This window comes from Asterias amurensis, chromosome 15, assembly GCF_032118995.1.
Source record: "Asterias amurensis chromosome 15, ASM3211899v1".
NCBI lineage: Eukaryota > Metazoa > Echinodermata > Asteroidea > Forcipulatida > Asteriidae > Asterias > Asterias amurensis.
The window spans coordinates 993,157-1,244,765 of record NC_092662.1 but is presented as its reverse complement, the minus strand read 5'-3'; the positions used below and the strand labels follow the sequence as shown (position 1 = coordinate 1,244,765).

At 40.3% G+C, this 251,609-nt stretch overlaps 7 protein-coding genes across 7 annotated transcripts; 4 read left to right on the top strand and 3 right to left on the bottom strand.

The window, feature by feature from the left end:
- The first annotated feature begins 88,334 nt into the window (after positions 1–88,334).
- LOC139947888 (uncharacterized) lies at positions 88,335–139,405 on the top strand. Its single transcript, XM_071945725.1, has 59 exons — positions 88,335–88,487; positions 97,756–97,961; positions 98,773–98,880; positions 99,781–99,939; positions 100,460–100,601; positions 100,850–101,035; positions 102,212–102,426; positions 102,849–103,023; positions 103,409–103,531; positions 103,896–104,039; positions 104,409–104,582; positions 105,305–105,475; positions 105,655–105,768; positions 106,162–106,284; positions 106,805–106,977; positions 107,225–107,389; positions 107,962–108,114; positions 108,525–109,014; positions 109,404–109,583; positions 110,121–110,240; positions 110,694–110,914; positions 111,484–111,568; positions 112,242–112,430; positions 113,158–113,274; positions 113,847–114,113; positions 114,290–114,439; positions 114,817–114,998; positions 115,453–115,633; positions 116,105–116,230; positions 116,871–117,002; positions 117,486–117,608; positions 117,986–118,231; positions 118,681–118,806; positions 119,101–119,223; positions 119,668–119,793; positions 120,230–120,355; positions 120,966–121,085; positions 121,902–122,024; positions 122,561–122,689; positions 124,004–124,129; positions 124,654–124,773; positions 125,498–125,623; positions 126,173–126,292; positions 126,966–127,103; positions 127,709–127,948; positions 128,491–128,631; positions 129,050–129,175; positions 130,001–130,123; positions 130,613–130,728; positions 131,792–132,029; positions 132,481–132,612; positions 133,399–133,524; positions 133,956–134,089; positions 134,841–135,093; positions 135,728–135,818; positions 136,039–136,190; positions 136,457–136,815; positions 137,142–137,264; positions 137,846–139,405. Exons 1-59 carry the CDS (start codon positions 88,373–88,375, stop codon positions 137,954–137,956), a joined length of 9,423 nt encoding a protein of 3,140 aa, XP_071801826.1. The 5' UTR covers positions 88,335–88,372; the 3' UTR covers positions 137,957–139,405.
- On the bottom strand, positions 138,777–142,577 carry LOC139947889 (coiled-coil-helix-coiled-coil-helix domain-containing protein 5-like). Its single transcript, XM_071945726.1, has 5 exons — positions 142,471–142,577; positions 141,849–141,925; positions 141,470–141,610; positions 140,988–141,157; positions 138,777–140,345 (listed from the first exon to the last, which is right to left on the bottom strand). Coding segments are annotated over exons 2-5 (342 nt in total). The 5' UTR covers positions 141,851–141,925; positions 142,471–142,577; the 3' UTR covers positions 138,777–140,316.
- Positions 142,578–142,828: 251 nt separating this feature from the next.
- LOC139948260 (endoplasmic reticulum transmembrane helix translocase-like) lies at positions 142,829–161,947 on the top strand. Its single transcript, XM_071946357.1, has 27 exons — positions 142,829–143,083; positions 144,198–144,287; positions 144,694–144,887; positions 145,706–145,825; positions 146,214–146,322; positions 146,908–147,084; positions 147,419–147,548; positions 147,728–147,783; positions 148,074–148,200; positions 148,718–148,855; positions 149,220–149,340; positions 149,777–149,931; positions 150,447–150,622; positions 151,138–151,248; positions 151,579–151,704; positions 152,270–152,441; positions 153,023–153,132; positions 153,737–153,829; positions 154,279–154,375; positions 154,915–154,985; positions 155,464–155,616; positions 156,159–156,276; positions 156,679–156,875; positions 157,288–157,430; positions 158,000–158,111; positions 158,604–158,747; positions 159,378–161,947. Exons 1-27 carry the CDS (start codon positions 142,829–142,831, stop codon positions 159,483–159,485), a joined length of 3,603 nt encoding a protein of 1,200 aa, XP_071802458.1. The 3' UTR covers positions 159,486–161,947.
- Positions 161,948–163,067: 1,120 nt separating this feature from the next.
- On the top strand, positions 163,068–180,277 carry LOC139948045 (uncharacterized). Its single transcript, XM_071946045.1, has 14 exons — positions 163,068–163,694; positions 164,615–164,666; positions 166,841–167,063; positions 169,028–169,223; positions 170,845–170,975; positions 171,502–171,569; positions 172,027–172,204; positions 172,640–175,228; positions 176,196–176,246; positions 177,357–177,482; positions 177,932–178,014; positions 178,658–178,785; positions 179,402–179,528; positions 180,143–180,277. Exons 1-14 carry the CDS (start codon positions 163,200–163,202, stop codon positions 180,250–180,252), a joined length of 4,557 nt encoding a protein of 1,518 aa, XP_071802146.1. The 5' UTR covers positions 163,068–163,199; the 3' UTR covers positions 180,253–180,277.
- A 68-nt stretch (positions 180,278–180,345) lies between these two features.
- Positions 180,346–191,479, bottom strand: LOC139948046 (ciliary microtubule inner protein 2B-like). Its single transcript, XM_071946046.1, has 7 exons — positions 191,224–191,479; positions 190,457–190,713; positions 188,923–189,095; positions 188,148–188,292; positions 186,563–186,681; positions 181,975–182,074; positions 180,346–181,319 (listed from the first exon to the last, which is right to left on the bottom strand). The coding sequence occupies exons 1-7, from the start codon at positions 191,436–191,438 to the stop codon at positions 181,225–181,227; spliced, it is 1,104 nt and encodes a 367-aa protein (XP_071802147.1). The 5' UTR covers positions 191,439–191,479; the 3' UTR covers positions 180,346–181,224.
- Positions 191,480–191,799: 320 nt separating this feature from the next.
- LOC139948186 (spectrin alpha chain, non-erythrocytic 1-like) lies at positions 191,800–250,079 on the bottom strand. Its single transcript, XM_071946249.1, is given in 56 exon segments — positions 191,800–193,679; positions 194,213–194,360; positions 194,676–194,822; positions 195,285–195,338; positions 195,618–195,719; positions 196,399–196,493; positions 197,301–197,355; positions 201,030–201,206; positions 201,751–201,866; positions 202,324–202,513; positions 202,828–202,964; positions 203,295–203,531; positions 204,032–204,130; positions 205,012–205,144; positions 205,574–205,695; positions 209,701–209,742; positions 210,569–210,689; positions 211,095–211,193; positions 211,551–211,660; positions 211,917–212,021; positions 212,326–212,510; positions 212,652–212,899; positions 213,464–213,714; positions 213,943–213,991; positions 214,248–214,396; positions 214,778–214,900; positions 214,902–214,943; positions 215,498–215,614; positions 215,970–216,114; positions 225,723–225,814; positions 226,492–226,596; positions 227,042–227,125; positions 227,660–227,774; positions 229,929–230,077; positions 230,854–230,988; positions 233,219–233,260; positions 233,997–234,089; positions 234,610–234,827; positions 235,447–235,696; positions 235,979–236,164; positions 236,836–236,948; positions 237,779–237,983; positions 238,296–238,451; positions 238,988–239,065; positions 239,215–239,325; positions 239,993–240,130; positions 240,316–240,417; positions 241,129–241,302; positions 241,833–241,949; positions 242,171–242,315; positions 242,788–243,068; positions 243,526–243,666; positions 244,796–244,921; positions 247,094–247,120; positions 247,884–248,162; positions 249,913–250,079. Coding segments are annotated over 55 exon segments (7,347 nt in total). The 5' UTR covers positions 248,124–248,162; positions 249,913–250,079; the 3' UTR covers positions 191,800–193,553.
- LOC139948313 (uncharacterized) lies at positions 222,349–225,090 on the top strand. Its single transcript, XM_071946427.1, has 2 exons — positions 222,349–224,550; positions 225,053–225,090. The coding sequence occupies exon 1, from the start codon at positions 222,379–222,381 to the stop codon at positions 223,909–223,911; it is 1,533 nt and encodes a 510-aa protein (XP_071802528.1). The 5' UTR covers positions 222,349–222,378; the 3' UTR covers positions 223,912–224,550; positions 225,053–225,090.
- Positions 250,080–251,609: the final 1,530 nt, after the last annotated feature.

The following is a 251,609-nucleotide window of genomic DNA, read 5'->3' as shown; positions in this document are numbered from 1 at the left end:
TTTAAATTAAATGCTCACTTCTGGTAACTTATGCATTCGATTAAACCGGACATTATCAAAGGAACTACAATTATTTAAAAAACTGACTTTTTTTACTCCAGTGCTTACTGTTTCCAAAGAAACTAATCGTCATTGTGGTACTTTTTGTTTACATACTACTTTGTTTTGTGTCAAACTCATGCAACCTTTAACTTCAGCTTGACATAAAGAGCTGCCAAAAAAGGCTAGCCAAAGTGCTTTTGTTAATTTGGAAAGTATTTCTGATCACCATTTACCATTTGAAAATTGCTTTATTTTGCATTTTCTACACATTTTAACTGTTATACATCTTGTTCTGATTGATAGCCAAGATAACTGTTTCAGGAACACATACATGTCATCCATAAGGCTACTTTTGTTTGTCTGCACAGAATGTTTTGTGCACAAGAAACATTTTGTTGACTTTAATCAATCTTGAAAAACAAAAATCCAGTGTGCATAGGATTAAATCGTCAACAGAGTGTATGCAACACAGAGTTGTGTGTAATTAAATGTACCATACACATGATTAATTTTCATGGTTACAAAATGGCTTTTGAATAATACTAATACTAATAATAATAATAGTAAGAAGAAGAAGAAGATGGAGAACACTTACAATGCACTGGTATTCATCACAGTTGTTATGTGCAGTAACTATCTTTGGTCAAGTTAGTTTGAATTTCACCTTAGGATTAGGTTTAGCCAGTTTAGGGATAGGGGATAGGGAAATTCAAACCATCTTGTTACCAGAACTGACACAAATGCATTAAAAAAAATTAATTTTTGTTCACCTAAGTGTTTTGAAATTATTTTCACTTTACTTGCACATTTAATTATGTTATATTGCTACTCGTGATCTGAAAATGGGCTTGAGAAAACAGGGTAATTTCTGAAACTTAAAAGAATATACTTACAATAGCGTTTTGACTTAAACAGCATTAATGGGCATGTTTGGTAAGTGCTCAAAATTGCGTTCAGCATAACATTTTATTTTGTAATGAGCAGCAGTGAGCTGTTGAGAGTTTTAAATATGAGAAACTTCTCCCTCGAGAGTATTGTAGTTTTATAAGAAATCGGTAATTTTTCACCTTAATATTTGAATCTGAGAAAAACCTCGGTCCTAAAGCCTTATCAAGCAACTGAAAGCACCCACATTTTTGCAACTTCGATTATCAATAGAACATACATTTTCACAGATTTGTTGTTATATGCTTAAGGATACATTTAGTGAAAAAAATTGTCTTTGACACTTAACCAAACGTGTCCACTGCCAATTAAAGTCTCGTGTGCACGTTTTATTAACCTTACTTAAAACATCGCTGACAAAAAAACACGTTCCAATTATGTCCACAACATAAATACACTTGCTTGAAATCTTAAGTTGGTTCAATTTGAGGAACACACGTTTATCAAGATAAATTTTTCCGGCATTATTCATTCGCCATAATTATAAAATTCACTCTTTTAATTATAACTTTAACTACCATCGCTGTCATTTAAAAAACTCTTACTAACAACATTGTTATCAGTTTGCACATTTTGTTGAGTGAATTGCACTTGGTTGATGTGCTGTTATTAATTTTTCCGTTTTGTCGTGCTCACAAGCAAAGTTGTTTTTCAACAATCACTGGCAACATGAACATCCACTGCACGTTCCACAAAGTACAGTGTCATTCCATCTCATCAGCCGACTCACCTTAACTTAACACATGCTAACTACTAACCTGATCTGTGGCCGAACATGAGTTTCCATTGAAACATGGTTTGCTTCAAAACTTAGTTTAATTGAACTCCCAATGTAATACAGGGTGAGTGATACAGAGCATTTCTGATTTTTATCATATCAAACAAAGGACACTCCTGATTATGAGGAACAAATAATGAATTAAATTTATTATTCTTATGGGGAGTTATGTCTATCATAATTAAGGTACTCATTTTGCAAGCTGTCCACAAAAACTATGACAAAACAAAATTATGTAAAGTTAGCATTTTTGTTGTGTAGATTAAGTCAATCATTAACATGCCATGGACAGTTACAAACATGAGTGATTTCAGTAAAACAGGCTTTACTTCTCTGAGAAATTATCCTTTTTATTCAGATAGGAATGCCAGAATGCTTGCATGTGCTTCCCTGTAGTTTTGAGGGTCAGTTGTTGTTAGTCATAAACCTTGCTCAACTTCTTTATGACTCACTCTGTATAGTACATTTCGATTTCACTCTAGAAACTAAAACCACACACATTTTGCACAGTTGCACCCAAAAGTTTAGGTGTCGGTAGGGGTCAAAGCTTTCACATGGCTGCTATCACAAACGGTATCATTGATCATGATTTCTCAAGCCCTTGTGGCTAACCAAACCCGAGGCACTAAACAGCATTACACAAAATTAAAGTGTTAAAATTGAATTGTAATGTTACAAAACACTGAAAGTAATTCAGTATGGTCTTGTACATTATTATATAAATAAGGTTATTATTATTGTTGTTTTCATTGTTACATGTAAATGCACCTATAGTTATTTTTAAGGAGTGTTTGCGGCCATTTGTGATGTTGACCTGTTTACCCTTCAGTGTAAAAATGATACACGATTTAAGTATAACAACAAAACCAAGCCTACAACTTCCGGATTTACAGGCGGGGCACTGGAACATTTAGGCGCTTCACATTTTGTCAATGTATGATTTTGGGGTACCATACCAGAAACATTCACTATGAAGCTGTTCTATAACTAGAGATCCAAAAGGTGCACAGCTAAGAATTGGAAGTTGAAGGAAAACGAACTGGCTACATACTAACTGATTCTGAGTTAAATACGGTTAGCCTACAATTATTAGAGCAGCACGAAACAAAAATAGCACTAACATTGTTTTCATAAACCTTCATTGATTGAAAAAATACTAAAAGGTTGGCTACTAAACTGAATTCCCTATTACACACTGCAAGATGTCACGAAACTTTACAGCCACTTCTCAGGTAAGAAGATTGAAATAATATATGTAAGTTTTAAACATTCAAAGTGATCATTAATCTATGATCACATTATTATGATATAAACTGTCATGAGCTTTAGGCCGGGCATACTTAGATTTCTAGCTGTAAAACATCTACTCTAGAACTGCACGGGTCCTGGGTTCGAATCCATTTCGAGTGTTTTACTTTTTGCATAACTCCAGAAAGTAGTAACAGTATAAAGAGTAGTTTACACACGTCGGAATATGGTTACAACCAAATTAATACCAGTTCTTTGTATTAATGCCAGAGAAGGCATGAGTATTCAAAATGTTTTGAAAATGTCTTGTTTGTTCTAAAAAGTTAACGATTATCTGACTAGTTGGTCAGTTGTGAAATATCATTGAAATATCATTATGCATGGATCATGTATCATACCATATATTCATTTTTCATTAAAAAACTTTTCTTTGCATTTATTTTTACTCTTTAACACATGATCATGGGAAACTTTAAACACGGCTCCTGATCAAACAGAAACAACTCTATGGATGTTGAGGGCACTAGAAACCGTGACCAGCAAATTTAGTATCAAGACTGAATTTGTTTAAAATTAATATGGAAACCGACCCCTGCTCGGGTGCAGCAGAACCAATAGGGGTCGTTGTTTACAGGGGATTGTTTCATAGATATGATCAATGCATGATGTAGCAGCTGTGCACTGTCGACATAGCTAGAGCTTTTTGTTGTACGAGTGAAAAATTGTTTTATCAATGTCAGAGAAGGACAAGAAGCATAGAGCTGTATAACTTTTTTCTATTTTTTTAAGCCAAGTTTGATATGCATTAAATAAAAATGTATTGTAAGTTTTCAAAAAAATTGGACATCCGTCACTAAAGGCCCAACATTGAAGTATGGTGCCTTTTCAAAAATTGCATGCTTCATTACACCCATTCATGTTATCCAAAGTATTACCATTAATCATGTCATTGGTTGTAACGCATTCCAAAGAAACTCATTTTAGTCAACTCTTCATCATCTTCAACATGACTGACACCTCTATGGACAATGAGGGGCACTTTCTGAAAACGTGGTTATCAACAGAGAGAGGAAATGGAATTCACAACAAACTGCGGACTTTTCAGCAATAGTAAACATATTGTAACATTGTTGTACAAAGTCATTTTCGTAAGTAAAAGTAAACAATTTAGACATTTTTGTGAACATCATAGCATTCAAGGTAAACAATTTATCGACAAAGTTATTGTCAAATGAAATCAAAGAAGTTTTGAAAGCATTCATGCAGTATTTAGTTACAATTTGTTTAATCGATGGGAAATTGTAATACAGTACACTGAGTGAAGATGTCATGATGACATCAAACCCTACGTACCTGCACTACTATGGACTCAAAAGAAAATTATTATTCTTTTATGGATGTGATCTTTATCAACGGATGTAATCATTTCAGTCGAAAATATGAATATACTTTCAGCAAAAGATACTCTGTTGTCAAATTCTTGCTGCTCGTTCAAAACAGCTTAAAATAAGAACGCAAAAATCTCAGTTCATTGTGTACGGGTGTACAGATTTCACGGAGATGCGAAAGCACAACAAATTAATAAGCAATTCGTTGAACAATGTTCCTGACCAGAGAAAAGGTTTGGAAATACATTTCACACAGTGTCTTAAAGGTTGCTGTTTGGTTTCCATAGCAACAACACCTCTTAAGAGCAGGCTTTGAAATTTTACCTTCTTTGAACTTTCCATCCTTACGAACAATTAACAGTAAAACTGGTGAAATGACCGCTCTATATTTATTAACATTATAATGAGACCTAAAGCCCAGTAATTGTGGATTTATTAAGCATACTGCAGAATTTTTTTTAAAGTAAGGACTAAAGCAAATTAGCACAAATTTGAGTGATAAGCTAGTAACGGCCTAGCGCTTAGCTTAATATCATAAAACACTAGTATTAAATGAAAAAATCATTACACGAAGAAAGAAAAATTATTTGTCAACCTTGATGACGTGGATAGTTGTGGAACATGACTAATTTGAAATTAAAAGCATTGATACAACTGCAAACATTCAGATAAATATCATAATATACATTTTCAGTTGAAACCACAACACTTGAGGCTACAACTGCCGAAGGTACAACTGCTGATATAACAGCTGAGGCTACCAGTACGGAAGAGGTAACTACAGCTGAGGACACTACAACGGCTGAAGCTACTACAACTGCTGATGTACCTCCAACAGCTGAGTCTACATCAACTGCCGATGTAACTACAACAGCTGAGTCTACAACAACTGCCGATGTAACTACAACAGCAGAGGCTACAACAACTGCCGATGTAACTACCACAGCTGAGGCTCCCACAACTGCTGATGTAACTACAACAGCTGAGGCTACCAAAACTGCTGATGTAACTACAACAGCTGAAGCTGGCACAACTGCTGATGTAACCACAACAGTTGAAGCTACTTCATCTGCTGATATAACTACAACAGCTGAGGCTACCACAACTGCTGATGTAACTACAACAGCTGAAGCTACCACAACCGCTGATGTAACCACAACAGTTGAAGCTACTTCAACTGCTAATATAACAGCTGAAGCTATCACAACTGCTGATGTAACTACAACAGCTGACTCTACAACAACTGCTGATGTAATTACAACAGCTGAGTCTACAACAACTGTTGCAGAAACTACCACAACTGATGGTACAACAACTGCTGATGTAACTACAACAGCTGAGATAACCACAACAGTTGAAGCTACTTCAATTACTGATGTAACTACAGCAGCTGAGGCTACCACAACTGCTGATGTAACTAAAACAACTGCCGATGTAACCACAACAGCTGAAGCTACCACAACTGCTGTTGTAACTACAACAGCTGAAGCTACCACAACTGCAGAAATAACCACAACAGCTGAAGCAACCACAACTGCTGATGTTACTACAACAGCTGACTCTACAACAACTGCCGATGTAATTACAACAGCTGAGTCTACAACAACTGTTGCAGAAACTACCAAAGCTGAAGGTACAACAACTGCTGATATAACCACAACAGCTGAAGCTACCACAATTGCTGATGTTACTACAATAATTGAGGCTACCACAACTGCTGTTGTAACTACAACAGCTGAAGCTACCACAACTGCTGGTGTAACCACAACAGTTGAAGCTACTTCAGTTGAAGCTACTTCAACTGCTGATATAACTACAACATCTGAGGCTACCACAACTGCTGATGTAACTACAACAGCTGAAGCTACCACAACTGCTGATGTGACCACAACAGTTGAAGCTGCTTCAACTGCTGATATAACAACAACAGCTGAGGCTACCACAACTGCTGATGTTACTAAAACAGCTGAGTCTACAACAACTGCCGATGTTACTACAACAGCTGAGGCTACCACAACTGCTGCAGAAACTACCACAGCTGAAGCTACAACAACTGCTGATGTAACCACAACAGCTGAAGCTACCACAACTGCTGGTGTAACAACAACAGCTGAGGCTACCACAACTGCTGATGTTACTAAAACAGCTGAGTCTACAACAACTGCCGGCGTAACTACAACAGCTGAGGCTACCACAACTGCTGCAGAAACTACCATCACAGCTGAAGGTACAACAACTGCTGATGTAACCACAACAGTTGAAGCTACCACAACTGCTGATATTACTACAGTAATTGAGGCTACCACAACTGCTGATATAACTACAACATCTGAAGCTACCACAACTGCTGATGTAACTACAACAGCAGAAGCAACCACAACTGCTGATGATGTAACTACAACAGCTGAAGCTACCACCACTGCTGATGTAACTACAACAGCTGAAGCTATAACAACTGCTGATGTTACCACAACAGCTGAGTCTACAACAACTGCCGATGTAACTACAACAGCAGAGGCTACAACAACTGCTGATGTAACTACAACAGCTGAGGCTACCACAACTGCTGATGTAACCACAACAGCTGAGTCTACAACAACTGCCGATGTAACTACAACAGCAGAGTCTACAACAACAGCCGATGTAACTACCACAGCTGAGGCTACCACAACTACTGATGTAACTACAACAGCTGAAGGTACCACAACTGCTGATGTAACTACAACAGCTAAAGCTACCACCACTGCTGATGTAACTACAACAGCTGAGGCTACCACTGCTGCTGATGTAACTACAACAGCTGAAGCTACAACAACTGCTGATGTAACTACAACAGCTGAGGCTACCACAACTGCTGATGTAACTACAACAGCTGAAGCTGGCACAATTGCTGATGTAACCACAACAGCTGAAGCAACCGCAACTAATGATGTAACTACAACAGCTGAAGGTACCACAACTGCTGATGTAACTACAACAGCTAAAGCTACCACCACTGCTGATGTAACTACAACAGCTGAGGCTACCACAACTGCTGATGTAACTACAACAGCTGAAGCTACCACCACTGCTGATGTAACTACAACAGCTGAGGCTACCACAACTGCTGATGTAACTACAACAGCTGAAGCTACAACAACTGCTGATGTAACTACAACAGCTGAGGCTACCACAACTGCTGATGTAACTACAACAGCTGAAGCTATAACAACTGCTGATGTAACTACAACAGCTGAAGCAACCGCAACTGCTGATTTTACTACAACAGCTGAGTCTACAACAACTGCCGATGTAACTACAACAGCAGAGGCTACAACAACTGCCGATGTAACTACCACAGCTGAGGCTCCCACAACTGCTGCAGAAACTACCACAGCTGAAGCTACAACAACTGCTGATGTAACCACAACAGCTGAAGCTACCACAACTGCTGGTGTAACTACAACAGCTGAAGTTACCACAACTGCTGATGTAACCACAACAGTTGAAGCTACTTCAACTGCTGATATAACTACAACAGCTGAGGCTACCACAACTGCTGATGTAACTACAACAGCTGAGTCTACAACAACTGCCGATGTAACTACAACAGCAGAGGCTACCACCGCTGCTGATGTAACTACAACCGCTGAGGCTACCACAACTGCTGATGTAACCACAACAGCTGAAGCAACCACAACTGCTGATGTTACTACAACAGCTGACTCTACAACAACTGCCGATGTAATTTCAACAGCTGAGTCTACAACAACTGTTGCAGAAACTACCACAGCTGAAGATACAACAACTGCCGATGTTACCACAACAGCTGAAGCTACCATAACTGCTGATACTACTACAATAATTGAGGCTACCACAACTGCTGATGTTACTACAACAGCTGAAGCTACCACAACTGCTGATGTAACAACAACAGTTGAGGCTACTTCAACTGCTGATATAACTACAACAGCTGAGGCTACCACAACTGCTGATGTAACTACAACAGCTGAGTCTACAACAACTGCCGGCGTAACTACAACAGCTGAGTCTACAACAACTGCCGGCGTAACTACAACAGCTGAGGCTACCACAACTGCTGCAGAAACTACCATCACAGCTGAAGGTACAACAACTGCTGATGTAACCACAACAGTTGAAGCTACCACAACTGCTGATATTACTACAGTAATTGAGGCTACCACAACTGCTGATATAACTACAACATCTGAAGCTACCACAACTGCTGATGTAACTACAACAGCAGAAGCTACCAAAACTGCTGATGTGACCACAACAGTTGAAGCAACTGCAACTGCTGATGTAACTACAGCAGCTGAGGATACCACAACTGCTGATGTAACTACAACAGCTGAGTCTACAACAACTGTCGATGTAACTACAACAGCTGAAGCTACCACAACTGCTGATATTACTACGATAATTGAGGCTACCACAACTGCTGATATAACTACAACATCTGAAGCTACCACAACTGTTGATGTAATTACAACAGCAGAGGCTACAACAACTGCCGATGTAACTACCACAGCTGAGGCTACCACAACTACTGATGTAACTAGAACAGCTAAAGGTACCACAACTGCTGATGTAACTACAACAGCTGAAGCTACCACAACTGCAGAAATAACCACAACAGCTGAAGCAACCACAACTGCTGATGTTACTACAACAGCTGACTCTACAACAACTGCCGATGTAATTACAACAGCTGAGTCTACAACAACTGTTGCAGAAACTACCACAGCTGAAGGTACAACAACTGCTGATATAACCACAACAGCTGAAGCTACCACAATTACTGATGTTACTACAATAATTGAGGCTACCACAACTGCTGTTGTAACTACAACAGCTGAAGCTACCACAACTGCTGGTGTAACCACAACAGTTGAAGCTACTTCAGTTGAAGCTACTTCAACTGCTGATATAACTACAACATCTGAGGCTACCACAACTGCTGATGTAACTACAACAGCTGAAGCTACCACAACTGCTGATGTGACCACAACAGTTGAAGCTGCTTCAACTGCTGATATAACAACAACAGCTGAGGCTACCACAACTGCTGATGTAACTAAAACAGCTGAGTCTACAACAACTGCCGATGTTACTACAACAGCTGAGGCTACCACAACTGCTGCAGAAACTACCACAGCTGAAGCTACAACAACTGCTGATGTAACCACAACAGCTGAAGCTACCACAACTGCTGGTGTAACTACAACAGCTGAAGTTACCACAACTGTTGATGTAACCACAACAGTTGAAGCTACTTCAACTGCTGATATAACTACAACAGCTGAGGCTACCACAACTGCTGGTGTAACCACAACAGTTGAAGCTACTTCAGTTGAAGCTACTTCAACTGCTGATATAACTACAACATCTGAGGCTACCACAACTGCTGATGTAACTACAACAGCTGAAGCTACCACAACTGCTGATGTGACCACAACAGTTGAAGCTGCTTCAACTGCTGATATAACAACAACAGCTGAGGCTACCACAACTGCTGATGTAACTAAAACAGCTGAGTCTACAACAACTGCCGATGTTACTACAACAGCTGAGGCTACCACAACTGCTGCAGAAACTACCACAGCTGAAGCTACAACAACTGCTGATGTAACCACAACAGCTGAAGCTACCACAACTGCTGGTGTAACTACAACAGCTGAAGTTACCACAACTGCTGATGTAACCACAACAGTTGAAGCTACTTCAACTGCTGATATAACTACAACAGCTGAGCCTACCACAACTGCTGATGTAACTACAACAGCTGAGTCTACAACAACTGCCGATGTACCTACAACAGCAGAGGCTACCACCGCTGCTGATGTAACTACAACCGCTGAGGCTACCACAACTGCTGATGTAACCACAACAGCTGAAGCAACCACAACTGCTGATGTTACTACAACAGCTGCCTCTACAACAACTGCCGATGTAATTTCAACAGCTGAGTCTACAACAACTGTTGCAGAAACTACCACAGCTGAAGATACAACAACTGCCGATGTTACCACAACAGCTGAAGCTACCATAACTGCTGATACTACTACAATAATTGAGGCTACCACAACTGCTGATGTTACTACAACAGCTGAAGCTACCACAACTGCTGATGTAACCACAACAGTTGAGGCTACTTCAACTGCTGATATAACTACAACAGCTGAGGCTACCACAACTGCTGATGTAACTACAACAGCTGAGTCTACAACAACTGCCGGCGTAACTACAACATCTGAGTCTACAACAACTGCCGGCGTAACTACAACAGCTGAGGCTACCACAACTGCTGCAGAAACTACCATCACAGCTGAAGGTACAACAACTGCTGATGTAACCACAACAGTTGAAGCTACCACAACTGCTGATATTACTACAGTAATTGAGGCTACCACAACTGCTGATATAACTACAACATCTGAAGCTACCACAACTGCTGATGTAACTACAACAGCAGAAGCTACCACAACTTCTGATGTGACCACAACAGTTGAAGCAACTGCAACTGCTGATGTAACTACAGCAGCTGAGGATACCACAACTGCTGATGTAACTAGAACAGCTAAAGGTACCACAACTGCTGATGTAACTACAACAGCTGAAGCTACCACCACTGCTGATGTAACTACAACAGCTGAGTCTCAAACAACTGCCGATGTAACTACAACAGCAGAGGCTACAACAACTGCCGATGTAACTACCACAGCTGAGGCTACCACAACTACTGATGTAACTACAACAGCTGAAGCTACCACAACTGCTGATGTAACTACAACATCTGAAGCTACCAAAACTGTTGATGTAATTACAACAGCAGAGGCTACAACAACTGCCGATGTAACTACCACAGCTGAGGCTACCAAAACTACTGATGTAACTAGAACAGCTAAAGGTACCACAGCTGAGTCTCAAACAACTGCAGATGTAACTACAACAGCAGAGGCTACAACAACTGCCGATGTAACTACCACAGCTGAGGCTACCACAACTACTGATGTAACTACAACAGCTGAAGGTACCACAACTGCTGATGTAACTACAACAGCTCAAGCTACCACAACTGCTGATGTAACCACAACAGCTGAAGCAACCACAACTGCTGATGTTACTACAACAGCTGACTCTACAACAACTGCCGATGTAACTACAACCAATGAGGCTACCACAACTGCTGATGTAACTACAACAGCTGAAGCTGGCACAACTGCTGATGTAACCACAACAGTTGAAGCTACTTCATCTGCTGATATAACTACAACAGCTGAGGCTACCACAACTGCCGATGTAACAACAACAGCTAAAGGTACCACAACTGCTGATGTAACTACAACAGCTGATGCTGGCACAACTGCTGATGTAACCACAACAGCTGAAGCAACCACAACTGCTGATGTTACTACAACAGCTGACTCTACAACAACTGAAGATGTAAATACAACAGCTGAGTCTACAACAACTGTTGCAGAAACTACCACAGCTGAAGATACAACAACTGCCGATGTAACCACAACAGCTGAAGCTACCCAAACTGCTGTTATTACTACAATAGTTGAGGCTACCACAACTGCTGATGTAACTACAACAGCTGAAGCTGGCACAACTGCTGATGTAACCACAACAGCTGAAGCAACCGCAACTGCTGATTTTACTACAACAGCTGAGTCTACAACAACTGCCGATGTAACTACCACAGCTGAGGCTACCACAACTGCTGATGTAACTACAACAGCTGAAGGTACCACAACTGATGATGTAACTACAACAGCTGAAGCTACCACCACTGCTGATGTAACTACAACAGCTGAAGCTATAACAACTGCTGATGTTACCACAACAGCTGAGTCTACAACAACTGCCGATGTAACTACAACAGCAGAGGCTACAACAACTGCTGATGTAACTACAACAGCTGAGGCTACCACAACTGCTGATGTAACCACAACAGCTGAGTCTACAACAACTGCCGATGTAACTACAACAGCAGAGTCTACAACAACAGCCGATGTAACTACCACAGCTGAGGCTACCACAACTACTGATGTAACTACAACAGCTGAAGGTACCACAACTGCTGATGTAACTACAACAGCTAAAGCTACCACCACTGCTGATGTAACTACAACAGCTGAGGCTACCACTGCTGCTGATGTAACTACAACAGCTGAAGCTACAACAACTGCTGATGTAACTACAACAGCTGAGGCTACCACAACTGCTGATGTAACTACAACAGCTGAAGCTGGCACAATTGCTGATGTAACCACAACAGCTGAAGCAACCGCAACTAATGATGTAACTACAACAGCTGAAGGTACCACAACTGCTGATGTAACTACAACAGCTAAAGCTACCACCACTGCTGATGTAACTACAACAGCTGAGGCTACCACAACTGCTGATGTAACTACAACAGCTGAAGCTACAACAACTGCTGATGTAACTACAACAGCTGAGGCTACCACAACTGCTGATGTAACTACAACAGCTGAAGCTATAACAACTGCTGATGTAACTAAAACAGCTGAGGCTACCACCACTGCTGATGTAACTACAACAGCTGAAGCTGGCACCACTGCTGATGTAACCACAACAGCTGAAGCAACCGCAACTGCTGATTTTACTACAACAGCTGAGTCTACAACAACTGCCGATGTAACTACAACAGCAGAGGCTACAACAACTGCCGATGTAACTACCACAGCTGAGGCTCCCACAACTGCTGATGTAACTACAACAGCTGAAGCTACCACCACTGCTGATGTAACTACAACAGCTGAGGCTACCACAACTGCTGATGTAACCACAACAGCTGAGTCTACAACAACTGCCGATGTAACTACAACAGCTGAGGCTACCACAACTGCTGATGTAGCTACAACAGCTGAAGCTACAACAACTGTTGATGTAACTACAACAGCTAAACCTACAACAACTGCTGATGTAACTACAACAGCTTTGGCTACCAAAACTGCCGATGTAACTACAACAGCTGAGGCTACCGCAACTGCTGATGTAACTACAACAGCTGAAGCTGGCACAACTGCTGATGTAACCACAACAGCTGAAGCAACCGCAACTGCTGATTTTACTACAACAGCTGACTCTACAACAACTGCCGATGTAACTACAACAGCTAAAGCTACCACCACTGCTGATGTAACTACAACAGCTGAGGCTACCACAACTGCCGATGTAACTACCACAGCTGAGGCTACCACAACTGCTGATGTAACTACAACAGCTGAAGCTACAACAACTGCTGATGTAACTACAACAGCTGAAGCTACCACCACTGCTGATGTAACTAAAACAGCTGAGTCTACAACAACTGCCGATGTAACTACAACAGCAGAGGCTACAACAACTGCCGATGTAACTACCACAGCTGAGGCTCCCACAACTGCTGATGTAACTACAACAGCTGAAGGTACCACAACTGCTGATGTAACTACAACAGCTAAAGCTACCACCACTGCTGATGTAACTACAACAGCTGAGGCTACCACAACTGCTGATATAACTACAACAGCTGAAGCTACAACAACTGCTGATGTAACTACAACAGCTGAGGCTACCACAATTGCTGATGTAACTACAACAGCTGAAGCTGGCACAACTGCTGATGTAACCACAACAGCTGAAGCAACCGCAACTGCTGATTTTACTACAACAGCTGAGTCTACAACAACTGCCGATGTAACTACAACAGCAGAGGCTACAACAACTGCCGATGTAACTACCACAGCTGAGGCTCCCACAACTACTGATGTAACTACAACAGCTGAAGCTACCACCACTGCTGATGTAACTACAACAGCTGAAGCTATAACAACTGCTGATGTAACCACAACAGCTGAGTCTACAACAACTGCCGATGTAACTACAACAGCAGAGGCTACAACAACTGCTGATGTAACTACAACAGCTGAGGCTACCACAACTGCTGATGTAACCACAACAGCTGAGTCTACAACAACTGCCGATGTAACTACAACAGCAGAGGCTACAACAACTGCCGATGTAACTACCACAGCTGAGGCTACCACAACTACTGATGTAACTACAACAGCTGAAGGTACCACAACTGCTGATGTAACTACAACAGCTAAAGCCACCACCACTGCTGATGTAACTACAACAGCTGAGGCTACCACTACTGCTGATGTAACTACAACAGCTGAAGCTACAACAACTGCTGATGTAACTACAACAGCTGAGGCTACCACAACTGCTGATGTAACTACAACAGCTGAAGCTACCACCACTGCTGATGTAACTACAACAGCTGAAGCTATAACAACTGCTGATGTAACCACAACAGCTGAGTCTACAACAACTGCCGATGTAACTACAACAGCAGAGGCTACAAAAACTGCTGATGTAACTACAACAGCTGAGGCTACCACAACTGCTGCAGAAACTACCACAGCTGAAGCTACAACAACTGCTGATGTAACCACAACAGCTGAAGCTACCACAACTGCTGGTGTAACTACAACAGCTGAAGTTACCACAACTGCTGATGTAACCACAACAGTTGAAGCTACTTCAACTGCTGATATAACTACAACAGCTGAGCCTACCACAACTGCTGATGTAACTACAACAGCTGAGTCTACAACAACTGCCGATGTACCTACAACAGCAGAGGCTACCACCGCTGCTGATGTAACTACAACCGCTGAGGCTACCACAACTGCTGATGTAACCACAACAGCTGAAGCAACCACAACTGCTGATGTTACTACAACAGCTGCCTCTACAACAACTGCCGATGTAATTTCAACAGCTGAGTCTACAACAACTGTTGCAGAAACTACCACAGCTGAAGATACAACAACTGCCGATGTTACCACAACAGCTGAAGCTACCATAACTGCTGATACTACTACAATAATTGAGGCTACCACAACTGCTGATGTTACTACAACAGCTGAAGCTACCACAACTGCTGATGTAACCACAACAGTTGAGGCTACTTCAACTGCTGATATAACTACAACAGCTGAGGCTACCACAACTGCTGATGTAACTACAACAGCTGAGTCTACAACAACTGCCGGCGTAACTACAACATCTGAGTCTACAACAACTGCCGGCGTAACTACAACAGCTGAGGCTACCACAACTGCTGCAGAAACTACCATCACAGCTGAAGGTACAACAACTGCTGATGTAACCACAACAGTTGAAGCTACCACAACTGCTGATATTACTACAGTAATTGAGGCTACCACAACTGCTGATATAACTACAACATCTGAAGCTACCACAACTGCTGATGTAACTACAACAGCAGAAGCTACCACAACTTCTGATGTGACCACAACAGTTGAAGCAACTGCAACTGCTGATGTAACTACAGCAGCTGAGGATACCACAACTGCTGATGTAACTAGAACAGCTAAAGGTACCACAACTGCTGATGTAACTACAACAGCTGAAGCTACCACCACTGCTGATGTAACTACAACAGCTGAGTCTCAAACAACTGCCGATGTAACTACAACAGCAGAGGCTACAACAACTGCCGATGTAACTACCACAGCTGAGGCTACCACAACTACTGATGTAACTACAACAGCTGAAGCTACCACAACTGCTGATGTAACTACAACATCTGAAGCTACCAAAACTGTTGATGTAATTACAACAGCAGAGGCTACAACAACTGCCGATGTAACTACCACAGCTGAGGCTACCAAAACTACTGATGTAACTAGAACAGCTAAAGGTACCACAACTGCTGATGTAACTACAACAGCTGAAGCTACCACCACTGCTGATGTAACTACAACAGCTGAGTCTCAAACAACTGCAGATGTAACTACAACAGCAGAGGCTACAACAACTGCCGATGTAACTACCACAGCTGAGGCTACCACAACTACTGATGTAACTACAACAGCTGAAGGTACCACAACTGCTGATGTAACTACAACAGCTCAAGCTACCACAACTGCTGATGTAACCACAACAGCTGAAGCAACCACAACTGCTGATGTTACTACAACAGCTGACTCTACAACAACTGCCGATGTAACTACAACCAATGAGGCTACCACAACTGCTGATGTAACTACAACAGCTGAAGCTGGCACAACTGCTGATGTAACCACAACAGTTGAAGCTACTTCATCTGCTGATATAACTACAACAGCTGAGGCTACCACAACTGCCGATGTAACAACAACAGCTAAAGGTACCACAACTGCTGATGTAACTACAACAGCTGATGCTGGCACAACTGCTGATGTAACCACAACAGCTGAAGCAACCACAACTGCTGATGTTACTACAACAGCTGACTCTACAACAACTGAAGATGTAAATACAACAGCTGAGTCTACAACAACTGTTGCAGAAACTACCACAGCTGAAGATACAACAACTGCCGATGTAACCACAACAGCTGAAGCTACCCAAACTGCTGTTATTACTACAATAGTTGAGGATACCACAACTGCTGATGTAACTACAACAGCTGAAGCTGGCACAACTGCTGATGTAACCACAACAGCTGAAGCAACCGCAACTGCTGATTTTACTACAACAGCTGAGTCTACAACAACTGCCGATGTAACTACCACAGCTGAGGCTACCACAACTGCTGATGTAACTACAACAGCTGAAGGTACCACAACTGATGATGTAACTACAACAGCTGAAGCTACCACCACTGCTGATGTAACTACAACAGCTGAAGCTATAACAACTGCTGATGTTACCACAACAGCTGAGTCTACAACAACTGCCGATGTAACTACAACAGCAGAGGCTACAACAACTGCTGATGTAACTACAACAGCTGAGGCTACCACAACTGCTGATGTAACCACAACAGCTGAGTCTACAACAACTGCCGATGTAACTACAACAGCAGAGTCTACAACAACAGCCGATGTAACTACCACAGCTGAGGCTACCACAACTACTGATGTAACTACAACAGCTGAAGGTACCACAACTGCTGATGTAACTACAACAGCTAAAGCTACCACCACTGCTGATGTAACTACAACAGCTGAGGCTACCACTGCTGCTGATGTAACTACAACAGCTGAAGCTACAACAACTGCTGATGTAACTACAACAGCTGAGGCTACCACAACTGCTGATGTAACTACAACAGCTGAAGCTGGCACAATTGCTGATGTAACCACAACAGCTGAAGCAACCGCAACTAATGATGTAACTACAACAGCTGAAGGTACCACAACTGCTGATGTAACTACAACAGCTAAAGCTACCACCACTGCTGATGTAACTACAACAGCTGAGGCTACCACAACTGCTGATGTAACTACAACAGCTGAAGCTACAACAACTGCTGATGTAACTACAACAGCTGAGGCTACCACAACTGCTGATGTAACTACAACAGCTGAAGCTATAACAACTGCTGATGTAACTACAACAGCTGAGGCTACCACCACTGCTGATGTAACTACAACAGCTGAAGCTGGCACCACTGCTGATGTAACCACAACAGCTGAAGCAACCGCAACTGCTGATTTTACTACAACAGCTGAGTCTACAACAACTGCCGATGTAACTACAACAGCAGAGGCTACAACAACTGCCGATGTAACTACCACAGCTGAGGCTCCCACAACTGCTGATGTAACTACAACAGCTGAAGCTACCACCACTGCTGATGTAACTACAACAGCTGAGGCTACCACAACTGCTGATGTAACCACAACAGCTGAGTCTACAACAACTGCCGATGTAACTACAACAGCTGAGGCTACCACAACTGCTGATGTAGCTACAACAGCTGAAGCTACAACAACTGTTGATGTAACTACAACAGCTAAACCTACAACAACTGCTGATGTAACTACAACAGCTTTGGCTACCAAAACTGCCGATGTAACTACAACAGCTGAGGCTACCGCAACTGCTGATGTAACTACAACAGCTGAAGCTGGCACAACTGCTGATGTAACCACAACAACTGCAGCAACCGCAACTGCTGATTTTACTACAACAGCTGAGTCTACAACAACTGCCGATGTAACTACAACAGCAGAGGCTACAACAACTGCCGATGTAACTACCACAGCTGAGGCTCCCACAACTACTGATGTAACTACAACAGCTGAAGCTACCACCACTGCTGATGTAACTACAACAGCTGAAGCTATAACAACTGCTGATGTAACCACAACAGCTGAGTCTACAACAACTGCCGATGTAACTACAACAGCAGAGGCTACAACAACTGCTGATGTAACTACAACAGCTGAGGCTACCACAACTGCTGATGTAACCACAACAGCTGAGTCTACAACAACTGCCGATGTAACTACAACAGCAGAGGCTACAACAACTGCCGATGTAACTACCACAGCTGAGGCTACCACAACTACTGATGTAACTACAACAGCTGAAGGTACCACAACTGCTGATGTAACTACAACAGCTAAAGCCACCACCACTGCTGATGTAACTACAACAGCTGAGGCTACCACTACTGCTGATGTAACTACAACAGCTGAAGCTACAACAACTGCTGATGTAACTACAACAGCTGAGGCTACCACAACTGCTGATGTAACTACAACAGCTGAAGCTACCACCACTGCTGATGTAACTACAACAGCTGAAGCTATAACAACTGCTGATGTAACCACAACAGCTGAGTCTACAACAACTGCCGATGTAACTACAACAGCAGAGGCTACAAAAACTGCTGATGTAACTACAACAGCTGAGGCTACCACAACTGCTGATGTAACCACAACAGCTGAGTCTACAACAACTGCCGATGTAACTACAACAGCAGAGGCTACAACAACTGCCGATGTAACTACCACAGCTGAGGCTACCACAACTACTGATGTAACTACAACAGCTGAAGGTACCACAACTGCTGATGTAACTACAACAGCTAAAGCTACCACCACTGCTGATGTAACTACAACAGCTGAGGCTACCACTACTGCTGATGTAACTACAACAGCTGAAGCTACAACAACTGCTGATGTAACTACAACAGCTGAGGCTACCACAACTGCTGATGTAACTACAACAGCTGAAGCTGGCACAACTGCTGATGTAACCACAACAGCTGAAGCAACCGCAACTAATGATGTAACTACAACAGCTGAAGGTACCACAACTGCTGATGTAACTACAACAGCTAAAGCTACCACCACTGCTGATGTAACTACAACAGCTGAGGCTACCACAACTGCTGATGTAACTACAACAGCTGAAGCTACAACAACTGCTGATGTAACTATAACAGCTGAGGCTACCACAACTGCTGATGTAACTACAACAGCTGAAGCTGGCACAACTGCTGATGTAACCACAACAGTTGAAGCTACTTCATCTGCTGATATTACTTCAACAGCTGAGGCTACAACAACTGCCGATGCAACTACAACAGCAGAGGCTACAACAACTGCCGATGTAACTACCACAGCTGAGGCTACCACAACTACTGATGTAACTACAACAGCTGAGGCTACCACAACTGCTGATGTAACTACAACAGCTGAGTCTACAACAACTGCCGATGTAACTACAACAGCAGAGGCTACAACAACTGCCGATGTAACTACCACAGCTGAGGCTCCCACAACTGCTGATGTAACTACAACAGCTGAAGGTACCACAACTGCTGATGTAACTACAACAGCTAAAGCTACCACAACTGCTGATGTAACTACAACAGCTGAAGCTACAACAACTGCTGATGTAACTACAACAGCTGAGGCTACCACAACTGCTGATGTAACTACAACAGCTGAAGCTGGCACAACTGCTGATGTAACCACAACAGCTGAAGCAACCGCAACTGCTGACTTTACTACAACAGCTGACTCTACAACAACTGCCGATGTAACTACAACAGCTAAAGCTACCACCACTGCTGATGTAACTACAACAGCTGAGGCTACCACAACTGCCGATGTAACTACCACAGCTGAGGCTACCACAACTGCTGATGTAACTACAACAGCTGAAGCTACAACAACTGCTGATGTAACTACAACAGCTGAGGCTACCACAACTGCTGATGTAACTACAACAGCTGAAGCTGGCACAACTGCTGATGTAACCACAACAGTTGAAGCTACTTCATCTGCTGATATTACTTCAACAGCTGAGGCTACAACAACTGCCGATGCAACTACAACAGCAGAGGCTACAACAACTGCCGATGTAACTACCACAGCTGAGGCTACCACAACTACTGATGTAACTACAACAGCTGAGGCTACCACAACTGCTGATGTAACTACAACAGCTGACTCTACAACAACTGCCGATGTAACTACAACAGCTAAAGCTACCACCACTGCTGATGTAACTACAACAGCTGAGGCTACCACAACTGCCGATGTAACTACCAGTGCTGAGGCTACCGCAACTGCTGATGTAACTACAACAGCTGAAGCTACAACAACTGCTGATGTAACTACAACAGCTGAGGCTACCACAACTGCTGATGTAACTACAACAGCTGAAGCTGGCACAACTGCTGATGTAACCACAACAGTTGAAGCTACTTCATCTGCTGATATTACTTCAACAGCTGAGGCTACAACAACTGCCGATGCAACTACAACAGCAGAGGCTACAACAACTGCCGATGTAACTACCACAGCTGAGGCTACCACAACTACTGATGTAACTACAACAGCTGAGGCTACCACAACTGCTGATGTAACTACAACAGCTGAGTCTACAACAACTGCCGATGTAACTACAACAGCAGAGGCTACAACAACTGCCGATGTAACTACCACAGCTGAGGCTCCCACAACTGCTGATGTAACTACAACAGCTGAAGGTACCACAACTGCTGATGTAACTACACCAGCTGAGGCTACCACAACTGCTGATGTAACTACAACAGCTGAAGCTACAACAACTGCTGATGTAACTACAACAGCTGAGGCTACCACAACTGCTGATGTAACTACAACAGCTGAAGCTGGCACAACTGCTGATGTAACCACTACAGCTGAAGCAACCGCAACTGCTGACTTTACTACAACAGCTGACTCTACAACAACTGCCGATGTAACTACAACACCTAAAGCTACCACCACTGCTGATGTAACTACAACAGCTGAGGCTACCACAACTGCCGATGTAACTACCACAGCTGAGGCTACCACAACTGCTGATGTAACTACAACAGCTGAAGCTACAACAACTGCTGATGTAACTACAACAGCTGAGGCTACCACAACTGCTGATGTAACTACAACAGCTGAAGCTGGCACAACTGCTGATGTAACCACAACAGCTGAAGCAACCGCAACTAATGATGTAACTACAACAGCTGAAGGTACCACAACTGCTGATGTAACTACAAGAGCTAAAGCTACCACCACTGCTGATGTAACTACAACAGCTGAGGCTACCACAACTGCTGATGTAACTACAACAGCTGAAGCTACAACAACTGCTGATGTAACTACAACAGCTGAGGCTACCACAACTGCTGATGTAACTACAACAGCTGAAGCTGGCACAACTGCTGAAGTAACCACAACAGTTGAAGCTACTTCATCTGCTGATATTACTTCAACAGCTGAGGCTACAACAACTGCCGATGCAACTACAACAGCAGAGGCTACAACAACTGCCGATGTAACTACCACAGCTGAGGCTACCACAACTACTGATGTAACTACAACAGCTGAGGCTACCACAACTGCTGATGTAACTACAACAGCTGAGTCTACAACAACTGCCGATGTAACTACAACAGCAGAGGCTACAACAACTGCCGATGTAACTACCACAGCTGAGGCTCCCACAACTGCTGATGTAACTACAACAGCTGAAGGTACCACAACAGCTGATGTAACTACAACAGCTAAAGCTACCACCACTGCTGATGTAACTACACCAGCTGAGGCTACCACAACTGCTGATGTAACTACAACAGCTGAAGCTACAACAACTGCTGATGTAACTACAACAGCTGAGGCTACCACAACTGCTGATGTAACTACAACAGCTGAAGCTGGCACAACTGCTGATGTAACCACAACAGCTGAAGCAACCGCAACTGCTGATTTTACTACAACAGCTGACTCTACAACAACTGCCGATGTAACTACAACAGCTAAAGCTACCACCACTGCTGATGTAACTACAACAGCTGAGGCTACCACAACTGCCAATGTAACTACCACAGCTGAGGCTACCACAACTGCTGATGTAACTACAACAGCTGAAGCTACAACAACTGCTGATGTAACTACAACAGCTAAACCTACAACAACTGCTGATGTAACTACAACAGCTGAGGCTACCAAAACTGCTGATGTAACTACAATAGCTGAAGCTGGCACAACTGCTGATGTAACCACAACAGTTGAAGCTACTTCATCTGCTGATATTACTTCAACAGCTGAGGCTACAACAACTGCCGATGTAACTACAACAGCAGAGGCTACAACAACTGCCGATGTAACTACCACAGCTGAGGCTACCACAACTACTGATGTAACTACAACAGCTGAGGCTACCACAACTGCTGATGTAACTACAACAGCTGAGTCTACAACAACTGCCGATGTAACTACAACAGCAGAGGCTACAACAACTGCCGATGTAACTACCACAGCTGAGGCTCCCACAACTGCTGATGTAACTACAACAGCTAAAGCTACCACCACTGCTGATGTAACTACAACAGCTGAGGCTACCACAACTGCTGATGTAACTACAACAGCTGAAGCTATAACAACTGCTGATGTAACTACAACAGCTGAGGCCACCACAACTGCTGATGTAACTACAACAGCTGAAGCTGGCACCACTGCTGATGTAACCACAACAGCTGAAGCAACCGCAACTGCTGATGTAACTACAACAGCTCAGGCTACCACAACTGCTGATGTAACCACAACAGCTGAGTCTACAACAACTGCCGATGTAACTACAACAGCTGAGGCTACCACAACTGCTGATGTAACTACAACAGCTGAAGCTATTACAACTGTTGATGTAACTACAACAGCTAAACCTACAACAACTGCTGATGTAACTACAACAGCTGAGGCTACCAAAACTGCTGATGTAACTACAACAGCTGAAGCTGGCACAACTGCTGATGTAACTACAACAGCTGAAGGTACCACAACTGCTGATGTAACTACAACAGCTAAAGCTACCACCACTGCTGATGTAACTACAACAGCTGAGGCTACCACAACTGCTGATGTAACTACAACAGCTGAAGCTACAACAACTGCTGATGTAACTACAACAGCTGAGGCTACCACAACTGCTGATGTAACTACAACAGCTGAAGCTGGCACAACTGCTGATGTAACCACAACAGTTGAAGCTACTTCATCTGCTGATATTACTTCAACAGCTGAGGCTACCACAACTGCCGATGCAACTACAACAGCAGAGGCTACAACAACTGCCGATGTTACTACCACAGCTGAGGCTACCACAACTACTGATGTAACTACAACAGCTGAGGCTACCACAACTGCTGATGTAACTACAACAGCTGAGTCTACAACAACTGCCGATGTAACTACAACAGCAGAGGCTACAACAACTGCCGATGCAACTACAACAGCAGAGGCTACAACAACTGCCGATGTAACTACAACAGCTGAGGCTACCACAACTACTGGTGTAACTACAACAGCTGAGGCTCCCACAACTGCTGATGTAACTACAACAGCTGAAGGTACCACAACTGCTGATGTAACTACAACAGCTAAAGCTACCACCACTGCTGATGTAACTACACCAGCTGAGGCTACCACAACTGCTGATGTAACTACAACAGCTGAAGCTACAACAACTGCTGATGTAACTACAACAGCTGAGGCTACCACAACTGCTGATGTAACTACAACAGCTGAAGCTGGCACAACTGCTGATGTAACTACAACAGCTGAAGCAACCGCAACTGCTGATTTTACTACAACAGCTGACTCTACAACAACTGCCGATGTAACTACAACAGCTAAAGCTACCACCACTGCTGATGTAACTACAACAGCTGAGGCTACCACAACTGCCGATGTAACTACCACAGCTGAGGCTACCACAACTGCTGATGTAACTACAACAGCTGAAGCTACAACAACTGCTGATGTAACTACAACAGCTAAACCTACAACAACTGCTGATGTAACTACAACAGCTGAGGCTACCGAAACTGCTGATGTAACTACAATAGCTGAAGCTGGCACAACTGCTGATGTAACCACAACAGTTGAAGCTACTTTATCTGCTGATATTACTTCAACAGCTGAGGCTACAACAACTGCCGATGTAACTACAACAGCAGAGGCTACAACAACTGCCGATGTAACTACCACAGCTGAGGCTACCACAACTACTGATGTAACTACAACAGCTGAGGCTACCACAACTGCTGATGTAACTACAACAGCTGAGTCTACAACAACTGCCGATGTAACTACAACAGCAGAGGCTACAACAACTGCCGATGTAACTACCACAGCTGAGGCTCCCACAACTGCTGATGTAACTACAACAGCTAAAGCTACCACCACTGCTGATGTAACTACAACAGCTGAGGCTACCACAACTGCTGATGTAACTACAACAGCTGAAGCTATAACAACTGCTGATGTAACTACAACAGCTGAGGCTACCACAACTGCTGATGTAACTACAACAGCTGAAGCTGGCAGCACTGCTGATGTAACCACAACAGCTGAAGCAACCGCTACTGCTGATTTTACTACAACAGCTGAGTCTACAACAACTGCCGATGTAACTACAACAGCAGAGGCTACAACAACTGCCGATGTAACTACCACAGCTGAGGCTCCCACAACTGCTGATGTAACTACAACAGCTGAAGGTACCACAACTGATGATGTAACTACAACAGCTGAAGCTACCACCACTGCTGTTGTAACTACAACAGCTGAGGCTACCACAACTGCTGATGTAACTACAACAGCTGAAGCTACAACAACTGTTGATTTAACTACAACAGCTAAACCTACAACAACTGCTGATGTAACTACAACAGCTGAGGCTACCAAAACTGCTGATGTAACTACAACAGCTGAAGCTGGCACAACTGCTGATGTAACCACAACAGTTGAAGCTACTTCATCTGCTGATATTACTTCAACAGATGAGGCTACAACAACTGCCGATGTAACTAAAACAGCAGAGGCTACAACAACTGCCGATGTAACTACCACAGCTGAGGCTACCACAACTACTGATGTAACTACAACAGCTGAAGGTACCACAACTGCTGATGTAACTACAACAGCTAAAGCCACCACCACTGCTGATGTAACTACAACAGCTGAGGCTACCACTACTGCTGATGTAACTACAACAGCTGAAGCTACAACAACTGCTGATGTAACTACAACAGCTGAGGCTACCACAACTGCTGATGTAACTACAACAGCTGAAGCTACCACCACTGCTGATGTAACTACAACAGCTGAAGCTATAACAACTGCTGATGTAACCACAACAGCTGAGTCTACAACAACTGCCGATGTAACTACAACAGCAGAGGCTACAAAAACTGCTGATGTAACTACAACAGCTGAGGCTACCACAACTGCTGATGTAACCACAACAGCTGAGTCTACAACAACTGCCGATGTAACTACAACAGCAGAGGCTACAACAACTGCCGATGTAACTACCACAGCTGAGGCTACCACAACTACTGATGTAACTACAACAGCTGAAGGTACCACAACTGCTGATGTAACTACAACAGCTAAAGCTACCACCACTGCTGATGTAACTACAACAGCTGAGGCTACCACTACTGCTGATGTAACTACAACAGCTGAAGCTACAACAACTGCTGATGTAACTACAACAGCTGAGGCTACCACAACTGCTGATGTAACTACAACAGCTGAAGCTGGCACAACTGCTGATGTAACCACAACAGCTGAAGCAACCGCAACTAATGATGTAACTACAACAGCTGAAGGTACCACAACTGCTGATGTAACTACAACATCTAAAGCTACCACCACTGCTGATGTAACTACAACAGCTGAGGCTACCACAACTGCTGATGTAACTACAACAGCTGAAGCTACCACCACTGCTGATGTAACTACAACAGCTGAGGCTACCACTACTGCTGATGTAACTACAACAGCTGAAGCTACAACAACTGCTGATGTAACTACAACAGCTGAGGCTACCACAACTACTGATGTAACTACAACAGCTGAGGCTACCACAACTGCTGATGTAACTACAACAGCTGAGTCTACAACAAATGCCGATGTAACTACAACAGCTGAGGCTACCACAACTGCTGATGTTACTACAACAGCTAAAGCTACCACAACTGCTGATGTAACTACAACAGCTGAAGCTACAACAACTGTTGATTTAACTACAACAGCTAAACCTACAACAACTGCTGATGTAACTACAACAGCTGAGGCTACCAAAACTGCTGATGTAACTACAACAGCTGAAGCTGGCACAACTGCTGATGTAACCACAACAGTTGAAGCTACTTCATCTGCTGATATTACTTCAACAGATGAGGCTACAACAACTGCCGATGTAACTAAAACAGCAGAGGCTACAACAACTGCCGATGTAACTACCACAGCTGAGGCTCCCACAACTACTGATGTAACTACAACAGCTGAAGGTACCACAACTGCTGATGTAACTACAACAGCTAAAGCTACCACCACTGCTGATGTAACTACAACAGCTGAGGCTACCACAACTGCTGATGTAACTACAACAGCTGAAGCTACAACAACTGCTGATGTAACTACAACAGCTGAGGCTACCACAACTGCCGATGTAACTACCACAGCTGAGGCTACCACAACTGCTGATGTAACTACAACAGCTGAAGCTACAACAACTGCTGATGTAACTACAACAGCTGAGGCTACCACAACTGCTGATGTAACTACAACAGCTGAAGCTGGCACAACTGCTGATGTAACCACAACAGTTGAAGCTACTTCATCTGCTGATATTACTTCAACAGCTGAGGCTACAACAACTGCCGATGCAACTACAACAGCAGAGGCTACAACAACTGCCGATGTAACTACCACAGCTGAGGCTACCACAACTACTGATGTAACTACAACAGCTGAGGCTACCACAACTGCTGATGTAACTACAACAGCTGAGTCTACAACAACTGCCGATGTAACTACAACAGCAGAGGCTACAACAACTGCCGATGTAACTACCACAGCTGAGGCTCCCACAACTGCTGATGTAACTACAACAGCTGAAGGTACCACAACAGCTGATGTAACTACAACAGCTAAAGCTACCACCACTGCTGATGTAACTACACCAGCTGAGGCTACCACAACTGCTGATGTAACTACAACAGCTGAAGCTACAACAACTGCTGATGTAACTACAACAGCTGAGGCTACCACAACTGCTGATGTAACTACAACAGCTGAAGCTGGCACAACTGCTGATGTAACCACAACAGCTGAAGCAACCGCAACTGCTGATTTTACTACAACAGCTGACTCTACAACAACTGCCGATGTAACTACAACAGCTAAAGCTACCACCACTGCTGATGTAACTACAACAGCTGAGGCTACCACAACTGCCAATGTAACTACCACAGCTGAGGCTACCACAACTGCTGATGTAACTACAACAGCTGAAGCTACAACAACTGCTGATGTAACTACAACAGCTAAACCTACAACAACTGCTGATGTAACTACAACAGCTGAGGCTACCAAAACTGCTGATGTAACTACAATAGCTGAAGCTGGCACAACTGCTGATGTAACCACAACAGTTGAAGCTACTTCATCTGCTGATATTACTTCAACAGCTGAGGCTACAACAACTGCCGATGTAACTACAACAGCAGAGGCTACAACAACTGCCGATGTAACTACCACAGCTGAGGCTACCACAACTACTGATGTAACTACAACAGCTGAGGCTACCACAACTGCTGATGTAACTACAACAGCTGAGTCTACAACAACTGCCGATGTAACTACAACAGCAGAGGCTACAACAACTGCCGATGTAACTACCACAGCTGAGGCTCCCACAACTGCTGATGTAACTACAACAGCTAAAGCTACCACCACTGCTGATGTAACTACAACAGCTGAGGCTACCACAACTGCTGATGTAACTACAACAGCTGAAGCTATAACAACTGCTGATGTAACTACAACAGCTGAGGCTACCACAACTGCTGATGTAACTACAACAGCTGAAGCTGGCACCACTGCTGATGTAACCACAACAGCTGAAGCAACTGCAACTGCTGATGTAACTACAACAGCTCAGGCTACCACAACTGCTGATGTAACCACAACAGCTGAGTCTACAACAACTGCCGATGTAACTACAACAGCTGAGGCTACCACAACTGCTGATGTAACTACAACAGCTGAAGCTATTACAACTGTTGATGTAACTACAACAGCTAAACCTACAACAACTGCTGATGTAACTACAACAGCTGAGGCTACCAAAACTGCTGATGTAACTACAACAGCTGAAGCTGGCACAACTGCTGATGTAACTACAACAGCTGAAGGTACCACAACTGCTGATGTAACTACAACAGCTAAAGCTACCACCACTGCTGATGTAACTACAACAGCTGAGGTTACCACAACTGCTGATGTAACTACAACAGCTGAAGCTACAACAACTGCTGATGTAACTACAACAGCTGAGGCTACCACAACTGCTGATGTAACTACAACAGCTGAAGCTGGCACAACTGCTGATGTAACCACAACAGTTGAAGCTACTTCATCTGCTGATATTACTTCAACAGCTGAGGCTACAACAACTGCCGATGCAACTACAACAGCAGAGGCTACAACAACTGCCGATGTTACTACCACAGCTGAGGCTACCACAACTACTGATGTAACTACAACAGCTGAGGCTACCACAACTGCTGATGTAACTACAACAGCTGAGTCTACAACAACTGCCGATGTAACTACAACAGCAGAGGCTACAACAACTGCCGATGCAACTACAACAGCAGAGGCTACAACAACTGCCGATGTAACTACCACAGCTGAGGCTACCACAACTACTGGTGTAACTACAACAGCTGAGGCTCCCACAACTGCTGATGTAACTACAACAGCTGAAGGTACCACAACTGCTGATGTAACTACAACAGCTAAAGCTACCACCACTGCTGATGTAACTACACCAGCTGAGGCTACCACAACTGCTGATGTAACTACAACAGCTGAAGCTACAACAACTGCTGATGTAACTACAACAGCTGAGGCTACCACAACTGTTGATGTAACTACAACAGCTGAAGCTGGCACAACTGCTGATGTAACTACAACAGCTGAAGCAACCGCAACTGCTGATTTTACTACAACAGCTGACTCTACAACAACTGCCGATGTAACTACAACAGCTAAAGCTACCACCACTGCTGATGTAACTACAACAGCTGAGGCTACCACAACTGCCGATGTAACTACCACAGCTGAGGCTACCACAACTGCTGATGTAACTACAACAGCTGAAGCTACAACAACTGCTGATGTAACTACAACAGCTAAACCTACAACAACTGCTGATGTAACTACAACAGCTGAGGCTACCGAAACTGCTGATGTAACTACAATAGCTGAAGCTGGCACAACTGCTGATGTAACCACAACAGTTGAAGCTACTTCATCTGCTGATATTACTTCAACAGCTGAGGCTACAACAACTGCCGATGTAACTACAACAGCAGAGGCTACAACAACTGCCGATGTAACTACCACAGCTGAGGCTACCACAACTACTGATGTAACTACAACAGCTGAGGCTACCACAACTGCTGATGTAACTACAACAGCTGAGTCTACAACAACTGCCGATGTAACTACAACAGCAGAGGCTACAACAACTGCCGATGTAACTACCACAGCTGAGGCTCCCACAACTGCTGATGTAACTACAACAGCTAAAGCTACCACCACTGCTGATGTAACTACAACAGCTGAGGCTACCACAACTGCTGATGTAACTACAACAGCTGAAGCTATAACAACTGCTGATGTAACTACAACAGCTAAGGCTACCACAACTGCTGATGTAACTACAACAGCTGAAGCTGGCACCACTGCTGATGTAACCACAACAGCTGAAGCAACCGCTACTGCTGATTTTACTACAACAGCTGAGTCTACAACAACTGCCGATGTAACTACAACAGCAGAGGCTACAACAACTGCCGATGTAACTACCACAGCTGAGGCTCCCACAACTGCTGATGTAACTACAACAGCTGAAGGTACCACAACTGATGATGTAACTACAACAGCTGAAGCTACCACCACTGCTGTTGTAACTACAACAGCTGAGGCTACCACAACTGCTGATGTAACTACAACAGCTGAAGCTACAACAACTGTTGATTTAACTACAACAGCTAAACCTACAACAACTGCTGATGTAACTACAACAGCTGAGGCTACCAAAACTGCTGATGTAACTACAACAGCTGAAGCTGGCACAACTGCTGATGTAACCACAACAGTTGAAGCTACTTCATCTGCTGATATTACTTCAACAGATGAGGCTACAACAACTGCCGATGTAACTAAAACAGCAGAGGCTACAACAACTGCCGATGTAACTACCACAGCTGAGGCTCCCACAACTGCTGATGTAACTACAACAGCTGAAGGTACCACAACTGATGATGTAACTACAACAGCTGAAGCTACCACCACTGCTGTTGTAACTACAACAGCTGAGGCTACCACAACTGCTGATGTAACTACAACAGCTGAAGCTACAACAACTGTTGATTTAACTACAACAGCTAAACCTACAACAACTGCTGATGTAACTACAACAGCTGAGGCTACCAAAACTGCTGATGTAACTACAACAGCTGAAGCTGGCACAACTGCTGATGTAACCACAACAGTTGAAGCTACTTCATCTGCTGATATTACTTCAACAGATGAGGCTACAACAACTGCCGATGTAACTAAAACAGCAGAGGCTACAACAACTGCCGATGTAACTACCACAGCTGAGGCTCCCACAACTACTGATGTAACTACAACAGCTGAAGGTACCACAACTGCTGATGTAACTACAACAGCTAAAGCTACCACAACTGCTGATGTAACTACAAAAGCTGAAGCTACAACAACTGCTGATGTAACTACAACAGCTGAGGCTACCACAACTGCTGATGTAACTACAACAGCTGAAGCTGGCACAACTGCTGATGTAACCACAACAGTTGAAGCTACTTCATCTGCTGATATTACTTCAACAGCTGAGGCTACAACAACTGCCGATGCAACTACAACAGCAGAGGCTACAACAACTGCCGATGTAACTACCACAGCTGAGGCTACCACAACTGCTGATGTAACTACAACAGCTGAGGCTACCACAACTGCTGATGTAACTACAACAGCTGAGTCTACAACAACTGCCGATGTAACTACAACAGCAGAGGCTACAACAACTGCCGATGCAACTACAACAGCAGAGGCTACAACAACTGCGGATATAACTACCACAGCTGAGGCTACCACAACTACTGATGTAACTACAACAGCTGAGGCTCCCACAACTGCTGATGTAACTACAACAGCTGAAGGTACCACAACTGCTGATGTAACTACAACAGCTCAAGCTACCACCACTGCTGATGTAACTACACCAGCTGAGGCTACCACAACTGCTGATGTAACTACAACAGCTGAAGCTACAACAACTGCTGATGTAACTACAACAGCTGAGGCTACCACAACTGCTGATGTAACTACAACAGCTGAAGCTACAACAACTGCTGATGTAACTACAACAGCTGAGGCTACCACAACTGCTGATGTAACTACAACAGCTGAAGCTGGCACAACTGCTGATGTAACCACAACAGTTGAAGCTACTTCATCTGCTGATATTACTTCAACAGCTGAGGCTACAACAACTGCCGATGCAACTACAACAGCAGAGGCTACAACAACTGCCGATGTAACTACCACAGCTGAGGCTACCACAACTACTGATGTAACTACAACAGCTGAGGCTACCACAATTGCTGATGTAACTACAACAGCTGACTCTACAACAACTGCCGATGTAACTACAACAGCTAAAGCTACCACCACTGCTGATGTAACTACAACAGCTGAGGCTACCACAACTGCCGATGTAACTACCACAGCTGAGGCTACCACAACTGCTGATGTAACTACAACAGCTGAAGCTACAACAACTGCTGATGTAACTATAACAGCTGAGGCTACCACAACTGCTGATGTAACTACAACAGCTGAAGCTGGCACAACTGCTGATGTAACCACAACAGTTGAAGCTACTTCATCTGCTGATATTACTTCAACAGCTGAGGCTACAACAACTGCCGATGCAACTACAACAGCAGAGGCTACAACAACTGCCGATGTAACTACCACAGCTGAGGCTACCACAACTACTGATGTAACTACAACAGCTGAGGCTACCACAACTGCTGATGTAACTACAACAGCTGAGTCTACAACAACTGCCGATGTAACTACAACAGCAGAGGCTACAACAACTGCCGATGTAACTACCACAGCTGAGGCTCCCACAACTGCTGATGTAACTACAACAGCTGAAGGTACCACAACTGCTGATGTAACTACACCAGCTGAGGCTACCACAACTGCTGATGTAACTACAACAGCTGAAGCTACAACAACTGCTGATGTAACTACAACAGCTGAGGCTACCACAACTGCTGATGTAACTACAACAGCTGAAGCTGGCACAACTGCTGATGTAACCACAACAGCTGAAGCAACCGCAACTGCTGACTTTACTACAACAGCTGACTCTACAACAACTGCCGATGTAACTACAACAGCTAAAGCTACCACCACTGCTGATGTAACTACAACAGCTGAGGCTACCACAACTGCCGATGTAACTACCACAGCTGAGGCTACCACAACTGCTGATGTAACTACAACAGCTGAAGCTACAACAACTGCTGATGTAACTACAACAGCTGAGGCTACCACAACTGCTGATGTAACCACAACAGCTGAAGCAACCGCAACTAATGATGTAACTACAACAGCTGAAAGTACCACAACTGCTGATGTAACTACAAGAGCTAAAGCTACCACCACTGCTGATGTAACTACAACAGCTGAGGCTACCACAACTGCTGATGTAACTACAACAGCTGAAGCTACAACAACTGCTGATGTAACTACAACAGCTGAGGCTACCACAACTGCTGATGTAACTACAACAGCTGAAGCTGGCACAACTGCTGAAGTAACCACAACAGTTGAAGCTACTTCATCTGCTGATATTACTTCAACAGCTGAGGCTACAACAACTGCCGATGCAACTACAACAGCAGAGGCTACAACAACTGCCGATGTAACTACCACAGCTGAGGCTACCACAACTACTGATGTAACTACAACAGCTGAGGCTACCACAACTGCTGATGTAACTACAACAGCTGAGTCTACAACAACTGCCGATGTAACTACAACAGCAGAGGCTACAACAACTGCCGATGTAACTACCACAGCTGAGGCTCCCACAACTGCTGATGTAACTACAACAGCTGAAGGTACCACAACAGCTGATGTAACTACAACAGCTAAAGCTACCACCACTGCTGATGTAACTACACCAGCTGAGGCTACCACAACTGCTGATGTAACTACAACAGCTGAAGCTACAACAACTGCTGATGTAACTACAACAGCTGAGGCTACCACAACTGCTGATGTAACTACAACAGCTGAAGCTGGCACAACTGCTGATGTAACCACAACAGCTGAAGCAACCGCAACTGCTGATTTTACTACAACAGCTGACTCTACAACAACTGCCGATGTAACTACAACAGCTAAAGCTACCACCACTGCTGATGTAACTACAACAGCTGAGGCTACCACAACTGCCAATGTAACTACCACAGCTGAGGCTACCACAACTGCTGATGTAACTACAACAGCTGAAGCTACAACAACTGCTGATGTAACTACAACAGCTAAACCTACAACAACTGCTGATGTAACTACAACAGCTGAGGCTACCAAAACTGCTGATGTAACTACAATAGCTGAAGCTGGCACAACTGCTGATGTAACCACAACAGTTGAAGCTACTTCATCTGCTGATATTACTTCAACAGCTGAGGCTACAACAACTGCCGATGTAACTACAACAGCAGAGGCTACAACAACTGCCGATGTAACTACCACAGCTGAGGCTACCACAACTACTGATGTAACTACAACAGCTGAGGCTACCACAACTGCTGATGTAACTACAACAGCTGAGTCTACAACAACTGCCGATGTAACTACAACAGCAGAGGCTACAACAACTGCCGATGTAACTACCACAGCTGAGGCTCCCACAACTGCTGATGTAACTACAACAGCTGAAGCTATAACAACTGCTGATGTAACTACAACAGCTGAGGCTACCACAACTGCTGATGTAACTACAACAGCTGAAGCTGGCACCACTGCTGATGTAACCACAACAGCTGAAGCAACCGCAACTGCTGATGTAACTACAACAGCTCAGGCTACCACAACTGCTGATGTAACCACAACAGCTGAGTCTACAACAACTGCCGATGTAACTACAACAGCTGAGGCTACCACAACTGCTGATGTAACTACAACAGCTGAAGCTATTACAACTGTTGATGTAACTACAACAGCTAAACCTACAACAACTGCTGATGTAACTACAACAGCTGAGGCTACCAAAACTGCTGATGTAACTACAACAGCTGAAGCTGGCACAACTGCTGATGTAACTACAACAGCTGAAGGTACCACAACTGCTGATGTAACTACAACAGCTAAAGCTACCACCACTGCTGATGTAACTACAACAGCTGAGGCTACCACAACTGCTGATGTAACTACAACAGCTGAAGCTACAACAACTGCTGATGTAACTACAACAGCTGAGGCTACCACAACTGCTGATGTAACTACAACAGCTGAAGCTGGCACAACTGCTGATGTAACCACAACAGTTGAAGCTACTTCATCTGCTGATATTACTTCAACAGCTGAGGCTACAACAACTGCCGATGCAACTACAACAGCAGAGGCTACAACAACTGCCGATGTTACTACCACAGCTGAGGCTACCACAACTGCTGATGTAACTACAACAGCTGAGGCTACCACAACTGCTGATGTAACTACAACAGCTGAGTCTTCAACAACTGCCGATGTAACTACAACAGCAGAGGCTACAACAACTGCCGATGCAACTACAACAGCAGAGGCTACAACAACTGCCGATGTAACTACCACAGCTGAGGCTACCACAACTACTGGTGTAACTACAACAGCTGAGGCTCCCACAACTGCTGATGTAACTACAACAGCTGAAGGTACCACAACTGCTGATGTAACTACAACAGCTAAAGCTACCACCACTGCTGATGTAACTACACCAGCTGAGGCTACCACAACTGCTGATGTAACTACAACAGCTGAAGCTACAACAACTGCTGATGTAACTACAACAGCTGAGGCTACCACAACTGCTGATGTAACTACAACAGCTGAAGCTGGCACAACTGCTGATGTAACTACAACAGCTGAAGCAACCGCAACTGCTGATTTTACTACAACAGCTGACTCTACAACAACTGCCGATGTAACTACAACAGCTAAAGCTACCACCACTGCTGATGTAACTACAACAGCTGAGGCTACCACAACTGCCGATGTAACTACCACAGCTGAGGCTACCACAACTGCTGATGTTACTACAACAGCTGAAGCTACAACAACTGCTGATGTAACTACAACAGCTAAACCTACAACAACTGCTGATGTAACTACAACAGCTGAGGCTACCGAAACTGCTGATGTAACTACAATAGCTGAAGCTGGCACAACTGCTGATGTAACCACAACAGTTGAAGCTACTTCATCTGCTGATATTACTTCAACAGCTGAGGCTACAACAACTGCCGATGTAACTACAACAGCAGAGGCTACAACAACTGCCGATGTAACTACCACAGCTGAGGCTACCACAACTACTGATGTAACTACAACAGCTGAGGCTACCACAACTGCTGATGTAACTACAACAGCTGAGTCTACAACAACTGCCGATGTAACTACAACAGCAGAGGCTACAACAACTGCCGATGTAACTACCACAGCTGAGGCTCCCACAACTGCTGATGTAACTACAACAGCTAAAGCTACCACCACTGCTGATGTAACTACAACAGCTGAGGCTACCACAACTGCTGATGTAACTACAACAGCTGAAGCTATAACAACTGCTGATGTAATTACAACAGCTGAGGCTACCACAACTGCTAATGTAACTACAACAGCTGAAGCTGGCACCACTGCTGATGTAACCACAACAGCTGAAGCAACCGCTACTGCTGATTTTACTACAACAGCTGAGTCTACAACAACTGCCGATGTAACTACAACAGCAGAGGCTACAACAACTGCCGATGTAACTACCACAGCTGAGGCTCCCACAACTGCTGATGTAACTACAACAGCTGAAGGTACCACAACTGATGATGTAACTACAACAGCTGAAGCTACCACCACTGCTGTTGTAACTACAACAGCTGAGGCTACCACAACTGCTGATGTAACCACAACAGCTGAGTCTACAACAAATGCCGATGTAACTACAACAGCTGAGGCTACCACAACTGCTGATGTAACTACAACAGCTGAAGCTACAACAACTGTTGATTTAACTACAACAGCTAAACCTACAACAACTGCTGATGTAACTACAACAGCTGAGGCTACCAAAACTGCTGATGTAACTACAACAGCTGAAGCTGGCACAACTGCTGATGTAACCACAACAGTTGAAGCTACTTCATCTGCTGATATTACTTCAACAGATGAGGCTACAACAACTGCCGATGTAACTAAAACAGCAGAGGCTACAACAACTGCCGATGTAACTACCACAGCTGAGGCTCCCACAACTACTGATGTAACTACAACAGCTGAAGGTACCACAACTGCTGATGTAACTACAACAGCTAAAGCTACCACCACTGCTGATGTAACTACAACAGCTGAGGCTACCACAACTGCTGATGTAACTACAACAGCTGAAGCTACAACAACTGCTGATGTAACTACAACAGCTGAGGCTACCACAACTGCTGATGTAACTACAACAGCTGAAGCTGGCACAACTGCTGATGTAACCACAACAGTTGAAGCTACTTCATCTGCTGATATTACTTCAACAGCTGAGGCTACAACAACTGCCGATGCAACTACAACAGCAGAGGCTACAACAACTGCCGATGTAACTACCACAGCTGAGGCTACCACAACTGCTGATGTAACTACAACAGCTGAGGCTACCACAACTGCTGATGTAACTACAACAGCTGAGTCTACAACAACTGCCGATGTAACTACAACAGCAGAGGCTACAACAACTGCCGATGCAACTACAACAGCAGAGGCTACAACAACTGCCGATGTAACTACCACAGCTGAGGCTACCACAACTACTGATGTAACTACAACAGCTGAGGCTCCCACAACTGCTGATGTAACTACAACAGCTGAAGGTACCACAACTGCTGATGTAACTACAACAGCTCAAGCTACCACCACTGCTGATGTAACTACACCAGCTGAGGCTACCACAACTGCTGATGTAACTACAACAGCTGAAGCTACAACAACTGCTGATGTAACTACAACAGCTGAGGCTACCACAACTGCTGATGTAACTACAACAGCTGAAGCTGGCACAACTGCTGATGTAACTACAACAGCTGAAGCTGGCACAACTGCTGATGTAACCACAACAGCTGAAGCAACCGCAACTGCTGATTTTACTACAACAGCTGACTCTACAACAACTGCCGATGTAACTACAACAGCTAAAGCTACCACCACTGCTGATGTAACTACAACAGCTGAGGCTACCACAACTGCCGATGTAACTACCACAGCTGAGGCTACCACAACTGCTGATGTAACTACAACAGCTGAAGCTACAACAACTGCTGATGTAACTACAACAGCTAAACCTACAACAACTGCTGATGTAACTACAACAGCTGAGGCTACCAAAACTGCTGATGTAACTACAATAGCTGAAGCTGGCACAACTGCTGATGTAACCACAACAGTTGAAGCTACTTCATTTGCTGATATTACTTCAACAGCTGAGGCTACAACAACTGCCTATGTAACTACAACAGCAGAGGCTACAACAACTGCCGATACAATTACCACAGCTGAGGCTACCACAACTACTGATGTAACCACAACAGCTGAGGCTACCACAACTGCTGATGTAACTACAACAGCTGAGTCTACAACAACTGCCGATGTAACTACAACAGCAGAGGCTACAACAACTGCCGATGTAACTACCACAGCTGAGGCTCCCACAACTGCTGATGTAACTACAACAGCTGAGGCTACCAAAACTGCTGATGTAACTACAACAGCTGAAGCTGGCACAACTGCTGATGTAACCACAACAGTTGAAGCTACTTCATCTGCTGATATAACTACAACAGCTGAGGCTACCACAACTGCTGATGTAACTACAACAGCTGAAGCTACCACAACCGCTGATGTAACCACAACAGTTGAAGCTACTTCAACTGCTAATATAACTACAACAGCTGAGGCTACCACAACTGCTGATGTAACTACAACAGCTGAATCTACAACAACCGCCGATGTTACTACATCAGCTGAGGCTACCACAACTGCTGCAGAAACTACCACAGCTGAAGTTACAACTGCTGATGTAACCACAACAGCTGAAGCTACCACAACTGCTGGTGTAACTAAAACAGCTGAGGCTACCACAACTGCTGATGTAACTACAACAGCTGAGTCTACAACTGCCGATGTAACTACAGCAGCAGAGGCTACAACAACTGCCGAAGTAACTACCACAGCTGAGTCTACAACAACTGTCGATGTAACTACAACAGCTGAAGATACCACAACTGCTGATGTAATTACAACAGCTGAGGCTACCACAACTGCTGATGTAACTACAACAGCTGAGGCTACCACAACTGCTGATGTAACTACAACAGCTGAAGCTACAACAACTGCTGATGTAACTACAACAGCTGAGGCTACCACAACTGCTGATGTAACTACAACAGCTGAAGCTGGCACAACTGCTGATGTAACCACAACAGCTGAAGCAACCACAACTGTTGATGTTACTACAACGGCTGACTCTACAACAACTGCCGATGTAATTACAACAGCTGAAGCTACAACAACTGCTGATGTAACTACAACAGCTAAAGCTACCACCACTGCTGATGTAACTACAACAGCTGAAGCTGGCACAACTGCCGATGTAACCACAACAGATGAAGTAACCACAACTGATGATGTTACTACAACAGCTGAGTCTACAACAACTGCCGATGTAGCTACAACAGCTGAAGCTATCACAACTGCTGATGTAACTACAACAGCTAAAGCTACCACCACTGCTGATGTAACTACAACAGCTGAGGCTACCACAACTGCCGATGTAACTACCACAGCTGAGGCTACCACAACTGCTGATGTAACTACAACAGCTGAAGCTACAACAACTGCTGATGTAACTACAACAGCTAAAGCTACCACCACTGCTGATGTAACTACAACAGCTGAGGCTACCACAACTGCTGATGTAACTACAACAGCTGAGTCTTCAACAACTGCCGATGTAACTACAACAGCAGAGGCTACAACAACTGCCGATGCAACTACAACAGCAGAGGCTACAACAACTGCCGATGTAACTACCACAGCTGAGGCTACCACAACTACTGGTGTAACTACAACAGCTGAGGCTCCCACAACTGCTGATGTAACTACAACAGCTGAAGGTACCACAACTGCTGATGTAACTACAACAGCTAAAGCTACCACCACTGCTGATGTAACTACACCAGCTGAGGCTACCACAACTGCTGATGTAACTACAACAGCTGAAGCTACAACAACTGCTGATGTAACTACAACAGCTGAGGCTACCACAACTGCTGATGTAACTACAACAGCTGAAGCTGGCACAACTGCTGATGTAACTACAACAGCTGAAGCAACCGCAACTGCTGATTTTACTACAACAGCTGACTCTACAACAACTGCCGATGTAACTACAACAGCTAAAGCTACCACCACTGCTGATGTAACTACAACAGCTGAGGCTACCACAACTGCCGATGTAACTACCACAGCTGAGGCTACCACAACTGCTGATGTTACTACAACAGCTGAAGCTACAACAACTGCTGATGTAACTACAACAGCTAAACCTACAACAACTGCTGATGTAAATACAACAGCTGAGGCTACCGAAACTGCTGATGTAACTACAATAGCTGAAGCTGGCACAACTGCTGATGTAACCACAACAGTTGAAGCTACTTCATCTGCTGATATTACTTCAACAGCTGAGGCTACAACAACTGCCGATGTAACTACAACAGCAGAGGCTACAACAACTGCCGATGTAACTACCACAGCTGAGGCTACCACAACTACTGATGTAACTACAACAGCTGAGGCTACCACAACTGCTGATGTAACTACAACAGCTGAGTCTACAACAACTGCCGATGTAACTACAACAGCAGAGGCTACAACAACTGCCGATGTAACTACCACAGCTGAGGCTCCCACAACTGCTGATGTAACTACAACAGCTAAAGCTACCACCACTGCTGATGTAACTACAACAGCTGAGGCTACCACAACTGCTGATGTAACTACAACAGCTGAAGCTATAACAACTGCTGATGTAATTACAACAGCTGAGGCTACCACAACTGCTAATGTAACTACAACAGCTGAAGCTGGCACCACTGCTGATGTAACCACAACAGCTGAAGCAACCGCTACTGCTGATTTTACTACAACAGCTGAGTCTACAACAACTGCCGATGTAACTACAACAGCAGAGGCTACAACAACTGCCGATGTAACTACCACAGCTGAGGCTCCCACAACTGCTGATGTAACTACAACAGCTGAAGGTACCACAACTGATGATGTAACTACAACAGCTGAAGCTACCACCACTGCTGTTGTAACTACAACAGCTGAGGCTACCACAACTGCTGATGTAACCACAACAGCTGAGTCTACAACAAATGCCGATGTAACTACAACAGCTGAGGCTACCACAACTGCTGATGTAACTACAACAGCTGAAGCTACAACAACTGTTGATTTAACTACAACAGCTAAACCTACAACAACTGCTGATGTAACTACAACAGCTGAGGCTACCAAAACTGCTGATGTAACTACAACAGCTGAAGCTGGCACAACTGCTGATGTAACCACAACAGTTGAAGCTACTTCATCTGCTGATATTACTTCAACAGATGAGGCTACAGCAACTGCCGATGTAACTAAAACAGCAGAGGCTACAACAACTGCCGATGTAACTACCACAGCTGAGGCTCCCACAACTACTGATGTAACTACAACAGCTGAAGGTACCACAACTGCTGATGTAACTACAACAGCTAAAGCTACCACCACTGCTGATGTAACTACAACAGCTGAGGCTACCACAACTGCTGATGTAACTACAACAGCTGAAGCTACAACAACTGCTGATGTAACTACAACAGCTGAGGCTACCACAACTGCTGATGTAACTACAACAGCTGAAGCTGGCACAACTGCTGATGTAACCACAACAGTTGAAGCTACTTCATCTGCTGATATTACTTCAACAGCTGAGGCTACAACAACTGCCGATGCAACTACAACAGCAGAGGCTACAACAACTGCCGATGTAACTACCACAGCTGAGGCTACCACAACTGCTGATGTAACTACAACAGCTGAGGCTACCACAACTGCTGATGTAACTACAACAGCTGAGTCTACAACAACTGCCGATGTAACTACAACAGCAGAGGCTACAACAACTGCCGATGCAACTACAACAGCAGAGGCTACAACAACTGCCGATGTAACTACCACAGCTGAGGCTACCACAACTACTGATGTAACTACAACAGCTGAGGCTCCCACAACTGCTGATGTAACTACAACAGCTGAAGGTACCACAACTGCTGATGTAACTACAACAGCTCAAGCTACCACCACTGCTGATGTAACTACACCAGCTGAGGCTACCACAACTGCTGATGTAACTACAACAGCTGAAGCTACAACAACTGCTGATGTAACTACAACAGCTGAGGCTACCACAACTGCTGATGTAACTACAACAGCTGAAGCTGGCACAACTGCTGATGTAACTACAACAGCTGAAGCTGGCACAACTGCTGATGTAACCACAACAGCTGAAGCAACCGCAACTGCTGATTTTACTACAACAGCTGACTCTACAACAACTGCCGATGTAACTACAACAGCTAAAGCTACCACCACTGCTGATGTAACTACAACAGCTGAGGCTACCACAACTGCCGATGTAACTACCACAGCTGAGGCTACCACAACTGCTGATGTAACTACAACAGCTGAAGCTACAACAACTGCTGATGTAACTACAACAGCTAAACCTACAACAACTGCTGATGTAACTACAACAGCTGAGGCTACCAAAACTGCTGATGTAACTACAATAGCTGAAGCTGGCACAACTGCTGATGTAACCACAATAGTTGAAGCTACTTCATTTGCTGATATTACTTCAACAGCTGAGGCTACAACAACTGCCGATGTAACTACAACAGCAGAGGCTACAACAACTGCCGATACAATTACCACAGCTGAGGCTACCACAACTACTGATGTAACTACAACAGCTGAGGCTACCACAACTGCTGATGTAACTACAACAGCTGAGTCTACAACAACTGCCGATGTAACTACAACAGCAGAGGCTACAACAACTGCCGATGTAACTACCACAGCTGAGGCTCCCACAACTGCTGATGTAACTACAACAGCTGAGGCTACCAAAACTGCTGATGTAACTGCAACAGCTGAAGCTGGCACAACTGCTGATGTAACCACAACAGTTGAAGCTACTTCATCTGCTGATATAACTACAACAGCTGAGGCTACCACAACTGCTGATGTAACTACAACAGCTGAAGCTACCACAACCGCTGATGTAACCACAACAGTTGAAGCTACTTCAACTGCTAATATAACTACAACAGCTGAGGCTACCACAACTGCTGATGTAATTACAACAGCTGAATCTACAACAACCGCCGATGTTACTACATCAGCTGAGGCTACCACAACTGCTGCAGAAACTACCACAGCTGAAGTTACAACTGCTGATGTAACCACAACAGCTGAAGCTACCACAACTGCTGGTGTAACTAAAACAGCTGAGGCTACCACAACTGCTGATGTAACTACAACAGCTGAGTCTACAACTGCCGATGTAACTACAGCAGCAGAGGCTACAACAACTGCCGAAGTAACTACCACAGCTGAGTCTACAACAACTGTCGATGTAACTACAACAGCTGAAGATACCACAACTGCTGATGTAATTACAACAGCTGAGGCTACCACAACTGCTGATGTAACTACAACAGCTGAGGCTACCACAACTGCTGATGTAACTACAACAGCTGAAGCTACAACAACTGCTGATGTAACTACAACAGCTGAGGCTACCACAACTGCTGATGTAACTACAACAGCTGAAGCTGGCACAACTGCTGATGTAACCACAACAGCTGAAGCAACCACAACTGTTGATGTTACTACAACGGCTGACTCTACAACAACTGCCGATGTAATTACAACAGCTGAAGCTACAACAACTGCTGATGTAACTACAACAGCTAAAGCTACCACCACTGCTGATGTAACTACAACAGCTGAAGCTGGCACAACTGCCGATGTAACCACAACAGATGAAGTAACCACAACTGATGATGTTACTACAACAGCTGAGTCTACAACAACTGCCGATGTAGCTACAACAGCTGAAGCTATCACAACTGCTGATGTAACTACAACAGCTAAAGCTACCACCACTGCTGATGTAACTACAACAGCTGAGGCTACCACAACTGCCGATGTAACTACCACAGCTGAGGCTACCACAACTGCTGATGTAACTACAACAGCTGAAGCTACAACAACTGCTGATGTAACTACAACAGCTAAAGCTACCACCACTGCTGATGTAACTACAACAGCTGAGGCTACCAAAACTGCTGATGTAACTACAACAGCTCAAGCTGGCACAACTGCTGATGTAACCACAACAGTTGAAGCTACTTCATCTGCTGATATAACTACAACAGCTGAGGCTACCAAAACTGCTGATGTAACTACAACAACTGAAGCTACCACAACCGCTGATGTAACCACAACAGTTGAAGCTACTTCAACTGCTAATATAACTACAACAGCTGAGGCTACCACAACTGCTGATGTAACTACAACAGCTGAGTCTACAACAACTGCAGATGTAACTACAACAGCAGAGGCTACAACAACTGCCGATGTAACTACCACAGCTGAGGCTACCACAACTGCTGATGTAACTACAACAGCTGAAGGTAACACAACTGATGATGTAACTACAACAGCTGCAGCTACCACAACTGCTGATGTAACTACAACAGCTGAGGCTACCACAACTGCTGATGTAACCACAACAGCTGAGTCTACAACAACTGCTGATGTAACTACAACAGCAGAGGCTACCACGACTGCCGATGTAACTACCACAGCTGAGGCTACCACAACTACTGATGTAACTACAACAGCTGAAGGTACCACAACTGCTGATGTAACTACAACAGCTGAGGCTTCCACAACTGCTGATGTAACTACAACAGCTGAAGCTACAACAACTGCTGATGTAACTACAACAGCTAAAGCTACAACAACTGCCGATGTAACTACAACAGCTGAAGCTACCACAACTGCTGATGTAACTACAACAGCTGAAGCTACAACAACTGTTGATGTAACTACAACAGCTAAACCTACAACAACTGCTGATGTAACTACAACAGCTGAGGCTACCAAAACTGCTGATGTAACTACAACAGCTGAAGCTGGCACAACCGCTGATGTAACCACAACAGTTGAAGCTACTTCATCTGCTGATATTACTTCAACAGATGAGGCTACAACAACTGCCGATGTAACTACAACAGCAGAGGCTACAACAACTGCCGATGTAACTACCACAGCTGAGGCTCCCACAACTGCTGATGTAACTACAACAGCTGAAGGTACCACAACTGCTGATGTAACTACAACAGCTAAAGCTACCACCACTGCTGATGTAACTACAACAGCTGAGGCTACCACAACTGCTGATGTAACTACAACAGCTGAAGCTACAACAACTGCTGATGTAACTACAACAGCTGAAGCTGGCACAACTGCTGATGTAACCACAACAGCTGAAGCAACCGCAACTGCTGATTTTACTACAACAGCTGTGTCTACAACAACTGCCGATGTAACTACAACAGCAGAGGCTATAACAACTGCCGATGTAACTACCACAGCTGAGGCTCCCACTACTGCTGATGTAACTACAACAGCTGAAGGTACCACAACTGCTGATTTAACTACAACAGCTGAAGCTACCACCACTGCTGATGTAACTACAACAGCTGAGGCTACCACAACTGCTGATGTAACTACAACAGCTGAAGCTGGCACAACTGCTGATGAAACCACAACAGCTGAAGCAACCACAACTGCTCATGTTACTACAACGGCTGACTCTACAACAACTGCCGATGTAATTACAACAGCTGAAGCTACAACAACTGCAGATGTAACTACAACAGCTAAAGCTACCACCACTGCTGATGTAACTACAACAGCTAAAGCTACAACAACTGCTGATGTAACCACAACAGTTGAAGCTACTTCATCTGCTGATATTACTTCAACAGCTGAGGCTACAACAACTGCCGATGTAACTACAACAGCAGAGGCTACAACAACTGATGATGTAATTACCACAGCTGAGGCTACCACAACTACTGATGTAACTACAACAGCTGAGGCTACCACAACTGTTGATGTAGCTACAACAGCTGAAACTATCACAACTGCTGATGTAACTACAACAGCTAAAGCTACCACCACTGCTGATGTAACTACAACAGCTGAGGCTACCACAACTGCTGATGTAACTACAACAGCTGAAGCTACAACAACTGCTGATGTAACTACAACAGCTGAGGCTACCACAACTGCTGATGTAACTACAACAGCTGAAGCTACAACAACTGCTGATGTAACTACAACAGCTGATGCTACAACAACTGCTGATGTAACTACAACAGCTGAAGCTGGCACAACTGCTGATGAAACCACTACAGCTGAAGCAACCACAACTGCTGATGTTACTACAACGGCTGACTCTACAACAACTGCCGATGTAACTACAACAGCTGAAGCTACAACAACTGCTGATGTACCTAAAACAGCTGAGGCTACCACAACTGCTGATGTAACTACAACAGCTGAAGCTGGCACAACTGCTGATGTAACCACAACAGCTGAAGCAACCACAACTGCTGATGTTACTACAACGGCTGACTCTACAACAACTGCCGATGTAATTACAACAGCTGAAGCTACAACAACTGCTGATGTAACTGCAACAGCTAAAGCTACAACAACTGCTGATGTAATCACAACAGTTGAAGCTACTTCATCTGCTGATATTACTTCAACAGCTGAGGCTACAACAACTGCCTATGTAACTACAACAGCAGAGGCTACAACAACTGCCGATATAATTACCACAGCTGAGGCTACCACAACTACTGATGTAACTACAACAGCTGAGGCTACCACAACTGCTGATGTAACTACAACAGCTGAGTCTACAACAACTGCCGATGTAACTACAACAGCAGAGGCTACAACAACTGCCGATGTAACTACCACAGCTGAGGCTCCCACAACTGCTGATGTAACTACAACAGCTGAGGCTACCAAAACTGCTGATGTAACTACAACAGCTGAGGCTACCACAACTGCTGATGTAACCACAACAGCTGAGTCTACAACAACTGCTGATGTAACTACAACAGCAGAGGCTACTTCGACTGCCGATGTAACTACCACAGCTGAGGCTACCACAACTACTGATGTAACTACAACAGCTGAAGGTACCACAACTGCTGATGTAACTACAACAGCTGAGGCTTCCACAACTGCTGATGTAACTACAACAGCTGAAGCTACAACAACTGCTGATGTAACTACAACAGCTAAAGCTACAACAACTGCTGATGTAACTACAACAGCTAAAGCTACCACCACTGCTTATGTAACTACAACAGCTGAAGCTACAACAACTGCTGATGTAACTACAACAGCTAAAGCTACAACAACTGCTGATGTAACTACAACAGCTAAAGCTACCACCACTGCTGATGTAACTACAACAGCTGACTCTACAACAACTGCCGATGTAATTACAACAGCTGAAGCTACAACAACTGCTGATGTAACTACAACAGCTGAGGCTACCACAACTGCCGATGTAACTACCACAGCTGAAGCTACAACAACTGCTGATGTAACTACAACAGCTAAAGCTACAACAACTGCTGATGTAACCACAACAGTTGAAGCTACTTCATCTGCTGATATTACTTCAACAGCTGAGGCTACAACAACTGCCGATGTAACTACAACAGCAGAGGCTACAACTGCTGATGTAATTACCACAGCTGAGGCTACCACAACTGCTGATGTAACTACAACAGCTGAGTTTACAACTGCCGATGTAACTACAACAGCAGAGGCTACAACAACTGCCGATGTAACTACCACAGCTGAGGCTGGCACAACTGCTGATGTAACTACAACAGTTGAAGCTACTTCATCTGCTGATATAACTACAACAGCTGAGGCTACAACAACTGCCGATATAATTACCACAGCTGAGGCTACCACAACTACTGATGTAACTACAACAGCTGAGGCTACCACAACTGCTGATGTAACTACAACAGCTGAGTCTACAACAACTGCCGATGTAACTACAACAGCAGAGGCTACAACAACTGCCGATGTAACTACCACAGCTGAGGCTCCCACAACTGCTGATGTAACTACAACAGCTGAGGCTACCAAAACTGCTGATGTAACTACAACAGCTGAGGCTACCACAACTGCTGATGTAACCACAACAGCTGAGTCTACAACAACTGCTGATGTAACTACAACAGCAGAGGCTACCACGACTGCCGATGTAACTACCACAGCTGAGGCTACCACAACTACTGATGTAACTACAACAGCTGAAGGTACCACAACTGCTGATGTAACTACAACAGCTGAGGCTTCCACAACTGCTGATGTAACTACAACAGCTGAAGCTACAACAACTGCTGATGTAACTACAACAGCTAAAGCTACAACAACTGCTGATGTAACTACAACAGCTAAAGCTACCACCACTGCTTATGTAACTACAACAGCTGAAGCTACAACAACTGCTGATGTAACTACAACAGCTAAAGCTACAACAACTGCTGATGTAACTACAACAGCTAAAGCTACCACCACTGCTGATGTAACTACAACAGCTGACTCTACAACAACTGCCGATGTAATTACAACAGCTGAAAATACAACAACTGCTGATGTAACTACAACAGCTGAGGCTACCACAACTGCCGATGTAACTACCACAGCTGAAGCTACAACAACTGCTGATGTAACTACAACAGCTAAAGCTACAACAACTGCTGATGTAACCACAACAGTTGAAGCTACTTCATCTGCTGATATTACTTCAACAGCTGAGGCTACAACAACTGCCGATGTAACTACAACAGCAGAGGCTACAACTGCTGATGTAATTACCACAGCTGAGGCTACCACAACTACTGATGTAACTACAACAGCTGAGGCTACCACAACTGCTGATGTAACTACAACAGCTGAGTTTACAACTGCCGATGTAACTACAACAGCAGAGGCTACAACAACTGCCGATGTAACTACCACAGCTGAGGCTGGCACAACTGCTGATGTAACTACAACAATTGAAGCTACTTCATCTGCTGATATAACTACAACAGCTGAGGCTACCACAACTGCTGATGTAACTACAACAGCTGAAGCTACCACAACCGCTGATGTAACCACAACAGTTGAAGCTACTTCAACTGCTAATATAACTACAACAGCTGAGGCTACCACAACTGCTGATGTAACTACAACAGCTGAATCTACAACAACCGCCGATGTTACTACATCAGCTGAGGCTACCACAACTGCTGCAGAAACTACCACAGCTGAAGTTACAACTGCTGATGTAACCACAACAGCTGAAGCTACCAAAACTGCTGGTGTAACTAAAACAGCTGAGGCTACCACAACTGCTGATGTAACTACAACAGCTGAGTCTACAACTGCCGATGTAACTACAGCAGCTGAAGATACCACAACTGCTGATGTAATTACAACAGCTGAGGCTACCACAACTGCTGAAGTAACCACAACAGCTGAAGCAACCAAAACTGCTGATGTTACTACAACGGCTGACTCTACAACAACTGCCGATTTAATTACAACAGCTGAAGCTACAACAACTGCTGATGTAACTACAACAGCTAAAGCTACAACAACTGCTGATGTAACCACAACAGTTGAAGCTACTTCATCTGCTGATATTACTTCAACAGCTGAGGCTACAACAACTGCCGATGTAACTACAACAGCAGAGGCTACAACAACTGCCGATATAATTACCACAGCTGAGGCTACCACAACTACTGATGTAACTACAACAGCTGAGGCTACCACAACTGCTGATGTAACTACAACAGCTGAGTCTACAACAACTGCCGATGTAACTACAACAGCAGACGCTACAACAACTGCCGATGTAACTACCACAGCTGAGGCTCCCACAACTGCTGATGTAACTACAACAGCTGAGGCTACCAAAACTGCTGATGTAACTACAACAGCTGAAGCTGGCACAACTGCTGATGTAACCACAACAGTTGAAGCTACTTCATCTGCTGATATAACTACAACAGCTGAGGCTACCACAACTGCTGATGTAACTACAACAGCTGAGGCTACCACAACTGCTGCAGAAACTACCACACCTGAAGTTACAACTGCTGATGTAACCACAACAGCTGAAGCTACCACAACTGCTGGTGTAACTAAAACAGCTGAGGCTACCACAACTGCTGATGTAACTACAACAGCTGAGTCTACAACTGCCGATGTAACTACAGCAGCAGAGGCTACAACAACTGCCGATGTAACTACCACAGCTGAGTCTACAACAACTGTCGATGTAACTACAACAGCTGAAGATACCACAACTGCTGATGTAATTACAACAGCTGAAGCTACAACAACTGTTGATGTAACTACAACAGCTAAACCTACAACAACTGCTGATGTAACTACAACAGCTGAGGCTACCCAAACTGCTGATGTAACTACAACAGCTGAAGCTGGCACAACTGCTGATGTAACCACAACAGTTGAAGCTACTTCATCCGCTGATATTACTTCAACAGATGAGGCTACAACAACTGCCGATGTAACTAAAACAGCAGAGGCTACAACAACTGCCGATGTAACTACCACAGCTGAGGCTCCCACAACTACTGATGTAACTACAACAGCTGAAGGTACCACAACTGCTGATGTAACTACAACAGCTAAAGCTACCACCACTGCTGATGTAACTACAACAGCTGAGGCTACCACAACTGCTGATGTAACTACAACAGCTGAAGCTACAACAACTGCTGATGTAACTACAACAGCTAAGGCTACCACAACTGCTGATGTAACTACAACAGCTGAAGCTGGCACAACTGCTGATGTAACCACAACAGTTGAAGCTACTTCATCTGCTGATATTACTTCAACAGCTGAGGCTACAACAACTGCCGATGCAACTACAACAGCAGAGGCTACAACAACTGCCGATGTAACTACCACAGCTGAGGCTACCACAACTGCTGATGTAACTACAACAGCTGAGGCTACCACAACTGCTGATGTAACTACAACAGCTGAGTCTACAACAACTGCCGATGTAACTACAACAGCAGAGGCTACAACAACTGCCGATGCAACTACAACAGCAGAGGCTACAACAACTGCCGATGTAACTACCACAGCTGAGGCTACCACAACTACTGATGTAACTACAACAGCTGAGGCTCCCACAACTGCTGATGTAACTACAACAGCTGAAGGTACCACAACTGCTGATGTAACTACAACAGCTAAAGCTACCACCACTGCTGATGTAACTACACCAGCTGAGGCTACCACAACTGCTGATGTAACTACAACAGCTGAGGCTACCACAACTGCTGATGTAACTACAACAGCTGAAGCTGGCACAACTGCTGATGTAACCACAACAGCTGAAGCAACCGCAACTGCTGATTTTACTACAACAGCTGACTCTACAACAACTGCCGATGTAACTACAACAGCTAAAGCTACCACCACTGCTGATGTAACTACAACAGCTGAGGCTACCACAACTGCCGATGTAACTACCACAGCTGAGGCTACCACAACTGCTGATGTAACTACAACAGCTGAAGCTACAACAACTGCTGATGTAACTACAACAGCTAAACCTACAACAACTGCTGATGTAACTACAACAGCTGAGGCTACCAAAACTGCTGATGTAACTACAATAGCTGAAGCTGGCACAACTGCTGATGTAACCACAACAGTTGAAGCTACTTCATTTGCTGATATTACTTCAACAGCTGAGGCTACAACAACTGCCGATGTAACTACAACAGCAGAGGCTACAACAACTGCCGATGTAACTACCACAGCTGAGGCTACCACAACTACTGATGTAACTACAACAGCTGAGGCTACCACAACTGCTGATGTAACTACAACAGCTGAGTCTACAACAACTGCCGATGTAACTACAACAGCAGAGGCTACAACAACTGCCGATGTAACTACCACAGCTGAGGCTCCCACAACTGCTGATGTAACTACAACAGCTAAAGCTACCACCACTGCTGATGTAACTACAACAGCTGAGGCTACCACAACTGCTGATGTAACTACAACAGCTGAATCTATAACAACTGCTGATGTAACTACAACAGCTGAGGCTACAACAACTGCTGATGTAACTACAACAGCTGAAGCTGGCACCACTGCTGATGTAACCACAACAGCTGAAGCAACCGCAACTGCTGATTTTACTACAACAGCTGAGTCTACAACAACTGCCGATGTAACTACAACAGCAGAGGCTACAACAACTGCCGATGTAACTACCACAGCTGAGGCTCCCACAACTGCTGATGTAACTACAACAGCTGAAGGTACCACAACTGATGATGTAACTACAACAGCTGAAGCTACCACCACTGCTGATGTAACTACAACAGCTGAGGCTACCACAACTGCTGATGTAACCACAACAGCTGAGTCTACAACAACTGCCGATGTAACTACAACAGCTGAAGCTACCACAACTGCTGATGTAACTACAACAGCTGAAGCTACAACAACTGTTGATGTAACTACAACAGCTAAACCTACAACAACTGCTGATGTAACTACAACAGCTGAGGCTACCAAAACTGCTGATGTAACTACAACAGCTGAAGCTGGCACAACTGCTGATGTAACCACAACAGTTGAAGCTACTTCATCTGCTGATGTAACTACAACAGCTGAAGCTGGCACCACTGCTGATGTAACCACAACAGCTGAAGCAACCGCAACTGCTGATTTTACTACAACAGCTGAGTCTACAACAACTGCCGATGTAACTACAACAGCTGAAGCTACCACCACTGCTGATGTAACTACAACAGCTGAGGCTACCACAACTGCTGATGTAACCACAACAGCTGAGTCTACAACAACTGCCGATGTAACTACAACAGCTGAAGCTACCACAACTGCTGATGTAACTACAACAGCTGAAGCTACAACAACTGTTGATGTAACTACAACAGCTAAACCTACAACAACTGCTGATGTAACTACAACAGCTGAGGCTACCAAAACTGCTGATGTAACTACAACAGCTGAAGCTGGCACAACTGCTGATGTAACCACAACAGTTGAAGCTACTTCATCTGCTGATATTACTTCAACAGATGAGGCTACAACAACTGCCGATGTAACTACAACAGCAGAGGCTACAACAACTGCCGATGTAACTACCACAGCTGAGGCTCCCACAACTGCTGATGTAACTACAACAGCTGAAGGTACCACAACTGCTGATGTAACTACAACAGCTAAAGGTACCACAACTGCTGATTTAACTACAACAGCTGAAGCTACCACCACTGCTGATGTAACTACAACAGCTGAGGCTACCACAACTGCTGATGTAACTACAACAGCTGAAGCTGGCACAACTGCTGATGAAACCACAACAGCTGAAGCAACCACAACTGCTCATGTTACTACAACGGCTGACTCTACAACAACTGCCGATGTAATTACAACAGCTGAAGCTACAACAACTGCTGATGTAACTACAACAGCTAAAGCTACCACCACTGCTGATGTAACTACAACAGCTAAAGCTACAACAACTGCTGATGTAACCACAACAGTTGAAGCTACTTCATCTGCTGATATTACTTCAACAGCTGAGGCTTCAACAACTGCCGATGTAACTACAACAGCAGAGGCTACAACAACTGCTGATGTAATTACCACAGCTGAGGCTACCACAACTACTGATGTAACTACAACAGCTGAGGCTACCACAACTGCTGATGTAGCTACAACAGCTGAAACTATCACAACTGCTGATGTAACTACAACAGCTAAAGCTACCACCACTGCTGATGTAACTACAACAGCTGAGGCTACCACAACTGCTGATGTAACTACAACAGCTGAAGCTACAACAACTGCTGATGTAACTACAACAGCTGAGGCTACAACAACTGCCGATGCAACTACAACAGCAGAGGCTACAACAACTGCCGATGTAACTACCACAGCTGAGGCTACCACAACTACTGATGTAACTACAACAGCTGAGGCTCCCACAACTGCTGATGTAACTACAACAGCTGAAGGTACCACAACTGCTGATGTAACTACAACAGCTAAAGCTACCACCACTGCTGATGTAACTACACCAGCTGAGGCTACCACAACTGCTGATGTAACTACAACAGCTGAGGCTACCACAACTGCTGATGTAACTACAACAGCTGAAGCTGGCACAACTGCTGATGTAACCACAACAGCTGAAGCAACCGCAACTGCTGATTTTACTACAACAGCTGACTCTACAACAACTGCCGATGTAACTACAACAGCTAAAGCTACCACCACTGCTGATGTAACTACAACAGCTGAGGCTACCACAACTGCCGATGTAACTACCACAGCTGAGGCTACCACAACTGCTGATGTAACTACAACAGCTGAAGCTACAACAACTGCTGATGTAACTACAACAGCTAAACCTACAACAACTGCTGATGTAACTACAACAGCTGAGGCTACCAAAACTGCTGATGTAACTACAATAGCTGAAGCTGGCACAACTGCTGATTTAACCACAACAGTTGAAGCTACTTCATTTGCTGATATTACTTCAACAGCTGAGGCTACAACAACTGCCGATGTAACTACAACAGCAGAGGCTACAACAACTGCCGATGTAACTACCACAGCTGAGGCTACCACAACTACTGATGTAACTACAACAGCTGAGGCTACCACAACTGCTGATGTAACTACAACAGCTGAGTCTACAACAACTGCCGATGTAACTACAACAGCAGAGGCTACAACAACTGCCGATGTAACTACCTCAGCTGAGGCTCCCACAACTGCTGATGTAACTACAACAGCTAAAGCTACCACCACTGCTGATGTAACTACAACAGCTGAGGCTACCACAACTGCTGATGTAACTACAACAGCTGAATCTATAACAACTGCTGATGTAACTACAACAGCTGAGGCTACAACAACTGCTGATGTAACTACAACAGCTGAAGCTGGCACCACTGCTGATGTAACCACAACAGCTGAAGCAACCGCAACTGCTGATTTTACTACAACAGCTGAGTCTACAACAACTGCCGATGTAACTACAACAGCAGAGGCTACAACAACTGCCGATGTAACTACCACAGCTGAGGCTCCCACAACTGCTGATGTAACTACAACAGCTGAAGGTACCACAACTGATGATGTAACTACAACAGCTGAAGCTACCACCACTGCTGATGTAACTACAACAGCTGAGGCTACCACAACTGCTGATGTAACCACAACAGCTGAGTCTACAACAACTGCCGATGTAACTACAACAGCTGAAGCTACCACAACTGCTGATGTAACTACAACAGCTGAAGCTACAACAACTGTTGATGTAACTACAACAGCTAAACCTACAACAACTGCTGATGTAACTACAACAGCTGAGGCTACCAAAACTGCTGATGTAACTACAACAGCTGAAGCTGGCACAACTGCTGATGTAACCACAACAGTTGAAGCTACTTCATCTGCTGATGTAACTACAACAGCTGAAGCTGGCACCACTGTTGATGTAACCACAACAGCTGAAGCAACCGCAACTGCTGATTTTACTACAACAGCTGAGTCTACAACAACTGCCGATGTAACTACAACAGCTGAAGCTACCACCACTGCTGATGTAACTACAACAGCTGAGGCTACCACAACTGCTGATGTAACCACAACAGCTGAGTCTACAACAACTGCCGATGTAACTACAACAGCTGAAGCTACCACAACTGCTGATGTAACTACAACAGCTGAAGCTACAACAACTGTTGATGTAACTACAACAGCTAAACCTACAACAACTGCTGATGTAACTACAACAGCTGAGGCTACCAAAACTGCTGATGTAACTACAACAGCTGAAGCTGGCACAACTGCTGATGTAACCACAACAGTTGAAGCTACTTCATCTGCTGATATTACTTCAACAGATGAGGCTACAACAACTGCCGATGTAACTACAACAGCAGAGGCTACAACAACTGCCGATGTAACTACCACAGCTGAGGCTCCCACAACTGCTGATGTAACTACAACAGCTGAAGGTACCACAACTGCTGATGTAACTACAACAGCTAAAGGTACCACAACTGCTGATTTAACTACAACAGCTGAAGCTACCACCACTGCTGATGTAACTACAACAGCTGAGGCTACCACAACTGCTGATGTAACTACAACAGCTGAAGCTGGCACAACTGCTGATGAAACCACAACAGCTGAAGCAACCACAACTGCTCATGTTACTACAACGGCTGACTCTACAACAACTGCCGATGTAATTACAACAGCTGAAGCTACAACAACTGCTGATGTAACTACAACAGCAGAGGCTACAACAACTGCTGATGTAATTACCACAGCTGAGGCTACCACAACTACTGATGTAACTACAACAGCTGAGGCTACCACAACTGCTGATGTAGCTACAACAGCTGAAACTATCACAACTGCTGATGTAACTACAACAGCTAAAGCTACCACCACTGCTGATGTAACTACAACAGCTGAGGCTACCACAACTGCTGATGTAACTACAACAACTGAAGCTACAACAACTGCTGATGTAACTACAACAGCTGATGCTACAACAACTGCTGATGTAACTACAACAGCTGAAGCTGGCACAACTGCTGATGAAACCACTACAGCTGAAGCAACCACAACTGCTGATGTTACTACAACGGCTGACTCTACAACAACTGCCGATGTAACTACAACAGCTGAAGCTACAACAACTGCTGATGTACCTAAAACAGCTGAGGCTACCACAACTGCTGATGTAACTACAACAGCTGAAGCTGGCACAACTGCTGATGTAACCACAAAAGCTGAAGCAACCACAACTGCTGATGTTACTACAACGGCTGACTCTACAACAACTGCCGATGTAATTACAACAGCTGAAGCTACAACAACTGCTGATGTAACTACAACAGCTGAGGCTACCACAACTGCCGATGTAACTACCACAGCTGAGGCTACCACAACTGCTGATGTAACTACAACAGCTGAAGCTACAACAACTGCTGATGTAACTACAACAGCTAAAGCTACAACAACTGCTAATGTAACCACAACAGTTGAAGCTACTTCATCTGCTGATATTACTTCAACAGCTGAGGCTACAACAACTGCCGATGTAACTACAACAGCAGAGGCTACAACTGCTGATGTAATTACCACAGCTGAGGCTACCACAACTACTGATGTAACTACAACAGCTGAGGCTACCACAACTGCTGATGTAACTACAACAGCTGAGTTTACAACTGCCGATGTAACTACAACAGCAGAGGCTACAACAACTGCCGATGTAACTACCACAGCTGAGGCTGGCACAACTGCTGATGTAACTACAACAGTTGAAGCTACTTCATCTGCTGATATAACTACAACAGCTGAGGCTACCACAACTGCTGATGTAACTACAACAGCTAAAGCTACCACAACCGCTGATGTAACCACAACAGTTGAAGCTACTTCAACTGCTAATATAACTACAACAGCTGAGGCTACCACAACTGCTGATGTAACTACAACAGCTGAATCTACAACAACCGCCGATGTTACTACATCAGCTGAGGCTACCACAACTGCTGCAGAAACTACCACAGCTGAAGTTACAACTGCTGATGTAACCACAACAGCTGAAGCTACCAAAACTGCTGGTGTAACTAAAACAGCTGAGGCTACCACAACTGCTGATGTAACTACAACAGCTGAGTCTACAACTGCCGATGTAACTACAGCAGCTGAAGATACCACAACTGCTGATGTAATTACAACAGCTGAGGCTACCACAACTGCTGAAGTAACCACAACAGCTGAAGCAACCAAAACTGCTGATGTTACTACAACGGCTGACTCTACAACAACTGCCGATTTAATTACAACAGCTGAAGCTACAACAACTGCTGATGTAACTACAACAGCTAAAGCTACAACAACTGCTGATGTAACCACAACAGTTGAAGCTACTTCATCTGCTGATATTACTTCAACAGCTGAGGCTACAACAACTGCCGATGTAACTACAACAGCAGAGGCTACAACAACTGCCGATATAATTACCACAGCTGAGGCTACCACAACTACTGATGTAACTACAACAGCTGAGGCTACCACAACTGCTGATGTAACTACAACAGCTGAGTCTACAACAACTGCCGATGTAACTACAACAGCAGACGCTACAACAACTGCCGATGTAACTACCACAGCTGAGGCTCCCACAACTGCTGATGTAACTACAACAGCTGAGGCTACCAAAACTGCTGATGTAACTACAACAGCTGAAGCTGGCACAACTGCTGATGTAACCACAACAGTTGAAGCTACTTCATCTGCTGATATAACTACAACAGCTGAGGCTACCACAACTGCTGATGTAACTACAACAGCTGAAGCTACCACAACCGCTGATGTAACCACAACAGTTGAAGCTACTTCAACTGCTAATATAACTACAACAGCTGAGGCTACAACAACCGCCGATGTTACTACATCAGCTGAGGCTACCACAACTGCTGCAGAAACTACCACAGCTGAAGTTACAACTGCTGATGTAACCACAACAGCTGAAGCTACCACAACTGCTGGTGTAACTAAAACAGCTGAGGCTACCACAACTGCTGATGTAACTACAACAGCTGAGTCTACAACTGCCGATGTAACTACAGCAGCAGAGGCTACAACAACTGCCGATGTAACTACCACAGCTGAGTCTACAACAACTGTCGATGTAACTACAACAGCTGAAGATACCACAACTGCTGGTGTAACTAAAACAGCTGAGGCTACCACAACTGCTGATGTAACTACAACAGCTGAGTCTACAACTGCCGATGTAACTACAGCAGCAGAGGCTACAACAACTGCCGATGTAACTACCACAGCTGAGTCTACAACAACTGTCGATGTAACTACAACAGCTGAAGATACCACAACTTCTGATGTAATTACAACAGCTGAAGCTACAACAACTGTTGATGTAACTACAACAGCTAAACCTACAACAACTGCTGATGTAACTACAACAGCTGAGGCTACCCAAACTGCTGATGTAACTACAACAGCTGAAGCTGGCACAACTGCTGATGTAACCACAACAGTTGAAGCTACTTCATCCGCTGATATTACTTCAACAGATGAGGCTACAACAACTGCCGATGTAACTACCACAGCTGAGGCTCCCACAACTACTGATGTAACTACAACAGCTGAAGGTACCACAACTGCTGATGTAACTACAACAGCTAAAGCTACCACCACTGCTGATGTAACTACAACAGCTGAGGCTACCACAACTGCTGATGTAACTACAACAGCTGAAGCTACAACAACTGCTGATGTAACTACAACAGCTGAGGCTACCACAACTGCTGATGTAACTACAACAGCTGAAGCTGGCACAACTGCTGATGTAACCACAACAGTTGAAGCTACTTCATCTGCTGATATTACTTCAACAGCTGAGGCTACAACAACTGCCGATGCAACTACAACAGCAGAGGCTACAACAACTGCCGATGTAACTACCACAGCTGAGGCTACCACAACTGCTGATGTAACTACAACAGCTGAGGCTACCACAACTGCTGATGTAACTACAACAGCTGAGTCTACAACAACTGCCGATGTAACTACAACAGCAGAGGCTACAACAACTGCCGATGCAACTACAACAGCAGAGGCTACAACAACTGCCGATGTAACTACCACAGCTGAGGCTACCACAACTACTGATGTAACTACAACAGCTGAGGCTCCCACAACTGCTGATGTAACTACAACAGCTGAAGGTACCACAACTGCTGATGTAACTACAACAGCTAAAGCTACCACCACTGCTGATGTAACTACACCAGCTGAGGCTACCACAACTGCTGATGTAACTACAACAGCTGAAGCTGGCACAACTGCTGATGTAACCACAACAGCTGAAGCAACCGCAACTGCTGATTTTACTACAACAGCTGACTCTACAACAACTGCCGATGTAACTACAACAGCTAAAGCTACCACCACTGCTGATGTAACTACAACAGCTGAGGCTACCACAACTGCCGATGTAACTACCACAGCTGAGGCTACCACAACTGCTGATGTAACTACAACAGCTGAAGCTACAACAACTGCTGATGTAACTACAACAGCTAAACCTACAACAACTGCTGATGTAACTACAACAGCTGAGGCTACCAAAACTGCTGATGTAACTACAATAGCTGAAGCTGGCACAACTGCTGATGTAACCACAACAGTTGAAGCTACTTCATTTGCTGATATTACTTCAACAGCTGAGGCTACAACAACTGCCGATGTAACTACAACAGCAGAGGCTACAACAACTGCCGATGTAACTACCACAGCTGAGGCTACCACAACTACTGATGTAACTACAACAGCTGAGGCTACCACAACTGCTGATGTAACTACAACAGCTGAGTCTACAACAACTGCCGATGTAACTACAACAGCAGAGGCTACAACAACTGCCGATGTAACTACCACAGCTGAGGCTCCCACAACTGCTGATGTAACTACAACAGCTAAAGCTACCACCACTGCTGATGTAACTACAACAGCTGAGGCTACCACAACTGCTGATGTAACTACAACAGCTGAATCTATAACAACTGCTGATGTAACTACAACAGCTGAGGCTACCACAACTGCTGATGTAACTACAACAGCTGAAGCTGGCACCACTGCTGATGTAACCACAACAGCTGAAGCTACCACCACTGCTGATGTAACTACAACAGCTGAGGCTACCACAACTGCTGATGTAACTACAACAGCTGAATCTATAACAACTGCTGATGTAACTACAACAGCTGAGGCTCCCACAACTGCTGATGTAACTACAACAGCTGAGGCTACCAAAACTGCTGATGTAACTACAACAGCTGAAGCTGGCACAACTGCTGATGTAACCACAACAGTTGAAGCTACTTCATCTGCTGATATAACTACAACAGCTGAGGCTACCACAACTGCTGATGTAACTACAACAGCTGAAGCTACCACAACCGCTGATGTAACCACAACAGTTGAAGCTACTTCAACTGCTAATATAACTACAACAGCTGAGGCTACAACAACCGCCGATGTTACTACATCAGCTGAGGCTACCACAACTGCTGCAGAAACTACCACAGCTGAAGTTACAACTGCTGATGTAACCACAACAGCTGAAGCTACCACAACTGCTGGTGTAACTAAAACAGCTGAGGCTACCACAACTGCTGATGTAACTACAACAGCTGAGTCTACAACTGCCGATGTAACTACAGCAGCAGAGGCTACAACAACTGCCGATGTAACTACCACAGCTGAGTCTACAACAACTGTCGATGTAACTACAACAGCTGAAGATACCACAACTGCTGGTGTAACTAAAACAGCTGAGGCTACCACAACTGCTGATGTAACTACAACAGCTGAGTCTACAACTGCCGATGTAACTACAGCAGCAGAGGCTACAACAACTGCCGATGTAACTACCACAGCTGAGTCTACAACAACTGTCGATGTAACTACAACAGCTGAAGATACCACAACTTCTGATGTAATTACAACAGCTGAAGCTACAACAACTGTTGATGTAACTACAACAGCTAAACCTACAACAACTGCTGATGTAACTACAACAGCTGAGGCTACCCAAACTGCTGATGTAACTACAACAGCTGAAGCTGGCACAACTGCTGATGTAACCACAACAGTTGAAGCTACTTCATCCGCTGATATTACTTCAACAGATGAGGCTACAACAACTGCCGATGTAACTACCACAGCTGAGGCTCCCACAACTACTGATGTAACTACAACAGCTGAAGGTACCACAACTGCTGATGTAACTACAACAGCTAAAGCTACCACCACTGCTGATGTAACTACAACAGCTGAGGCTACCACAACTGCTGATGTAACTACAACAGCTGAAGCTACAACAACTGCTGATGTAACTACAACAGCTGAGGCTACCACAACTGCTGATGTAACTACAACAGCTGAAGCTGGCACAACTGCTGATGTAACCACAACAGTTGAAGCTACTTCATCTGCTGATATTACTTCAACAGCTGAGGCTACAACAACTGCCGATGCAACTACAACAGCAGAGGCTACAACAACTGCCGATGTAACTACCACAGCTGAGGCTACCACAACTGCTGATGTAACTACAACAGCTGAGGCTACCACAACTGCTGATGTAACTACAACAGCTGAGTCTACAACAACTGCCGATGTAACTACAACAGCAGAGGCTACAACAACTGCCGATGCAACTACAACAGCAGAGGCTACAACAACTGCCGATGTAACTACCACAGCTGAGGCTACCACAACTACTGATGTAACTACAACAGCTGAGGCTCCCACAACTGCTGATGTAACTACAACAGCTGAAGGTACCACAACTGCTGATGTAACTACAACAGCTAAAGCTACCACCACTGCTGATGTAACTACACCAGCTGAGGCTACCACAACTGCTGATGTAACTACAACAGCTGAAGCTGGCACAACTGCTGATGTAACCACAACAGCTGAAGCAACCGCAACTGCTGATTTTACTACAACAGCTGACTCTACAACAACTGCCGATGTAACTACAACAGCTAAAGCTACCACCACTGCTGATGTAACTACAACAGCTGAGGCTACCACAACTGCCGATGTAACTACCACAGCTGAGGCTACCACAACTGCTGATGTAACTACAACAGCTGAAGCTACAACAACTGCTGATGTAACTACAACAGCTAAACCTACAACAACTGCTGATGTAACTACAACAGCTGAGGCTACCAAAACTGCTGATGTAACTACAATAGCTGAAGCTGGCACAACTGCTGATGTAACCACAACAGTTGAAGCTACTTCATTTGCTGATATTACTTCAACAGCTGAGGCTACAACAACTGCCGATGTAACTACAACAGCAGAGGCTACAACAACTGCCGATGTAACTACCACAGCTGAGGCTACCACAACTACTGATGTAACTACAACAGCTGAGGCTACCACAACTGCTGATGTAACTACAACAGCTGAGTCTACAACAACTGCCGATGTAACTACAACAGCAGAGGCTACAACAACTGCCGATGTAACTACCACAGCTGAGGCTCCCACAACTGCTGATGTAACTACAACAGCTAAAGCTACCACCACTGCTGATGTAACTACAACAGCTGAGGCTACCACAACTGCTGATGTAACTACAACAGCTGAATCTATAACAACTGCTGATGTAACTACAACAGCTGAGGCTACCACAACTGCTGATGTAACTACAACAGCTGAAGCTGGCACCACTGCTGATGTAACCACAACAGCTGAAGCAACCGCAACTGCTGATTTTACTACAACAGCTGAGTCTACAACAACTGCCGATGTAACTACAACAGCAGAGGCTACAACAACTGCCGATGTAACTACCACAGCTGAGGCTCCCACAACTGCTGATGTAACTACAACAGCTGAAGGTACCACAACTGATGATGTAACTACAACAGCTGAAGCTACCACCACTGCTGATGTAACTACAACAGCTGAGGCTACCACAACTGCTGATGTAACCACAACAGCTGAGTCTACAACAACTGCCGATGTAACTACAACAGCTGAAGCTACCACAACTGCTGATGTAACTACAACAGCTGAAGCTACAACAACTGTTGATGTAACTACAACAGCTAAACCTACAACAACTGCTGATGTAACTACAACAGCTGAGGCTACCAAAACTGCTGATGTAACTACAACAGCTGAAGCTGGCACAACTGCTGATGTAACCACAACAGTTGAAGCTACTTCATCTGCTGATGTAACTACAACAGCTGAAGCTGGCACCACTGCTGATGTAACCACAACAGCTGAAGCAACCGCAACTGCTGATTTTACTACAACAGCTGAGTCTACAACAACTGCCGATGTAACTACAACAGCTGAAGCTACCACCACTGCTGATGTAACTACAACAGCTGAGGCTACCACAACTGCTGATGTAACCACAACAGCTGAGTCTACAACAACTGCCGATGTAACTACAACAGCTGAAGCTACCACAACTGCTGATGTAACTACAACAGCTGAAGCTACAACAACTGTTGATGTAACTACAACAGCTAAACCTACAACAACTGCTGATGTAACTACAACAGCTGAGGCTACCAAAACTGCTGATGTAACTACAACAGCTGAAGCTGGCACAACTGCTGATGTAACCACAACAGTTGAAGCTACTTCATCTGCTGATATTACTTCAACAGATGAGGCTACAACAACTGCCGATGTAACTACAACAGCAGAGGCTACAACAACTGCCGATGTAACTACCACAGCTGAGGCTCCCACAACTGCTGATGTAACTACAACAGCTGAAGGTACCACAACTGCTGATGTAACTACAACAGCTAAAGGTACCACAACTGCTGATTTAACTACAACAGCTGAAGCTACCACCACTGCTGATGTAACTACAACAGCTGAGGCTACCACAACTGCTGATGTAACTACAACAGCTGAAGCTGGCACAACTGCTGATGAAACCACAACAGCTGAAGCAACCACAACTGCTCATGTTACTACAACGGCTGACTCTACAACAACTGCCGATGTAATTACAACAGCTGAAGCTACAACAACTGCTGATGTAACTACAACAGCTCAAGCTACCACAACTGCTGATGTAACTACAACAGCTGAAGATACAACAACTGCTGATGTAACTACAACAGCTGAGGCTACCACAACTGCTGATGTAACTACAACAGCTGAAGCTGGCACAACTGCTGATGTAACCACAACAGCTGAAGCAACCGCAACTGCTGATTTTACTACAACAGCTGACTCTACAACAACTGCCGATGTAACTACAACAGCTAAAGCTACCACCACTGCTGATGTAACTACAACAGCTGAGGCTACCACAACTGCCGATGTAACTACCACAGCTGAGGCTACCACAACTGCTGATGTAACTACAACAGCTGAAGCTACAACAACTGCCGATGTAACTACAACAGCTAAACCTACAACAACTGCTGATGTAACTACAACAGCTGAGGCTACCAAAACTGCTGATGTAACTACAATAGCTGAAGCTGGCACAACTGCTGATGTAACCACAACAGTTGAAGCTACTTCATTTGCTGATATTACTTCAACAGCTGAGGCTACAACAACTGCCGATGTAACTACAACAGCAGAGGCTACAACAACTGCCGATGTAACTACCACAGCTGAGGCTACCACAACTACTGATGTAACTACAACAGCTGAGGCTACCACAACTGCTGATGTAACTACAACAGCTGAGTCTACAACAACTGCCGATGTAACTACAACAGCAGAGGCTACAACAACTGCCGATGTAACTACCACAGCTGAGGCTCCCACAACTGCTGATGTAACTACAACAGCTAAAGCTACCACCACTGCTGATGTAACTACAACAGCTGAGGCTACCACAACTGCTGATGTAACTACAACAGCTGAATCTATAACAACTGCTGATGTAACTACAACAGCTGAGGCTACCACAACTGCTGATGTAACTACAACAGCTGAAGCTGGCACCACTGCTGATGTAACCACAACAGCTGAAGCAACCGCAACTGCTGATTTTACTACAACAGCTGAGTCTACAACAACTGCCGATGTAACTACAACAGCAGAGGCTACAACAACTGCCGATGTAACTACCACAGCTGAGGCTCCCACAACTGCTGATGTAACTACAACAGCTGAAGGTACCACAACTGATGATGTAACTACAACAGCTGAAGCTACCACCACTGCTGATGTAACTACAACAGCTGAGGCTACCACAACTGCTGATGTAACCACAACAGCTGAGTCTACAACAACTGCCGATGTAACTACAACAGCTGAAGCTACCACAACTGCTGATGTAACTACAACAGCTGAAGCTACAACAACTGTTGATGTAACTACAACAGCTAAACCTACAACAACTGCTGATGTAACTACAACAGCTGAGGCTACCAAAACTGCTGATGTAACTACAACAGCTGAAGCTGGCACAACTGCTGATGTAACCACAACAGTTGAAGCTACTTCATCTGCTGATGTAACTACAACAGCTGAAGCTGGCACCACTGCTGATGTAACCACAACAGCTGAAGCAACCGCAACTGCTGATTTTACTACAACAGCTGAGTCTACAACAACTGCCGATGTAACTACAACAGCTGAAGCTACCACCACTGCTGATGTAACTACAACAGCTGAGGCTACCACAACTGCTGATGTAACCACAACAGCTGAGTCTACAACAACTGCCGATGTAACTACAACAGCTGAAGCTACCACAACTGCTGATGTAACTACAACAGCTGAAGCTACAACAACTGTTGATGTAACTACAACAGCTAAACCTACAACAACTGCTGATGTAACTACAACAGCTGAGGCTACCAAAACTGCTGATGTAACTACAACAGCTGAAGCTGGCACAACTGCTGATGTAACCACAACAGTTGAAGCTACTTCATCTGCTGATATTACTTCAACAGATGAGGCTACAACAACTGCCGATGTAACTACAACAGCAGAGGCTACAACAACTGCCGATGTAACTACCACAGCTGAGGCTCCCACAACTGCTGATGTAACTACAACAGCTGAAGGTACCACAACTGCTGATGTAACTACAACAGCTAAAGGTACCACAACTGCTGATTTAACTACAACAGCTGAAGCTACCACCACTGCTGATGTAACTACAACAGCTGAGGCTACCACAACTGCTGATGTAACTACAACAGCTGAAGCTGGCACAACTGCTGATGAAACCACAACAGCTGAAGCAACCACAACTGCTCATGTTACTACAACGGCTGACTCTACAACAACTGCCGATGTAATTACAACAGCTGAAGCTACAACAACTGCTGATGTAACTACAACAGCTCAAGCTACCACCACTGCTGATGTAACTACAACAGCTAAAGCTACAACAACTGCTGATGTAACCACAACAGTTGAAGCTACTTCATCTGCTGATATTACTTCAACAGCTGAGGCTACAACAACTGCCGATGTAACTACAACAGCAGAGGCTACAACAACTGCTGATGTAATTACCACAGCTGAGGCTACCACAACTACTGATGTAACTACAACAGCTGAGGCTACCACAACTGCTGATGTAGCTACAACAGCTGAAACTATCACAACTGCTGATGTAACTACAACAGCTAAAGCTACCACCACTGCTGATGTAACTACAACAGCTGAGGCTACCACAACTGCTGATGTAACTACAACAGCTGAAGCTACAACAACTGCTGATGTAACTACAACAGCTGAGGCTACCACAACTGCTGATGTAACTACAACAGCTGAAGCTACAACAACTGCTGATGTAACTACAACAGCTGAGGCTACAACAACTGCTGATGTAACTACAACAGCTGAAGCTGGCACAACTGCTGATGAAACCACTACAGCTGAAGCAACCACAACTGCTGATGTTACTACAACGGCTGACTCTACAACAACTGCCGATGTAACTACAACAGCTGAAGCTACAACAACTGCTGATGTACCTAAAACAGCTGAGGCTACCACAACTGCTGATGTAACTACAACAGCTGAAGCTGGCACAACTGCTGATGTAACCACAACAGCTGAAGCAACCACAACTGCTGATGTTACTACAACGGCTGACTCTACAACAACTGCCGATGTAATTACAACAGCTGAAGCTACAACAACTGCTGATGTAACTGCAACAGCTAAAGCTACAACAACTGCTGATGTAACCACAACAGTTGAAGCTACTTCATCTGCTGATATTACTTCAACAGCTGAGGCTACAACAACTGCCTATGTAACTACAACAGCAGAGGCTACAACAACTGCCGATATAATTACCACAGCTGAGGCTACCACAACTACTGATGTAACTACAACAGCTGAGGCTACCACAACTGCTGATGTAACTACAACAGCTGAGTCTACAACAACTGCCGATGTAACTACAACAGCAGAGGCTACAACAACTGCCGATGTAACTACCACAGCTGAGGCTCCCACAACTGCTGATGTAACTACAACAGCTGAGGCTACCAAAACTGCTGATGTAACTACAACAGCTGAAGCTGGCACAACTGCTGATGTAACCACAACAGTTGAAGCTACTTCATCTGCTGATATAACTACAACAGCTGAGGCTACCACAACTGCTGATGTAACTACAACAGCTGAAGCTACCACAACCGCTGATGTAACCACAACAGTTGAAGCTACTTCAACTGCTAATATAACTACAACAGCTGAGGCTACCACAACTGCTGATGTAACTACAACAGCTGAATCTACAACAACCGCCGATGTTACTACATCAGTTGAGGCTACCACAACTGCTGCAGAAACTACCACAGTTGAAGTTACAACTGCTGATGTAACCACAACAGCTGAAGCTACCAAAACTGCTGGTGTAACTAAAACAGCTGAGGCTACCACAACTGCTGATGTAACTACAACAGCTGAGTCTACAACTGCCGATGTAACTACAGCAGCAGAGGCTACAACAACTGCCGATGTAACTACCACAGCTGAGTCTACAACAACTGTCGATGTAACTACAACAGCTGAAGATACCACAACTGCTGATGTAATTACAACAGCTGAGGCTACCACAACTGCTGAAGTAACCACAACAGCTGAAAAAACCACAACTGCTGATGTTACTACAACGGCTGACTCTACAACAACTGCCGATTTAATTACAACAGCTGAAGCTACAACAACTGCTGATGTAACTACAACAGCTAAAGCTACAACAACTGCTGATGTAACCACAACAGTTGAAGCTACTTCATCTGCTGATATTACTTCAACAGCTGAGGCTACCAAAACTGCTGATGTAACTACAACAGCTGAAGCTGGCACAACTGCTGATGTAACCACAACAGTTGAAGCTACTTCATCTGCTGATATAACTACAACAGCTGAGGCTACCACAACTGCTGATGTAACTACAACAACTGAAGCTACCACAACCGCTGATGTAACCACAACAGTTGAAGCTACTTCAACTGCTAATATAACTACAACAGCTGAGGCTACCACAACTGCTGATTTAACTACAACAGCTGAAGCTACCACCACTGCTGATGTAACTACAACAGCTGAGGCTACCACAACTGCTGATGTAACTACAACAGCTGAAGCTGGCACAACTGCTGATGAAACCACAACAGCTGAAGCAACCACAACTGCTCATGTTACTACAACGGCTGACTCTACAACAACTGCCGATGTAATTACAACAGCTGAAGCTACAACAACTGCTGATGTAACTACAACAGCTAAAGCTACCACCACTGCTGATGTAACTACAACAGCTAAAGCTACAACAACTGCTGATGTAACCACAACAGTTGAAGCTACTTCATCTGCTGATATTACTTCAACAGCTGAGGCTACAACAACTGCCGATGTAACTACAACAGCAGAGGCTACAACAACTGCTGATGTAAATACCACAGCTGAGGCTACCACAACTACTGATGTAACTACAACAGCTGAGGCTACCACAACTGCTGATGTAGCTACAACAGCTGAAACTATCACAACTGCTGATGTAACTACAACAGCTAAAGCTACCACCACTGCTGATGTAACTACAACAGCTGAGGCTACCACAACTGCTGATGTAACTACAACAGCTGAAGCTACAACAACTGCTGATGTAACTACAACAGCTGAGGCTACCACAACTGCTGATGTAACTACAACAGCTGAAGCTACAACAACTGCTGATGTAACTACAACAGCTGAGGCTACAACAACTGCTGATGTAACTACAACAGCTGAAGCTGGCACAACTGCTGATGAAACCACTACAGCTGAAGCAACCACAACTGCTGATGTTACTACAACGGCTGACTCTACAACAACTGCCGATGTAACTACAACAGCTGAAGCTACAACAACTGCTGATGTACCTAAAACAGCTGAGGCTACCACAACTGCTGATGTAACTGCAACAGCTAAAGCTACAACAACTGCTGATGTAACCACAACAGTTGAAGCTACTTCATCTGCTGATATTACTTCAACAGCTGAGGCTACAACAACTGCCTATGCAACTACAACAGCAGAGACTACAACAACTGCCGATATAATTACCACAGCTGAGGCTACCACAACTACTGATGTAACTACAACAGCTGAGGCTACCACAACTGCTGATGTAACTACAACAGCTGAGTCTACAACAACTGCCGATGTAACTACAACAGCAGAGGCTACAACAACTGCCGATGTAACTACCACAGCTGAGGCTCCCACAACTGCTGATGTAACTACAACAGCTGAGGCTACCAAAACTGCTGATGTAACTACAACAGCTGAAGCTGGCACAACTGCTGATGTAACCACAACAGTTGAAGCTACTTCATCTGCTGATATAACTACAACAGCTGAGGCTACCACAACTGCTGATGTAACTACAACAGCTGAAGCTACCACAACCGCTGATGTAACCACAACAGTTGAAGCTACTTCAACTGCTAATATAACTACAACAGCTGAGGCTACCACAACTGCTGATGTAACTACAACAGCTGAATCTACAACAACCGCCGATGTTACTACATCAGTTGAGGCTACCACAACTGCTGCAGAAACTACCACAGTTGAAGTTACAACTGCTGATGTAACCACAACAGCTGAAGCTACCAAAACTGCTGGTGTAACTAAAACAGCTGAGGCTACCACAACTGCCGATGTAACTACAGCAGCAGAGGCTACAACAACTGCCGATGTAACTACCACAGCTGAGTCTACAACAACTGTCGATGTAACTACAACAGCTGAAGATACCACAACTGCTGATGTAATTACAACAGCTGAGGCTACCACAACTGCTGAAGTAACCACAACAGCTGAAGCAACCACAACTGCTGATGTTACTACAACGGCTGACTCTACAACAACTGCCGATTTAATTACAACAGCTGAAGCTACAACAACTGCTGATGTAACTACAACAGCTAAAGCTACAACAACTGCTGATGTAACCACAACAGTTGAAGCTACTTCATCTGCTGATATTACTTCAACAGCTGAGGCTACCAAAACTGCTGATGTAACTACAACAGCTGAAGCTGGCACAACTGCTGATGTAACCACAACAGTTGAAGCTACTTCATCTGCTGATATAACTACAACAGCTGAGGCTACCACAACTGCTGATGTAACTACAACAACTGAAGCTACCACAACCGCTGATGTAACCACAACAGTTGAAGCTACTTCAACTGCTAATATAAGTACAACAGCTGAGGCTACCACAACTGCTGATGTAACTACAACAGCTGAGTCTACAACAACTGCAGATGTAACTACAACAGCAGAGGCTACAACAACTGCCGATGTAACTACCACAGCTGAGGCTACCACAACTGCTGATGTAACTACAACAGCTGAAGGTACCACAACTGATGATGTAACTACAACAGCTGCAGCTACCACAACTGCTGATGTAACTACAACAGCTGAGGCTACCACAACTGCTGATGTAACCACAACAGCTGAGTCTACAACAACTGCTGATGTAACTACAACAGCAGAGGCTACCACGACTGCCGATGTAACTACCACAGCTGAGGCTACCACAACTACTGATGTAACTACAACAGCTGAAGGTACCACAACTGCTGATGTAACTACAACAGCTGAGGCTTCCACAACTGCTGATGTAACTACAACAGCTGAAGCTACAACAACTGCTGATGTAACTACAACAGCTAAAGCTACAACAACTGCTGATGTAACTACAACAGCTAAAGCTACCACCACTGCTGATGTAACTACAACAGCTGAAGCTACAACAACTGCTGATGTAACTACAACAGCTCAAGCTACAACAACTGCTGATGTAACTACAACAGCTAACGCTACCACCACTGCTGATGTAACTACAACAGCTGACTCTACAACAACTGCCGATGTAATTACAACAGCTGAAGCTACAACAACTGCTGATGTAACTACAACAGCTGAGGCTACCACAACTGCCGATGTAACTACCACAGCTGAGGCTACCACAACTGCTGATGTAACTACAACAGCTGAAGCTACAACAACTGCTGATGTAACTACAACAGCTAAAGCTACAACAACTGCTGATGTAACCACAACAGTTGAAGCTACTTCATCTGCTGATATTACTTCAACAGCTGAGGCTACAACAACTGCCGATGTAACTACAACAGCAGAGACTACAACTGCTGATGTAATTACCACAGCTGAGGCTACCACAACTACTGATGTAACTACAACAGCTGAGGCTACCACAACTGCTGATGTAACTACAACAGCTGAGTTTACAACTGCCGATGTAACTACAACAGCAGAGGCTACAACAACTGCCGACGTAACTACCACAGCTGAGGCTCCCACAACTGCTGATGTAACTACAACAGCTGAGGCTACCAAAACTGCTGATGTAACTACAACAGCTGAAGATGGCACAACTGCTGATTTAACCACAACAGTTGAAGCTACTTCATCTGCTGATATAACTACAACAGCTGAGGCTACCACAACTGCTGATGTAACTACAACAGCTGAAGCTACCACAACCGCTGATGTAACCACAACAGTTGAAGCTACTTCAACTGCTAATATAACTACAAGAGCTGAGGCTACAACAACCGCCGATGTTACTACATCAGCTGAGGCTACCACAACTGCTGATGTAACTGCAACAGCTGAGTCTACAACTGCCGATGTAACTACAGCAGCAGAGGCTACAACAACTGCCGATGTAACTACCACAGCTGAGTCTACCACAACTGTCGATGTAACTACAACAGCTGAAGATACCACAACTGCTGATGTAATTACAACAGCTGAGGCTACCACAACTGCTGAAGTAACCACAACAGCTGAAGCAACCACAACTGCTGATGTTACTACAACGGCTGACTCTACAACAACTGCCGATTTAATTACAACAGCTGAAGCTACAACAACTGCTGATGTAACTACAACAGCTAAAGCTACAACAACTGCTGATGTAACCACAACAGTTGAAGCTACTTCATCTGCTGATATTACTTCAACAGCTGAGGCTACAACAACTGCCGATGTAACTACAACAGCAGAGGCTACAACAACTGCCGATATAATTACCACAGCTGAGGCTACCACAACTACTGATGTAACTACAACAGCTGAGGCTACCACAACTGCTGATGTAACTACAACAGCTGAGTCTACAACAACTGCCGATGTAACTACAACAGCAGACGCTACAACAACTGCCGACGTAACTACCACAGCTGAGGCTCCCACAACTGCTGATGTAACTACAACAGCTGAGGCTACCAAAACTGCTGATGTAACTACAACAGCTGAAGCTGGCACAACTGCTGATGTAACCACAACAGTTGAAGCTACTTCATCTGCTGATATAACTACAACAGCTGAGGCTACCACAACTGCTGATGTAACTACAACAGCTGAAGCTACCACAACCGCTGATGTAACCACAACAGTTGAAGCTACTTCAACTGCTAATATAACTACAAGAGCTGAGGCTACAACAACCGCCGATGTTACTACATCAGCTGAGGCTACCACAACTGCTGCAGAAACTACCACAGCTGAAGTTACAACTGCTGATGTAACCACAACAGCTGAAGCTACCACAACTGCTGGTGTAACTAAAACAGCTGAGGCTACCACAACTGCTGATGTAACTACAACAGCTGAGTCTACAACTGCCGATGTAACTACAGTAGCAGAGGCTACAACAACTGCCGATGTAACTACCACAGCTGAGTCTACAACAACTGTCGATGTAACTACAACAGCTGAAGATACCACAACTGCTGGTGTAACTAAAACAGCTGAGGCTACCACAACTGCTGATGTAACTACAACAGCTGAGTCTACAACTGCCGATGTAACTACAGCAGCAGAGGCTACAACAACTGCCGATGTAACTACCACAGCTGAGTCTACAACAACTGTCGATGTAACTACAACAGCTGAAGATACCACAACTGCTGATGTAATAACAACAGCTGAGGCTACCACAACTGCTGATGTAATTACAACAGCTGAGGCTACCACAACTGCTGATGTAACTACAACAGCTGAAGCTACAACAACTGCTGATGTAACTACAACAGCTGAGGCTACCACAACTGCTGATGTAACTACAACAGCTGAAGCTGGCACAACTGCTGATGTAACCACAACAGCTGAAGCAACCACAACTGTTGATGTTACTACAACGGCTAACTCTACAACAACTGCCGATGTAATTACAACAGCTGAAGCTACAACAACTGCTGATGTAACTACAACAGCTAAAGCTACCACCACTGCTGATGTAACTACAACAGCTGAAGCTGGCACAACTGCCGATGTAACCACAACAGATGAAGCAACCACAACTGATGATGTTACTACAACAGCTGAAGCTACAACAACTGCTGATGTAACTACAACAGCTCAAGCTACAACAACTGCTGATGTAACCACAACAGTTGAAGCTGCTTCATCTGCTGATCTTACTTCAACAGCTGAGGCTACAACAACTGCCGATGTAACTACAACAGCAGAGGCTACAACAACTGCTGATGTAATGACCACAGCTGAGGCTACCACAACTACTGATGTAACTACAACAGCTGAGGCTACCACAACTGCTGATGTAGCTACAACAGCTGAAGCTATCACAACTGCTGATGTAACTACAACAGCTAAAGCTACCACCACTGCTGATGTAACTACAACAGCTGAGGCTACCACCACTGCTGATGTAACTACAACAGCTGAAGCTGGCACAACTGCCGATGTAACCACAACAGATGAAGCAACCACAACTGATGATGTTACTACAACAGCTGAAGCTACTTCAACTGCTAATATAACTACAACAGCTGAGGCTACCAAAACTGCTGATGCAACTACAACAGCTGAGTCTACAACAACTGCCGATGTAACTACAACAGCAGAGGCTACCACAACTGCCGATGTAACTACCACAGCTGAGGCTACCACAACTGCTGATGTAACTACAACAGCTGAAGGTACCACAACTGATGATGTAACTACAACAGCTGCAGCTACCACAACTGCTGATGTAACTACAACAGCTGAGGCTACCACAACTGATGATGTAACCACAACAGCTGAGTCTACAACAACTGCCGATGTAACTACAACAGCAGAGGCTACCACGACTGCCGATGTAACTACCACAGCTGAGGCTACCACAACTACTGATGTAACTACAACAGCTGAAGGTACCACAACTGCTGATGTAACTACAACAGCTAAAGCTACCACCACTGCGGATGTAACTACAACAGCTGAGGCTTCCACAACTGCTGATGTAACTACATCAGCTGAAGCTACAACAACTGCTGATGTAACTACAACAGCTAAAGCTACAACAACTGCTGATGTAACTACAACAGCTAAAGCTACCACCACTGCTGATGTAACTACAACAGCTGAGGCTACCACAACTGCCGATGTAACTACCACAGCTGAGGCTACCACAACTGCTGATGTAACTACAACAGCTGAAGCTACAACAACTGCTGATGTAACTACAACAGCTAAAGCTACCACCACTGCTGATGTAAATACAACAGCTGAGGCTACCAAAACTGCTGATGTAACTACAACAGCTGAAGCTGGCACAACTGCTGATGTAACCACAACAGTTGAAGCTACTTCATCTGCTGATATAACTACAACAGCTGAGGCTACCACAACTGCTGATGTAACTACCACAGCTGAGGCTACCACAACTGCTGATGTAACTACAACAGCTGAAGCTACAACAACTGCTGATGTAACTACAACAGCTAAAGCTACCACCACTGCTGATGTAAATACAACAGCTGAGGCTACCAAAACTGCTGATGTAACTACAACAGCTGAAGCTGGCACAACTGCTGATGTAACCACAACAGTTGAAGCTACTTCATCTGCTGATATAACTACAACAGCTGAGGCTACCACAACTGCTGATGTAACTACAACAGCTGAAGCTGGCACAACTGCTGATGTAACTACAACAGCTGAAGCTACAACAACTGCTGATGTAACTACAACAGCTCAAGCTACAACAACTGCTGATGTAACTACAACAGCAGAGGCTACCACGACTGCCGATGTAACTACCACAGCTGAGGCTACCACAACTACTGATGTAACTACAACAGCTGAACGTACCACAACTGCTGATGTAACTACAACAGCTGAGGCTTCCACAACTGCTGATGTAACTACAACAGCTGAAGCTACATCAACTGCTGATGTAACTACAACAGCTAAAGCTACAACAACTGCTGATGTAACTACAACAGCTAAAGCTACCACCACTTCTTATGTAACTACAACAGCTGAAGCTACAACAACTGCTGATGTAACTACAACAGCTAAAGCTACAACAACTGCTGATGTAACTACAACAGCTAAAGCTACCACCACTGCTGATGTAACTACAACAGCTGACTCTACAACAACTGCCGATGTAATTACAACAGCTGAAGCTACAACAACTGCTGATGTAACTACAACAGCTGAGGCTACCACAACTGCCGATGTAACTACCACAGCTGAGGCTACCACAAGTGCTGATGTAACTACAACAGCTGAAGCTACAACAACTGCTGATGTAACTACAACAGCTAAAGCTACAACAACTGCTGATGTAACCACAACAGTTGAAGCTACTTCATCTGCTGATATTACTTCAACAGCTGAGGCTACAACAACTGCCGATGTAACTACAACAGCAGAGGCTACAACTGCTGATGTTATTACCACAGCTGAGGCTACCACAACTACTGATGTAACTACAACAGCTGAGGCTACCACAACTGCTGATGTAACTACAACAGCTGAGTTTACAACTGCCGATGTAACTACAACAGCAGAGGCTACAACAACTGCCGATGTAACTACCACAGCTGAGGCTGGCACAACTGCTGATGTAACTACAACAGTTGAAGCTACTTCATCTGCTGATATAACTACAACAGCTGAGGCTACCACAACTGCTGATGTAACTACAACAGCTGAAGCTACCACAACCGCTGATGTAACCACAACAGTTGAAGCTACTTCAACTGCTAATATAACTACAACAGCTGAGGCTACCACAACTGCTGATGTAACTACAACAGCTGAATCTACAACAACCGCCGATGTTACTACATCAGCTGAGGCTACCACAACTGCTGCAGAAACTACCACAGCTGAAGTTACAACTGCTGATGTAACCACAACAGCTGAAGCTACCAAAACTGCTGGTGTAACTAAAACAGCTGAGGCTACCACAACTGCTGATGTAACTACAACAGCTGAGTCTACAACTGCCGATGTAACTACAGCAGCTGAAGATACCACAACTGCTGATGTAATTACAACAGCTGAGGCTACCACAACTGCTGAAGTAACCACAACAGCTGAAGCAACCACAACTGCTGATGTTACTACAACGGCTGACTCTACAACAACTGCCGATTTAATTACAACAGCTGAAGCTACAACAACTGCTGATGTAACTACAACAGCTAAAGCTACAACAACTGCTGATGTAACCACAACAGTTGAAGCTACTTCATCTGCTGATATTACTTCAACAGCTGAGGCTACAACAACTGCCGATGTAACTACAACAGCAGAGGCTACAACAACTGCCGATATAATTACCACAGCTGAGGCTACCACAACTACTGATGTAACTACAACAGCTGAGGCTACCACAACTGCTGATGTAACTACAACAGCTGAGTCTACAACAACTGCCGATGTAACTACCACAGCTGAGGCTCCCACAACTGCTGATGTAACTACAACAGCTGAGGCTACCAAAACTGCTGATGTAACTACAACAGCTGAAGCTGGCACAACTGCTGATGTAACCACAACAGTTGAAGCTACTTCATCTGCTGATATAACTACAACAGCTGAGGCTACCACAACTGCTGATGTAACTACAACAGCTGAAGCTACCACAACCGCTGATGTAACCACAACAGTTGAAGCTACTTCAACTGCTAATATAACTACAACAGCTGAGGCTACAACAACCGCCGATGTTACTACATCAGCTGAGGCTACCACAACTGCTGCAGAAACTACCACAGCTGAAGTTACAACTGCTGATGTAACCACAACAGCTGAAGCTACCACAACTGCTGGTGTAACTAAAACAGCTGAGGCTACCACAACTGCTGATGTAACTACAACAGCTGAGTCTACAACTGCCGATGTAACTACAGCAGCAGAGGCTACAACAACTGCCGATGTAACTACCACAGCTGAGTCTACAACAACTGTCGATGTAACTACAACAGCTGAAGATACCACAACTGCTGGTGTAACTAAAACAGCTGAGGCTACCACAACTGCTGATGTAACTACAACAGCTGAGTCTACAACTGCCGATGTAACTACAGCAGCAGAGGCTACAACAACTGCCGATGTAACTACCACAGCTGAGTCTACAACAACTGTCGATGTAACTACAACAGCTGAAGATACCACAACTGCCGATGTAATTACAACAGCTGAAGCTACAACAACTGTTGATGTAACTACAACAGCTAAACCTACAACAACTGCTGATGTAACTACAACAGCTGAGGCTACCAAAACTGCTGATGTAACTACAACAGCTGAAGCTGGCACAACTGCTGATGTAACCACAACAGTTGAAGCTACTTCATCTGCTGATATTACTTCAACAGATGAGGCTACAACAACTGCCGATGTAACTAAAACAGCAGAGGCTACAACAACTGCCGATGTAACTACCACAGCTGAGGCTCCCACAACTACTGATGTAACTACAACAGCTGAAGGTACCACAACTGCTGATGTAACTACAACAGCTAAAGCTACCACCACTGCTGATGTAACTACAACAGCTGAGGCTACCACAACTGCTGATGTAACTACAACAGCTGAAGCTACAACAACTGCTGATGTAACTACAACAGCTGAGGCTACCACAACTGCTGATGTAACTACAACAGCTGAAGCTGGCACAACTGCTGATGTAACCACAACAGTTGAAGCTACTTCATCTGCTGATATTACTTCAACAGCTGAGGCTACAACAACTGCCGATGCAACTACAACAGCAGAGGCTACAACAACTGCCGATGTAACTACCACAGCTGAGGCTACCACAACTGCTGATGTAACTACAACAGCTGAGGCTACCACAACTGCTGATGTAACTACAACAGCTCAGTCTACAACAACTGCCGATGTAACTACAACAGCAGAGGCTACAACAACTGCCGATGCAACTACAACAGCAGAGGCTACAACAACTGCCGATGTAACTACCACAGCTGAGGCTACCACAACTACTGATGTAACTACAACAGCTGAGGCTCCCACAACTGCTGATGTAACTACAACAGCTGAAGGTACCACAACTGCTGATGTAACTACAACAGCTAAAGCTACCACCACTGCTGATGTAACTACACCAGCTGAGGCTACCACAACTGCTGATGTAACTACAACAGCTGAAGATACAACAACTGCTGATGTAACTACAACAGCTGAGGCTACCACAACTGCTGATGTAACTACAACAGCTGAAGGTACCACAACTGCTGATGTAACTACAATAGCTAAAGCTACCACCACTGCGGATGTAACTACAACAGCTGAGGCTTCCACAACTGCTGATGTAACTACAACAGCTGAAGCTACAACAACTGCTGATGTAACTACAACAGCTAAAGCTACAACAACTGCTGATGTAACTACAACAGCTAAAGCTACCACCACTGCTGATGTAACTACAACAGCTGAGGCTACCACAACTGCCGATGTAACTACCACAGCTGAGGCTACCACAACTGCTGATGTAACTACAACAGCTGAAGCTACAACTGCTGATGTAACTACAACAGCTAAAGCTACCACCACTGCTGATGTAAATACAACAGCTGAGGCTACCAAAACTGCTGATGTAACTACAACAGCTGAAGCTGGCACAACTGCTGATGTAACCACAACAGTTGAAGCTACTTCATCTGCTGATATAACTACAACAGCTGAGGCTACCACAACTGCTGATGTAACTACAACAGCTGAAGCTGGCACAACTGCTGATGTAACCACAACAGTTGAAGCTACTTCAACTGCTAATATAACTACAACAGCTGAGGCTACCACAACTGCTGATGTAACTACAACAGCTGAGTCTACAACAACTGCCGATATAACTACAACAGCAGAGGCTACAACAACTGCCGATGTAACTACCACAGCTGAGGCTACCACAACTGCTGATGTAACTACAACAGCTGAGGCTACCACAACTGCTGATGTAACCACAACAGCTGAGTCTACAACAACTGCCGATGTAACTACAACAGCAGAGGCTACCACAACTGCCGATGCAACTACCACAGCTGAGGCTACCACAACTACTGATGTAACTACAACAGCTGAAGGTACCACAACTGCTGATGTAACTACCACAGCTGAGGCTACCACAACTGCTGATGTAACTACAACAGCTGAAGCTACAACAACTGCTGATGTAACTACAACAGCTAAAGCTACAACAACTGCTGATGTAACCACAACAGTTGAAGCTACATCATCTGCTGATATTACTTCAACAGCTGAGGCTACAACAACTGCCGATGTAACTACAACAGCAGAGGCTACAACAACTGCTGATGTAATTACCAAAGCTGAGGCTACCACAACTACTGATGTAACTACAACAGCTGAGGCTACCACAACTGCTGATGTAACTACAACAGCTGAGTCTACAACAACTGACGATGTAACTACAACAGCAGAAGCTACAACAACTGCCGATGTAACTACCACAGCTGAGGCTCCCACCACTACTGATGTAACTACAACAGCTGAGGCTACCACAACTGCTGATGTAACTACAACAGCTGAGTCTACAACAACTGCCGATGTAACTACAACAGCAGAGGCTACAACAACTGCCGATGTAACTACCACAGCTGAGGCTCCCACAACTGCTGATGTAACTACAACAGCTGAGGCTACCAAAACTGCTGATGTAACTACAACAGCTGAAGCTACCACCACCGCTGATGTAACCACAACAGTTGAAGCTACTTCAACTGCTAATATAACTACAACAGCTGAGGCTACCACAACTGCTGATGTAACTACAACAGCTGAATCTACAACAACCGCCGATGTTACTACATCAGCTGAGGCTACCACAACTGCTGCAGAATCTACCACAGCTGAAGTTACAACTGCTGATGTAACCACAACAGCTGAAGCTACCAAAACTGCTGGTGTAACTAAAACAGCTGAGGCTACCACAACTGCTGATGTAACTACAACAGCTAAGTCTACAACTGCCGATGTAACTACAGCAGCAGAGGCTACAACAACTGCCGATGTAACTACCACAGCTGAGTCTACAACAACTGTCGATGTAACTACAACAGCTGAAGCTACAACAACTGCTGATGTAACTACAACAGCTGAGGCTACCACAACTGCTGATGTAACTACAACAGCTGAAGCTGGCACAACTGCTGATGTAACTACAACAGCTAAAGCTACCACCACTGCTGATGTAAATACAACAGCTGACTCTACAACAACTGCCGATGTAATTACAACAGCTGAAGCTACAACAACTGCTGATGTAACTACAACAGCTAACGCTACCACCACTGCTGATGTAACTACAACAGCTGAGGCTACCACAACTGCCGATGTAACTACCACAGCTGAGGCTACCACAACTGCTGATGTAACTACAACAGCTGAAGCTACAACAACTGCTGATGTAACTACAACAGCTAAAGCTACAACAACTGCTGATGTAACCACAACAGTTGAAGCTACTTCATCTGCTGATATTACTTCAACAGCTGAGGCTACAACAACTGCCGATGTAACTACAACAGCAGAGGCTACAACAACTGCCGATGTAATTACCACAGCTGAGGCTACCACAACTACTGATGTAACTACAACAGCTGAGGCTACCACAACTGCTGATGTAACTACAACAACTGAGGATACCACAACTGCCGATGTAACTACCACAGCTGAGGCTACAACAACTGCTGATGTAACTACAACAGCTGAAGCTACAACAACTGCTGATGTAACTACAACAGCTAAAGCTACCACCACTGCTGATGTAACTACAACACCTGAGGCTACCAAAACTGCTGATGTAACTACAACAGCTGAGGCTGGCACAACTGCTGATGTAACCACAACAGTTGAAGCTACTTCATCTGCTGATATAACTACAACAGCTGAGGCTACCACAACTGCTGATGTAACTTCAACAGCTGAAGCTACCACAACCGCTGATGTACCCACAACAGTTGAAGCTACTTCAACTGCTGATATAACTACAACTGCTGATGTAACTACAACAGCTGAGTCTACAACAACTGCCGTTGTAACTACAACAGCAGAGGCTACAACAACTGCCGATGTAACTACCACAGCTGAGGCTACCACAACTGCTGATGTATCTACAACAGCTGAAGGTACCACAACTGATGATGTAACTACAACAGCTGAAGCTACCACCACTGCTGATGTAACCACAACAGCTGAGGCTACCACAACTGCCGATGTAACTACAACAGCAGAGGCTACAACAACTGCCGATATAACTACCACAGCTGAGGCTACCACAACTACTGATGTAACTACAACAGCTGAAGGTACCACAACTGCTGATGTAACTACAACAGCTAAAGCTGGCACAACTGCCGATGTAACCACAACAGATGAAGCAACCACAACTGATGATGTTACTACAACAGCTGAGTCTACAACAACTGTTGCAGAAACTACCACAGCTGAAGGTACAACAACTGCTGATGTAACCACAACAGCTGAAGCTACCACAACTGCTGATATTACTACAATAATTGAGGCTACCACAACTGCTGATGTAACTACAACAGCTGAAGCAACCACAACTGCCGATGTAATTACAACAGCTGAGTCTACAACAACTGTTGCAGAAACTACCACAGCTGAAGGTACAACAACTGCTGATGTAACCACAACAGCTGAAGCTACCACAACTGCTGATATTACTACAATAATTGAGGCTACCACAACTGCTGATGTAACTACAACAGCTGAAGCTACCACAACTGCTGATGTAACCACAACAGTTGAAGCTACTTCAACTGCTGATATAACTACAACATCTGAAGCTACCACAACTGCTGATGTAACTACAACAGCTGAAGCTACCACAACTGCTGATGTAACTACAACAGCTAATGCTACCACCACTGCTGATGTAACTACAACAGCTGAGGCTACCACAACTGCTGATGTAACTACAACAGCTGAAGGTACCACAACTGCTGATGTAACCACAACAGCTGAAGCAACCACAACTGCTGATGTTACTACAACAGCTGACTCTACAACAACTGCCGATGTAATTACAACAGCAGAGGCTACAACAACTGTCAATGTAACTACAACAGCTAAAGCTACCACCACTGCTGATGTAACTACAACAGCTGAGGCTACCACAACTGCTGATGTAACTACACTAGCTGAAGCTACAACAACTGCTGATGTAACTACAACAGCTGAGGCTACCGCAACTGCTGATGTAACTACAACAGCTGAATCTGGCACAACTGCTGATGTAACTACAACAGCTAAAGCTACCACCACTGCTGATGTAACTACAACAGCTGACTCTACAACGACTGCCGATGTAATTACAACAGCTAAAGCTACAACAACTGCTGATGTAACTACCACAGCTGAGGCTACCAAAAGTGCTTTTGTAACTACAACAGCTGAAGCTCCCACAACTGCTGATGTTACCACAACAGCTGAAGCAACAACAACTGCTGATGTAAGTACAACAGCTGAGGCTACCACAACTGCTGATGTAACTACAACAGCTGAAGCTGGCACAACTGTTGATGTAACCACAACAGCTGAAGCATCCACAACTGCTGATGTTACTACAACAGCTGACTCTACAACATCTGCCGATGTAATTACAACAGCTGAGTCTAAAACAACTGTTGCAAAAACTACCACAGCTGAAGGTACAACAACTGCTGATGTAACCACAACAGCTGAAGCTACCACAACTGCTGATATTACTACAATAATTGAGGCTACCACAACTGCTGATGTAACTACAATAGCTGAAGCTACCACAACTGCTGATGTTACCACAACAGTTACAGCTACTTCAACTGCTGATGTAACTACAACAGCTGAGGCTACCACAACTGCTGATGTAACTACAACAGCTGAGACTACAACAACTGCCGAGGTAACTACAACAGCTGAGGCTACCACAACTGCTGCAGATACTACCACAGCTGAAGGTACAACAACTGCTGATATAACCACAACAGCTGAAGCTACCACAATTGATGATGTAACTACAACAGTTGACTCTACAACAACTGCTGATGTAGTAACAACAGCTGAGTCTGCAACAACTGTTGCAGAAACTACCACAGCTGAAGGTACAACAACTGCTGATGTAACCACAACATCTGAAGCTACCACAACTGCTGCAAAAACTACCACAGCTGAAGGTACAACAACTGCTGATATAACTACAACAGCTGAAGCTACCACAACTGCTGATGTAACTACAACAGCTGACTCTACAACAACTGCTGATGTAACTACTACAGCTGAGTCTGCAACAACTGCTGCAGAGACTACCAGAGCTGAAGGTACAACAACTGCTGCAGAGACTACCAGAGCTGAAGGTACAACAACTGCTGATGTAACCACAACAGCTGGAGCTACCACAACTGCAGAAGTAACTATAACAGCTAAAGCTACCACTACTGCTGATGTAATCACAACCGTTGAAGCTACCACAACTGCTGAAGTAATTACATCAGCTGAAGCTACCACAACTGATGATGTAACCACTACAGTTGAGTCTACAACAATGGCTGATGTAACTACAGCGGCTGAAGATACTACCACAGCAGCTGATTTAACTACCACAGCTGAGGCTACCACAACTGCTGATGTAACCACAACAGCTGAACCTACCACAACTGCTGATGTAACCACAACAGCTGAAGCTACCATAACTGCTGATGTAACCACATCAGCTGAAGCAACCACAACTGCTGATGTAACTACAACAGCTGAGTCTACAATAGCTGCTGATGTAACTACAACAGCTGAAGGTACAACAACTGCCGATGTAACTACACTGGCTGAAGCTTCCACAACTGCTGATGTAACCACAACAGTTAAAGCGACCACAACTGCTGATGTAGCTACCACAGCTGAAGGTAGGACAACTGCTGATGCAACCACAACAGCTGAAGCTACAACAACTGCCGACGTAACAGCAGCGGCTGAAGCCACAACAACTGCTGATGTAACCACAACAGCTGAAGCTACCACCACTGCTGATGTAACTACAACAGCTGAGGCTACAACAAATGCTAAAGAAACTACCACAGCTGAGTCAACACCAACTGCTGATGTAACTACAACAGCTAAGTCTACAACAACTGCTGATGTAACTACAACAGCTAAAGCTACCACAACTGCTGATGTAACTACCACAGTTGAGGCTACAACAACTGCTGATGAAACCGCAACAGCTGAAGCTACCACAACTGTTGATGTAACCACAACAGCTGAGTCTACAACAACTGCTAAAGAAATTACCACAGGTGAAGGTACAACAACTGCTGATGTTACCACAACAGTTGAAGCTACCACAACTGTTGATGTAACCACAACAGCTGAGGCAACCACAACTGCTGCAGAAACTACCACAGCTGAAGGTACAACAACTGCTGATGTTACTACCACAGCTGAAGCTACCACAACTGCTGATGTAACCACAACAGCTGACGCTACCACTACTGCTGATGTTAGCACAACAGCTGAAGCTGCCACAACTGCTGATATAACCACAACAGTTGAAGCTACTACAACTGCCGATGTTACTACAACAGCTGAGTCTGCAACTGCTGATGTAACTACAAAAGTTGAAACAACAACAGCTGTTGAGACAACTGCTGCTGTGGTAACCACTGGAGTGGAGACAACACCCGATGAAGTAACAACTTTGGAAAGTACCACTACAGCTGCACTAACCACTACTGCAAAAACAACAACAGCTGTTGGGACAACTGCTGCTGTGGTAACCACTGGAGTGGAGACAACACCCGGTGAAGTAACAACTTTGGAGGGTACCACAACTACTGATGTAACCACAACAGCTGAATCAACCACAGCTGCTGATGTAACTACAACAGCTGAAGCAACCACAACAGATGATAAAACTACCACAGCTGAGGCTACCACAACTACTGATGTTACTACAGCAGCTGAGGCTGCCACAACTGCTGATGTTACCAAAACAGCCGAAGCAACATTAACTGCCGCAGAACTTACCACAGCTGAAGGTACAACAACTGCTGATGTAACTAGAACAGCTGAGCCTACCACAACAGCTGATGTAACCACACCAGCTAAAGCAGCCACTACTGCTGGTGTAACTACAACAGCTGAGTCTGCAACTGCTGATGTAACTACAAAAGTTGAAACAACAACAGCTGTTGAGACAACTGCTGCTGTGGTAACCACTGGAGTGGAGACAACACCCGATGAAGTAACAACTTTGGAAAGTACCACTACAGCTGCACTAACCACTACTGCAAAAACAACAACAGCTGTTGGGACAACTGCTGCTGTGGTAACCACTGGAGTGGAGACAACACCCGGTGAAGTAACAACTTTGGAGGATACCACTACAGCTAGACTAACCACTGCTGCTCAAACATCACCTGTTGAATCAACTGCTGCTGTGGTCACCACTGATGTGAAGACAACATCCTCTGAAGTAACAACTGTGGACATTACCACTACAGCTGGACCAACAACTGCAGCTGACCAAACATCAGCTATTGAAACAATTACTGCTGGTGTGACCACTGCAGTTCAAGCAACATCTGATGTTGAAACTGGGATGGAGACAACTCCGGCTAAACCAGCGGAAGCTACAACCACTATTGATGCTACCTCAGCTTTAGTTGTAACTACAGCCGCTGATAAAATTACACTCTTACAGACCACCACTTCTGGGGTTTCAACTGCTAGAGCTGAAAACAGCACATACGTTGGTGTCACTACATTCGAGGGAGTAACTACAGCTACTGTAACAAGCATTTCGACGACAATGGGTACCGGTGAAGATACAGTTTCTGCTCAGACATCATCATTTGTCGCAACCGGCATCACCAATGTTATGACATCTGACTCCACAACATCTGATCAAGCAAAAGGTGAGTAAGGGATTCAAAGGGTAGCGATGAGTTCTGAATCGGCCGTTTAAAACTGGCAGGGTCATGGCCGCGCAATAAAGGCCCGAGCCGATGGCGGGAGCCTTTATTGCACAGCCCTAGCCATGACCCTGCAAAGTTTTAAACGACCAATTAAGAAAGAGTCACTACTCTTTCATTCCTATTCATTGGTAAAAAGGCAAAGTAAAGTAGGAAACTCAGTAAAAACTTATCTGCTTTGGATACCTTGAGTTAGCTCTGTACATGTGGTGCACTTTTATATAACAGTTTTCGGATATTTATTTGTGCGTGTAGTAATGCATCCTTTAAAATAGCCATAGAGCCATCTTTGATTTGACCAGCACCTTCTCTGAGCCTTAATTTGTAATTTTTGAATATCTTATTAATCTATTTATTGACTTCTTTTCAACGAAATTAACTATTATACGATTCGTTTCTATTGTTTCTCTAGAACTTATCACAACTCCGTCAGACGCTACTAGTACTACAGCACTTGAAGTAACTGTAGCTAAGACCATAATGCCTGAGCACACTACGACCCATTCACAGGAGACAACTGTCATGAGCACAACAGCAGAAGAAACTACAATATCAGGAGTAACAACCCCGATGACATACACATCTGCTACGATACTCACACCTGTGGTGATAACCACTCCATCTCCTGACCTTAGAGGTAAGAATAACACTTAAAATAATCGACATATGATAAAGATTTCAAAGAAACTGTCCACATTTCAACGCTGTTATGAACCATGTACAAATTATATTACAAGCAGTGAAAATGAAGCCGCCAATTAATTTGCGGCTTAAAGTCGGAGGCATTGGAATCAGCTTCTACATAACCATCAGAGTAGTACCATGTTTACCATTGTGTTGCTTATTTCAATATCAATCCACCCCAATAGTTGACAGACCTATCATCAATTCCATATCAATTCCATATTTCTTATGTATTTAAAGTTCTAACATCTGAGCCAAAATAATCACCTTTTATTACCATAATACAACCACCTCCCCCCCCCCCCCTTTTTTCCCCCTGGTCTGTTTAATGCTGTACAGTCAGTATCATTATTTGGAAAGTCTGAGGAACGAAAAACGGCCTGGTAGCCTTTATTTGCCCCTACTCCCTCTCCAAACCCAAACAACACTCAACCCTTTGTTGATTTTTTTTCTGTGAAAATGGACGGAGACTGGCCTGAAAAAAAGATTGGCCCTTTGATTTGCCGTGCAGTAAACAGATCAAAGATAGTAAGCCCGCCCCCCAAAAAAAAAAAAAAAAAAAACAACTTTCCAAAGAACACATTTAGTACAGAATATTGGTTATGACACACTTTTGTGTAAATAATAAGAAGCATCTATTACTTCATTGCTGACTAAGCACAAACTAAAGAAAAAACTATTTCAAAACTCAGTAGTGTATGCACGCATGCATGCATCTGATTTTGAAACGACACATGTTGTTTGCAGTTTAAAATTCCCGCCGTGCCAGCAATATTTCAATTCATCATCATTTGGCCATTCATTTCTTAGGCAATGGGAGGCATTCATAACATGGTGACTCATTAAGAAAAAAATGACTGTTACGACCATTAACTTTTTTGACCTGTCTCATTCCCTTGCCATACACGTATTAATCCATGTCACAAGAGGGCTCTGTATTTTACGCTAATATAATTTTAGTTATTTATTCGTTATACCAAACGAGCTAAAACGTAAATTGTGGCATTGCCCTTTGTCATATACCATATAAGGAAGTATTAGCGATTTTGTTTTCAGTAAATTCTTGCATGGGTATTGAAAGCGTGGCCTAACGCATTTCACACTTTACATTTTGCCCAGATTGTGTGGGGTCATTTTGTCCTTAGTGCGCAATAACAGTCGCATAACAACCATAAATTTACTAGATGTGTTCTTCGAAAATTTCTTACTCAATAAACTTTATGATGAGTTATTTAATGGGACCTATTCTTGTGTTTTGGCGTGGTTTTTTAATATTAAAAGATTGATGAAGATTTGTTTCTTGGCTTTTCATTCAAGGATGCAATCCTAATTTATTAGCCAATACAGCTTCAGTGCTAATCCTTTATCATGATGAAAGCTTTTTTATTCGTCCACAGATTAGTACCATCATTTCGTCATCGTCGCACTAACTGCATTTTTACAACTCATCATTTCGTGCTTAACGCCATTTCATCAAATCTCAAGCAAAATATAAGCATGAAGTAACAACTAAAATGTGTAAAACCATCATTTCGTCATTGACATCATTTCATCTCAAATCTCAAACATACTTTACACCATTAAGTCACGAATTTATTCGATCTATAAATAAGTGTTTGATAGGTTCATGGTGTGTCAGGTGTCCTCACACAATAATGGAATGATTCAACTGTTTTTCACGGTGAAAAAAGCCCCACAAACATTCAAGAAAGTTTGATAGTTTTAGAACTGCTTCATATTTCTAAGGAATCGTCAACTGGTCCGTCAACCTATACGTAAAATACATATAACAAATAACTGAAGTAAGTACCTGTGTGTAACTGACATTTCAGTTAATGTAAATAATTTTCGGTTTACTTTTACATCATGTTTAATCTGCCGTTGTAATCTTTCAAGTAAATGCAGAAGGGCCAATTTTAATGTCTGTATTTTTATGGGTTTGTACAGAATATGTCGTTGTTTTCTTTTGGGCAAATCTTGTAATATTCGCCCTGTTGTTCGTACTGTGCAACTGACAATACACTAAAGATATTGAATGTACTGTTTTAAAAACAATGCCTCATTCTTTTTACATTTAATTTTGAATCACATTAGGCTCGCTCTACCAAAACAAACTGGTCTTTCTAGAAAATTTTAAGGATGAAGGCCTACACAGGCTCTAACTTAATTTGCTTAAGGACTCCACATAAATCGGTAGTAGTGCAGATTTTTGGTCCCCTACATGCAGTTTTAACAAAGAAAACAAGCCTCAGTGAAAACAAAATATCGATTTTGTATCAACCGTGCATCATCTCCGACTGGGCAGGTCCTTGAAACACAATACAGTAGCAGCAACTTGAGGTGTTTGCTCATTACAAATTCACATGATATGCTAGTTAGTGGCTTGAGAAAGATCAACAAAACAAGGGGGTCCTTTTCATCTACGGTGTTCACTTTATCGATTTTTGTTCTGGCGTTTGGAAAGTTTCAAGTGACACTTTTGTTAGCTCACAACTTCTGTTTATGTACAGCTTCTTGGAGGACACTCTTGTAATTTTTGCCAGACCATGGTCAGACCAATTATTTAGTTTCTTGGTGAGAACAATAAAATTAGTTTCTGGTTGGATTTGTCAACACTATGATTCATGCCCTGAAGTTTTGGCTGGTTTAGTTGAAAGAGAAGGTATACGTTTGCTATTCACTCTCAAAATTTGTGGAAATAACATCTTTGGGTTTTAAGCAGCTCTCGTTAGTCGTCTTTAAAGCATTTTCGAGAAACGCTTCACTTAGAATTTATATGGTAATATAGTAAAAAATTGTAAGTTTTTTGCCACAAATTTAAATAAAAGAAAACGAAGCGTACTCTCTAAAACAGATTTTGTTTTCTTATGGAGGTTAATCTCCCTGCTGGTTATCATCTCTGGTATTTCAGCGATATCTGAAAAATGCAACCATGAAATAAAAGTTTTATGGTATTCATCTAGGATTAAAACAATCGAACTGTGCCAAAACACAAAGGTACACTTTAACTTCAAATGTTTTTTAATTAAGGTCTTATTTGTTTGTTTTGAGTTAAAAAGGCCCAGTACCAACATATTGAATCTAGTGAAGCAACTAGCAACACAATATATATGTTCTCTTTGTGTTGTTCTTGAACAAACAGAGTTTTTGATAGCGGTCCATTGAATCGATGATTTATTCCTTTTTATGATTCATTATCATGTCTACATGTTCAGACAGCCCGAACCGGTTTAACTTTTACGAGCAGCAGGGGGTGATCGTAAAAATAAAACCCCTTTGCGTTCAGACAGCACTGAGTTAAACCAGATCCGGTTTATCTTTGGTTTTAAGAGGTCAAAGAAAACGCGACCCCGTTACTCTAACATCCTGTTTATTGTCCTGTTCATTGGTCACCGTGTGTTTACGTAATGATTACGGAGGTCAATGGGTCGCCTGTTGTGAGTTAAACCGGATGTGGTCTTTTTTATTCTGTCCACACACAGTGTTAAAAGATAAACCCGAAGCGGTCTAAACATAAACCCTCCCTGGACGGTTTATCTTTTGTGGGTTGAACTCAATTCGGACTAACTTTAGATCCGTGCAGACACACTGAGTTGAACTCGATCGAGTTGAACCATGAGTTAAACCAACTTTAGTACCGTGTCTGAATGCATAAACACAACTCCCAGATAAGTTATCCAAATACTAGTTACAACGTGGTATCGGGCATGACGGTGTAGTGGAAGTGGATGTGCTGCAACTGCGACTAATAAGAACTCCCCATTGGGGACGATTTTCTTGCAGTCCACGTACATATTTTCAGACGAAATTATCTATACGCATGTCAAGTTTGTAACAATTAGGCTTCCAAATTCGATATTCCTTACTTTACTGTTTGCATAGTTTTTCCCTCTCATACCTAAATAAATGCAGGGGAGCATTACTTGTTGAAACTTAAACCAACTAAGTTTGTTTGAACAACATGCACACGGCTAAGCAGCAGAAATTTGTTTCCAGTTTAAACAAGTTTGCACAAGCTCTATACCTCTCTGTTTTCAAGGGCAGCGTTTAAATCGGCAACTAGTTTCCCCACTTTTAAGAAAAGCCGTTTGACGTGGATAGACGTATTCCGCATTAGCAAATCCAAATACAATTCCCGGCGGTATGCCTGTTGTCGTCTGAAATATTTAGCATACGCTTGTCAAATTTATAACCAGAAGAACTTTCAATTGAAGGGCTTTCAATTTGTTAATTTACTTTAAAAAAAATGCATCGTGTAGACATTGTGAGCAATGCAATGCCGACATGTGGTTAATAACCGTTCTCCAAAACACACGAACAAATACCAGTGGTAATAAAGTTGTATATATAGACTGTCGTAAATTTCGATTAGAAGAGGATGGCATTTTTAAAAGTCGCCGAAACTGTGAAATAGTACTGTTATGTCCAGGCAGGAAGAATTGCGTAATTAAATGGGCATAGACAACCTGAGAAACTTTTTATGCGTGACACATTTTTGCAGATTGAATTTGGTTTAATCCCTTTCAGGGGGAATAGTTTCTCAAAATGTTAAGCAACAACTAGGTGCTTCTTATAGAGTATTACTTTCTCGAGTAGAATCACAAAACATATCTCCTCCCTTTAAGAGGAAAAACCTCGTAACAAATTTGGGCACGCCTCTAAAGTGTAAACATTATTTTGTAAAACGCAAACAGAAACGTTGTTTGAACGCTTGACAAGACTTCATAAGTTTTTGTTTCCCGTAGTGCCTAAGGACATGAACAACCTATGATTTAGGTTTAGGTTAAGACTTAAGTCCCTCTTGAAATGTGTCGAGAGCATTTCACCCAGAGAGTAAACAATGCGATTCTATCAGATTGATCTCCAATCTTTATTTACGTGTAACCCTCCAGGAGCTCAAACAATTTCGTCAGTGACTTAAACCCCATGCTTAGGCTTAAGCCAGCGTAGTTCGTTTCACAATACGTTTTCGAGGCTTTGGGCTGGGAAAATCTGTTGTCCCAAGGTGTTGAACCAACAAAACGTATGTTTTCTACAAACACGAATTCCGCAGAAGGTTGCTAGCGCTTAGACAGGATTTTGGAGAAGCATTAAATAGCTACTTATAGTATACAAAACTACAAATAAGATTGGGAAAAAATACCGCCGTTATACCAACACTACACATACATTCCAGTTGAGTAAGACATTCTCATGTAATGGAGTCAGTTTTTAGGAATAGAGTGATAATTGAGCCCTTGGAATGAAAGGCTGTAAACGCTTCGTCTCACTGTGAATTCTCAGTGACGTATCGGCATGTTATGTCTATCTAAATTTTGCAGCTGGAGTGCATCAAAAAGTTACTTGTCATAGTCAAATTTATCAACTCATTGAAACTCGTAATAATTATTCGGTAATTTTCTGAAACTACAAATGAGATTGAGCACAAACGCCGCCGTTAAATGAAACTATACAATCCAGTGGAGTCTCTTTCTCTCATGTCCTTCTCATAAAGAGAAAACATTTTTAGGAATAGAGTGAGAAATAAACTGATGCGTTTTGCTTGGTTCGGCGAGAATTCTTACACCTTAATTCGTACCGGCATGGTTTGTAATGTCTGAACTGAAAAAGCTGGAGAGGGTAAAAGAAATTTAAAATAACATTTCACAGACCAACTCATTGACACTCGTGATCTTCATGGAACATGGAGGGGTTTTTAAAATTGTGTATCAGTCACTATCAAAACACTCAAATAGTTTTCCACAGCAACACTGGTGTAAACGAACCTGTAATTTAAACTCCATAATAACTTTGTTTTAGCGTGTTGATAATATAATAGTTTCGTTTCTTAAAACACATTGCACTTATTATTTTAGGTTTTTTTGCTCTTTTAAGTTAAACTTTTACAAGCCAATTTTATTCGACAGTATTCTAAAAATTCTCTAGAACGGTGTGGTGAAAGGGCGCCAACATCTTTACGATAACAAAATCAATATCGATCGATAGATGATGCCACAGGCACAATACCCACGCCGTGAAGACCCCCTCCGTCTTAACTAACATGCAATTGAAATTACTTTATACTGAATTGCACCTTGACACGGTGACAATGCGCTAATGGCGTAAATTGTCCGCTAGTTTTGTGGAATTTACTGGAAAATTCCCTCTTGGGGTTGCTTTTCGAGGGTGGTATTTGTGAGCTATGCAAACAATTTATTCAAATGATTTCACTTACTAAAGCTTTACGTAATTAGTGGGTGTGTGTGCGAAGATTAGCCCAAATTCAATCTCATCGTGGGATATTGGTCCTAATTAAATTTTTAATTCCCAAAACACAGTCCCATTTGCTGACCTCTGTTATATTAACTTGCGTTTGGTTTGAATGTGCAATAATAAGAGGATAATGCGTTGACAGTATCCCCTCAATTACCTCCGTAATAAAACTGCCTTCCAAGGTGCAATTTCAGGGAGAGGACAAAGTGTATAAAGTTTGCCATCAACATAAGTTAATACGCAAGTTATATAACAGGGTGTGGGTCATATGCTCCCATGTCCCAGAAAACGGCTTCGCCAGCAATAACCGGTTTGGGTCTATTGTTCTGCAACGAGGCGTGAAGATTTAGTTGTATGAACTTTGGGCGTGTCTATTTGATCATTGTGTTCTGTGGCATTGCACAATGGTAGACTTTTTATTGACCGCGGGGCCATAGTGTGCCTTGAGTGGGGAGATCGCAGTGTAGTCATCACCCCCCTTGAGTGAATCACGTAGAGACGGATCTGCACAATTGCTTGACCAGTTTTTACGCCTCTGATTATAACTTTGCTCTCTATGTATGGACACCATGTTTCACAATTTGGGTCGGTAAAGGACAACCAACAGACGAAGATTCTCGATTGCACCATCTACAAAAATATGAAGTGGAAAACAGTAATGAGAACCACAGTGGTCATCAGTCTTCAAGGGACGGACGGTCGGATGGACAGCCTCTTCGGACGGGAGACTGCGCCATTTCAGTGGGCCTCAACAGTTCGCGCTGCTGACCCCCTACACCACGGATGCTTGCATCAGAGAATCTTCAAGAGAGAAACTTCGCGTCAAATTGTAACTACTCAAGCAATGGTTGGGTGATTTTCGGTTGTTAACTGATGATGGCATTGGTTGACAAAATGAACACCAACAGAATATTGGTTGACAAAATGAACACCAACAGAATATTTTTCTTCGCGGAAACCTGTCTACAAAGAAGTGATGTTATACAAACTATCGATCGCGCGGCTACCTGATTCGTTGTTATATTTCTTGGATGGAGCATTTGAGCTGGTATAAGAAAAAAAGAAATGGAGCCAGCCTTGACGGGACATATTGTATCGCAACGAGGCTTCTACATCACCGACAGCATTGGATTCGAAGGAACTGGGCGGCATGAGAAAATGTGCTATACGAGAACAAACATTATTTTTCCCCTCAGCCGGATGAACAACTTATGCAACTTTTGTATTGACGTCTGACAAAAAACCCGATTGCGATTAATTTCGAACCCGACGTCCGTACTACCCTCTCAGCTATGCGACTCCTCCCTAATGACAAACTCTCAGTTCACACTGTGCAAACAAACTTAGCTTGTCACAATACTTTACTGTGGGTTCGCTATGTTTGCTAAATGACTGATTGGACAATACCTCCTGGATATTTTCGTCTCGTTTGCAACACTGAACCTTTTTGAAGACCTAATGTGTCATTATAGACACTTGTTTTCTTAGCTCGAACTGTTTGCTAGGACCAAGTAGGCTAACAGAACTAGGTTGTATATCATTTCAAAATAAATAGTATAGGCCATTAACAGCGACTGCTATTGTACATTTTAAAGGACTTTACCAATAACAACTTAAGTAGCTACTTTTTTTACCATTTTTGTTAGACTTGATTTAGGGTACATTTCGTCAGGTTATTGAGGTTTATGTAGGTAACTGAGGTTGTATTTAGGATCGACAAATTATGGTTTTAGAAAAAGTGGTTGAAAGACGTTTTCGATATCAGGCAACAGTTTTATTTTTCGGTAGGTTTCCGTAGGTTCCACTCTTTATTTTATTTTTTATTTTGTTTATATCAACTTACCAAATTTTTATTTAGGGTTTCAGGAAGGTTTTGTATTTTTAGAACAATGACAACAGCTTTTATATTTTAACCGATTTATTTGGTTATTTTTTATTTATTTGTTTGTCTTAGGAATTGGCTATTTCGATTGCTAACAACTTTAGCAGTGAGATTTAGGGATTAGGACTTCATGCGTTGAGCTAAATTTATTTTAAAGTATAATATCACACGGGATTGCTGTGTTTATCCTTTTATAAATAGCTCTTGGAAGTTTATTTTTTACTTTTAGTATCGGATAATATGCTTTTCACATTGAGGCAATCTGTTTTTCACTCTCTTTTTTGTTTTGTTCAGGAAAGCTTAGGGGAACACATAATTATCGATTCTTACTTTGAGTTTCAACAGTTAAGATTGGATCAGAAAGTAGGGCCTGTAGGTCTTCGTTTTGTATTTTAAGTTTTTTTTATTTTTTTTGTCAGAACATGAGCATTTTCAAAACTGTTTCTTAACTTTCTAAGCAGGTAACTTTCAAAGGTTTTAGCTTTTTCTAGTTATGTTACTAGTTGCTCATAGGCAACGGCTTAGGTCTAGAAGCAACTTGCGGAAGGCAAGCTCACTCCATCCAAGAGGTCAGTTTGTAGGGTCTAGAGACTTAAGGCATATTTTAACGAGTAGGACCCGATGTTGAGCGTGTTGTCTGGAACCCTTCCAAGTATGAGAAAAAAGGGTCTTTAATCGTCATCTTCTCCAAGACAGGGCAGATTTCGGGGAGAGGGACACAATCACTAACTAACACCAGTCCCTAAACCAAAAGTCTCCGCTTTCAACAGAGTTAGACGTGGTATTAAAGATTCTTTTTTCTTATGGCTTTTGGTGAAGGCATCATTGAACTCGACTGAAACATAGAGTAGGATTAAGGTAACCTTTTAAGTCGAGGTTACAGAACAAGGTTTAAATAAGTAGGTTTTGTGGTATGGACTGAGCTTGTTTCACGCTAAGGTGCAGGGCTTGTGATGTCAGTCCCGTTTGTTTTGGGTTTCATGTTTCTGTCTGATCATCCAGGGCTGATTTCAGCTCATTATGGTTTATCAAGACGACGCTTGTAATCTCTATTTTTGCCTTCTTCCCGCTCCCCTTCAATTTACAGAGGTCGAGGCTATCGCCGTTGGTGATCCTCATTACACGACTTTCGATGGGCGCCACTTCACCGCTCAGGGTTACTGCGAGTACTTGCTGTCTTCAGATTGCATGGCAGCTAACTCGCAGTTCGAAGTGGTGCTCATCAACGGTCAAAGTTCCAGTACTTATCAGACGGCAAGAACAGAAGCAGTCAGAGTTACTTTGGGCAGTACGGTGAGTGAAACATTTTATGAAGAGGCAGTGACCATTTTTTGTTTCCGTTTACTAATTATTGGCCAATGATGAAACCGATAACATCCAAACGGTTTATTGCCTAGGCTACATCTTTAAAAAAAAATTATGAACAAGAAATGTAGGCCCTGTAAAAATAAAGTTGTGTGGCCCGTCCAATTTCCAGTACTTATCAGACGGCAAGAACAGAAGCAGTCGGAGTTTTTTTTAGTTTGTTCATAATTTTGTTTAAGTGTAAATACATCTAGACGGGCTTCAAAGGTGCTTCTAACGGTTGGAAACCTCGCACTATGCCTTGCCATGCGAAAATACATGCGAATCATTTGTCCATTATGCTTGCCCTACCGCGTGGCCTACCGCGTGGGCAGTGGTGGGGCTTACGTGTTGGCATCATTATTGAACACAATCTTCAATAATCAACTAAGGCCGGCCACATTATATCACCATCACTTATGTGAATTAGTGTGGGGTGAGTAATCTGAAATGAAAGCTTACAACTTACTTGAAAATTGGGAAATAGTGGTTTTTTTTTTTTTTTTTATCTAACTATAATTTCTTTTCAAATCGGCAACAAATCGATTAGACTGGGCCCCTCCGAGCCTCGAATTGTGACGTCAGATGTTTAGGCTGCAAATCGATTGACAGTAGTTTTGAACTAAACAAGACAGTGCCGCTTGGTGGTGCTAGATACAATTAATGGGATCGCAAGCGCGCGTATTGAATAATGAATGGTGAAAATACTGAGCCGAAGTTATTGACTTAAAAAGGTATCTTTACCTTGCCACATTTGTAGGTAATCCTTCTCCAGAGGGATCGCCAGCAGGTCATCAACAACATCAGAGTGGAAACTCCAGCCTTCTTGGCCAACGATGTCAGTGTACGGAGAAGCGGTGGACAGACGGTAAGTTTACTCACTTTCGACGACTTTCCCAAAAAATAACAAACGTTTTTGGTGGCGATAACTTTTGTATTATGATGCGGTTATTGCTAAGATGGTATCGACTTCTTCTCAAGTCTTTGAAAGCCTACGCTCAATTTTATAACTTTATTCGATACCTTCATTATTCCATACTCGCAGGATTCGATACTCACATCTGAATGTGAATTGTTAAAATAATAGCGAATCATCTTAAAATTAGTACGTCGTACTCTCCTAGAAACATCACACCAATCTTTGTAAAATATAGACGACAATGAACACATCAGTTTTATATTTTGGTTGGAAGAAAACCTTTAATTTAAATTTTAAATATGAAGTCTATGCACAGGTGATGCAATCATCAGTTGTGGTAGCAACTGAAAACCCAAATAATAAATGTACACTACTGAGTTGACTACTCCTAGATTCCTAGAAGTAGAACTATTTCGGTTTCGTTCCGCTATGGTCTCCCGTTATGGGAGATGCTCCGCTATCTCGAGACGATATAGCGGAACGAAACCGAAATAGTTCTAGGATAGGAATACATAACTACTGACCATGGAGCAATCTAGTTTATTGCTCCATGTACTGACTAAGTACTACTCGGTACTGTAATATTATAATATAATTGCACAGTACCTGTTGTCCTTTTTTTTCTTTTCTTGTTTAACTCTAAAGGGAAAGGGGCTATCATATCGATAGTCTACTACTTGTTTCAAGTTGTAACATTCATTGATTGTTAACCATCATTGCAGGTTGAATGGTACATTTGTAATTGAGAGATAAAATGCTTGTTATAATTGTGACAATGCAAGCTCAATGTTTTTAAAAATGCTTTCATTATAAAATCATTGTCTTCATTTACTATCACCATGGTCACAGTCTGTGCTGACGAACATCGGAGTGCGCGTGAAGTGGGATGGATCGTCCGGAGTGAAGGTACTTCTCAACGGGACTCTCTTCAACTCGATGGTCTGTGGACTCGGCGGCGATAGCGACGGAGATACAAATAACGACTTTACTTCCAGCGCAGGATCACTTGTAAGCTAACAAATTTTTCCCACAAACATAAACATTATTTTCTTCACATCCCTCCTTTGCCAACTTGTAAAACTATTAAGCCATTTTGAGGTGTGGTGTACATAGCAGAACATGTTTTCAATATTAAACTGATACCCAATATAAACGGTCCACACCTCAAAAAAGGAAGCCATATTTGCTTTAAGTAAAATCAGATGTTTGTAAAAATGATCCACAAAAATAAATATTTTTAAAATATTGTTGGTTTTCTTTTTAAACAAAGCAACCATGGGATGGAATTTTGTTAATTGAAAATAATTTTCAATTAAAAAATAATTTTGTACAAATGTTGACTGTAATTGTCACAATCGTACATATGACTGAATATTTTGCTAACATTTGGTGGCTTATGATGACCCGCATAATTTGTTTATCAACATTCAAAGTGTCTACTATTTAGTTTTAAGAACATTTATTATTAGAAGGGTACCATGTTTTTTTGTTAAACAAAATCCTGATAAATTTCGTGTTTGTTTTTCAGTCTTCAATGTTGGCATTTGCCGACAGCTACATCGTCAATCCAACAGAGTGTCTTGATACAACTATAAATGTGGCAAGCCCATGCAATTCTTCAACTAGTGTGGAGGCAGCAAGTGTCTGCAATGACATTATTAGATCTGATGGTAACTTAATGTATTTAACCTACTTTTTAACGAGGTGGATGTTTTAAACTTTGTGGACAATTTTATTTTAGTAAAAAAATTATGTCCCTCAAAGCATCGTTGACATGTTTAATTTTTGCAACTTCATGAAAAGAAATGATTTCAAAGAGACCTTCAATTTAAAAAGCAGAAAATTTATAATTTCAACTAAGATTTTAAGTGGAAAATAATCTTTAACTTGTTATTAATCAACAAATATTTTTTTGCAGGTCCATTTGCTGCTTGTGCTGCAGCAATGCCAACTTATGCCAGCAACTTTTACAGTGATTGCCAATATGATGTTTGCGTCTTGTATCCTGATACATCAGGGGCTTGTGATATCTATGCTGCATTTGTGGATACTTGTAACGCAAGGGGTTATCCACCATCTGACTGGCGGTCAGCCAGCCTGTGTCGTAAGTTTTTTGTTCAGTTTCTCTCAAAAAGATTATCATAACAAAAGCAGAGACTTCTTTGGGGTTTTATTCCCTTGTGAAACCTAATGTGATTAGCCTTCAAAGTTTGTTGATCCTATACAACTTAGCTACACTACTTTTCCAAAGACCAATACTGTGCCTGTTCAAAATCACTCCCTCATGTATCACTTATATTTAAATGAGGTGTTCCCACTATGTAGAGAGACACAATACGTAATCTGCAGAAGGAAGACACACCTTGTGTCATGGCCTTGTTTCTTGCATTCACAAAGACTGGTTTGTGAAGGTGTTTTTGTTGAGGCAGAATAATTGGCTTTTATAAGATTCACTCCTGGGACAGGTCTGCATGTTGGTTCCCATACCAATCACTATAAGCTTATTAAGCTGTTGACGGATTAATCAGTAGGGTCTATTATGATGTGCATTATTGATCCTTTAATGGCACACCTAAAAGTCGGCCTTGGGGTGAAAGCATACAATTATTTCTCCATGCTTGAGGGCACTGTTGGTAGTTACTCCACTTGAATGACATACACTTATTTGGAAGAACGCACTGAGTTGCTTTAAGTTAGAGATGCAGCTCTTTGAAGTGACATAAAGTGGTTTTTAGAAAAAGAGATAATTTCTGATCCGAATATTTACATGTATCTGAGAAAGCCTTTTCATGCTTGAAGCCTTTCTCAGGTATCTGATGTCCCACAATTCTATGCAACAATAGTGTGTTTCGATTACTAATTGTAATCACAGGTTATTTTAATGAATATCTTGGGATAAACATGTTAAGTGAGGATTTTGTCCTTTATAATTTAAAGTATACCCTGCCTTTTGAGTCCACAAATTCCTGCTTTGGAAAACACTTTCTTCAAAAAAACTTTCTTCATTTTTATTTCATTTCAACCAAAGGGGTAAAAGGTAGCAAATAATTAATGAAAAAATACTTCATGGCCATGCGTTTCGACCCTAGCAAATTCTTTCTCATACAATAAAAAAGATGTGAAATACAGTAACGAATTAATTGATAATTGTCCAACTCATTTAAAGAAGCTCATAATAGCATGCAACAAATAATGTTTAAGAATTATAATTTATAAAAATCTTAAATCTTCTGAAACTGATTTTTTGTAGTTGAAATAATACTTTATTTTTTCACTTCAGCCTTAACATGCCCACCGAACTCGACATATGGAACATGCATCAGCGACTGCGAAGTGACATGTTCAGATGTCAGGCGTGGCGGGCAACTAGAGAGCGCTTGCAATGGCCTACCCTGTGTTGAAGGTTGCATCTGTGATGTTGGCTTCTACCAGGATGGCAATGTTTGTGTACCGGAGGCTGAATGTGGATGCAACTACAATGGAATCTATTACATGGTAAGAATAATATTTTGGCTTGACATTCCTTTCAGATGAGTCATTTTTGAGAGGCTGTAATCGCTGCACAAGTTGAGAATTAAATTGTTTCAAATAAATGGTATATAAAAATTTGTTTCCTGTTGACTTAAAGTAGCTTATTATGTATCAATACCTCCGAGGTATGAGGAAGTAAGATTATTTTAACTTAAGATGTTAAGCCGTTTCTTTTGCTTGCAAGTTTGACGGCTGGGGAGTGGGGGAACAAATTTTGTAATTTGTTAACTTCCTCACATCAAAAACAAAAAGAATATAATTAACTGGAGGGAATGGAAATCATGACAGGTGGAACTTTGGTAAATTAATGTATTGGTTTTCAAATTTCAGTCTCAACATCACTCCAGAGTTTAACTTTGTTCTTTGTCTCTCTTTCCTGTCACCAGTATAACGAAACATTCGTCACTGAAGGATGCATCGATATATGCACATGTGGTTTGGAAGGAAATGTAACCTGTGACCTACAGAACTGCAGTGCTAACTCAATCTGCGCAATCACTAATTACGCTTACGGATGTGCCTGTGCTGAAAGTTATGAGGGAGATGGTATTACATGTGATCGTAAGTACAGCTTGATGGAAAAATGGTTCTGTCTGGAGAAAGTGCCACATGGGTTTTGTCCTTAATCAAAGTGACCTTTACAAGAAAATAATGACTTTTGACCCAATTTTTCCTAAAAAGGGCCGAATTTAACGGCTCTACTAACCATAAGCATAGTAAAAAACGAAGGCACTGGGGAAAAACAGCTGCTCCTAAGTGATTAGCCATTGAACAGGAAAGTGTTTAGATTTAGAAATTTAGAAAACTTCCTGTGACTCTGCAGGAGGAAGACACTTTCAAAGTTTGACATAAACTTATTGGTAGCAAAAACATAAAATAAATGGGATGGAGTTCATTTAGATTTTACCCTAATTAACTGTTTATTTTTGCTTTTTGTTTCTTGAAGGTGTTTGTCCATCAAACCTGTTCAGGTGTCCAGAAGGAACTTGCATCCCAAGTGACTGGGTCTGTGACGGTTTCCCTGGTGATTGCTTGAACTTTTATGATGAAGACGAGACACTTTGCTGCGGTAAGCAAAAAACATATTTTACAAATAGAAACTAAGTAGGATTTGAAACTTTGCATGGTGAAAGTACGATATAGTAAGGTTTGCTGTACCACCATGTAACGATTATCTCTAAATGAGTTGGGGGGGAGGGGTTTAGGATGAACAGACCGTTTGGTTTCAACCTGAGTAGGCCTATGCTCTGATTGTCTCCTGGAGAAACTAGAATTTCATAAAAGTAGATAAATAAATCGTTAAGCATGGTTTGGTCAATCTAAATTGAAATTGAAATTCCCATGACTGCTGTAGAACACAAGCTAAACTTGTTTTTGTCCTGTGAAAGAAATTTCCAGAGTGATTAAACTTAATAAAAAGTCTTGTTTTGCAGATGTAATGAATGTGACTGACCATTGTCCAAAGCCTGACCACTTCCGCTGTATTGATGGAATATACATCCCAAATTCCTATCTGTGTGACGCTATTGATTACGATTGTTCTGATAACCAAGATGAATCAGAAGAAATCTGCTTTGGTAAGTAATTTTGACAATCATCTTATGCGATAAAGATTCACTCTTCTAACCACCCCCTTCACCCACCCCTCACCATCTACCAAGAACACTCCTCCCTCATTGTGTTTAATAGAAACATTTTCTTTTGTACAGCAAAACATGCAAGTTAGTTTTGTTAACAAAATCTAATGGCAAACAATCTCAACGTGTCAAACAATCTCGGTCCCTTTTGTTTTGCCTCTGGGTGTCAAATCTGCCTAGAAAGCTTTTAATGTATCACAAAATGTCCCTAAAATATTTCAAAATTTTCAGAATAGTTAGTAAGGCACCGCCTACACGTATATCCTACACACTTCCATGTACAACTATATTTAATTGTTCGGTTTACAGGAACGTGTCCAAATCCAGGAGACATTGTGAATGGTAGAACTGGACCCCAGAAGTCTCTTTACCGTGATGGGGAGAGTATATTCTTCCAGTGTTTCGCTGGATACACAAGAATTGGTCCCTCGTACATCACCTGCAATCTGAGTGTATGGTCAGATCAGTTACCTGTCTGCCTGGGTAAGTCAACAGATTATTATCGATCACAGACTTTGGCTGAGAATTTCAAACAAGGAATGTACTTTTTTCTAATTTCAGTTTACAAAAGTAACACAAGATCTACCCTTCATGATGATACCACAATCATAGTTATCGCTGCTTTTATATTTCTCAAATGGAAAGACATGAAATTTTCCTTCCTTCAAGTTCATGTCCAAATTAGCAACTTGTTTTACAGGTAGATTTCTTTTGAATGAAGTATAAGGCATCCTGAGCACAGTCGTGGCCATAGCTATACAGGCATGCAACTCTTCAGCGTTTCCGCAGAATTCCGCGTTTTGTTTTTCTTTTCGGATTTTTTTTTTTAGCATAACATATGCCTGGTAACAACCATTACAATCATGTAAAAATAAGCCTAGTACATGCTAACAATGCACCTAAGAGCATAATAAACCTCAATATTTTCTAGGTTACCATTGTGGGTATCATGTCTCGTGGCGTTTCGGCTGCCTCACTCCGCACTTGCGTTGTGCCTTTGCAAATGTTCCTCTCTTTTTTTCAGCGGGCAGTTGCATGCCTGGCTATAGCTTTGAGTTTGAATACGGGGTTGGTTTCAATACACTGATTATCCTACCAGTCAAATTTATTACTTGAAAATTCCCATTCTTGTATGTTTTCCTTTGTCTGTTTGTACCATTATAACATTAACAGCATAGTAAAAATGATTTTCCTTTTCTTAACAGAAAACTGTATCATTCCAATTCCACCTGCCAATGGTTTCATTGATGCTATGGCGTTCAACCACAGCGATGTAATTGGATTCTCATGCGAAGTTGGATATGATCTAATGCCAGCAGGCACCCTACTGGCATGTGATAGTGGAGTCGTCAATGGAACAGTCCCCGATTGTATAGGTAACATCAGTTCTAATTAACACTACACCAACTTTTGTCAAAAGCTATTTTTTAGTCCTTGGATAATTGCAAATAGTAAGGAAATGATCGGCTGCATATTGCGCCACATTACTTGTCAGTACTTGTGTCATAGTTTGTAAACATTTTTAAGAGTTAAACTTCTGTTTTATTTTACCTAGATATCAACGAATGTGCATCTACACCATGTATGAATGGTGGTACCTGTTTGAACCAAGTGAATCAATACACATGTATTTGCACTGTTTCCTGGACTGGAGATAACTGTGATATGGGTGAGTTCCTGCTTACTTTTCAAAGCTTCTTGGTACTTCAGGGATATTATCCCCAGGCATGCCAGGGCCCAAATTGTATAGAGCTGCTTAAGTAGCTAGGTACAAGGCAACTATGCTAAACAGATTAAGTTAGCATTCGAAACAGCATGTCATGTGCACTACTTATTACTGATATTTTACTAATTTGTTAAGCAATATTTTCTGCTTAAGCAGCTCTTTATAATCAAATGCAGTTATTTTGTTTAGTTGGTTTTTGACACTGTCTTCTCAATGCCTAATAAAAGTAAATATGAGTTATACAAGGAAACTTTCTGATGCATTAGAATGCTTGAATGTATTTAACTTATCTGTGGTCTTTTAATTATTTCTTGATGTTTATTATTATTTTCTCAGATATTGACGAGTGTACTCTTGGTCTAGATACTTGTTCTGCCAGTGCAGCATGCAGCAATACCATTGGTAGTTATACCTGCGCATGTTTAGATGGATACAGGGGTGATGGATTCGACTGTAAAGGTAAATTTCTCATTTTTGTCAACCCTGCTTTCATCCTTTAAAGCATGGCCTAATTTCATGGCTCTGCTTACCGCCAAATTCTGTGCTAACAATCGCCATTCTCCGCTCAGTGTGCAAGCAAAAAACTTCTGCGCTAGCTAGCTGTGTAAGCAAATAATGCCTAGTAACATGGAGTACACACACACACAAGCAAAAATGGCCTGCTAACCTGTGAAATACACTTTACAAAAGCATGGAATTCCATGCTTCCAATAGTGCAGATTATTTGCTTACGAGTAACCATAGCAATGAAATCGGGCCAAGGTTTTGAGAAAATTTGGGATGATGTGATTCCCACCTTCATGCATGAGTTTGTTGAAAATGTTTGCATCTACTCTGCTAAGCTCTAAATCATACTTCAAAGTGAAATTTTCACTTGAAATTCATACAGTTTGGAACCTTTTTAAAGTTTTTATATTTTTGTCCAATCTCATCACCTTATTTAAATATGTTAAATAAAGCAATTTTTTTTATTTTCCAGAAATAATTCTCCTACCATTTGGTCCGGACGCCTCAGACGAGCTTCTAAGAGACACATTTGACCAGTCTGCAGTGGATTCAAATCGTAGAATCGTTGATCAAGAAATGCTCTCCAGGACCATTCGACCAGAAACAGGCTTTCCATTTGGAGGCACCTTCTACCCTGCTCTTTATGTAAGTTGTTCCAGTTGTTCCAATTTACATATTTCATGGGAAGGGTCTATAGTCTGAAAAGTCTACTAAATCTTACACCATATGTTCATGATTGTCAGCCCTTGTTCTCAATAATAGTGTCCTCCTTTTTTCAAAAAGGACAATTTCATGTCTGCTCTTGTTAACAGCACTCCGGCCATAGAACCCAGTATTAAATATGTACCCAAGTTACTAAGTTTCTAACCAACATTTTTCTTGAACCTTACAGTTCATGGACAATGGCCTGATCATTTTCATGAATGAGAATGACCTGAAGTTGGGCTACCCCAATCCATTTAGCGATGGCTTCTCAGATATAAATACGGTCCCTATGGTCGCACCATTCTGGGCAGATACTGATTTGACCACCAGCCAAGGAGAGGTGTACTATAAGGTATGTTAATGATTTACACACATTTTGTAATGTCCTTAACAAAGTCGTTATCGATTTGTAATGTTTTTACAGTTTTTACAACTGTGGCAGACGTGAAAGGAGTTGTATTTAATTTTGCCTGTTGACCACAAAATGCTCTGAAACATAATGAAGACAATTAGAGCATACTAGTCTAAACATTGAATTGTCAATCATCACTTTTTTTTCAGAACCAGCACTACTTAAAGTCGATTTCTACATGGTGCTAACACAAACCTCAACTGATTTTAACCCCAGCCATTCAAAGTTTCAAATCCAACTTCAAACAAAATGACCTGAAAGAATTCAATGATACCATTTCCTATACGGCTTCTTACACTTTTGATATCTTTGCCAGAGTCCCCATGTAGAAGACTAGTTTTCCTTGCAAATTGATTGCAAAGTTGCAAGGGAGCCTAACAAAATGCTGTACCGTTGCCATCTTAATAGCCAATTATTATTTGAAGTATTATTATTTTTAGCAATGGTACATGTACATGCTTGTGTTTTTGGAGTTGGTCTCATAAATTTAATTTTTTTTCATTTGCCTGTAGATTTACCAACCCTCTACTTCAGCGACGGATGACGCTATTTTGGCAGAAGCTAGCGGGAGAGTTCGGGATCAGTACTCTGAGTTTTCAAACTTCAACGCTTCATGGATGATTGTCATAACGTGGGAGAACATGCCCTCGTTCATCCAACAGAATGTAAGTTTAGGGGCCACTGAATATATCTTTGTTTCTTTAAAAGACATTTCGTTGTATCAGCTGCAAATTTTAACCAGATTGACAAAAGCACAGGCAGCTTCCCTGTATCAGCTGCAAATTTTAACCAGACTGACAAAAGCACAGGCAGCTTCCCTGTCAAAAAAAATGACCGTAAATGTTTTGCTTAATACTTCTAAATCAGTATTAATAATTACTGATAAATAAAATTTAATATCAAAACAAAGGTACCACAAACAGCTTCAATGATTAACTAAAAAGGGCAAGTTTTTGCCAAATCAGCAAAAAAAAAACTGTTGTGATACTTCACAACACAAAACACAAAACGTGGGAAAGATTGAAAGGTTTTATTATAATGGAAGTTCTTAATACTAATCTTTTGTTATTTTCAGGAAACAAACACATTCCAAGCAGTTCTCCTCACCGATGGCATCTTCAGTTTCTGTATATTCAACTACCGAGAAGGTGAAATGCTATGGGACTACGATTCTCTGGCTAGCCAAGATGTCATTATCGGTTATAACGATGGTGCTGGCTTGTACGTCAACTCACAGTTCCTGAACCCTCCGTTTGCAACAGGGGCCAGCTCCTTCCGCCCTGACCTGTTTAACGGAAACACAAATCTGAAGGGCAGATGGATTTATCGACTTGAGAATAACACCATAGACACTATCAATCCCAAACGCTTCTGTCTGGATTGGTACAATACTCAGCCGGACCCAAGTGACTGGGATCGTTTTCTTGGTGCTTGCCCATGCTCTTTCAGTCAAGGAGGTAATGATAGATCCTACTCAAGGAGAGCGCCCTCTAGAGGACGCGTATCAAGTGCAGCCTCCCGCCGATTTTCTCAGGAACTTCTTGCTGAAATAGAGGGCTTTGAAGGTAAATATTCAGTTTGTAATGTTTTAATTTTAAAGACGACCTAAACATTTATGAAACAATAGTTTTTCTTTTATCCCTGCTGGGTGCAACAGAGTGTGTTTGAACTCTTTTGAGAGAAAAAACTCATTCCAAGAAATCCACATTCCCATTTTAAATTTCAGTTTGTATCTGTTTTGGCCACTCATAAGATTAAGTTTGTAGTATTTTTTAATTTTGAAGACAGTTTCACATTAATACAACAGTAGTTTTTATTTTAACCCTGCAGCAGACAGTTTGAAACCTCAAGCACAAAAAACATTCATGAATTCCACATTCTCATTTTAATTTTAAATTTGTATCTGTTTTGCCAACTCATAAGAGCAATTTTTTCCATTCTCTTTTATGAACAGGACCTTTCTGTCTACAGACATCCGTACCTCCATTTGATACTGGGGGAATGCGTTGCTGTTATCGTGAAGATCAATCCTTGATCGTTGGCTACGAGACTGACTACTTAATCAGTGTGGAAGAGAGATATCAGTATAACTACCAAGGAGACTCGTATGAAGTCTTACTTTCAAAGTGGCTGCGTAAGGATCTTAAATTTGTCACAAAATTTTCATTTAAGGGCAGGGTGTACTTTTGTCAATTACTCCAAAGGTTAATGACCAAAACAACTTTCTCTGTGAGATTATAAACAAATAAAACAACCCCCCTTTGTTGTTTTGGAGAAAAAAGTAATCTGTTCACCCCACAATTTGGATCCGAGAAAGGCTTCAGGCATGATGCCTTGTTCAACTGTGATCAGCAAATTATCGCAGGCTTGTTATTGTAAGCACACTAAGTGAGGATACTAGACTTTACCAGTTACCAAGTATACACTGCCTTTGAACTAGCAATTTGTTGGACCCTCAATTTCTGTTTGAATAAAGATTTGAGCCGTTTGGAGAGAGAATCTTTTCAAAGTGAAACAAATTGTTAGGTTACAAAAAGGGACTAGATTGTTTGAGGTAAAAAATGGCACACATGAAATATATTTTACAAGCCCCAAGAAGCTACTTAACAAGATTATTGTCTGTTAAAACACACTTCAAAGATTAATGTGATAATTTTTTGTATATTCACAGTGGAAGATTTCTCACCCAGACATTACTGTTGCAAGGAATCAAACGATGAAGCCTTCTGCAATATGTACTTTGAGAAGCGACCAGCTGGAAGCTGCAGTGGCTATCTACCTCCACGAACAGGTAATTGTCACATTTTTATTTTGGGGTCTTGAGAACAGGGGACAATTGTGTTGGCTCTGCTGATCGTAAGTAAATAGTCAGTGCTTATGGAAGCAGTTAATTCTGCGCTAACGTCAAGCGTTTTCACAAGTTCGCAGGGAAATGTTAAGCTTGTGCACATGCGTACCCCATGTTACTAGGGCATTCTTCGTTTACATGGCTAGCGCATATATTCAGCAATTATTCCATACCTGAGGCCTAAAAAGTTTAAGGATAAATAAAAAAAATCAAATCTCTGGGGTTTTCTTCAGGTGTTGTTTCCAAATGTATTCTTGTTTTAAATTCTGACAACGTGAAATCCTTGTTATCTCACTTTTTTTCGCTAATTGATGTTGAAACATAATAGATGTTAAATTTGCATCGGGGATAAGAAATTTTAATTGATGTTTAAATATTTGTAAAAAAAAATTCCAGGCTGGATGGTTGGTGACCCTCACATAGAGACTTTGGACGAGATTCTGTACACCTTCAACGGTCTCGGAGAGTACATTCAGGTGAAATTCCCAGACGTTTCTGGCGGGAATTTGTTTGAACTACAGGGTCGTACAGCCCGTGCTATGGATACTGTCACGCAACAACTTACTGATGCTACTGTCTTCGTGGCATTTGTGGCAAAAGCGAAGGATGCACAAACGGTAATTATGTTTACATTTGTTGTTCATAATCGGTTCCCCTTGATCAGGGTATACTTTTGTTTTATCGCAGACCAGTATCCTCACTTGGTGTATCCCAACATATACACAAGATAAAAAGCCAGTGAACATTTGGGAGCAATTAAAAAATGCACCCTTTGTTTTACAGACTTGTGTGTTTTCAGACGACTGAGAGAGGCTTCATTCCTGAAGCCTTTCTCAGACTCAAATTTTGGCGTAGATCAATCATGTCTTCCTCTACACTATTTTACTTCAAGGGGGGTTATTTCTAACAATGTTTTATAATAACAACTGCCCTCTTGTGCGGTTTTGTCTGAACAGTGTTGCACCAGTTGATTGGGGCCACATTGGTTACATCTTGATTTAGCGACAATTGCTCTGTTAAAAAAAATAAGTATATAAACGTACTTGGGGAGTCAACTATTAATGCAACAGTCACAGATTTTTCAAAATTATTAAAACTTTGTACACAAAATACATATTTTTCTGTTAAAAAGAATTCTATTCCTTATGCTGTGACTTATGCTTTTGTTAATGTATCTGCTCCACAGGTCCAGATGACAATGAACGCTGATGGCACAGATGTTGACATTGTTGTGGATAACGTCGCCTTTGATAAGAATCTATTTGTTGATGGTAAGGATTATGAACTCTCCCTTCTAGATTTGTGGGCCATGTCACATACAACAGTTAACAGGCATCCTGTTCCAGGCATTCTCAAAGAAGAGAATCCACTCACTTGTGAATTTTCTTATAAAGTTCTTAGGGATCGTAGGAAATTTTTGTGCTACCAACTTGTGTGCTACCAACGTGGTCAAGTAACAAGCGCTGTAGTTAGTTGCCTCTAAGTTACTTGCCAATGTTACTTTATTTGTGTATTAGGGCCCTTTCTTGAATGATATAGAGTCCCTTCAAACTCTGTATATAAATTCTCTCACAATAATAACAGCAATATAAATATTGACTTAATCTGAAGTACACAGAAATTGTCCTTTGGTGTGATTGTTTGGCCACAAATATCACCTTAAAACTCAATTTCTTGACGTATTAGTCCTGTGTATGTACTCTTATTGGTAGTAAACGCAAAAGAACCCAGAACCCTGAAAGAGTAGCAAGCACCCTTGTTTACAGGTTTCCTCTGGCTGGGGAGCTGCCGTGATTAAGTTCACTTACTACCAGATATATATAATATTGATAATAAATTTATTAGCAAGCACCCTTGTTTACAGGTTTCCTCTGGCTGGGGAGCTGCCGTGATTAATATTGATTAATATTGATAATAAAGACAAAAATTATTGTTATTTCACAGGCGTGTATCTCTTCAGCAACAACCTGCTACAAATTTCTGTTGAGACTGTCGGAAACAGCACACAGCAGAGGTATGTAGCCTACTGGACCATAGGAATGTCAATTGCTGTTAGAAGTATTGATGGAGTGTTGGACATGGTGTTCTCTGCACCCGATGAATACAAGGATGGCTCTAGCCGTGGGTTGCTTGGTAAGAATACTTTTATCTCCTGGGTTAAATTTCATAGAGATGTGTTAAGCACAAAACTAGCTTAGCACAACAAAATTGTGCTTACCAGAATAAAGTTACCAGCCAAACTTTTCTGTCACAAGTACAATTTCTGGTTGGTATCCTGCTTATTGGTGCATAGCAGAATGTTTTTAAGCAATATTTTCTGCTTAAGCAGCTCCATGAAATTGGGCCCTGTAGACGATTGGAGCACACTGTTTGAAATGGGAAGTTGTTGCACTACTGGTGCTTTTCTGAATCTCTACAACTCATTTGGAATATTAAATAGTGCTGACCCACACTTAAGAGTCTGGATTATTGGAGAAACAAATTTTTAAACCTCAAGAGAAAAATTATACCCATAATAATTTTGAGTCAAGGTTGTAGATGATACTCAATTCAGGCATGGTATCCTTCCCTACTTAAATCTGATTTCAAATTTTTGTTGCCCTAGAAAAAAATAGTAAAGTTTTTGTGTTATTGAAAAGTCTATTAACACACCACGTACATGTACGAGTATGTCAGCCCTGTTCTCAATAAAACAAATTCCTACTTTTATTTTACTGTCATTTACTTGACTTCTATGAGAATGACCGTTTGTAGTTTTACATTAAAAATTGTTCCTGTGAATTTGTAACATCACTCTTTCCATTATTTACAGCAATCATTCTATCATGCAATCAATTAAATCCTTTTTGTATGTGTACAGGTGTTTGGAACGATGATCCAAGTGATGATTTCCGAATGCAGAATGAAGTGTTACTAACACCAACAGGTGCTGATGGCACCTACACCGATCCTGACTACTTTATGTTTGGAGAGACATGTAAGTTACCTTTTCAATCTACTTAAGCAAAAGAAGTCTCAGCCGATTTTGTACCCCCCCCCCCCTCCCCCCCCCCCCCCCCCCACTCGGAAGTTAAAAGTAGGACAGTTCTTTCCAGAACTGAGAAGTCTCTCCATTCCAAAAAATCTACTCTGGGGTAGTAGAATATAAAGTAAGCCAAGTTCTTATGAGAACATAAACTACCCAGCAAGTTGATACAGTCATGGTGTTACCTCAAGCCTAATATTTATAAGTTACTTTTTAATGAGACTGTTGTTTTTAACAAGAACACTTGTTTCAAACAAACTTGGATTGTCTACTTTTTACTTGTAGGCAGTCCATGCACTATCTATAAAATATAAAATAAAATAAATTAAGAGGTAGGGCTCAAACACGGAACCATTTTGATTGTCTATGTTTTGCTTGGTGGCAGCCCATGAACCATCTCTACATTGTGAGTTATTTTTGGTTTTCAAGCGAACAAGGGAAAGGGCTCAAACCCTGAACAATTCCAGAAACAGATATAGAAAAACTGATTTTAAACCTGTACACTCTTTTGTTTTGTTGACCAGGGCGAACAACAACAAGTGACTCATTGTTCTTCTACATCGCTGGCACATCCTGGAGTTTTTATAATGATCTTACCTTCACGCCGTTGTTCCTCGATCAACTCATTGCCTCGACAGCGAATGACGATCCCGCATTCCTTCAAGAATCCAGAGATATGTGTGGCACAGACAATCAGTGTTTGTTTGATGCACTGGCCACCAAGAGCTTGACCCGTGGTGTAGATACAAAAGTCCAGAGTGAAGAAAATGTAGCTGAAGCCAGAAGCTTAGGTATGTTTTCGGTTTTGTTTACAAACTTGTTTGCAAATCTGCAGCGCTAGAAAAGATGGTCCTAAAGTCCTTTATATTTCTTTTGGGGCTGTATCACTTCTTCTAGAATTTTGGAAAAATGATTATTTTAAACAAAACATTTACCAATAATCAATTTTGTTCTGCTTGACCCACAGCTAACTTCCCACCCAACATCACTGGTTCCAACTTGATTGAAGCAAGGGTCGGAGTACCGTTCACCTTGGAGACGACCTCATTTGACCCTGAAGGTCAAGCGATCACCTTCTCACTGACCCAGATGGTTCCCAATGCAAATATCAGTCAAGGTAAGGAACTTTTTCTCCTGAAGATGATCGGGGCAAACTGATTGGAATCATGAGTTGTGGCACCATGTGTTCTTTTCAGAACCTGTACAGCGCATTCGTAATGTGTTTGTATATTGGAAATATATGTCTAGACTATTTAGGAAATTGTTTTTACACCGCAAGAATTTTTTTTTATTCATTTCATATTTTTAGACAAAGTTGTAGATAATCAGGCATGATATTCATACTTTTTTGGTCATCGTTGGATTACTGCAATTTACCACATACACATGCACGAGTAGGGTCAAGGCCCAAGAAAACTTCTATTTTCAAAAGAAACTGATTAGCATTTTAAGTTTGAAACAGTTGCACTAATTATACCATCTCATTCATTTCAGCCGGAGTCTTTGACTGGAATCCAAGTGACTTGAACAAAGTGAGGGTTGGGATCCGTGCATTTGACGGAGAGACAAACTCGGTGTTGGAACCGACTGTCAAAATATGTGATTGTCAAAATGGAGGAACCTGTGTGTACGACCAATACACTGACACGTCCAACATTGTGGTGGATAAATTTGCTGTAAGTTTAAAACTACAAGTAACTTCAACTTCTTAACAATTACTCACTTGAGTATATTTAATTTAAATGAGATACTCAATTTTGTCCATGCTTCTTTGAAAAATAATAGCTAGTAGAAAAATAACAGCTAGTATTTATGGAGTAAATCAAATGAAAAACAAGTAGCTCGAAGCAGGATAAATGTAATTCAAATGGGTGTGATTTAAAAAGCAAATAATCTTAAACAGAGACAAAGACAAAGTTTTCACCACAAATCTTATGACATTTTAGAAGAATGGATACTTATTAACAATGGTTATTGTTCGTTTATCATCAGTGTTGACTCTAGATAACCTATACCTCTTCCTTATATGGGTTGTGGTCTGCCTGTGTGTTCAAACATTGTTATCCTGCTTGTTTCCAAGATTCAAATACCATGCTTGTATTAAAACAACCTTGCCTTTTCCTTTTAAAGGTCGTGGTCTGCGCGTGTGATGCTGCATGGACAGGTGATTTCTGTGAGGTGGATCGCAACGGATGTGAGGATGGCCCCTGTTTCCCTGGTATTACATGTGTCGATAACATCGCTCCATTAGACGGCAACACCTGTGGACCTTGTCCTACTGGCCTCGAGGGGAATGGATTCAAGTGCTACGGTAAGCAACCCACTCCCAAGAACCCAACGTCATAAAGCTGTTAAGCAGAAAATACAGCTTGACAAATTTCTTTACTATTAATTTCTTTGCTATTAAGCAAAAATTGAGTCTGGCACCAGCCACAACAATGCAAACTTAATGAGTTATTATTATCATATCTATTTTTGTGGAGATGGAGAAGTATACATGATGTTGTCTTTGTCTGTGGTAATGATTTCATAACTTGACAACAACTTTACACTTTGTTCAACCTGTGAGGTCAGAGATCTCTGACCTCACAGGTTGAACAAAAGTGTAAAATTGTTGTTAATGAATTTAATCATTGGACAGGCTGTATACTCCACAGAGAGCTAAGGTGGTTTTAAGGAGTGAATTAAATGGCCCAGTGACCAGCAGGAATAATGTTGGAAGCACTTTGAGATGCCTGTCGCACTATATAATTACCAATTATTATTATTTTTTGAATTGCAGATTTTGATGAGTGTGCTGACCCCAGCGGTTCACCATGTGAGCAAATATGTAACAACATGCTTGGAGGTTTTACCTGTTCCTGTATGGCGGGATATGAACTTCACCCAGATCAACGCACCTGTTTGGGTAGGTTTAATTAATACATACATACATACTTACATACATACATACATATAAAGGCGTTTATAGGTTGTCACTACACCAAGAATGCAGCGCATTAGATAGGCTATGCAAGCTTTTTCATACACTTCTTGAATTTGCATAACAAGTCAGATTCTCTGATTGGTGTACTTAGTGCATTAGTTAACGCTCTTAGTTTGAGAACATCATCTGAAAGGATTGTCATCCCAGGAATAATATTTTGGGGTAAATTAGACAACAGGTTAATGCATTTTTAGCATGAGTTACTTTTTTACAATTATTTTGATCAAGTTAAGCAGTAAGCTTTTTATTTTTGGTGAAAAGGTTAGGTTTTAGTCTTGGGGGGGAAAAACACTTGGCTGCCTGGAATATCATCATTGAGAGGACAAGGCCATTTAGATATTGCACATTGCACTTCATTTGGAAAATCTCATAGTCTATGGGAAACATTTGAAAGGGGAACCAAGGCAAAGACTAGGGCAACAGAAGCTTTGCCCTTATTGTAATTCAAGCCTTGCACTTATTTCAGAAGTTTAGACTTTTGTTCATGTTTATCCAAACCAAAATTTAAAGCTAGCTTGAATATGTACAGTTAAATACTTAAATTTCTCTTCCTTTATTCTAGATATTGACGAATGCGACTTGCAAACAGACAACTGCCATGCATTTGCAACCTGCAGCAACACCCCTGGTAGCTTTACATGTACCTGCGTGACAGGTTACTCAGATGTCAGTGGTGATGGAACAGTCTGTGAAGGTACGTTTGTATTTGCCGTTTGTATAAAGTGGTCAGTAACATTCGTGTGCAAAACAGGCTTTTTCAAGGGTGAGAATGATTGATGATTTACAGCTTAGAAAGATCTTGAATCTTCAATTGTTATACTCTCCTAAAAGCATCGCCGCTGTGTCCTGGAGAGGGTAGGTTGCAAAGTATACAGATTTGGCATAGAGTAAGAAGTTGTCTAATCTCACTTGAAATAACATGGTGAATATTCATGTTGGCTATCGAGCTGCCAGCAACAAGATTGAGGGTGCTCTACGGTTGTTCTAGGTGTAATAATTCAAGGCCATTGGCCAGTCCAGAAAGATTGTATGAATATTCATCACGTCTTCCAAAGTGAAATCGTCTTGGATTTGGCTGTTTCATACCAAGTAAGCAGAGGCAGTGATCTAGTGAGAGCCATTCGTGTGATATTCACTTTTTCTTTTCAATGACTTTACTTCCTCTTCTGTTTTTCAGACATCAATGAGTGTTTCAATGAGGTGACTGTTTGTGAACTCAACTCAAACTGTGAGAACACCATCGGCAGTTACTCTTGTATCTGTAATATTGGATTCGAAAAGATCAATGGAATCTGCTCAGGTAAGATTTGATGTCCAGTCATGATTACATGTATGACACTTGGGGTCAATTTCACAAAGATAGTCCTAACTTCGAGTCATAGGAGACAACAAAAACTTAAGGCTAATCCTAAAGTTTGGACGAGTAACTCGTTCTAACTTGAGATAAGACTTAACTCTTTTTTAAATCCACCCCCTGTTTTGTATTAAATGTTCCACCAGAGGTCAGTCCAGAAATAAGTGGTTAAACTCATTTCAAACAAATATTTTTCATATTGGTGTTTAAGATTGTATTCCTTTTTAATTTTAAAACCCCATTAACTTGTTTATTGTAATGAATGTTAGTAAAAGAAGTATCTGTTTTAGTGATGTAACTCAATCATTCCTTCCTGTCAACAGACATCAATGAGTGTCAGCTTGGAATGGCCAACTGTAGCCCACAAGGCGACTGCACCAACACAGAGGGTTCCTTCATCTGCAAATGTAGAAGCGGTTTTGATGGAGACGGTCTGACGTGTGAGAACATCGATGAGTGTATCCTTGCTGTTAAACCGTGCCATCCCAGAGCAGCCTGTGAGGACACCTTTGGGAGTTATATTTGCTCGTGTGACATCGGCCAGATTGGAGATGGAATTGCCTGCAGTGGTATGACAAATCAATTTTTTTTATTGAAGTTTTTTTTTACTTTGAATTGGCTTTGCTTTAGACTCCATTTGGCAATTGGAAAGTTACACCATAAATGTGAAGGGACTACAACCAAAGTCAAGGTTTTGAAAAAGGCCCATTAAAAGGTTTTGAAAAGGGACTTTGTAATCCTCTCCTGTGTAAATGGAGACTTGCTGTATTTCTTTTCTTCTTAGTTTAGTTTAATAGTTAAAAAGGGACAAAGCTGGTATGGTTTATTCAGAGTATCATGCACAGTTGTTTGTGTATGGTACATGTAAGAATTATGGTGGTTTCAACTTCTTACAGGCACAGAAAACAACTTAACAGTTTCGGTTCACAACAAGTCAATACTTTGCTTACCATTTTTCATATCATTGACATGACTTAAACATGTTCTTAACATATTTCATGGTTATCATTGATTTCAGATGTTGATGAGTGTGTAGCAAACACTGATGAATGTTCACCTGGTAAAGCCATATGTTCCAACACTCTTGGTTCCTATGAATGCCGCTGCTACGAGGGCTACTCTGGAAATGGCTTCCAGTGTTTTGGTAAGTAAAACACCTGTTAAACTGTTGTGGTACCCGCTGCTATTAATAGGATTCGCACTGCCTCTAGCCACCCGGCTAGCTCGGTTGTCTGGTGGTTAGACATCTGCTCTAGCATTGTAAAAGTCGTGGGTTTGATTCCCACCCGAGTGATTTGCATTTGGATTTGTTTTCTGGAAAGTACAGCGTATACTTTTTCTGTATGATGTTCCCTTTTATTTATGCAAAATTCTGTTAATGTTCAATTTGTTAAATCTATTTTCTTGATCGCAATCGTTTCAATTTTTTGGTTTCTAGATATCAACGAATGTGAACTCAACTCTACCATTTGTTCCATCAATGCCAATTGTGTTAACTCAGTGGGATCCTATTCATGCGCTTGCAAGGAGGGCTATTTCGGAGATGGCTCACAGTGTTTCGGTAAGAAACTGCTTAAATTTATCAATTAGTTTTGTCTTCATAATCCTACAAATTACTTTTTGGTTGATAGTTGTATTCATGTTGTCAAAATTATGTGAACAAATAAATGTTATGCCAATAATGGCCTGGACATTCTGATCCTAGCAGAATCTTTCTCAAAGGCTGAAAGCATGAAAAGAAAGAAGGGTGAAACAAATCTAAATCAAATGAGAGTTTTAATTGTCAAATATGTTATTAGTTTGATATGCATGTACTTACCATTTTCTGGTTGCTTTGCCATATTACAGTACTTTTTTTAAGGATTGAGTAAAATTTAAGAATGTGTTGACATTTTTATCTTAAACCAACGATCTGAAAATAAATTTCACTCTTTCTTAGTGAAAATTTTAAATCTGACTTTATGCTTCAATAACTTTATTGTCTGTTCACTTTTTGTATCACCAGATATTGATGAATGTGCAGAAGGAACAGACACATGTAATGATACCACTGGAATTTGTATCAACAACGCTGGGTCTTACAGCTGCATGTGTTCAGTGGGTTATACAGGCGATGGTCGCACCTGCAACGGTAAGACTTTTTTCAAATCTTCCGATGGACGGCAGATATTTCAGATCCATGGCTCAGTATTTGGGATAATTACATTGAATGCACTTCACTCTAATAAACTCTGAATTGAGAGAAAAATTATTGTTGATTTAGAATATTAATTGTTTTTATTTTTTTATTTAGCAGTAGAATAATTTTTGCTGTTTCAGCATGGTGTGCACTCTTTTCATTTTTTATTTTATTTTATATTTTTTTTTAACTGACTTTAACCAATTTGTAAAATGACACATTTTGTTCTGAACATTTACAACATTTGATTAAAACCCTATATTCCATTTCATATGTGTAAATTAGAAGGATCTTTTGTATTGGGATTCTACGGAAGATCTGAAATTTTAACATGTACTGAAACTTTCTTTACCTTTATATTTTTGTTTGAACATTTGTTTTTTTGTAGATGTGGACGAATGCGCTCTGACCACAGATGACTGTCAGCAGATGTGTACGAATAGCTATGGAAGTTTTGTGTGCTCTTGCAGGCAAGGCTTCACCATTGACATGACTGAAACAAACATCTGTTTAGGTAAGGAGGTGACATCTTAAGATTCATCCAAACAACTTTCAAATGATCATCGGATTTCTGTGGATGTTATTGATAGAGAGTTGTCTTCAGTAGGTGTTGGCAAAATAAAACATTCAGTTTCTAAGAAAACTTTTAATTACTGATTTTGATTCAATTTCTCAAAAATGTATGTGATTTCCACTTAACAAATTTTGTACTATTCAAGTAGGAATTTCTATAGTTGGAAATTTGCATCCGGGGTACAGAATATGAATCTTGGTTTTACCCATGCACGTCAATGTGGAATTTCAGTTGCAACCTTTTAGCACTGGGCCGACGAACATAATATCAAGGTTTTTGATATACTAGACCATTTAACTGATGTAATGAATGAAAACTAAATCATTTCGTAGATTATTAAGTAGGATTTGAAACTTTGCATGGTGGAAATACAATATAGAAAGGTTTGTGGTAACACCATGTAATGAATATCTCTAATGAGTTGGGGTGGTTCTGAAAAGAACTGTTGGTTTCAACTCAACGTTTCGATCAGTATGCTCTGGTCGTCTTCTGGAGCAAGCTGGATTATGTGGGATAGTTTTTTAAATTTTTAATTCATTTATTTCTACAGACATGGATGAGTGTGCACTTGGTATTGATAACTGCACCCAAGTATGTAACAACACCGAGGGGAGCTTTGAATGTTTATGCTATGATGGCTTCAAGTTCGACAACCAGGGCATGTGTGTTCGTAAGTATTCATTTCAAATATGACTTCATTTTGTCCAATATCTACACCTTCTAAGGATGTGGGGACAAAGAATGATAATGTTATAAAGAGTGGCATTACATACAGACAAATAGAGCCATTGTTGTTCATGTAATTCACAAGAATGGGAGACTTTGGTTTGCTAGGTGGCAGCAGACTTACCAGCTAAATTTCCATTGTTTACATATAGTTCTGAGCGTGCGCACATGACCAAGAACAATGGATTTTACCTGGTAAGTCTGCTGCCACCAAGCGTCCCAATAGTCTCCCATTGTATTTTATTTACATGGCTCACCCTGAGCATTTGTGTACATTTTCTAATGAAAACTTCTGTTGGCTGGTAATACAACTTCTCAACTTGCCCTGTGGGCTACAGAAAGCTGTAAAACCTTGTCATGTTTAATGTTCATACTTCATCACATGTCGTAAGCGAAAAAAATGTGTATATTTATTCAATGTGTATGAAAGTAACAATTCATTTGACCGTCATTCTGGTTATGATCACTACCATTAATTCATCAGACAGACACTTTTACAAAAATAAATGTATTTAAAAATAACTGTTTTTAAAAATAACTGTTTTTAAAACTACCTGCGGGCAAGTGAAATGCATAATATACTAGCCCAGTGGGCTACTTTACAAAAAGCTAAAGCACAAAACTGCATCACTGTAAATTTAAGATATTTGAAAGCAGGTTTATACATTTTGGAGTTTTTTTGATATTCCTGTTTGAATGTTCTTATACAACTGAATTACATAGACTTGAATTAATTTGACAAATTTTGTTTTCATTATAGCTGATTCGGTGTGTATCAACAAGGTGTGCACCAATGGAGACTGTTATATCATGAATGGCAATGAACTTTGTTCATGTTATAACGGCTACAAACTTGACGCCAACAACGACTCACTTTGTATAAGTAAGTACTAGTTACATACATTTTCCTATTAACCTATTTTAGTACTCATTAAACAAAACAATTAAATAATGTTATTCCTAGTCAGTGTATTTTGGTGATCGGAGTTGATTTGATCAATTTACATGATTAACTTGAGAACTAAAGTAGTAGTACCAGCCGATTTTCTACTTTCTGCACAGGTAGTAGTTAAAAAGCAGGACAGTTCCTTTCAGAACTGAGAAGTCTTCGGAAAATCCCAAAAATCTACTACTTGACGGTTGTATAATATACATAGAGCAAGACAGTTCTCTAAAAAAAAAAACTCTGCCTGACAGGTAGATACACACATGATGTTACCCCAAACCAAATATATGTTGATACCTCACCACCCACTGCTTCAAGAGCTGTCAGGACAGTCAAATAACTGACCCCAAGTAATAACATTAATACTAAAGCAAGAAATATGAGACCTTTCTTGCCCACCTCTGTCAAGATCTTGGTTGAATTTAAGACATAAATAAGACTTAATTATTATCTGACTTCCGTTTTGTTTCCAGATATTGATGAGTGCACAGATGCACTTTACCCACACGCTTGTTCAGATATTTGTATCGATGCAGATCCAGGCTACACATGTGATTGCAATCCGGGGTTCATACTGACTACTACTGGTAGAATCTGTAACGGTAAGCTTTGGGTTCTTTTTTAAACAACAAGTTCATATCAAGTTTGTTTTTTAGTTCAATTCATATATCAAAACATTTTATTACATAAGTGATGTGTGAAGCTTTGCATGGTTTGGAAAATTAAGAATTACCTATAACTAGTAAACTGGGAGTACAGCCCTGTGTAAATCTATTATGGGAAGAGTGTTGGCTCATATGAAGTCTGTTTTTCAATTCAATTCTATCAAATTATTTTGTTACATAAGTGATGTTTGAAGCTTGGCATGGTGTGAAAAATAAGATAATTAGTAAACTTGAAGGAGTGTTGGGTCTAAAAAGAGCCTTTGCGGGCAAGAGGTTTCACACAGTATACTCTGCTCGTCTTGGATGATTCTCAAGGAGGATATGGCTGCCTGTAAAGAGGAACCATAGAGTAAGGGTGTAAAACATTATAGGACTCTGAAAGTAGCCAGTATTGTGGGTCTGTAACCTTCTTAAGGTTTGGTTTCCTTCTTAGCTATTCACAGTTGTCTGCTATGCAATAGCATCTCTAATCTTCCCCTGGTGCTTTATGGGGACTTTAAGAATTCATGCAGCCACTTGCAAAGGGATTACAGGACCTTAGTAATAACAAGGGGGAATACAAAGGCAGGCTTGTGCCTTGAAAGCAGCTTAGCTGGGTGTGGTAGCCTACTTCAATCTTGAAAAGGATGAGAGATGAACTCTGGTATGCCAGATGATTGTCCTGTCAGATGGATTAGAGAAGAAGGATTAAAGGGGATCAAAGATTATCATAAGTAGGATTGGAAACTTCTTTGTGACGGATTTGCATTTATTGAGAGTTTGTTTTCCTTCCTCAATGGTTAGATCATAACTTTTATTTGGCAATGTTGGTGAAGCAGGGAGGGTCTATTGGGCTTCTTAAAGGTTAAACGATTCTAAAGAAGGTGAACCAAATACAAAACTTAACATATGATCCTGTGCTGGTTTCAGTTTGGGTAGTAAATAAGTTGAGATAATAATTATGCTGTTTGAATTGAACATTGTGAGTTGAACTTAACAGTGACAATAATAAAAACAAGGGAAACTGATTGGGTATCTTTAAAATAACTTTGGGTTGAACAAAGGAAAATTAACAATAGTGGGACTTTAACCAACGACCTCCAACTAATTGGTAGAACGTCAGCACGGGTAATCCAGGGGCCATTGGTCCCACTCTAGTAAAATTTTCGTGGTTCAACCCCAAACATTGGTTCAATCTGAACTCAATCAGTTGTAGTGAATCTTACAAAATAATTTAAATATCAATTTTTTTGTTTTTTGATTTACCCACAGATATCAACGAGTGTGCAGAAGGCACTAGTAGTTGTGATGCTGTATCTGAGAACTGCTTCAACACTGCTGGAGGGTTTGTGTGCACCTGCAAGACTGGCTTTCTTTCCAATGGAACAATGTGCTCAGGTAAAGGGAATTGAAAAGAGAAAAACAACAAGTTGGATTTCAAGCTGTCCTCTTTTGCTCTGTACACATAAAGGTTTAATAGTTTAAAATTTGTGATATTACACTCTAAAAAAAATTGATATAAATGGCAGGCTTGTGAAACATAATTATTTTTAACTAAATATTACAACATTACTGAATGGAAGAGCACTCCGCCATAACTCTAAAAAAAAAGAAACGCAGTACCCCGATATCAGACAATGTGTCACATCACTTATGCATGCGCAGGTACATGCCAAGCTTTATATTTATAATGTACAACTGTGATGATTGCATGAGCGTTTTTTGTGGAAAGTTTGTTTGACAAACTGGTACTTTGTTAAAAAGTGAGGTCATTAGTAGAATGCTATTGAAGCAGCTAGTGATGAACACTGTTAATGTATTACAAACACTTCAACGTGGATATGCACTTTAGTAAAAAGTGTGGCTGATGGTTTTCTGAACTTTTAATAATTTCCATAATAAATTGTCTTTGTCCTGTACAGATATTAACGAGTGTGAGGGAACCAACTTGTGCAGTGCCAATGCTTTGTGTACAAACACACCAGGTAGCTACTCTTGCGCGTGTAATGCTGGCTACGCTGGAAATGGTGAAAACTGTGTTGGTAAGTTTTACTAAAATAGTTCAGGACTTGTCAAAACAAAATTATGTTTTGCAAATAGAACCCGTGTATACCCTTCCTATTAGACAATGTGACAGTTTTTGTTGGTGTGTAAAAGCAGTTTTTTTTTACAGTACACCCCGCCTCTGGAACTCTCTGCCTCAACATCTCAAGGACACACATGACATCTCAAGATTCCAACATTCTCTCAAAACCCATCTCTTCAGATTAGCCTAAAAAGATATCTAGTGAATTTTTCTTGTTCTTGACCAGCGCCTTTGAATGTCACACAGATAAAGTGCGCTTTACAAATGCTGTGTTATTATTATTATTATTTTGTTGACTTTACAAATGATGATTCTTGAGTATCAACTAATAAACTTTGTGTAGCATTGTGCTCTGCTATATGCAAGGGAAATCTCTCACTGGAATGCATCATATTTTGCATAAATTGTAAAGGAATGGCGTCCCAGGTCACATAATTCAAAGGCGATCTGGAATGTGACAATTAAATTCAAATCTATACAACACACGGTGGGTAGGCAGTTTGTACAACGTCATGCAGAAACTTAATGTTTTGGGTTCATCAATGGAAATGTGGATGTATGTACATTATAAAACTGTTGACCAACTGGTGTCTTCGATCTAGGTTACATTGCTAGTATCTATTATTGTTTTTACTTGATAACTTCTTGTATAATTTATACAAATTTTAACTTTCTCTTAGAAATCAACGAGTGTGATCAGGCATCTCTGAACGACTGTAGTGAGAATGCATTATGTACCAACCTGCCAGGGTCCTACCAGTGTGATTGTTTGACAGGATTTGATGGCAATGGAACCTTCTGTATAGGTAAGGACCTTACTGCCTTGTAATAATAATAACGTACATTTTTATCGGCCATGTCTGCCTAAAGTCTGGTTCATACTTGCTGCGAATGCGAAGTGAATTTGACGTGAATTTGACGTCATAACTCTCCTTTGGCAGCGATATTCGCAAGTGGGTTGAGCAGAGTTTAACTGCCGTGAACTATTTGTTGCGAATTTGTGGCGTCAACATTTGCTACAAGTATGAACCGGGCTATACTCGGCCAAAATATTACACCTTGAAAGAGATTACATGGTGAGGTAGCACATGTTGTTTCCGGATTGAAGTATTGAAAGAAATTGCTCAAAAGGGGCTGAATGAAATATTTTTGTGAGACTCCAGACACACGACCACACAATCAGTACACTTTCATAGCAAGATAGTTACTTTGGGTTGTTTGCCTATTGCTAAAAGCAAAAACCCTTTGTAGTAACAAGGTCTGAAGTATTTCAATATCTCTTCAACCACTTATTACTAATATTTATGAAACAAATATATAATGTATTCATTCAATAAAACTTCTTATCTTTGTAGATATTGATGAATGTGACGTGGGGCATAATTGTTCAAGCCTAGCGACTTGTATCAACACAGCTGGTTCATATCGATGTCCCTGCTTTGATGGCTACGAAGGAGATGGTACAGTCTGTATAGGTGAGTAACAACTTCATTGTAATAATGTAACTATTGGTTCTTACACAGGGATTTATTACATCCCTAGGGAAGTATTGTTTTTCAATGGGATAATAAGCAGAGCTATGTTTTATGAGAACCATTTATGTAGTACCTTCTATTGGATAATAAGGTGTTGTGGCACGTTCAGCAGCCATAGCCAGAAGCCCTGGGCCAATCCTCATCCCAAATGCTACTATACATAGTGTTCATTTACCTGCATTCCATAACACATTGGACCTATGGCTTCCAATGGACTTGGTACTATTGGCAAAGTATCTTGCTCAGGAACACAAGTGCCATTGTTTGTACTCAAACCCGCACTCTTGATGATCAGAAATACCAGTGCTTGAGTCCAGTGCTCTTAATCTCTCACCCAAGACTCGCCACAATCATCTGCAAGTCACAATTTATTTGTAGTTATTATTAGCCATTATTATAAAAGATGAGTTACCAACTCAAAGTTGACCAATTCATCAAGCATGTGTAATCACTTCTTGACAAGTTCTTTGAGGGGTGATGTAAGGAGACCACATAAGCGTAATACTGAAATCAGACCGTCAATAATCAGCGTTAAAAAAGGGGATGTTTCAACCACTTTGATAGTAATTCCTTCTTTCTTTTAATTGGAGCATAATTTTGTGAAATCTTACAGACGTGAACGAGTGCTTCTTATCATCAACTGATCCAAGAGCAGCCAACTGTCATTCTGATGCCACATGCACAAATGAGGCTGGAAGCTTCCAGTGTGTTTGTAACAGCGGCTACTCTGGAACTGGAACTGTTTGTGAAGGTAAAATTACAAAGTGTTTTTGTCAATATTTTTATTTTTGTTCAATTGTCCTGATATGAGCTTTCAAAAGAATTCTTGAGATGGATAGTCTTGAAGGTGAAAGCAAAAGAAAGCATTATCTCTTAACCGGAAACGGTATGAACAAATTTCTAAAACTTGCTGAGGTCAACTTTAATTTTTTCAACCAAATTTATTTCAAGTTTACCATTGGTCATGTTTTTTTGGGGGGTGTTTTTTGGGGGGGAGGTGGTTTAAACCTAGTTTCTTTTGGTGACCCCTCTGCTGCCGCTTTCCAGTTAGTTTCATAAACTTGGATGTGATCACTGTCTACATGGCAGTTACAGGTTTAACTGCTTCAAAATGGTACCCCGAGCAACGATATTTACAAACTATGGAGACTGCCAACATTAGGGCTAGTTAGCTCAGTTGGAGAAGCGCTGGGAAAGTAATATCCGGAGGGCACAAAATCAAGTCCTCCTCAAGTAAATTTGTCTTTGTTTTCAGGTCAACTTCTCGCGGTTTATAACTTGATAATTGAAACTTTTACAAAATTTCTAAGTAAATAAAATTAACACATTTACGCATGATTTTGTTTCTTTGTGCAGACGTTAATGAATGTAACATAGCAAACAGCTGTGCAGTAAACAGTACTTGCACCAACATCGTCGGAGACTACATTTGCAACTGCTTTGAGGGTTATTCTGGTGACCCTCGATTGGAGTGCTTTGATATCAACGAATGTCTAGACTTTCCTTGTGACACTGATGCCGAGTGTATGAATTCAGTGGGTAGCTTTGCCTGTGTGTGTAATAGTGGATACGCTGGCAATGGAACTTTCTGCACAGGTAACTTAAGACAACTTGTGTTGCACTGGTCAAAGCTGGGATTTTTTGTTTTATGTAAATGGAAATTTGGGAATAAAACATGAACTTACTTCAGTTTCCTGCTGCAAAGCAAAATATAATCTTTGATTAACTTTCTCGAAGCAGTGTTTTTTCTTGTACATTTGTTTTATTTGATATTTTAAAGGGAAATTTTGGAGGAAACATTACCTTACTTCAATTCCCTGCTGCTTATGTAAAAATTTATCTTTGAATTATTTTCTTGAAGCAGAACTGCTTCCTGGTGCCTTCGTTGACAATTGAACCTGCAACCTGCTATTATAAAAGAGCAGATATTTTAAACCTTTGACATTTTTTTTCTTCTTCAAAATTTCAAATATTGTTTGCAAGAAAATTGAAGGTTTTTCAATCTCTGATACTATTTCAATTAGTTCATCCTGATTTACTTGATGGACTGACAGAAATTTTGTTCCAATCACATGCGATCTTTCAGATTCCATTTCTGCATTTTATTTTATGCCAATTGTGTCAATTATCATTTGCAGATGTGAATGAGTGTTCAGCAGACAGCACCAATGACTGTCATCCCTTAGCAACATGTCTTAACGTGGATGGAAGCTTTACCTGTAGATGCAGAGATGGCTATGTGACATCAAATGGATTTTCACCCGGAAGACAGTGTGAAGGTAAGACATAAGACATAAGAAAACTTTATTGATCTTCAAAAGAAGAAATTGCATTGCTCACACAAGTTTTTAAAAACACACCAAATGTGAAAATGTAACAACAGGCAGATACAAAAATAGCACAAGATACACGCACAAGGTAGAGTTCCTTTTACAATTTTATGCTTGGTCACTTTTAAAATTAATGGCATTAAAAACTTTTGGGTATTAGCATAGATCAGCTTTCAATAGAATAAAGCATGTTCAGAAACATTTCACTTGGAAGTTATGTGGTGACGTAAAATGATATATCTAGAAAAAAAACGAGCACGTTTTGAAACAAACTTTTCCTGAGTTATTTAGTGTACAACTAAATTTACTAATAGTGTCTTTGTAGAGGAGAAAAATATATGGTAATTGTTTTTCTTATTTTTTGTAGATGTTAATGAGTGTGATTTTGAGACGGACACTTGTGATGCTGTCAAAGAGATATGTACAAACAACTTTGGAAGTTACACTTGCATGTGTGGAAATGGCTATCAAGGAATTGTCGGTGCTTGCACTGGTGAGTATCTTATAAGGATTTGGTCTCATTATTCAAAATCGTAGTCCAATATCTTGCAGGAAATACTGTATGTTACAGCGCCAGGAGCGTCACTGAGTGACGGACATGTGCGCTTTATAAGAAGCCACATTAAGTATTATAATCTAGAAAGTAATGCACAGAAACCAAGCAAACAAATTATACACTAAAGATACCTTGGGTGTATTCTAAATAGACCTTATGCATTGATGCCATCATGCTGCCATCTTGGAGGTAAAAAAATGATGGAACAATTGGAAGCGTACACATGGCCAATGAGCAATTCAATTCAAATTCAATTTATTTGTTCATATGAAAACTTGCTTTCCGTTGTACAGCATTGTAAAAAAGGACATTATAACTACACCAAGTACATCACATATAGACATTGAATCTACTTGCATGACATGTTTATTTATTTATTTATTTATTTATTTATTTATTTATTTATTTATTTATTTATTTATTTATTTGTTTATTTATTTCGAGGCAAACAGTACATACAAAGAATAGGCAATAAAAAATAAGACTACACAGAGAACAAGCCTGCGGATAACCAAAAAGCGAAAATAATCACTATCTAAAGGCGATCCAGACAATAAAAATATTAAAGGCACAAAAGGACACAAGGACAAAAACGACATAAAAATTGCACATCAAATACCAAATCAAATATAAATATATATAAAAACTGTGTCGAAATCTACTCACTATGTTTTTGTTTTATGCGGAGTAGGGGGAGTCAAACATCTTCAAAAAAATGTTTGGTGGTTTTTCTAACAATTTATACAATATTTTTCTTTCTAGATATTGATGAATGTGACACCAATCCTTGTGAGTCTGTAGTGAATGCTCGCTGTCAGAATGTTGCTGGATCATACAACTGTGTCTGCAGAACTGACTTCTACGACTTCTTGGGAGTTTGTACAGGTAAGTGTGAACACCCAAAACTTTAATTGTGGATAAACTTTTCATGACACAAAACACCAACGTCCACATATTTACATTAAACTGACATGGTTTAAAGATAATGTAATAGAAAGCTTCCCTTTAAAATACTACTTGCTGAGGTGTGTAGATTTTGAGAAGTTATTTACAATGGATTTACACGACTCTCCTAAAAACAGTGCTGTGTGATTTGCACTTTTTTTATCTCAAAGACTTGATTACTAATGAAGCTGAAACTTCTTCATGTACATTACATTACATACATCTTAGATTACAGTGAGTACGGATTCATGTCATGACCAAATACTTGATCTAGAAATGGTATCCCAACCCTCTAAAGGTTGAATTCGCGATCTCAATTTAATCCACATCTATTTAGTCCAATTGAAGTACTTAATTCCCATTCTGTTTTTCTCAGTACAGTATATAGCAGATTATGATATTTCATTCTTTTGTTTTTTATTTTTGCAGCTGGTGTTTCCAAGACTGTTTACGCCTTGTTTACCGACATTATTGGTTTTGAGGTCAATGACATCCAATTCCAAATAAATGACACATCCATCTATGAAGTCCCTCTGGCCATCGATGTAAGTATTTTGCTGCATTAATGTGTTTTTTATTGCAAGAGTGCTTAAGAAAATTCGCTGAAAATAGGTCAATATTGGCATAATTTGCAGGCATGATATTTTTCCTACATAAGTCTGATTTCGGATTTTGTTGCCCTTGGGGAAAATCAGACAAATAGCCTAAAAAGTCCATTAATGGCGTCACCCTGGTGTGTTTAGTTCAGCCCTTGTTCTCGATACAAAATGCCTGCTTAAGCCAAAAATTTGCTTAAGCGCGAAAATAGCTAGCTTGTTTTACACATGTTACTGGCCAAAATTTCATGCCATATACATTGCTTGTGACAGGTACTTAGCTGTTGTTCACTTAGCATAACAATTGATCGGAGTCTTGGCCGGTAAACTGATTTTACTAAGCAAGGAGTTTTTTGCTTAAACAAAATTTTGTGCTTAAGCAGCTCTATGAAATTGGGCCCTGGTCTTATCACAGTAATTTGTTTATGCATTTATATCGTCTTTACAGTGAGATAAAGAGCTACCAACCCTCCCTATATCTTTTGGTTTTTTGTACATGTGACTCCGTTTCTGATTTGCCTACTATTGGACTTATGGGGTTTTGGTTTTGGATATAGACGATGTGACCCATGTTTACATTTAAACCGCCCTCTGTTGAAAAAACACTGTATACGTCATGTTTCGCCGGGCAAAAAGACACGTAGTCATGGTAAGATTGCATACACTTTCTAGCTGGCTGCCAAAACACAAAGGTTTTGCCCGGTGGTATGCGCACGAATCATGTTATGGTTTTCGTGTGATGTCAGAGGTCACATCGTCTATATATTCTCAACGCTCTCATTAGAGCCAAGTGAGAAGAGAGAAGACAATGAAGTTTTAGATGTGGGAGGAAAACGTGAGAGAACTGTTTCAGGGAAAACCCATGAAGGGACTGAAAACCCAATTCACATAGTGTCCACGGTTGGATTGGAACCGGGGGTCCCAGAGGTAGAAGGCTAGGAAAGATACCACTACACTAACCTGATTGACCGACTTCATTTTAATCAATTCACTTGTCATTTCATTACAACAGTTGGATGCAGCCTTCAATGCAAGCATGCTTCGAGACTACCAAGCAGTGTTTGTGAACTCCATCTCAATGGCTGGTAACGTGGCCAGGGTGTTAATGACACTGACTTTCCTTCCCAACTCATCGGTTACCGACCAAGAAATCACGGATGCTTTTGTTAGCCAGTTAACAGGAAGATTCAACAATGTGATCTTGCCTGATAACAAGGTGTACAACCAGACCTTTGCTGTTGGAGATCCTAGTAAGTCTATTCTAAAAGTATCCCTCCTGTCATACCATTGTTGAAGTATTGGGGGTGTCATGGTCGAGCGGATAAGACGACGAACTCAAGCTCTGGTGTTTCTGTTCAGCAGAGTGTGGATTTGAATCCTGATCGTGACACTTGTGTCCTTGAGCAAGAAGACACTTTAACCATAAGCTTCTCTCCACCCAGGGGTAAATGGGTATCTGTGAAGGCAGAGTTGGTTTTTGTGATTGATTAGCTTAGTGCGCTACAAATTTGCCGCAACAGGGTGTATACTCCCCAGGGAGCTTAGATGGTTTAAGGAATGATTTAAGGCCCAGTGACCAGGGGTAATAATGTTGAAGCGCCATACAGCAGGTACTTGTCCATATTCCAATAACTTTACTATTTCTTTAAACCACAAAATAACTGACCCATTTGTCATCTTTTACAAACTTTGTTTCTACAGTTATCGATCCATGTCTTGAAGGCACATATACATGTGGCCTGAATGCTGACTGTGTGTTTTCTGGTATTAGCAACAACCACACCTGTATGTGCTCTGCTGGATGGACTGGAGATGCATACGACGCCTGTACAGGTTAGCTTCAAATTATGATTATTTTTAAATTACACTTTGAAGATTGTTATTAATGGTTTATTTATTTCATCAATACTGTAACATAGATGTTTAATTTGCATTGGGGATAAAGACAATTCATTTTGGTTTTGCCCATACACACTGATGTGTGTTAGCACTGTATACTCAGTACTTTCCCGAGTTCTGTGAAACAAAAATTACAGGCATATTACTTAGGTGGGATTCAAACCCACAACCTTTTCCAGCGATTCTAAAGCAGTGTCATACCAACTAATACTAATGGTTTCTTATTTACAATATGGTAGTTAAAGCGATAAAAAGCGGTAAACATTCAAATGCACATACGAAACAAAAACCCCAAGTAAAAAAGGGGAAATGACCCAGAATTACATCAACAACAAAAAACCTGCCAGAACAATCCCTGCACAGATCAGGAAAACATTGCCAGACATGTGTATTCATCAACTTATTAGCATTGGGTACTCAATAATTTTTTTAAAGGATTTCAAACTTTGCATGGTAGAAGTATAATTAGGTAAAGTATGTGGTAACACCAAGTGAAAATCTCTTTTGAGTAGAGTTGGTTATAAAAAATAATCGATGCAACTGTTCGATCAGTATGCTTTGAAACGTTGAGTTGAAACCAACGTTTCTCTTCAGTACCACCCCCAACTTATTTAGAAATTATCATAACATGGTGTTACCTCAAACCTTACTATATCAGTATGCTCTGATTGCTTTCAGGAGAATTTCGTTAATGATCATTTTTATTTGTCTATTTTCCAGATATTGACGAATGCCTATCCCTGCCTTGTACTGGCAGAGGGGAGATGTGTGTCAACTCTCTTGGTAGTTACCAATGTGTTTGCCGTAACGTAGACGGATTCCATGAATTCAATGGAGCTTGCGTCAGTAAGTGGCCAATTCCTTGTTCTATATTTCTTTTTAGTGTAATATATTTTGACAAGTGTTTGCAAAAGGGGTAGAGATTGTTGGCTGACATTTTCTGAAAATCTCCTTTTGTCAACTTTTCTTTTTTATTAAGTTGGGGTTGAACAAAGAAAATTTACTAAAGTCGAACTCGAACCCTCAAGAATAATTTTTAGGTGCTCTACCAAATGTTTGCAAAAAGAGTAGAGATTGGTGACTGATATTGGTTGAAAATCTCCTTGTTGAAAACTTTCATTCTAACCACTGAACAAATTACTATTGCTCAATTTCCAGTAAAATTCTCCGTTACTGGTACTCATGTTTTTGTTACTAGTAGATCTAACTTTATATTTTTCATTTATGTGTCCTGTACCTTTTTTTACTTTACCGCTACGCTTCTCCTTTTTCTACAGTGTTAATAACATACCGAGGAGAGTTCACCATTTTCGAGGTTAACAGGCTCAGTCAAGCTGCTCAGTTCATTCCCGCACTGGAGGATTCCACGACCCCTGAATTCCTCGATTTGAGTCTCAAAGTTTGTGGTGTGGTAAGTTAATATTTGGTAGCAATTTAGCCGACACCTAAACACGTTTAATGGAAGTAATTTCTTGAAGCATTATGTACATGTAGTTTGATCGAATCTGAGTCTTTATCCCTGTATACGTCCTTTTTTAAAGGGCAAGGGCACTAAGGCATTTTGTCCTTCGAGAAAAAAAGGCACGCTATGAGGAAATTGTAAATTTCAACTGGAGTGTTATAAGGGCACTAAGGCAATGACCAGGGGGCATGGAGGCAACCGCATTCGTTGCCGCCATGAGGTATCAGGCCCTGCACTGTGCTACCGCAAACCTCACCTGATTACAGTGTTGTAGCCACGGTGGGCGGTGCTGGGCGGGCCTGCCCAGGACTCACAATTTTTCCCCAGCACTCCGAGAAAAATACATGATGCTGCCCAGCACAGATTTCAAATATTGTCCACTTTGCATTGATCTTAGATACAGCTAATGATGAAGAGAATAAATGTCACAGAGAAAGAACACAATCAAATGGCCATTCAACTTATTGCATGGCCCCATAACACAAACAGTTTGGGAACCAACCTGGCCCCACTTCAGCAATTATGGCCCCATAATTAAACATGAATAATTTTGTTGATCTCCTTGCCCTCGGTAGACTTCCAACCAAATTTGCTTTATTGCCCACCACTCAAATTGGTCTAGCTACAACCCTGCCTGATTATACTCCAACCATGCATAGTCTCAACTCCTACTTAAACATTGTTCTGCCTCATCCCACAGATTCGTTACACCATGTTACTAGAACGCTCTCTGCAAGATTTCTACTACGAGTGTGAGGTAATGAACTTCACTATGGCCGACCCATCAGGCACTCACACATCATTCTTAGTCATCTTCAGAGACAATGTGACCACAAGTAGTGCTGAGATTGAGCAGCTTGTTCGAGCCCAACTGGATACTGATTCAGTTATTGTATCAGGGACCAAAACACTTGGGAATCTTACTCTCGACCCATCCTCAATTAATATTGGAGGTAAGATATTGTGTAATCACTTTCAACATTTATTTTAAGTTTCACTTATGTGGAAGACCTTATTTAGTGCCCTTGGATAAATCAGAAAACTTTAATTATTAAAGCCTGAAAAGTTTAGTAGAGCCTACACAATGTGTACACGCAGGTCAGCCACTGTACTCTATCGAATGTTCCTCCTTTTTCAAAAGACCAAATATCATGCCTGGGTTGGTGAAGCCACCAAATGGGCACACTGTTTCCAACATTGCATGATTTTTTTCCAATCATTGTCCGAGCAAGAACTTCAGAAGGACTTGGCTTATCAACTCCAAACTTGGTGTGTGGATTGGTTTTGAGATCCCCCTGAAGCCTAACATTTTCGGAATTTCTCTTGTTTCTATTTCAAATTTGTCTAATTGCTTTGTTTGAATAATGAATAACTATTACTTAAATAAAAATGTCCTTTCTAATAAAGAATTTCTTTTTAAAAAGAACATATAGGTTTTGTTATAATTCAGCCCTCAACTAAATGTTTCTTTTACTTTTGGTAAAAGAAACAAACTAAACATCTCCTGTTAAAAATCTGCTCCTGTTAGAAAAGTCTTAGTTTTCAAAAAGTGATTATTTTTGATATATTTATTTATTGATTCTACAGATATCAATCCGCTGTGCACTGACGACTACTGTCTATATGATGGCATATGTGAGAATATAGGAAGCTATCCTGACTTAACACGAAACTGCACGTAAGTATTACTAATAATAATAACAATAATAATAATAATAATAAAGAATTGCAAAGGTCTAAGGTTCGAATCCCACCTGAGTAATATGCCTGTGGATTTTTTTCCACAGAACTCAGGAACAGTGTATACAGTGCTAACACACATCAGTATAAGGGTAGTAACCGCAACTAACATTCAAGAGGATAACATTTTTTTTTTTTTTTTTTTCTCCATTCTACAGGTGTCCAATGGGATACAGCGGATCTAGATGTGAGATTGTTCCAACAACACCTGCTCCATCCACAGCAACCATTGCTACTGAACCACCAACAGAGCCTGTCACAATATCATTAGAACCAACAACAGAACAACAGACAACAATTTCACCTGATGGTAAGTTTGAAATGCATATTTAGGGGGGGTCACAAAACGTTACAAAGCGTGTTGAAATGCTTGCATAAAATATTCCTTTACTTTAGTTCAACCATTTTTTTTTTTTTTTTGACAAAATGTTATGGGTTTAGTATTTCTCAGAATTTTGTGTAAGTATAATTTTACAAGAAAGATTTGATATACACGTGATACATTCACAGTCTAAACCAACCTCTACACTAGATGTCTGTTTAACAGCACGTTTATTGAATGATTGTTTTTTTTAGGAGGTTTAACAGCTCTTCAGCTTCTTGGCATTGGACTTGGAGTGGCGGCTTTTGTCCTTCTAGTGATCCTACTGTGCCTGTGCATGTTGGTCATACTCCGTCGCCGACAGGCTGAAGCCCGTCGTCGCGACTACTTCAGACCAGCAACAGACCGTGCGAAGATCTTCTACAATCCTCCGCTTGGGGCAACGCGTATTTCCGAATATCGCAGATCCTACCAACCTGAGGATTACCTGGGGATTGACAACGAGTCTGTTAGTGATAACAGCAGCTTCATAGCTACTCTGGGCTACCGCAGCGAAGAGGAAAGCCGAATGAGACATCTTGCCAATGTGATCACACAGTCTCCGTATCTTAATGTAAGTTTTTCAACACGGGGGTCGTTGGTTTTCAATTTTCTTGGTTCAACCCAAAATCATTTAAAATTTACCAATTCAGTTTCCCTTGTGGTTTATTATTTGGTATTTTTCAACTCGATACCCATCATAATTGAGCCCCATTTATTGTACATACAAATAGTGAAACTGTGCGCATCCTTTGTTCTTGATTGTTAATCTCAGTTCACAGCAGCCGTAAGCAGCCATGTAACCTATACATGTAGCCTATACCAAGCACTCAAAACATTTGTCAGTTACCCTTTATATCTTACCTAAGCTTAACCATTTGTCCTTTTTCCTCTTGATAGGAGCGTATGAGAGCCAGAATATCAAGCATGGTTCCACAAGAAGCGCCATCATTACCAGATTCAGAGTTTATTCGTCCTTATGTTGCCACTGGTAGAGAAGCAGCTGAAGTTCACAGAAATCCAGTAAGATTTTAATTCAAATTCATGGTTATTTTCGTTTCGCTTCCAAAGGTCATTTGATAGCGTTGCTGTTTAACTTCCTTCGCAATTGCCAAGTACATGTATTGGCATCTGGGCGTAAATTTATGACTCTGCTTACCGCTGAATTCCACGCTCGCGATCAACATTTTATGCTTACAGGACAAGCACTTAATTTGTGTACTAGCTGTGTGGGCAAAGAATGCAGAGTATGCACAAGCACAGTTCCTTACCAACTTGTGAAATACACTTGTTGTAAGGGCAGAATTCCCTGCACCAAAACACTTTGCTTATGGTTAGCAGAGTCGTTAAATCAGGCCTAGGTGGTTTTGAGTTTTTAGCAAACATAACTACATGTACATTTTTGGGAAGAATTGTTTCAGTATGTCTTAAACATTCCAAATTTAAATCAAATCGATTAGATATTTTTTGTTTTTTTGTTTTTTCTGGGGTTTTTTTTTATAAACGTCTTCTTTTTTACAATTCAAATCAAATCAAACAAATTTTAAGTGATGTTATGTTACTGTATTTTTGTATTTTAAACCTGAATTTATTTGTTTTCACAGGATGGAGAGACCTACAGGCCATCGTCAATCACTTTGCCTGACAGACAATCTTCATTTACGATACCTCGAGCTCAGTTCTACTGGGATGACAACACCGAGAGCTACACATAAATGTGACTTAAGCCACCTCAACTTGAACTGTTAACCAGCAATTTGCAACACAACCTCATCTGATTCATCATCTTAAAGAATACTTGCTGTAGCAAGATTTGAAGAAAAATATTCAGACATTGTTTTTCCATATTCCTGTAATTTCAAGTTGTATGGTGGCTAACTAATTGTGGATACAGTACTTCTATATGCCATTAAGTTATAAAAGAGGACTAATCAAGAATAGAACCTTGAAATACAAGTCACCTTGACATACAAACATGGCATATGAAAGTATTTCCCTACTGTTGAAATAAATGCAATCAATTTGCCAAACTCCAACGAGGGTCTTGATAGAGACTTCACTCTCCAACTAATGATAGGGGCAATAGTCAGTGTCACCAAGTTGACTATGTGGATGGTCACCGTGGTGACACATGATTTATTGTGATTTTACAAAGACCAATACCTATCAAATAACTGCCAACTATGAAAATAGTAGGAGTTTTTGAGAAGTATTAGTTAGTTGATATAAAATTGAAGTCTCAAACGTGATGCTGAAATGAGTTACTGACAAATGATAAAAAGATCCTTAAGATGTCAACTGTTATATTTTTTAACGATGAATGTATTTTTGTACCTTTAATATGTTTTTTTTTATTATGAACTTAAAAGTTAAGGCTGAAAGTTTCTTTGTTAAAATGCTGTCTATTTTGAGTTGGACAAAAAAAAAAAATTTGTGAGAGATGCGTTGTTGCTCTTATCACATTAAAAGTGAAAACAAGTAAAACTTCAAATAAAAATTAAAGTGGTATAAAACCCGGGAACTAAGTATAATTAATTTAGAGTCCATACTTGTAGTGTATTTTGGGTGTTTATTGTAAAATAGGGAAAAACAACTCTAAATAATGATCCTGTAACTGTACGTGTTTCCCATTATGATAAATAAAGTTTATTTAAAATCCGTGTTCCCCTTTGTAATTCAGAACCAGTGGAAAAAATGCCATAAACTTCCAGTTATTTATAAACCACTCGCACTCTGATCAAAGTGATATATTATTTCACTCCCATAACATTAATGCATATCCGCCTTTATATGTAGAAATTGTACGAGTAGATGACCCCAAGTTATCAGTAGATCTCTGAATATTAGGAACATTAACTGAAGAATAGTGTTCATTTATAAAGACTGTTTGCAATGCAAACAAGTTAATTTAAGTGAAGTCATTGGCACGCTGATTAATGACCATTTGCTAAATATACATTTAAGACCAACTATTTAAATGTCTTTTACAAACAGTAATATCACACACTATTTTGTTGAACCTGTTTTATATGTTGCAGTCTGTCCAATAGTAATTACTGCAAGATGAATGTAATTTTAAAGGTGTCAAGTCTTGTATGTAAATGTAGATAAAAATATTTTCCTATCGTTTTTGTAATTTTTATATTAAATTTTTCAGAAAATAATTGTGGTATTTGTGTTCACTTTTTATCATGGTCTCCGTAAATCTGTACAAAATCAACATTTTCGGGGATTTGATAAGGAATAATCAACCCCGCCCCCGTCTGTCTTTTGTACCATTTCAGGACGAAGCTTTGGTCACTTCCTTCTTGTGCAGTTCTTAGGGTGCGCTCGATTAGCTTCCCTGGGTCTACCCCGCGGTGCTCACTCGGGTGAGCCCCTGACAAGAGCTAATCGAACGATCACACTCGCCCTCTCCCTCTCGTTGCGCACCTGGGGCCAGCCCCCAAGTGACCCACTCCACAAGCAGGGCACTAGGGGCTGACCTGGGTGAGCCCCTGGAATAACGTCAAAGCTATTCAAGTGTACTGTGGGCAGATGAGGGTCGACCCAGGGAAGCTAATTGAACCACCCCTTTATACTCGATTCAGATATCATGCAGCACTAGGGGCCGACCCGGGTGAGCCCCTGGAATAACATCAAAGCTATTCAATCTTACTGGGGGCAGACGAGGGTCGACCCAGGGAAGCTAATTGAACCACCCCTTTATACTCTGTTCAGATATCATGCGGCACTAGGGGCTGACCCGGATGAGCCCCTGGAATAACGTCAAAGCTATTTGAACGCACCCCTTTATAACGTTCAGAAATCGTGAACGCACCCCTTTATAACAGTTCAGAAATCGTGCGGCACTAGGGGCTGACCCAGGGGCAGACCAGGGTCGACCCAGGGAAGCTAATCGAACACCCCTTTATACTCAGTTCAGAAATCGTGCAACGTTATTAAAGAACACAAATATTTGCATAGAATGTTTTCACCTACATAATTTTAATATAAATGTAATGGACAGTGGTATAAACAGAAAAATAGCTGCACATCGGACCCGTAGGCATGAATATCTTTAAAATTGCAGGTATCATGAAGAAGCACTCTCAGTATTTGATTCTGAAACGAGATTGAAAAGAAAAGTAACAAATTAAGAGCTGAATGAAGACATCTTGGTTTTCGATGCAAACTAAATGAAGATAAAATACTCTGACCCCGTTTGGTCAAATGAGAATCGGTATTCAGTATTACTACTGCAATTAAGGGAACATGACATTTTTTGGCAAACTTGTCAATCTAATATTGTATCTTTTTAAAGGGTCATCGAGTGGTTAATAATTCAAACATTTATGACCATAAAAAATAACTTGGTGAGAAGCACTGCAGCTGCTGATTATATAAACTATTTTGAGAAAGGATTCCCTTTTAAGTAACATGGTTGAGATACGATTGAATCTGAGAAGCGATTCATGCATGAGATTTCTGAGGGTTTGTGTCTATTTGTGAATTCTGCAACCAGAGATGCGATTAATGGTGCGAGCTTTTATCTTAAGGATTTGATGCTGTTGTGAAAATACTGTAACAGGTTTTTTTTCTCAGCAAGAAGACACTTCATTCAGCTGAAAGTTTCCCCATGTGATTTTATTGTCTATTTCTTTATAACTTTGCCTATACACCAGCATTACATTGATCAACACAAATTTAAGACCCAACCTTTAAAATTGCTATTTCAAACAATCTTTATGGGTACTTTTCACACACCTTTTTCAACGACTGCGTTTTGTATCCTATGAGCTGAAACATCAGCACATTTTAAGAAACTTTGAAGTTTCTCCACACACTGAGTTACATCTGTCTGGTTCTTCTTCAAGCAAAATTCATACTCGTGGAATTCAGAAGCACAGTCCCTGTTTATTTGACGGACAACTGGGCTACAAATAAAGACAAAAACAAACAATTGTTCAAAAACCTGGTTAAATATATTTAGCAAAGTCTCTTTCACCATATTTCTCTCTGGTTTTCCCTCCCATTGGACTTGGTGAGTAGTGTTGGTAAGAGGGACTAGATATGCAGGTACGTATGCTTCGTTTTCTAAAGGGCAAGGGCACCAAGGCATTTTTTTCGTTGGTGAAGGGCACCCTCGTTGGAAATAGTAAATCTGTACTGGAGCATTTCTAGGGCACTAAAAGGCAATGACCAGATGGAGGCAAATGCCTTTGTTGCCTCCGTGTCCTTTAACTTACTGGTGATCTGAGCAGTTTGATGCTTTTACTTTAAGTTCATCACACGCTGTCTGCCAGTCATCAGGATGATCTTTAACACAGTTTCCATAAGTATCCAACTCCTTCCCACAATACTTCATGACTAAGGTAAGAACAGCATCCCTTAAAAATGAAAAAGAGGACTTTTAGTTAAGATGTGAATAATGTTGGAACTAGAGCTACTACCGGTAACCCCTCCATCACCTTAACAAACTCCAAGGGCTACATTACAGTGGTGTTTAGCAAGCATGCAAGACCATCATATACAAACTTTTTTTAAATGAAAAGGGGACTGAAAAAAGGTATAATAAAATGGCCACAGTCCCAATGAGAAAGTGTGTTGACCCTGCTGGCTACCTACATTTTTGGCTGCTTTCATTCAATTTGCATCAACTTTGGTTGTTCCTCGATCATTGATGCTGCCGAATACCTCGCTAGCTGTGGGTGAGTAAAGTAAACATTAAATTTAAAACTTGCATATTGCTTTTTTTTTGGGGGGGGGGACACAAGGTGGCCTTCAGAACAGTGCGTTCATCCAACATTTTTCAATCCTCCACGGTCCGACCAATATCCCAGGCCACCTCCCCCCCCCCCTTTCTTTACAGCAAAACAAGTTCAGAAGACTGAGTAGAACTTTTAGAAGATCTAATAACAACTTCCCATAATATCATCAAAGTTTTATAGTTTGATGTTCCCCGCCATCTATCCTAACAATATCAAACATGTCATCCACTCTTGCCCCACCCCATCCCTTCAACTTGCTACCCCCCCCCCCCCCCTCCCCGATGATCAACTGATTGTGTGAAAGATGGGCATCCACAGGCCACGCCCACACCCAACCGCCACCACTTTCACACGCCATCATACACACACACATGACATCTAAATGATCTATCTACGATTATTTAGTTTAATATCTCTACTACCTCCATACCTCGCCAACAAAAAATAAGAATGTGTCAATAGATACTTCAAATTATTACCACTTTGTTGACATGACCATCTGATTTGCTAAAGTGTTATGTTTATGAACAATACGGGATTAAATAAAAAGTGATGATCATGACCGGCCGGTCTGGTTGCAGTTGAATAACCTAGCTGTAAATAATTTGTCCAAAGTTTGTAACAATAACACTTTTGAAGTAACAATGTTAACAAACAACTGTTTTGTACCATTTGTTATTTAAATAAAAAAAATTAATGGACAAAGGTTTTTTATTTTACATTTTATTTTGATGTTTTTGTAATTTTATGAATGATAATAAAAAATATTTTAAATTGAAAACGGATCGTTTACAAGTTAAGAATAAATTGTTCACAGCTACAGGGTCACTTTTAAAGATGGCGACTTCCATGAGCGACGAAATCAAGAGCGTCTCTCTTCACAATCTTCGCCCTTTGATGCTCCACGGCTACGTTTTTCCTTTTATTTTTCTGTACGGGATTTGGTTGTATTTTTGGGTCGGTGTCTATGGGGTAGATGATTACTTTGAGGCCGGATTGATTGCTTTGGCGATTGTGGGATGTCTTCAAATTCTCGTCTGCCTTTTCTGCCATTGGTCTGTGCACGTCCGCTGTTCGCTCACATGTAACAAGGTTGGTAGAGCTAGGCTACAGTTTGCCATCAGTGCTTTCACAGTGCAGTTTTAGACTGCAGTGTTGGGGATCGGTTGTTGGGCATGATGATTGTGAATGTGACACATGGAATTGGACTTATTAGACGTTGATGGGAGTGTAGTGTGCAGCAGGACATTTCTTGATTTAGCATTATGTTTTGGATAGATTTCCATATGGACCACTTTTTTTTATAATTTTTTAAACTCATTTTTACGAAAAGTGATATCTTATGCCTTTTGTTATGGAGGTAAATTAGAACTAGATACTGTATTATTTCATATCAAATAAAAAACTGGTGGCGCCATATGGAAACTTTTCCTATATTTTATTTACATCTAAACAAATGGCATTGTTGTTAAAAAAAGTTCAGGCACTATTCTAGCTTGCCCACCTTGTTTGTTGAGCTGTAAATGGCTCGGAAAAGTTTCCATATGGCGCCACCACTTTTTCATTCGATATGAAATAATATAGTATCTAATTTACCTCAATGAGATATCCCTTTTTGTAAAAATGAGTGAAAAAGTGGTGGCGCCATACGAAAAGTTATCCAATGGCTCTCTTTTAACATCAGTCTCGTCACATTCGCGACTGTGACGAGACCGATGTTAAAAGAGAGCCATTTACAGCTTAACAAGGTGGGCTATAGTATAGGCCTACTCAAGCATGAGCAGATTTGCAGAAGAATTCAATCCACGCCAGTGTTTACCGTCACCAGTCAAATATCAAATTGCCTAAATTATGATCCATACAATGACAGTTACATCTGTTTCAGAAAGGTTGACATCATATGTATAGTGACGAGAAAGCAACAGGCAATTTGAACTAGGCCCACTTAGTACTTGGTATGTGGTGAAATTGTGAACTGAAAACAATGTATAAAATTGTGTTTAATTTCTTCAAGTAGGCCTAGGTTATGCCTTTAAATTTGTGCAAAAGTTGTCAAACGGCCTGATATTTAGACCCTGGCACTAGAAGAAGCGCTGATGTATTTAAGCCATTCACAATTTTTAAAAGATTTTAGTTGGTAAGTATTGCAACAGTTTATTTTATTCTTTTCTTTTAATTTGCCCTTTTAAACTTATCTTACTCTCAGGAAAAAGATCCATTCAAGGCCAATTGGATAAAAGTTGTACCAACTGAAAATAACGGCTATCCTGATATCATCCAACTTCATCATGATAAGGTAAATGTTCTTACTTGTTTTTAATGTTGTACCTTTGTTTATTTGTTAGTACTGAAACCTTCACACCAAGATTTATTTTTCTCTCAAATAATATCACTCAACCGAGACACTACTCTCCCTATGATGGCTAAAGGTTTTGTCTATATATAATAATATTGTAGGTAGCTCACTTGATCATTGTTTCAGACTGTGTTTCCAATTACACTTTTACATGTTTATTTATTTGTGAGAGTTATGAAAGGTATTTAAGGATCAGTGAACTGACAAAAAACAAAGATGAACAGTTACTCGGGAAATCATTGAAGCTTGACAAACACTTCTGAGATCATGCCATTTAGTTCTAATCTTCATCAGTTGGCCTTGCCCTTAAATCTTGTTAACAATCATTATTTTACTTCAATCGCAGACAAAAGAGACCGATAAGACAGAGATTTGGTTCAGCTTTCAGAAGACGAAGTACATCTATGATGCAGAGGAGAAAAAGCAGTTTCAGTCCGTGCAGTTTCCTGTTGACTTGCCCCTCAAAGAGTACCAGAGTTGGAAAGGTTACATGGAGGAGACAGATGTGGCTGACGTGAAGAACAAATATGGAGACAATGAGTAGGTGTTTTACTTTGGTTGGCTGTGGGTTTTGTAACCTGTATCCTATAGACCAATTGCATGAGACGTCACACTCCCAAAAAGGAGGCAGATCATTGGACAATAGCTGTTCTCTGTGCCAGGACCTCAGAGTACCTGTAGCGTTTTGCATTATGCAGGGGGGAGCTATTGATTTCTTACACAATACAGAACGTACCTCCGAATAATGCGCGTAGTTTTGGGTGTCAGCTCTCTTTTGTGCATGTTTGTTAAAGATTTTGACACCCAAAATGACACCCAGGAAAGGCACATGTGAGTACGCTACGCGTAATGCTAGGGGTTTATAGGTGTCGTTACAGGACAGTCAAGCACACCTTTTATTTGATGCAAGTCGCCAGTTACACAAGGCCTGAAGCACCCTTCAAGGTGTGGGCTATTCACTGGACTCATGTTTCTGATCAGTAGAGTGTGAGTTCGAGTCCAAGTGATGGTTGAAAATGCAAATTAGTTAGTGGTCTGACATTTTGACCCTAGCAGAGTCTTTCTTGATGGCTAACTGCAATACCGCATACCCGTAAACAGGGACACTGCTGTAATAAAACCAGTTAGGTGTACAGAAATGAAAGCACACAAAAACATACACAAATGTGTATTAAGCACTGTATACTCAGTACTTTCCCCAGTTCTGCGAACAAAAATCCACAGACAAATCACTTGGGTTGGACTCGGAACACACATTTGCATTGCTAGATTAACTGAAGCCATTGCCTTCCAAACCTCATCTTCAAATATTTTAAAGTGTTTTAATAAAGCGTCTTATCCTATCTATTTTTTTGCAGTCTTAACATGGAGCCCCCAATGTTTAAGGATCTGTTCAAGGAGAGAGCTACAGCTCCATTCTTTGTCTTCCAAGTCTTCTGTGTTGGGCTCTGGTGTCTTGATGAATACTGGTATTACAGGTAAAGCCACTTCAACTGAAAAAGGATAAATTGCTGGAGTGTGTGTCTTTTAAGGCTACATACGAAAGGTGGACCCGAGAATAAAAAAGGTCCACAAAATGTAGAGACTTGAAACACACACTATGAGGACTTACACATGACCATAAACTGGTTTTGATAGTGTTGACGAACATGAAAGTGTACAGAACAAAGGAATGTCCTACACAATGACTGCAACACAGAGCTGTTTGTGAGTGTAAAGGTTTTGGGGTGGTTTTTTTGTGTTTTTTTGTGTTTTTTTTTTTGGGGGGGGGGTTTCTGTTGGGGTTTTTTGTGTTGTTTTTTTTTGGGGGGGAGGTGTGAAATGCAGCCATATTTAGTTTGTTTCGTTTTGGTTGTTGTATTGCAGTATCTTCACGTTGTTCATGCTGATTACATTTGAAGCCACTTTGGTGCAGCAGCAACTAAGGAACCTCGCTGAGATCAGGAAGATGGGAAATAAGCCATTTCATATTCAGGTAAATTCTTGTTATTATCCAATCACTTAACTGCAAAGTCTACGCCCAATTTCATAGAGCTGCTCAAGCTTAAAAAAGTAGCTAAGCACCGCAACATTTGGCTAACCAGAATAAGGTGACTAGCCAAACTACCATTTCACATGTGTGTGACTGGTATCCTACACATTTCTGCTTAAGCAGCTCGATGAAATTGGGCCCTGGTATATTTTAGCACAGAACTCAAGGCGCTGCGAAGGTGCACTCACCATATGATATCTGACTGGATTGTTATCCTTTCATTCGATGATAAGTTTGTTGATGATATTGAATAGAAGGGTTATAAAGTAATTGACTGTACTTATTGATTAAAGGAGTTTATGGCTCAGAAAGCGTTTTTCTAAATTTATTTTTGTTTGCATTGATGTCATGCAACATGTGTTTTTCACTTTATTCTTGTGACCCAGATGGTCGATCGATCTCAAAGTTCTACAAAATTGTCAGTTTATGTATGTGGGGGAGTGTTTACACTGCCAGCAACTTTTTTGCTAGCAAAACCAATTGTGTAATGATCCTTTAATAGTTAAAGTTTGGGTTTTTTCTCAACAGGTGTATCGAAATCGAAAGTGGCGTCCAATCATGAGTAACGAGCTTGTTCCAGGTGACATCTGTTCCATTGGTCGATCTCAAAACGATAACCCGGTACCTTGTGATATGCTTCTGTTAAGAGGGCAATGTATTGTTGATGAGTCCATGCTTACCGGGGAGTCCGTCCCTCAGATGAAGGTAATGCATGTTCATTAAGCAAACCGCCATTTTGTTTTGTAAGAAGTCTATGAGTAGCACTATATGGCCATGTCCATTGACTAGTTTAGTAGTGGCTGTGGCCGGATTGACGCAAGGTTTTATTCACTCTATCGCACTGATCTCCTTTGGCAATATTTGTCTGCACTGGAGCATAGCCTCTTTAGCCAACAGTCACAAACAAATATTTAACTGCTCTAGTCAGGATCAGTTTACCATGGAGACTTGTGTAATTCAAACATTAGCCTGTGGCATGTGTACTGTACATGTGAAGTTAACTTTAGAAAACCATTATATTTTTTTCTTCTTTTTTAAGGAATCCATTGAGACAACTGATGGGAGTGACATTCTTGATATGCAAACAGACAGCAAATTGCATGTCATTTTTGGTGGGACCAAGGTTGTACAGCACTCGCCCCCAAGCAAGACAGCCAGTGGACTGAAAGGCAAGTGTGGTATTTTAAACAAGTAGCATTTTTAACTGTTGAATTATTTCTTTGCTTTGCTATCAATTCTCTCCAGGTTTTGAATTTTTTGTGCGTCAGTTATTCTAAGATTTTTCCTTGGATTTGAAAAGTAGAGTTTAATTTTATATTGATCCTCCAAAATGTTTGTTTATCCACAGCGCATGACAATGGATGCATTGCTTATGTTCTCCGCACTGGGTTTAACACATCTCAAGTAAGTACTTATCTACAATGAATTTGTGGTCCACTTAATTGTTGTCTTGTGGAAAAAATAAGCATGACATTCTTCTTGCTTTAGTCTAATTTTCGATTTTATTTTTGTTAGTGCTCTAAATATGAACAAATTGTGATAAAATAGCCTGAAATGTGCAATAAAACCAACCTCATGTGTACATGTCCAGCTCTTGTACTCAATAAAATACTCCCACTTTTTTAAAGACCAAATTCTATGCCGGGAAAGGGAAAGTTAATCTTGTTTTCATCCATCTCCTATTGACTTTTCAGGGTCGTCTTTTAAGAACCATCTTGTATGGAGTCAAGAGAGTAACGGCTAACACCTTAGAGACCTTTCTCTTCATTCTGTTCCTGCTGATATTTGCGATTGCTGCAGCTTCCTATGTGTGGATCGAAGGTAAGAAGGAAACGATAAAGGCTGGAAATTAGTTTACAGGGGTTTGTGGCAGCATCTTGTATGTATATGTGGTTGGTTCTGTAAAAAAATGTGGTGGTTCTAGTTCATCGGACCCAAGCTCTGGTGTTTTCACCAGTAGAGTGGGTGCAATTCCTTGTCATAATAATTTCGCCCTTGAGCAAGGCACTTAACCATAAATGCTTCATAAAAGTTGGGAAGGTAGTGCCTTCTGCTGTACCAGCCAGGCTCTTAGTGGATGATACCCATGCATACGCCCTTGCCAATTATGAAGTGGGTAACCCTGTTGCAGCCCCAGGAGTATGGCATGTGCCCCTGGTGACAGTTGATTTGGTTCGACATCCCAAATCAGTAATAAGTGTAGTCCTTACCTTGAACTGGCCTTCCGGCCTTGTGATGTAAGGGGATACACCATTCTACAAATGTTTTTAAATGTTTGTCTTCAAAATGTACACACATCATAATGCCTTTTGTGATCTTGTGCTATTTGTTTTCTTAGGCACAAAGGACCCAGACAGGAATAAGTACAAGTTATTCTTGGAGTGTACCCTCATCCTAACATCTGTTGTTCCTCCAGAGCTTCCAATTGAGCTCTCTCTGGCCGTCAACTCATCCCTTCTAGCACTCAGTAAACTTGGTAAGACACTCATACATAATCAATATTTATCTTTTATCATAATATATATTTCCACTCGGTGGAAGTGTTTTGTTAGTATGAAATAAGCTTTCTGTATAAAGGTTAATTTCATCTTTTGGTTTTTGTCAACATAATGCTGATGTACTTGCAAAATTATTAGCAGTGATACAATAAAAGCCATGTTTGAAAGTTTCAGTTGAATATGGCGACTACTTGTTGAGACAACAGGAAAAACCTGTTATAGTATTTTCATCAAGAATGTTGAATCCATCCAAGTTCAGTGAAGACACAGCAAACAGCTACTGCATCTCTGGCCGCAGCATTCACAATTAATAATGGAAACTGTTGTTTCTTCTTCCAAAAGGTGTGTATTGTACAGAGCCATTTCGAATTCCTTTTGCCGGCAAAGTGGATATGTGCTGTTTTGATAAAACTGGAACTCTAACCAGTGACAATCTGGTGGTGCAAGGGATTGCCGGACTCAAGTAAGTTGATAAAATGGCGTTTGTTGTTTTGATTTGATTTGAATTTGAATTTGAAAAAAAAAAAATGGAAATTATAAAAAAAAAATTTTTAAGTCACCTGACGGTGAGTAGAGCAGGCTAGTCGTTAAGACCAATTAAGAACTCATTCGGCGCCGTTAGTGGTATATCTCGCCTTCTACTCCTACGGACTCGGGTTCAAACCATGCTGGGGGCATTATTTAGATTGCGTTTTCAGTCCCTACCTGACTGCATGGGTTTTTGCCTGGAATAATTCTCTGGGTTTTGCTGCCACATCTAAAACTGAAACTTCCTTCCTTGTCTCCTCTCCATTTGGGTTCTTGGCTAGTACAGTGACTAAGTTTGCTTTTTCTGAGAGTCCTTGGCTTCACAACTCGAATAAATGAAACGAAATGAAATGAAATGGTTTATTTTCCAGGGGTGGCTCTAAACTATGCCTGATAGCCGACTGTCCTCTTGAGACACATCAGGTATTAGCCACCTGCCATTCTCTTGTACAACTTGACGAAACTCTGGTTGGTGACCCGTTAGAGAAGGCAACTCTCACTGCTGTTGACTGGACACTGACAAAAGGTAAAAGGACTATCACCATCTTGGTCATGTTCCCTGTATCCATAACAATAATGAATTAATTGTCTAAAATGGCATCAGACTATTTCTCCTTCCAGCCTCGGTCTTGGTGAATATCGAAATGGCTGCTCCATGATAGAAATCTGTTTGACTGTATACAGTTAACATTTTCCATGGATTTCTCTGCCTTGTTTTTGTTTTTTAATCTGCCGTTAAAGAAGTCAGTTACAAAAAACATCAACAACACTGTTGATGAGCTTGTAAATTTGAGCCTTCAAATTCCAAAGATTTTTTTTAAGTACAGGCATGACATGCTTCATACTTACGTCCGTTTTTCTAATTTTGTTTTGTCCTCGGATAAATCAGGAAAAAAATTGTCATTAATGAGTTATGCAAAGTCTATTACAGCCCTTGTACTTGATAAAATATTCCTACTTTTTTCCAAGGACCAAATATCATGCCTTTTTCCTAGAAGATCCCTACACTCTCTGTTCTGTTTTGATTGCATGTCCTTCCAGGAGATGTAGTTATTCCAAGGCGTATTCGAAGCCAACCTCTGAAGATAGTTCAACGATACCATTTTGCTAGTGCATTGAAGAGGATGGCTGTCTTAGTGTCCATGCAGGAGGCAGGTTCTACTGAGTGTAGCTTCTTGGCTATGGTAAAGGGAGCACCAGAAACCCTCAGATCAATGGTAAGCCCCGAATCCTAAAACTTCAATCCTTCACAGATTCATCATAATGACTTGCTGTAAGTGATTTCTGACCAGCAGATTATTGTGTCATGTCTTGGCTGAGTGGTCTAGGTTACCAGACCTAAGCTCTGGTGTTGTAAGCAACAGAGTATGGTTTTGAATCACTTTTTTACTCTTGTGCCCATTAGCAAGGCACTTGACCATAATTGCTTCGTAAAAAGTTGGAAAGGTAGTGGATTCTGCTTTAATGGATGATACTCATGCCTACATTCTCATGTAATGTCAAGGGGTAACCCCTCCTGGAGTAGGTGGCAATGTGTCTCTGGTGGCAGTTGACAGGGTCGATAGCCCGAATCAGTTTAACTGTAGCCCTCACTGGCTTTTGATGTTAGGTTCTTCAGGAAATGAAAAATTCTCTTGCAGAATTGTGTTACACACGTGAGCCTCTAGTTGTTGAGTTTTATTGACCAAGTTGGCACTGCACTTACGTTACTTAATTTCTTGTTTTCTTTTAGTTTTCTACGGTACCTGAAGACTACGATGAAGTGCACTCTCAGATGTCCAGGCTAGGAGCTAGGGTCTTAGCCCTTGGCTACAGGAAACTTGGACGTCTCTCTCCACAGCAGGTCAGGGGTTTGCAAATTGTCCATCTTGAATAAGTTTCAGACACGGTGTTCTTTTTGTTTTTGTGTTGTGTATTCTGTTTTCAGTTTGTTTATTAAAAGTGTGTATATTGCTGGTTTAGGTCAATTTACAATAACTTGGCCATGTCCCTCAAGTAAACATTTCCAGGGAAACTGGATTTTGTCTCTGCTGACATAATATTTTTCTGTAAAGTCAAATTTATAATCTCATCTTTTTCCAGACCCAAATTTTTAACATTACTTAGTTACTAGTGATTGTAGAGATAACTTTGTTTGAATATGATAGACATTGTGATTGGTTTTTGTGCACAGATACGTGACATGCATCGTGATGAGGTGGAGTGTAACCTCTCATTCGCTGGATTTGTCATCATCTCCTGCCCTCTCAAGTCTGACTCCAAGGCTGTTATTAAGGAGATACAACAAGCATCTCACCATGTAAGTCACTAGTTTAAAAAGCTAAGGCCATATGTGAGTAGAGTTGGGTGTTTTTGGTTCTCTCCTATGCACGAAGGGTCTTGCTGCTGACCTCCAAGCTTTCCTCTTTTAAGAAAAACCAAACACTTTTGATCTATGGCTGTGCTCCGTGAGCATATAGGAGTTGATATGGCTTGCTGCCAAAGGTGCCCTTGAAAGCCTGAGGCTGGAACACGTTGTAGATGTGTCCTTAACAATTCATTTTCTCGGCTGGGAGTAAGGATCATGAGCCTCCCAATTTATTAATATTATTCTTATACAAATCTTCCATCAGGGCAATTAAGTTGAAACCAGGTCCTGGGAAATTTTTGATGCATTTTCAATGGAATTGTTTTCAATCTGTGTTTGCTCAGTGGAATTATTTTCAATCTGTCTTCCCTACCAAAAGTGTAAATCAGCTGCAGATGGTCTAATCTTCACCAGAGTATTCCTTGTGACTTATTCTCCATCTGCACTTTGTGTTATTCTTAACTGATAGTGATGCAGAAGTTGAATGACCTCACCCTTTTAAAACTCTTTTTACTAGATTGTGATGATCACTGGTGACAACCCTCTGACAGCCTGTCATGTTGCCAAGGAACTACGAGTCACCCGCAAACAACACACACTCATCCTCACAGCTCCTCAGAATCGGGAAACTCAGAAAAACTCTGCTGAAAATCACGTGCAGAAAGTAAACTCTATAGATCCTAATCAAGGTAGAGTCTTTATGTTTCTCATTTTATTGATTTACATTTGGGTTTTTTTAATGCACCGTGTTTAATTTGTCTCATCTTGATAGGAGAAACAAGTCTTGAAATGCCTGACATCTCATATTGAGTCACCACTCTGCTTCTTATTTCTAATTATCAAGTTACTATAAAACAGTTTCCTGTGTAAACATACCATTTCGATACAATCCCATTAGCTTGTAATAACTTTGAAATTAAGGACCCTGACAACTTTGTTTCCAGTAATAACCATAAGGGAAACTGACTTGTTAATTATAACTAATTTAAGGGTTGAACCACGAAATATTTGTTTTAGGGTGGTTTGAACCTGCATTCTCCAGACTAATTTGTCCCCTAGAGATTCTCACCCCTATACAGCAAAATGTGCAGAAGTTTCGTCTGAAAGCGCCCTCTTTTTAATCAATTTTCTTAGCCCATATTTATTTACCCTACATGAATGACACCTCTATGACACCGGCACTACCAACTGTGCCATCGAACCCCTAATGATTGCCCCTATGTTGTAAAAATATTTGCTTTTCATACAACTTGACACTGAAATCTTTTAGATTGGCACTGGAAGTCCATAGATGATACGGTGACATTACCCATGTTACCTGGTAGTAAAGAAGAACAGCAAGTACTGCTTCATGGTCATGACTTGTGTATGACTGGAGAGGTAGGTTTCTGACTTCTTGATCTTTCTTCATGTGTTGCCGATTGTATCAAGATCATTGGGATTTTATGTAGCGAACATATTGCCCGATCACTCAGGGAGCTTCATTGGTTATTGATTCATTTCAAACTTGCTCTTTTTGTTTAAAATGGGCTTGAACAAACTACTGCTAGATATCTTTTCAATTTACTCTCGTACGGCCACCAGACAGAAGCCTTTTGAGAAACAATTGTCATTGACTCTTTCGTGTTTCACTTTTAAGTAAAGAATATATTATATATTTGGTTTGCGGTAACACCATGTGTGTATCTACTTGCCAGGTAGAGTTTGTTCTTAGAGAACTGTCTTTGTTTATTCTACGACTGCGGAGTAGATTTATCGGATGTTCAGGAGACTTCTCAGTTCTAAAAAGAACTGTCCTGCTTTTTAACTACTACCCAGGCGGCAGGTATACAAAATTGGCTGGGACTTCTACTCAAGCTTATAGTAATGTAATTTACTGCACTACCGCGGAGTAAGTTCTTGAATTGGTCTCAAATTTTTGACTAGCTTGGTCTAGTAATTTTTTCTTTATAAATAATTTTTTTTCTCCTCTTTTTACCTGCAGGCTTTGAAGCATATTCAGAGTGTCAGTGTGAAGTTCTTCAACACTGTGTTGCCCTACATCAAGGTTTTTGCAAGAGTAGCCCCAAAACAAAAGGTTGTTATTCCTTAATCATTGTTTCTGTTAGGGAAAACATTAAACAAATGAGACGTTTGAGAAGCTGGTGACAGCAGAAATAACAGTCCTTTTTTGCAGTGCTGAGCGTGCGCTCACATTCTCAGTATTGCGTACGTAAGGCTGAGCACAAACAGAACTCTGAAAAGGGACCGTCCAAAAGTCTCCCACTGTACATAAACTAAAAACATCAGGGCATTTCATGTTGATGTGTTATAACAGTGGCTTCTTGTGTAGGGCTCAAACCCGTTTCTAATTCCTGCATGGTATTTGGAGATATGTTTTGAAGAATGAGACCTTTTCCTTGATAGCACCGTACAATGGTTTTCAAGGTGCAGTGGTGCAATATGCAGCCACAATGTATAAAAACAGGCAGCTGATTTGTTTTGTAGCTAATAAAACAGTTGTTTTCTTTCTTATAAATCATGAAGGAATTTGTTGTGACATCGCTGAAACGTCTTGGATATGTAACTCTGATGTGTGGAGACGGGACAAATGATGTGGGTGCTTTGAAGCATGCTCACGTTGGTATGTTAATTATTTTCTTTTTTTTGCCATTTCCCTCATAAATATCTACAAAAGAGCACAGGTTTTTAGCAAATTGTTATAGTAGGGTACATAAAGTGATCTTCATGATTTAAAAGGATAGATTTGTACTGTGTCTTACCGCCAAATTATACAATAAACATTAATACTACTTTCATCAGGTAAACTTTGTGCCAAGAGCAAGCCACATCATTTTTGCTGATGGAGCTTTCTCAGTCTATGAATCCAAACTCTTTAATAAACTTCAAAATCACATCAGGGACACAAGATCATTTAACACATTCAAGACACTTCTGAAAACCCACTTGTTTCAGGAGGCCTACCATCAATGACTTATTTATTCTTCTGCGTCTCAGTGTCTTCAAGCAAACCTTTTGCTGTAGGCGCTTTATAAATTATTTATGATCGATTGATTGATTGATTGAAACTTGAATCATCGAGTGGGTGCCCACAACTTCAAGAATCAAAATGTTGTAGTCTTTATAAGGAATCATGCAATGCTTTTTGTTTGCTTTTCGTAGGTGCTGCTTTGTTATCCAATGTTCCAGAGAGAGCCGTTGAGAGAATGAAGAGGAAAGCCAAAGAGGAACAGGTTAGTAGTTCTCTAATAAGCTACAGCACACTTCGCCAGCACCAACACATTTGTGTATCTTTGTATATACTCTCTTTTGGCACATCATCATTTGAGCTTTTAACTCGTCATGGCACCTTGAGTTTCCACTGATAGTTCATCGACATCACCCTCCTAGTGTACAGTACTTTAGTAGTCTATTTCAAGGGATGTCAATCTCTAATCAAGAATATTTCGTTCCCTACCTTTCTGCCTCTGTAGACCCCGGTTTGAATTCCACCTGAGACCTGGGGCCTGGAGCCTTGAATGTGGATGGGGTTTTCAGTTCCTACCTGTTAGCAGGGGTCGTCCCTATTTGGTGTTTTTCCTCCCACATCTAAAACTTTACACCTCTCATTTCCTATTCACTATCCTGTTATTGGCACTTCTACTGATGGATGTTTCATGAAATAAATAATTACAAAATAAACACACAATGTCATGTTTGTGGTCATTTTAGGAGCAAGCAAATAATGCAAAGCCTGAGTTGCGAAGTAAGGGTAAGGGTGAGAAGACGGTAGCGGATGCAGTCAGGGCCAGGCAAGCAGCAGGGGGAGGATCAGGCAAAGCAGCAAAGACAAGAGCAGTGCAACGAGGAGAAGACGTTACTAAGGTAGGTTTTCTCAGCTCTGTATTTTTCTTATTTTAGTCTGATTTCTGATTTTTTGTTACTAGTGTAGGTGGTCTTAGTTCTTTATTTTAAACTACAGTTCAAGCGTGATATTCTTCCTAAACTAGTCTCTTTTCCTAATGTTATTTTTTTTTTTGCCCTTGGAAAAAAATTGAATGATTTGAATAAATAACCTAAAAAGGTCTGTTGAAGACTTCTTCATGCATACGTGTATGTACTTAATAAAGTTTGTATCCTTTTTTTCTAAGGACCATGCCTGCTACAGTGTTAGGCTGGTCAGATTTAATAGTTTTAGCTAGACCAATTAACTGCAGTCCTGATTTTTTTTTTGATTTTTTTAAAATTTTTTTTTTCTCATATTTTTGGTTGTAAAAGCGCCCCAAGTAAGCTCTGTGTTCAATGAATTTCAGCAATTTGCTATGATTTTCCGCAGTTTAAAAAAATTCCCAAAATGGCGACAAAGACACATTAAATAACAAAATTAGTTACTCATTGTTTACTGGTTTCTCGATATGTCTTAACAGAAGCGATTAAATGCCATCTTGAAGGAGATTGACGAGCAAGATCAGCCTCAGGTGGTGAAGCTAGGAGACGCAAGTATTGCATCACCATTCACATCTAAGCTATCCTCTATCATATGTGGTGAGTGCTCTGTTTGTAAAGACTGCAGTAACAGGGGTTGTGTGCACCGTCCGAAACAATGATAGTTCTTATGTTTTCATTTTGATCTTGGGGCAAGTTATTTTTCCTTTCTATTTGGATTGAGAATATCTTTTTCATGCTGCCACCATCTTGGTCATGTCCCCAGTATCCAAACAACAGTAATGAATGCTAGTATCCATTGCTTTGAAAAAGGAAACACACTTTTTTTGCTTCCATTCTCGGTTTGGTTGCTTTGGCTTGGATTTGAGAAAATCAAGATGGCCACTCCATGGTTAAGGTCTATTTGAGAATAACAAGATAATAGTTTGTGTTTTGAAGGCTTTTATCTCAATGACTTTTTTAAAGTGTTGAAGTTTTGTCTCACTCTTATGTAACTCTTAGTCTGTCACATCATCAAGCAAGGAAGATGTACCCTGGTCACCACACTACAGATGTTCAAGATCCTAGCCCTTAATGCACTCATCTTAGCCTACAGCCAAAGTGTCTTGTACTTGGATGGGGTCAAGTTTAGTGACAGCCAGGCTACCTTACAGGGACTGCTACTGGCTGGCTGCTTTCTCTTCATCTCTCGTTCAAAGGTACCTGATCAATGATTTACAATTATTAGTGGGTTTGTACAAAATAAAGAATTGATCAAGTTAGAAAAGGGATGGTATATCAACTACTAAAAAATGCAGTCTTTGTTGTAAACTTTCACAAGCGTTCTCTGAAAGTTGTATAAATGTATGCTGATTTGATTTCTAAAAAACGGTTATACCACAATGAAATGCTTTGTAATGATGCCTTTTAAAAAAAGTGTGTACCTGATGCTTTTGAAGTAAAACATTGGAAGATTAGATCTGTTGGTAATAATTGAACTAAAGAATGCGAAGCTGTGGTGTCTATACATTTTTTGGTTTTCACAAAAAATTTCTAGTAACTTTGGTAGAAAAATATATATCATAAAATATTAAATTCATCTACTTAACTTGATATTATTTTTCTGTACAGCCTCTGAAGACATTATCTAAGAGCCGTCCTCTACCCAACATCTTTAATCTATACACAATATTGACAGTGCTGCTTCAGTTTGCTGTTCATTTTGTGTGTCTTGTGTATCTTATCAAAGAGGCTAAAGCAAGATCTCCTCCTAGGTGAGTAGGAATAATAAATATAATTAATAAAAAATAATAAACCTGCAGTTGATTTCACAAAATGCTAGGATGAATCTACTCCCGTCCAAACTTAGGATGGGTTCAATGCATCTTATGCCTTTGGGTACGGATCTTAACTCAACCTAAGTCCTAAGATTAATCCTAGGTTAGGACGAGTTTGGTGAAATCGACGGCTTGGTCCACTATCATAAAGCTGCTGAAGCAGAAAAATGTTTCTCAATAATTGTCCGCTAAACAGAAAAATGAGCAGAATACCAGTCACAGATTGTACACACGGAATGATAGTTTGGCTGGTAACCTTATGCTAAAACATAGGATTCTTGGTGGTTAAGTTGGTAAGACACTGCTCATGAATTGCAAAGGTCGCGGGTTTGATTCCCTCCTGAGTAATTTGCCTGCGTTGTTTTTTTACAGAGCTTGAGAAAGTACTGAGTATGCAGTGCTTACACAAATTAATAACATTATTCTGTTAGGGTTAGGGTTAGGGTTAGGGCATAATACAATTTTGTTTATATTTAAGCATCTCTAATTTTGCTTTGGACTTTCAGGGAGGAGGAGTTTCCAGATCTAGAAAAAGAATTTCAACCCAACTTGTTGAATAGCAGTGTCTACATTATATCAATGATGCTCCAAGTTAGTACATTTGCAGTCAACTACAAGGTAAATATCTCACTGCTTTCGTATGTTTGTTCCAATTAGAGAGCTTTATGAAAATTCAACAAGTTCAAAATACTGCTGCTTGCCTCGTCTCATGCACACCTTGTTCTAAACATACTGCCCCTATCTTACTAGCTCCACTGGCTTTAAATCAATTAAGTTAAATTTCCTAACTTTCAAAGCTCTTCATAGCCTACCTTCAGACTGTGTATCTGGTCTTCTACTTTCTGTTAATATTACTACCATTTTCTTCTTTGTTCTGCCTGGCCAATTCCTACTGACGCACAACGACTTTTTCCAGTAAATTATATGGTCAAAGTCTTCAACTTCATTGCACCTTAATTATGGAATGACTTTCCGTTCATATTCGCCAAGCTGACAATCTTCAAATTTCAAAGGGACTTTTAAAGACTAACTTGTTTTAATGTATATTTTTGTAAACAACTTGCTTTAAAAAATAACATTTGAACACATTTTCGGGTTTCCTTTCTGCAGGGTCATCCGTTCATGGAGAGCCTAAAGGACAACAAAGCTTTATTGTATAGTTTGTTGCTGTCGGGTGTTGCTATTATAGCCCTGACAACAGGCATAGTACCAGAGGTATCACAGCAGTTTGAGATTATAGAATTTGATCCAGAGGTAAGTTGAAAGTTTTTTTTTTTTCTTTGGCAATTTTTTATTTCATATGTGCTTTCATTATGGTGGCATGGTTGGCTTGTGATTAAAGCACTCGCCTTTCACCACTGTTTTGATTCCCTGCTATTGTCACGTGTGAGTGGAGTTTTGCATTTGTTCTCTTCTGAGCCTTAAGATGTTTCTCCAGGCCCTCCGGTTTTCCTCCTGGAAAAAAATCAAGCACTTTCGATCTCAGGCTGTGCTCTGTGGTCATACATGGGTTGATGTGGCTGGCTGCCTAAAGCGCCTTGCATGCCTGTGCCCCGCCCACGTTGTAGCCACTTCCCTCACAATTAGCCTCCCAAATTATTATAATTAGTGAGTCTTTTAAGGAAGTTGGAAAATAACTCGACACAGTTGAGAAGTTACCTGGTTGTTTTGAGGCTGTAGCTACAATCCCAGCCATTCGTGCCCCAAGCTCCACTTTAATGTTGGGTCTCACTGCGAAGTCTACGCTCCTCTAACAACATCGAGAGCGGGGAACGGGTATCTTTAGTGTTACCTGGCCCAAGCTTTTTGGCCATGATTGTAGTTTCTTTTACTTTATTATTAATTTCACTTACACATAGTTTTTTGTTTTGTTTTTTATTGCAGTTCCGAATGTTTCTTCTCCAGGGTCTATTTGCCGACATGGCTGCAGCTTTTTCTGTCGATAGAACGCTGCAGTTCTTCTTAGGAACAGCTAAATTGAAGACTGGTTAAATTTATTGTATTATCTGTAACATTCTAAACTAACTGTGTGTCATTGGTCAGAAGAGGTATCAATTTGTTCTGTCTTATCAGACATGATATTCTTCCTACCTTAGTTTGTTTTCTGATTTGTTGTTGCCCTCAGAAAAATCTGGAAAATTGTTATTATTAAATAAGGCCTTAAAAATTTATTAGGGCCTACACCTTATGTGTATGTAGGTCAACCCCGGTACTTGATAAAATGTTCTAACAAGAGAACAATAACTTTATAATATGCCTGGTTATGCGGTTCATGACCTTTGCAAATACCATTAACTACTTCTGTGATTATTTGGCGGCTAAATCACTATGGTGTGCATTGTGTTTCAATCAACATCTGCATTGATAATATCAAAAAAGGCACACCATCTCAATTTGTGTAAATTAATACCAAAACGGGAGGACAGGGTAACTGTGATGAGTATGGAACAGGTTTTAAAGGTAGAGTCAAAGATTGGTAAATACTCCAAAATGTAAAAACCATACTCAATTAATTATTGAAAAGAACTGCAGCTGGTGAGAGTAAAAACTATTTTGAGATGGATTCCTTTCAAAGTAATAGCGATTAGGGACATATTTCACCCTAAAACATTTGAATCTGAGAAACTATTCTTGCATCAATCGTTTCTCAGAACTGTGAGGGTTGGTGTAGGGTCGTAAATGCTGCTGCCAGATTTGCGGTTGGTACCCGCTGTCACCTCGCTAAAATGGGATTGACTGTTTTTTTTTCCTGTTTTCTCAGCAAGTATACACTGTATTCAGCTGAAACTTTCACATGTTACTTTAATTGTATCTTTCTTCATGTTTCTTCACTATATTTAATAAGCTTTATGCTCACAAAAAACTAATCACTGACCCTACCTTTAAAGGCAGTGTACACTATTGGTTATAGTTCAAAATAATTTTAGCATAAAAATTTACTTGGTAACGAGTAAGTGGAGAGCTGTTGATAGCATAAAACATTGTAAGAAACGGCTCCCTCTGAAGTAACGTAGTTTTCGATAAAGAAGTAATTTTTACAACGAATTTGATTTTAAGACCTCAGATTTAGATTTTGAGGTCTTGAAATCAAGCATCTGAAAACACACAACTTCGTGTGACAAGGGTGTTTTTTCTTTCATTATTATCTCCTAACTTCGAAGACCAATTGAGCTCAAATTTTCACAGGTTCGTTTTTGTATGCATATGTTGAGGTACACGAAGTGAGAAGACTGGTCTGTGACAATTACCAATAGTGTCCAGTGTCTTTAAGGTATATTTTAATCTTGTGGTTGGATTTGTATAAAGGGCTCCACCGGACAAGATTTATAGTATTTAATCATTATTATGAACTTGGTTATTTCTTTGCGCTTTAAACAACATTTTGTTATGCAATCCTACTCCATAACCCCCTCCCCCTCCCTGGTTAAATTCAAGTTTACACAAGTATCACAGTGTCCATTGTAGATGTGAATTATATTTCTTTCTGTAGATAGTGAGATATGAATGGATTAATTGCCGGAAGGGTGATCTAGTTTTAAGCCTTGTTCATACTTTACGCCACAAATTCGCATCAAATAATTGGCATCTGTCGAACTGTGCTCAACTCTTGCGAAACATTCACTGCGAAAACATGGCTGTGATGCAAAATTTTGTTGTGCATTCACTTTCAAGTATGAGCCGGGCTTCAGTTAAATTTAATGTAAACTTGCAAATCGATTTGAGCATCGTTTCCATTTAGGTAACTATTTAATCTTGTGGAAAACAAATACCAACAAGATTCATCCTTGGATCAAAACATAAGAACTGTTTATAAGTCTTTTTGTCAAGATCCAAATCAAATGCAATCAAGAATATATGGACCAGAATTCAAAAAAATAATGCAACTGGCGTCCTTATAAATCCAGTCTCATTATTGTCTATGTAGTTAAGTGTCAGTAATAAATACCTTCAGAGAGTTTAAGTACTCTGATTGGTCGGAGACTGGTCATGTGGGGGTGTATTAACTTGTCATATATGGACCGGCTCTGTGAACTAGCAAATAAATGTCCCCTAAACAAGCATTATTGTTAAATATACACATTGTGCTTGTTGTATTGGGAACTTTCAAATCAAGTGTGTGATTTGTATGTATTGTGTTTGTGTGGTTTTGGCAATGACTTTTAAGCTCAACTGGCAGCAATGTTGACACTGGACAATCGAAGGAGGAGCATGGCAATTTCATCCATTTCAACTTCTTATGAATAATTCAAAATTTAAAATGCACAATAATAACAAAACAAATAATTCCCCAAAACACACCCAAAGCCTTGCTATTGGTTTAATTTCAAATGTTTTGATATTAATTGTTTTCATAATTAATCACAATTGAAATTTTGATTTAACTGCAAGGCTGTTGGAGTGATTTGTATTTTCTTGTGCTGTTATTGCTATTCTGTGTGACGGTGTTTCCTGATTGTTAGTGTCAAGAATTTGAAAAAACTTGCTTTCACAAAAAAAGTAGGCCGAGACCTTTCTTTTTTTCACCAGACCCCCCCCCCCCCCGAAACCTTACAAAGTAAAGTAAAAACATCATTGTAAGACCAACAAGAGTTCAATAAAGGAGCAGATTGAGAACAATTTACAAGAATTTGTTCTCACTACTCTAACTTGTATAGCTTTAAACTTACGAAACGATCCCGATGAAAATACAGAAGGAGTGAAACAGAAGCACCTGTTATCAACCCCCCTTTACCTTTACCAAATAAAATAATAATCTAATCAAAATCTCACTAGGAATCAGAGAAGTGAGGACAAATCTATAGGAATCCTAAGTACCTGTATTTAAATCCAATATTGTTCTGCAAGAATTTCGCAAAAAATACTCTTTTTGTGAGGAAAGGTATATTTTATAACCAGAAAAATATTGTTGGGAAATCGATTGCTTTCTTGTTCAATAACTGTGGACTAGCTCTTTTTTTGCACAAGTCTCTCCCCAGTTAAATTCGTCCTTCAGGATGATCTGAACAATAAATTTAGCTCACCGGGTTAGAATAATTTTGGTGAGCGTGCTTAAAAAATCAATCACTTTTAGCGCTTCGTTCTTAACTTATGTATGAATGACAATTAACTTTGTGCAAATGTTGGTCCACAAGTTTTAAGCCGTGCACTATTCTGAAGAAGGAGTTTATCCTTGGGAGAAAAAGTGCACACCCTCACCATATGCTAATGCCTTTATTACATTACAGCCCGGTGGCTTATTGTGTACACAATGCACACACATGCATAATGCACACCCTAAGCCTTGTCATTCACTCTGTTTATGTTGGATCGAAGGCAGTGGTCCGTGCACACGTAGCTGATGGCAACGGACGCTTCATGGCGCACTACCTAAACAAAGTCTAGACCATGCTACTGCGCAATAAATATAGGTCATCCGGTATCGGTCTAATGTCACCTTATAACACATTTATATCAAATATTTACCCTTACAGAACAATGTAGTATCTAATTTTATCATAATGTTAAAGACACCAGGGGTAATTGTTTGATTCAAAAAAGTTTATAAACTTTACCAATCAATTATGCGGATGGATATTCCAGTGGGATTTAAAGTTAATTTGCTCTAGCAAAGATGGCCGACAAGTGACACAGTTTTCGTGTTGACTTTCTACGTGAAATGGTTCACCGTGTGTGAGGTGATTTAACTCGATTTGGAGTGCTGCTGCCATGCAAGCAGTCATGTCGATCGAACAGGTAACCAACATGGTGCCTTCCTCGATAACTTGGAGAAACCCAATCGCGGTAAACCAAGCGGGAGACGTCGATCATGTTGGCCCGGGGACGAGCAGGGTTTCCCCCACGGAATCCCCGGCCGGCGGCGATGATGACCATCTCTCGGACGGTGACACACCAGCCTCACAGTCACAGCAGAAGGTAACACGAACACGTTTCTCGTCTACTGGCTCACCGAGCCAAGGGCTAACGTCCAGCAGCTCCAGCCCTAATTTAGTTTCAAGAGACCAAGACCAAAGTTGTACTCTCATGGAAACCACTCAGATTATTGGGAAACAGGCTCGATTACAAGAGAAGCCATCACACAGCAGTGTTGGAGTTGCAGATCAATCAGTGATGCATTTGATGTCTGATTCCCTTAGCACTAGCAGCCCTCATGCATCTCGTCAGACTCTACGCTCAAGAGCAAGACCACGAAGACCAGAAGAGGTAAATCACAATCAAATTTTGTTAAAGATTAAAGCAATCGTACAACATCGGTAAACAGTATTGTCCAAAGGCCCACACTTTGTGTATCACAACTTTAATAAAATAACAAACCCTGTGAAAATTTAGGCTCAATCGGTCATCGGAGTCTAGAGAAAATAGCGAGAAAACCCACCCTTGTTTCCGCACACTTCGCTGTGTAATGTCATGAAATTATGTTTCAAGGGAAGTCTTTCACCATTACCTTCTGTAAACCCTGTAAGTTATTTGTAATCTGTGAACTTTTAATTTTTGTTCTGTTCAAAAGAAAAAGTGTCCAATGGCTTTAAAACAAGCCTTTGATTTTTAAGCCAGAATATATTATTATTATTATTATTATTATTGTAGTAACTGTGACTAAGTTTTTAAAGTCAATGCCGTTTCTCTGTAAACCTACAATTGTTTTAAAACTTCTATTTTTTTATTACTGATATCCTTTTATTTTTATTTTGTTTTTAAATAGGCAGTGGAAACATTTCCGTGACCCCGCCATTACTTTATTATTTGTTATGAACTAAATTATTATCTGATTTACAAAAATGAGACATTCCGTTTAGTGAAAGTTGGTGAAAAGGTGGTGACAGGATACGTAATTTCCTCATCCTGAACTTATTTCTATACTATTAAAAAACAGGTTGTTCCGGATAACCACACGCTGCCTTTATGCATATCCTTGCAGATGTATTCATCTGCCAGCGAAGACATTTTGCAGGTTGTTTATAAAATAATCATCTTCAAAGAAAAACTACATAGTCCTGTCAGTATGAAGTTACGCTGGCCCTACAGAGAATTATTTTTACCTATATATTTTCAACGTATATTTTTAATCACTATTCAAGAACTTAATACAACTGACTAACAATTTTCATTATGTTTGTATTCAGCCACCCCCATTTCTCAGCATTGACAACTTGCCTGTTGACAAAGTACTTGGTGGTAAGTTTACATTTAATTTTTTCCTTCATTATATTTCATAAGTTTTTTACTCAACAAGAAAACCAGAAAGTAATGATTTAGTTGCATAGAAAACTTTGAAATTTGAACTGAAAACTATCCATAAATGAGCATGATATGATAAAGATGAGGGAAAATGTCAAATTCGAACTTGTGACGTACCCATTTTTCAATAGATACAGTCCTCATTCAAGTGGGGACAAATTACCAGTCTCTAACCTCACATAAAAGCTGAATATCATGCCTGCTATAATTCCATTTAGTTTTCATTTAAATTATTTTTTATTAACTTACTTAGGAGTTAAAAATTAACTGGCACTTAAAAAATAACGACTGAATAATGTTATTCCTACTTAAATCTTGTGTGTGATTTATGTGCTCTTGTCTTAGAAAGATCAATTTTGATGATCTTCCTAATGGCAATGTAGCCTGAAAATGTCATAAAAATATACATTATCTACATGTAGATCAGCCGTTGAACTCAATAAAATTTTACTATTTTTTCCCCAAGAGCCAAATATAAAGTGTTTGTATGATGATTATGCAGCTTATGCTGACACCAGATTTGACATAAATTATAGTAAACTAAATAAATTTACTCTTCCAAACAGATAAGAAAAAAAGAGGGTAAACTACTGAAAATGAAATCGTAACATAAAAACATTGTCAACATTTATTTGAAATGTGTTAAAGTATTAATTTAGTATCAATCAATCATGTATTTTACCATGGAAATATAAAACAGGGGCAACACCTGGGTCATAAAAATACACAGATTCTTGTTATGGTTGAAGGACTTAGGAACAAAAAACGACAGCAAAAAACCCACAATATTTGATCAGGTCCTTATGAACCATTGTTATTTTCCCTGTGGTATTGATTTGCCCTAGAGGAGTGTTTACTGTGTAATCAGAGTAGGGCCGAAGCATCCACCCTAGATGTTAGCATTAAGCTTGCTTTTAGTATTCATGTATCTGTCAACCCAAAAATGCACTTATGTCTTGTTTGAAAAAGGATGCTTGTATCATTTGTATGTTGTGAATTGATTCTAGTGAACTTAGCATAACAATGGACAGCAGCTATTCAAACAATCAGAACATGGTGTTGGTTTGTGACAGTCCCTTTATTTGTACATCCATGGTTAAATCAATGTCTTTGTATTTAAATTTAGGCATTATAGGGGTTTTTTTTATTTGTTGTTTTTTTATTACAAAAATTGTCTTTTAATTTAGGCTAACTAATGTAAAACTAACTAACTACTTAATGTTAAACGTATAATACCTCTAGATTTTTAATAAGCTGACTTGCTGAAACTTAACATTAAGTTATTGTGAATATTAAAATGTGCGTGTGTTTGTATTTTGTTTCTGTAACCAATACAAAAATTTGACATTTGTGTTAGCTTGAATTTGTTGATAATTGCCAAACTGTTTATAGATAAACAGGTTCAAAGTGTAATATTGGTGCACTTTTTACCCCCAACTGGTGCATTGTAGAAGCTAATCATATAGGCTACTTATGATTTATCAGTTCAGTAAAGTGCAATCAAAATTGCAAAAGCTTTATTCTAAATGAATGTTGTCAGGAAGTGTCCATGCTCATTTTGGTGTGACAGCTGGGATTTTTTAGCAAACAGTTTGCAGCCATAACAACTGCTATTGCTACAACCATGGAAGAAGGGCTTTCTTCCAAGCTGCTCCATTTGCAAAAATAATATTGTGACACTTTATTCAACATTTATTCAACAAGTGTTGACATTTATTCAACACTTTGCAAAAAGACAGTTGGGCAATTCCACTGTGACTGGATTTTTGTATGTAGAACGGTTTTCCTTTGCCCATAAAATCAGTAACAGTTTGCTTTTTAACTGCCATGAAAGAATTTAGTTGAAAAAAATAACCTGTTTAACTTTACTGGAAACATATGCAAACATGATAACCCCAAAAATGATTTCTGTGTACCTCTAATATATGGGGGAAAATTAGTATTGTCAACTTCAAAGCGCTTTAATTTAAAGTAAATGGTAGTATAGTATAGAACATTTGTTTTTTTCTATACTTTAATGCACCCTTCAATATTGCAAATAATATTTTAGAGAAAATTATTTCAGCTCAACTTTTCCAATGAAGTATATTTTTCCCAATTGCTTAATGCAGATTCCAAGCAGCATTCTAAAAGCAGACCCTCATCAGACTCCCGTAAACATACAACAAGTAGCAAGAAACGCCCAGATCCCCTCCTCAACGGTACTGGGCGGAAGACACGTTCCCCTCCCCAGTCAGCCTACACCCCACAAATGCACAGGTCGCCTTCAAGGAGCCAATCAAGGGGAACACCAAGTGCCACACAGTACAACTATAATTCCTTTTTCACACATAAGTAAGTAGAGATGCTCATGACACAAATCTTCTGTACTTCCCTGGTGTATTCAGCTTGCTTAAGGGGAGGTTAAAGGCACACGTTGCCTTGGATCGGTCGAGTTGGTCTTTGAAAATCGTTCTGTAACCGTTTGTTGTAAAATGTATATGGTTAGAAAGATATTGTTAAAGTAGAATACAATGATCTACACAAACATGCCTCGAAATTGCGTGGTTTTCTTTTTACCCTGTCGACTAACACGGTCGGCCATTTATGGGAGTCAAAATTTTGACTCCCATAAATGGCCGACCGTGATAGTTTGCGACGTAAACGGAAAACCGTGCAGTTTCGAGTGATACTTGTGTGGATCATTATATTCTACCATTAAAACATCTTTCTAACCATATGCATTTCAAACGCTTTTAATAGACCAACTCGTCCGATCCAAGGCAACGTGTTCCTTTAATAATAGTTTTGGTAATGACTCAAAATATTGATGGGAGTAAAAACAGCTTCGTATAAGAACCACTGAAGCTGTTAAATTGTTTAAGAAACAACTCCCTTCTAAGAAAAGTGGTTTTAGAGAATGTGATTTTGTTTAAGGAAAGATTTCCGTATCTTTTTTCACAGATTTTTACCATAAAGGAACATCTCATTTGAGTAAATAAGATACTAAAATAGACTAATACATTTTGTAACGAATTCAAATTAGTGTTGGCATGAATAATTTTTCTTAAAAAAAAAAAAAACTGAGAAAACATAGCTCCTTGTTTACAGATTTAAAATACTGGGAGCCTGTTTTGTTTTTGATGTATGGCATAATGTAAACAACTTTTGATTATACTTAAAGTCCAATTCATATCAAACCCTGTAAATAAAACAAAAGTCTGCATGTTGCATGGTTTACACAGTCTAAAAATAAGCACTTTTTACCATATTTTTGATAGACTTTGCTCCTTCCGTAGTGCGAGTCTTATTACAATCAGTTAAAATTTCAAGTCCTTGATTTCAACGCTGTCTCTAGTTCATTACTGATTCAATAACCTTTAAGGTATCACCCCAATGTTTATTTGGAGACACTGTTACACCTCTGAACTACATGTTATTTGTTTGGTTTAACTTCACACAATTCTCACAACGAAACTAGACATAAGGAGTTAGGATTACCTGCCTGTTTGGGTTAGGGTTGTCATTGATATATCTGGGAGAACAACCGTTTGTATGCCTGTCTGGAGACTACACTGTAGGCTTAAGTCATGTAAGTAACACAGTTAAATTAAAGAGTAGTTCAGAAAAATTTGTTTCTAAAGCGTTTTGATTCCACTTTTGGGATAGTGGTAGTCATTTAATAAAATGTTTTCATCATTTACAGCATTTTCTTTAAAAAATGATTTACACTGTATTTTAAGAACAAAAGTAGCAAAGGCAAAATTAAAATTAAAAAAATTACCCCTCAAATGACATTTCTGTTATCCGTTTTGATCAACAAACTTAAAACTTTTGTTATTTCCGTCTGTCGTCACCTTCAGGAGTTCTGCATTCTTGGTCTATGGGGAACAAGTATTGGCCTCAACACGGGGTTTTTTTCCGTTTCCCCTTTGACTGTTTATATCTTAGTTGCACCGGTTATTTGTACAAAGATGTAAATATAGAAGTGGAATTAAAACATTTAAAACCAAATTGAAATACTTTTTTTAGTGTCCAAGCCACTGATGATCGTGTACTTTTAACCAACCACACTTTACTGTTCCCGGCCTAACTTTCTTGTAAACACATTGACAGGTTCAGATGATAAAGCATTACGGTAGGTTTGTATACTTTCGAAATTGGACAGATGCATCCTGTATTTTAAGAACAAAAGTGGCAAAGGCAAAATTTCTAAATGGAAATATTGATTTATTTTTTACCCTCTCAAATGACATTTGTTATCCGTTTTGATCAACAATCTTTAAACTTTTGTTATTTCTGTCTGTCATCACCTTTAGGAGTTCCGCATTCTTGGCAGGCCCTCCGAACCTCTGGTCCATGGGGAACAAGTATTGGCCTCAACATGGGACCCCTAATGATCGACAGAGACTGGCTCCACTTCCTCAGAGTGTGGCTAATGAAACATTGGCTCCGAAGCCCAATGCTCACGTCTCCCAACCATTTAAGCATGATGTAGACACTGAGGTGCCAATTGTAAGTGGACTGTAAAAGATATGTCTTTGTATTTTGCATACTCCTGTTTACTTCCACTTAGTATGGTACCTATAAATAAGCCCAGGGCTTGAACTTGAGGAGGGTGGGGGGGTGTCCACAAGACTGCAGGACTTTTTTGTTTTTTTACCAAGACTGGAAACAAAATAAGTTGAACAAGCACTAGGAGGAGATCTGGATATTTTCTTATTTGTAAAAGGTACTTTGTTTCTCAAGAAAAATGTAAGATATTATCTGATTCATAGCCAACATTTTTTTTCGCAGAGCAGCTTACACAATGAGGCAGCCAATTATTATTCAATTGATAAATACAAGACCACCAGGCTTGTCTGGTCATCAGTTTAGTACGGGTGCGATGCTAAAATCACTGGCCTTGGGCCTGTGAATCCAGTGTAAATTTCGATCCCCAAGGCCCAAGTTATTACCTTTTTTCCTTTTAACTCCTTGTGAACATTTAAAACCATGCTTCCCTGGATGGTCTTATGTATGTAAATCGTACCATCATGATGGTACACCAGATGCATCAGAGACTATGGCCTTTGATTACTGTAGATGTTTTTCTCAAGTCATTTTCTGACTCTCTGATCAGGACGGCTACACGGTCGATGTTCCGACTAAGCACCCCTATGATCCGACAACCCTATGCTCAGACACCCATAGTGTATTTTCCTAATCCTATCCTTAACCCATACCCTTACCCTAACCCTAACCCTAGCATGTAAATCATGAGGGGTTTGCAGAGCATAGGTTTGTGGGAATAAAGAGCAGTCATCAACCAAACACACCTGCAAGGGATCCTTTTTCTTGTTACTCCCTGGATACTTAAGTCTAATTTATGGATGATGACAATTGAATAGAAGGATTATAGTCTGTAAGAGATTTGATTCTTTATCCTCTAAGTCCAACTTCATTGTGGATGAGGGTATTTAGCCCTTTGAATTCTCAACTAGTTCTGTGTGATCTTGAGTATTCTCATCATCTTTTCCTCTTTTCATTCAAGATTTTCCCGTAATCTGGTTCATATTCAAAATAGCGGCCAAGATTGTTAGACATGTTTCCATATTCAAATTTTTTTTTCTAAAGAATTTGTTTTTCCTTAAACTAGAAAAATTTAGAAAAAAAGCTTACAGCTGACTTCCGAATGGTTGAAATTTTCTTCTTCTTTTTTTGTCTGTTTCCCCTTAGACTGTTTATATCTTAGTTGCACCGGTTATTTGTACAAAGATGTAAATATAGAAGTTGAATTAAAACGTTTTAAGACAAATTGAAATACTTTTGTTAAGTGTCTAAAAACACTATTTCCAGCCACTGATGATCGTATACCTTCAACCAATCACACTTTACTGTTCCCGGCCTAACTTTCTTGTAAACACATTGAAAGGTTCAGATGATAAAACATTACTGTTGGGTTTGTATACTTTCGAAATTGGACAGATGCATCCTGTTTGGCTAGCTGCCCTTAATGCAGTTGAGACTGTAATTTGAACATAAAGATACGCTTTACAGAAGAAGTAATAATGAGAGTTTTATCCCTTACATTCCTTTCTCAACCTTTTTATTAACCTCATAACAACCCGGAATCATTTACCTGATCATGTTACAGGATCGGCCAGTCTCACCCAGCCAAGACCTGAAGGAACGTACCATTTATGCTTTGAGGGAAGTTACGAGGGTGTTGAATAAGCAGCAGTCCCCTCCGGTGAGCAGAAGAGGGGGACGGCTTCTTAAAGGAAGGTTAGACGACAATGTTAATTCATTTATTTGACGGTTTTAAACTTTTTTGACAATATAGCAATACAATGTCAGAGTTTGACTGGCCAGCATGACCAGTTAGCTTGTCATTTCTGTAGTCCATCAGCTCATTCACATGTCTGTATTTCAAGAAAGGTGAATGTTTTACAATACTGGACTAGCTGGACGGAACACACGGAGTGAAACTTGACTGGTCCCCCAGAGTTGCCAACTCTCCCTGATTTTGCAGAAAGTTCACTGGAAATTAAACCATTCTTTCAATGTTCTGATAAACAAATTAAAAACTAATTCCTGATTATGGAAAGTTTTTCCATGATGAATGTTATTCTAAATATCTCCCGGTTGTAGAAAAAAACTGGCATTTGGCCATTGTAAAGGGAGAAAATAAAACTTAAAAAATAACAATACTTTTTAGTCCCGAGACTACTTGCTAACTGCTAACCGGAGTTCTACAAACCAACCTTGAACCATATGTGATTTAATTTGTTCCACGCCTTCTTATCTTCAGGTTGAAACCGTTGCATACATTCAAGATGAGTGGACCTGCAGTAGACAACTGTAAAGGCATTCAACCAGGTAAGGACAGAAACAAATAACAAGCAATATGTCTATTCATATTCACTGAGTGCCACTAGTGTGTGAGCTTTTCTTATTTATTTTGAGATTGCTGTAAAATGCATTAAACTATTTAACCCATTAGTACTTACGAGTGACTTCAACGTTAGTCATCTATTCGCTGAACAGGGCTGGGAAAATGTCACTGGAATATTGCAGTATCTAGAAATATTTGTATCACTTTTTGGGGAATTGTCATGGCAGTTCCATGGGGTCCAGTGACCAAAGGGTTAACTAGACAATTTCACTAATCAAACACAATCATGAAAACATTCATGAATATAGAAATGTTATCATAGTGTTGCAATCATATCAAAAACATTTGATTTCTACCTTTAGCTTTTGATAAATAGAACAATTGTTTCCTTCTTCACTTTTCACTTTTTCATAAAAGTGTTTTCAATTTTACTCGTTTCAGAGGAGACTGATTATGAGCCGAGTGATAGTCGAATGCTGCAACGTAAGCGAGAACTATTGAGTATGCTTCCGCCTGACATATTCCAACCACGTCCTTTAACTGCAGAATCTGTCCATCGTACATCGATTGCTTCACAGTTATCAACAGAGAGAGAAAATTATCTGGAAGAGCAAACCATGTAAGAGCATTATCAATTACTTTGTTTTTTAATGGTGTCTTTCATTGATGAAAGAGTGGGTATAACATGGTTGGCTTGTGCGTTAAGCACTCCCCTCTCACCAATGTGGCCCTGGTTCAGTTCCCGGCTAGGATGTGACAAGAGTTGTGTTGTGTTTCTTCCTGTGCTAAGAAAGTTTTTCGCTGAACCCTCCTGATTTCCTCCCTCAGAAAAAATCAGACACTTTCAATGTGGCTGCCTGCCAAAGGGCAGCCAGCGGCCCAAAAACATCGTAGCAGCTTCCTTCACTATTCAGCTCCTCAGCCCCCAAATTACTATTTCTGTATATAATTTCTTTCAAACATTATTTTTCCCTTCAACATTCAGATTTTGCACCAAAACTCATAATGTGTTGTCTTGAAGTTTAAAACCTTGCCTTGAATTTTTTTTTTCCAGGAAAACCGAGGAAGAACTAACACAACAAGATCAAATATCAGGAGGCAGTCAGGTCTTCTCTAATGCCTGCATGCCACCAAACAGTCTCGCCAGCCTCTCAGAAGACAATGTGTATTACCTTCAAGATGCCTTGACCAGTCACATAGACATCCCGGAGACGTTCGGTGTTAAGGATAAAGAAGATGATCCCCAGGAGGAGAGAAGCGATGCTCAGGAGGATCAGAGTAGAATCCATCCCATCTCCCATACCTACGCAACCAGTTATGAAAGCAACAGCAAGGTGGATCTTAATTCTCAGCAAACGGAGGATGTGTCTGCCTCAGGAGATGCTCCTCCTGTCATTGTCGAAGACGAAGGATCTGTTGTTAACGAAGTTAAAGCAACCATGAGTGATTACATGAATGAAGGAGGTGCAGCTATGGTGCTCAGCGACATGGTTCAACGAGTAGCCAGCAGTGCTAAGAAGAGCATCGTTGATGATGATGGGGATTTGGATCAGAAGTATGATGCTTACTTTGCTGATTCAGAAACGAGATCCGAGACTCGCACAAGTAGGACAGGAAGCAGTTCCCTTGGGAGGCGCCGCAGTTCAATGACTGATAGTGAAATAGATCAGGCGAGCTGTGAGTTAACGGACATGGTGTCTGATGATGGTTTAGGGGAAGATGGGAGTGTGAAACATCATGTGAAGGAGTCAGATTTAGAACGAGGGTCGTTGAGTACTCTGAGAGAGGAGAGTTTTTCAATGATTAAAAATGAACAAACTGCCATAAGTGAAACGGAGTGCCAAAGTAGAGATGATGTTCAAACACCAACTAATGAAAGTTTTCAGAAGGACAATTTGAATGTGGCTGAGCGTTTAACTGTTGAAAACCTTAAGGGAGAAAGCCACCCTATTGGAGAGGAGAGTGCCTTAGTCGACAAGAAATCGCTTGAAAACAATGGTGTAAGTGAAAACATTGAGCGTTCAACTAGAGATTCAGTTAATGGGGAATTGAATCTGGAAACAAGTAGTGTTGAAGCAAAAATAGAACCCTCAGTGAATGGTGTTTGTGTTGAAGCAAAAGTACAACCTACAGTGAATGGTGTTTGTGTTGAAGCAAAAGTAGAACCTAAAGTGGATGGTATTTGTACGGACAAAGACACAAATGATAGAACTGGTAGCACGGATATGAAAAACACTTGTGAAGATCCTGACAATATCCAAACGGAAATGGTAACTGATGATGCACCATTGGATGCTAATGCAACAAATACAGAGTCCTCTTTACCAGTTGAATCAAACAGTGTTTTATCGGAGAAAACAGTCGAAGCACTGCCAGAGTCCAAGGCAGATATACTTGTACCATTTGAAGAATCAAATGATGTCGTTCCTGTTGTCACTGTAGATGTCATCCCTACTGTTCAAATTGAAGTGACTGAGGCTGAAGTCCAAGTAACTTTAGAGACCACACCAGATGCAATTATTGAACAAGACACAAGACAAGAAAATCTAGTAAATACGGATGAAACTGATATTGACAATATTATGGATGATTCATCAGCTGGCAACGAGGAGAGCCCGAAAGAACAAAATTCATCACTGGATGATGAAAATGAGAAAGTTACAAATGAAGAGAGCAATGAGGATGCACAAGAGAATACAAATAATAGTTGCCATGACAACAATGTTAGAAAAGATGACGACAAAGACCAAGATGGCAGTCAGGGTGGTTCCCATGGAAACGGCAGTGGCACGTCCAATGGGAACAATGAAAGTTCAAACGCAAGCAATGAGGGTGGGAACGGGAACACACAAAGTGACCCACCATCTGGAACTGATGATGGTTCAGGAACACAACATAGAACAAATGAAATCACAAACTGTTGTGATGAAAGCATTAGTTTAACAAATTCTCCTAATCCGGGCAATGCAAGCCCCAAGGAGCTGCTCAACAGAAGAGAAGAATCGTATGAAGATATTGAAGATGATGTGCCAGAGATCGATGAGGCAGTTCTGTTCTGTGGATTGTGTGGTCTCGATGAAGACATGTGTTTATGTCCTCATAGCACATTCAATGAGAAACTCAACTCTAAAGGACATAGACTCACAACGAAATCAGCATCAGCATCAGTGGATATTAAGCATGATAATAGGGTTCCACAAAGAAGCTTCAGTGCTGCAGGGTTATTACAAAGCAGGGGACAGAATCGAGCTCCAATTGAATCTTGGATTCAACAAGAGGATGAAGAGGTTTCCATACAGAACCATCTTATCGCAGAGTACCAAGTTATGATAGAGAACCCAAGACAAGGTGGGTTCAGTAAGGAACTGATATCACCTAGAGATGGGTACATGGTTCTACAGGGTACTGGGGTAAGATGTGAAACGAGGCAATCAAGAGCGAGGATGAGACCAGTGAGCTCAAGCAAGTCATCTCAACCTGAAGATGTTATTCACCAACCAGAGGAGAGTGTAAAGTCATGTGATACTCAGCCGGACCAATTGGAAGGAAGTGTGATGTCAGATGACTCATTGGCCAACCACAATGGCAATTTTGTGAATGGAAACACCAGATGTGATGACAAAATGAATTCATTTCCTGAAAGGTAATTATTTGAAGAATAAAAACACTAATAATCACTTTAGACAAAAAAGGTGCTAAACTAAATCTGTAGCAGCAGCCTCGTGCTCCCTGTGCTTGTGCAACTGCCCCCCCCCCCTTATAAATGTGATCCCAGAACTGTTTTTTTTTTACTTCAAATTTCCAGGTTTTGTGCATGTGAAAGAAATGACAAGAGACAAATTGTCATGCATGGGATTGATAAAATACTCGATCGTAATCAATAATTTATGTGAGATTGCGAGACAAAAAAATAGCTTCTTGCCACCTGCAACTTCCTGTCTACTACCATTTGCTGCCGGGGTGTATTGTAAAGTGCTTTGCACCTGTCCCAATAATATGGGCGTTTATAATAAAATTAGGGGGATACATGCGATAACGTCTTGTCAGTCTTGTTGGGTTTTTAGCTGCAAAATGCACTTCAATGTTCATTACAGAAATTGTTTCCGACAGTAACATTTTGTCAAGTAATAATTTCTTTGGGCTGTTTTGCAACATGGAGACGTTCCGATCCGGTCTGATGAAAACTGGTTGTTTTTCTATGTTTTAACTAGGTTTTGTTTTAAGTCTACAATTCTCAATATCAGTTGACTTTGACGAGATTATTATTCCCTGTATTTCAGAGTGGTACAGTCCAGTAATGATCTTTACATAAAACCACATAATATTGACTCTGTTTGCATTGAATGCAAACACTGTGTAGACTGTGTCATAATATACACAGGTGTATGTTCAGTCAATCCACATCATGGTTTGTTTTTTCATACAAAACAAGTGAATAAAATGTGGCGATCTCTGTACCAGCGGTAATTGTTACATTTTCACCGTCAAATTTTATCATCTGCAAAAAAAAAAAAAAATGTCTTGGAGTAAATTCTGCTGCTGCTTTTTTGCTGTATGTTTTAAAGAAGTGTTTTTTTCTTTTTAATGTGAAATTTTCTGATTTGTTTCAGTCCTGAAGCAGAGTCATTGTCAGTGGTTGCAAAGCCCTTGTCCAAGCCGAGGTAAGTTAAGATTTATGGGTCATAAAGTGTCTTTTCTGTGTGTCTTCGTAATTGTTTTACCAAAAAGTGTCTCTTGACAGTATAATACAAATATGTCTTCATCAAGTCTGTCTTTGTTCTAATTATCAGTCTGTTCATTTTTGTCCCAGTATATTTTCTACATAAGCCTCGTCTTCCAGATGATGCCTCCGTACTCTTTTTAATTTTCTTAGCTTTGTTTAATGGTTATTCCTTTAAAATAATTGTTTGTACTGCTTTTCATGTAGTATGGAAACAAATGTGAGCTTGAATGAATGAATTCAAAGTAGATTTTTAAAAGTTCTATTAAGTTCTATTAAAGAGGGACATGAAAGAGTACTCACTCAACCTTTATAAATGGAGTATGTTCCTGTCAACTTTGTACACACAACTTTGACAGAAAAAACAGATATACTTTTTATCTGATAAATTCTTCAACCTTATCTCCCTATAAGCAATAGCATGAACTTCTGGTTAGAAAGGTGAGTTAGTTATTATCCCCTTGAACAAACAAGGGTTGGGTTTACATGTTAATCCAGTTGTGCTGACAATATGCATACAGTTCCTTATCACTTTACTAACATGTGATTGACAAACTGCAATGACAAAGGTGTGATACCAGTGTAAACTTCTCTACTGCAATAAAATGCGCCATTAAAAAGAACTTTTAAGAGTTCGGTGTAGTTGACTACCTTTGGTCAAACGTCGAAGAGCAAGCAGAATAAAACACTTTAGTATGCAAAGTAAATTGACAGGGACCCTATTTATACAGACAAAACAAAATTATGGGTTTGCTGGAAACCATGAAGAGACAAAAATCACCAATCAAAAATCATCAATCAAAATATTAAATAGAAATACAGGGACAAATTTTCTTTTAGAATAAATAGTCAAATTAGTTCGAGTGATTTTGTTCAAGTTTATCTGTAAGTTAAGACTGAGCATGCTGACTGAGTAATTTGCATCGGGGATAAAGAATTCTAACTTTGGTTTTACCCATCCACCAATGTGTGCTAGCACTGTATACTCGGCTTTAAAATGCTTGTTAAAAGACAATTGCCAAGATTAATAGCTTTTCTTTCTGTTCTTCAGGAATCCCAAGGAGTCTGGTCAGCCAGCCTCTCCTCTCCCTGCTCCTCTGTGTTTCAGAATCAATGCCAGACCACCCCCGGGATATCTTTACTATTTCGCTTATGGAGCCGACATGAACCAAAACAGGTTGGTTGATACTCATTGGAAATACTTTCAACTATTCTCACTCACTATTCATTGGACTATCAGAACAGTACTCTGGTTCACATCATGAAGTACAGGAGCAATCCTTCACGTGCGAGTGAATTGGTATTTTGAACTTTCAAATTGATTGTTGCAATAGAAGGGTCCACGAGTTTGTGCTACAATAATTGTCGACCAATTAAAATGTTCCCACCGTTCCGACTTTTGAGACATTCTGATTGAACAAGTGAGTCACATCGCACAGACAGTTTTAAATAATTCCACTCAATTTTAAAAACCCTTTATAACTGTTTTCTTTCTTAGCTGGATTTTGATCAATAAACAGGGTATATAATGATTGATTTAATGAATTTATTCATATGTAGGGAGGGGAGACTTATTTTTGTTGAATATTTATTGTGCATTGTGTAAATTTTGTTGCATATGTGTAGAATGACATCATACCTAGGCAGAGAGGCAGACCACAGACTGTGGGGAGTTCTCTTCGGGTTCCAACTGAAATTTAACAAACGAGGTAAGACAAACACAAGTAGCAATATCATGAAAATAAGTTTTTCATGTATTACTGTACACAGATTTGCTACTCTTAGAACAGAGGTTTGTGGGAGTGGTTTTAAAGGCAGGTTCATAGATTGATGAATACTCCAAGTGTTGATGACCATAAAAACATACATGGTGAAAAGCACTGCGGCTGTTGATAACTATTTTGAGAAACTTAAACTTTTAAAGCCATTGGACACTTTCGGTAAACAGCATTGTCCAAAGGCCCACACTTCGTGTATCACAACTTACAAGTATATATAACATAACAAACCTATGAAAATTTAAGCTCAATCGGTCATCGGAGTTGGGAGAAAATAACGGGAAAACCCACCCTTGTTTTTCGCACGTTTCGCCGTGTCATGATATGTGTTTAAAATAAATCCGAAGTTCATGATACTGAGAATTGATATTGTTTTAATGTTTTCTCAAAAAGTAAACCATTTCATGGAATAATATTTCAAGAGAAGTCTTTCACCATTACTTTCTGTAAACCCTGTAAGTTATTTGTAAATCTGTGAACATTTTTTTTCTCTGTACCGAAAGTGTCCAATGGCTGTAAAGAAATAAAAACTGTTGATTTTGAGCTAAATGCAGGATGGCTCTTTTTATAACAGGTGCTGATCTAGAGGCAGGTGGATTCGCCAACATAGCCTTCAGTCCTGAAAGCTCAGTTGAAGGTTGTGTTTACCTCATCAGTCCATCTGAGCTCAGAATGCTGGATCAACATGTAGGATGTCCAGAGGTAAGATTGTTGTATTATGACTGCATTTGGTGAACTTCATATTTAGCCAATACGCCTCTCTTAATATTCATGCATGACATCATAATGAGACCATGGGCGCACGTCTGCCACCACTTGCAGTGGGTGCACCATTGGCCGTGTTTTGGGTTAGAATTGTGGCGCACTCATGCATCAGTATTAAGAGAAGCGTATAGGGGTGCTTCTTAGTTTAGAATTGCATGCGTCAGTGGTTGGGTGTGGGAGGGTGACAGAATGAGAAATTAGCTCAAATACAGGCCTAGTATTTCATCTTTGAGCGAGCAAGGCCTTTTCATTTGGCACAGGGCACTTCTAAAGAAAGTTGTCAAGACTATGGGAAACATTTAAAGAGCACCAAGTCCAAAACCAGGGAACCTGATTTTACAAAGAGCTAAGATTAAACTTAACTGCAAATCAATCGTAGTTGCCTAGTGATGTCACATAACATATCATTATGGTATCACTATGGTATGGATGAATTTTACTGCCATGTGAAATCGGCCCCAAGTCAACGGAGGCCAGGGCTTTTGAGTTATTCCAACCATGCCAGCAGTTACATCATGTGCAACTCTTTGACGATTCATTTCATTTATTGCAGTTCTACACCAAGGCTGTATTACCTGTATGGATGTCGAATTGTGCTGAACCTGATGAGCTAGGTGTTGCCCAGTACTGCATCCCAGCTCTGATGTATGTAGCACAAGACAAATGGACACTCCAACAAGGTATGTATTTAGCCGAAAGAGTTCCAAAATTATTGCTTACACAAAATTCTTGTTGTAGTTTCTTAAAGCTAAGATGGTACATTGCTATAAAAATTTAGAAGTAACTCGCCTCTTAAACAGGTGTGTGATTGCTCAGGATTTTTTCCCAGATTTCAGGCTTTCTTAAACCCCTCTAAGTCTTCAAATTTTCTTGAAAGAGGTAAAGCAGTCGTCACCAAAAGGTGACGGAAACATGAGTCAAAACTGTGTTAAAAACCTGTAGATGCACAGTCTGTAAAATGTCCTGCAGCCGTTTTCAGGAAACTTTACGCAACTGCGTATGTCCACTTGCGCAACGTTTATGGCGCCTTAAACGTTGCGCAAGTGGACTTACGCAGTTGCATAAAGTTTCGTGAAATCGGCCCCTAGACTGTAACATGTGGATTGGATAGAAGGTTTATCCATGTTTATGAGATTTATGAAGCTTGCCATAAGTGTACTTTGCCTATACAAAACCATGTCAACGTTATGAAAAAGTGAAACAACCTTGGCATAGTGTTCTGTAGTTTTTCTAGAAGCAAAATTAAGTAAAGTAACTTCAACTGATTGGGTGTTTGGTTCATTTATGTGTACAGAGGATAAACACAGCTTCTCAAGTGACTACAGCATTGGGCAGTGCCTTAAAGGTGCAGACTTACTAACGCCGTCCTACGTCCAACATATCTCCACACTGCGAGTGAACTGATTCATGTTTCGAACAAAGGAGTCATAGAAACACAGCAAGTTATTTAATAAAAACATTATTTTCTTGTTACTTTATTATTTGAGGTTAATAAGTTTGGTTTGATGCAATACTTGTTTTAATTTTATGCATGCAATGCTTCATGTTTTACTTTTCCACAAGCATTTAATTACGTTTGCAGCATTTTAATTATCACTTACGCTGAGATTTAGTCTCAATGCATGCTACTTTTTACCTGTTGCTGTGATTTAATTGTTTTATAGTCAACTGGGAACAACCATGTATTCAGCTGTGATTTCCGACTGAAAAGTTTTGAAAATTAATCTTTATTCAAAGGAGTTTTACTGGAATTGAGCACAACCAAAATGATATAAAAAAATAAGAAACAATAGCAATTTTCTCTTCTTTCATGATAAAATGATTTATTTAATTGATATTAAGCCAACAAGTTTGAAAGCTAGCCATGATTAACTTGGATGTTTTGAAGTGTACTATCGACATTAATTTAGGGCATTTTTAGTTATTAATTTTAAACGCGATACTTTTTGATGCACAGTATTTTTCTTATATAGTTCTGAAAGCTTGTTTTACTTGTGAATATTTTGCAGAATGCTTGTTTTATTGTAAAGGGATTGTGTACACACTACAGTTCAAAATGTTTTATATATCTAGCGCAAATATTTTAAACAAAAAGCTGTATTTATAACCTTGATTTCTATTTGATGTGTGCAACTAAGAATAGGGTTGTTTTATATAACATAAAGCAAACTCAGATTGCCATGCAGCCAATACACAAGATATTATGTTAACGTTTTATAACTAGAGAATGACTTTCGTTTTAAACTAAATTCTCCGTCCAAAGCCAAATGACAAAGGAAAGATGTTCTATTTCTCACCAAGGTACAATTCTGTCAAGTTATTATTGATAGTTACCCACATGAAATATCTTAAGTTTTACAAGAAACATTGCAGACTTTACTTAGATGAGATGGCTTCATTCATCCTAACCTGTACTCTTTTGGCATTGCAGGTGCTGTGGCCAAATGTTGTGCCGTATCGGAACTTCTGACCTGCAAACATGTCAATGAAATCACGAGTAATTAAACTGGGTATTGGTTCATGAAAAAAAAAAAGCATCTCAAAAGTAGGGACTTTCCAATTGGATTGGATTTAAGTATTCCAGCGGTTGCTCGTGAACCGGTCAGTTGTTATGTACCGACCAAACCTTCCATTGGAGTGCTCAAAATAACAATGTGCTTGTTCATACATCTTAAATTGATCCTGTACTTAGACTCAATGACGCGATCTGGTAAAACATTCTGACAGTCCAATGGTTCGCAAGCGTGTGCCGATTGTGTGTGGCCCAGTTGCATGGCTCTGCTTGCTGCCGAGTTCTGCACTTATGCTAACCATTCTCCGCTAACGTAGTGCCACATTTGTGCACTGACTGTCTAAGCAAAGAATGCCTAGTAACGTGGAGTCACAAGCGCACAAGCTGAAATTCTCTGCTAACCTTGTCGTAAGCACAGAACTCCCAGCTTCGGCAAGTGCTGGTTCTTTGCTTGAAGTAAACAGAGCGATGAAATTGGGCCCTGTTCCTTTGCACTTTAAACGGGCCCCAACTTTTGAGATGCTCCCCAATGCTAACGCTTATAAATGTCATCATGTGTTGACCAGTTTCTGATTGCTTTAGAAATGTGATTCTGACTTTGTGTTGTAACTTACCTGGTATATGTCCAGTGTAGTGGGGCACAAGTCCAGATTCAGTCGGGTAGATTTGGTTCGGATCCAGACGGGGTAGTTTAATTATACCCCGATGTGGCACCTGTTACCAAAAAACAATCAAATATTAAAAATGAAACATGGCACAAGTGGTTATTGTTGAAATTTATATACTGTCTAGGGATGTGACAGATTTTCTGTGAGATGTAGCATGAAAGAGTGTACAAGGCCTTGTGTACTTTTGTGTACACAATTTGACAAGTGTACTTTGCCTGAAAAAGTGTACAAGGCTATAACCTTGTGAACTTTTCGCTCGAAATAGTTCACAAGGCTATAGTCTTGTGAACGTTTCGCTCGAAAAAGTGTACAAGGCTATATAGCCTTGTGAACGTTTCGCTCGAAAAAGTGTACAAGGCTATAGCCTTGTGATTTTTTCGTCAAAATGTGAAAAGTTCACAAGGCTATAGCCTTGTGACTTTTTCGTCAAAATGTGAAAAGTTGCGACTTTTTCGTCAAAATTTGTATAGTTCACACGGCTAAAACCTTGTGACTTTTTCGTAAAAATTTGAAAAGTGCTTTTTCGTCAAAATTTGAAAAGTTCACAAGGCTATAGCCTTATGACTTTTTCGTCCAAATTTGAAAAGTTCACAAGGCTATAGCCTTGTGACTTTTTCGTCAAAATTTGAAAAGTGCTTTTTCGTCAAAATTTGAAAAGTTCACAAGGCTATAGCCTTGTGACTTTTTTCGTCAAAATTTGTAAAGTTCACAAGGTTATAGCCTTGTGACTTTTTCATGACTTTTTTCGCCAAAATGTGAAAAGTTCACAAGGCGTTAGCCTTATGACTTTTTCGTCAAAATGTGAAAAGTTCACAAGGCTATAGCCTTGTGACTTTTTCGTCAAAATGTGAAAAGTGCTTTTTCGTCAAAATTTGAAAAGTTCACAAGGCCTTGTGAACTTTACAAATGTTGACGAAAAAGTCGCAAGGCTATAGCCTTGTGAACTTTTCACATTTTGACGAAAAAGTCATAAGGCTATAGCCTTGTGAACTTTACAAATTTTGACGAAAAAGCCTTGTGACTTTTTCGTGACTTTTTTCGTCAAAATGTGAAAAGTTCACAAGGCTATAGCCTTATGACTTTTTTCGTCAAAATTTGTAAAGTTCACAAGGCTATAGCCTTGTGACTTTTTTTGTCAAAATGTGTAAAGTTCACAAGGCTATAGCCTTGTGATTTTTTCGTCAAAATTTGAAAAGTTCACAAGGCTATAGCCTTATGACTTTTTTCGTCAAAATGTGAAAAGTTCTCAAGGCTATAGCCTTGCGACTTTTTCGTCAAAATGTGAAAAGTTCACAAGGCTATAGCCTTGCGACTTTTTCGTCAACATTTGTAAAGTTCACAAGGCTATAGCCTTGTGACTTTTTCGTGACTTTTTTCGTCAAAATGTGAAAAGTTCACAAGGCTATAGCCTTATGACTTTTTCGTCAAAATGTGAAAAGTTCACAAGGCTATAGCCTTGCGACTTTTTCGTCAACATTTGTAAAGTTCACAAGGCTATAGCCTTGTGACTTTTTCGTGACTTTTTTCGTCAAAATTTGTAAAGTTCACAAGGCTATATAGCCTTGTGTTTTTTTCGTCAAAATTTGAAAAGTTCACAAGGCTTATATAGCCTTGCGACTTTTTCGTCAAAATTTGTAAAGTTCACAAGGCTATAGCCTTGTGATTTTTTCGTCAAAATTTGAAAAGTTCACAAGGCTATAAGCCTTGCAACTTTTTCGTCAAAATTTGTCAAGTTCACAATGCTATAGCCTTGTGACTCTTTCGTGACTTCTTTCGTCAAAATGTGAAAAGTTCACAAGGCTATAGCCTTATGACTTTTTTCGTCAAAATTTGTAAAGTTCACAAGGCTATAGCCTTGTGATTTTTTCGTCAAAATTTGAAAAGTTCACAAGGCTATAGCCTTGTGATTTTTTCGTCAAAATGTGAAAAGTTCACAAGGCTATAGCCTTGTGACTTTTTCGTCAAAATTTGAAAAGTGCTTTTTCGTCAAAATGTGAAAAGTTCACAAGGCTATAGCCTTGTGATTTTTTCGTCAAAATTTGTAAAGTTCACAAGGCTATATATAGCCTTGTGATTTTTTCGCCAAAATGTGAAAAGTTCACAAGGCTATAGCCTTGCGACTTTTTCTTCAAAATTTGTAAAGTTCACAAGGCTGTGTGATTTTTTTCGTCAAAATTTGAAAAGTTCACAAGGCTATAGACTTGCGACTTTTTCGTCAAAATGTGAAAAGTTCACAAGGCTATAGCCTTGCGACTTTTTCGTCAAAATTTGTAAAGTTCACAAGGCTATAGCCTTGCGACTTTTTCGTCAAAATTTTTAAAGTTCACAAGGCTATAGCCTTGTGACTTTTTCGTGACTTTTTTCGTCAAAATAGCCTTGTGAACTTTTCGCTCGAAAAAGTGTACAAGGCTATAGCCTTGTGACTTTTTTGTCAAAATGTGAAAAGTTGCTATAGCCTTGTGACTTTTTTCGTGATTTTTTCGTCAAAATTTGAAGTGCTTTTTCGTCAAAATGTGAAAAGTTCACAAGGTGATAGCCTTGTGACTTTTTTCGTCAAACTTTGTAAAGTTCACAAGGCTATAGCCTTATGACTTTTTCGTCAAAATGTGAAAAGTTCACAAGGCTATAGCCTTGTGACTTTTTCGTCAAAATTTGAAAAGTTCACAAGGCTATATATAGCCTTGTGATTTTTTCGTTCACAAGCCTCATGACTTTTTTCGTCAAAATTTGAAAAGTTCACAAGCCTTGTGACTTTTTCGTGACTTTTTCGTCAAAATGTGAAAAGTACACAAGGCTATTATATATATAGCCTTGTGACTTTTCTGTCAAAATGTGAAAAGTTCACAAGGCTTGTGACTTTTTCGTGACTTTTTTCGTCAAAATGTGAAAAGTTCACAAGGCTATATATAGCCTTGTGAACTTTTCGCTCGATAAAGTGTACAAGGCTATAGCCTTGTGAACGTTTCGCTCGAAAAAGTGTACAACGCTATAGCCTTGTGAACTTTTCGCTCGAAAAAGTGTACAAGGCTATATAGCCTTGTGAACATTTCGTTTCTCTCGATAAAAGTGTACAAGGCTATAGTCTTGTAAACTTTTCGCTTCAAAAAGTGTACAAGGCTATAGCCTTGTAAACTTTTCTCTGTAAATGTGTACAAGACTATATATAGCCTTGTGAACTTTTCGCTCGAAATAGTTCACAAGGCTATTGCCTTGTGAACTTTCGCTCGAACAAGTGTACAAGGCTATAGCCTTGTGAACTTTTCGCTCGAAAAAGTGTACAAGGCTATAGCCTTGTAAACTTTTTTCTGTAAATGTGTACAAGGCTATAGCCTTATGAACTTTTGGTTTTGCTTGAAAAGGTGTACAAGGCTATAGCCTTGAGAACTTTTCTCTCGAAATAGTTCACAAGGCTATAGCCTTGTAAACTTTTTGCTCGAAAAAGTGTACAAGGCTATAGTAGCCTTGTGAACATTTCGTTTCTCTCGAAAAAACGTGTAAGCCTTGTGAACTTTACACTCGAAATAGTTCGCAAAGTGTACAAGGCCTTGTAAACTTTTCTCTGTAAATGTGTACAAGGCTATGCCTTATGAACTTTTGGTTTTGCTTGAAAAGGTGTACAAGGCTATAGCCTTGATTGAGAACAGTTCATTTTGCTCGAAAACTTTTGGTTTTGCTTGAAAGGTGTACAAGGCTTTAGCCTTGTGGACGTTTCGCTCGAAAAAGTGTACAAGGCTATAGTAGCCTTGTGAACATTTCGTTTCTCTCGAAAAAACGTGTAAGCCTTGTGAACTTTACACTCGAAATAGTTCGCAAAGTGTACAAGGCTATAGCCTTGTAAACTTTTCTCTGTAAATGTGTACAAGGCTATGCCTTATGAACTTTTGGTTTTGCTTGAAAAGGTGTACAAGGCTATAGCCTTGATTGAGAACAGTTCATTTTGCTCGAAAACTTTTGGTTTTGCTTGAAAGGTGTACAAGGCTATAGCCTTGTAAACTTTTTGCTGTAAATATGTACAAGGCTATAGCCTTAAGAACAGTTTGTTTTGCTCAAAAAAAATATACAAGCCTTGTGAATGTTTCGCTCGAAAAATTTACAAGACTAGAGCCTTGTGAACTTTTCATTTCACTCCAAACAAGTGTACAAGGCTATATAGCCTTGTGAATGCTTCGCTGTAAATGTGTACAAGGCTACAGCCTTATGAACTTTTGGTTTCGCTCGAAAAAGTGTACAAGGCTTGTAAACTTTCACGCTGTAAATGTGTACAAGGCTATAGCCTTATGAAATTTTGGTTTTGCTTGAAAAGGTGTACAAGGCTATGAACGCTTGTGAACGTTTCGCTCGAAAAAGTGTACACTTTTCGCCGTAAATGTGTACAAGGCTTATATTATAGCCTTATGAACTTTTTGTCAAAAAAGTGTACAAGGCTATAGCGTTCTGATTGTTTCGCTGTAAATGTATACAAGGCCTTGTGAACTTTTCTCTCGAAAAAGTGTACAATGTTATATAGCCTTGTGAACTTTTGACTGGATCTTACCTCTGCGTTACTGACTGCTTGTAGTGGATCGTAGGTGAATTCACTCAGAGCACAGTTAGTGATGATGGGGTAACCCATCCCTATCAGCCCACGTGCTTTAGGTATGAACCCAGTGTAACCTAAAAATAATGAATTAGTATTCTGGATTAATAAAACAATACAATACAATACAATAGATACATTAATTATATGAGCGCCGCTCTTACTCGTCAAAAGATGTCTAGAGAAGAAGAAAAAAATATAATACACTTAAATAATAATAATAATAATAATAATAATAATAATAATAATAATAATAATAATAATAATAATAATAATAATAATAATAATATCAAAGTCTTATTTAGCCCACGTATCTACCAATTAAGGTACTCAAGGCGCTGAGTATATACAAACTTTCAGAAAGATAGGACATTGCAGTGATGGATTCTGAGACCCAATTATGTAGCACCTTATAAGGGTTTACAAGTTGCTACAGCACATTCAGCAGCAATAGCCAGGAATACTGGGGGAACCCCTTCTCTTTTCAATAACTGACTGGTTTTTTTTACATGCGTACCACAACACATGGGACCACTGGCTTACGTCCCATCCGAAGGACGAAGCAATGGCAAGTGTCATGGCTGGGGATTCGAACCCCCACTCTGCTGATCAGAAACACCAGAGTTTGAACTCGGTGCTCTTAACTGCTCGGCCACAACACTCCCAAACATGAAGTCATTGTTCCAATAGGTGAGTTCTCAGAGCCTTCTTAAACAATTTCCAGAAGGTTAACAGTAACTATATAATATGACTCTGAGTTAAAAACACTGTGACACCTTTGGTAATTAATAATAATAATAATAATAATATAGGGCTTTTTACAAAACCAATACAAAGCGCAAAGACCAGTCTTCCCACTTGGTGTATCTCAACATAAGCACAAAAAAAAAAAACCTGTGAAAATTTGAGCTCAATTAGTCGTCGAAGTTGTGAGATAATAATGGAAGAAGAAAAAACCTCAAGCCACACAAAGTTGTGTGCTTTCGGGACCTCAAAATCAAATTCAAATTTTTCTGTGAAAAATTACTTCTTTCTCAAGAACTACGTTACTTCAGAGGGATTCGTTTCTCACAATGTTTTGTACTATCAACATCTCTCCATTGATCACTAAACAAGTAAGTTTTTATGCTTACAATTATTTTGAGCATTTACTATAGACGATGTGACCTCTGACGTCACACGAAAACCATAACATGATTCGCGCGCATACCGCCGGGCAAAACCTTTGTGTTTTGGCAGCCAGCTAGAAAGTGTACGCAATCTTACTATGACTACGCAACTCAGTGCCGGGCAAAACATGACGTATATAGTGTTTTGTCAACAGAGGGCGGTTTGAATGTAAACATAGGTCACATCGTCTATATCCAGTGCCTTTAACGCAATCAGCTTGGATTGTTTTTTCCCAGAAAGTTTGAGGAATTGTCTAAAAGTTTGTCAGATGAACAGATTAAGTTGCAAAGTGCCTTGATAGCTACTAGGATGTGCATTATATCAGTTCTTCCATTATAAATTAAGGGTTAATCTTTGAGTAGGTTTACTTTACCAGACATGAAGAATTTCTGCGGGTCATGGTTTGCCATGTAGTAGGGTGAAGTAGAATGTTGCTGCTCGTTGGGTTTTCCATACACAAAAGATGTTGCATCTTTCTTGAGCGGTAACAGAGGACCACCGCAGCTCAAGGGTGAGATCTTTTGGAGACAAAATCAAAAATATTTAAAAAGGTTTTTTTAATTTAAAAGTTCCGTAAAAAGATATAAGCATGCCAGGTATTCTACAAAATTCAGCACGCCCATATCCCATAACATTTCAATTGAGTTGAATAAAAAGAAAAATTAGATAACTTGTCTTCATATAAACCCTTTCAGATATTTTTAAATAAGCCATTAATTTTATGAAGATGTCCTTAATATTTTGGGGAGAAACAAAATTTCTTCACCAGGAAGAAGTGACCCCAAAAAATGTTTGTTTTCCCTTTTCTTTAAAGGGAGAGTTTACCTTTGGTAATTGGTAAACAAATTAATGATCTACTGAAAAATGTCTAGGTAAAGAGCATTGGAAAGCTGCTGGTCTTGTAAAAAAAATTCTAGAAGCGAGCCCCTTTGAAGCAATGACGTTGGAGAAAAGGAGGTAATTTATCACAAAAAAATTGGAATCTGAGGAAGGTTTCAGCCATGAAGGCACAATTCTCAGCAACAATGGTGTTATGTTTTTTCTTTCATTATTTTCTTACAACTCCGATCACCAATTGAGCCAAAGTAGTCTCGGACAATATTACCAAAAGTTTACATGTACCCTGCATTGGAAAAAGAAGTTGCAACCTTTTTCTCTTCAGTTGTAGGCTGCACACGGCCAGCCTGGATGTGTCGCACTCTTTGCATTGCATCTGTCTTTCCTTTGTGACATCGCTGATCTCGTTCAAACTCAGCAATGGCATTGCGAGAATTCTCCGCATAGCGGTCACCAAAGTAGTGTTCTCCTTTCGGTATATAGCCTGAAAAAAAACAATAAACTTTAATAATAAATACTTTTTAAAACAGTAAGAAGATAATTGTTTTATTTCCCCTATGTACTGTGGCTGGAATACTACGGGCTGATAATTGATGGTCGTCAGTAAGAGTTTAATTTGACATCTGAAACTATATCGAACATCGTACAACGTACACCAAGATGAACACTGCAAAAACAAAAAAGACACCTATTGAAATGGATTTTTTTTTTTATGTGTTTTCTTTTTGGTTTGGGGGAAGAAACTTGTGAGGGGTTGTGAACCTTTATTGGAGGAAAGACAAACATTGTCTGACTTTTAACAAAAATCATAGTTCTTCCAGAAGTAAATAAAATAGGGCTAGTTAGTATGGCCTACATTGTCAATGTAATGTTGATATTGGATGCAACTTTCGCTTGCTTGAAAGCCTACATGTTACAAAGCTAAATGAAACATGGCAAAGAGTAAATCTAGATCACTACAAAATTATAATGTATCAGATACACGATGCGGGATGATATTCGTCTGAAGGACTATGCCAAATACCGAAAGAAGTAGACTAGGTAGAAGTAGAAGTATTCAAACTGAAAACAAACCAAAATCCTCAGTCGGGTTTGGACTGAATTTTATAGGATCCTACAAAAAAATACAAGCAACGAAACCCTCATCCGAATACCTGAATGAATACAAATGATGTGGAGCCTCTGGTGACATAGAGCCGTCGACTTTACACATGGGTAAAGTAGAGGGTGGATATGTTATGCCTTACTTGTTTAGTTTGATGGTTGAATTGGATGTTGAATTTAATTTACGGTTTCTAGACTGAGCCACTGAGATATTGCGCATGTATTATGTCGAGCTAGCTCGACTCTTTCGAGTTCTGTGGAGCTGACAGTGACACAATCCAGTTGCCCCAAACTGCCCGAGTCTGACTATTTCAGCTTTGGCACACGACAGAATACATTACATTTTACTTTCATAATTATTGGTATACAGATTATCAGTTCTTACCCGGATTTGATGATGTTACTGTAAGCTTTTATTCCAAAGACACTCGATCAAACTGCAGCGGCGCAGCAGACGATAGTACACAAGTAAAATATATTGACAGCGCCCTCATTCGTCAGAAGAGGGTATTTAAAATAATTACCATTATTAAAAATTATATGACAAATAATTCATAAATAATAAGGGTACCGTAAATGTTTTTTTATTTATATAAATAATAGTTAATTGTAGATAAGTTTTATTTTTTAATAATGGTTTATAAACAAAGGTCGATGATTATAACATAATTAAGGCCTTATAAATAAGTGTTTCTTTCTCAACTAAACATTATACAAAATAAAAGTAGGGCTTGGACTTACCTGTATACCCAGGGACCATCCTTTCACCAAGTTTCTGATCTCCAAAGCTAGCCTTTCTACCTCTCAGTAATACACCCCGTGCTGCAAGCCTTGCTGTAGCACTAGTCCCCGGTGAATCGGTGTCTTTTGCCGGGCTGATGTCCGCTAGAACGGGTCGGCCAGAGCAGGCTACGTTGGGGTTGGTTAGCAGGCGGGAAGTAGTTTTACCGAAAGTTTCTCCGATTTGGAACTTGAACTGGGGGCAAAAACCGCAATATCTGTGGCCACAGAAAAGGGTCAAATCCGTTATTATCCACTCATTGTCAGAGAGAATAGATTAACTTTCCATTTAACTTTCCAATGTGAAGGCGCTATCTGATTAAAAAGTTCATACAGAACGCTTTTCCTAAAATTATTGCCGGCTGACTTAATGTGGGCGCTTTAGTTTCGTTGAGCTTTCGAGATTTCAAAGTTTTTTTTATGAAAATGGATTCTACTTTTAAACATCTTTCCAACCAACCATATTCATTTCCTAACAATCGCTTTAAGTCCAAAGCATCAAGAAATTAAAATACTAAAGTCGAGACACTGTCGAGATAATACGAAAGGACTTGAAAACGCCCCAAAACAATTGCTTTTAATCACCGCAATTATACATTTGTCCGACGATAATCGCTACGAAACTTTGCCATACATGTTTTTCAACATACCAGTTTGATAATTTTATTAATTGAAAATCAGGAAGACTGACATGTGTGAACTCTTCCAAGAAAACTTCAGTAACTCACCCGGGAGTATGATATGGATCTGGCGTCATTAAAACGCTCTTCCCTTTACTCCACAGTGGCATGCTTGCTGATTTCCTATAACTCTCAACTATGAAAAGTTTGAAACACAAGATGTGCCAGTTTTTCAGCTCTCCCAAAACTCTGCACCGTACGCAAACCAACTGTGGAATACTAAGGAAGACAAGCTCAATCAGCGAAACAAAAACAGAATTCATTTATTCCATCCAGTTGGCTTATACTTATTAATGTTATTTTTGGTCGGCATGATCTGCGATGACGTCATAATACAATTTTACACAGCAACGGCAATGTCAAAAAGCAGATGACATCACAGTGATGAGTGCACGCGCGCGTGCGGGCATTAATTTTAACACGCGCGTTCACGAATCTGACTTCGGCGGGGGGGGGGGGGGGGGGGGGGGCATGGTATCAGAACGATGTAGTTTTTCGAGTTTGGAAGTATTTGTTAACACCAGTTCATTATTCACCCTGCATCACATCACATAGAGCCTACCTTAAAATTATCACAAACTTTTAAAACTTTATAAAAAAAGATAAACAAAAAGGATAAACAGCTTTCAATGCTTGTCTACTTTATTCACCTTTCCCAGCTAAGCATAATGACACCTTCTTAGATTTCATGCTGGTTACCAACGTTGGTTTATAACAATTAAGTTCATTTTACTGAAGTTTCTTGTAACAATAGTATCAATGACAATTAAGCTACTCTTAACAAGATAAAGTCCTAACTTTGACTTTAGAAATAGCAACACTGATTAAAATTTACTTCATAATGTGATGAGATTGTTTTTAATTTTGAGTTACATTCATCCAAAGTTTTGAGGAATCAAAGTTTTCAAGATTACATCTTAATTGATTTTCACATCTTCACTAGATTTTACCGTATAGATTCATTAAGTTTTGCTTCGTTAAAACAGTCATTATTTTACCATTAAATACTGATAAGATTGAATACCAATTTATGAATACTTTAATTTTTGTTTTGTTAAAATTGAAATGGCATGCCTTTTCAGTCATCATAGAGAAAACTTTCAAAGTTAATACATCACTGTTCATTTCAATTTCATACAGAGATATCACCAGAGATGTTACTGAGTTTGTATTGTGCACATTGTTTTGACTTTTTAAGAGACTTATTAATTCTTCTTTAAGTTTTTATAAGACAAGGAATACTTGGGGATCGCACCAGGAATGTTTAAGACTTCACCATCCATAATAAAGTGACACTAGTACTATTTAAGATTAATTCACTTGCTACATACAACCTTAAGAAAAATCTTCATAAACAATCAAATCTTAGACCTTTAAAACCTGTTTTTACCCCACAAAATCTTTTACAATGTAAAATTATCAGTTGAAAAGTTAGAGAGAGATTGTGTAGACCTTTTCCTCCTTGACAATTTTGTTTTTGTCCCGACCTTGAAATTTCACAATATTACTTTTTCTTATTTAATTAACTACAATGTTTAGTATTACCAGATGCCTTTGATGAGTACATGTGTAATGCACTAATGATTATTTATCAATCATTATTTTAAACATTGCAAAAGCCATAGTACTGACATATCAATTTAGAAATACTTTTGCTTCTACCAAAAAAGTTTCCACTTTGAAATCATTGCAAATTACACTGCAATTGTCATCAACCATTGATATCACTCCTTTCCCATCAATTGACTACATCAATTCCATACAACAGTTCTCAATAGTTATTAGTACCAATTGTTACAATTATTTGAAATACTTTTGCCTCTACCAAAAGAGTTTCCTCTTTGAAATCATTGCAAATTACACTGCAATTGTCATCAACCATTGATATCACTTCATTCCCATCAATTGACAACATCAATTCCATACAACAGTTCTCAATAGTTATTAGTACCAATTGTTACAACTATTTTAAATACTTTTGCCTCTACCAAAATGTTTCCAACTTGAATTCATTGCAAATAACACTGCAATAGGCGTTAACCATTTAGCACTTCATTCACATTAAATGACTACATCAATTCCATACAACAGTTCTCAATAATTATCAGTACCAATTGTTACAATAATTCAAGTACAACTCCCAGAAGAAATACATAGCACTCTCTGTTGTTTACAAACGAAGAGCATTGTTATACACCAGTTATTTGCAGGATAGACATGCAGCGCCCATAATTACTACAATCGATGAGTAATTGATGCTAACAAAGAATACATCATTCCATACGGAAAAGGTGAATCTAAAACTACAACTAGGAGCAATAAAATGAAATCTGTCAGTATCTGAACCCACCGAGGGAGCAGACACCGAACGCGCGGTGTTAGTTCTGGAACATGTCCGAGCTGAATTTGACATAGTTGAGGGCGCCGGGTAGTTCACGACCCTTTGCGTCGCGGTAGGGTTCCATGCGGAGGATGCAGTACTCTGCCAGCTGGGTTGGTAGATTCTGAAGAGAGGAAACAATCAGGAATAGTTACAGAACAATTCGAAAATTGTCCACCACTGGAGCAGAAGAAGTTTTTTTAAAGGCAAGATAACCAACAACACAATAGCTTTAAATGCTGAACACATTTCACACCTACATTTACATCTTGCAATCAGGGAAATTTTGTTCATCAATCAGGGAGACATTTAGAATCACATACACCATAATAGGGAAAAGCGTTTCCATAATCAGGGTGATTTAGAATTTGCTCCTTGGAAAAATTTGTTTATTTGAAAAGAATTTTCTGCAGCATCAGGGAGAGTCAGCACCTCTGGCACATTACAAATTTTTACATTGGTAAGTTTCAGTAAAAGAGACAACATGGAGATTCCAAATTTGGTCATCAGATTTCAAAGGAACTTTTTGCAGAAATATTTGTACCAGTACATTTCAGTAAAGGAAAAAACAGATATACAACACAAACAAAAAAGAAAATCAATTCTTCTACAAAAACGAAACCCCTTTTGGGCCGATACTTTAATATGTTGACTTACCGCATACAGTTCGTGCTTGGTGACGAATGGTTTACCCTCGGAGCTGAGAGCCCGGAAGGCATTCTCAATCTCGTCTCTAGAGTGTACGTTCTCCGTCTCTCGACTGATCATAAACGTCATGTACTCTTGGAGGGACACAACTCCATCTCTGTAAAAACACAATAAAAAATTTGTTAATATTAGAACAGCTTACTTGCGTGAAAAATGGAATGCTATTTGATTTCAAGACCTCAGAATAAGATGTTGAGGTCTTGAAATCAAGCATCTGAAAGCACACAACTTTTTGAGACAAGGGTGTTTTTTCTTCCATTAATATCTCACAACTTCGGCGCCCAATTGAGCTCTAATTTCTACAGGTTTTTTTTTTCTTAAGTTCAGATACACCAAGTGGGAAGACTGGTATTTGACAATTACCAATAGTGTCCAGTGTCTATTAATTTGATGATTCTCAATTGTTTCTTACTTGTTTGGATCCACTATGTCAAGGATAGACTGGAACTCTGGATCTTCTTGACCTTCCTCCACCATGGGAAGGTCGTAGCCGAGGGATCTCAAGCAAGACTTGAATTCCTTGTGCTCCAAGAAACCTGTCTTATCCTTGTCGAAATGCCTAGGGAGAAAAAAAAAAACATAAAGAAAATTACTTTTCCAGATTAAACTCTTGACTTTCTAGGATGGAAGGGAAGTGGATTAGGAGAACATACAGGGAAACTAAAACTACTAGGACAATCGAGCAAACTCAACTTGGTACATTATGACCAGTGGCTTTCCAACGTTCAAAATTTGTTTTTGCAATCCAGCTCGATCCTGTGCAGCACGAGCAGTCTGATTGAGTTTTTGGTGTTGAGGTGGTCATCTGTTTGAAAAATATAAGTGTGGAGCAGGTCTCCGCCCTGTCAAAGGATCCCGATGGTTGGTTTTGTGGGTTAAAGAGTACAGTGCGGGCAACCTGAGACATGTCTCAACAGGGCGTGGCCAATTATAAAAAGGCGACTTCTTAGCAGAGTGCAAGCACACAAGTTAATTATTGGATAGTGAAAGGAAAGACAATCACTTTAAATGAGAGACTTACTTGAACATCATGCTGAACTCCTTCAGAGACTCTTCGCTAACTCCAGTTGTGTTCCTGAAAAGTAAGGAGCAAAAAGTATTTAATACACTACCCTTAAATTATAATTCTTTATAAAGATGAATGGTAATTTATTCATCATCGTTAACTTCCTCATCCAAATCTGCATAAAATCTCACATCCAATTTCATAAATTTGGGTAACAGTTTGTCCGAAATCCTAACATCGTGGTTTCCCTTAACCACCTCTGCATAAAAACTCAAATCCGATTTCATAAATCTGTGCAAAATTACAATCCTAACAATGGTTTGATGAGAGACAAGAGAGCCTACTAACCTGGCCTGTATCTGTTGCTCCAGATTATGCTGCATACGCATACCAAGCTGATCCAACTGATCCCATTGCTGTGCAAGTCCAACAGTCGAGTGTTCAGTGTAACTACGGAGACAAAATAAACAACATCAAAATATCTAGAAGACAATCAACACATTACATGGTGTTATCGCAAACCTTTCTATATCAAAATATCTGGACACAATTTCATGTAGCTGCTCAGGCAGTAAATATTACTTAAATAATTTCTGCCAAGCACAAGCAAGCAGGATACCAGTCACAGATTACACTGGTGACATGTTATTTTGGCTGGTGACCTTCTCCTGGTAAGCATTATTTGTTTGTGTTTAGCTGCTTTTTGTGCTTCAATCGGCTATAAGCAACTGGTCCAAGGTGGGCTTGGGCTATGTTTTCAAGGAGAAAATATGAAGAAATAATTTACCTAAGCTATCGGGTCCGTTAGAGCTTTCTTTTCATGTGATATTTCTGTGACAGATTCCCATTCTGTAAATCACTATTAGAAGATTCAGTCTTGCTTTCACAACATCCCACCTAAATGAACACTTTTAACTTTTACTTCTCTTTTGTTTTCATTTCAAAGCGCATAGGGACTTCTCTGTGATTGTGATATGCGCTCTACAAAAATGGTTCATTATTATTTTACTCCGATGTTAATTGGCTTGTGATCTCAGCTTATGGATCAAGTTATTCTGTTTTGACTGAACCTATGACATAAAATTGGAGCATTTTAAAACTTTTCTTCTGCAATTGTTACTTCTCTTACCGGTTATCCAGAATGAGTCTCTCCTCCATCTTTGCTCCTAGATCTTCAATCTTCTTCAGTTGACTCTTCTGAGATCGAACCTCAATGATCTTTTGCTGTTGGTGAAATGATAGGAAACTTTTAACATGTTTGTTAGTGATGGAATTGTCACTTGTCATCAGGAATACCTAATGGCCTCCCAACTGCGCAAAGTTTCCAAATCAACTTCAGAAAACGGCGTGGAAAAGAGTAAGAATTCTTTTTCCAGGACATGGGCTGACCGACCCACATGGTGTAGGCTATAGATTGCTCTCAAGGGCGAAACAATAGGGGACTTTTGGGACACTTGGTGGCAGCAGACTTACCAGGTAAAATCCATTGTTCTTGGTAATGTGCACTTGCTCAGAATTACGTAAACAATGGAAATTCACCTGGTAAGTCTGCTGGCACCTAGTGTTCCAAAGTCTACCAGTGGAAAGCAGGCTTAACGGCAGTGGACACTAATGGTAATTACTCAAATAAGCGTATCATAAAACCTTTCTTGATTACGAGTAATGGGGAGAGGTCTATAGTATAAAGCATTGTGAGAAACAGCTCCCTCTGAAGTGACGTGGTTTTCGAGAAAGAAGTAATTTTCCACGAATTTGATTTCGAGACCTCAGATTTAGAATGTGAGGTCTCGAAATCAAGCATCTGAAAGCACATAACTTCGTGTGACCATGGTGTGACAGGGTGTTTTTTCCTTTCACTAATATCTCGCAACTTCGACGACCGATCAAGCTAAAATTTTCACAGGTTTGTTATTTTATGCATATGTTGAGATACACCAACTGTGAAGACAAGTCTTTGACAATTACCAATAGTGTCCACTGCCTTTAAGTAGAATATCCTGCCTGCTGAGAAAAAGAGGAAAGTTGACTTACTTTGAGGTTCTCCAGTTGGTTCTCCAGATTGCCAGATTCCTCCACCATAGCAACCCTAGATTCAAATCAATCACAAAAACATCTTATCAACACCCAAATAGTAACAATATTTCAACTTATTCATGCAACGTATCTCATCCTAATAGACTAAAGTATCTCAATGCATCTTACTCTACATTGAGCTAACACACCTCACACACAGTGAATATGCCACGCTCTCTCTTTTGGAAGTCAACAGGGTCCAATTTCATAGAGCTGCTCAAGCACAAAAGGTAGCTAAGCACAATAAAATATTGCTTACCAGAATAAGGTTACTAGCGAATCTACCATGTCACATATACAATTTGTGACTGGTATCCTTCTCATTTCTGCTTGGCAGGAAATTGTTCAGCACTTTTTATCCTGAAGGAGCTCTATGAAATTGGGACACTGACCCTCAAAACGGCTCAACCAAGATTGTGACGATGAAGGAGGGTGAAATGGGTCAATACGCCTTCTGTTACGGTCCACTTAAATATTTCACAAAATTTTAAGTCAAAATTTCCCGTGATGTAAATGTCAAACACAATCTTCCTTTATCTTTGAGCAAGTTGGGGTGAAAGTTTTTTTTTTTTTCAAAGCATAATTGACTACAGAACCTTGCAACATTAGCTTAACGGTTTAAGGCATTGAACACTATTGGTTATTACTCAAAATAATTATTAGCATAATATCGTACTTGGTAACAAGTATTGAGGAGAGGTTGATAGTATCAAACATTGTGAGAAACGGCTCACTCTGAAGTTACGTAGTTTTTCAAGAAAAAAAAAGTAATTTTCCACGAATTTGATTTTGAGACCTTGGAATTAGAATTTGAGGTCTCGAAATAAAGCATCTGAAAGCACACAACTTTGTGTGACCATACCCCCATGGTGTGACAAGGGTGTTTTTTCTTTCATCTCACAAATTCAATAAACCAATTGAATTTTCACTGGTTTGTTATTTTGTGCATATGTTGAGATACACCAAGTAAAAAGGAGACTGGTCTCTGACAATGGGAGAATTTGGAACGCAAGATGACATCAGACTTACCAGGTAAATTTCCATTGTTCGGATTTTACCTGGTAAGTCTGCGGCCACCAAGCGTCCCAAAAGTCTCCTATTACCAAGTGTCCAGTGTCTTCAAGTCAAGAACTCCCAAGTTCACTATCACCCCAACTTGCTCAACTTGCATGCTGTTCATTCCAAACTCCCAATACCATGCTCCTGGTGGGGTAAATGCTATGAATGTGTCCTAAGTACTATGGGTTAATATAATAGTTCTTATATACTACATTAATGTATTTTGTAAGAGATCTGCAATACAGTTCTGCTACTTCAAAAAACATCATTTGATATGGGGACACAAGGTGGCAGCAGACTAACCAAGAAAATCCATTAATAACTGGATAATGGAAATCTGTGCATGCTAAGATTTACGTAAACAAGGGAAATTGACCTACACTCCCGACCATATCTCGTTGGGCCCCCTTGCCCCCTTTCACTGTTGGTTTAGATTGCACAGTCTGCTGCGTTACAGTCAACATTGAGCGGGGGGACGGGGGACGGGCGAGAGAATGATTGTCAGTGGGGAGTGTACATGGTACATTAGGAATGGATGGCCCAAGCATTTTTGGCCGGGATGGTAGTTATAGTGTTCCAAAGTATCCAGTTGTCATTTCAATAATTAGGCCTACGCATTTAAAATGAAAGAGTTATGTTAGGTATCAAAATATTCTGAGCATTTTAGAAATGTTCACTACAGTGATCTCAAAGGTCACTCTTTTTGTACACAAAGGTTATACAGCTAATAGGCATATTGAAGGACTTAAATGGTCACTACTGATGAAACTACATTACACCTGTAATACAAGCTTGCTGTTAGACAACATTAGTTGGTAGGTAACCTATCCGACCTAATGTTTGTTACAACAGACAAATCTAAAAAGGTTATAGTCAACTGGGTATGAAGAATGTCAAATTCATATGAAGTTAATGTTGATATTATTCAAATTGTCTGGGTACATAATTGGCATGCACAAACAGATCCATTTTGTCTGAAGGGTTCAAAGTCAACAAAATTCATGCACTTAATTTTTTGTTTCAGTTTATATCAACTTCCTAAAGGTCAATGCTAGACCAACTTGATTTTCTTCTTAAAAAATACAAATTTGGATGAAGTCAAATTAATGCAAATTATATGTGGCCAGTGTAGTATCTTGCCTGCCAGGAAGTGCCCTGGAATGAGATGAAGTCACAATCAGTCAACTTCCCTCACATTACTTTAAATGATTTGTCCTTTTTTAACATCTTGAAAATGAAATTGACACAAAGTCAACAACAAAAATAAATATATCTTTCACTAAGAAGATTTTTTTTGTAACAGTGTTTCGTAGTATTACTTCATTTGTAAGCATTTGTTGTCTTGTTTATTGGGTCTCAGAATTCATCACTGCAATAACTTATCGTTCTTAAAGTTTGTATATATACTCAGCGCTTTGAGTACCTTGTTTGGTAGATACGTGCGCTATATAAGACTCTGATATTATATTATTATAGTCACTTATACTTATTATGAGATTCATGAAGGTAAAGAGTTTTGAGTTAGATTTCAGGCATCAAGAACCCATGCATCATGCAATCTCTGAGAACGCTACGTTTTTTTCTTCTTCTTCGGAAAGGAAACAAATAAATTTGTCAGGCAAGGGGAGGGGGTATTTCAAGCCAAAGACAGAAAGAAAGAAAGTAGTAACCCATTGATGAAGGTCCTGAAGTAGGAGGCAGAGAGTTATTGCAGCCACGGTAGTAACGTTACCAGGGTAACCCATAATAAAGACAAGTCATTGGTCAATAAGAAGAGACAGCAAATCATTCCTACATCACTGACGTTTCATTTTGTCCCCTTAAAAAATACTTAAGTTTTTTCTAAGCAGCGCCCGATTTGAATGTACCCCACTGTTTTAAACTTGGTGAAGTTTGTAAGGAGGCAAAAAGTAACGCCAGTTATAGAGGAACTGCTACAGAGACAGTGATGCAAAGGGTATTAAAAAAGAAAGAAAATACCAAAAGAAAAAGGTGAGAAACAGAAGAAAACACAATGATTGAAACAAGAGAAAAACATATCAGAGTTTGAGATTGTATACTGTACTGCAGTCGCTTGTTCATATCAGCAAAGTGATGCTATGTATTGTGCAGCTTCTTTCTTGCAATTATTCTTTCTCACATTTTATTTTAACAGGGAAATATCATTTTATTCAGTGTCTGAAAAGGAGTATCATTAGAATTCACTGTCATTGTTGAAGCCACCATCCAGAGTTGGTGTAGGACAGACTACGCCCTGGCATCGCATCACACCATTAACTATACAACACAATTTGTCTACCTGTTATACTCAATTTTGTTTTAAATATTTCTTTGCAAAAAAAAAAGTTGCATATTTTGATTCATTACTTCAATGAAAGTAAGTTTAACTACAGTTTAATGTTAAACGTCTACCAAAGTGTGGTTACTTCAACATGTAAGAAGTCTGAGCCATAACCTTTACACTTTGAACCCTAACCTTGAGCTTTTCCTCATTGTGATTTCTTTAAAATAACCTTAACTGCCAACCTCAACAAAGTAATTTAAGTGATATTCGCCCCAACAGTGCCAATGTCAAATATAAAAATAAATTTTGAACTATGAACTTTGAACCCTGCCCTTTGCACTAACCTGGATTCAGTGAGCCATGAGTGGAAGGTGTTAGCCAGCTGGGCGAACTGCTTACGGAAGCGATCGTTCTCCTCCTGGCGTTCCATCTCTTTGTTCAGCTCTACCTCTCGCTCTCGGATGATCCTCTGGAGGTTACGCCAGGTCTCCTCAAGTGCCTCCATGGTGAACCAGGTGTACCTGGAGTATGAGACAAGAGAGAGAGAATAAATTACTTGAGAATCTTGTTGATAGAAAAGAGACAACTAGAAGTACACCAGGCCAGGAATTTTATCTTTGATAAGGCAAGGGCAATTTCATTAGAAAATCTTAAAGTCTATGGGAATATGTTGTAGGGGAACCAAGGCCTAGACCAGGGGCAATAGAAGCCTCCATGTAACCCCAGGCCTGGGTACACTAGGGGCTTTTTTCAAACCTCAGCTTAGGCCTCGTCTCCTGCTCTGGGCTTCATTTGATGTTGACAAATTTGCTTCAAATTTGATGACAGAGCAAAAGTCGGAACCAAAGCCCACACCAAGGTTGCGCACATGCCCAGGATTCGACGGTGAAAACCATAATCATATGATCTCAGACTACAAAAGAAGGTTTTTTCATGGCTTTTGACAGGGACCTCATCCTCCGGACTCTAACTCTACAGATTTGGTCTTTGGGATGAACTTGGGCTGAAGAGAGATTAGCCACAGCACAGACATAAAAAGCCAGACAGAAAGTTTGTTGGGCTTACGGGTTGGATGTGACGTTGTAGCTCTTGATTTGTTTGTCCAGGGCAGCAAGTTGTTTCAGATCGTTCTGGGCGCTGCTCAGGGATGCAGTGAAGGCATCATGGGCTTCTTTCAAAGCCTGATTGAGAAGAAGCAAAACAAGCAACCAAATATTAGTACATCTTTACAATAAAATAGGATCTACAAGAAGATCTTAGATCTCAAAGAGTGTCTCTAAAACTAATCAACAAAACATCAGCCTATCTTTACGTTGTAGAAGAAAAGCCTAGTTCTCATTAAGACTTTCAGGTTGCATCTCCCGAACTTTGGAATTCACTCCCCAATAATACAACAAAAAACTCCTCTCTAGAACAGTTCTAGTTTTTTTTTTCAAGACATCTTTTAATGAAATAACTTTTGTGGAATATTGTGGTTCTTTCTGTATTGCTTGTATTTTTGTTTATTCTGAAGTCCTGGTTTTTCTCTCTTGCATTTCTAACAAGGCTTGGAGACATCATTTAATTATGCGCTATATTATTGCTTTTACTATTATTATTATTATTATCATTAAAATAACTTCTCAAGGAGTATCTTACCTTGATTTCCTCCACGGAGTTACAGCGTACAGGGTCGGTCAAGTCCTCCTCAGCGTTCTCAAACCAGCTGTTGAAAGCGGACGCCTTCTTGGCGAAGAGGAGGAACAGATCCTCAACCTCACGGTATTGCTCCTGCGCTCTCAGAAGACGCTGGCGACGGTTGTTGGAATCAGACAGCAGCTTCTCCCACCTAAAGAAAATTAAAGATTAAAAACATTTATTGTCAAAATAAAAATAATGAAATTTTTCTTCCATATGTATAACAAATAAAAGCACAACTAAACACAAACTGAATGCAAACTTCATACTGCAATATACTGCTGCCATCATTTGGGTTGTGTTCCCTGTATCCCATAACAGGAGTGAATGCTGCTATCCATCATATAAACAGGAACCAGACTATTTCTCCATTCAGCCTCGATTTGGTTAAATTAATTTGGGTGGGAGAAAACCAAGATGGCCGCTGAACGTAATAAAAGTCTGAACTCGAGCAGTTTGTTTTACCTGGCGATGAGGTTGGCATGACGTTGCTGAATGGCAGGTGTCTGTACGTGGCTGGCAGCCACCAACTGCTCCTTTAAGATAGTGATCTGAGAGATACCTTCCTTCTCAAAGGCCTGAAGACCAGCATCAAAGGTCTCCTGTTGGACGAAAAAACAATTAGACTGATAAATGTCTCGCCTTGATTTTAGGAATAAATCTGTCAGGCAATTTGCAGTTTGGCTAGTAACCTTATTTTGTGTGCTTAGATACTGTTTGTGCTTAAGCAGCTCTATGAAATTGGGTCCAGGATGTACAGATCATTTCCTCCCCCCCCCCCCAAGGCATAAACTGTATCCAAAATGGCCACTACAGGTACGGCTCTGGCTGTTGCTAAAGAGGGTTGCTTAGAACGTACTATACTTCAACACATGAAGACGTTGAAATCTAGCCGCAGCCGTTACGGCCTCACACCAAGGTTGTTTTCTTACCTGTTTGGTGAGCAGAGTCTGCACTGAGGACAAGTCCCGTCCGTAGTCATCAGAGCGAGCCATGCTCTCCTTGTCTCCGATCCACGACTCCACCACATCAGCCTTCCAGATGAACTGCAGGAAGGCAGAGTTCTCGTCCAGCTTGGCCTTACGGCGCTGACCGGCTTGACCCAACTCATCGAACCTCTTCTGGAGGGAGTCAATACGCTGCTCCACAGCCTCAGTATTGTGGTTCTCCTGATGATTGAAAGTAAAATATTCAACACATTTATAAAGAGCAGCAGTTAAGCTTCATTCAGCAATCCAACAACTGTAACTTTTACACAGGTGCTGTGAGCAACGTTAGTTGAAACATGACAAGTATTCATGCAAAATAATTCCAGGTAGAAATATGATTGACATTCATAAATGCCGAGATGAACTTCACAGCAGACTCTTTTGGCTGCCATCAGTTGAACGGCTGACACGTATACACGCTACCAGACAATCCATTGTGTAGCGTACTCAGACATGCAGCTAGCCTGCTACACTTTGTTTCCCCCGTACAAAGAGGGATCGAGGATACTGTAAATCACGCTCCCAATCTCCCTTTTTTTTCAGGGATTATTATGCAATCTCCAATTCCAGACCTTGGTTCTTTTGTTGTTCGACTGAATACTATGAGAGATTGGTAGTCTGCTGTTAAGACGTATTGCATATCAACAAAGATAGTTTGACATCTTGAGAGAAATACCTACCGCCTCAATCAGAGTCTCCCCTTGACGTTTGATGTCAGCAACGCGTTCCTGATGCACATGGTAGTCCATGTCAAAGGCTTTGTGCTTCTTCTGCAGACCCTGTGGTTGAGAGAGAGAGAGAGAAAGGTGAAGCAATGCCCCTTATTTTTGACCGCGCGAGGGCGCTATAAATAGTATTTTTATCACTTTCGGGGGTACACGGGATTCGCCCTGCACAAATTAATAGGCGTTCTGTCACTTTTGTTGCGCCGTAGTTTCAATTTGCTTTAGAGGTGGATTATAACGGCTCCTTTAAAAGTCTTATTGTCTGTGATGGATTAGATGTCTGTGGTGGTAATGTGTTCCAATCTTTAAAAACTGTTTTGGGTATGAATGAATATACCCCCGGAAGTGATTGAGAGCGCCCTCACACGGTCAAAAATATGGCCCATTAGTTGACCATGAATCATTAAAAATGTAGTATTTTATCTTCAGTAGCCCAGCATAAACACACAAGTCAAGAGTGCTTCCACCTTGCGTCTTTGCTCTGCAAGCAGGTCACAAACGGAACAATGTTTATTTTACTTCACTAAAAGTATGATTTGACAAATGTGAAAATTCCTGAAAACTGGCTTGCGAGCCTGTGCTTGCCACCCAGAACAATCAGATAATAATACTCAGGCTGAGAGTTTACAGATTCTGTGCATCAGCAGCTGATATACAAAACTACAGATTTTGACACAATGTGGACGACACATCCTTTGGTGACTGCTTTTCTTCTTTCATGACAAAATCTGAAGATTTGATTGAACAAATCCTGAGAAATCTTATGTCTGTTTACTACATTCATAAACATCACGTGGCGATAGTAACAATTTCCATGGGCCAGCCAAGTTTGTTTTACATTATCTGCCAAATCCATTTTCATGAATTACAGCTGCAAACATAATCACAGCAGTAGATACTGAACACCCAACAGTAAGGATAGATGGGATTCGTACCTGTACAGCAGCCAGAGTATCTCCATAGTCTTCACTAGACAACAAGTTCTGTTTCTCATTCACCCAAGCCTCTTCTTCTTCAACACTGGCCAGGAACTCCTGGTAAGCAAGAGACTCGTTCAGCTTCTTCCCACTGTGGGTAGAGAAGGTACAATCATAAATTAAAGGGGAAACAAAATACTGAGCCTCTCCAGCTATTTGTTGTCATGTGTTTGTGTTTGTCATGTCTCCCTAGTGTGTTGTACTTCATCATTTGATGTTACATTATTATTGTAGGTTCCGTGCCAAGTATTTTCCTTAAGCAAATTTCTGTGCTTAACCATGTTAACAACTGAAGAGCAGAGTTCAGGGCTCAATTTCATAGAGCTGCTTAAGCAGACAGTGGAGCTTAACAATTTCTGCTTAGCAAAAATAAGCAGAAAACCAATCACAAGTAGTACATGTGACATGGCTGGTTACAGTATTCCGGTAGCCTACTTTAGTTGTGCTTAGTAACTTTTTGTAATCTACTTGAAGTTGAGGGTGCCATGGAAGTGCTTTGAATTCAAGATAATGACTTTACCGATCCTGGGCTAGGTTCTTAAGCTCATCCCAGTTGTAAGCGAGTTGGTCCAGACGTTGCTGAACACCATCTCTGTTCAGCTCACATTCCTGCATCAAGGTGCTACCAGAGTCTTGGACGGCCTGCCAAAAGAATAAAACATATATATAAATAATCGTACATCAAAGGAGAATTTATCACTTAGGATTGAATACATGCCAGAATAAAACTGTATTGCACACCGAGGAAGAACACACACCAACCATATTTAAAGGAACACGTTGCCTTGGATCGGTCGAGTTGGTCTTTGAAAAGGCATTTGATACCGTTCGTTATGAAATGCATATGGTTAGAAAGATATTTTAAAAGTAGAATAACATGATCCACACAAGTATCACTTGAAATTGCAGGGTTTTCCTTTTACTTCGCGAACTAACACGGTCGGCCATTTTATTTCAAAATTTTGACTAAAAAATGGCCAACCGTGTTTCTTCTGACGTAAAAGGAAAACCGTGCAATTTCAAGGCATGTTTGTATGGATCATTATACTCTACTTCTAAATTACCTATCTAATATTTGCATTTCATAACAAACGGTTTCAAGCGCTTTTCAAGGACCAACTCGTCCGATCCAAGGCACTGTGTTCCTTCAAGATTTGTAGTGCTAAATAGAAAGATGGTAAATGGTAAGAAAAGCCACACAGCCTTGATAGTGTAGATCAAGTAAAGTGCAAGTTATGTCTGAATCAGTTGTGTTGCATCTGCATGGAAAAATATCACATTAAATAAAGATGAAATTGCTCCCTTAAATTCCCAAGATGAAACTCGGTTTTTAGGACAAATTTTGCACACACCCTCTTTTATTACCATTATTCTCTGTAACCTGCGTTCTTGTCTTTTAAAACATCTATAATACCTTATTTTCTTTCAAATTGTGTATCAATATGAGTATTATATAATTACAAAGTAAAGTTAATTGTCTGATGTTCAACCCTAGCAGGTCCTTTTGGTTGGTAAGCACTTTGCTACAGCTAATTCTATTTGTTTTATTATACAATTAGCTACATGTTAATTTGTTTACTGTAATACCTGTGATATTTGAACGTGTGATGGAGATGTTACAGTATGAATATCTACAACTATGCATTCTAATCGCCAAAAGTTTGACACACCAAGAAAACTATCACAAAGTTAAGGGTATTATACAGGATTGGAAGAGCTAACAGAAAAGTTCCAGACAATGATCATGTTTTGTGTGATTAACCATAACCATGAAGTTATTTGGGCTTAATCCATTGTTTGAGTCAGCAAAACTAGTAAAAAACCATGCATTACTTTCAGCAACTTGTACTGAAATTAGCCTTTTTTTTTTGCCTTTCTATCTTAGATCATTTTAGTTGGTAGCTCTTTTTTCTTAACTTTGGTTATAACATCCCAAATCAGCTGTTTTTCAAAGGTTTTCAGATGCAGTTTTCAGGAAAACGACTTAATTTCATGGGGAAATATTTCACAGAAAAGAAAATCTTCTAGTATGAACAAAACCCTCCGACTAAAATTTAATAAGGATGCTTTGAACCTTACCAATCATGTATAATACCTTGCCACTGTAATATATCAACATTTTGTTTACTTTTGGTATCTCGGTAAACTAAAAAAAACCAGTAGAAACCTTTTTGAAAATAATTAAAATCTCTGCCTGGTTTCAAAGCAGTTCCTTTCTGAAGATAAACCAAACCTTGCGTTGACAAGGGCCTCATGACACTCAAAATATTCAGAAATGTTCATACATTTAAACTAGACAATAAGATGTCTAGCGCAATCATCTAATGAATGAACAATGATACAAACACTATTTGTTCGTCTAAATATGGTATGTTAAAGACACTCTAAGATAACAATGAAAGCCTAGTTCTACACGCTACCTACTACAGGCATATTATATGGAGAAAAACAAACATTCAACTTATTTGTTTAACTACATTTTACTATACTTTGTTTTAAACAAATTATTACGCGTTTTTATAAATCTGCTTTTATTAGGCAGCAAAACTACACAAGGCTGATTCATTGTAAAAGGAAAGGAAATGTGTGGTTGTAAAAACCTACAGAGATGTTCGCTAAGTGGCCACCATTTAAAAAATTTAAACAAAAGAACATATGATTCAAAATAAGCTTTCTAAGCTTGCCACTGTAAGTCTTAATTCATGTAAGTCATATTCCCTTAAGTACTTTGTAACCTCTCAGAATATGGGTACATTTCAACAACATATGCAGCGTGTTTTTGGGGGCTATTTATGATGCAGCTTCTCTACCAAACTCTACAATGGTTCAGCCTTGTTGATATAAAACTTGCACACAATTCAAACAAGTATCGCCCTACCCAAAGGCTTTAGTGGCAGCATCTTCAAGCAAGATAAATATACTTCAACCAGCCCTAACCATGAGGTTGATATGAAATTCTTCTCGTCGAGAATTCAAACTGAATTATGGTGTCAAACCATATTTTGTCTAGTCATAATTTCAATCGCATTCTCGCCAAGTGTGGAAGTATATAACAACCTCGTCAGCAGAGTGCTCCCTTCATGAAACACAGCAACCCACGATGTTTGCCCAATACTTTGGATGATTTGATTAATAAGTCTGCTGCCACCAAGTGTCCCCAAAAGTCGACCATTGTTAACGGATAAAGAGCTAAGCCAATGTTATCAGGGAAGTAAAGCCGTTGTTAGAACTAATGCTAGCTAGTCAAGAGATTCCCCTGGCAAATGATCAACCAAAAATATTTAAGAGTACACTTGGGTTTTTCCCCTAAATACAATTGGTTCATTTCGAGTGACTAGCTCCTGAAAATTTTATTCCTGAAAGAGGAATCCTGGAATCCATTTCCCAAATGTCTCTCAATTAATATTGATCTTAAATGCCAGGGGAAACCAAACAGCAGCAGTGAGCGTTAAAGAGAATTATCAGCAGTAGATCCTCCTGAAAGATAATCCCCATTAATCCCTTCTAATATGAGCGAGAAAAAGCTGAAGCAAATTTCCTAGTTTATGCGTAAGAAACACAGCAAACTTTGGCTTTGTTTAGATAGAGAAGACCAGGGATAAAACTGCTTGGCCAAACACACTGCTTAAATGAAGGCAAAGTATACCTTTGGTATTATGAACCATTAGATTGTTTTAATCCTATTTCAAATGTAGCATTGCACAATGTGAAAATTTCATGTCAAAAAGCGAAAGCATTCTTGAGATATCGCGAAAAATTAAGAGTGGTTATACAGTCTGAGAAATATTTCATGCACAAAATGTTTTTTCAGATGGAATTGGTTTTCAACCCTAGAAGGAAATCGTTTCTTAAAGTGTTAAGGCCCGGTCACACAGGCCCCGATAACGAGAACGAAAACGATAACGGTACAAATGCACGCCCTCGATTGGTTGAATGGGCGTGGGCGTATTCTGCGTGGATCAGTTCAACCAATCGCGAGCGTGCATTTTTATCGTTCTCGTTTTCGTTCTCGTTATCGGGGCCTGTGTGATCGGGCCTTTACTGGTGTCATGAGCTGCAGAACTTCTTACCAAGTTATTTTTAATGGTCACACTTTGTTTGAGTAGTGACTAACACTACCAAAGGTATACCCTCCATATACGTGTCAAATTGCCGAGTACCATTTTAAAACAGCGTATGTCATATGGCCTTTTCCCTAGTAACTATGAGAAAGTACATGTATGTGAAAGTTCAGACCAACTGCTAATGGGACTTAGCTATATTGAGTTGGTCTCTTGTTGCTTCTGCTTAAGGAAGTTTTGCATTTGATGTTAACTTTCAACTTGTCCACATTTTATTTTATTTTCAGGAAGGATCACAGCAAATGTTTTGGGACAATGAAGTTCAATCTAGTGGACCGTTGTGACGTATCTCTTCTAGTTTGGCGTGACTACACTCAGTATCAATTAGAAGTAAAGCCAGTATTTAAAGCCAGTATTTATAGCATAAGTAACCATCCACTTCCACACCACACCATGTTAAACTGCAACGAGTGGTTTGCCATAAAGGCCTTTGCAATGTAATCTATTGTAGCTACAAGCACTGTGATATGATATGAGATGTTGTCTATGTATTTGGGTGTTTTATGCCAAAGCTGAAGATTTATACCTCAATGTTCTCCATTAACACGGCACCGGCGTCGTGAACAGCCTTTGAGAAAAATTCATTGTTAATACAAAGAAACATAAAAATAATATAAAATATAACAGGCCTGTATAAATCCATTTTGATAGGGCAAGGGCACCAAGGCATTTTCTCCTTGGTAAAGGGCACCCTATGAGAAAACTGTAAATTGCTTTCATTGCTCCCATGAAGTATCAGCAACTTCTTCTTATTTTTTAAAATTTTATTTTGATTCATCAAAGTCTTTAAAAAGGGAAAAAAGAAAGAAGAGTTGTCTATAAATTTCTAAATTACTTAAAATTGATTTTGACATTACATGAATGACTGCTAATTCAAAATCAATTAAACGTCTATTTGCACCCCCATTTTTTTTTTAACTCTTCTATTGCAACCGACAACAATTGGCAGTAGCCCAGAGATCACAGGCTCAAATCCTGATGTTGTCACTTATTCTCTGTTAACACGATAGTACTTTTTTCCCCAACCCTTACACTAATTCCTAAATGAATAGTCAGGTCACTAAAACCACCTATCTTTTATTCCATAATCAGTCAGATTGGACCCAAGACCATAGTTGTTTCTTTCAACATGAACATGCCTTGAGTACGTGAGTTAAGCCAGATTCCTACTTCCTGTAAATGCTTCCCGCGATGCGAATGAGATACAAATGAGATGCAAATGAGATGCGAATGTTCTTGCATCACAACTGGAATAACAGGAATATTGCATTGCTAAAATTCCCTTCGCATTTGCAAGAAGTATGAACCAGGCTTAACAGGGTTTACTATAACGACTTTACAAAAATACAATAAACCTTTTTTCCTGGATTCAACGATAGTTGAAATATACATACCTGGATAGCTGGCTCATGTCCACCAATCTCAGCCTCAAGACGCTTGTGTTTCTTGCGTAGATTCTGGACTCCGGTCAGCTCACGGCCATAATCATCAGAACTGGTCAGCAGTTTCTTCTCCCTACCATTACATCACTCATTGTGTTAGTATTTGATGCATCATGAAATAAAGCTTAACAATTTAGCTGCTCTCACAAACAGAAAAGCTTTCTAAATGAAATATTACATTTTTTCTTTTTTTTCAAACACCGCAAGCGCCAATGACAGGATGGATAAAAACATTAAATTACTTAAAATTTGCTTAATTAAACAGACAAGATCTAACATAAGTTAAACATTCTTGCAATCTTAAAAGTGTATTCTTTGTAAACTTCTGCAATTTTTGTTTGGGGGGGGGGCATGTTTGCATTTTTTTTTACAAACCAACAATAATAAAATATCATATCCTTATATTTAATCCCGGACTTCAAAAATCTCATCAGGAAACACTTTAACAAATTTACATTGCTTTTTTCTCCCAACTTACTTGATCCAAGCTTCCTCATCGTCGATGTCTCTGAAGAATTGATGAACACGGTGAGATTCGTTGAGTTTCTCACGACGCAACAAGGTAAGTTCAGTAACCCTGGAAAAGGTACAGAGATAAAATAAATATTATAGTTTATACTAATATGGTTTATCTCGCGGACCCAAGTGACGAATCACATTGGAATAGACCGTATTCAATATGACGTAACTGTTCAATTATCTGCCCTACAACATAGCGTCTGTGCTCGTCTGTGTGGGAAATAACTTCTTTCTCAACAACGTTACTTCAGAGGGAGCCATTTCTCATAATGTTTCATACTATCAATAACTATCCATTGATCACTAACAAGTAAGTTTTTTATGCTAACAATTATTTTGAGCAAATACCATTAGTATCCAGTGTCTTCAACACTTTTTTAGAAGAAAGGAAAGATATTTGAAATTGGGGACTTACTTGGAGTAGCGGACATTGATGTTCTCTTTTTTCTCACGGATAGCATCGGGGTCAAAATGTCCAGCTTCGATGAAAGCATCAGCTTGGGAATTCAGATCCTTGATTCGATCCTACAAAATCAATCAAAGGTATAAATTTTGAAATCAATCGAAGAAATAAATTTTTCAAAAAAATAAATCAACCAATAATTCACTTGATTGTAAAATGAAAATAAGTTATTTGAATCGTTCAAATGTAGCTACAGTGATAGTGTGAGATGTACTAGTTTGTTTGGCCCTTGAGAAAGACTTCGCTAGGGCCAAAACGACAACAGGACATTCACTTCTTTTCAGATAAAAGTCTGAATATTTTGATCCCTGAACATACCTCATGAGCAGCGATGTCGTCCTCGAGCAGTGTGTGTTTCTTGAGTAGGTACTGCACTGAGGTCAGATCACGACCAATATCATCAGAGGACAGGCCAGCCTCGATCTATAACAAAAATAAAAATAAAACTTAACTTGAAAGAACTGCACAGGGTCTAGTCAGGACGGTGACAATATCATGACATGCAGTTTCCGCCACACTGACTGATTTTGAGTTAATGCTCGTTAGCAACGGTGTAACTGACTCCAGAGACACAGAGAGAGGGCTGAAGTTGTAAGTTTTGATGTCCTCAAGAAGAAATGTTTATGCATTTTTGAAACCCCTCACAAAACAATTGATTCCCAGAGAGAGGGTTATACAGAAAGGATTGTACAATGATTTTGTTTTGGGTAATATTTTGTATACATACTTCGCTGAGCCAGAAGTCAATATCCTTGATACTGATGTGGAACGTCTGTTGCTTGTTGGCTTCTTTAAGTTTGTCTGCTTTCGCAGAGGACTTAGTGACGAGGAACTCCCATTGGTCACCGATGCTGACAATACGAGACTGCACAGCATCCTCACTACCAATGCACTGATGGTTGTCAATCAGTCCTGCCAAAGATAGTTATAACCACATCATTATGTTCTAAATATTTATTGAACAGAGATTTTTTCTAGGTAATTGTATCATTGTTGTTTGTCTTCTATTTTCCTTTTTTAAGTGGCCTTAGAAGTTGAACAGTCTGTACTTACTCTGTCCAACGGCCATCACAGCTTGGATACGTTCAGCATTAGCAGCCACCTCAGCCTCGAAGGCCTGGTGTTTCTGGTGTTTGCTCTGGATGTTGGTTGGATCCAGGTACGACTCGTCCGTAGTCACTTGGATCTTCTCTGTGATCCAGGCCTCTACCTCATCGGCATCACGGCTGAACTGCTGAAGGGTGTGAGACTCACCGAGTTTGGATCGCTTGTCGATGAGAGCTGCCTTCAGGGAATTCCACCTGATAATGAAGGATTTTATTTAGTATTTTTTAAGGTATTACTTGGGTATTACCAGGCAAATACCATGAAGTATATCCTTTATGTTCCTTTGCGTAAAAGGACTACCACATCAGATTACTCTCTTTTTAGGAATGGGCTAGGATTGTTTTTTTTTTGGGGGGGGGGGTCTTCTTAGGAATGGGGTGAAAGGTGTTGTTGAAAAAATGTCTGAAACCGAATGTTTACATACTTTGTGCATCAGTAGGTATACAAAACAACAGGTTTGAACACAATATGGTCTATTTCCATCTCCCTTTGGGAATTGCTTTACATCATTCAGAACAATCAGAAGGCTAGATTTTGAGAGGAAGATTTCGGGGGGGGGGGGGGTGAAAATGAAATTAGGACAAATCTCCCCAAAACTCAAAATCTCACAGGTTTCTGAGGACTAATTTAGTTGTGTATGTTTTTCTTTTCATTGTTTTTAAATTTACTACGCCTTGAACACCCAACAGGGTAGATATGTGCGCATGATAAGTCTTTATTATTTATCTATTTATTTATTTCGATGCCTGCATATTTACCTCTCAATAACCTGGTCCCGCTTATCGGCGATGAACGGTCCATCGTAGTGATCAGCATTAATCAACTGATCAGCAAAGGACTGCAGAGTGTTAATCTTCTGCTCCTGTGCGCTGATGGCTTTATCAAAGTCTTCATGCTTCTTGATGAGAGCTTCTACACCGTCCAGAGAGCCTGTGATGTCCTCGCTGGCAAGGAACGCTTCACGAGATGCCATCCATGCCTCGGCTTGCTCGCAGTCACGAAGGAACAGCTGTGAGTCAAAGACGATAAGAATCACTTACAGGCACTGGACACTATTGGTGATTACTCAAAATAGTAAATCACTTACATTTCTGAGAGACACAAAAACTTACCACGTATAAATTTCATGATCAGTAAGCCTTTAGATGAAAAATTAACAACAAACTACAAATTCTGCACCTTTCATTCAAGGTTAAAATATCTGTAGGTACATTATAGAAAATCATCTTAGACATACCTGCAACTCAAGGCATTGATCCAGCTTGACACGACGGTTGGTCCATTCTCTGTGAGAGGAAAGAAACATGTCAACATTTATAATTTAACAACAACATTGGTTAGTGGAGAATAAACCCAATTCCCTTTTAATGGAAATTTTCATAGGGAAATATTTCACTCACAAAAAAATGGTTTTAGTATAAACTTCATAATCAATAAGATTTCTGACTAAGGTATATTTAAACTTAAAATCCTTCACTTTAACTTAATGTTATTCAATAAAAATGTCAAAATTGATGTGAAAAGAGTTTGATTGGAATTTACTTGTCAAGCATCTCTCTCTCCTTCTGGAGTGTGTCGAGTTTCTCTTGAATCTCTGGGCTAGCATAGTGGTTATTCTGCAGTAGCTGGGTGCCAAACGCCTCAAAGTTCTGGAAGGATCCGGCGCGGGCCTCAATCTCAGAACGAAGCTCCTGCACAAGTTAATTAAAATCCAAACGATCAGATGATGCAAATGTGTTCATGTCAGGGATGGGAGTCATGTCTGAAGCTGGGATCCAGGGGTCGATTTCACAAAGCAATAAAATCCATCGCAATACAGGTTGTCAGTATCACCATAGTGATTTACATTGTGACATCACACTTAACTAAAGCAACCATGATTGATTTGCAGTTAAGATCAATCTTAAATCTTTGTGAAATCAGCCTGAGATCTTAGGAGGTATATTGAAATGGTGGAAATCCCCTGGGGTTATTCGTATTCGCAGGAATATAGCCTTCAATAGTTCTGCTGGGGTCAAACGTCAGAACTCATTTTTTTGTAAAAAAATACTTATGTATATGTTTTACTTTACCTGGTGACGCTCAAGAAGAGCCTCTGCACTAGTGACATCCTTAGCCAACTCGTCGCTACAGACCAGTGTCTTCATGCTGCAGATCCATGACATGAGATCACGGTAGTCGCTAAGATAGCGCTGGGAGATCGTAGGAATCCGTCAGCTTGTTCTTGCGATCATTGGCCTGATGAAGAAAAATCAGAGTATTGGGAAATAAAGTAGATTCTTGCAATTTACTTGAACATTTGATCGCGTTGGTAATACTGGTACAAATAGTTAAACCATGAGTTTACATTCGTATAAGTATTGTCTCTCTGAAAGCATTTTCTTAAATACTTGTTTAATCAAGAAATAAACCACAAGGGGACACTGACTGGGTGGATTCTTAAATAAATTGGGGTCAAATAAAGAAACAGTTACATGAGCGGGACTCAAACCAGGTACCTCTGGATTAATGTGTCAACACTATAAAATGCAAATTTGTATTTCAACTATAAAGTAATAAACCAGAACTGACTGGATGCTTTTTTTCCACAATATTTCTGCCAACTTCAGTTTTTTAAACACGTATGTCTTAGCCATCCAAACTAGTTGTAGCCACGTTTGTCAGTTTCCTCTCAGTTTCCTTCAGGAATTTTTTTATTTGTGGGGTGGTATCTAAAAATAGCTCTTTGACTGTAAGAATCCCCAAATATTACTTCCAAATTCCAAGATGGATTGTGAATGGATCATACTAACCCTCTGCTGTAGGTTGTTCCATGCAGCATCGATCTCCTGGCACTTCTCAGTGATTGGCTCAGCTTGGTCTGGGTGAGTCTGTATCAGTCTGGTTGCCGTCTCATCAAGCTTGTTCACCTAGCGATCAACAACAATTTATACACGGTTTTTGTATTCAAGTTATTCAACAGTAAAGCCCTACTCTACAATGGGGTGTTCCGTATGATTTATCTTCACGTTCCTATCAATTTGATCTCAGTTAAAAAAAATATTTAAAAATATTTAAAAAAACATTTTAAAAATACATATATTTTCTTTAGGGCGTTTTTCCTGTACATTTGTTAAGGGATTTCAGTTAAAAACGGGAAAAATCACATCCCTGATAGTGCTACCAACAAACCTCACTGATTATCCTCCGACCATTGCAAAGTTTCAAACCAACCATTTATGGTGACAACTTAGGAAAATGGACAATAAATGGGGCTTATTATACCTGGTGTCCAAGAGCATTGAGGTCTCTTTCCAGACCCTGGTGTTTACGCTGCAATGCCTGTACACTGTGAAGATCATGTCCAAAGTTCTCCGTGTTCAGAGACTTGTTCTTATCATTGATCCAATCCTTGGTCTCATCAGCATCTCTGCAAACAAAACGATTTCTTCTTTTTTTTAGGTGTCACGGGTGCGATGCGACCCCCCCCCCCACGTTTATTTTTATGTTACGTAATCATTTGCTTTACTTGCATGGCTAGCGCCCTCTGCGGGCTGCTTTCCGGTTCAAGAGCATTCTGTTTTGGGCCGAAGACCTTAACTGACGTCTTTGCGTGTCTTCACCCAACAGGTAAAGATCTTGTTATATTTTGCATTTAAATGTTTTCCTAATTACTACTTAGATTAAATAGTGTGTAATAAGCACTATCCTCAAGTCTCAATTTGTTTATAGAATGTTGTTGACTTTAGTGGATATCTGGTTGCTTTTGCAACATCACGCTAGCTATTTATTGATTTGCGGTGTTTAGATATATTTATTACCTCTAGAGCCTTTCTAATAATCTTAGCAGTGTTACTGAATGTAACATTTTGGAGATCCTTTAGTTTATTTTATCATTGCTTCTGGGATTGGAAATAACCTGTTATATTGCATTTCACCGCTAATTTGCCTTAAATCCAAAGATGGCGGTCGCGTCCTTAATTTTGGCGCGAACCGCGAGTATTGTTTTATCATCGTTTCATTGTTTATTCTTTTAAAGTTTAGTTATGTAATTATTATTGTATATTTTGTATGAGCATTCTGTTTTGGCCGAAGACCTTAACTGACGTCTTTGCGTGTCTTCACCCAACAGATTCACCGTTTACAGATCTCAATAAAAACTAAAGAGCTACTATATGATCAGACTTGCCGTTTCATGCCCGTACTTATTCCAAGGGTCACATTTGGTGGAGAATCCGGTGTACGGGCATATCGACGACGGCATCAAGCATCACTTGATCGTCAGAGTACATTATACCCGTCAATCTTGTGACCGGTACAGATTACCCCATCAAGACGTTGAAGGCATCCCCAGCCAGGACAGCCGGGTTCCAGCGGGCAGAGCGGCCTTCCCCCCCTGAACCCTGCCCCGCGGATCGGAGAGACCCTCAACACTCCAGACGTGAAGAATTTTGGACCGCCGTATCCTTACCATCGGACTTGGATCACCCGTGATTGAGCAACCTTATCCAGCCTCTTCAACGCCCCTGAGTGCCGGATGTTTTTTCTTCACGATCGGAACTGTTGAACATTTTCGCCAACATCAAGAACAAGTTTATCGCGGTGTTCTTGAACATTTTGCCAATAATAAAAATTTGCAGATTTCACGAACTCTCGCAAAGAATTCGATCGCCTCCATTTTGGACAAACTCATAGTTGTTTAAACTCATACGATCGGGAAAGCACCATCATCAGGACAATAAACACAATAGCATTGTCACAACGGACTAAAGACCTCCTTTGTACTCTTCCACTGTGCCGATTAAGAGTGCGTTCGGTTGTTACCACCCAGACAAGCAGCTGATGAACATTCCCCATTATGAACATTGACATTATTGGAATTTGATTGAATCAAGTCTCAATTGTATTTTGGATTCGGATTTGGTATTGTTGGTATTTTGTTTTAGGAGTCATTAATCTTGTCTGGCATTTAGACAGGTGTCCACTTAATGGGAGTAGGTACTTAAAGTTCTCATTCAGCTGAAAAAGAACTTTAGTCCATACATTGTTGTTTGCCTTTGGCGATGCTAAATTCCTGGGGTGTAAAAGAACACCTGTAAATTCTTTTGTATTGTATTTGAGACATTTTGATTGTCCAGCTGTGTGAAAGTTTCTCTTTATTACCTCAATTGGGTAGAGATAATTGAAGTCATTTCCTTCAGAATTGTCGCACGAAAATTCCATTGTTTCTGGTACTTCAATTGCGTACAGAATTTTTTCTTCTTCTGAATATTGATGTGTTCCAATTTGCATTCAAAGATTATATTTTGCTATTGCTGATTTGTTTTTGCATTGGTTACATTGATTGCATTTCATGATTGCTTCAGTTGGATTGATATTATCATTTTTTCTGACAGCCATTTTACATTTTGTGAAGGTATTGCATTGATGACCATTTTTTATACTTTTGAATTGTGTTCTTTTGCATACTTTGTCACTCTGTATTTTATCTTTGGACTGTGTTCTTGGAAGCATGTCTGACGAGGAAGAATTCCCATCGTCCACAGCAGCATTTGGTCACAGATCATCTCGTCGAACTCTTCCGAACAGACCTCAACATACCTCTCCCTTCCAAGAAGAACTAGGCGACATCCAGCAAACAACCGATCGCATGCTTTCGCAACTGGGAAACATCGAGCGAAGACTATCCCGAGGCTCACTGCATCAATCAGTTCCAAATTCTCATGCACAACGGTCAACCCCGATGATGTCTACCACATTACCGAGGCAAGGGTCTTCTTCAAATGACTATCCCTTGAGGTCTAGCCAAGTGCCGAGACAAGGTTCTTCTTCAACCGACTATCCAGTTCTCACACCTCAGAATCACCACCTACCTGACCGCAACTCCACTACGCTTTCATCTCATCACCGTTTACTTCCATCACATCAAGTGAAAAGTGTACCTATGTTTACAGGGCGTGACCAAGGTGCAACAATCGCCATTGAAGATTGGGTCCGAGACGTGAAGTATCTCATCGAAACTACTTCGATGCCTGAAGAAATCCAGTTTTCTACCATCGTGAGATATCTTGGTGGCGCTGCAAGAAAACTTGTACTCAATCTCCATCCAACACATCAGACCCCAAGCCACGCCTTTGCAGAACTCAAAGCACAGTTCGGAGATGTATTCCTGACTGGTGATCCATTAGCCAGCTTCTATGAGCGTGTGAAACATCCCACCGAACTACCGAGCATCTACGCCGTCGAACTAGAGGCAACGCTGAGAACCATAGAGGAAAAGTCAACCCTAAGTCGCCCTTTTCCTAATAGAAACAGTATGCTGACGCAACAATTTATGAGAGGCGTCAAAGACGAGAAAGTTACACAGAGACTCGCACCGATGAAGCCCAGAGATATGACGTTTCGGGAACTTCAAATTGAACTTCGTCAACTGGAACGAGAGTCTAGGATTGCAGCAGCTGCAAAGACAGGAACCAAGCTTCAAGCTCAACAATTGCAGCAGATTCGTCCTCCATATCAGCAATCCTCACCGAAAGTGCCAGATGTCAAGAGCCCCAAACCAACTACCGATCATGATGTGTTACAAGAACTTCTCGCCACTGTCCATCAACTAGCTCTGAGGGTAGATCATATCTCTCATCAAACTCCACGTGGACCTCAGCAACCAAGAACAGACCAACATGCCTCTGGTCAACGAGTGTTCTACTGCCACAGATGCGGCAATGAAGGTCATATTGCCAAAGGATGCAGAAGTGCCCCTTTAAACTCCAACGGCCCACGGCCAATGGGCAAGCCGTCAGAGGCCGGGAATCAGCGAGCCCAGTAGTAAGTTCTCCTTCAAACACTGCACCACGTCTGTCTTCAATATGCCACGGTGGTAACATACCTCTCCATCACCAGCAATTGATTGGTCCAACAAACGAAGACGTCGTCAACGTTAATGGTGTGAACTACACTGCCCTAATAGACTCTGGCTCCCAGATCACGTCGATAACGGAAGACATCTTGAGGCAAAACCCTGAGCTCCAGAACATGGAAATTTCTCCTTCAGAAGTCTCCATCGAAAGTGCTAGTGGGCACAGCGTTCCTCACCGAGGTGTCATCCCTTTAACCATCACTATAATGGACGTCGTCTACAAGGATGTTCCTACATTTGTTGTACAAGCAGACAGTTACCGTAGAAACGTTCCAGTCCTCATTGGTACTAATGTCATCAGAGCAGTGAAGAGAGACCATCAAGTGACAAAGAGTAATAAGTTCCTGCCTCCGAAGAGCTCTGCATGGTATGCAGCCTTCAACAGTATTTCTGCTTCAGAACCTGGTAGCCACAGCGACGGTACCATCGGCTACGCTAGGTACATCGGCCGATACCCCCGAGTGATACCAGCAGGCCAAGAAGTAGACATCATTTGTCAGGCACCCCCTGGCAAAGGTCCGTACACTGCAGTAGTTGAAAACTTTCCTCGAAGCTCTTCATCTTTAAAAGTTAGCAACCTGGTCACAGATGTTGAATCTAACTGCCAAGTACCCGTGAGACTTTGCAACATCTCCGCCAAGCCCATAACCATCAAACGCAACTGCAAACTCGCACAGCTAGCATACATCCAGCGCATTGATGATCTACCACTCAATGAAGACTACGAAACGTTACAAGCTAGACAGGAAGACGAAGATGTTTCTCCTTCTTATCAGCTGAGCCAAGTCCATGAAAGTCCAGGAGATGTTAAACATACACCACTTGTTGACCTATCCAAAGCGAAGTTAGACAGCGAGTCACAAAAGCAGCAGCTAGAGAGTCTCCTTCAGAATTACTCTGACGTATTCTCATCCAGTCCCCTGGACTTTGGATGTACGTCGACGATGAAGCACTCCATCCCACTCATAGACAATCAACCCTTTCGACTTCCTCACCGCCGAATTCCTCCTTCACAATACCAAGCTGTCAAAGATCATCTCAAGGCCATGGAAGAAGCAGGTGTCATCCGCAGAAGTAACAGTCCATTCGCCTCACCGATAGTGATAGCCCATAAGAAGGATGGTTCACTGCGGATATGTATTGACTATCGTCGCCTGAACAGCAAAACTGTACGTGATGCATATCCTCTCCCTCGCATCGATGAAGCACTGGACGCTCTTGGAAATGCTCAACTCTTCACCACTCTAGATCTCACATCAGGCTACTGGCAGGTTCAAATGGAAGACGAAGACATACCTAAGACAGCGTTCACTACCCCCATGGGACTATTTGAATGTAATCGGATGCCCTTCGGCTTAGCAAATGCCCCAGCTACATTCCAACGTCTGATGATGACTTGTCTCGGAGAGCAAAACTACGTCACGTGTCTTCTATACCTCGATGACATCATCATATTCTCTGCCAACTTCGAAGACCATCTCGACCGCCTCTCTAAAGTGTTCTCCTGTTTGAGGCAACACGGTCTGAAACTGAAGCCGTCCAAGTGTAACCTCCTCCAAGAAGAAGTTAGATACCTCGGACACATCGTTTCGAACAAAGGCATTAGTACTGATCCAGAGAAGACGCAACAAGTAGAGCACTGGCCAACCCCCACTAATCGCAAGGAACTACAACGCTTCCTCGGCTTCACTGGCTACTATAGAAGATTTATTAAAGGATACTCACACGTTGTCTCACCTCTCTACAAGCTCACTGCTGGTGACCCAAGACGAAAGAAGAAGAATACCAAAAACACCTCTCCATCTGTAACCCCACCTTTCATCTGGACAGAAGAGTGTCAGAACGCGATGGACATGTTAAAGCAGTACTTGACATCTCCACCGATCCTCGCCTACGCCGACTATTCACTCCCGTTTATACTCCAGACCGATGCATCAGGAGTAGGGCTCGGAGCTGTCCTCAGCCAAGTCCAAAATGGAACAGAGAGAGTCATCGCTTACGCAAGCAGAGGACTCAACCCCGCCGAATCTCGCTACGCAGCACATAAGTTAGAATTCCTAGCCATGAAGTGGGCGATTACTGACAAGCTACGAGACTATCTTCTGGGCAACCAATGTACCGTGCTGACAGACAACAATCCTCTCCTTTATGTCACTACATCTGCCAAACTAGATGCGACAGGCCAAAGATGGATTGCGGCACTATCTCAGTTCAATTTCACTGTTAAATACAAGCCCGGAAAGAACAACGGAGCGGCTGATGCACTCTCTCGCAAATCGCAAGCTGATACTTCAAGAAGTCTCTTGTCATTCCAAAAGGATGCAATCACAATTCCTCCCCACATCGTGCAAGCTATCTGCAACAGTCACCCACCCGAAACAACTCCCTTCATCGAACCTCCAATTGCAAGATGCGATGTCATGACACAGAGTCACACGTCACTCCCATCAAATGAGTTGCCGAGACTACAAGAGAAAGACATCATATCCGCTCAGAGAAGTGACACGGACATATCCAGAGTCATACACTATCTAGAGAAAGGAAGAAAACCAACCAGAGCAGAGAGGAGTTGTGAAAAGCTCGGATGCCTCATGTACCTAAGACAATGGGAAAAGCTTCACATGAAAAACGGCGTACTCTATCGTCTCAGAAAGACCCATGACGGATCAACAGCCGAACAGCTTGTTCTCCCTGAACAATTTCGACACACAGTAATGACATCACTCCACAATGATTAGAACGCTCGACATCGCAAGAACCCGCTTCTTTTGGTCCAAGATGGCAAGTGACATCAAAACTTGGTGTGAACAATGCAAGCGATGCTGCCTAAGAAAAACTCCGTCTACAAAAACGCGTGTACCTTTGGTCAGCATCACCACAACTGAGCCTATGGAATTACTCTGCATCGATTACCTCAAGCTGGAAAGAAGCAAAGGTGGCTATGAAAACATTTTGGTAATCACAGATCATTTCACCAAGTATGCCCAGGCGTTTCCATCTCGCGATCAGAAGGCAGGCACAGTTGCTAAGATACTCTGGGAAAAGATAATACAGCACTACGGATTTCCTGTACGACTACACGCTGATCAGGGTCGCAACTTTGAAAGCCAACTCATCCGAGAATTATGCAAGATCTGTGGCATCAAAAAGAGCCGAACTACCCCGTATCACCCTCAAGGAAATGGCGTCACAGAGCGTTTTAACCATACGCTCCTTAACATGCTTGGGACATTAGAAGAAAATCAGAAGAAAGACTGGAAGCAATACGTCGAAATAATGACACACGCATACAACTCCACACGTCACGACTCCACCGATTATGCTCCGTTCTACCTGATGTTTGGTAGACACCCAAATCTACCAGTCGACTTGATGTTTGGACTCAATTCCACTCAGAGAGAGTCTACTTCAAACTATGCGGACTATGTAGAGCAGCTGAGAGAAAGACTACAGAAATCATACACAAGGGCCAGCGACTACGTCAAACAAGCGCAGTCGAAGCAGAAACGCCTGTATGACAGAGGTTCCTCCATCGCTCCTCTACGTCTAGGTGACAGAGTCCTCATCCAAAACAAGAACCTCATTGGCACATGCAAATTAGCCGATAGATGGGAATCACAGCCCTATATTGTGATTTCAAAGCACAAAGATCTACCTGTGTACAGCCTCCGCTCCCTCGGTGACGGTAGAGAAAGAACTGTGCACAGAAACATGCTGACTCCATGCATGTTTCTCCCACTAGAAGAGAACAACACAACAGCCGATGAACCACATCAGGAAACCCAGTTAGAGTCAGACGAACATCAGGAGAGTGAGAAAGTTCCAACTATCATGGATCATAGTGAAACTAGCGACGAAGAGATAGACATAGACTTCATCCCAGTAGAAACTGAATCTTCGTCAATGTCTCCTTCACTATCTCCGTCACTATCACCTCCTGTCCTCACACCAATCATAGATCTTGAGCCAAGCAATGTCGTTGAAGTTTCCCCTCCTGTCGCACCACCGCAACTTACCCCTGAGTTACTGGAAACCCAAACTATTGATGTTACAGATGAGTCGAACGACACTGAAAGTACGGTATATCTTTCGCCACCGAGCCCTAGACCTATCAGAAACAGACAGCCGCCCACAAGGTTTACCTATGACTTCATAGGTCAAACCAAACAACTGCAAGCACGAGATACATCACGCCAAGAAAAGATATGCAATGGACGACGACTGTTCGACAAGTGGAAAGAGCCTACTATGGCTAAGACAAGAAGAAAAGCTTGTCTGCGTCTCCTTCTGCAAGAACACAGTTCCATCTAATAACCCCCCCAAATTGTATATACACTGTATTATTATTGATTGTAACTCAATGAAGATAACGAAGTATTATTTAAATAATACTGTTATAGAGAGAAAGAAACAAAAAATCTCTCTGAGTTATGTTCATTTCGTTATAATTGTTACTTTCAATGTGTCAAGATATTGAAGTTGTAATGTAATTAACTTCTGCATTAAGTTTTGTCTACCAAAATGACAGAGTCTTTTTTGAAGGAACCATTTAGAGATGTATTTAAATTACTGGTGTTCTGCTCCTTAGTTATAGAATACTTACCTTTTTGTTGTTCTAACTAAATGCTTGGAACACCAGAGTTTTGTTTAAAGGTTGGATGGTATGGAAGACATTTGCCACCATTTTGTTTTCATAAGTTGTAAAATTTCCATTGTGTAAATATGTAACATAGGTTATGTTAGTTGCATGCCGAGGACGACATTTTTCTCCAGGGGGAATAATGTCACGGGTGCGATGCGACCCCCCCCCCCCACGTTTATTTTTATGTTACGTAATCATTTGCTTTACTTGCATGGCTAGCGCCCTCTGCGGGCTGCTTTCCGGTTCAAGAGCATTCTGTTTTGGGCCGAAGACCTTAACTGACGTCTTTGCGTGTCTTCACCCAACAGGTAAAGATCTTGTTATATTTTGCATTTAAATGTTTTCCTAATTACTACTTAGATTAAATAGTGTGTAATAAGCACTATCCTCAAGTCTCAATTTGTTTATAGAATGTTGTTGACTTTAGTGGATATCTGGTTGCTTTTGCAACATCACGCTAGCTATTTATTGATTTGCGGTGTTTAGATATATTTATTACCTCTAGAGCCTTTCCTAATAATCTTAGCAGTGTTACTGAATGTAACATTTTGGAGATCCTTTAGTTTATTTTATCATTGCTTCTGGGATTGGAAATAACCTGTTTATATTGCATTTCACCGCTAATTTGCCTTAAATCCAAGATGGCGGTCGCGTCCTTAATTTTGGCGCGAACCGCGAGTATTGTTTTATCGTTTCATTGTTTATTCTTTTAAAGTTTAGTTTATGTAATTATTATTGTATATTTTGTATGAGCATTCTGTTTTGGGCCGAAGACCTTAACTGACGTCTTTGCGTGTCTTCACCCAACAGATTCACCGTTTACAGATCTCAATAAAACTAAAGAGCTACTATATGATCAGACTTGCCGTTTCATGCCCGTACTTATTCCAAGGGTCACATAGGGTTTAACAAAGACAACTTTATTAAAGCCATTGGACACTTTCGGTAAACAGAATTGTCCAAAGGCCCACACTTTGTGTATTACAACTTATATATAAAATAACAAACCTGTGAAAATTTAGGCTCAATTGGTCATCGGAGTCGGGAGAAAGTAACAGGAAAACCCACCTTTGTTTCTGCATGTTTCGCCGTGTCATGAATGTGTTTACTATAATCCGTAATTCTCGTTGTCGAGAACTGATAATTGTTTTAATGTTTTCTCAAAAAGTAAAGCATTTCATGGAATAATATTTCAAGAGAAGTCATTTACCATTACCTTCTGTAAACCCTATTTGTAAATCTGTGAATTTATTTTTTTTATGTTCCGAAAGTGTATAATGGTTTTAAAGCTGGATTTTAACCAACGACCTATAGATTACCATGCCAAGGCTCTATTTTTTTTATAGTTTTGTCCAAAGATATATTAGGATAGTAAATCTGTAAGTAAGTAAATCTGGCCATGAAAAATAAGTAATGAGAATCTATACTTCTTAACTTCTATTTTTAAAGAAATTTAACATCTCCAAGAAACAAGATTTACCTGAAGAAGCGTTGGACTTCATGAGCAGTTCCAAGATTCTGGCTCCGCTCCTCGGTCAATCGCTGTAGTGCCTTCCAGCGCTCATTCAACTCCTGTGGACATCATGAGAGATAATCATTGAATCTTAAGTAGAGAACTTATTGGAAAAAAAATCTCTTTCCAAACATCTCATGTAATTTTACAGACAGGGAAACGTTTGGCAATTACTGCACAAGTTAATGACATAACATGTCACTTGGTAAAAACCACAGGTAAGTTATTGATAGTATAAAACAATAAAAGAAACTACCCCTTAAAAGTAACTTAGAGAAAAGGTAGTTGTTCACCCCCAAAATTGGATTCTGAGATAGGCTTAAGGAAGCCTTTTTCAGGCATCTAAAAGCAGACAACTCGATGCAATATTGGTGTTCTTTCATTACTTTCTTGCGACTTGAATGACTAAATGACACTCAATTCTTACAGGTTTGTTATTTGATGCTTATGTTAGGATACAACACAAAGTGAGGATATTGGTCTTGGACAATAGACCTTTATCACGCTGCCTCTATCTTGGTCCTGTTCCTCGTATCGAATAACAACTATAAATGCTAATAATCATTACGCAAATAGGAACCAGACTACTGTTCTTCCAGCCTTGGTTTGGTAACATTGATATCAATAGGAAAAATTCAAGATGGCTGCACCATGATAAAGGTCTATTACCAAAAGTATGCACAGCATTTAATTCCAAATTGAAAGATGTTAGAGAGAAAAGGATGAACAGACTTACATAGACACGACGATGAACCACCTCTGATTCTGGGCTCTGTTCAGTCGTCAGCTCTTTAGATGTATCGTTGATTTCATCAAGGCGGCCCTCGTTGGCAGTAAGATCCTAACATTTAAAACAATCAAGACTCATTATTTATTAAACAGTTTATTTAAAAATCACAATCTTTTGAGGCATAAATGGGATTTAAATTTGATGTTAAGATCACAGCTGTATATAAGTTCTTTAGCACATTCATCACTCAATAAGGCTGGTTCCAACAAAAGGAACATACCACATGATTTACAATGCATTTGACAAACCATGGCCTGAGTACCTGGTGATCTAAACTAGTTTGAGTTATGCTAATAAGTCTGTTCCATTAAGTTTGTAAAAAGGTAAGTTAAAAATAAGGACTGATTCATTTTATCTACAGGTAAGTAACGAAATAAAGGCACAATTTAAACTACATTGTGACAAATTTAGAAAGACACAAATGGGCATCAACGATTTTTCATAGTTGACCACATTATTTGGGTTAATTTTTGAATGAAACTTTTGGTAAACCTACCTTTTGGAAGTTATCAAACTTCTTCTGTAGGATCTGGACTTGCTCCAAGTCCTCTCCCACCTCAGATGCAGTTACAATTGCTTCCTGGAAGGCAAAAAAAAAGGACAATGTATTTTTTAATGGAAATAACAACAAATATTGAGTAAAGACTTTTATTTTGCAGCACTCCATTACATTAACAACAATAATTGAATAAAGACTTTTATTTTGTAGAATTCCATTTTATTCTAATTTTCGCTTCATTTATATATAAAAAAATTAATAAAAACTATTTATATGAAGAAACTGGAGAATTTCTTTTAAAGTACATTTCAAGGGGCACGGAGGTGTTTTTCCTCGGTCAAAGGTACCTCTATAAGGAATTGTAAATTTCTATTGGGACATTGAGCACCAAGGCAATGACCCCTGTAAAGTATCATGGCTGTTACAATTTCACTGTTGAACAGTTTAGCACTTTATATTATTGCAGTGTTTTCAAAAGAAAATTAGGAGCAGATCTATTGCTAATAATAATAACAGTAAAGCATTGTTATGCGCACATATTCACCCGGATGGGTGTTCAAGAACTAGTAATAGTAACTAGTAATAGTAAGACTTCAAGTACACATGTATTTTTACCTTGTCTTTGATCCATTGCATGAGGTCATTAGCCTCTCTGAGGAGCATGTGACGCTTGCAAGATTCCTCCAGCTTGTCTTTACGAACGTCAGCATTCTGCAGCAGGTCATCGTATCTGCAATACACAAATACATAAATAAATAGGTCTAAACTACTACTGATGACCTGGGCCCAATTTCATAGAGCTGCTTAAGCAAAAAATTCTGCATAAGCAAAATAATCCATGCTTAGTAAAATCAGAATACCGGCCATGACTCCACTCAATTGTTATGCTAAGTAATCAATAGCTCAATACCGGTCACAAGCAATGTATATTAAGCTGTAAGCTTGGGCGGTTCCAGAAATTTGGGGCTCGGTTCCAGTTCCGAAAAAAAGCTCGGTTCTGAGACATACCCGGTTCCAATTCAATATAAAACATAAGCCGCCCGTCCCGAGCTCACACACACACAATTGAGCCGATCTATTTTAACTGAAAATAACCAAGTTAATCAGACATCGGTTCCGAGCTCACACACACACAATTGGAGCCGATCTATTTTTAAAGAAAATACCAGAATACCCACCCCAATGATCAGACATCGTGCCACCGAGCACCTATTTTCCCTGCATTTAAACAAGTCTTTGATTTAGCCGGCAGTACGATCGTTGTGTAGCAGTACGTCCGTAGTGCAGTACATCCGTAGTACATACAAGTGTGCTATGCCTGTACATACATACAGCACTGTGTGTTTTGTGCATGGGGCAAGCTTTTATGAATATGGATATATCGGCAGCCAATCACAACGTGCTGTCTATACATGTACATGTATATGCATGACATGTACATGCATACATGTGGTGGTTGTAGAAGATGCCTGTGTGTGCACTGTGTATGCAGCAGCCACATGTGATAGTTGATACTCATGTCGGCTTGAAGCCTTTGCACACTGTATCTGCGGTCACCGCTTTCAACATCAAGCCTCAATTTCTAGAGCCGGTTCGTCGCAGGATCGGCTTCACAGAGCCTTTTATAATTGGGACTCGGTCTTTTAAAATCGGAACCGACAAAAGCGGGTACCCGGTTCCACAGAAGAGTGGAACCGCAAGTCCGGTTTTCAATTTGGAACCGGGTAGAACCGGGTAACCGAAGGGACCGCCCAAGCTTAATGTATATGGCATGACATATTACTTTTGGTTTTTACCCATACACCGATGTGTGTTAGCACTGTGTACTCGGTACTTTCCCGAGCCCTGTGAAAAAGTATCACAGGCACGTTACTCGGGTGGGATTCGAACCCACGACCCTTGCAATTCTCTAGAGCAGTGTCTTACCAACTAGACTACCGAGGTTTCCCGATAGCTAGAGGCAGTTCGAATCCTATGTTTTGGCAGAGGGTACCGCAACGACATAATAGATGTTAAATTTGCATCGGGAATAAAGAATATTAATTTTGGTTATTGCCCATACACCGATGTGTGTTAGCACTGTATACTCTGTATGAGTAAAACAAGCAAGCTATTTTCGTGCTTAACCAAATTTTTTGCTTAAGCAGCTCTTTGGTGTTTCTGATCAGCAGAGTGCGAGTTCAAACCTCGGTTGTGGGACTTGGTTTCCCCGAGCAAGATACTTTTACCATGTTTACTTTGTCATTCAAGGTTCAAGGTTCATTTTATTTCCACAGTATCAGAAGACAAAAAAAAACAATATCAAACAGCAGTCACAAGAAATTATTACAACAATGAAAAATAATCGTTTCACAACATAGGTTTGAAGAAATAGATGCATAACAATGTTGACACTGCGGAGGGATCCATTTAAGAAGCAAAGCTTGTAGGCAATGGTCCCTTATGACATGCATATGCATAGAGATTATAAATAATGTCAAGTGAACCGTGGAGGTCCGCGGTCGAGTCGAGCCACCAATGAACAAAATATAACAGCAGGTCTCAATGCATATGCATGTTTACAAAGAATAATTAGTAAACACTGAAACAAACATTCATTTGAATGGGACATGAAACCATGGGTCCCATGTACTAGAATTTATATTGCAAGTAAAAGAACACAGAACCCTCAACAGGGAAGGGCAGGGTGTGAACAATTTGAAGGTATTTAGCAATGCTGAGGGTTGGGACTTGATGACACTTGAGATGAAACTTTCTAGTGGACTTTTAAGTTAACAGAACAAACATGCTCTTGTATGTTTGAGTTTAACGGAGCACATGTGTTAAGGAGTGGGGAGGGCTGGGCTTCCAGAGGACAGTGGGGGTAACAATTCAGGTGACTTACTGTTTTTCAATTTGAGATTGTCTGGTTTTGATGCTGCCATCCTCTTCAACAAGGTTAGCTTGGGATGCACTCTGGGCGGGGTCAATCTTCTTGACGTAGGCCGCTGGTACGAAACCCTGACGGTCGTTCACCTCAACCTTCCACCAGTCCTTGGTTGAAAAAAATATCAAATAAAAAAATATAAATTAAAACCAACTATCCTACTCACTGTGAATGAAGATGTGTGTAATATAATTTAACTGTAGAAGTTTCAGCTTCATCAATCGTCAAGTTTTGAGGAGACATAAGTGAAAATCACAGAGCAATGTTTTCATGAGAGATGTGTAAATCTGTTGTACTTGCTAAAATAATTTTCTCTCACTCAGACACCATTTTTTTTTTTTTTTCCCCCCCAAAACTACAGCACCTAAGCAAGTAGTATTTTAAAGGTAGCCTTCTACCATAGTTATCTTTAAACCGTATAAGTTTAATGTAAATCTGTGGACGCTTGTGTTTCGTGGACGTACAAAAAGTACCCAAACCCTTTAAAGACACTGGACACTATTGGTAGTTGTCCAGTGAGTCTTCTCACTTCATCATAAAATAAAAAACCTGTGAAAACTGGTTGTCAATGTTGCGAGATAATAATGAAAGAACAAACACCCTTGTCACACGAAATTGTGTGCTTTCAGATGCTTGATTTCGAGACCCCAAAATCTAATTATGAGTTCTCAAAATCAAATTTGTGGAAAATTAATTTGTTCTTGAAACTCTGTTACTTCAGAGGGAGCCGTTTCTCACAATGTTTTATACTATCAACCTCTCCCCATTACTCGTTACCAAGTAAGGTTTTATGCTAAAATTATTTTGAGTCATTACCAATAGTGTCCACTGCCTTTAAGTGGCGAATTTCTTGAAACAAGACCTTTAAGTATTGAGATGTTACCTTGTTGCTGCTGTTGAGGAGGACCAAGATATCCCCCTTCTTCATGGATACCTCTCTTGGGCTCTTCTCAGTGTAGTCATAGAGAGCAACGACGCACTCCTTACCAGCCTCATCGCTGATTGGAACCTCTTGTTGCTATAGAAAAAAACCAAAGCATCAATTAGTAAACAGTAAGTGGAGGGTTTCACAGTGCAAACAACTTGTTGTAAATCACAATCACAATTCTGAATGCATGCAAATGTTGTTAGCTCTCTAGTATCATGTGATGTACAAACCCCATGGCGCCAAGATGCAAGTCTTCCTTAATGTTCTTGCAGGATGCATAAATACAACATTATTTCATACCCTCAAGTAGTTATAACAAGCGAATATTTTGTTGCGTAAATGTTACCCCCCCCCCCCCCATAAAGAAACATTTCAAAATTAAACAACATTGAATTGGTATTGAATGTGGATCTAATGATACACTATACATTATGTTTGGAGTGAAGACAATGACAATTGATTTTTGAGATGATTTATAACATTGGTGTGATCACATATTTTACGAGAATGTCTGAGTTATGAATCTATACTAAATAAAATCAAAAGTTCTTCAAATAAAAAGTTGATCCTAATCCGCTATCATGCATTAATGAACATCAATTCTGAACACAACATGTTGCCATGATACTCTCATTAAAAAATTGGTCAATTTCTAAAAAAAACAAATATTGAAATGCAGGTGATGAAGACCACTGTCAATGATGAACATTTGGTTTAAAATGACGATGCCCAAAATGTCCCCATGAATCGTTTGATCACTGACTTCTCACTGGTACATGTATCAACTGATTTATAAGGTGAAGAAACCTCGAGGCTCCTTATAACGGGCCTTGGCTTTAAATCAATCAAGGACGAAGACTAGGTGTTATTCTTCAAAGGCTGACCTGCAATATCTTTGACTTTAACATGACCACAGGACCACAAGATCAAAGGCCCGAAGTCAGTGTTTTAGCTTAGGGCCAGTAAACCTACAACCAGAAAATTCTGGCAATCTTGTTGATTTTTTTCACCAAATTGGACCCCTGCTTAAATCAATCATGTACGAAATCCATGCATAATTTATCAACGGCCGTCAAGCAAAGTCATGCAAGTTCATGTACATGAAAACACATTGGTATCTTGGAACTCTTTCTTTTATATTAAAAACCTCTTTCAAACTGTCCTTTATGTTATTGTTTAATTTTGGGGGGGCTTTGGGGGAGGGGGGCACAAAGGCTAGGACCGGAAGAAACAGAAGCAATAATGGCCGATGTAATGTTCCGGGCTTGCTGTGGAAGGTCAGTTTTACATTCTTGAGAAATGACACTAAGACCTGCTGAATCTGATGAAAATGACTATGACAGGATGTCTATGAAGAAGTGTACCAGCCTGATTTAGACTGTAACCATTTTGCAACCATCGTTGTCAAGTTTAATGTGTCCTGTAGCAATCATGGCCACTGACTGAGTCTAGGTGCCAGACTGCTTGGGCATCCAGCCTCAATTATATTTTGAATAGACACATTGCATATGACATCACATCAGGGGTCAAAATTGCCACTAGTCTGCTAGCCCAGGACTAGCAGATTTACAGTCGGGCTACTCATTTTTCCAGTTTGATATCCTGGTGGGCTGGTGGAAAAATAATGTAAAAACTGTGCTAATTGTATTGTAAAATTTAATACTTTCAATGACCAATTTGTGCTGTGACTATTTGGGCTACCAAAGTCTCATCAGGGTTACTAAATTTTGACCCCTGGACGAGCCCAAGAGAGTCCCCTCACGGAGATCAATACAGAGCTGTCATTGGCTGCAAGTCCTACACAGCGTGTACACATGGTGTACGTTTCTTTTGTTTGACATCAAGAAGGTGACCGATGCGATTGGTCTAATGATAAAAACCAGTGGCTGCAAAATGATAACGGTCTTTAACCTGATAGTTGGATTGCACTGCCCGTCATCAACCGCCATATTTGATGTATTTTACATGTAAAAAGTGCACGCGTGTATGCGCTGCGAGTGACTCTTGTGCACTTTTTGCGTGTACAACACATCAAAGATGGTGATCAATGACGCGTATTGCGACCATTCAATCCTTGGCATAATGCATCCAGTTCAAATATATATTGTGTACATGCTATCATACATGAACAAGGTTGCTAAGCAGTATTTTCTGCTTAACGGCTTTAAGAAATTGGACTGAGTTATAACCTGACTGGTACACTTCATTAACAGGTAGACATTGATATGAGTCAATGCTGCATTGCCATAACATAGCAATTGCTTGCACTTTAATAGCTAAACATTCCTCAATGCACTCATGCCATCTAGCAACAACTTACGTTTCCGATTAAAAAGCGAGCCGTAGAACGGGGTGGCTCATACTGTGAGGAGAAGCCAAGCAAACAAGTACGACCACGGCAGAAATATGCCATGTTTAAGGTTAGGATAAGGAAACAACACAGGCAAAGGGGTACATAAAACAGTACGGGGCTTCAGTGTACAAGCAGTTTGGGTTTACTTCTAAGCATTTCATTCACTGGGAACATTCACAAGCAAAATAGGTTTAATTTCATCAGCATTTTGGGAAATTTTTGGGTCATTTTGTTTTTCAGGCAAGCGGACTGGTAAAGCTTTGGTTACTGGTAAGCAAGCACATTTAGAGCATTTAGATTATTGGGTGCTCAAAATAAATTCAAATTTAACAAATTAAGGGATGTAAAAGATTTTTTTTCACCGAGGATAAACAAATCTCATTTGTTTACACCTTTACAACCAATGTGCACCAATGTGCATTGTATACTAGGTACTTTCACGAGTTCTAAATAGTCACAGAAGACATAATATACAAACAGACAGAATCAGTTAGGAAAAGTTCATAGGAGACAAGATACATTGAGACAATAGATTTGTTTCCATATCTCGGAGACAGACATTGAAAAATACAAAACAGAAAATAGACAATCTGACACCCCAAAGTCCTAGAGGTTTTAAATTTAAGTCCCACACCACTCAAAGTTGACTCATTAAAAGAACAAGGTTAAGAAAGTAAAAAGGGGACCACAGAGAGTGTTGTTCTTTAAATTGTATTGATAAGAAAAGCGGTGATTGTAAACTTACCCGACACTCTTCGGCCTGCTTAGCGAGGTTCTCAATGGTCCAATGGTAGGCTCTCAGATCAGATTGCAAAGCTTCATGTTTCTTCAACAGAGACTGTTTCGATGGGAGAAAAAGGGTTTTAGTGATAAATTTTCTGATGGATAATAAGAGAGAAGTCGTTAACCATCTTACAATGGCAGGATTTGAACGGCAGTTTAAGAACGAGTCACTACTCTTTTATTCCCATTCATAAATGCCCTTTTGGTTAAAAGGCGTAATAAAGTATGAAACTCTGTAAAAAATAAACTAAATGTTTTTAAAAAACACTGTTTACCAAAGCTGTAGAGAACACCAGACCTGGAATTACCATGTTAGATGCGTAATCAAATAAATAAATAAAGGGTGCATACGATTAACTTCCCTGGGTCGACCCCGATCTGCTCCTAGTACATTCAAATAGCTTTGACATCATTCCAGCGGATCAACCAGGTCAGCTGGGCCGAGGTGCATGATGTCACCAATAGAGGGCGAGTGATCTTTCAATGAGCTCTTGTCAGGGGCTCACCCAAGCGAGCACCGCAGGGTCGATGCAGGGAAGCTAATCGAACGCACCCTTTGTGTATTTGTTACTAACCTCAGCAGTGTCTTCATCTTTGCCATAATCTTCACTAGTGACAATTGGTTCCTTCTCTTTCATCCATGACTCTGCTTCGTTAGCATCAGCAAAGTATTGCTGGGCCTCCAGAGAGTCATCTAAGTCATCCTTACGCTTGGCCGTCTTGTCCTTCAGGTTCTGCCATTTCTCCTCCAAGTTGTTCACTTTGGACGCAATCTCCTCAGAGTTGAAGTGTTCTGATTGAGTTTGAAAGTAGTAAGTATTTGATTATGTTTTAAGTACACCTCGTAAATACACTATTGTTATTAATATTTTTTTCCAACAAATTCCATAAAATTACACACGAAGAAGAAACACCAAAACGTCAAATATATATGGAGCAGACTACACCAAGCACCGAGGAGGAGATGAAAAACGACGCCATTGCAAATTGCGAAGCACACTTACACGTGGCTTTCCTATCCACCGTAGTGGGAGTCAAACTGTGCAAAAACATGTACAGAAAAGATTTGACACCCAAAATAACGCGCATTGCTCAGAGGTGCTAGGGGGCTATAGAAGTCAATAGACCCCCCTCGCATAACGCGAAAAGTATGACGAGGACAAAAACAGCTATCATCTAATGATTTGCCTCCTTTTGGCTTCTGAGAGTTTGACGCTATGTGACGTTGTGAGAGTGTAACGTCATCTTAAAGTTCAGACAGGCAGTATTGACGAGCATAAACAGCACCTATTACCAAGCTCACTACGGTCAAAGGAAGATCAACATTAGTTGAGAGCTTTTATTGCTCTAGGGGGTTGAGAAAAAGTCTAGAAAATTCTCACACAGACCTCAAATGAGAAGTTTATCCTCACCTTCATCAACCATCTCCCGGCCGATCTTACAGACGGAAGTGATCCTGGGCTCATGACCAGAAATCTCTGTTTGTAGAGCCTGGTGTTTCTTAATCAGGTTCTGGACACCGATCAGGTCCCGGCCTCTGTTGGTAGATCCAGCAATGGGTTCCTTCTCCCGGATCCAGGCTTCTTCATCGTCGATGTCTCGAAGGAATTGGTGGAAGCGATAAGAGTCGTCTAGCTTCTTCTTGCGGGCAAGCAGTGGTGCCTGTGTATTAAGATTGAATGGTAAAAATTAATCTCAACCGCGATGATGTACTCTGATACAAGCTTTCTACCATCATTATCTTTAAACCTTGTGAGTGAAATGTAATTCTGTGGACGTTTGTGTTTCGTGTTGTACATAAAGCTAGTAATATTTTTGGGGCAGCTTTCTACCATCATTATCTTTAAAACTTGTAAATCTGTGGATGTTCGTGTTTTGTTTCGTACAGAAAGCTACCCAAACCCTTTTAGGCAAAAAGAGTAAAATTTTCACACAACAACTAACCTGCAGGGCCTGGTAGCGCTGTGTCAGGGTGACTTCCTTCTCAACGATGGTTTCCCGATCGAAGTGACCAGCCTGGGCAAACTGCTGGCTCTGTGTCTGTGAGGCTACGATACGCTCTTCAAGCTGTCCAAGCTGGTTTTCCATCTCAGTAACCTTCTTTTGCATGGATTGTACAGTTCCAATATCCTACAAGAAAACAAAAAAGTGGATAGAATTTAAAGGTACTATACACTATCGGTAATTACTCAAAACAAATGTTAGCATAAAAACTTACTTGGTAAGAAACAATGGAGAGCTGTTGATAAGTAGTATTAATATAAAACCTTGTGAGAAACGGCTCCCTCTGAAGTAACATAGTTTTTCTCACTCAAATAACATCAGACTTCAGCTGACCTCTTTTATTTTGCATCCGATAGCACATTTTTTCTTTCATTATTCTCTTGCAACGATGACCATTTGAGCCAAAATTTGCACAGGCTTGTTATTTAAGGCATATGTTGGAATACACCAAGTGAGAATACTGGTCTTTGACAGTTACCAAACGTGTCCAGTGCCTTTAAGAACCTGGGCAGAGCAAATAATTAAAAACCTAAATATAATCTAGAACTATTTATTGTTTTGGGGAGTAATTTGATTAAAAAACAGAAAACTAAATTGTAGTTTGTATTTATATTTATTTCTTAAAATTCTGTGTTTTTTTATCTTTGATGCAAACTGGAAGGCAATTTTCATGTTGTTAACATGATGTGAATAACAAATTGAATCGAATTGAATTGAATTAAATTGAATTGAGTTACTGGCCCTGTTGGATAGAGCCCTCAGAAATTTCCGGGCCCTTGACTTAATGAAATTCTTACCTTTCCAGGGTCGTCAGACTGCAGGAGTCCATCCATCTCAGTCACATAGGATTGGATCTCAGCAACATTGAGACTGTAAGCAAGGGCCTGGGTAGCTTCCTGAAGACGAACAGCTAAAAGGGAAAAGATAAAATAAAAATTATTTCTATAAAAATCACACTTTCCATCATCACTTTCTTGCTACAATTTTGAGGAATGTAGTCCAATCCATTTGTCTCATACTTAGTAGGGATGAACAAATTTATTTCCCAAAACTTCATTGCTTCATTTTGGTCAATCATGGCAAGAATAGCTCTGTGTTTTTATATAGCTCTTCATCACATATCATATCAAAGCGTTCATCTTTTTTTATTGAACAGGATAAGTAGAGCTATGTTTTGAAATTCAGAAACCAATTCACTGTTGCGATAAAGCAGCAATAAATATTTGGTTTGCGGTAGGTAACACCATGTGTGTATCTCCTTGCCTGGTAAAGTTTATGTTCCTTAGAGGACTTGACTTGCTGTATATTCTACTATCACTGAGTAAATTTTTAGAATTCGAGAGACTTGTCAGTCAAGAACTGTCCTGCTTTTTAACACTACCTTGGCAGAAGGTTGAACATTGGCCGGGACTTCTACTTTAGCTTAGTGGATCAAGGGACTAAAGGACCCATCCCATGAAATATGCTAATTACATTAACGCATACGAACATACCCTATTGGTTGGCAAACGCCATAGAGTTGAGCAATAAGCAGACGCGCAATTGCATCTGTGTCTCGCACCTATTAGCCGTGTACAAAACAGCGCGATAGTCCCTCATTTTGCCAACCAAAATGTATGTGTGCAAGCGCTATACGTGCAATTTACATATTTCATGGGAAGGGTCTATTGGTCTCAACATCTGGACTTGCTTGCTCTAGTCATAGTCAGGAGACTGTAACAAAAGGCTTGTTGGACTTACTCTTAGTCTCTGTCTGAGTAATCAATCCACTCCACAGCTCGTTCAGCTCAGCGAGACGGCGCTCAATCTCAGGAGACTCGTAGTGCTCCTCAGCAATCATTTCCTCACCCTGATCACGGACTGAGTCAATACGAGCTTGATTAATACTCAGCTCAGACTCAAAGGCCTGGTGGCGCTGGTGCTTGCCGGTCAGGTTGGTAGGATCCTGGAAAAAAAAAATTGGTTAGATCAGAATGTTTCATTAAACTTTGAGAAGAAAGCGTTGCTACAGAAATATTGTTACAAAAAATGTGCAGTGGACTAGTTTAGAAGCTACGCATATTTCAAAGACTTTAGTTGGTAAAATGAAAAGGCAATGAGGCAATGGTCCCTGTTGCCCTCCTCTTTGCCTTGTTGCCCCTTCAAAAGTTTTCCATAGAGTTGAAGATTTTGCAAGGAAAGTGCCCTTTGCACAAATAGAAATGGCCTTTCCATCTCTTAGATAAAACTCCAGGTAAGAAATAAATGTAGGACCTACCCTGTAGGATTCATCAGAAGTCTGTTTAAGTTTTTCTCGGATCCAGCCTTCCACCTCGTCAGCATCTCGGTCAAACTGCTGGTAGCGATAGGAGTCCTCAAGAAGACGGCGGCGAGCGTTTGCTTTCTCGATAAGCTCCTCACGACGTTTGATCAACTACGCAGACAACAAAGTTAATGTGAATTAAAAACTGAATGAGTATTTGGCCCTGGACTTTGAATAAGTATCTTATTCTTCAAATCCACGGCTGAGTTCTTGTCTCAAATAAGAGTGTTGTGAATATTCACCTGGCTTGAAATATTATAAAAGCAAATAAAATATTTTACAGCAGCAGAGTAATTGGTTTTTTTTCTGTGCCAACGTTCATGAACAGTTTAAATTTTTCAATTAATATAGTTTATGGCCAGACGTAAAGGCTGATTTTGCATTTTTTACATTTCAGATACAGAGACAGAAAAAGACTCTGTTAGGGTCAAAACAACAAGCAATTAAATAATAAGAATAATTTATTGAATTTATATCACTCTCGTCAGAACCAGCCTGTTTGAGGGTGCATAACAATGAAAACAAAAACATCTACTTATACCATCTAACTATACAAATTATATACATTTTGCATTTATAAAATACGTTTTATTAGCCCCTGTACTTCGGGATTTAGGGTCATTTTAAAACAATTTGTTTTTCCTTACCTCATCACGACGTCTTCTTACATCTTCTGAGGCATAGTGGTCGCTCTCAATCAGTTTGGTGGCAAAGTCATCAAGGGCCTAATTAGGAAAGTTAAAACACAATGTAGTAGAAGATGTTTTAAAAGTCAGAAGAGTGAATACACAAAGCTACTCAATATATATATTTTTTTCCAAATAATTATTTGGGTTTAATTTTTTTTTTATAGAAAATTTTATGAAAAAAGTACCTTGATCTTTTCCTCCTGTGCATTGAGAGACTTCTCAAAGTCGTTGTGTTTCTTGATCAACGCCTCGACTGAATCGATGGAGTCACCAAGATCTTCATTGCTCAGGAAAGCCTGACGAAAACAAAACAGAAATATTACATTAATCAAATGTCTTAATCAATTGAGTCATCAAGATCTTCATTGTTCAGGAAAGCCTGATGTTAAAACACTGTTATAAATAATCACCAGATGAAAAGCATGAATATGGGTAAACATATTGGGAAAATACAAACAATTAAAACAAAGTCAGTACCCAACAATCACAATATTTACAGAGTTTAGCTTATTTGAGTAAAACCTTATTTTGAAGGCGATCAGGACCAAACTAATGATACAACTTTAAGGTAGTTTTATAGTCGGTCACGCGTAGTCGCTCGATGGAAATCTTGACGCGCAATCATAAAAAGACAGTTTTTAGGCATCAGTCTTAGGATTGCGCCCAAGATTTCCATCGCACTACTCTCGGGCGACCATCGCCTGACCGACTATAAACCTTCCTTTAAACCTGCGAGTAGTAACACAACTACATTTACAATTCAAGGTTTGTAATAACACTGTCATAATACTGTTCCACCCACAAAATTAATTCTGCATGAATAACAAATTTGAAGCCTAAAAATATAAACAAGTGAGAAACTTTAACTTGCATCCCTTCAACCAACTATAGTATGTGGTCCTTCTTGTACTTGACACAATAAAAATTCCCCCTTGGGCAATATTCCTAAATAACTGTATTCACCTCTTGTTTGGCCATCCATGTGTTGGCTTGTTCAGTATCTCTATAGAATAGCTGTAAATCCATACACTGCTCGTACTGTACACGTCGCTCTTCCCACAGGACCTCTAGGCTTCTCTTCTCCTCAGCAAGGTTCACAAGCTGCGATAAAACAAGTCAAGAATATTTACAATTTCACAAACCATTCATATTTTTGTTCACTTTTTTCTTCACCACCATGATGACTTGATAAGTCGTGCCCGTCTGTCTCAGTTAGGAGGTTTGTAATGACCAACCTTTGAAGAATACAAAGAGTTTGAGGTAAACTTGTCTGTAAAAGCTCTCACCTTTTCCTTGACCTCATCGGTAGCGGGGTGTTGTGTGTCGACCAGCTCTTGGCCTTCATCTGCACAAGCTCGGAAGTTGTCATCGTGGGCATCAATTTCTCCCTAAAACAGTATAGAGTAAAATTCAGTATAAATAACACACTGGATGGATGACAGAGTTCAATTACAGATATTTAGATGTTTGTAATTCAGTTCACAAAGACTGAATGAGAAATTAGCTTACTTGATAATCAGTGTTCTCCCTTAGTGGTCCGCTGGTCAAATGGCAGCTAAAACACCCGAGGACCAGTCAAACTTCACTCTAAGTGGTCCAGCTGGCTAGCTCATTGTTGAAAAGCATTACCTATCTAATATGATATACGGACTACTGCTAAAACTAGTGGACCAGTGAAATGACAAGCTTACTCATTCTGCTGGCTTAAAAGTTTAAGAGCAAACCCTCCTGTTGAGTCATTCAATTTTTTTGCCTGTTGTGTCATTTAAGAATGTGAACTACCTACATTGTTTTAATAGATGCTATTTGTGCCAGTGGGTAAAAAGAATATCACCATTTGTTACCTTTTCACTGATGTGTATTTAGCACTGTATCTTCAGCACTATTCACTTAAAAAGTTAAGTGCAAACTCTGCAGTTGTGTCATCCAATGGGAGACTTTTGGGACGCTTGGTGGGAGAAGACTTACCAGGTAATTCCATTGTTCTTGGTAATGTGCGCACGCTCAGAACTTGGTAAACACCTAGTCTGCTGCCACCTACCGTTCCAAAGGCTCCAATTATTTTGCCTTTTGGGATAATTGAAATGTGATTTACCCACCTTGTGTTCCTGGTGACGTTCCATCAGTGCCTCAGCACCTGGTACATCCTTAGCCAGCTCATCAGCACTGATCAATGCCTTCATGTCATGCACCCAGGTAATCAGGTCACGGTAGTCGGCAACAAACCGCTGCAGTTTGTTAGATTCCTCCAAGCGAATGCAACGCTCGTCAGCCTGTGAGAGGAAAAGAGTGGTGTCAAATTATACCCAAACAAATTCTGAGATTGTTTCACTAAAATGCTACGGAAATCATCATTGAAAAACTAAAGCACTGAAAAAATACTACAAGAGTTGAATTCATGTGGAATATCAATCTGGTCAATATTATCAGGCAGAATATCTGGGCCCAATTTCATATAGCTGCTTAAGCACAAAAAGTAGCCGAGTACAACAAAAATATGCTAACCAGAATAAGGTTACCAGCTAAAGTACAGCGTCACATGTACAAACTGCGACTGGTATCCAACTTAAGTTTGCTAAGCAGAAAGTAGAAATTATGCCACCAGAAGTTACCAGCCAAAGTACCATGTCACATCTACACTCTGTGACTGGTATCCTGCTTATTTTTGTTAAGCAGAAACTTGGGCCAACATTAGTTACAAAAACATCAAAGCCATGGAGTCATTTGAAAGAACTGCAAACTTTACCAGTAACAAAGAAAAATATTGAGGGAATACTTTCAAATATCTGGTTTGTTAACTGACCTTGGTGCGTAGGTTCTGCCAGTTGTTGGCAATCTCATCTCGTTTGGATTGAATCTCGGGGGCGTGGTCAGTGTGGATCTGCTCCAGGCGGTCTGCTTCTTGGCACAGACATGTCACCTGAAAATAGTTTCAAAATAATTATGTGCATTAATAGAGACAACTTAACACGCCTTTTAAAAATTGTTTATGTCATCTATATAATTCTTCACTATTGTAAAGACTCTGTTTTTTAAATTATCAGGTCACAAACTTTGTCAATTTCAATAAAATTTAAATTAAAATTCATTATTTGTTTTTAAACAGGATAAGCAGAGCTATGTAATTTAAAAATGGTTTACCTTCTCTTCCAAGGCGTTGAGATCTCGCTCGATGCCATCGTGTTTGCGTTGAAGCGCCTGCACGCTGGCCAAGTCCCGACCGTAGTCATCTGAAGACAAGATGGAATCTTTCTCGCTGATCCAGCTGATTGTCTCATCAGCATCCCTGGAAGAGGACAAGATTATTTGTAAGATATTAACAAAACCACAACTCTGATAGCGCCCTCTTGTGCCTGAAGTTCCTCAAGCAATGTTTAAACACTCCTCACTATGTTTTTAGACCTTTCTATTGCAAAATCACAGCCCAAGTTTTTTCCAACTGAGGGTGGGAAGCTATGGAACGCAGAAACAGATAGCACAATGTTCAAACAAATATTCAAACATAGTATTGGATTTATTGGAAACAAATCAATCAATCATGGGAGGTTTTTCTCCAGTTCAAGGTTTGCAGAAAATGTTGAATTGGTTCCATATTTTTTCAACACGACTAAAAGTTTGACTAACATGCGGCAATCCATACCAACCTTACCATTGTTAATTAACAATGGAAATATCTATAGCCCATGATATGACCACATAGTCTCAATAAATGCAGTTTTTAAGAATGTCAAAGAAAGTTCTTTAAAATGAGTGCGTACCTGTTGAAGCGCTGTATCTCCATAGCTCCAAAGAGTTTCTCCTGTCTGATGATCGCAAGTCTCTTAAGATGCTCCCATGCCTCATTCATCTCCTCCTGCTTAGAGCGAATGGTCTCACTCTCAGGATGCTCCTCGGAGAGTAAAGTGTTGGCCTCTGAGTTGACATCGGACACGCGGTCCTCGTGCGCCGTCAGATCCTTGTGGAATTCATCAAATTTCTTCTGGAGGACTTCAACGTGTTCCAAGTCCAGTCCGGTTTCCACGGAGGAGGCAAAGGTTTCCTGTGAGACAAATTAGGCAGTGAATAAGATTTATAATTGTACAAAGAAGTATAATACTGACATACTTATAGACATCATGCTGAGACCTTGACCATGTAGTGGATCAATAATTGCTTGGTCAACTCTCTACACAAATCAAGAAGTACATTGTACAAATATAACATTCCTACACTGTCTTAAAAAAAATTAAAACTTTGTATTAAAAATTCTCCAGAACCGATTTCCTTGAAAGTAGGTATTAGTTTTGTAGCTGCTGAAAAACCCACTTGTTAACTAATGTTTTCTGCATTTATAAAATTTCCATTTCAGTCGCAATGGCACAAAATGTCGAATCATTTCAATACAATTCAATACAATACAATCGATTTCTATATAGTGCCTTTTCGAAAGATTAAAGAAAACTTTAAACCCGCTAAAAAAATAAAAATCCAAATATTTAAAAAGTCCTCTTACTGACCTTGTCTCTGATCCAGAACATGACTTCTTCCCATTCTCTGAGGAAGTGAACAAGTTTCTGTGCCTGGAGGAGTTTGATACCCTTCTCACGGAGTTTGGACAGTAGCAGGTCCCACAGACGATGAAGCTCAATCAGTCGTGCCTATCAATAAAAAACATATAATTGCTATAAGTATTCCCAGGCCTAGCCTTGCTCAAGGCAGTCGCATTATTCGCTCCGAAAAGACGCAGCTGTAAACCCACCCGCCGTATACCCTGTGCATGGTGCGATCACACCGAATGACCAACCCGTATACACACTGTCACATCGCACGAATACTGTTCACACAAGTCATCGCACTCGTACACCACTAACTGCATGCGGAGGCCGTCAGGCCGACAGCCTTGTCGGATCTGTATCTTCCCGTTTTAATGTGTTGTATTGAAAAAATTCCAATAGTGGACGAAATTGGGGGGGCTCGAGGATATGCTAGTATGCAGCTCATGAATATGTATATCGTTCGTCAGACCTATCAGACAACACAGGATGTGAGGCAAATGAATTATTCATTTTGACGTCCAATTACGCACTTCCCTTATCACGACCTTTGGACCCTATCATGCGTCCGTGGTGGTGGTGGTGTGTGAGGTAAACATGTCTCGTCTTTCGCGGGCATTATGGTAATGAGCTGACCGTGGGAACTCTTCGCTTATTATAGTAATGAGGTCAGTGGCTTAAACACAGATCCTACAAGGCTGTCGGCCTGACGGCCTCCGCATGCGGATAGTGTACGGGGGCATCGTGTCGTGCGATGTTACGCACAGTGAATACGGGTGGGTTTTACGCACAGTGAATACGGGTGGGTTTTTATACAGCGGCGGTCTTTTTTCGGAGTGAATAATTCGACTGCCTTGAGCAAGGCTATCCCAGGCCTCAAAATAACCCACGGCACCCTCTGCAATTGCTGTGGTGCCACATGCTTTTGCTGTAATGCCCTTTGCAAATTCTGTTACAAATATACATTTTCCTCATAGAAGTGCCCTGATCCAGAGGAAAATTGCTGTGCCCCTTTAAGACCGAGTTTCAAGGCCTTGTGATACCACTTGAGATTTTGGCACAAGGTTAAGAGAATCCTGCTAAGCACCACATTTTGCTAAACTTTGAAAAGCTGCTGTTCCCCACATTTTTTAGCTGTGTTTTATAAATGTTTACGTTAAATTTCCGCTTTTCACCGGAAATCCAGTCTTCATGTTTTAAACTTGAAAATAATCTTTCGATTAATACTACTTACCTCGATGACATCAGAGGCAAAGTGTGTTTCTTGTATCATGGCATTACCGCAGTCATCAAGCTGCTCTATGGCGTTGCTGTGGGCGATCACTTCAGCCTCAAAAGCCTGATGCTTTTGCAGTTTGCCCTGAACACCAAGAGATTAATAATAGTCTTTAAGATTAAAAAGAACACATGTAGATGTCAGAAACACAACATCCAGTACACACATGTACCTGTAAATATGTTTCTTTGTACAAGAAGTTCTATTGAACCAACATTTTGGGTTTAGATGAAATTATCACATGAAATGCAAACCTATGAGTAATTTAAAACAGCGATTATTTTATTCAGACTTTTGAAATTTAGATTAGACGTGTCTTATCAACAGGAAATAAGGTACATCCATTTTTTCAGTCCTCCGAGGGAACATACATTTGGGGACAGACTGTATTACATACATGATCTGCAAGTATGTGTGGATATCATGTTTATTTGTCAGTGCGATGGGAGGCTCAATTTGACTGTTGGACATTCCTTCCATGAATGAGTTGAATATTTTATTGCACTAAATCTTAAGGTTACTAATATAAATGTACGAAGAAATTATTCAAAAATTAACCTTGGACATAACATTTGGTTACAACTTTTCTGCCTCGCACACTATGATTCAAACAGTTGTTAACAATGTATACATTGTCAGTGTGTACTGTAAATAAATTATGTGTGATAATACTAACACAACGAGTGTGTACATATTCAGACATTGTATAGTGGTGAGATTTTAGTGAAACAATGAGTTGTGTAAATGTATAGAACATAATACTTGAAAGTGATTTAAAGGCAGCATAGTTTTGGTAATTACTCCACAAGGTGACAAGTTAATGAAGATGAAAACTGGAAAGCCTATTGATATTGTAAAACATTTTTTAGAAACAACCCACTAAGAAAGCACTTTTAGAGAAAAAGGTAAATTTCCACTCGAAAATTTGAATCGGAGTAAAACTTCATCAGCCATGAAGCCTTTCCTTTTAAAAGCATCTGAAAGCACACACTTCTCTGCAACAAGGACGTTTTTAATCTTTCATTATTTCTTGCAAGTAGGGTCGTTACTGGTCTTTGATATAATTACCAAAATTATACCTTGCCTTAGGAACTTCTACTGTGGGACAAACTTTAATAAAGATTACCTAAACAGTTATAAGAATCTGGACCCCAAAATAGTTTATTCTAAGGTCAACGATGACAATACATTGATGTACAAAAGCTAATGTAGAGCAGTTAACAAAAAATTAACAAAAAAAGCATCATCTGTCATTAAATGTTTACAAAACACATTATTTAAAACTAGAATCACAAACCATTATTGTCTGTCACTGAAAAGGTAAATGGACAAAATAAATACGATGACAAGTTTGAGAGTGTGAATGTCAGAAATTTGTCTGCATCTTGAGAAGGTACAAGCAAGGAGGTGCTAAGCAGTCCAAGGGATATCAAACTACATGCAATCTCTCAATCTAAGTAAACTTATATATGTGTATGGACATCATAGTCTACTTGTATGCAGTTGTATTCAACAAAAAGAGAAGAGGTCAAGTCAACAAAATGTGTAGGGAACATTTTTGTAGCGTACTTTTTGAAATAGAAGTTGACAAGAAAAGTAAAATCAAGGAAATCATGCAGAAATCATCAGGTTTTCAATAGGAAAAGTTTCCTCATGCTTTATTCTGAGTTGTATTAAACATAATTTCCTTTAAGGTGGGGGGGTATTAACATGCGGAGGTACATAACATTTTTTTTCTAGCTTAAGCTCCTTTTTTATTAACAATTATCCCATTTTTCTGAATTATTCATAAATTTAATTATTGATTTATTTAATTTAGTACATTTATCATAAACTCTTTTATGTTTCTAAAAGGGGGTAGCAGGCTAGGTTGTAATTTAATGCATTAAAAATACAGTCAACAGCAGTGTGAAGAGGAATTACAGTGCAGAAAGTTTGAAGTGAAAAGCTCGTCAAGTTTACGAAACAAATCAAACAAAAACTCATGCAAAAGAAAGTAATGACAGTTCGGCAAAGATATAGCGAAGCTGACAAATTAACAGTGATACTACAAAAGTGTAACTATTCGGGCAAAATATGTGTTGGGTAAAATAGGTAAATCCAACAGGCCCCACCCAAATTTCGACTTAATAGAATCAACAAAGCTGAAAGAAAAGTGCTGTAAATGTAATAAAACTTGACTGATCTACAATGGGAATGCTGCACAGGTTTACATGATCGTACATTGGTACACCATTGGTAATGGGGCAGTCATACCTTAAGATTTCTAAGGTGTCTTACATCCTGCAATGTAGGGAAAGGAATAATGACATTAATTAGAAAATTAATTATTATATTTCAACTAAAAAAATAAAAAATTCTTCAAAATATGACAATGGGCAATGAACCTGTTCAAAAACTTTTTCTCTAAAACCTCGCTAACAGTTTGAACCTCTCTAATTTAAAATCAGTTTTGATATTAAATCAGCCACAAATTAATAAATTTGAGCAAATTATATTTTAAATATTTTTGATTAGCAAAGGAACTTGGAGGCAAAATCAAACCCACCAGGGAGCAGAAACAGCTTAAAAAGTTAAAAGGTAGAAGTAGATATAAAAGAGATTAAAGAATTATTGTGCAAACATTGATCATTATTCTTTCTTTTCATAGAACAGTGCACAAGGTTTTAAGAAGTGAATCCGTTGACACGTTGCACACAAAAAGAAAAACAGTAGAATAGCTAGTACTCAGCAACCATAAGCAAACCTCCACTGATCAAACAGGATTAAACACAAGTATAAATTGTTCCCGAGGTTAAGTGGTCTGCTCTTTTGTGACAAAGATAAAATTACGATAATTTACCAAAAATTACCAAATCAAGGAGGCATGAGTAACTGTCTACTGAACTGAAAAAAGAAACCCATGTGGTCACCAGATACTTTCGTTTAAAAGTATTGTTTTAATGGCATCCTGTTACTTTCTGTTGGTTGGTAACAATCAAATTAAATGAGAAAAAAAGAAATCATGAAATTTAAGATTATGAATTATAATTTTTTGTTTACCAACCTGTAAATTTACAGGATCTCTGAAGCTTTCGTCCGAAGCTGTCTGCAATTTCTCCAGAATCCATGTCTCCAACTCGTCGGCATCCCGCTTGAAGAACTGGAAGCGTCTTGCGGCTTCCAACTTCTCGCGCCTCTCCTTAGCGAGTCTCTTGAACTCCTCATAATGGTGGATGACCTGGAACCGACGTTCCTGGATGTCATCCGCAGTCTCCAAGATTTTAATCTCTCCCCTCTCCGTCATGTCGGCGGCTGTCGTGTGGCTTTCTCAGTCTCGGCTTACCTACGATTAACAGAAGAAAAAAAATGTGGAGAATTTTTAAAAATCAGTTAAACTTTTGAGAAAATAGAATTAGCTGTTGCAAACAACTTACCAACCAACTGGACCGATGGTATAAATGTCAAAAATAGTTAATGGCCTGACGTTTCGGCCTTTCTCGTTATTATCCATTGAAACTTTTGCTGAGAAATGTTATTTTTGTATTGAAAAACTCTCAACAAATATTAAGCAGCAAACATAATAATTTGGTTTTATTCAATATTTTACTACTATTTTCAGGAAAGATAGACCCAATATGTTGGATATTATCAACTGATTCAGTGATTGGGTGCTTCTATGGATGCAATTACTGCAGCGCGGATAACTACTGCTCAGATCTGTTCCGCTTCACACATCATTGATTCAAACCTTCTAGACAGATGAGTCACTCTATGATAATAAGTTTGGACTTCATGTAGGCCTAATGTATAAAACATGAAGTTCAATTTAACATGTAGCAAATCACTCTCCCAAGTTCTCACTACATTCTGTTTCTCACTTGTTCACACAAGGCCTGCAATTTTGTCTTTAAGATGACAAGGCCATTTTTATTTTGCTAAGGGTACCATTGCAAAATCTTGACGAGCCTGGTACTTCACAGAGGCAACAAAGGCTGGAAAAGAATTACATTAGTACCATCCTGTCTTTAATTTACAATCAACCATCATTAATTCAGACACAGTACAATTTTGTTTTTGCAAAAAAGAACCAGGAAACTTTTCTATGGCACTTCAAAGGAAATAGTGAAAAGGGACATCAGCCAATAGACAGCTGGAAATTTTCAAACTACATACCTTACAACAACGAAAGTGGCGGAATAATAAATGCCATTTAAAACTTGTCGGCCTATCTCAGACTAATTCAGGATATCCTTTATGAGTTTGATGCACAGGAAATGCACTAACCATAGAGTAGAAACTACAAATTATTGAATCAATACTGTGCAACAATAGTCCTGGTAAACAGAAGGTTCAAACACATTGATTTTCTAGGCTCACACATTGAATTGTATTGTGCTCGAGACACAAGTGTGGAGAACAAACTGTAATTGATTGTTCAAGTACATGTAAATGTAGTGCACATTATGAGGAAAAATTACATTGCTTTTTATAGATAAATCATTTGATATTCGTTTTTCCAAGAATAATGACAATGTAGATGTTGATACTTACAGTTACATTATTATTTTAGTTAATGCAAGTGTTACTCCTAAGCTTCAGTAACACAAATGGAGTTGACCTTTTAGATGTGAACTGATTTCCAATAATTATTACATTTCAAACGACTACACCACATAAAATTGATAACACTCCCAACAGATTTTTAAAGCATTATTATTGGTGGTCTTCATATAATTCAAAATAAACCATCCTCCTTGCAGACTACAGATCATAGCATTTAAAATGGCAAATAAATGACAGCTCTAAAACTCAAGATGTGGCCTTGCCCTACTCCTAGAACTGTTTCGGTTTCGTCCGGCTATCGTCTCCCATAACGGGAGACGATAGCCGGACGAAACCGAAATAGTTCTACGAGTAGCCTTGCCCTACAAAATGGAAAATTCCAAAGAACTCATCAAACAAATCTAGACCAGCTGCCATGTTAAATGATACACAATACAGACACAAAATACCCAGCCAGCCAGTCGCCACTCCATGAAACAGAATCCCAGTACTCCACAAATTGTCATAACCCCACCAAAGACCATTCTTACCTCCAAGGATTTCCTCAACCCAAAATGCCAACAGCATCAAATAAAATCCATGAGGAACAAGCCAAAAACTGATCTTCCTACCTCAACTATATAGAGCCGTCCGCCTCTAGAATTCAATTCTGTCCGAGAGAGAGAGAAGTATCACCCGATATAACGCAGCCGCGCACAGCCTAGAAAAAATTCATGAGCCAACACCCTTATTATAATCTCCAACCAGACTGCACTGCACTGCACTGCATGCAGTATACAACCTCACAGCGTGCATTAATAATGCTCCCTCGCATAACACAGTGTGTGTGCTATAGGCTGAGGCAGTCTGAAATGGTCTGAACCAGCAAGGTTAAATTTGATCAGGGACCAGCTCAAAAATGCAGCCTATTCACTACAAGTCAAAATCCATTGCTCATATGTTTTTATGAGAGCCCTAGATCATTGGGGCGATGCATGCATCAATAGGGCATTGTGACTGCTGCATTATGATGGATATTTGAATAGGAATGTTAGTCAAGTGTAGCATTTAGGTGTAAGCTCATACCTTAGGTACATAATTACAAATGTAAAACTAAAAACAAAGTATTAAGCTCTCCTGGAATGCCTGTTGATTATTCCGTTTCCTAAAATAGGTAATTTCAACCACAAATATTTATCAAAACAAGATGTAAAACAACAAATTAGAGTTCTAACAAATTAAAAATCTAACAAATTCATACATTGATTTTCTAGATACTGTACTTCCACTGTAAATCAGTAAAAGGGAAGTTTAAAAATATATACCTCATATTTTATTTCCTAGCTATTTATTTATAATAATAATAATGAGCAACTTTTAAAGCTCACAGATCCACAAGAGCGGTCAAGGTGCTAATAGGATGTAATATGTGTACAAGATTTTTATCTTTTTGGGAGACATTGTAAATTTGTTTTATTTTTGTACATTCTGCATGTAGGCCCTTTTATTATAGCAAAGTAAAAAACAAGTATTTGTCAAGCTTAGAATTTGGGAAGTTTTAAAACAGAAACATGGTAAAACTACAAAAATTATTATTTTTATTTGTCATTATTTATTCGGCATAAAAACACACAAAATACAAACATTAACAAAACAAAAGCTAGGGACATATGCCAGGAATTATAAAAGTTTACCCCCCAAAAGTAGCCCGAAGGCCTTCAATTCCAATATCTCTGTCCATATATTGGCCAAATAACCAATTAAACAGAGTTTTAAAGGCTAAATTACAACTCAGCACTCTGCCAATATGTCAGGCCAGAAAAGTAGATGATTTAGTTTTAAAAAGTAACTCATTCTAAAGGTATTTTTATTCCAGATTTTGCAAGCGACGCAGCACGTACAATTGTACACAAAAACAGTTAGGAGATTGATCAGAACAATATCAAATAATTTCCCCCAAGTGCAAAAAAGGAACATTTTATTCATCAATCTTCGGACATCGTCATTTCATGAATTGGTAACTTAGCAACAGCTCATTGTCAGTCGGGCCCGGAGGCATCTAAGGGGTATGTTTTCACTGTCTGTGAATGCAGTATTGATTCGGCAGTGTGTGGTTCGTTATTCCAGCACAGACTCTTAATATATTAAGTTATCAATCCGCAGTAATGAGCGGTTGTGAGCAAGTAATCTTGTTAAAGCTGGGTATCGCCTCATGTCAGCATAATACAAGGTACACGAACTTGTTTTT

What these genes read in the sequence shown, in the direction of transcription:
- LOC139947888 (XM_071945725.1), top strand. Translation starts at nt 88,373, where the DNA reads ATGAGCACAACAGCAGAAGAAACTACAATATCAGGAGTAACAACCCCG. An exon ending in TCCATCTCCTGACCTTAGAG is followed by an intron (nt 88,488 to 97,755) that starts GTAAGAATAACA and finishes TTCAATTTACAG; the next exon opens with AGGTCGAGGCTATCGCCGTT. An exon ending in CCTCGTTCATCCAACAGAAT is followed by an intron (nt 108,115 to 108,524) that starts GTAAGTTTAGGG and finishes TGTTATTTTCAG; the next exon opens with GAAACAAACACATTCCAAGC.
- LOC139947889 (XM_071945726.1), bottom strand. An exon ending in TCAAACTGCTCAGATCACCA is followed by an intron (nt 141,158 to 141,469) that starts GTAAGTTAAAGG and finishes CTTTATTTGTAG; the next exon opens with CCCAGTTGTCCGTCAAATAA. An exon ending in AAACGCAGTCGTTGAAAAAG is followed by an intron (nt 140,346 to 140,987) that starts GTGTGTGAAAAG and finishes ATCTCGTTTCAG; the next exon opens with AATCAAATACTGAGAGTGCT.
- LOC139948260 (XM_071946357.1), top strand. Translation starts at nt 142,829, where the DNA reads ATGGCGACTTCCATGAGCGACGAAATCAAGAGCGTCTCTCTTCACAAT. An exon ending in GAGTAGCCCCAAAACAAAAG is followed by an intron (nt 153,830 to 154,278) that starts GTTGTTATTCCT and finishes TAAATCATGAAG; the next exon opens with GAATTTGTTGTGACATCGCT. An exon ending in GGAAAGCCAAAGAGGAACAG is followed by an intron (nt 154,986 to 155,463) that starts GTTAGTAGTTCT and finishes TGGTCATTTTAG; the next exon opens with GAGCAAGCAAATAATGCAAA.
- LOC139948045 (XM_071946045.1), top strand. Translation starts at nt 163,200, where the DNA reads ATGCAAGCAGTCATGTCGATCGAACAGGTAACCAACATGGTGCCTTCC. An exon ending in TAGACACTGAGGTGCCAATT is followed by an intron (nt 169,224 to 170,844) that starts GTAAGTGGACTG and finishes ATCATGTTACAG; the next exon opens with GATCGGCCAGTCTCACCCAG. An exon ending in GGACGGCTTCTTAAAGGAAG is followed by an intron (nt 170,976 to 171,501) that starts GTTAGACGACAA and finishes TCTTATCTTCAG; the next exon opens with GTTGAAACCGTTGCATACAT.
- LOC139948046 (XM_071946046.1), bottom strand. Translation starts at nt 191,438, where the DNA reads ATGAATTCTGTTTTTGTTTCGCTGATTGAGCTTGTCTTCCTTAGTATT. An exon ending in CTACAACTGAAGAGAAAAAG is followed by an intron (nt 188,293 to 188,922) that starts GTTGCAACTTCT and finishes TGTCTCCAAAAG; the next exon opens with ATCTCACCCTTGAGCTGCGG. An exon ending in CTACACTGGACATATACCAG is followed by an intron (nt 181,320 to 181,974) that starts GTAAGTTACAAC and finishes ACATGTTTGCAG; the next exon opens with GTCAGAAGTTCCGATACGGC.
- LOC139948313 (XM_071946427.1), top strand. Translation starts at nt 222,379, where the DNA reads ATGGCAAGTGACATCAAAACTTGGTGTGAACAATGCAAGCGATGCTGC.